The following is a 255,568-nucleotide window of genomic DNA, read 5'->3' on the forward strand; positions in this document are numbered from 1 at the left end:
GAATGAACTGTATTTTTAGATTTCAATTTTCTTCCTGTACTTTTATAAATTTTGTGTTTTGATTTCAATTTTTCAATATTTCTTGAGCCTTAAAGAAATTTTATGGCGTCACTTCTTAAAAATTGATGACTGAATAACCGATATGTATTTGAAAAACGTGGAAAAACTGAATCCAAAATAAATGAATTTGTGTTTAAAACACATTTTCAACGTGTTTAAAATCACTCAAAGAATTAAGTAGGTACCTAATGGAATTAAATTAAACTTACCTGATTGTGGTTTGGATTGTACGTGTGTGAGAGGGGGAGGGGGAGGGGGGCTCACGAAACAACGTACATACTTACGTTTATAAATTTCAAATAAGAAATCTCAAATTCAATTTGTACCTAATACTCGAAGATTATTCCTCAGCAATCACATCTGTCGAAAAACCCCACGTTTCGAATGATTTCTGCGCTTTGACTTTGAGCCTTTGAGAGCAGGCAACTTAACAATTCGGAGTAAAATAAAAATTATCAAGAAATTTGCTTGAGATAATTACTTATGCTGTATTGTGAATACTATTTACTTAGGCAATTAGGCATAAACTAGAAAGGTAATGATGAAAATACGTATTCCAAGTTATGGATACAAATATTTCATACTCTAATGGCTAATATGTACATTTAAATGCATAGGTAAAACTTATTCTATGTAAAAGGTATAAGGTTGTAACTTGAAATATTATATTCCATTGAGATGAAAATGTGAAGACGTATTCAGTGTTATAGTTAGGCATTTATAATATGCATCCTTGCATGATATTGATATAACTATCCCTGTAACAATAATAACAACGAAATTATAGGTACCTTTTATGAAATATATACCTTCGAGTATACATCAGAAAGTCTAGATAATCGATTTCCATAAAAATTAATATTGCACCCTTTTACGCGAAATGCGAGCAAAATGGCACTTCAAATGGGGGTCTCCAATTAGGTACCTATACTCTTTTTAGACAAAACAAAATTAAATCGAATCCCAAGATTGGCGTTACCTATCAACATTATCAACGTGGATCTGTTTTTTGCGGTGGAGATTTATTCAACATTTTCAAGACGCTGACCTGCTGTATACTACAGATCTGTGTGACTCTAACTTTTGAAAACTTTAAATAAAAGTCAAATTCTGGTAAATACCGTAATTATTACATCGAATTGTTAAAAACTTGGAAAAAAATGAGCAGGTATAGGTGTAGAAGTACAATGAATGAAATTGATGAATTCTTGACAATATATGTGTAGGTACATAGGTAGTTAGGTACCTATTATGCAGACTTTTAAATTTTGAAAAAAAATCAGAAGCTTGGTATCTGATATTTTGAGTAGTATTGAAGTAGACTTTTAAATATGTAAATAAGTATTATTATATCTGACTTTTGAAAATTTTGGAAAGAAATTTGATCAATTCCTACTTAGATTGTGGCCACCTAGGTACATCTGACTTCATACTATGTATATATATAGTTAGTTTGACTTTTAAGAACTTGAAAAAAAATGTCGATGAACTAAGTATGCCAGACTATTAAATTTTGAGAAGAATGACAAGTATACTACATATATGACATTTTAAGAATGCAGTGACTTTTAGATATCGTATCGGAATTGTGTAAACTTTGATAAAGCATTGATCAATTCCCAATACATATGTGAGGGCGCATACAAAAAGGGTCCAAATGACTAAAAAAAAAAGTTCCCTGAAATTGTTGTAGGGACACTTTAAAGAGTTCCTATAACAATTTCAGAGAACTTTTTTTTTTGGTCGTATGGTCCCTTTTTGTATGCGCCCTCACATATGTACATATTTATTTATTTAAATAGAGTACCATACCTAATTAAGTACCTACTCGTACATCTGGCTTCTGGCTTTACACTAGGTACGGTACCAGATCTGAATTTTAAGAACTTAAAAAAAAACAATCGAATTGCCAAAATGAGCCCCAATTTTCGAATAATTTCTCTCATCTATTCTTTCAAGATTTTGTTGAAAAAATTTGTTTAGCACTTTTGTAACAATTTCCTCTCCTATTTTGAAGCATTTTCTTTATCAGCAGGGTAGACTTTACCATCATTTTTTTTCCAACTGTGCATTAAATACTTACGCCTATGGTTTTAAAAATTTAATTTTTATATCCTGAATTCTGTCTTCAGCAGAATTCGCAGCAACATGGTACTCGTACGGTATGATAAGAAGACATAAAACCGCCACGAGAAGAAGCATTTTCAAATATGCGATTAAGAATAGCAACATCTTTACAACGGTAAAATGTCTAGAATTCTTAGATAATTTTTTGAAAACTGAACTGCAACACAACACGAATTGAAAACCCGTTTAGTAATAACTTTAACAAGTTGCAATTTTCGAATGATTTCTTTCCATTAAATTGATTTCTTATATAGTACGAAAATCGTTCAAATTCGTATGTACGTAGGTAGATACCTAGTACCTATACCTACGTTCACATGTTTACAATACATTGTGTTTGTTCAGATGTATTGACGAGCACTTATTGTTGACATACGGTTGATGTTTGTTGGAAAAAACGTATTTTTACACAAAAATATGATATTCTGTAAAACATCCGTCAATCAATCATTTTACTTCAATACGGCCGGTATTGGGATTTGAATATATATTTGTACTTTTATGGATTGTTTTCTCGCAAAGCATAATTTATGTTCATAAACTTAAGCTCGAACATACATAGGTACCTACGTTTATTGCATCACTGCAGTACCGGTGCCAGGATTTTTCCTTAGAGGGGGATAATTGGGTCAGAACCAAACAATTTTGCCGTCTCATTATTTGGGTTGGGGGGGGGGGGGGGGGAGTAAAATTGAGCTTCTCGGAGAGCAGAAATCAAATAAATACATTGGCATAGTCAGAATTTCCTCAAGGAGGAGGCAAAACCAGATTTTTAGGGATGAAAAATCGAAATTAGGAGTCATTTTCTGGAATCCTATCGTGATGTGTGATGATTATAATTATTATGAAAATGGAAGGTAAAATTACTGCTCGAGCGAAGCGAGAGCGAAAATTTTCAGAAAAAATGGGTCCGAACAACAAAAAAAAACGTTCACTTTTGCATGTTTTATTTCAAATTTTCGTTCGCAAGGGAGGACAATGGCCCCCTTCACTCCCTGGCCACACCACTGAATAAATATGTCATTTATTTATTTAATTTTTAAAAAGGAGAGACCTCATGTGACTGAAAGGGTATTCCACGCTAAGATAGGCGAAATGGCCCTGTTCCCAGATTTGGAAAGTTATGATGGATTATTGTTGGGTACCTCCAATGAAAATTTTCGAGCGGAATTTCCGCCCACCAACTCTCCCCCCTTGGACAGTATAGCCAATAAACGCGTTTTTTTGGTGAAAAATTCTGTATCCGTGAGTAGTGAATAGAGAATTCTGGTACCACGCGGAATATGTAGGGGAAGCCTGGGCCTTTCAACATGATTTTTTCAAAATTTTTTATCACAGTGGTGGGGGTAAAATTGACAAAAGAAAACTTTGAAGCGCCACAGCTCCGAGCTATATGGTTTATCCTAAAAACTGTTTTGCCGAAATGTGTCTTTTTACAAGTACTTTCTTCCTACCAATCCATAAAATTGGAATTTTGTCTGAAAAAGGCTCATATTTGCAAAAAACCCTAAAAAATACGCGTTTTCCGCGTTTTTTTTGCAAAATTATGCGAAATATGCAAAAAATATACGCAACAAAAAATGTTGAGCGTCAAATTTTAACCAAGAGAACGTGGTCAAAAGGTTGTCAAAACACTCATCTACTGAGCTAAGCGCGCGCACACACCGCATCTTTGCTGCAAAGTCATGAGATGCGAGGTACATACCTATTATGTTACCTGCACTTTCTGATAATGCGAAAAATCGTCACTGCGAACTTGCCAAGAATTCCTGATTTTGCCAAAATTATATCAAAAAAGTCTCGTTTTTGTCAAAATTATTTAAAAAATCCTCACTTTTGTCGAAATTGTCAAAAAACACAGTGTTTTTGGCCATAATTGTCGAAAAATAATCTTATCACGTTATCAAAAAATACTACTTTTTTTTTGTAAAAATAAACAAGAAGCCCTGTTGTTTGCCAAAATTATTAAAAAATCTCAATTTTTTTTGTAAAAATAACAAAAAAAGCACAATGTTTTTTGCACAAATGTTTTTAAAATTTTTATACTTGGCCAGAAAAGTTGTCAAAAAAGAATCATTTTTGCCAAAATTGTACAGAAGTTTCTTTTTTAATAAAATTATAAAAAATGCCAACTGTTGTTAAAATTGCCAAAAAAGTCGTGTTTTTTGCCAAAATTGTTGAAAAATGCCTTTTTTTGACGTTATCAAAAAAGTAAACTTTTTTTGATAGTTGAGCAAAATCAGGAATTTTTGGCAAGTTTGCGGTGGCGATTTTTTGCATTATCAGAAAGTGCAGGTAGGTACCATATAATAGGATGTACCATACATCTCATGTCGACTTTGCAGCAAAGATGCGGTGTGTGCGCGCGCTTAGCTCAGTAGATGAGCGTTCTCTTGGGTAAAATTTGACGCTTAACATTTTTTGTTCTATACATTTTTTGCATATTTCGCATAATTTTGCAAAAAAAACGCAGAAAACACATATTTTTTAGGTTTTTTTTTGCAAATATGAGGATTTTTCAGACAAAATTTCAATTTTATGGATTGGTAGAAAGAAAGTACTTGTAAAAAGACACATTTTGGCGAAAACAGTTTTTAGGATAAACCATACAGCTCGGAGCTGTGGTGGTTCAAAGTTTTTATGGTGCAATCTGCCTCCACCTGCTAGGTGATAGATCTTAGGGTAACCCTTTACGCGATGTGATTTATTGCTATTTAGTAAAGAGGGTTCCAGTAACGTGGGAAAATATTATAAAATAGGGAGTGAATGATACCTTTCAATAGTCAAGGAGGCACGAGCTTCTGTCGATTGAAAGGTATCTTCACTTGGTTTTTGCGATCAGCCGTGGCAAGATCCTCGTTGAAGTATGTGGTCAAGGAGTAATTTGTATACGAATACAGGCCTAGGCCTAAGTAGTATTATTTTCAGGATAACCCACTACGCGTGTGTTTAAGATAATATTTTGATTTAATCGTAATCGTTGGTAGTCATTAATTAATACTCTGAGGTGATAATCCGACAATTATACCTTTTGCGGTCATATCAAGATATTCCTAGGTATCTTGAATGAAGTGTGTGATACGTGTGTCTCTTTGTAAAGCAGCCACCGACAGCCACTATTGTTGGGGTAGGCTAAGGAAAAGAGGTGGTGTGACAGTGAGCAGTGTTTGGTAAGTGGGTACTTACATGGTGGTGTCTCCATTATATTAATTATAGCTTTATTGTAATCAATAGATGATGTCATTCGCCGTAAGGGATGGAGCATGGATTCCTCACTTACGCATAAATGAACCTATTTCTCATACATAACTTTAGTAAATTGCTTAGTTAGTAAGGTGTCAATTCCATGTATAATTGCCATGATATGCCATATGCCAGGAGAAGTGCCTTAAGCACTATCCTATTTGTCTAGATTGAACACATTTAATAAATAAATAACATATTGCAGTATGTTATAAATAACGTAAGTGTAGTGAATGTCTTGACCGAATAAATCCTTTGTATATAAATAGTATTTAAATGTTGATTATTTATATAGTTGATGACTTAGAATTCGTATTGGTCACTCAAGAGAACTCCCATCTGAGCTAGCTAGGAGTCGAATAAATCTCCCCCCTAAGGTGATATTTATGAGAGAAACCATCAACTTGATCATTAACACTATGATCCCCCATCACCGATCATTATCAATTCTAAGATAACAAGTTTTCTTTTGTCAATTTTACCCCCACCACTATGATAAAATTTTTTGAAAAAAATCATGTTGAAAGGCCCACATTTCCCCTACATATTCCGCGTGGTACCAGAATTTTCTATTCACTTTGGCTATACTGTCCAAGGGAGAGGGTGGGTTGGGAGGCGGAAATTCCGCTTGAAAATTTTCATTGGAGGTACCCAACAATAATCCACCATAATTTTCCAAATCTGGGAACAGGACCATTTCGCCAGGGTTAGGTGTAGGGCATTAGGAACAAGAGGTCCCAGGTTCAAACCCCAAATAGGTGTAGGAATTTTAGTAGGATATTATAAGTAGGAAAAATTCAACGTAAAGAGGTAACAACATATCTGAAGAAATAAATTGAAAATGTGCATATCTTCCCTTCCTTTTGTATTTCTTGTCAAATTTCTAACCATTAACTTTTACCGGAAATTTTTTTTTCGGTCAACAAGCCTGGTTTACCTATCGTATCTTTCTTCTTTCAAACTGTGTCTAGTTGAGAACCGTACACTGATTTAAAAAAAAAAAAATTGAAAGAATCCCATACACCATTTTCTCCTCTCGCTCTAAAGTTAGGCAAACATGTGTATCTTCGTACGTAGATTCAGTATGAGTTACATAGTTACTGGACATTTGCGAATATATTTGCAAGGAAAAATAAAATATTTACAATTAATTGTTAGCGGTCAAGTAGATAGGTAGGTCTAGGTAGGTATTAATTCTTGCAAAATTTCGTTGAATGAAAGATTGATGATGTGGTAGTTGACTGATCGTGAGTAGATACTGTTCATGGTAGCAAAAAATCAGCTTTTCGTCGTTCTCTGAGTGGTGATGGTTCAAACATTAATTTTTTTTTAAAATTTATTTATACGCTCGGTTGTTCATCAGTTGGTGCATCATGTTTTTCCGATATCGCAGGGATAATCTACTGAAATTGAAAAATATAATATTTTTAAATTTTCAAAAATTCATGTAAATCATAGGTAGTGATTTTCTGTTAGGTAGGTATGTACATATGTAGATGTAGGTAATGTTTGCATTAACTCACATGAAAAGCAATAAATTTAACGCAAGATATCATCAAATCGATGAATTTGGTTCTTTCAGTTTCGTTTTCGTACTGTTCTTGATCGTGGCAATATTTATATACGATGTTGGTTACTGCTGTTTTTATTTCCTGTTCTTTTTTCTCATCTAGCTGGGGATATTGTGCACTTTTTACTTCGTTGAGAAAATTTTCCAAATCTGTCGGAGATTCGATTGTATCAGAAGAGACCTATTAAAAAAATGCAATTTATCAAAATCTGTAAACGTGTTGGAGTATAAAATTATGTTTTCGAAATCGACCTGAGATTCCAAAAGTGGTTCATTTCTTCGACCCTGAAAAATGTTTTGCGTCCAGCGCCATTTTGATTTCTCCAGAATTTTAAAATTTCTCCAGAAGGCGTGGAAATTATTTTGGGCAATTAAAAATCGAGCTGTAGCTTATATTCTAGACTTATTTAACGATTTATTTGCATTTGATCAGATTTCCAGGGCGATATTTTTAGTGGGTTTTCATGAGAAAAATAGTCAAGTGAGAGGAAAAAATTCAAAAAAATCAAACATTTTCTGTTCGTGGAGAAATTTTTGAAATTACAGAATACAGAATACAGAATATTTATATTTTTTAGCTTCAATTATAAAGAATTTTTAGACGAAGTAAATGCCCCTCTATACCAACAAAGGTGAACTATCCATAGTTTCATCAAGTTCTATCAGAGCAGTAGTATCATCAGCAAATTCGGTAAGACTATGCTCAAAGTAATATGCCAAATCATTGATGTAAATTATAAAAAGTAGTGGACCTAAGATGGATCCCTGCAGAACCCCCTGCCTAATACATAGGTACATTCTGTCCCAGAAAATACATTACTTACTGTTGATTTTTACAATTTGGATTCTGTCAGACAAGTAGGTTTTGACCCAATCTAATAGCTTTCCTCTTATACCATATCTTTCCAGTTTTCTCAAGAGGATTTTGTGATCAACCCGATCAAAAGCCTTGGACAAATCACAAAGAACTGCCATTAGGCTTTTCTTTAGTTGAAGACCATTCAATACTTACTTCGTGTACAAATTTATATATTGCAGTAGTAGTATTCATATTTTTCCGAAAGCCGAATTGGGATGGATGAAGGTACCTAAGTCATGTTTCTCAAAGAAGGCTGATAATCGTATATGGAATAGTTTTTCAAATACTTTGGAAAAAATTGGTGTAATGGATATTGGTCTGTAATTATTCAGTTTATCTCTCTCTCTCCTTTCTTAAAGACAGGTGTTACTACACTAGTTTTCATTACGTGTGGATAGGTCTCCCTTTTCAATGGACTCGTTGAAAAGTGTTGCAAGGGGGTGAACTACAAATGGTGTGGAGAGCTTTAGTGTATTTACATCAAGGCCAAGATGATCCTTTGCAGAGGAATTAAATTTAATCGAATTTTGAAAATGATCCACCCTCATGATACCGTTTTGTCAGGAACCTACCTCGAGTCTAGAGATATTGCCTGAAAGTACAAAAAGCGACTTATTGTACATACAAGAATAAACTCCAAAAAATGATTGCAGAGGCATTGAGTAAAATAAAAATTATCAAGAAACTTGCTTGAGATAATTATGCTGTATTGTGAATGCCGAATACTATATTGACTTAGGCAATTAGGCATAAACTGGAAAGGTAATGATAAAAATATTTCAAGTTATGGATATAAATATTTCATACTCTAATGGCTAATACATTCAAATGCATAAAACTTATTCTATAAGGTATAAGGTTGTAATTTAAAATATTATACTCCATTGAGATAAAAATGTGAAGATGTATTCGGTGTTGTAGTTAGGTACTTATAATATGCATCCTTGAATGACAACTATTTCTGTAACAATAATAACAACGAAATTATAGGCACCTTTTATGAAATATGTACATATATTATACCTACGAGTACACATCAGAAAGTCTAGGTAATCGATTTGCATATAAAAATTAATATCATTGCACCCTTTTACGCGAAATACGAGCAAAATGGCACTTCAAATGGGGTCTCCAATTAGATGATCTTTTCAGACAAAACAAAAAATTAAATCGAATCCCAATAAGATTGGCGTTATACTTAGGTATCAACATTATCAACGTGGATCTGTTTTTTTGGGGGGAGATTTATCCTAAATTTTCAAGACGCTAACCCGCAGCTGTATACTACAGATCTGTGTGACTCTATCTTTTGAAAACTTGAAAAAAAAAGTCAAATTCTGGTACATAGATACTTATCGAATTTTTAATAACTTGGAAAAAAATTTGATTAATTTTGTGATGAGCAGACATGCCCTGACTGCCTATGGTAGTCACTATCGTAATTATCTCTGTGGTAGTTTTTCATAGAATAACTGGTTTAGAGGTAGAGGGGAAAGGTTACGTACGTAAATTACCGCAATCCTGGGTCTGGACCAGGATGGCGAAAATCACCTTCTTCACTACCTGTGCAAGACCTGCAGCTCTCGGTACAGTGGTCATCATCTAGTAGGGTGGTTCAAAAATCACTTTTTTTTTTAAATTTCAAGGTGAGCACCCCCTAATGTTGTTCCTTATGGTTAAAAAAAAATACCTCGATGCGCCACCTCTAAAAATTATTTTTTTGAAAAATCCTTGAAAAGGTATTTTTTTTTAACCATAAGGAACAACATTAGGGGGTGCTCACCTTGAAATTAAAAAAAAAGTGATTCTTGAACCACCCTAATCATCTAGCTATTCTAGGCTTTGGCCTCCTTTCATTTTAAATCTAAATTATTACCCGCTTGTTCGGTTGAATATGTGTCTATTTTAATGTAATTCGCGATATGTATTAAATAAATAGATAAAAAAAAACAATCGAACTGCCAAAACAAGCCCCAATTTTTGAATGATTTCTTTTATCTGTTCTTTCAAGATCTTGTTGAAAAAATTTGTTTAGCACTTTACGTAACAATTTCCTCTCCCATTTTGAAGCATTTTTCCTATCAGCAGCGTATCGTCGACTTTACTACCATTTTTTTTTTCAATATTATGTGCATTAAACACTTACGCCTGGTTTTATAAATTTAATTGCTATATCTTTAACCCTGTCTTCAGCAGAATCTGCAACAACATACTCGCAGGGTATGGTAAGAAGACATAAAACCGCCACGAGAAGAAACATTTTCAAATATGCGATCAAGAATAGCAACATCTTTACTTCACAAAAGTAAAATTTTTAGAATTCCTAGATAATCTCTTGAAAACTGAACTGCAACACAACACGAATTGAAAACCCGTTTAGTAATAACTTTAACAAGTTACAATTTTCGAATGATTTCTTTCCATTAAATTGATTTCTTATATAGTACGAAAATCGTTCTTAGTTCGTATGTACGTAGGTAGCACCTAGTACTTACGTTGACATGTTTATAATGGATTGTGTTTGTTCAGATGTATCGATGAGCACTTATTGTTGATATACGGTTGATGTTTGTTGGAAAAAATGTATTTTCGCACAAAAATATGAGTATCCTGTAAAACATATTGAAGCGTGGTTTTCCAAAACGCATCAAGTGTCACAAAAGTAAGTTCCGAGAAAAAGCATAAAACATACTCCCATTTCATTAGAGGGCTCATTTTGAGTATGCAACCAACCTAACGTTGAAGTTTAGGTATAGCTTGATATAATCCAACACGCGGTGTTGAGTTGAATGTTGCACAAGCGATTCTACAAATGTTGAAAAACATTGACCTAACGCGTGTTGGAAAACCAATAAACGTTTCATGTTGAAAAATGAGCATTCATTCAGGGAAATTATGAGATAATCATAAGATGATTATAAAAATGAAAGTACCATCTTGTAGGAAAATCAATTTCCAACAAAATGGTTCATACTACTTTCTGTTTATTTTCAATCGCGCGTGCACAGATTGAAGAATTAAAAAAACACCACGCGAAAAGTAGGTACATTTTTTTGCCTTTTCTCCTTTCCAGCTTGCATAATTACCATTCAATTCAAAACCGCTTATCAGATGGCTGAGGGCCTCGAAGGGGCTGGGTGAGTGTAGCAGAGCGGTATCGAATCATAAGAAAACGACACCAAATTCATCAAAGTAACTTTATTTCAAAAATATTGGAAATTCGGGAGGGGGCTGAGGGCTTCCGAGGGGCTGTATGAGTGTAAAACAAAATCTAACGTCATATTCGTGCTCAGCGGTATCTAATCATAAGAAAACGACACCCTACTCATTAATAGTAATTTCCCAAAAAATTCCCATTTCACAACCCCCCCCCCCTCCTTCAACACGCATTTTTCCAACTTTTCAACACGGCGCACCAAAGAAAAAATTTCGAAAAAAAAGTATGGGGTCAAATATACAAAAACGTGTTTCTAAAATGTACCTCGCAATCTTCCCATAAAATAAGTTGAAAAACGGAAATCACCATTTGAGGGGTAAATATGAGGGGAGGGGGTTGATAATTTTGTGGGGATACCTCCTAAGGAAGTACTTATACAACATACTAAAAAAATTTGAAAATCAGTTCGTATGGGGACAAGCGATTCTACAAGTGTTGAAAAACATTGACGTCACATGTGTTTTGGAAAATCAAGCGCACTTCAACGATTTCACAAAAAGCTGAATATAACATGGATAACATAACGTCACAAACCAAATGGCGCGAAAAAATCAATTTCGAAAAAAATTGATTTAATGCGTTTTGGAAAACCACACTTCATACATATGTACCTATGTCGAATCAATCATTTTGCTTCAATACGGAGTATTGGGATTTGAATCTACCTATGTATTTTTACGTTTATGGAATGTTTTCTCAAAACATATGTTCATAAACTTAAGCTCGAATATTACATATAGGTTTGTTGCATGACATATTGTGAGACTTTTTCTGCAGGCTAATGGTCCTATGATGAGATTGATGACTGGTTTATCATTTGTATCTCTCTCAACTCAAGGCTAAAAGAGAACTAAAACTGTAGATGTCGTGATTATGGAACTACTTATCTAGTACATTGATCAAATCAAACATAGTGTGAAAGTATCTATGGCCCATTCTACAAGGAATAATCCTCAAGATTATTCCTTGGAATAAGCTCTGAAGTATAACCGAAAAGTAACGAAGTACAACGGAATACCTATAGTAGGGAGGGAGGATAGGTACCTATGATAGGTAGGGGGTACTTAGTGTAGTGAAGGTTACTCTCAGTTGGCTCGGTCTAGTCTGTTTTTATAGCTCACCTAGGAACGTTTTAATATTGTAAAATATCGTGTTGTATCGGTTAAATATTGTTGTTAATTGTTTGCGAATTCGCGTAAATCTGTTATTTCATTATACAAAGAATTAATTCGATTGTTACCGTGATATGTTAATAAAACATGTAGCATTGATCTGTTGAATCGATTATTTCGTGTAATGAACTTATTGAACGTATTCGTGGTAAATGATTAACTTTTGGTGTAAAAATAAAGAACAGTAAGGTATATAGGAGTCTCAAACGAACTAATTACATTATGTGAATATACCTTGTTGGTAATTGGGTAGGATCTAGTCATCTTAAAACTATTCAGCACTTTAATTATCTTTTCAACAGATCAAATTTCTCCCATGTAGGTAGTAGAAAATGCTAATTGCTATGTTATCTTCTGTTGTTACATAGGATTTACTTTTTTTCAAAATGTAATAAAAGTTCATTGTATTTATGTGTTGTAAAAATTATCAAAATGTACTAAGTTTTCAAGTTTTGCCAAAATTATCAACAATTCTCAGCTTTTATTTTTAGCATTCACCCAATACCACCTCGGTCTGGAAAACAGTCAGGGGATTTTGTAATTTTCAGAAAAAATTCCTGGAATTTTCAAAAAACGATCAATTGAAAATTTCGGATTCGGATATGGGCCTGTGATAAAAGAAAAACATTATTTTCTTCTCGATTCACAAATTTTCAACAACTTTTGTCTTTTGCCCTCGCTTCCCTCAGGCTTGTTTTATTTTCTTTTTCAAAATCAAGACGGAAATTTCTTTAAAAAAATTGAGTTTCAATTCAAACCCAAAAAATGAACTTTGCACATAAAAACAGGGGTGCGGTGATCGCCCTAGGTCAATGAGTAGCCCCCCCCCTAAACCAGGATTAGTCCCCCCTTATTTTTTCAAAATTTGAACCTCATTTTTTCCTATTTTCGGGCTCAATATTGATTAAGTACATTTTTTTTTTTAAATTACAAAAATGTCCATTATCAACAATTTTGAGTTTTTATTGCACAAAAAAAGCTTCTATAGGTATCGCCACATTCGCCACACACTCAAGTACTTGACAGTGATACATGAAATTTTAGTCACACTTGCTGTAATGAGTTGTTTTGCAGAGAGAGCCTTCAGCAAAGAATATATTATCAAAAATCCGATTCGTTCGACAATGTTGTATAAATAGCTCTCTGAGATTATGATCTTGGCTTCCAAAAGCGACATTTTTAATGAAATATCCAATGATGAGATAATTGAACTGTCTGCAAGATCATCGAGTCAAGTCGGTACTGTCAAATATTGTTAAGAAAATGATTTTTGATTTCAACTTTATTAGTTTATTTTCATTTTTTCTAGTAATTCATTATGTATTAATACATAACTGATTTTAGTGATTTTTGAACTGTTAATCAAAAAATAAATGTTTTTAATTTCATTTTTCGAATTAATTGATTTTTAGGAAATACTGGGATTATTTTGATCACTGGGGGGGGGGGGGGATACCAATTTAGGAGGTTACTTATTCAAATTTAGGGAGACCATTTACAACACTATATCTATGCGAAATGAAAAAAATGGATAGTTTTTTCCTTTTTTTAGAAATGTTGGAAAAATAGGAAAAATAGTTGTTATTTTTTGGTAGGTATTAGGTATAATCGTTTTTTAAAATAGTTTGAAAATATAAGAATTAAGGGGGGGGGGGTCGTGAAGATTAGAGGGGCATCTATCTACTTCTGTTTCTGTGTGCAAAGAAGTATTCATATAATTTATCAAAAAAAAGGCCCCCCCCCAAAATCGTCAACGAGGAGTTGCTACTCAAGAAAGTGCCCTCACCACACCCCTGCATAAAAACATCTTTTTTATGCCTCTCTAAATATAAAATTTCAAGAGCTTTCGCCGAGAACAGGTGGTGAAAAAAGTAGTGATTTAAAAAAAAAAACATTTAAATCATCCAAATGAAATCATGAGTGAAGTTCTCGAACCCCCTGAAATACACCGTCTTAAACGTAAAAAATCTTTAGATTTAACTAATTAATTGACACATAAATGTAGATAACCCCAATACCTAGGTTAGAAACATATTAAATGATTACCAAAAAAAAATTTAGATAGATACCTTTATTATGGTAGAGGAACGCAATTATTTTCATTTTAAACTTCTGATTTCTTTCAATTTTTTTTAACGGCTCGATTAAATAATACATCTACAATAATTTTAAGGCTTGAGGTAATTATCTTTTGAAAATTTCAATATTCATCGTTTTAATACTGTACCTACTGTTGAATTTATCCTATACAAGCAAAATTCCCTGCCCGAAGGGCAGGGAATAGAATTTACCATATACTCGTAGTTGCTGAGAAATTATAAAAATTTGATAATTTTTCACATTTTTTGGCTACATTGTAAAATTTGAGATTTCATCCTGAGGTCCATTTCTCGTGGACGAATTCCGGATGACATTTTTGAAAATCCAAAGTAAATCGATTCGTTCACGAACGAGTCACTTATACGAATCAGTTCGTTCGTGAATGAATGTTTAAATAAAACTGGATCAATTCGTTCGTAAAGATTTTTATTTCACGAAAAGTCGGTCTTCTCAAGCGTTATGCGTGAGAGTTTTTTCTCTTTATTTTCAACTGGGCGCTTCTCGGGTCACACTCGAGGACAAAATAATCACATCAAAAAAATTCAATCAAAACGCCCTATCCTTTTAATGCAAACCTCAAATCTCTACCTACTGTATTTATCGCAGACTTGTTAACCGGTTTTTATTTTTTAATCAGTAGGCCGGTCACCGTAACCGCAAATTAATCAGTAAACTATCCCGAAAAATTGACCTTGACCTAATTTTTTTTTTTTTTGTAATGTCACTAACCGTAACCGTAATCGTTTTCCAAGATCAAAATAAACCATAACTGTAACTGTAACCGAAACATTTTTAGAAAAAAACCAGTTAGGGATTGAAAAAAAATTGAAAAGTGCTGTTCTTTAATTTCTTTTTATCTGAGGTTTTTTTTAACTGTAGTGACTCGAAATTTTAATCAAAAAAATGATTAAAAAATGAAATGAAAAAACGTGAATAGAAAGTTGAAAAAATTTGAAACTGGTTGCATCATACTCGTTGAACTGTTAAAGTTCGATCTTAATTCTTAAATGATATTTTAATAATAATAGGTAATAAAGAATATTGTTTCTTGAAAAGATGGTTAAATTTTAAATTAAAATTTTACTGGTGTTTTGATTTGTAAACTTCAAGTGTAAGTTTAATGTTTTTGGTATCATTTGAGAATGGTAAAATTTCAAACTCAGGGAAAAGTTGTAAGTAGAAATGTTGAAATTTTCAACTGTAATTTTAACCATTAACCATAATTAACCTCAACTGGAAAAAATTACCACCAACTTATAACTATTTTTAACCATAACTTTTACCGCAAATTTTTTTTTCGGTCAACAAGCCTGGTTTACCTATCGTATCTTTCTTCTTTCAAATCGTGTCTAGTTAAGAATGGTACACTGGTATTAAAAAAAAATTGAAGGAATCCCATACACCATTTCTCCTCTCGCTTTAAAGTTAGGCAAACATGTGTATCTACGTGCATAGATTCAGTATGGGTTGCATAGTTACACATTTGCGAATATATTTGCAAGGAAAAATATCTACAATTAATTGTTAGCGGTCAAGTAGATAGGTAGGTCTAGGTAGGTATTAATTCTTGCAAAATTTGGTTGAATGAAAGATTGATGATGTGGTAGTTGACTGATCGTGAGTAGGTACTGTTCATGATAGCAAAAAATCAGCTTTTCGTCGTTCTCTGAGCGGTAATGGTTCAAACATTAATTTTTTTTTTAAATTTATTTATACGCTCGGTTGTTCATCAGTTGGTGCATCAGGGTTTTCCGATATCGCAGGGATAATCTCCTGAAATCGAAAAATAATTCATAATATAAATCATAGTGATTTTTTGTTAGGTAGGTATGTAAGTATGTAGATGTAGGTAATGTTTTTGGAATTTTTGACAACGCGAAATATTAATTTTTATTTTTTTGGAAAAGATTACATGTTATCGGAATAGCGATTCGAAACGTAATAAAAATATTATGATGCGATCCGGCGAATTTAAGAATACATAAACATCAAAAGTAAGTAGCCAACAATATGTATATCCGAATCGAAAACGCGACGTGACAATTTTTATTTAAAATTATCGAAAATTCAATAATGTTTGCATTAACTCACGTGAAAAGCGATGAATTTAACACAAGAAATCATCAAATCGATGAATTTAGTTCTTTCAGTTTCGTTTTCGTACTGTTCTTGATCGTGGCAATATTTATATACGATGTTGGTTACTGCTGTTTTAATTTCCTGTTCTTTTTTCTCATCTAGCTGGGGATATTGTGCACTTTTTACTTCATTGAGAAAATTTTCCAAATCTGTCGGAGATTCGATTGTGTTGGAAGAGACCTATTAAAAAATGAAATTTAGCAAAATCTGAGAACGTGGTGGATTGATAAGTATTGAAATGATTATAAAATTATGTTCTCATAATTGACCTGAGATTCCAAAAGTGGTTCATTTCTTCGACCCTGGAAAATGTTTTGCGTTGTTTTCAGAAAATTCAACTCGAATAATAGGTGATAATACAATATGTTAGATGAAATTAAGTACTCCTTACCAATCTTTTGAAAGCTTCTTTCCCCAAAAAGTACCCCATTGACAAATAACCATCTCCGTTCTGATACATGCTAGCCACGTTGTAAGCCAAATCTGCCATTTCGACACCCAGCATTACCCCTCTGTACTGACCAATTCCTGGAACAAATAAACTGGCAGCTTTGGCTAAAGGTTTCGCGTACGAATAATATTTCACAAACGTATCCACGTATCCTGCTTTAACTGCTGGTGATTCTTCGATAGGTATTTCTGTGCCTTCTTGAGCTTTTGGTAGATCTTCCAAAGCTTCTTCTGCTGCTTCCAGCGTCTCTACGCCTTCGGATTTTTCTTCTTTCGAACGTTTATTACTCGAGTCTTTGGATTTGTCATCGGTTTCTTCCTTGGAATTATTTTTTTCTTCTGACAAGTCTTCCTTTTCTTCGCTTTTGTCAGTGTCGCTGGCGTCGTGTTCTTCGGCAGCATTATCGTCGTCGTCGTTTTCGGTGTCTTTATTGTGGTTACTTTTACTCTCATCGGAGGTATCCTTTTCGTCGTCGTTATTTTCTTCGCCGTCATCATCTTGATCGCTGTCCCGATTGCGGTGTTTTTTCGGAGGCGATGACTCGTCCGGTGATTGATTTTCAGAAGATGGGGTCGTCGGTTCATCGTCACCGTTGAAAAAAGGAATGCCGGGTATGTATTGGTAAACGTCGGGAATCATCGATAACGTTCCCGATGCCAGGCTTAAAAGCACGTCGTCAATTTTATCGGGATTTATTTCAATTTCACCGTGTATCAAGCTGTCTATTTTTAGAGCTCCTAATGGTTCGAATGAAAGATTTATCTGCAAATTATTTATTGATTTTAGTGATTTTTGGGTAAGAGATTGCTGTGTCTATCTTGTTCGTAGGATAGGTATCTCAAGTACATAAATTTATTACTTACTGGCGGTTGGCTTTTGCTCTTGTGTTTGTGAGATGACTTTTTGTCAGATTTAGTTGGCGAATTGATATTGTATGTTTGCTGTAATTGAAACAATTATTTTAATTGAATAGAAATTCAGTTGAATGAAATGAGAAACTTAATTTAGGCTATTGTAAAAGATGTTTGAAGTAGGTATTTTGGTTATAAGTTGACTGAAAATTTAACTCTCCACAACCCGAATTTCAGCTGTCCAAATTGATTTTTTGCAGATTTTTGAAAATTCAACGATGATGATTTTCGGCAATTTATGCTGTTTTAAAAAAATTCTCAGCTCTGATCTAGTCAGTAAAAATTACGGAAATCTGTCCTTAAACCATAATATTAACTTCCTTGGTTTGCATTTCATCATTTTTGGTCATTCTAGAGCTTCCACCACCATTTTTGATTTCTCCAGAATTTTAAAATTTTTCCAAGAAGGCCCGGAAATTACTTTGGACGATTAAAAAATCGAGCTGCAACTTATCCTAGACCTATTTGACGATTTATTTGCATTTGGTCAGATTTTGCAGGCGGATTAAGTAGAAGGAAAAATTTAGAAAACTCAAACATTTTCTGTTCGTAGAGAAATTTACGTGAATGGCTTTGTCTGGTCTGAAATTGACCTTTCAAATCCGAATTTCACTATTTTGAACTATTCTGAAGCCTCCAGCAGGATTTTCGATTTCTTCAGAAATTACGAAAATTAATTTGGGCTGCAACAAATCGAGTTGCAACTTATTCTGGACTTCTTTAACAAGTTTATCTACATTTGGCTCGAGTGCGTTTTTTTGACCAGAATATTTTTTGTAATAAGTACTTAATCTATTTGAGAAAAATGCAAAACGCTGGTTAAAAAACAACCTCGACTCGAGATACCCGTGTAGAAATCAGGTCAAATGAGGTTAAACACTTCAAACGGTTTGAGAATAAGCCACAATTCAATTTTAGCTGCCCAAGTTAACTTCCAAGCCTTTTGGAGAAATTTAAAAATTCTGGAAAAATCGAAAATAACGTTGGAGAGCCTTTAGAATGACTGGAAATGTTGAAATTCGGTTTGAAAGAGTTGGTTAAGTAATGTATAGTTTCGGGACTAATTTACTGGTTCGAAACGTAATTGAACATTTCTCCAGCATTTTCATGATTGAAGAAGTCAAAATTCACTCATCAATGAAACCGTAATTTTTGACAAAAAAAAATCTGAAATTCAATTTATGTCCTGTTTTTGAGTGGACTGGTTACTGGAGATATTTTTAGGTCGTTTTGGAGACTCCGGTAATCTTACGAAAGTTCCAGTTTCCAGTTTCCTTTAAAATACGATGAGAAAATTGTTTACATGTTTTTTAAAGTCTTTTTTTGAAAAAGGAAAAAATTTTGACTCGAATAAATTTCTCCCACTCTCTCTTCCTTTGAAAACATTTCAAAAATTTCCTTCTAAAACTCTTGCTTTTTTCAAAATTGCAAGAAGACTTGATTTTTTTTCTCAATTGTCAAAAAGTTCTGTTTATTGAAAAGATTGCCTAAAGTCCTACTTTTTGACAAAACTGCAAAAAACCTTCAGTTTTTATTTCCTAAAATTTTGAGAAAGTTCTGTTCTTTTTTTTTTACCAAAATTGCTTAAAAAAGTCTTCTTTTTCTTTTTTTTTAAAACAAAAATTGCTGAAAAGTCTTTTTTTTGACGATGGTTTTAAGTCTTACTGTTTGACCAAATTGTAAGGAAAATTGTGGAGGTGGATAGCAAAACGCAATAACTCCAAAATTACGAAAATTGAGTTTGATATCTATCCTTATGTAAAATTCAACGAGGAATCCATTCCCGGTGTCAGATTTTGTCCATCAGTTGAATATCATAGCGCAATCGAGGAAAACAAGTCTGATTTTAGAGCTAAATGCATTAAAAAATGAGATTTTGTTTGCAAAACGCAATAACTCCACTACTTTTTATACATTTTAGTTGCGCAGATGTGGTAACACTGTTTTTTTTTCATCGGGTGGGTACTGAAAATCGTTGGGTAGGAGTTACTTAAAAAAATGGTGCTTTCGTTGCCACTCTCTGAATGCCATATCACACACAGGAATTGTTTGAATTTCACATTCCAGTTTTTTAATTGTTTTTTATTGAAAATTCTCGATTAAACATAAGATTTTTTCTATAATTTTTCAATTTTTTCAAATAAAAAATACGTTTTCTTGCAGAAAAACACCAAAAAAAAAATTTTGCGTTCAAAACGCAATAACTTTTTTTTCTTTTCCTCACTGTGCTTACCCAGGTGACCGAAATTTTGAAATTGAGTGGAAATTTTATTTGTGGCACCTTCCCCTTTCATTTGACACCAATTTCGGAACTCGACCCCCCACCCTTCCCCTCCTGACAATTTTTCCTAATTTCCCAAAAAAACCAAAAATGGAGTTATTGCGTTTTGCTATCCACCTCCTCAATTATATTTTTTGCCAAAATTGTAATCGATTGCTCTTTCCAAATTTTTTAATCAAATCTCAAATTTTTCTTTCATGTCCTTCTTCAAAAATTTTCTTTATGATCTCTACCATCCCTCTTTTTTCCCTCCTCCATATTAAGTCATTTCAAAAACTGCCTTCTAAAAGTCTTTTTTTGCTTTTTTTTTGCAAAAATTACCATGTTAAAAATTTTGTTTCATGGCAAAATTTGTTTAAAAAAGACCTGATTTTTTGACAAAATTTCAAAAAAATTGTGCTTTTTATTTTCCTGTTAATTTTTTTATTTACTTTTTTCTTTTTTCAAAACTTTCAACTTTTTTTATTTTTTCCCAGTTTTTTTTTTGAAAAATAATAAAAAAAAATTCTGATTTGAATAAATTTTGACTATTTTCTATCTATTTTCTTCCCCTCAAAAACATTTTTTGCTAAAAATATGGTTGTTTTTTTTTTTGCCAAAATTGCCAAAAAGTGTACGGAGAATCGACTAATAACGATAACTCCTGACTCACAACAATATTAAACTTGCCTAACATTCGACAAATCGAAAACAAACTTCAACAAAATAAATAAATATTTATTTTAAACGGTCATTGACCTAATGATCAATAAACCAGACAAAAGAAATTGAGCAAAAAAATGCTCGACGACTTTACTTTACGAGGACAAGAATAATATTAACGCGAATGAACTTATTAACTAATGAAAACAACGAAAAAATAACGATAATTTAACAGCCAACAGTTTACGCGATTTTTCGAAAAAGACAAAATTTCAATTAATACGTAACCAGCGATATTTAGAATTCGCGAAACGAAATTTATTTTTATAAAAACTAAAAAATTATCGAACTATAACGTTACAGTTATCGTTACGAGATCAATTTTGCCAACACCCCACCATAAAAATATTTTCCCTAACACGCGTACCACTTAAATAAACGAAAGACTTGTTGCTTCTTATCATTACCGGTGTTTATAAACACTACGATCAAAAATATTTTTACAGCAAAATTTCACTTAAAATATCCTTAAAAATCGACTCGAACACAATAGTTAAACGCGATATAAAACTTTACATAAACGTTCGAACACCGTACGGGTAGTGGCTTTCGTTAATAAATCAGCCAGTTGATCTATCGATGAAACTTTTTGTAGATAGATCACATTTTTAAGAATCAGATCGCGAATATGGTGATAACTGACATCTATATGTCTGGTACGTTTTGATTCGACCGTATTCGCTACGGCAATCGCTGTGTTAGAATCGCAATACACCGGAACAGTGTCAATACGAACTTCCAATTCAAGAAATAAATTTCGCCATGCCAAGACTTCCTTACCAGACGTACTTAAAGCGACATATTCAGCCTCAAACGACGAAAGACTTACACAATTTTGTTTCTTGACTACCCAGTCAATTACATTGCCATAGTGCAATATGAAAATTCCAGACGTTGACTTCCTATCTAAACAATCACCGGCGAAATCTGAATCTACGTACACTCTTACAGAGTGTTTATCGACGAATTCAGGTATTACTTAGGTAAGTTTCACGTTTAACGTACTACGTAAATACCTTAATATACGCTTGCTGTATTCGAACAGCTCCTTATTTGCCAAGTGCTGGTATCTGCTTAGGAAGTTTACAGCAAAAGCAATATCAGGACGTGTTCCCCTTGCTATGTAACTTAAACTTCCTAAGAGACCACGCACTTTGGTTTCATAACTTTTATCGAGCTTGAGATTAGTTATCTTCAAGTTCGGTTCGATTGGAGTTGAGATACTGTTCGAATTAGACAGCCCGTATTCACTAACTAACTGTTCTATGTAAGAATTCTGATGAATTTCTAACTGATTTTTACTACGACTAATTTCCATGCCGATAAACTTCTTGCATTGTTCCAGGTCTCTGATTCCAAAACGTTCATTCAGACTCTTAACCAACCACTCGAAAAGACGATCATCGCATCCTGTGATAAGAAAATCGTCGACGTAGACCACGAATACACATCGAAGCGGATTCTCAGAATCAAAGTAAACACAAGGATCTACTTTGCTTCTAGAAAAACCCAACGATAACAGGTATGAGTTTAGCTTAGCGTTCCAGGACTTCGGACTTGTTTTGAGACCGTATAAAGATCTCTTTAAAACGTAAACTACTCCTTTCTCTTCGTTAGTCCCTTTTGGTGGATTAAACATGACATTTCGATTAATGTCACCGTTCAAGAACGCTGTGCTAACATCCAATTGGCGTAATTGCCAACGATTTACTACCGCAAGATTTAGCATCGATCGAATGATCGGTTGGTTTGGGGTTGGCGCGTATATTTCATCTAACTCGTAAAAATGACTATCTTTAAAACCACGTAAAACCAATCGCGCTTTATACTTTACCCCACCATTCGAGTTGATTTTTTTCTTCAAAACCCACTTACTGTCTACCTTCGAATAATTTTCTCCTTTTACGCTACTTTCAGATACCGGATACCAAACGTCTTTTACTTTCATCGCCTTTAACTCTTCGTCGATCGCTACCTTCCAGTACTTCGCTTCTGGACCGTTCAGAGCTTGTTTGTACGATAAATCATCGACGCTAGCCAATGCAAAATCAGCAAAATCGTCGGATCGATCGTCGGTAGCTGAAGTATCAATCATACTACGATCAACGTGAATTTCACCGCTACGTTCGGCTTCGCTCAACTCATCTGGGTTTACCCAAGATGAGCACCCAGGAGCTGGCTCCACTGAACTACGTATTTCACTTTGAACCGTAGGTACGATCTCTACGTCGCTAACACTAACTGTTACCGATGTTTTTAACAAATGATCGTTGATGATATCGTGTATCTTACGCGTTTCATCAACTTCTACGCAACTCAAATTTGTGAATTTATTTCGTAAAACATCGTACAATACATAACCTGTCTCTGTAAAACCTAACAACACCATATCGATCGACTTCTCATCGGTTTTCTTTCTCTTTTCAGGCGGTACCAGAACTCGTGCAACGCTTCCAAACAATCTCACTCTCGATAAATCCGGCTTTCTACGATTCCACAGCTCGTACGGTGACAAATCGTTCAAGGCAGAATGCGGTAAACGATTGTACACGTAGTTTGCCGTGTAAGCAGCGTAAAGCCAGAATTTATTCGTTAAACCTCCTTCATACAACAGAGCTCGCATTTTTTCTTGGATGGTTCGAAAGAAACGTTCGACGGTGCCATTATGCTGCTTCTCATACGGCTCACTGTTCTGCATAGATATGCCCTTTTCGTCGACAAACTCTTTAAAGGTACCTCCGATAAACTCACTAGCGTTATCGCACCTGATACGCTTTACTTTCGTATTCCACAACGTTTCACTAATATTGACATATTTTTTTAGGTAGGTACCTACTTCGGCTTTACTTCTCATACCGAATGTTACTCCCCATCTCGTACAGTCATCTACGAAGCCAATCAAATATCGCTCGCCTTCTAGTCCTTCTGTAATAGGACCCATTACGTCAATATGAACAAGATCGAGCGGGTTCGGATACCTATACCTACTTGAATCGTAGGTATGTTTCTTTTGTTTTGCTTTACAGCAAATTTGACACTGATTGAAGGGTGGGCAATCACATCCACGTAACTCAGGAATCTTATCTAGTACCGTCTTGCTCGTATGAGCCAACCTACGATGCCAGATGTCACCTTCACCTTTCAACCTATTTATTTTTCTTTTGTTTTTCAGATTTACATCACTGTCACTACACGTACTGGTATTTCCTATACCTACACTTGAAACGTTCGAAACTACAACACCAGAGTCATTACCTATCGTCGTCGAAGTATTACCTACATTTGTCGAGTCATTATTATCGTTTGTAATCAACGCAGATGAATAATTGGAACAGGAGTACAACATAGGAGGTATATTTATCATAAATTGAATCGTATACAATCCATTATCATTAAGTACTAATTTTGACACTAAATTTCCCGCAGGATCGACCAAACGAGGATCTTCATCGAAGAAGAAACGATAACCATTCGCTACCATTTTCGATACGGACAGAAGACTAAAAGAAAGACTAGGTACGTAATATACCTCGTTCAACCAATAGACGTTTCCGTCATCGGCTAGAACTCTCAATCGACCTACTCCTTCTTTGATCAAAGAGACTTCACAATGAGCGGATTGTAAACTTTCGTTTATTTTCCTCTCATCGTGCAAGACTCCACGATGTTTCAGAAAATGCGACGTCGCACCACTATCGACGACAAACGTGATGAAATCAACGCCGTCGTCGTCGTTTGTCTCGACGTACGCGTTTTCTTCACCGAGATTCAAAGCAGTCGAGTCACCTAAAAAATAGTTCGACCCGATATTTACGTTACGCGAATTTCCGAAATTAGATATCGCGACACTGTCACCGAAATTACTACGACCGACTCTATTTTTTAAAAAATTCTCTACGATATCACTACTACGACAATCTTCAAACGAGAGATTTTTTTCCTTTTTTTCAGGAGACGACGAATACAGACCTAACGCGATCGACGGACGAGGACCTGACGAACCGGACGAACCTGCAGTACCAGACGTACCCGACGTAACACTCGACGAACCGTTACCACCGTTATTACGCGACGAATCACCGTTCTGTGGGCAGTTACGACCGATATGCCCAGTCTGATTGCACCGATAGCAAACGATACTTCCCCGAGGGTTGGTATCGTTTCTATAATTCCCTCCGGCGGATCGACAAGACTTGGCCATATGGCCCCGTTTATGACACTTATAGCAGGTACGATCTTTGGCTTGTACGAAGCCATTATTACCACTACGATCACCGTTACCGTTCGACGAATTACCGGACGAGTTCGAACTACGATTACGCGACTTATTACGATTACGATTACAATTATTTTTATTACCGGATTGATCGGATGCGGCCATCGCTGAACCGGTACTTGTCGAACCCTTCGAAGTCGAGGAGTTCTTCGAGGCATCTTCCAAACTCAAAAGCAACGACGAAATTACTTTTGGATTTGGGTCTCCAGCTGTAACGTGAACTAGTCCTCGAGCAGTCATACGCACTGACTCGTACTTAGGCGAATTGCCTAACTCATTGATCAGATACGTATAGACTTCAGATGAAGTCAATTTCACGTCCAGACTCTCCATATCGTTGACTAGCGTATAAAATGCCTCTAGGAACTCCTTCGGACTCTTGTACATATCAATGACAATCTTCGAAATACGGGTTCGACAGTCGATTATCGCTGCTTGGTTTTCCGCCTGGTACAAGGAGTTGAGCTCCGTCCAGAATACGTACGGATCCTCTGTTTCCTTGACCAACCGAAAAACGTTCTCAGCTACGTGCCTAATTAAAATTTCTAAAGCTTTCGCTTTTTTACGCGGCGATAACGAATTTACTTGGAGAATCGCGGTTTGAAGTCCTTTGGCCGACAAAATAACCTTTATTTTTCTCTTCCAGGAGACGAAACCCGTACCGCGAAAGACCATCGACTCCATTACACGATTATCACCGGCACCGAACATATTTTCACTCGACGAACTACTCGAATCGGATTCTACAGCTACGTCGTCGGACTCGTCGTCGCTACTTTCACTACCTTCGGACTCGTCGTCGGATGGACCAGGAGGTGGAGGAGGTGGAGGACCGGATGATGGATTAGACGGAGGAGGAACGGGATCAACAGGGATCGACGGATCGTTGGAAATATCACCAGAACCCGCGGAACTCGTACCAGCTTCGGTATCACCTGCTGACTCAGATACGTGCTCGACGTTTACTTTACTTTTACCTTTCGACTTCGGTATACTTTGTTCTGGCTTTTCCTTTTCAGAAAAACCACGAAACTCAGCGCTCGATTTACGCTTATCCGAACTACTATCGTCGTCGTCTACGTTGACCGATTTTCCTGACCGCAAATAGGACAGGACTGTCGACATTTACTTCGTCGAACACTACACGAACCAATACGCTGAAGCTACACAAGCCAGAAAATTCCACACAGGACGTCGAATTGCGAAACAGAGCTTTCACGAACCACGCTCTACGCTACCATGTACGGAGAATCGACTAATAACGATAACTCCTGACTCACAACAATATTAAACTTGCCTAACATTCGACAAATCGAAAACAAACTTCAACAAAATAAATAAATATTTATTTTAAACGGTCATTGACCTAACGATCAATAAACCAGACAAAAGAAATTGAGCAAAAAAATGCTCGACGACTTTACTTTACGAGGACAAGAATAATATTAACGCGAATGAACTTATTAACTAATGAAAACAACGAAAAAATAACGATAATTTAACAGCCAACAGTTTACGCGATTTTTCGAAAAAGACAAAATTTCAATTAATACGTAACCAGCGATATTTAGAATTCGCGAAACGAAATTTATTTTTATAAAAACTAAAAAATTATCGAACTATAACGTTACAGTTATCGTTGCGAGATCAATTTTGCCAACAAAAAGTCCTGCTTTTTGCTAAATTTGCTAAAATTTTTGGTTCATTGTAAAAGTTGTTAAAAAAAGGACGAGATTGCAAAAGTTCTACTTTTTCATTTTATTAACTTTCAAATTTTTCAGAATTTTAATTTTTTTCAATTTTGTTTCAATTTTTATTGAAAAATAATAGAAAAATTCTGACTTGGATAAAAATTATGATTATTTCATCTCTCCTCCCCTCCCTCTCAAAAACATTTTTCTTTAAAAATAACTTACCTACTTATTGCTTTTCCCCCCAAAATTGCTAAAAAGTCTCGCTTTGCAATTTTTTCAATCTGATTTCACATTTTCTTGTTTGTATAAGTAGAAAATAAAAAAATTGCTTTGAATAAATTTTGACATCTTTCTCTTCCAAAATTGATGAATTTGGAAAAATTTTCCCACCAATTACTGCGAACGTTTCAAAAATTTGTGTGGAGAGTTCTTACATCAAAGATTACTTCAATGGACCACTTTCTACTCGATTCGAGAGAGGGGGAAACTCTTTTGTGAAGTTTAATTCGAATCTTCTTTCGCTAGTGTTTTTTGTTAGCTTTGTTTTGTTATGAAAATAGGAAATTACTGTGCTCTAATCCTAATTTCGGGTACATAATAACAAGCTATTTCTGTCGCCTTACCTTTTTCAATTTAATACATACGCAACGTGCTTACTTACTTGATTATAGTAGTACCTTCCGTAACTACCTCGTCCAGCAAGATTATTATACGAGTAATATCGATATCTAGGATCGTAAATTATCAACGCTTCGCTTTCATTATTTTCCTGTAAATCGTTTGAAAATCCGATACAGAGAAATCTTGCATCACGAAAATTATAAAATAAATATGTAGATTTGCAAAGAATTGCTCAAAACAAAGTTTGGAAAACTTCAAAGCAACTTTCAAGGCATTAGATATTATGCTACATTTCAATATACTTAAATTCTGATATTCTTCTTATATCAACATATCAACTTACTCGATGAAAAATGAATGCGCAACATAACATAATCGCATTAAAAACCAACATTTTAATCATTCTCAAATCAAAATATTTCTTTTGAGAATACAAAAAAGCGTCACTACAGAACGAACGTCGTTCATCGTTATTTATCGTAGATAGTTACGTGTGCATGTACTTCTCATTACTGAGCGAATTTTCCAACCACATTGACAATTGTTCAAATATTTTCGAAATTATTTCCATTGTAAGAATACGGTATCGAATTAATTTAAAAATGAGCCGATGAAAGCTCGATGAATATTAATTAAAAATCATCTGCGTAGCAATGACATCGTCTCTAGCATTGGAATATAAATCAAAACAAATATACATAGATACCTACACGTGAATCTATCTGCCATCCAAGTCATCGAATGGCCCAGAAACACAACGAACGAAAGTCGAAATTAAAAAACATCTCACATCAACATCGAAAACCAACTTTTATTACACTACTTGACAAATGAAGGGGAAAAAAAACTAAACTTAAAATCGAACTAAAAATGGTCAACATAAATATCCTTACAGCTAAAGGGAGAGGGACAACATCGAAAACCACATTCACGTGGAACTCAAAACAATAATCGTACGAGTATACCTACTTAATAACATGACACGAGCGTCTAAAGTCCATCCTAAGTAAATAAAACTTTGTTCAGTCAAAATTTTCGGCTAGACTTTGAAAAATTCACGTTCATAAACGCGATACAATCTAATACATTTTTTTTCCAATAAATCAGAAACTGGGTAACGTGAATCATTTTTCGGCACAACCGAAAAATGCTTGCCAAGTATTAATTAACGAGTGATTACGATAACAAAATAAATAACGAGTTTATAAATCACTAATCAAATATACCTAATAAAAATGTGCGAGCTACACGAATCGAAAATTAAATAAGAATTTTGATTTGGAAAAATGCTCAGTTTTTTTGTTTTTTTTTTTAGATATTTTCCCAAAATGAAATCGTCGTATCTAATTTATTCTGCAAGTGTCCATTTTGAGGCAGGTCTTCGGATTTATCGAGTTCGTCGTCGTTGGTCGAATGTACGTTTCGATTGTACGTTTTTCCAGCGCTTTTCTTCAGCCCTTCGCGGAATTCTTTCGACATGCTTCTAGCTGTTAGACTGTGAACCTGGCAGAAATATTTGTCGATTAATATAGAGCTGAAATTCGAAGTTTTTTTAAACTTGGATGAAATTTTTAAATAGGGTAGTGAGCTTTTTCTAATTTTTTAATTTTCAAAAATTCGTCAAAAATTCAAAAAATGAATTCTAGGGTCTGAAATTTTGATTACGGAGGTTTTAGAACAAGCTCTTTCGATCTAGCTTGGTTTCGTTGAAATCCAAAATTCATTTTAAAAATTTCTCTGGAAAGTATAGTTTTTTCTCATTGAACAACATTTTTTTTTTTTTTTTAGATTTACCAACTTACCATTTGATTTTTTGTGCTCAGAGGTTTCTTGACCTGAAAATGAACCAGAACAAGAGAATGATTAGAAATTACTATCAAATGATTGCCATTACAGAGTTAATTTATGTAAGAACAGGTACAAACCTCTTGAAATGTGGGTTGAACAGAAAACTGTTTGGCTAATTCTTTGACAGATGGAAGACGTTTTCGAATTTCCACTTCCGGTTGTTTACGATCGGACCAGGATAGAACTCGGACTAGATTCGGTTTCTTAGGTTTATCGTCATGGTTCGATACATTGGTGAACCCATTTTGAGCAACGTTTTCACAACTCGACGTGTGTTTGGAGTTTATACCATTCTGAAAATATGAACAAAGTGTTTTTTAGTTCAATTATTTGAGTATTCTTGAATACGAGGTACCTAACGGACTAATACATAGATAACTGAGTAGATAGGTAGTTGATACCTTATTGGTAATGGTATACTTCGATACGAGGTATTTTAAATGTATGGAATAAAGTAAGATTAGAAAAAAGGCCACGTAACACGTGAGACACATTGCACAACAAACACCCGCACAATTCGAATTTGAAAACAGCATCAGGAGAATTATCATATCAAAATTATCCATTAAATTCAACTGATCAGTCGATAATACCCGAGAACACATTGAAATTTTCAGAAATGCCCGATTCAGACTAACTGTACCTTAATTTATGAAAATAGAATCACGTCGACTTATTGATCTCGAATCGGTGTCGATTATAATTTCATGACTGGATCTTGGAAATGAGATTTGGTGCGGGGGAGTTGCATAACATGTGTTGTAATTTACAAATTTATAAACATTGTGAATTGAGAAGGATTATTTTTAAATTTCAAAAGCAAAATCGAACGAAACGAAGCTGAATTCAAGGTCCACTCATGAATCATTGTGCTCAAGGTATGATTAAAATTTGTAATGCTTTTGTCCTTTTTCTAGAGCTCTGGTGGAAAATGTTTGGAAAAATATTACCTATTTTATATTGATTTCAATCCTGCTACTCGTCTTTGTCCCCTCCTTTTTTTCCAATTTTTTTTTACCAATACTCATTTATTGCATTAGGTATTAATTTAAATTACGTACCTCTTTCTTGGTTTCCTTATTCTTATCAGTAGCAATGGTATTCACATAATAATCACGTTCATACCTGAAACAAAATTAATTCGGAGTGGAAAATTCTCAGCTGACAGAGATTTGAACGTAAAAACTTAAAACCAGATTCCTTCTGAATTATTTTTTAAAATTCTGCAACATTTCTTACTTTTTGATATCAGGACGTATTGATTCTTGTATTTCGCACTCATCACTAGCGGTTTCATTCTGATCACTGAAGAAAAAAAAATGGAAAATTAATCAATTACCTGGCGAAGTTTGGCTATAAAACATTATTATATGTAGGTACGTGTTTTGTTGTAGTAAGTTGTATATTTAATTACCTCATCGAAGAATGGCATCTGGCATATAAATTATCTAGATTCCTTTTCTCAATATTTTCCTTTGAGTAAGGATTATTTGGTAGAGGAGCTGCCCGTTCCCATTTTTGGTGTTCTCTTTCAGCGATGGTGCCTGGAAAATCGATCGTACAATGTCAATAAATGTCTTAGTTCATTTTGAAAATTACATGTGTAATCTTTAAAGATGGTAATTTTATTCGTTTAATGAAACTCACTGTCTTGCGAAAAACAATGTTTTCATTTTTTAAATGCATTTTCCTTTTTTCAAAAGCAATCTGATTGTCATAGGTACTTATTAAATTGAAAATTGAAAAAAATGTGTATCTATTTTGCACCTTCAATCTCAACGTATGCAACTCTTTCAACGTAGGTACCTAATTAGCTGAATCTATACATACCTAAGTATTTCCTTCCAACACACTGATTTTTCATTTTTATTATTTTGTGGGATGCATTAAAAATTTGAATTCTGAATCTTTCTTTTTTCTTGACATGGGGAGGATATTGAAAAATGCCCACAAGAGTGTAGAGTACAAAAGTATAAAAAAGTACCGATTCATCTTCGAAAATTAACACGAACTTGGTTTAAATAATTCAAAAAATTTATTTTTTGCAAATTGGATAGCAACTTTGAATCATGCACATTCATGTGTTTCCCGAATGGAACACTCCAGAATTGTCATATTTTCGATTAACCAATTTCTCGAACCCATTATTCCCAAACTTCATTGTTCTGAATGCACAAACTTGGAGAAAAGTACAGTATTTTGCCAAAATTCAGAACAGACTTTTTTTTTGAAACTTTGCCAAAAAAGTAAAATTTTTTGGTAGGTATAATATTTGAAAAAAAAGGACTTGTTGACAAAGAACCAGTCAACTTGATTATTCTGACCACAAATATTTGGTTTTTCTGGAGAATTTTGATGTTTTTTTTGTAAATTTATTAATTAGACTGATAAAAAAACTCCTGCTACTTTATATTATAGTACTCTAGATCCTTTTTTTTTTTTTTTTTTTTTTTTTGGCAATTTTGTCAAAACAAGATCTAGGGTAGGTACTGTAAAGTTTTCAAACAAAAAAAAACATTTTTTCCACAAAAAAATCACCATTTGTAGTTATGTTAATCGAAATGACCGACTCTTTTCATTAAAATAGCCAAAATTGCAGAAACCTCTTTTTTTGGTCAAAATTCCCAGAAAGATCGTGTTTTTTGCTAAAATTGCAAAATAACAGTTTTTTCAAATATATTTACTTTTTTGTCAAAATAAAAGTGTGAAAAAATTCATGTTTTTTACTAAATCAGAAATCCCAAAAAATCTGTTTCTTTTTCCTAAATTGCAGATATTTTTTTTGGTGAAAATTTTCAGAAAGTTTTGCTTTTTTTATCTCAAAAAATTTGGTGTTTTGTAAAAATTGAAATAAAAACAGTTTTTTTTGAAATCAAAATCACAAAAAATGTTAGATATTTTGCCAAAATAGCAAAAAATCTCACATTTTTGCCAAACTGTAAAAAAGGCTTACTTTTGTCCAAATTATGAACAATTCCTGTTTTTTAAATCAAAATTACCAATCACCATGAGTCTGGATTTTTTTATCCCAAATTCCAAAATGATCTGTTTTTTGTGTCACCATTGGCATAGTTGAATTATTATTTTACACTATGTTTGCCAAAATTGCAAAAAAACAGTTTTTTTTTTTTCAAATACATTTTACTTTTTTGTCAAAAGTGCAAAAATCCTGTTTTTTTCAATAGGTAAAGGTAATATAAATTCCCAAAAAGTTTTGTTTTTTGTCTAAATTGCAAAAAAATAATTATTTTTTTTGGTGAAAATTTTCAGAAAGTTTTGCTTTTTTTATCTGAAACAAATGAATTGTTTTTTTTGTAATAATTTCAAAAAACACAGTTTTAAAAAAATCAAAATTTTGAAAATCTTAATTTTTTTGGTTAAATTGCAAAAAATCCTGCTCTTTTGCAAAATTATTAACTTGGACGACGATTCATTTTTGTACAAATAATTAAAAAATTTAGCTTTTATTTGCCAAAATTACCAACAATAGGTAAGTAAGTCTTGAGGGTTTTTTTCAAAGTCCTTAATCTGTTTTTTTTTTTTTTTTTTTTTTTTTTTTGTCATCATTGGTCTAGGTAAATGATTATTTTTTTGTTTGCCAAAATTGCAACAAAAAAACGCCCCCCCCCAAACACTTACATCTTACTTTTTTGTCAAAAGTGCAAAAATCCTGTTTTGTTTTTCAAATATAAATTCCCAAAAAGTCTTGTTTTTTGACAAAATTGCAGAAACATGATTATTTTTTGTGGTGAAAATTTTCAGAAAGTTTTGATTTTTTTATCTCAAACAAATGTATTGTTTTTTGTAAAAATTAAAACAAAAAGTTAAAAAACAAAAAAATCAAAATTATGAAAATCTTCATTTTTTTGTCAATAAAATCCCCAAAAATCCTGCTCTTTTGCAAAATTATTATATAGAAGACTCATTTTTGTGCAAATAATTTAAAAAATCTTGTTTTTTTTGCCAAAATTACTAACAATAAGTCTTTTGTTTTTTCCAAAGTCCCAAAATAATTGTAATCTGTTTTTTTTTTTTTTTTTTTTTTTTTTTGTCATCATTGGCCTAAGTAGGTATGTGTTTCATTTTTTGTTTGCCAAAATTGCAGAAGTGCAAGAAATTCTCATAAATGTATTTGAAAATCAAGTTTTTGGGGAAAATTGATTCGGGGGGAATAATCGTTTGAGGAATTTCAATTTGGCCTCTGGAAATCAGATTTGAAAATTCAGTAGCTAATCAGTGAAAAAAAAACGTTTGGGAATGGTACCAGAATTACTTGTCAGATGATTTATTCGTAAGTTTGGAATCTAATCCAAGTATTTTTTAGACTTTAAACAAAATTACATCTTTTGTTTGTCTCAAAAAAAAAAAAAAAAAAAAAAAAAAAAAAGCATCCAATCGATGTCGTACACTAACCTGGTTTAGGTGGTTGAGCTAAATCATCGTTAAGACTAGAATTATCATTTTTGGCCGGCAATTCGCAGATACCGTTACTTTTTTCATGATTATTGCTGGTAATTGATGGTGCTTCGTGGTTTAAATTCCTGCGAAAAAACATAAACATTTTCATCATTTGGAATGGCACAAGTAAGTAGGTATTCACAATAATCTACGAAAAGTACAAAATTCAAACCAACTTTATTTTATCTTCATGGAAATCTGGTTCAAGTTCACCATCGTTCAAATATTCGTTCTCAGGTTGCGTTTCCAACGATCCTTCGCCTACAAATTCGTCCAAATTAAACGATATACATTACTTACAAGCGATCATTAACTATGACCTATGGTAAAGGTAAAATATTAATCTTACCCGAATCCTCTTGACCGTGGAAAATGCTTTGATTTTTCGCCTCCCTGATACCAGTCCAGGGTAAACTTTCTTCTTCACTCTGACACGGGCTTAGACTACTGAACGAGTACACATCTGAGATATCTCTCGAGATGGACGTGACTCCGGAACTATCTTGATCATGATCAGCTGCGTAATTTTCCGAATCGTCGTAATGTTTCCCTTTAAGAGACCCAGTATCGAGATTATTTTTGAAATCGTATTTATATATGTAATTCGTTTTCATATTGGAATCGGATTTTTCCGCTATAAAAAGAAAATCCCATTTTGAAAAAATCTGTATCGAATTTTCAGTTTTCTATACCACGTGTATTACGATGAAAACAAAAACCACACAATTCTACCCAATCCAGCACCTCTACCATAAGGACAATTCAACGATTCAAAATGACTAAATGAGTTACCCCTCCGATGATAATAACCCAATCACCTTTAAAGCAATTAAAGCAACAAGCAGTCTACGTTCTAAAAATAATTATCGTAGTACAAACCCTCGACTTACTATTGCAATCAGTCAAGTCTTCTAAAATCGAGTCGGAACATTCGGATAGGTCTGATGTCTCGTCCACATCGACGTCGCCGATCAAAGCTCTATATTTTTCAGACGGATTCGGCACCAGCATCGGGACCGATACTTGGGCGACTGTTTTTATCTTATGCTTTTTTTTCTTTTGAAATAACCAATTATCTTCCCACGAGTCGACATTACTGACCACTTCCATGACGCTATCTTCATCGTAGCTGTCATAACCTACTATACACCATTTGTATAAATTTTCCCATCAAAGCACACGACATGATTTAATTAAATTCGCTTTCAGTCTATCCGCGATTTTTCAATCCCATGAAAATACACAGCTAGTTTAGATAGGTACCTTGAACTTTATTCATTCGTGTACTATTATTATTATACGTATAAGATAAAATAAAACGCATTACACTGACGCTGACCTAGCCCATGCCCACCACGCGATGGTAAAAAATGTATGGCGAAATTCTCCTTCACCATTTCCGTTTTCCCTCTCATATTTACCTACCTATTCGTAGTAGGTACTAGAAATTTATGCCTAGGTGAATTATTTCGCACAATGAAAGAATGATAGCTTATTTAGAATTATTGATGAGATTGATAGACGTAAAAAAAAACCATGCGTGTGATTTGTGATTTATGATTTTCCCCAAACATTCATTAAGAGTATGTAGGTACGAGTATGTCTATGAAGTGAGAATATAAAAACATCAATTTGAAATTACCGTCGACTACGTCTTTGCCGAGTTCGGGGAAATGAACTCGATGACCGGCGTTTAAATTGAAGCTCTGTAAACATTCGACAATCGAGTCATCATTTTCATCATCCGAAGATTGATACCTGGTGGTGATTTCTTCAATGTGTTCTTCAACCTTTAAAAAAAATGCAGAAGTGATGATAGACCGAGTATGTTTAAAACGTCAAATGAATTGTTAATTTGTGTTTTATTTTAAATATGTTTCAAACAATGTGAAGAATATACGAGATTTGTACTTAGATCTTAATTAAAGTAAGGATACCTACTCTTAATGATAAACGCTCCAGAGGACTAGAACTCAAACTGTGATTATTGAATCTGTACTCGAAATCATTGGTTATGTCTGTAAAATGATTAATGGATAATTAGAATTATTTTTGCAAATAAATATAATCGCTTATTAATGAATAGGTACATAGAGTTGAATTTTGATGATTTGGTACGTATTGCGGGAGTATAGATAAAGATAGGTATGTATACTAAATAAGTCTATGTAGGTTCCTAAGTATTTTAGTCTCCTTGACTTCGAATACATTATGTATTGCTAATCATCTTTTCTGGTCACAAGTCGAGTTTTATAAGGATTGGGCGCAATTTCGAGTCAGCAAATCCGAAAAGTAGGCTTGTTACCCGAAAAAAATTCCGACCAGGGCTAAATTATGGTTAAAAATATTCCAAATTTAGCTTGAAGGTTATAGTTATGGTTAAGGTTCGGGTTGCGGCTATTGGTGATCATTTTTTCGGTCAACTGTCAAGGTTATTTTAAGGTTACAGTTTTTGGTGGTAATTTTTCCACTTAAGGTTAAAATTTCAGTTAAAAATTTGAAAATTTCCAAACTTTTCTCTGGGTTTGAAATTTGACAATTTTTTATTAGGTTCTAAAAATGATGTCAATCTCCAAATACGAGTACATTCAACATTACACTTGAAGTTTAAAAATTGAAACACAGGTAAAATTTAAATTCAAAATTTAACAATCTTTTCAAGAAACAATTCTTTTACCTCTATTATCATTATTTATGAAATATCATTCAAGATCGAGCTTAAATAGTTTAATGAGTATGATGCAACCAGCTTCAAAATTTTCAAACTTTCTATTCACTTTTTTCATTTCATCTTTTAATTACTTTTTTTTATTATTTTAAATTACCATTAAATATACAAATTACATTGAAAAAAACCACAGATAAAAAGAAAAAGAAAAATAGCACTTTTCAATTTTTTTTTGATTTCCAATAGGTTTTTTTCTAAAAATGTTTTTGAACACTTTTGTAAAGTTTTTTTCTTTAATTATAAAAAAATTTTGTCATCTTTTACCAACTTTCATTAATGAAAATGTGTTTTTATGCCATTTTTACACATTTTTAATACATTTTCATTCAATTTTCGTCTTGCTGAAATTTGTGATTTTTTCTAACTTTTGAAGATTGATTAATTCTATTACCTAACCGAATGAAATGCTCTTTTACTAGGTATATTCCAAAAAGCAGAAAAATTTGCATGTATAAGAAGATACAAATGTTCTGTCCCAGCACATTCCATTCCATTAACCGAATTATTCTATTATCCGCAATTCTAGTAAGCAGGACTTATTGTACATATGTACTTAGTTAAAAACTGGTTAACAAGCCTGCCGAATATTCATTTTTTTGGCTCGAAATTTTCAAAAAATTGCTTAAAAAATGGTTGAAAAATATAATTAGGCAGCTGCAACTTTCAGAACCATCTTTTCTAGTTACAAGACAAATATCTAAGGATTTGAGTGCGATTTTGAGTCTAAAATTTTCAAAAATTGCTGATCTTGATCTGGTCTGGTCTGGTCTGATCAACCGGTCCAGGTTTTCAGCCTATTGACTTGTAGAACAGGTCTCCCAAGGTCGACTGTATGTTTGTCTGGCATCTTATGGTCATTGACCCGTCTGTCTGACTTCCCAATGTCATCTGGTGTCTTAAGGTTATTGAACCCCTACGGCTGGCTTTCCGAGATCACCTGTCTGTCTGTCTGTCTGTCTATTTGTCTGACCAGATAAGGTCATTCACACCGTTCACACGTCCGTCTGGCTTCTCAACGTCGCACAGTGGGCTGTGAGCACCCTCAAAACGGGCGTAATTCAAAAACTTACAATAAACCCAAAAACAATTGTAAAATGATATCCTCCCTTATGTTTTTGGGGTCGCAGAATACGAATTTGACAATATTTTTTTTGTAGGGGTATGGGGTGTGAGGGGGGGGGGTGAGAGGGTCAAAAATTCAAAATTTGACCATAATGACGTGTGATATGTCGAAATGTATGTTTGTGAGGGTGTAGATTACGAATCTGACAATATTTTTTTCGTAGGGGTGAATGGTGGGGGATGAAAGGGGTGAAAACGGTGAATAATTCAAAATTCGATTATAATGACGTGTGATATGTCGAAATGTATGTTTTCGAGGGTGTAGATCACGAATCTGACAATATTTTTTCCGTAGGGGTGAATGGTGGGGGATGAAGTGGGTGAAAAATTCAAAATTTGACCATAATAATGTGTGATATGTCGAAATGTATGTTTTTGAGGGTGTAGATGACGAATTTGACAATATTTTTTTCGTAGGGGTGAATGGTGGGGAATGAAGGGGGGTGAAAACAGCGAAAAATTCAAAATTTGACTATAATGACGTGTGATATGTCAAAATGTACGTTTTCGAGGGTGTAGGAGGGGTGAAGGGTGGGGTATGAAGAATTTTCTGTTGGGGAGCCGTCAAAGTCCCAGTAAGACAAAAATTTGTAACTTTTTGACAAAATTCACTATGATTATTCACTACAATCAACTGTGGGGGTCGTTGGGTCACTTTCGGTCAAAAATGGCAATTGACATCTTGAAATACACTATCTCAAGTATTACCAGCCACTGGAATTTCCTGTATTCCCGTGCATCTACGTGAGAAAATTTGTTGTATTCCAATTTGTGCAGCCGAGTAGGAGAAAAACGGGGTTTTAAGATGAATTTTATCTCTATAATTACTTTATAAAAACTAAAATCCAGTAAATTGATGGAAAGTACTTACTTTCAGTTGAATTATTCATACTTGGTACATTTTGACGTATCACGCATCATTATAATCAAATTTTCAATTTTTCACCGTTTTTACCCCCTTCATCCCTCACCATTCACCCCTACGAAAAAAATATTGTCAGATTCGTAATCTATACTCTCGAAAACATACATTTCGACATATCACACGTCATTATGGTCAATTTTGAATTTTTGACCCCCCTCACCCCCCACCCCATACCCTTATAAAAAAAAATATTGTCAAATTCGTATTCTGCGACCCCAAAAACATAAGGGAGTATATCATTTTACAATTGTTTTTGGGTTTATTGTAAGTTTTTGAATTACGCCCGTTTTGAGGGTGCTCACAGCCCACTGTGCGTCGTCTGGTTGTCCATCTGGCCTCTGAAGGTCATCGACCCGTCTGTCTGGCTTCTCAAGGTCGTCTGGCAGCCTGTGTGGCCCACTGAGGACATTGAACCATCTGTCTTGCTTCTCAATGTTTTCTGGCTGTGTGACTGTCTGTCCTCCTAAGGGCATTGACCCATTTGTCTAGCGTGTCAAGGTTGTCATGGCTTCCTAAGGTCATTGACCTGCCCTTTGGCTTCTCAAGGTCTTCTGGCTGTCCTATATTAAGGTCATTGACCCGTCTGTCTGACAACTAAAGGTTGTTTGTCTGCCTGTCTGTTGTTTTTAAGTCACTGACTCGTCATGTCTACCCTCTCACACTGGTTTGTTTACCTGTCTGACCTCACCTGTCAGGTCACTCAGCAATTTAGTAATTTTTCTCAAATTCTTATAAGTTAGAAATACATACTATCTAAAATTCTACTTCAATGCAAGTGAAAATTTCAAAGATGAGTAATTTTTTTTGAAGTTTTCAATGGTCAGATTAAGTAGGTAGGTATTGTAAAATCAGATAAATGCTCTAAACATTGTAAAATCTAAATTATTGCATTTTTTCAGGTTTTTAAAAGTCTGATATAAATTTGTATTAAAATCTCACAGAATATTATGACATAATAAGTAGAAATGCCAGAAGTTGTAGGTCATCGTGATGAAAATTTTGGTTTTGAAAACTTGGAAAAAAATTTGGTTGACTTTCTGATATTATGCCAGATTTTTAAACACTTTGAAGGAAATCGATCGACTTTTAAAGATAATGACTTTTAATACGAGTAATTTGAAAAAAAAACTATATCGCGATCGTGATATCTCACACTAGATACCTATTCAAAAAACACAGAGCTACGAGATACTGACTTTTGAAGAAAGAAAACCGATCAATCGGTGTGAGGTTGGCTTTTTTGAAAACTTGGAGGAAAAAACTGTTGACTCTCTGACATTAATTATGTAATTAGGTAGGTACCTAAAGGTATGTCAGATTTTTAAAAACTTGATAAAAAAAAAATGTTGTTGATTTTCTGCGATTTTTCAAATTAAACTTTCAAAAATGACTTTCTGATATTTTGTCAGACTTATTTGATTTTCCAAACATTGAGTCAACTTGAGCAAAAAAAAAATACCATATCCACTATTTAAAACTCTCTTTGCCAAGTAGACTTTACATCCATTTTTTGACCTGGTTGACATCTTGCAGTGATATCTTATTTTACAAAAATAATTTTTTCTCCTCTTGAGACTTTTCAGCTACTTAATTCATTCAAGAAGACGATATCCGATCAATCAATGGTACTCGTACAATTCATCATTTTATTTTATCATTTTTTCAATTTAAGCCTAGCTAAGTAAGTTAATCGTATGGTATATCTACTTGATATGAATCATAGCTTCTCCATCCTGTTTGAAAAGATCACAATGTACCTTCACACGACCATAATTACCCATTCACACAACGTAATATCCGCACTAACACCCTTAAATCAACTCGACAACCACACCTCCACACCTGTATTTTTTTTTCAAATCACGAAAACTCGTCATAAAGTATAGGCTATAGGCTCATTGTCAGTAGTATAGGTAGGTACCTACGCAAGTTTTATCAGTATCGCGTAAAAGGATTAATTCGCGATTATACCTACATATCTCCGAACAACAAAATTATAGCCGATTAAAAATACCAAAAATACCTCGACACCTCGTTAATGAAATAGCTTTTATAATATTCAATCAGCGAAAGCATAATATATCATTCATCTGACAGGTAAAATGTTCAGAGCGGCGCTGAGCTTATAGTATGCTTGCGTTTCTCACAAGACCGGAAAGATGTTATTGTCGGTGGAAGAAAGTAAACGTTTGCGGCTGCGTAAAGCTATAACCGGTCATGTTAGGAATGCCAATACATATACCTACAACTAGAAAGCACACACATATGTACGAGTATATTGAAATCAAACGCACTCAAAAAAGAAAAAAAAATCACATGAAAACTGTCATGTTCGTTGTTCACAATTTGAAATGAGGAATCGGGGTCGACTATAGGAAGAATTCTTATACTTACGAGTACCTACTTAATTTTTTTTTGTTTCTAATGGCGACTCGAATATGAAATTAATAATGAAATGTAACCTATATTATACTTAAGAGACGATACCTCCCGCAATACTACAGTTATTCGATTCCTTCAGATACCAAATATAGATAAAACGGATGACACGTATTAATTAATCATGCAAAACGGTAACGTACGAGTAGGTAGGTATCGATTCGAGATTTACAAATCGATCAAAAGTGAATACAAACAGAACAGAGAGACTTACTCAAGTCGATATCGTCATCTGCCAAATGATAAGATTGTTTTCCATTTTGACTTTTTAAAATGATCTGAAATGTGAAACGTTATTGGTGGTTTGAAAGTGCAATTTAATGAGAGCTAGGTAATAGGTATGGGTTTTGCTTTTGCTCACCTTGTTTAATACAGCAGTAGATAAAATATCTTCGTAGCTTTGACCTTCTAATCGCGATTCGATCGATAATGGTCCCGATTCGTTATCGTATTCCTGTAAAATATAAATTAATACGGTTTTATACGTTATTTAAAATAGGTGTACTTTTTTTTGCCCAGTTTGTACAATAGACTTTCGATGTGAAAGTCAAATGCACGTATGAATAACAGATAAGGTGCAGCTCGATTTAAATTAATTCTACGAAAACAATACGAAATACCTTCGATACAATGTAAAAAAACGTACCGGCAAAGAAGGAAGTAAAGGAGCTTTCTCGCAGACTTGGCCGATGATTTTTTTCAACTCGATGTACAAATCAGACGGTTTAGGTGTCTCGTTATTGGGTGATTGACCTGTAAAATTAACACCTTATATTAGACTCATCGTCGACTGGGCTTCTCGAGTAATTATAATATTTTTTCCATCTAGTTTCGACTTATTTCGAGTTATCCATCACGTAGGCAGATAACCTATTTTTTTTGTTAACGAAGAAAGTACTCGTTGACGAATTTTTAATCAGTCGTGAATTTTTAAAATCGAAAATTCAATCTAGAGTGTGAGGTGCAAAGAGAGGTGTCGACCAACCAATGCATTAGCACGATTCTCATTAACTCTATAAGGAGAACTGGTATCGGGAAGGAGATGGAGAAGATGGACACATGCTGCATTCCATGATAATTATCCAACTTATTAATCGTTCCACGTTTATCGTTCATAAGTTTATAAAAACGAGAATCACGACTCGAGTTAATTCCAATTCGCTCATCTGCTTGGGCTTGGGTTTAGTATAATCTTTTAACGTTGAAAAATGCCATTTAAAATAGCATTACGAATAACGGGGGGTAAATTGGTTATAAGCTGGAAAATCACGTTATGTAAATACGATGGATTCGTTTTTTCTCATATTTTTTAAATGAGAGGAATGATTTTTTTTTTGAGAGGAAATTTTTCCTAGCATCGTTTCAAATGCCAAGATTATAGAGAATTTTGAAAAAGTATTTTTTATGATGCCTTAAGTCGGGTATTATTCATTTAGCTTGTGGACAAATCATGGTTGTAAGAATAAGTAAGTATTTGTAATATTTTATAAGTACCTAAAAAATTCTTGTTGCCTAGAGCAAGTAAAAAGAGTACACAAAAGAGTAGAATTTTTCTGAACTATTGATTTGAAAATATTTTTGTATGTAAATGTTACCTTACGGTTGCATCAGAGAAATGAGCAAAGAGATAAATTACGAATCTGAATCTGAGGGGGTTCTTTATGAATTGACTCATGGGTAAATGAGTGCAAGAATCTACGAGGTAGGTAGCTCTACCTACCTATATTTTTACCTTGAAAGATTAGGTATACTATACCTAATGGAATACAAAGCTTTTAATTCACAACCGTTATAATGCCTGTAACCTTTTAGATAGGTACCAACAAATGACACTGATTACGATATACGAGTACGTAGGTTTGTAGGTAATGCTATTTATAATTGTTTCATTATTCGAATGTAGAATCAGTGTAGTGTACTATACGTACATAAGAGAGTTTGTATCGCGAATCGACCATTTGTTTGTTAACAATACGAAACGGTTTACTGTAATGTGTTTTTAAAGCCTCCAATGGAGCTAGGTAATATGATGTAAATGTGTTGCTCAATTCGGTCGGATGATAGGTATATTCTTTTCACATCGCACAGATTATATGGGAGTAAATGAGTGCATTTGAAAGTGAGATTTAATTAGGGACCTGTCTGTGGAATTTTACTGTATGCATTTCTCAGGTTACTTGAAATCAAAGTGCAATGACAGTCTAAATAGTTGCTGGAGGAAGTATCAGATTTTTAAAATGAATCAACTTTTTTTTACCAATTGAAAGAAAATTCGAGTGTTTTGAAAATTAAAGGAGGTCATCAAATTTTGAGGGATTCGAATCAAATAAATCTTGGATTTTTAGAAAATCCAGTAAGTAAAGAAGTCCATCATTTAAGGAAATGATTCTCGTTTTGAGGAATTTCTTGAGGAAGGCGAGAGAAAAAAATTTGAAAAAAAATTTCCAAATGTTTGAAACCCATTTTTAAAGATCTAAACAACGTCCTGCATATTTTGATTTGGTGATGACTTTCTTATACAAGAGAAGTATCCCAACTGGAAGAAAAATTTGTGAACCTGGCAGAGGTATCTATGTTGATTAAAAAAAGATGCAAAAAAACATACATTACCAGCCATAGGTAAGTAGTTACATAGGTATGTCAAAATTTTAGGAGCTAAGAAATATTTTTCAATTTTTGGTGAATTTTTTGTTCACCTACCAAACAGACCTGGAAAGCTGGAATTTGATTCATAGTACATATTTTTGAACACCTCCCGAATTGAAACCGTCTTTAGCAGTTCACAGAAGGCTCGAATTGAAACCGTTTTGAGCAGTTCTGGAACCTCCAGCAGACGTTTGAAAAATGAAATTTCCATAAAATGTTACCCAATAAAGTTCGAGAGCAAGAATTCACTTTATACTCTAATCCAACATACTGAGTTGACTGAAGGTGTTTTCAAACCGTTCTGGAGGCTCCAGGCATATTCTGAGAATTCTTAGAGTCTAAAAAAGTGCCATAAAAAGTGTCTAATTAAATTCAGCATACATAAATGCGATTGGTACTCTGTCAGTGACCTACTTTATTTTATTTTTGGGGAACATTTGAAAATCTGGAATATCCAAAATACCCCTGGAGGCTCCAGAACGGCTTAAAACCATTTCCAGACGACTCGATATCATCTTGAAATTGAGGTATAAAGTAAATTTCAGCTTTCCAAATTCATTGGGTAAAATTTTCAATTTTAAAAAATTTAATGGAGGCTTCAGAATTGCTCAAAATGTTTCGAAACCGACTTCAATTGATTTGGAGGGTCGAAAAACAGGGTACATACTGGATTTCAGCTCTCTCGGTTATTTTGGAAAAATTTTCATTTTTTTTTCATTTTTGACCTCTTAATATTTTCAAAAATGCATCAAAAATTGAAAAATGCAGCTCCTAAAATTTTAGGATCCCTTGCTTCAACTTCGAGGTGATTTGAGAAATTTGCTGTAAAGATGAAAATGTTTCAAAATGATGGAATAATTGATTCGTGCTTTTGGTGGCTTATTTTTCACAATTTTTGTGTGTGTGTGGGAGGGGAGGGGGGTAAAAATAAAAACTTGATTGAAATTTAAAAAATTTTTCCTACTCAATTTGCAAATTAAATTTTCAGGCCAACATGCGAGTGAACTGAGTTGGTTAAACTTCCTTGAAAATGAATTTATAGAAAAGTAAAAAGTAATGTGATTATGACAAAATTTTCATTCCTTTCAGCAGAAAAAGTCATTCTGTTGGCCAATGTTAGATCGCATCCAAAAGTGTCCGATGAAAGATTTTGTGAAAAACCTCAAGTAACCTTTTTTGCATGAAAAAAGGGGCCAGTTTGTTGAGTTTCCTTTTTAATTGAATGGAATTTGTGAAAAACAGTGAAAAGAAATAAAATTTTGTAATGAAGAAACAGAATCAATCATATGAAAATTTCTGACTCTCTGTCTAAAAATTTTTCCATATCAATGAAAGTCGTAAAAACTGGAATAAAAAGTGAAAAATTTGATGATGGATTATTTACCTACTCGGACGAAATTGTAAAGTGGATGAAACTACAAAAATATTTTTAGGCATTGGAAATTGTGAAGATAAAATTTAAAATTAATCAAACTGCTTGAAGACGTTTTTGAAGATCAGATCATTGAAATTGAAAAAAAAATTGCAAAAATTGGAAAAGTTGGGCATTTTATTCTCGTCATTTAATTGAGGAAACGGAGTAAGTATTCAATAAGTTTTGAAATCGGTTGCGAGAAATGAAAGAATACTTTTTTTTGTGAAGTGTATTTCTGAGAATCTGCTGAAAATCGAAAAAACTATGGCCCAGTCTTGCATTTGACTCGACAGTGATGTTACATTTTTTTTTTCAAAATTCTTGGTAAGTTTATTTACAATCCTACTTTCCAAAGTTGGATTTTATGAAAAAAATTATTATTATTTTTTGGTATTTTTCTCTTTACGTGATCAAAAAAATTGATGTTCGGACCTCCCCCTCACCGCATTAAAAAATGACGATAAAAATTCCCAATTGGGGCACGATATTCCAACAGGCTCCGTTCAATCATTTTTCTAACTTTTAACTTTATAATAAATGTACCAGCAGAGTTGCCTAATCGTGCCCCAATTCCTCTAAATAACTCTTTTTTAGGGAAAAAATCTCCCCTCGTTCTTCTAGAGATTTTTTCTCCACCCCAAGAAAAAAATTCCTCTGGCTCTCCACTTTTTCAAAAAATTTCTTTCACTTCGTGTTTTTTTTTCAACTTTGAAGAATTCTGTAAAATAGGACTACACATTCTCTGAGAGGGCATAGGTAGAGGAAGTTTTTTCTTCAAAATGGGATCATTCGCACATTAATTTTGGCAATTTTGGCAAATTCGTTCAATATTACAAGGAGAGCTCAGCACGAAGAGACCAAAATTTTTGCTGAAGAGACTTGGAATAGTTTTTTCTCTGGAAGAGAGCTATTTACATATAAGAATTCGGACACAAAAATTGAGAATTTTTGATAAACAATTTTTTATTAGGAAAATTTTGAAAAATGTTCATGTTGAGAAGGCTCTCTAACACCACTTGGTTTTCATCCAAGCCCCTAAAATTTTCAGAAATTTTTTCCCCCTAAAAACCGTTATTAGAGGGAGGGAGTTGGGAGCAAAATAAATCACAAACCAATTATTTTCAAAAAAATAAATAAATAAATAAATAAATGAATAAAAATGGCGATGATCACTCTGAGGGGAGTAAAATTCGAGAAAACCATTTGTAAAATTTTTGAAAACTCATATTTTTGATGGCAAGAAAATCGGAAAAGGTTCCCAAATATTGAAGGTGGATTTTTGAGGGTGTCCTAAAATCTAATCGTAAGTAACACTGTAGGTAGGTACCTACTCGAGATCTTGGAATAAATAAATATAACTTTGAGAAATTCACAAACTGGTGAACGGTGAATAAATTTCAATTATTTAGAAACTTCATTTGATGAAAAAATTATTCAGGAAAATCAAATTCTACAGACATCATTTTGACGACGAACGTCGAACGAAGAGAGGGGAGATTTCAAATGAATATCAAATATGAAATTAGAATTTACGAAATTAGTATGTTCAGTAGGTAATTTTTGCTTCAGAAAAAATCCATCTCGAATTACTTTTAAATTTATAGGAACATAACCTATGTAAGTGAATAAGTGCTAAAAAATTCGTCAACGATCTATTTCCAAAGCAGATAATAATCATTCACGCGATTCATTAAACCTTATTAACCTATAACTTGTGACAAGTGACACTTACAGGTGGCTTTCGAATGCAAAGAGCTGGACAGCGTAGATAAAGTTTTGGATAATTTGGCATGGTACTCGGTGAAAATATTCTCATCTGAAACAAATAAATAATCAATCATTAGGCTCATTACCTCATCAATGATCAAATAAGAGACAACCTTCATAAATTAAATGTTGCCCATCACCATTCACCTCATCTCAAATTACGAGAATACGTGCGTGAGATACTTATTCAGGTAATCATCTCGCGTGTTAGAATTTCTCACCTAATTAACACAGTTCCTTAAAAAAAATGAAACAATTATAGCTTCATATGCATGTACCTACCTAGGTAATAAAAATTCCTCGCAAATTTATCGGTCAAAATAACCACATGAATTAGAAAAAAAAAGTACCTATATATTGATGGTATTTCCTTCCTGGTATAAGTAATAGCGACCTCTTGAAATCAAAACAAAAAAAATCGGATCACCTGTATACTTACCTATAGGTTTTATCTAAGGTCGAATTTTCGAGCATATAGTACTATTTTGTAATAAACAACGACGTAATATTCACGCGTTGTTGATTTCACGCGTATTTTACCATACTTTACACGCCAAACCGCGTGCCTGTGCTTGAATAAAATATAAAAAAAAGTAATGTAACGGAACGATGACGTTGGGACATCGCCGATACAGATACTACATGGAGAGGCAGACGGAGAAATACTCTGCTTATTACGTATTTATCTCGTTAAAATGTAGATTAAATGACCATTACGACTATTATATGTACGAGCAACTTGGATCATTATACTCACATTGGACATCATTCGATAAAGGTGTAAGAGGCACGTCGTCTAAATTCTCCGAGATCAAAGTACCGATCAGGTGTTCCAAAAATTCTCGTATTTCTGCATCTTTTTCTGTAGGTAATTACGTAAAAAATTATTAACAACGATGCGTACGACAGGACAGGGCGATGATAATCAGAATTTCCTCAGATCTATGCAGGTACATAAATAAGTAGTAGGTATAGGTACTTTACCTGAACTTGATCCCGAACTTGACGCCACCGTGATTGATTCCTGCCTCAATATTTTCAACGTAACCAGACGCTCTTCAGATCTGTAAAATATAAACATAAAGTCTAAATTTATTCGATCGATAAATTATCAGTTAACTACAAGTGAAAGTATAATTAAATTCAAATTCTCCACGTTGTGGGAATTTTCCATGCATTTTGAATATCGATTTTCAAACAATTAAAAAATAAATTTTTACGTGATTTTCTACATAATGAATTCTAACAACGAGTCAAAATTTCCACTGCTCTTAATTGTTCGTGAAAACATGCCTATAATTATCGTTGAAAAAAATTCTCGAGAAATTAACAATGACAAATTGTAGATTATTTTTTGAAGAAAGGGAAGAAGTAACAACAGAGTACCTACAATTTGTTAAATCACTTCTCGAAGTCTCGACGACGTAATCTTCGGTATCATTTACTTTGAATGAGAAATTTCCTACACTTTGTGAATTGTTACACAATATACGCTAATTACCTCCATCGTAATGATAATTTCGTTGCAATTAATTTTATTGCATTCCGTTAAATATCAAAATTTCAATTTAATTGGAGAGAATGTGCGAAAAATTGAAAGATTTTTCTATGAAACGTATATATAAAATTCGCTTACTCGTGAAAAAGGATAAGGTGAAGCAGTTAAGTACCTAGTCAGTAGGTATTTGTTTCCCAAATTGTAAAATTGGCGAAGAACTTTTTAAAATGCCTACCACAGTAATTGAAATTGTGCAGGAGAAAAGATCGAAGTAGGAGACAGTAGTTAAATATACAGTTCTAGATAATGAAATCTAATTGTTCAAATAATTCTTCATTCTTCAACGTTAGATATGTAGATACATTCAACTGCTGGATAAATATGGGTTAAATCGTTGCCATGCTTTTTAAAATATCTACTTGTAATTTCTTCGAAGGTTGCTGTAGTTTTCAGATTCAAAAAGTCATTAGGTAAGCTTATTTATCTATTCGTGGTTTGTTTCGAAATCGACTCGAAAAAAAACATATTGCACTATTCAGTTTTCTAAAAGAAATAGGGCAATTGAAGGATGAAGCGTTGATAAGGGAGGAAATGACCTTCAATTTTTTATACTCATCGTATAATTACATAGGTAGGTAAATTGCACAATACATTTGTTTCGGTTGTTTGATTTCGAAAGTTTAGTTATAGAATTTGGGCGAGTCTCCTGATAAATGTCAATTTATAAAAGTGGAGAAAGGATCAGCCAAAATTTTGAGTGTCAAAGTTGATTTTTCGATTTTTGACAAATAATTTGGTAGGTACCTAACTACGAGTATTTGGCTGTGGAAAATAATCAAAATGTTACCAGATTGACTAGGAAAGTTTAAATTTAGTATTTTTTCTAGCCTATTTTCTATCATCTGGCTTATTGGTAAGGGTTTCAAACTGTTTTGAGCAGTTTTCTGAAAGTTGAAATTTCCATAAAATTTTATCCAATGAACTTTGAAAATTGAAATATAGATAATATTTTATATCCCATATTTCAACATTCTAAATAGGTTGGCAACAATTTCATGGTGTTCTGGAGCATCCAGTCATTTTTTTTTTAGAAACTCCAGATTTTCAAAAAGTTCCATAAAAACTGTCCCAATAAACTTTGGCACGAAATTTTAGCTTCCTTAATTTATTGGATGAAATTTTGTCTTAATTTAAATCTTCTAAGATCTGTTGGAAGCTCCAAATTTGCTCAAAACGGTTCGAAACTAGTTACAATGGATTCAGAGAAGGGAGTGAAAATAGGGTGCATATAAATTTAAACTTTATAGGTGAATTTGGTAAACTTTTGACTTATTTTCATTTTCAAAAATTTGTGAAGAATCGAAAAATGAGTTTTCACATTGAAATTTTTGGCTGGTCTAAAATTTTGTATTTTTGCATGTTCTTTTGACTTAGCTTTGTCTTTTTCAAAACTTTTTCTGTTAGTTAAAAAACCTCCTTGTGTGTGTTTTTCGATGAATTTTTAAAGATTTTTAGAGCGGTAGTCAGCTAATCACGTTTCAACTTTTTTTTATGGATAAGTAGCTTTTGATTTCTCAGACTTGAAACATGCCTCTAGAAACAGTTTTTATCACGAAATCACCCTCAAAGATTGTTCAAAAATTTCTGAAAAGTTGTCGATGGTGAGATACCTACACTTTGAAAAATTGTATGTATGTACTTACAAAAAAAGGTATGCCAACTGGCACAAAAATTTTTGAAGCGAACGGAAAGGAATCGACAGAGGACTCTAAAATATACCATCAGCCAAAATTTCAAGACCTAAAATAATTCATTCTACGATTTTTGGGAGAATTTTCAAAAATTCAAAATTGGCTCAAAAATGAGAAAAAAATCAAAATTTTACCAAACTGACTTGGGAAGTTAAAATTATTCGATCGGTTTAGACACGTATTTTCAAAATATTTTGGTGCAGGGTCAAAGCCAAAATTTTCTCCAATAATTAATTTTTTGAAAAAAAAAATGAAAAATTCATTGTTTGTAAAAAAAAGGTCGAAATTTGGTTTGTACCCAAATTTTGAGTAGTCGAGTCGTGTGGTGTCGGTTTCGAACAGTTCTGGAGTTTTCAGCCGTTCTACTTACAGTTTTTTTTGTTTTTTTTTTAAAGACTTTTGGAGAATTTAAAAATCCTCTGGAGGCTCTAAATTAATTCGAAACGATCATCAATCAACTCGGAAGGACGAAAATGCGATATAAGCCAAAGTTCAGCTTTCTAGGTCTGTTTGGTGACATTTTGATTTTTTTCTACTAGGTAGGTATGCTGACCCAAATTTAAATTCGCAAAAATTTGCCAAAAACCGTGAAATGAACTTCAGCATTTCAAATTTCAGCTAAAGTTTTATTTTAGGACCTCCTTATTTGCCACTTTGTCCGCTTCAAAAATCTTTGTGCCAGTTAATTGGAATACTTTTCTCGTTGAATGGATTTATCCGCATTTAAATTTAATCCAATTCATTAAATATACAACTATACATAATAGCTACCTCCTGTGAAAATTATAGGTATTGCTCTTTCACTTTTTTTTGGTGATGAAAAGTGATTTTTTTTTGTTATAAAAAAATGAAGTTGTTCACGGTGATTCAGAATATTTTTTGTTGTGGAGAATCATTTTTTGGCGGTAATTAATAATTTCATTTTTTTTTCAATTTCCATTTTTTTGGTGTTGTTCTAAATATTTAGTGATTTCAAACGAATTTTTTTTTTAAATGATTCAAAATGAATTTTCTCACGATTTTATGAGCCATTCAAGTATCACAGCTTAGAGCAGAGACTCATTTTTTTCAAGGCCATTTTGAATACCTGCATTCTTTTATAGTAGGTCTAGGTATCCAATTTTGAATGAAGTTTTTTGTGACAATAAATTTTGATGATCATATTTTTTTACAGAATTGAATTTTCAATTTATTGAAGAATTTTATGTGGTGATTTCAAAATTAATGATTTTTATCGAGATTTCAAATCAATTTTTTGTGAAAAAATGAATGTTTTAATGTCAATCTCAAATGAGTTTATTTAGAATTGAATTATTCAATGAATTTTAATTATTCTTTGTGATGAATAAACGTTTTAGTGTTGCTTGAATTTAATAATTGATTTTTTTTGTGATAGTTGCAAACATATAGGTGGTTGCATTTTATTGTGATACTGAAGAATATTAAATTTTTTGGTGGCCATTTATACTTTTTTTTTTTTTTTTTTTTTTTTGGGTGTTTGTAATTACTTGATTATTACACCCGTCGTATGAGATTTAAATCGAGTTGGTAAGGTCAAGTTTTTTAATTAGGTCTAAGAATTTTTTAATTTCGGAAGGGTCGTCTGGTATGAATAGGGATCTTTCATCTATTTGTAGGGACAGTCTGTGCTGATGTAAGGAGGGACATTGAAATAGTAAGTGTTGGACAGATATAAGTTCTGAGAGGCAGAATTGACATGTGGGTTTTGGGGCCTTTTCATAGAGGTGATTATGTGTGATTTTTGTGTGGCCAATTCTCAGTCTGGTTATAATGATTTCTTCAAGTCTGTTTAAGTGGGAGAGGTTTTTCCAAGGATGGACTAATTTTTTATGTTGAAAGAGCTTGTTTGTGGTTTGGAGGGACCAAAAGTTTTGCCATTTCTTAAGTGTGCTTTGGGTGAAGATAGATTTGAGGTCGTCAGTTGTGATAAATATAAGGGGAGAAAGGATGGTGGCAGATTTTGCATTAATACATATCTACAATTTCATTTCCTAAGATTCCAACGTGGCTGGGTACATACATAAACTGTATGAAGAAGTTTGAATTTTGTAAGTCAAATAGAGTTTTATGAATATTTTGAATTAGAATGTGATCGGAAATAAAATTTTGGATAGCAGTTAGTGAGCTGAGGGAATCACTTTGAATTAAGAAGGACTTATTTTCTGGTTCATAAGTGAGTATGTCACAGAGACAGTGGAAAATAGCTGTGAGTTCGGCAGCGTAGATTGAAGAACAGTTATGGATTTTAAAATTTGAAATTCTATCATTTATAGAGTATGCATATCCTGTGTGAAGTGTTGGTATTTTTGATCCATCTGTAAAGCAAAGATTGAATTTTTTGTATTCTGATAAGAGTTCAAGATAGTTCTGTTTTATTACTAATGGAGAGTGGCTATTTTTTGGGTAGTTAATAAGCTGTAGGTTGACTTGAGGAGGTTTTAGAAGCCAAGGGGGGTATAATATTGGTTTTTGGATGAGAGTTTTGGGATTGATTTGAAGATCATTCAACATTGTGATGAAATTAGAAATGGGTCCTTCTATATGATCAAAATGTTGGGGGTTGGATGGGTTAATTGAGTTTTGGAGTGGATGGGAAGGGTTGGTGGATGCATTTGAGATGAATTTGTTTGTTATGAGAGTTCTTCTGAAATCTGGGGGTAATTCTGCTGCTTCACAATATAGGCTATCTATTGGAGAGGAATAGAGGGCTCCTAAACAGATCCTTAGGGCTGAATTTTGAATTGTTTTTAGGATATTTGAAGTTTTATTTGAGATATTTGCAAAACATGGGCTTCCATACTCAATTTTACTGTGAATTAGAGATTTATACAAGTGAAGTAGGAGTTTGCGAGATGGTTTATACTTGGTGTTTTTGATTATTACAGATTTAGGCGTTTCATGATATCTGATTTTACTTTTAGAAAATGGGGAGTCCAATTTAGTTTTCTATCAAAAGTTAAGCCAAGAAATTTAGTTGTGGTTTTGAATTCTAAAGAGTGTCCTTTGAAGTTGAGGATGAGATCTGGAGGAATCTTATTTTTTTTGGTGAAAAGTATACAGTGGGTTTTTGACTCAGAGAAGGTTAGACCATTTGAATCTGCCCATGATTCAATTTTTTCAAGGGTTTCTTGGATTACTCGAAGAGCTAGTTGAATATTATTTGAACGAAAGGAAATGTTTATATCATCAACAAAGATTCTCATAGAAATGGGTCTAGAAACAACATTGGAAATGTCATCAATCAAAAGTATAAATAAAACTGTGCTAAGAACTGAACCTTGGGGGACTCCATTTTCAATTTCAAAAAACTCTGAGTATGTACTGTCAACTCTCACTCTAAAAGTACGGTTTGTTAAGAAATATTCTGAATAAAGTAAGCCAAATGTCCTCTAATTCCAATGGAATGTAATTTTTGGAGAATTTTATAACGCCAGGCTTTATCAAATGCCTTTTCAAGATCAAAAAAGACTGAAAGAACACTTTCTTTATTCTGGAAGGCCGAACTAATTTCTTTTTGGAGACTAAAGAGGTGGTCTAGGGTAGATCTTTTCTTTCTGAAACCACTTTGATAAATGCTAAGAGAGTTTGAGGAATTAATATACCAATTAAGACGTTTAATAACCATTTTTCAAGTATTTTGCAAGGAACTGAAGTTAAGGAGATGGGGCGATAACTAGATGCCAGATTTGGGCTTTTATCTGGTTTTAATATTGGAATGATTGTTGCAGTTTTCCATAATTTTGGAAAGAAATCCGGTCCAAATTTTGTTATATAACTGAAGTAAATCTTCTTTTCCAGTGTCTGAAAGGTACTTTAACATGTGAGGGTGTATTTCATCAGGTCCAGGGGATGAATCTTTAAAATTTTCAATTCTGTCAAGATTTCAAATAAATTCTTTTGTACTTGGTTATTTTTAATAGATTTTTTGTGTTTTTTTTTTTTGGATAAATTTTTCAGTGGTAATTTTGAATTACCCACGAGTAGGTACCTATATTAAATTTTGAAATTCAGTTGAAATGTTTTTCGCGAATTCAATTTTAAATGAACTTTTGAGATTTATTTTTGTTGTTGCTAAAATTTTAGATTATTTGTATTTTTTTTTCACGATTTCAATTTTAAATGAGCTACGCACTGTCTTATTATTTTTTATTAAAAAAATCATAAAGCACTGAAAATGGTCAATTCTGAATTTTCAAAAATTTGCCAAAATCAAAAAACCAATTTGGGCAGATGAAATTTTGGTTATGAAATTTAGATATTGGTCTTAAAAAAAAAAAAAAAACGCAGTCCTTTCAAATCACAGACGGACGCTTCTAGAGGTTTCCTTGTAAGAAATCCCAGCTCTTTATTTTTCGCTCCCCCTGTCTATAAGATCGATTCGAAGCAGGAGGAGGGAATTTTTACCTCGTTACTTTTGGATCCAGACAAGGTAAAACATAGCCAAACTGTAATTTTCTTTCTCACGTAAACGTGATCAATTTTTTCACTCAACATTGAAAAATTTAATTCTGGAAGTATAGGTAGAAGTTGTACCTATCATACCTATATGTAGTGCTCTAGACTGCACCTATCCTGTACTTTATATTTATCTGAGACCATGTATCATGTTGCTATTCCGTTATTATTGCATCCTATTCAATATTTGAATCGACCAACGAAGACATAAACAGATACTTTTTCACTCTTTGGTATGATAACAAGTCGATGTAGTTGTTCGCGACTCCCAAGTTATGGGGCTTCGTATCATCATCACGTACATTTCTGCACGGCCTAGCACCAAGAAAAACACTCGTCCGAGAAAAAGGAATACATGTCACTAAAAATTCATACCTGTTTCGCATTACCACGAGTATAGGATCACCGTTAACTTACTACCTGTACGGTATAAGGTACTTAGGTATAGGTACGTCTACCTATGGCAGAGCGTGCGTATTTCCATCTTTACACCCGTCGAACGTGTGTGCAATGAGCACATATTATATCGATACCGAGCTACACGTTAATATAATATACACCGGTATTAAAAAAGAATGATAATAATAAAAAAAAAAACAACGCGAGAACCATCGACACAATATATATAGGTAAAGAGAGAGATGGGTGCGCGCAGAGAATCTACAATATAGTAATAGGTACCATATATAAGGTCATTCGCTCGACTCTGCTTGGTTTATAGTATAGCGATTTCCGCACCATACCTGGATTATTTTACAACAGGTGTAGGATACGATGTTGCGGTATGGCATCGTGTCGTAAATTTCCAATCTTTGAAGCTTTTCCGTATACACATATCACACATTACGTATAGGTACGTACTCGTAATACGTCGATATAGGTATAGATTTTTGTTTCCGTACTCGATGGTAATACATATTACGATCACTTCTCTCGAACAGCTTTCAAAATCATCGATTATGATGAATCGATGTCGCGTGCGATTTCGCTCAGCCTGAAGCTGCTGGCGCCCGCCTCATCGTACCTACACCTTGGTACGATTGATGACTCTTTGACTCGCCAAGTGTTACGTAAACTCGATTTTCTTTTCTTTCAGACGTTCATTGAAAATGTGACCTGGTATTCGTCACTTTGAGGGCTCCTTTCAACCGTAAGTTATAGAATTTTTGTGACCTAGAGCTACGCAGACCCCCTCTCCTCTCCTCCCGTCTCATTTGCAGCAGATCAAGTGTAGGTATTATAGACAAACAGCTGTATAATTAACGATATACCGATCTATTGTTCACAAGTTCTTTGGCAGATACCTCTACATAAGGGGGATCTTTTCGCGTATAATTTCAAGTATAGAATAACTCGTCGGAGATTTTTTTTCCTCGACAAAAAACGAGGTAAATCGGATGCTCGGAATAATTAAAAAAAAATCAACGATGAACTAAATATCACACCTGAACAATCGAGTTCGTTAACGTGCGCCTTCTTAGGTAGGACGACGTAGGTATACCTACATCTGGAAGGAATATCGTGACTTTGTAATCATTATACGTACGTAATTATTAGTTATTTTCTTCATTGGTTCGCGATACATTTTATGAGAAAGTAGGCAGAAGTGCAAGCACTCATGAGTAGGTAGGTAAAGGTACAAGCTGCCAATTCTCGATGAAGAAGCTGTCTTCGGTATTTTAAAGATATTAAATCATATACTCGAAAACTCTATAGACCGCGGTGCTGTGTAAGTGTGTATGCTCGTAAAGCATTCACTTTTGAATTATATGCTGCCAAATTGAGTGCATGCGCAACAGATCATTAATTAGACTGCGCTACCGCGTACTTAATTTTCAAAATAACTCGAATTATATTTCAATTTGACGTAATAAGTTATCTTATTCCGAAGGCCTACGATTTACTTACGTGTACTTCGCGCGAAGAAATATGCAGTTACTCGCGATAAAATCTAATCTTATTTTCATTACGTTTCGTAATCGATATGATCATGATCGAGTGTTTTGGAATTTAATCGGTTTCTGCCTTGTTTTCGCGCCAAGATGTAGATCTCCGATGAGAAAGTATTTTGCTGGTTGAAGGTGCTCTGTTTTATGTGGTATAGAGTGTATTGGATTGGACTAATTGTAGACATGTTTGGTGATTTTTCCAGAGACTTTGTCATAGAAGTCATCAAAAATAATTTTTTTCGTTTTGGATAAGAAGTCATATTTTAACGTTTTTGAAGGTTTTCTAATTTTTGAGCAGATTGAATCCTTGTTTTTGAGGTACCTAATTTAGGTGACCTTGAGATCAGATGTAAGATATTTTTTGATTTTGGAATATATTTTTGAGCGATTTTTTTTGGTGGATTGTAGAATCTTCCCTCTTACTGACGATTATTCTAACAAGTGAGTTTCTAAACAATCTTTGAAGTGCTTTATTTAGAAATTTTTTCCAATTTTTTTGATTTCACAGCTGGGTTTTTGTGCTTAAGTAGGCCACGATCCTCAAAAGTGTTTTTTTTTTGGTCAACAACACTGATGAAGCTGAGAAAGAATATGAAGAAAAAGTCGACATCAGAATAGGTCGTTTCACTCGTATTTTGAAATTTGACAGAGCCTGTCACGAAATCTTGGCCAAACGCAGGAGAAATTCCAAACTTTCAAGTCAATGCCTCCCCTCCCCCTAAACAGGAACTCAAAGTTTGAAAAAATTTAAAATTTTTCACTGTTTCAAAAAGAATTTTTATTTATCTATTTTGGCTGAGGTGATCTAGAGCTGGCAGATATTTGTAAAAATTTAAAAAAAAAGAAAGAAAAAGGTGATCTAGACCACTTGAAATTGAACCAAAACAAAACAATAAATAAATTGAAAAAAAATCGAAAACATTTGAAAAATTTTAAATTATTTCAAGTGTTGCTAAGGTCATTTGGCCATCAATTTTTTTGCTAGCTATGGTATCAAATTCCAAAAAAATTGTAAAAAGAACCCCCCTCGCCCCTTCTGTTGACATTTTTTTCCACCTACACCTCGAATTTGTAATGTGGAGAAAATTCTTTTGTATTGACTTTGTTCTTAGAAAATTCAATTTTTTCTCACAATTTTTTAATCTGATACTTATCTGATTTTACACTTTTCGATTGAGAAATTTCGAAATTTTGTATTTTTAAGCTGGACTTTCAATTTCAAAAATCTCCTCCGCCATTTTTTTCTTATAGAAAACATCGCATTACTTCAGACATTTTTTATTGAGTTTGTTCACCCTTGAAACAATTGCGGATCGAATTTAAATACCTACGTGTTCAAAATAAAATAATCCTACAAAAATGGTTTTCAAAATGAAAAATGAGTCTTGAGAAACACTGTCTAGTAATTGATTATCAACGTCCTTGTCTCAAATTAGCTCCAAATACAATATGTCGTAAGTAGTATATCCATAATTCGACTTCGGAGGTTAATTGTTCTCGAATTTGAATAACAATGTTTCGACAAAACGAAAGTAAATATTTCAAGGAAAACATTACCTACAATCGTTGAAGTAAAAAAAAATAAATTTCGAGATTATTTTTGGAGTTGTTTCTAAAAGTAGGTACTGGCAAAAAAAATCGCGAATTTATTGATAACACAAGGTGTCAAAGAGTTCTGCTTAATTATGTCCCGTTTTCCTCACTTTTGTCCTGCTTTTTGCTCGAAAGTTCGGATCGGATTTTTTCTAACAACATCAGATTTCTGGCTCAATTTATGTTTTTTTTGCCAAAAATGCCAAAAAAGTCCAGTTTCTTGGCAAAATGAACAAAAAGTCCAATGTTTCAAAAATTGTCAAAAAGTCTGAATTTTTTCTACAATTGTAAAAAATTGTCAAAGATGCGTTTTTTTTTGTCAAAATTTGGCAGAATGGTTCCATTTTTGCCAGAAATGTCAGAAAGTCATTTTTTGCCATCGTCGTCAAAAATGCCATACTTTTGCCAAAAAAAAGCTCAAGATAAATTCCTACTTTTTTGCCTCAGCATCCAAAAAGTATCCATTTATGCCTCAACTGTCCCAATTTTTTTTTCAAAATTTGAAAATTAAAGGAATAGTTTTTTGACAAGGGTAGGCACAAAAAAAACTGTAAAAAAAAGTCCCGTAATCCTTCAAAATTGCAGAAGAAAGTCTCATTTTTGTCGAAATCATCAAAAAGTCTCACTTGCTGTCAAAATTGCGGGAAAAGTCAAAATTTATGTTAAAATTGTGGATAAAAAAGTCACAATTTTTGTCAAAATTATGGAAAAATTCATTTGTCAAAAAACTGTCATTTCAACACAAAATTGTCAAAAAGTGTTTTTTTACCGACTAAAATGCCATAAAAAGTCCTGTTTTCTGTTATTTAATGAAAGTCCTGTTTTGCCAAAATTACCCAAAAAAGGTCCCATATTTTACCCAAACTGTCAAAAAATCCATTTTTTTTGCCAAAATTGTTTTTAAAAAAGTCGAAGTCTTTATTTCTTGTGCCAGAATTGTCAAAAAATGCTGTTTTATGACTAAACTGCCATAAACTGCCTTGATTTCTGTTTGCTTAAAAAAGTCGTGTTTTTCACTGAAATTGTCGAAAAAAGGTCTTATACGAGTATTTGGCAAAAATATTCAGAGTCCTCCCATTTTTTACCAAAATAGTCAAAAATGCAATTTTTTATCAAAAACGAAGTCAAATGTCCCATTTCCGCCAAAATTGCCACAAAAGATGAGGCTTTTTTGACAAACATTGCCAACGTTTTATTCGTTGCCAAAATTATTAAAAAGTTTTTTTTTTTTGCTGAACTGAAACTGCTATAAAAAGTCAAGTTTTTTCGTCTGTCAAAAAAGTCTTGCTTTTTTGAGCCAAAATTTCATTTGTAATTTTTCAATTTTTTTGTCTCATTTTTTTCAATTCCTTTTCAGAATAGAAAGGAAACATTTTGATCCCGAAAAATTCTGGTTTAAGTAAATAAATTTTTATGTTGTATTAACTTTTAATTGAAACTTCAAAGCTTTTCAACATGATTTCAGTGTTTCCATGTTTCAAATTTATAAACTGTAGGTATTCTGCTGGGGCACTTGAATTGATGATCCAAATTTTTCTCATTTCAAATGCTAAAAGTGCATATTTCGTGATTATTTTCAGATTTTGAGGTGTAGGTAATCATAAAGTTCCACAAACCAAGCATCGATTAGGGTATTAGGAGTACTTACCACAAAAAAAATTGTCAAAGGGATTTTTCGAAATTCAGCGAAGGTGATAATTTTGAGTTGAAAGTTACTCAGAAAAAAATTCAGCTCGAAGATGGCCCTGGAGGAATATATATATCTTGGCCTTCAAAAAGGAGACATTTTTGAAAGAATCGTGGGTTTCTCGTGCTAGCCCTCGACCAACTTGTTTTGGGAAAGATGGACCAGTTCCAGAAGATAGTACATATTTCAGATTCTGTGTCGACCTATGTCATTGCCATCAAAATTAAAAACCATTTTTAGGAGAACATTTCTGGAATTTGAAATTTGGGAAATGTTTAAGAAATCCATGGTGCCCATTTTTTTGTTTGTTGTTATTGCCAATTTCAAAAAAATCGAGAAAAATAACCAAACACTTATCAATTTTTTTCGTTTTAATTTTTAAACAATGACCGAAAAATTGGCGTCACTGCATTCCAAAATATTTTTCCAGTTTCAGAAATAATATCTTTCCACGTTTTAGCTTAATTAATGTGAAATATTTCAGAAATTTTTTTTTCAAAATACGAATTTACTGTCCAAAAATAAGCTAGGTAGGTATTTGCAAATTTTCAACAGCTCAATAGAACCCTAAAAGTGGTCTTTGATTTTGATGATAATATCCTAGGCCAGCTGAATCTCAACTACTATCTTTTAAAACTGGGCCATTTTTTCGAAAACAAGTTGGGTAAGAGGCAGAACGAAAAACTCATGATTTTCCGAAAATGTCCCCCTCTTTGAGGATCCATATCTCCCCTCCAGGAGCACTTCCGCAGCTAAAATTTTCTCTGGGTGATTTTCAATTCAAAATGAAGGTCTCCATTGAATTTGATCAAAACCAAAATCCTCCCATCTATACCCTAATGGGTACCTAATATATTACTGTGTACTTAGACTTACGTTTTGATAAACCATCTTCCTCGATCTGCACCGTTCAGCTCAGCTTTGGCTTGCAAATCATTCACTTCTCGTTTATCGTTCGATTCATCGATTTTGTTCCCGGCTTCCGAGAGTTTTTTCGTACTGAAACAGAAAAATCACCTCATATTTATTTTCAACGTCGATTTTTTTCCTCACAATTATCATATTGTTCGTTAAATGGTCACAAAAGAAGAAAACGTGAAAAGCACGCTTATGACACATATAAGTATACGAATACGAAACATGTGAGTAAATAACATCACAGACAGGGCAGCAGAATTCTGCGTTGGCAACGCAGCGTATAGCACAATTTCCAATCGTAACTATATACTTTAACGATGATTTTCAATCACTTTTTACGACTTTTTTTTCTCTTCTCGATGTAAATAAAATACTTGTACGAGGTGATTAAAATGTCAATAAACTCGAACAGGTGTTGTAATTGACCAAGTTTTGGTACAAATTGAGCTTTTCCCCCTCAATTTTCTTCTCAAAAATACCGACGATTAACAACAAATACGTTGTCTACAGAAAAGTAATGCCTAAAATATTCATGTAGATGTACAGAGAACAGAGAGAGAGTGAGAGTGAAGTGTTCATACCTAATCCACCATTTCCTCATGAGGTTCGACCAATCGGACAAAAAACGCTTCCAAATAACAAGATAAAAAAATGATCATAAACAACCACACATTTCCTTGCGGAGCTTCGTATTTAGAACCTTCTTGAAAGAAATAATCCACCGATACTGGCACTAACATTTTTATTTTAGAATACGTTAACGCGTAAAAATTCGTCACCAATATTGCGCCGACGACATCACACACGCAAACACTCCACCATCACAACACTACAAACAATGATCGCGCAAATTTCACTGCAGGTTTTACGACTAATACAGCACTGATTATCACGCATAGATATTACTTTAAAATAGGTATAAGAATTTGAGAAAAAAAATTGTCGCTTCTCGAGTTCTCGATACTGCTTGTAGGAGATATAGGTAAATAGTTGATATACGTTATAAGGGTGTGATTTATGAGTATAGGTGCCTATAGAGAGCTATAGGACTTTCACTGTGCACTGAAAAATGCTTAATGAGTTAGGTGCTTGATTTTTCCTTCTGCAGTAGGTATCCATAAGACCAGACATATACATGAAACGATATTGCTACAAGGAGAAGGGTGTTTTACATAACATTCTACATTATCATTACTTTTGATCGGTTGCGTATTGTGTAATGAAATTATACGCTACCGCAGACGCAGATATACCAACACCAGCCAACATTGTATTAATGATGATATAACGAATAGCTAATGTATGCATATATCACCTAGCAGCCTAAGCAGTGAGCCTGCCATACCACCACTACTCGTATGCTACCCAGCCAGTGTATTTACCTCACTACAGGCGCATTACACTATAATACGAGTACCTGTGCCTAGATACTGCATAAATGTTCCATAGGTACATTACATACAAGTAATACGTATGTAATGTAATGTCTATGTGTACCTATTGATTTCATCGATGACGAGAGTGTGTCGCAAACCTATACGATGCGAAGCTCGAACTATTGCTCTATACCATGTAGGTATTGTCGTTTTTCCTCGCCCCAATCCATTAGTACTACATACAATCGATTATAAAAATCGATAATCGATTCTCGTTCATAATGCATCATCGAGGAAAAGAATGTCGGATTTTGACGCTTATTTAGTTCAAGTTCACGAGGAATTTATTTCAATTTGTTTCGCTTTGATTGACTGAATTATGAGATGAACTTGAATGTCTGAGTGGTTTGGTTTGGTTTGGTTTGGTTTGGTTGTTGAAATCTTATTCATGTAGATAGGTACAGTATGGTGCGAAAGTACCGAAGAACCGCGATTGAGGTGATGACTTTTGACTGAAAAGGATAAGGAAATTGTGTGTACCATTAGGGTGGATCACACCCCCCCCCCCCAAAAAAAAAATGTCGCAGGATTTTGACTAAATTCAGTAAAGATTTTCATTCTATGTTGAAAGTCACTCAAAAAAATACATTTATTTATATTGGTTCTGAAGCTGCACCTAGAGGTGCCATTTTGAAAAACTTGTGGTATTTTCGTTCTAACCCCTACCAACCTGTTTTTTTTTTTTTTTTTTTTTTTTTTTTGAAAAATGGCTCAGTTTCAAAAGATATTAGTAATTTGAGAATCTGCGTCGATCTGGGCTATTGCCGTCAAAATCCAAGACCACTTTTAGGGCCCTGGGTACTGAGGGTTGAAAATTTGCAAATAGCTCATTGTTGAATGAATTCGTATTTTGAAACATTTTTCTTCTCCAATATTTTGCAATAATTGAGCTTAAACATCGAAAAATATAATTTCTGAAACTAGGGAAATATTTTGAAACGCAGTGCTGCCAATTTTTTTTGGTAATTTCTGCGAAATTCGAAAACATTTTGCAAGTTTTTGGCTATATTATTTTTTATTATTTTTTGAAAGTTCCAAAAATTACTAAAAAAAATTGGCATTACTATACTGAGTTCCAAAATACATATTTCCCCAATTACGGGAATGATATCTTCTTATTGGATTTTGATGGCAATAGCATAGATCAACGCAGAATCTCTAATATTTTTATTGGGTAATGACAGGAGCGAAAAAACCACAACTTTTTCAAAAATTCCTTTCCCCTTCAGAAGCACCACCTGAGTATATTTTAACTCAAAATGAAGATCTCAGCCGTTTGGGAGGTCAAAATGGTCCACATTCTTGTATTATATGTAACTCTAGTTTGAATGTACCTTCAGATTGAGAATGGTGTCTGATTGAACCACAGGTCCTTACTTGGGTCTGAAAGCACCCAACGATTTAAAACTGGGAGTGACTCAGTTACAAGTATTCACTCGGGTCTCATTACAACTACAGATTCAAAACTGTGTGTGACTCAACCAAACGAGTATTACAATTTTGGTTTATTGGTTTTGGTCAAAAAGTGGAATGATTTCAAGTTTTTCTCAGTGATATTTAGAAAAGCAAAATTTCAAACTGTGTGTCACACATACTTAACCAGAGGTATTAGATTTGGTTTGAATGTATGTACCTAGACCTACACACTGAGAACTGTGTCTGATTCAACCACATGTCCAGACTTGGGTCTGAAAACACCCACAGATTGCAGACTGTGTCAGAATCAACCACAGGTCGTTATTGTGTCTGAACACACCCACTGATTTAAACAGTGTCTGTCTCAACCACAGGACCTTAATTGGGTCTGAACACACCCACTGATTTAAATAGTGTCTGTCTCAACCACATGCCCTAACTTGGGTCTGAACACACCCACTGATTCAAACAGTGTCTGTCTCAACCACAGGACCTTACTTGGGTCTGAACGCACCCACTGATTTAAGTAGTGTCTGTCTCTACCACATGCCCCAACTTGGGTCTGAACACACCCACTGATTCAAATAGTGTCTGTCTCTACCACAGGGCCATACTTGGGTCTGAACACACCCACTGATTTAAATAGTGCCTGTCTCAACCACATGCCCCAACTTGGGTCTAAAAACACCCGCTGATTTAAATAGTGCCTGTCTGAACCACGTGCCCCATCTTGGGTATGAAAACACCCACTGATTTAAATAGTGTCGGTCTCAACCACAGGTCTTTACTTGGGTCTGAAAACCTCAACTGATCGAAAACTTTGTCAGATTCAACCACCGGGCCTTACTTGGGTGTGAAAGTGAAAATATCCGCTGATTTAAACAGTGTCTGTCTCAACCACAGGTCGTTATTGTGTCTGAATACACCCACTGATTCAAATAGTGTCTGTCTCAACCACAGGTCGTTACTTGGGTCTGAACACACCTACTGATTTAAATAGTGTCCGTCTCAACCACAGGTCCTTACTTGGGTCTGAATACACTCACTGATTTAAATAGGGACTGTCTCAAATGTAGAACAATTGTAGTGTAGAAATGTGATTTTTCAAAAACTTTTCTCTGATTTTTTATCATTTTGTGATTGTTTTTTTAACTTTGAGAGGCCAACTTAGTGTGGGATGGATTGTGGAAAATTCCAACATAGCAAAATAAGGTGCACCCTACATTACATAATCATTGTAATGTTCTGGTTTTTAATTTTGACAATTTTTTGTAAAATGCAATTCGAGAGTTTTATGATTTTATCAAAAAGCATGACTTTTTATGGGGGTGTAAAGGTGACACTTTTTGGCAACTTTGAGCAAAAAAGCAAAATTTTTGGAGATTTCTTAGCAATTGCGAGTTTTTTTTTCGAATTTTAGGTGGACAAGAATTGCCAAAAAGTTATAATTTTGGGACAATTTCTGGAAATTGGAATTTCTGCAAAAATCAAGACTAGGTACCTAATAATTTTAGCAAAAAGCAGGAGTTTTTGGAAATTTCTAGAAAAAAAGCAGATGCTTTTGGATACATTTTGGCAATAGCAAGAATTTTGTCAAAAATCAAAACGTTGACAATTTCGGCAGAAAGTAGCAATTTTTGTGAATTATTGGCCAAAAAATTAAATTTTCTCTCAATTTTTTTTGAATTTTTTAGGCAATAGAACGACACTTCCTTATAATTTTTGGGACTTTTAGGTAAAAATGAATTAGATTGGTACTAAAAAGCTACCTATTGAGTTTTTGGCAATTTTTAACAAAAAGCAAGACTTTTGTACAGTTCTAGGATTAAAGTAAAACTTTTCGGAATTTATGGACGGTAGAAAACTTATAATTTTGACAGTCAAAATAACACGCTTTCCTAGCTTGATAATAATTTTTCCAGTTTGTTCGGTTTTTTGAAATTTGCAACAATTACCAAAAAATTGACGCCACTGCATTCCAAAATATTTTCCCCCTTTTTGGAAATGATATCATTCGACGTTTTGGTTTGATTAATGTGAAGTAGGTACATATGTATTTCGAAAGAAAAAATTTTCAAAACTCGAATTTACCCCGCCCCCCCTCCAAAATAAATGAGCGATTTGTATCTACTTCTGCTGTGTAATTTTAAAAGTTGTGGGTAGGTAGATAATCAAAAAACCAAAATTTGGATCTTTCTGAACTCTAAAAACTTCATGCGTGGATGTGAGAGAATCAAAGTCTTATTGAATTTACGAAATATATTTTTTCTGAATTTTTTGGTGGGAGGAGGGTGAGAGGAGTTTGAGACCGAAGAAGATAAAATGATTCAAGTAACAAATTAGGTACTTTATTGTTCAAAATTTGGCTATACAAGTTCATTGAAGAATGAAATTTATTCAAATTCAAAAAATTTGTCGTTCAATATGATTTCTACAATTGAAAAAAATTCTCCGAAACGTAAATTCTCATAGTTACTGGGTTAATAAACGTAGAAATTTTAGGTAGCCTGTGCTATTAAAAAAAAAATGTAAAAATTATGATTCCCGAATTTTTAGAAATTTCTCTCTTAGGCTAAGTATACAGGCATATTAATATGTACAACGCAGTATTTAGGTTTACGGTTAAACACTCGTGTGTGGGCATTGTTAAGTTAACGTATTGATATTTCAATTTAGCACTTTGCCAGATCTTATACCCATACTACATACTATAATAGACACGATAATATTTACGATTTCCATAAATTTCATCTCGAACAGTTTTGAATTTCCAGTCGTAGACGACTCAGAGTCAGAGTCGTTCGAAACACACGCGTTTACCAAAAAGGTAAAATTTCAATTACCATATAAGCGTTAAACTTTCACCTCATCGCCTGGATCGTTGCTGTCTGGACGCTGCGCGGCTGCTTGAGAACTCATTCGAAAATGAGAAAAAAAAATTTCACGTTTTTTGTGTCGCCACAATGGGTGTTAAAAAGGGTTCGAATCATCGGAGCGATATATTACGCTGTGTGTGTTGTACGGTTGAAGAAGACCTACATACGAGATAAATTTTTTAACCGAGTTACTGGGACATAAGTACGTAGTACAATTTCCTGTTCTTTCAAGCGAATTTCCGCATATTATCCGTTTACAAAGTGCTGAGCTGATCAGCTCTCTGTAGGTATATAGTTTTCCAAAACCGGTTATCAAATTAATCGTGTCGTGTTTTGTATCCATATTCGTTACATTTTGTCGCGTTTATGTGCCATCGATATACTCATATATCACACGTGATGAGGGTGACCGGCCATGATACCGCTGGAATCGAATTTTGAAATCTGCCCAGCACCGGCTGAAATAAATCTTCTTGGTTTCTAAAATGACCTCGAATGTGTTAAGTTGTTGGAAAATATATTCCTAGTTCAAGTACATTGGTGTGGGAGAAGGAAGGTATATATCCGTATTGTCATCAACAATGAGGTGTATTTTTTCCACTATTTTTCAATAAACACGCTGACCAGTGATGATGAGATTGGTTTGTGAAATGAATAGCTATAGATGCGTTTCTAATTCTATTTCTTATGGTGCAGTACTTTTTGCCTTAGATTTTCATTGTTGTCGATGTCGCGTTGAAATACTTGCTCGTATAGATCGAATGATCAGGATGTATTATTACGAAATGGACCGAACTGGACTGGACCCAATTACACATTTGGAAATTTCATCCTTTCAGTTCGATATATTTTTTCCCCCCTGGTTCTATTGTAAAGACTGACTCCAACGACGACCAAGTAAAAATTCTAAAAAAAAAATTAATTTGGTCGAGTATCTGTATCGGTGTTAGCTTGTCTCTTTTATTTCCTATCGTGTGAATGCACATACAATGTACACAGATAGGTAACGAGGATAGCATCAGCGCGAGAGTCCGAATGTCTGTCTCTTGTATAAACACGTTGTTCGAGTCTGAATGATGCTTTTATTCTCTCTGGCTGGATGGCTGGAATGGTGTGCATCACGAAGCACACGGACGTACCTACTCGTACATTGCCTGCCATAAGTACGGATAAGATTCGAAAAAGAATTACCGAAACAATGCGTGACTAATTGTTGGAAACAAACGATCGAATCGTTGGCCGGTCAACAATCAACATGGAAACCCAGTGTCATTGGTGACATTCAAATGGACGATTAAATGAAAAAATTAATTCTCAGAGAGTGGACAGAAACGGTGTTAATCGTGGTATACGGTTGTTGATGTTTTTGGTCGATGGATTGGTGAGAGAGAGGGGAGAGAGAGATGACTTGGAACTTGGATTGCTTATGAGTAAAAACTGATTGATTTTGACATAGATTTAGGTACTAAATAGATGGATTCTGTGTCTACAATAAAATTGCATAGAAGTTGTGTTTTTGAGGCGATTGTGAGACGAGTGTATTAGGAACGAAGGGACGGGAGGGGGGGCGGTTTCATCGTGAGAAATTTTCTGTGTTCTTTGATTGGAAAAAATGTTCACCAAAGCTCGTTTCAATTAACTCAGACGTCGTTCTTCAATCAAAAAGTAACTCACTGGAGAACTTTTACAACAGATCAACTGAAATTGAACTCAAATTTGGCTCACTGAAAAAGCATTTCACCCCAGACTTGGGGTTCGGAACCAATTATTTCAAGCAGTCGAAGTTGACTTTTCAATTTTTAGCTCGAAAGTGACTACAAAAAAAAGGTATAGGTAAACATTGAGATAAAAATTTCAAAATCGGTCTTATTCGACCGAAATCACACCCCAAATCGATTATCACCATTTTTGAGCCGATCTGGAGCCTCCAGACGAAATTGAATTTTTTTCCCAATAACTTTAAATCACTCTAGAATGCGTTGAAATCAACTTCAACTTCGATTAGGACAGGTAAATTGCAAATCCAAAGTGAAGAGTTGAGTTGTATTTATTTTTATGTTGACAAATTTTAAAAATATTTCAAAATCGTCAATTTTGACAACAAATTACCGAAAAATTCTTCCACCTCCTAAATTTGACCCTCGAATCGAATTTCACTACTTAGTCCAGTCAATCTGGGAGCCTCACCCAGCCAAAGTTAACTCCTTTTCCAACAATTTCAAAATTTCTTTAGGCCTATATGCGACAAAAATTAACTTCCTATCTCTATTTCATCAAATTTTGATTTTTAAAAAAAAAAGACAAATTTTAATTTTTTAAAAATTCATCAAACATTGAGAAATGAAATTTAGCGACTGAATTTGGCGTCTTGTATGCTCTTTCGACTTTGTTTCGATGTTTGGTCCAAAAATGTTGTCTGCTATCTGTGGGGGATATTTATTAAGGAGGGAGAGGAGGGAAATGACGGCCAAAAAATTCGCCTTCAAATCTGGTTGTGAAATATTTTTTACATCAAATAAATTATTGGGAGCTTTTTTGAAGAATTTTTGAATTGGTTTTATCTCAACACAGATGTGAAATTTTTTAGATTTTTCATCATGCATGAATACATTTGTGTGATTTCAAGAATATTAATCTACTTTGATGAAATATTTTCCGGCGATTTTCGAGCTTTCTGATGTGGAGATGCAACTCTGAAACACGCTTTTCGACTTTTATATTCTAAATTCGATCCTTCAAATCGATTAGCATCATTTTTAGACCGATTTGGAGCCTCCAGCAAAAGTTTGGCTTTTCTTCAACAATTTCAAATTGCTCCAGAAAGCGTTTCAATCAACTTCGAAAGATGACAATTTAATTCCGTCATAAGTTTGACTTTTAAAATCAATCAAGGCTGTTGAATTGAAAATCCAAGAAGACAAGTTGAAAAATATATTTCTCGTACATACCTACCTATATATGAAAAATCTCAAATTTATAAAATTCGAAAATCGTCAATTTTAGCAACAAATGACTTGAAACTTCATCCAGCCCCTAAAATTTGCTCTACAAATCGATTAGCAGCATTTTTTAGTCGATCTGGAGCCTTCAGCAAAAGTTGATTTTTCTGCAGCAATTTAAAACTGCTCCAGAAGACGTTGTAATCATATTTCGGAAGCTTAACATATTCCTGTTATAAGTTCGACTTTTCAAATCGATTAATCTGGGTTAATTGATGGGTGAATTGAAAATCCTAGACGACGAGTTCAAAAGTGTATTTTTTCACGAGTTGAAAAATGTAAAAAATTATTCTGAAAAAATCCAAAATCGGATTTTGCAGCAGATCATGATTACTCAAAAACATGATACTTTTTAAAGTCAACCTGACCCCCTTCACTTCACCCGAATCAATTGGTATCATTTTCCAGCCGATTTGGAGCATCCGGCAAAAGTTGGATCTTTTCCAGCAATTTCAAATCGTTACTGAAGGTGCTATTATCAATTTCGACAGCTGAAAATTTGGTTCTGAAGGCTTGGACACATGTTCTTTCAGTGAGCCAAATTTCAGCTCGATCAGAGTTGATTAGTTGCAAAGGTTCCTTTGTAAGGTAAGCTTGGGAGATTAATCAATGTATCTTTTTTCGATGTCATATGGATTGCCAAAGAATATTTTGGTCTCGAGTGATTTTTTGGTTGAATAATTATTTTGAAAATATTTTCAATTTTTCAACTTTTTTTTTTGGCGATTTTGACAGAATATTTTCATTTTAAATAAATGTTGGGGGAATTAGGAATGGCCATCCTGGCGCAGGATGCTGAAAATCAGAAATGCAAACAGCCTACTTCAGATCATAGCTGTCAAATTATTGATCATCTCCAGCAATCATTTTATGTTACATCAAAAAGAACAATGGCAGAGGGTGATCAATAGTCTATGTTGGAATTTTCCACCTTCCACCTCCCTCCAAGTTGCTATTTCGATTGAAAAAATAACTACCTATTTTTTATTTTTCTCTATCTGCAAAAAAAGTGATGCCAAATAGCTTCCCCTAAGTTGAAAAAAATTTTAAAAAAAGAAAAGAAAAAAATTCAATTGATCAAAATTTTTGGTTTCTGTCATCTATGTCAGAATTTTTTTAAATAATCCCTTTTTCAAGATAAAACTTTCCTTAGCCCTTCAAACCGCATTGTATCTCTAGTAAGGAGCCCTCAAAGTTCAAAAAATCAAAAAAAAATGAGAATAAATCAAAATCAGGGAAAATTTTTGAAAATAATATCTCATTTCCACGTTATAATATTGTTCTACATACTTAGCCCAATTTTAAAGGAAAATCTTCGTTGGGCCCCCGAATAATGTTGGCTTCCCCTCCAAATTTGGAGAAACTAAAAAAAATGAAAAATTGATGTCTGTAGAAATTTTAAAAAATTTCTCATTTATGGGCGACATTTTTCTAGATAAACGCATTTTCGAGAAAAACTTTCCTCTGGCTTCACAAATGATTTTGGTTTCCTAATAAAGCCCCTCATCAAACTTTTAAAAAAATTAACAAAAAATAAATAAAAAATTGATACCTACTTATATTTGCACAAATTTTTTGAAAATGTTTCATTTCTAGGCAGAATTTCTTTAAACAATCACATTTTCAAGAACCCCCCTCCTTTGGTCCTTCAAATCGAAAAAAATGAAAAATCGATGTCTATATGTACAAATTAGATGTTTGAAATTTTTTTATCTCTGAGCAAAATACATATGAAATTTTCTTCCAGTCCCCCAACAATGTTTGCCACCAACCTAGAGACCTCCAATGTTGAAAAAAAATAAATAAATAAACAAGTTATCAAATAGGTATTTTCGTGTTATTTTTATTCTTCAATTTCAATCTCCTTTTAGAAAACCTTTTTACTCGTTTGATGTTTCATTTTCATTATGGCTACTGGCAATTAACGCCGAAAATGATCAATTATTACCCACTGAAATCAATCATTTGGTCCTTCAAACAATAATCTTGACTTGTTCAACTCATCCAGTAAAAATAAAACTTGAAAAATCAAGTATGAAACTCATTTTTCAGCAGATCAAATTATCTTTAGTTTCTACTTTATCATCATGGAAGTAGGGGGGGGGCGAAAATATTTAAATGGTGCTTTTCTGATGAAGATGGACCAAAGGCAGATCCTTTTGAGTCTGGCCATAGAACGAATTCTAATTTAACGTAAGTACATGGTAAGAAGATAATTATACACATGTCGTGTAGCATCATACGACAAATTATCATGCCAATGATCCTAAACCATGAAAAAATGTCTCGAGCATTCATAACGCGATAAACCAGTCCAATTTCGTACACCTACATTTGCATTAACATGATGCATGCATAACTATACCAGATACATACAATGTCAGCCTCACGTGTACTCGTATTTTTATCATAATACGAAGTAAGAACGTGATGAAAACAAGATCAAGTTGGGAAAAAATCTCAGGTATAATACGAATGCATATGGCACTTGTTTACATAAAACCATGTCGACTATGAAAGTCGTTCGAGTGTAAAAAAAATCCTCATAAATAATATTATTTATAGAATTTCACCTCATTTATACTCGTAAATACATACGAAGACGTATTCCTATATATACGAGCCTAAGTTCAGGTATTATAGGTACCTACTTATGAAATAATCATGTCGGAGTATTTGCGGTTAGGTACATATATTAAAATCTACAGTCAGCAAAAAAGAGAAGAGTTCAACTCAAGTACCTATAGATTCGCGAAACTAATTCACGATCGGTTTAAATTCATAATTCGCGCGATTTCTACTCGTTCATATTCAATAGGGATGTGAGATAAGAGATTTATAATCAAGATTGAAGATTGAAGATTGAAGATTCGCCAAGTACGTGATCTTTCAATTATTGTGGACAGCTGGAAATGCAACATGTTAACCTTCGTATAATACACAGTGCAATAACACCCCATAGAGTCTCTAATAAACCTACCTTTTTTCAAGACGTTAGGTAATTACGTAAATTATACAGGTAAATTCAATAAATTCACAAATTACCGGGCGCACTTTTACAATAAAACACCTAGTCCGAGTCCGAACAACACCACAATCATTCTCGTGTACGATATTATAGCCGCGTGCGTGCACTTTGAAGGAAAAAAAATGAAACCGACGATCGCGATCGCGCGAATTCTCAACCTCAATAATTCGTACCACAAAATTAACTCTGCAGCAGTAAAAGCAATAAAGTCAGCGACTACTCATCATGTATGTGACACTGCAACCAAAGTTGCCTCTCGTACTCGAGTTCAGTGCTCGGCTATGATCGTCAGACTTCGGCGGAATGAATCCGGTCATCCGGAAAAAATTCCAGTTCGGATACACCGTGAATTCTGGATTCTCTATGCTTATGTAGGAATACGATACCAGTAACAATATTTGTAATGGTAAGTAATGGTTGGTCATGGAAAATCATTTGAGGGAGCAGGCAGCTCGTGGTGGGTTCTTGGGTACCATATGGGTTGGGTATAGTATTATGGAATTATACTATGATGCTGTACAGACTACTTGTACCGGCTACGAGTATAATCGTTGATAAATTATACACTATGCCGAAGAAGATTTTCAAATTAATGTTCGACCGGTGTAGGTATGTAATGAAATGGCACAATTAAGACCATCAAAGTTGGCCGCGGTTATTTTACGAGTTTTTAACATGTTTTCACTCAAAGAGCGGAATTTACTTATTTGAGTAAATATTTCGTTAGTATTGCGGTTTTTGAAGTGTTCGAATATTTACCTATACGTGATTTATGGAAAGTTCACGTGTACGTAATTATACCATGCCGAATTTTATTGTTTTAGATAAGAAGCAATCCATATCCTAATATAGCTGGGTAGTTTACTTTGACTCGAATGAATTGGTTTTCTGGTACTTAATATTGACTGAAAAATGTAAATATTTCGCGAAGCTATCTTTCGATGACGATTCGTCAAGTACCTAGGTGCGTTGCTGAAATTCTAAAATAATGAAGAAATATTTATTTTTCCAAGTTATATTCGAGAATTTTGAAGGATTTTATTCGAAATTGTACAAGCTGTAGGCCTGTCTGTATGAGAGTGAAATGGGTACCTGACAACCAACCTACATATCTGTTTTGAGCTTTTAATTTTTACAATTTTTGTTTTGAGTTGATGAATACATCAACATCCTAAACGAAATGTCTACTTGGAAGGTCAACTGGCATTATGGTCCGGATTAAAAACAACTTTTCCAACCCCTGAATGAGAATCAGTAGTTTAGAAAAATTTATATATTTGAACTTTTCTGATTGGTTTTATTGTTGTTTTTGGACACTTGTTTGAAAAATGCGATTGAGTGAATGGATTAGGGTGAAAAACAGGGAGTAAAACTTGTATGTACCAGATCGTCCAAAAATTTTCTTCACAGCTTTCGAAAATAGTGCGAAAATATTATTATCCTTCTAAATACACCTCAATCGTACAGAGTGGGCCAAATGTCAGTACTCCGATTTTCACGTTTTAGTTTTTCTTCAAAAAATCAAAAACTAAGCATCCTAGAAAAAAACTAACGACATCATGTCGATTCGAAATTTAATTCTCTACAACTTTGTTGTCATGAATTTCATTTTGGACGCTTCCTTTCGCCTCCAGATCGATTTTTGTGACTTGATGATTTTTATGAAAAAATGTCCAAAAGTTCATTTCAAAGAGTTTTAGTTTTTCTTTAAAAAATCAAAAACTAAGCATCCTAGAAAAAAACTAACGACGTTATGTCAATTGGAAATTTAATTCTCTACCATTTTGTTCTCGAGAAATTTTTTTTGGACGCTTCCTTTCGCCTCCAGATCAATTTTTATGAAGCTCAGTTGGCAAATTTTTCGAAAATTTTAGTTTTTTGTAAAAAAATCAAAAACTAAGCATCCTAGAAAAAAACTAACGACATTATGTCGATTGGAAATTTGATTGTCTACAACTTTGTTACTTTTAGTACCATTTTTTACCATTGTTATAATTTAAAAAAAATTTTAGATGAAGATTTTGAATTTTTGGCAAATTGCCAAATGGAAATAAGAAAGTACGAGTAAAAACATTGAATTTTTCAAAAGTTCATTTCAAAATATCCAATTGCTAGAATGTCATTAGTTTTTTCTAGGATGCTTAGTTTTTGATTTTTTTTTACAAAAAACTAAAATTTTCGAAAAATTTTCCAACTGAGCTTCATAAAAATTGATCTGGAGATGAAAAGAAGCATCCCACAGTGGGCTGTGAGCACCCTCAAAACGGGCGTAATTCAAAAACTTACAATGAACCCTAAAAAAATGGTACAATGATATCCTCCCTTATGTTTTTGGGGTCGCAGAATACGAATTTGACAATATTTTTTTTGTAGGGGTGGGGGGTGAGGGGGTGAGGGGAGCGAAAAAGTCAAAATTTGACTATAATGATGTGTGATATGTCGAAATGTATGTTTTTGAGGGTGTAGATCACGAATCTGACAATATTTTTTTCGTAGGGGTCAATGGTGCGGGGTGAGGGGGTGAAAATGTATAAAAATTCAAAATTTGACTATAATGATGTGTGATATGTCGAAATGTATGTTTTCGAGGTTGTAGATAATGAATTTGACAATATTTTTTTCGTAGGGGTGAATGGTGGGGGATGAAGAGGGTGAAAAATTCAAATTTTGACCATAATGATGTGTGATATATCGAATTGTATGTTTTTGAGGGCGTAGATCACGAATTTGACAATATTTTTTTTGTAGGGGTGAATGGTGGGGGATGAAGGGGGGAAAAACGGTGAAAAATTCAAAATTTGACCATAATTACGTGTGATATGTCAAAATGTACGTTTTCGAGGGTGTAGAAGGGGTGAAGGGTGGGGGATGAAGAATTTTCTATTGGGGAGCCGTCAAAGTCCCTGGAAAAAAAAAATTGTCACATTTTGACGAAATTCACCAAGATTTTTCACTATAATCGACTGTGGAGGTCGCCGGAGCACTTTGGAGCAAAAATGGCAATTAACATCTTGAAATACACTATCTTAAGTATTACCAACCACTGGAATTTCCCGTGCATCTACGTGCAAAAATTTTTTCTATTACTATTTATGCAGCAGAGCAGGCAAAAAACGGAGTTTCAACGTAAATTATACCTCTATAATTACTTTATAACAACTAAAATCGAGTAAATTGATGAAAATTACTCACTTTTAGTTGAATTATTCATATTTGGTACATTTTGACATATCACACATCATTATATTCAAATTTTGAATTATTCGCCGTTTTCACCCCCTTCAGCCCCCACCATTGACCCCTATGAAAAAAATATTGTCAGATTCGTGATCTACACCCTCAAAAACATACATTTCGACATATCACACATCATTATAGTCAAATTTTGACTTTTTCGCTCCCCTCACCCCCTCATCCCCCACCCCTACAAAAAAAATATTGTCAAATTCGTATTCTGCGACCCCAAAAACATAAGGGAGGATATCATTGTACCATTTTTTTACGGTTCATTGTAAGTTTTTGAATTACGCCCGTTTTGAGGGTGCTCACAGCCCACTGTGTCCTACGAAAAAATTACATGAAAGAAAATTGTAGAGAATTAAATTTCCAATCGACGTAATGTCGTTAGTTTTTTTCTAGGAGACTTAGTTTTTGATTTTTTTACAAAAAACTAAAATTTTCGAAAAATTTGCCAACTGAGCTTCATAAAAATTGATCTTGATCTGGAGGCGAAAGGAAGCGTTCAAAAAAAATTTCACTAGAACAAAATGGTAGAGAATTAAATTTCCAATTGACATAACGTCGTTAGTTTTTTTCTAGGATGCTTAGTTTTTGATTTTTTAAAGAAAAACTAAAACTCTTTGAAATGAACTTTTGGACATTTTTTCATAAAAATCATCAAGTCACAAAAATCGATCTGGAGGCGAAAGGAAGCGTCCAAAATGAAATTCATGACAACAAAGTTGTAGAGAATTAAATTTCGAATCGACATGATGTCGTTAGTTTTTTTCTAGGATGCTTAGTTTTTGATTTTTTGAAGAAAAACTAAAACGTGAAAATCGGGGTACTGACTTTTGGCCCACTCTGTATATCATCTCCTGGATTTTGATGCGATTTGCTATAAAATGGGTCATTTCTTGTCAATTCGTCCAGGGTTTTCAAAGTCATGTCTTTCGACTCCGTTCGTATTTTTAGCCAAATTTTTGTAAAAAATGGGCAATTTGTGGTAGGCCAGCAGTTTTTAATTTATAAGTTTCAGCACAATGGTGATTTTTACATTTTAATGACCTGCTGCCAGTTCTAATAGGTCAAATAAAGTTGAACTTGGAGAATGGGATTCTCTTGGGAGCTAAAATTGACCCCTGAAGTTTGGAGGGTCGAAGTTGAAAATTACAGAAAGGTCATTTTTTTGGAGGGACATAATTTGGCCCAAAATTGATGAAAAAGGTCCAAATTCATACCATTGGTGAGTACCGCTATTGTGAACAACATATCCAAATTTCAGATTCCTAGACCTGATTTTGATCCTATTTTTGACCCCACCCCACTCTTAAAATTGACCTAAGAAGCCCAATGTCCAGCATACAATGGGATGGTGCCATTTGAGTGTATTTTGCAGGTTTTAACCTTCTAACCCTATTTGACCTCTTTCCAGGGTCAAAAAAGTTTTTCGCGGAGGGACGATTTGTCCTCCAGGAAGTTCTTCCCACGAACATGCTAAAAGAACACTTCACTTGGGAAGAAAACCGTTTTCAAATCTCTTATCTCCAAATCCTGTGAGGTAACCGAAGAGAGGGTGAAAAGGATCTTTTCAAAAAAAAATTTTGATAGAACCTATCAAAAAATTGTGGTCAAATAATCTTAAACAATATGTAAGAAAAATTTCAAATTGTCAGGACCTGGCAGGGCGTCTTTTCTCTCGAAAATCCAAAAAATGAGGGGATTTTGCCCTTCTGGAATGTTATAGAAATATCAGAGACACTTGAAGTATTCACTCCGAAATCAGGATTTTTTTGTGGCATCAATTCTGCAAAACTTCAGATTTTACTCCATTTTTTGTGAAAAAATTGAAATATCACCAATTTTAAGAATGTTTTAGAGCTGTATTCCTCATTTACGTTACCATGTAACTTACAGTAATCATAATAAGAATTGCTATATAAAATCGTAACTCGGTCCCTTATTTTGAGCTGCTTTTTGCTCGTGTGTTTTGGTAACCCTGCTTTTGTCCTGATTTTTTGTCAAAATATTGTTATGAAGCAAATGTTGCTTTTCGGCAAAAACATGCAAAAAGATTTAATTTTTACGTTGACTGTCTCAAAGTCTTGCTTTTGTCAAAGTTCCCAAACAAAAGTTCTATTTCTTGGCAAATTCTTGCGCCTAAATTGCTATAAAAAATATGTTCAATTTTTCCGCTAAAATTGTCAAAAAAATCACGTTCTTGCCTGAAATAGCCAAAAAAACCGGCCCCTTTTGTCAGAATAATCAGAAAGTAGTACCTATTTTTGCCAAATTTGTCAAAAAGTATTGATTTTCGTCAAAACTGTCAAAAGATTAGAGAATGTTTTGTGTTTTGTCAAAATTGAGAAAAAGTGATTATTAGTTTTTCTAATACTCAGTAATTTATTATAAAAAAGTCACATTTTTGCTAAAAATCGTTGAGAAGATCCAGTTTTTTTTGTGAAATTTCCAGAAATACATTTTTTTGGAAAAATTGTCAAGTAAGCAGGTTGTGAAATTTTTTGCAAAAATTATTAAATAATTCCTATTTGCCAAAAATATCAAGAAAGCATTGATTTTTGGGCGCTTAACTGCCTGAAAATTATTCTTTTTGTTCCTTTGCCAACCAAAGTCTTGTTTTTTGCCACAATTTCCAAAAAAAGTCCTGTGTTTTATCAGAATCGTCAAAAAGTTTCACTTTTACCACAATCCTCAAAAAATTCAAATTTTTTCCAAATTGCAAAAGATCTATGTTTTTTTTTTTTTTTTTTTTTTTTGTCAAAATTGTCAAAAAGTCATTATTTTTACTTACACTAAGTATAAAAAAAGTCACATTTTTGGCTAAAATTGTTGAAAAAGGTCCTGTTTTTCTTGTGAAAATAGTCAGAAAGCATTTTTTTGGTAAAATTATCAAATAGGCAATGAAAATTCTGGCTTCATAATATTGCTGAGAAATTCCCACTTTTTCGCCAAGAAATCCAAAAAGTTTTGATTTTTGGTTTGGCTGACTAAAAATTCTTCGTTGTTTGTTTTAAAAATTTGCCAATCAAAGTTCTGTTTTTGCCAAAAAGGTCCCACTTTTTATCAAAATTCCCAAAAATTTTCGGTTCAGTCAAAATTGAAAATTGAAATGGTGATGAATGATTTTGCATGAGAGTATGTCATGATTTTTTCCAAAATTGTCAGATAAAAACCTCATTTTTTGCGAAAAAAATTGTCAAAAAGTGAAGTTTTTTGCCAAATAGACTGTCATAAAAAGTTGTGTTTTTGCCAACAAGTTTCGTAATTTCATTTTTTCAATCAAACCTTGCACATATTTTTCCACTCACTTATCATCTTTTTTCAGAATTTTGATTGTTTTTACACGTTTTCCAATTCTCTTTAAAAATGGATTTACACGTTTTCCAATTCTCTTTAAAAATGGAAACATTTTGACCCAAAAAATGTCGTCTTAAGTAGATCTAAATCCTTCATTTTCATTACTTATATTTTTTCACATTATCGTGTTCGAGAAATCATTATTGCAATTTTTTATGAAGGCACCTTATTTTAAACGATTTTTTTATAGAATTTTTGGTAATTTTTCAAAATTTTATAACGATTTTTACAATGTTTTGTCAAGTTTTGCAATGTTAGGGCATTTTTTCGTAATTCTTTAACTTTTTTTTTCGTTCATTATACTTAATAGAAATTTTTATAGTATTTTGGTCATTTTCGTGATATTTCAGTAAAATGTGGGTACCTTGCAAGTAACTTTTTTATGAATATTTTCTTGATTTTTCAACGTTCCTTTGCTCAATTTCATGAATTTTTTTTCTTGAGTTTATAACAATTTGTGTGGTTTTCTGTGCATTTTTCGTAATTTTTTCCCAAAATGTTACTGCCATTTCATCGATTTTGAACGTAAATTTCAAATTTCAATTTTTGCACCTCAAAACTCTTTCCTCTCTTTTTCATGAAGTAAATTTTTTAAAAAATTTTAAGTGTTTTTTTGCCTTCAATATTTTTAATAAAACTGTAATTTGAATGAAAAAAAAAATCATTTTCGATTGGAAAAAAAATTAGCTTACTTGAATTGAAAAATCATAAAAAAATTAGATGTGTGAATTTTCAATATCCTACTCATCTCTTTTTGTGATGAAAATTGGTCCAAAAAATTCTTCTGTGACAAAAGGGCCTCAAAGATTTCGATTTTCAGATATTGAATCCAATCACAAAGTATCTCTTACAGCTCTAAGTATTGTTCCATTAAAACTCGAATTACGAGTGAGTATAAAATTTGATCAGTACGTGTCTGAACTTTCGTGAAAACGCTCACCTGTTCAAGTTCACGTTTACTTTTCATATACGAACCGATTGTTTAAAAAATTCTCGAAATAATGGTAATTAAATTTGATAAAATTTGAAATGTAAACACGTCAACGATAAGATAACGTATTGGAAAAAATGTATGTACCTATCCATTATTATTCAATCGCTCGCGTGCTTAAAATACCTAACTGTAAGAATGACTCAATTCAGTTTACAACTCGAAAAAGCGAGAAAAAAAATTGCATTGAGGAAAATTTCAAAGACACACGGACTAATAACCTGAATGTAAATCGCGATGACCTTAAAATCGACGCGACGATTCTTCAGAATGATACCTTACCTATATATTGACAAAATGCATACGATGAACTTGATTTGATTAATGCGAATTTTTAATTATTGAATTACCAGACCGATGGCGACACACTGTCGAGTGTCGATATTTTCGAACTGGTATTCGTAATACACATATAAGTAGGTACACGAACGCTGTGATGTATAAGTTACATATTTTGGTTTGTATATTGACGAGTCATGCTCATCGATATAGGTAATCTGTATACACCTAAAGATACCATACGCCTGGTAACCCACTTCGCGGTATCAAAATATGGGAACGGATTAATTTGATTCATTAATAATCGATCGGTACTGAGAGTAGATTAGGTAGGTACCTGCTTGACTGGCCTGTATTTGGGGAATTTGCCAAATTTTTTGAGTTCATGTCAGATTCACATAGTGCGAACCAGTCTTCTTCGTACGTTGATCGAGTTTTTAATGAGAAAATTTTAGGACTAAAAGGATTATCTTAATAGAAAACAATCATTCGCAGATATCAGAATATAATTTGGTGATCGAAGGAATACAATATTTTTAGTGATCTACGTATGTAAAACCACCCACAACTAACAATAAAAAAAAATCAGCTTATAGTATCTCGTTACAATAAACTATACGATGCTTTCTAGCTACCAAAATCATACTCCTTCACAATCATAAAACTTCCCAAAAAATTACAATAAAACAAAACATCCCATCAATCGGTTGCTTTTATACCATTAAAAAAAAAACGTGTTCGATGCACCTACGATTACGAGCACAGAATACAAAGCGAATAGGTACGTTAAATTACGTTGTAAAAACAGTTGCCTACTTGGACATAGCCTGTGGTGATTCTTTCACTCTTGACAAGTCGGTCATTGCTCATTTGAACAGTTGAAATGTATATAGCTTAAATTGTTTCCATCATCGGCCTATAGTTTTATCATAGACGATGAATCGAAAAAAAAAAAATAGTGAAAGTGGTTTGCAAATTTTTATACCGAAGAGAAAGACCAATCTAGACAATATGAACCTATAAAATACCTACTAACTGGTTCTATGGGTAAAAAAAAATAAAATAAAAATTCACAAAATAAATCAGCGAGTAGCGTTATTGTCTACTCTAATGGACGTAATTAACGTTGAACGATGGTTTTTGAAACCACACAGAGATCGTTTAATAGTTCAATAAAGTTAAATTATCGCTACGGAAGCCATCGATTTGTGATCTTCAACATGTTAGGATGTCGTTACCATTAGTACCTAACTATTATCAAGGTACTACGATTTATCGTGTAAGTTACGAGTAACTTTGATTACCTATTTGAAAAAAATGTGCAATTTAAATGTCGGTAGTTATTACTTCAGGAGGAATTTGAATTTTACTTCTGGTGTTGTGTATTTTCATCGTTAGAATTTTTCACGATTTTTCTTCGAGTTCTTAGAAATTCTAGTGGGTATGTCTTCGTTTTCCAGTCAACTGAACGTCTATATCTTATTGTGATAATTTTTCTGATTTATTGGTGATGTGGAAAGTGTTTTATCAACATCTACGTGGTTGAACGTGCAATTCATTGCCAAGTCAATCTTGATTTTTTTTCAAATTTATTCAGCCTCATCGATGACAAATTTTTATTGGTAGCTTTAAAATTACAGGCCATTATTTTTTTGGAAAAATGTACTATATTTTTTTGAAGGATTTACTTCAAGAGCTTTCATACTTCTGTTGAAATATAATTTTGGTAACCTTGACCAAAAAAAGTTTTAATAATAAAATAGGTAGGTAGTAGGTACATATTATGTTGTGAAGAAAAAGAATGGACCAAAATTGATTTCTTTCAGAGGAGATACCTACATATTTGGAAAAAATAATTTTTTCGCATTTCGGAAGGTCTTTCATCATAAAGAAAATTTAGAAAATGACTTACTTATGTACATGTACATAGATATTCTCATACCTCTGTGGAGTTGTGGATGCTATTATCTATTACGTATTCTTTTCTGCTGAAGCAAAAATTTGCTCTCACCTAAAACAACAAAAAGAAATACACAGTTATGAATTAGTCAATTATAATTAAGTATATTATTACATCTTAATTTATTTATCATTGAACTTGTTACACATAACATTTGAGTCGAGACTCCGAAAATTCGAACCAAAAAATACCTATCACGTTTAAAAATAAAATATTAAAAAAAAGTATAACCAATGGAGTAAAAATGGTGGAAATTAGTTCTTTTAAACTGATACATACGAGTATCAACATCTCTGAATTGAATTGGTGCTGTTCCCAGCCATCCAGGAGCTCTCAATGTAATTTTCAATTGTTCCAGAATTTTAAAGTTTCACTAGAAGGCACGAAAATGAATTTGGGCAGCTGAAAATTCAGTTGTGGCTTATTCTCGACCTGTTTAAAGAGCTTTCCTATTCTTACTATGTACTATTTGAACTGATTTCTAGACTCACACCTCTCCACAATCTCCACATATGGGTTGGAAAAACTAATTCAGTTTTCATTTGTCAATTCCATCTGTTTTCAGTTCCAACGTGTTATAGTTTTTTTATTTAAAAAAAAATATATCTTCAGTTTTGTTGTTTTTTATTGTGTTTGAAAAAAGTAGGTATAAATAGGTAAGTACACAAAAAACATTATTTTTTACCTATTCTTTATTTTTGTGAAAAAAATTATTGTTCAATGCATATGGAGAATGGATAATGAGGGAAGCTCTAGAGGTATGGAAGAAAGGAGTTACGCTAGGAGGCAGGAAAATATTGAATCTGAGATACGCAGATGACATCACAATACTGACTGAAAACATTGACAACAATATGAAGGAGATCTTGGGTAAGATTGAACAAGTCAGCCTAGCCAGGGGTCTGAAGGCAAACAAATCAAAGACCAAGATGATGATAATAGACAGGGTGAACGACAACCAACCTGAGCTGCAAGAGATAGATGGAATAGAAGTGGTACAAAGCTTTGTATATTTAGGCTCCCTAGTAACCAACAGAGGAGGCTCAGAAGATGAGACAAGAAGACATGCATCAATTGCAAAAACAGCTGTAGGAAAACTATACTGAATCTGGAAAAGCCATGGAATTGCCAAGAGAACAGAATTAAAGAATGTAAAAACCGCTAGTATTCTCAATAATCCTATATACCTAAGAGATGTGGGATGTGGACATGTGAAGAAAACAGATCAGAGCCGGATAGATGCATTTAAATTTTGAAATGTATCGCTAGGTATAGATAGTATAGCTATACATGAATGCTTGGAATCTCATGAACCAAGAAAAGAACAAACAGGTCAATACTGGAAGAGCTAGGTGTGAAGGATAAACTCAGCACCATTATAAGAAGGAGGATCCTGAGATATTTCGGACATATAGTGCGGCAACTGCAAGACAACCTAGAGAAGCTGACTGTACAAGGACAAGTAGGGGAAAGAAAGAGGTTGCATGGGAGATCGCCCACAAGGTACTAGGGTTGTTATACCATACCATGTTATGTACTGCGGTAACCTGATATACCAAAAAAATTGTGGTACTGGGATTGGTACATGGTATCAGGGGTGCTAACCGTAACCGCAAAAAACCGAAAACCGTAACCGAAACCCAAACAAGAACCTAATTTTAGCCATTTTCAAACCCTAACTGAAAACAAAAACCAAAATTTCATAAGTTTTTTAAAAACCCTAAAAAACCATAACAATAATAATGAAGCAGAGTGAGTGAAACCAAAACCTAAACCGATATCATTTATTTCGGTTTTTTTTGGTTTTCGGTTTGGGTTTTTTCAGTTTTTTCAATTTTTTTGGGGGGATTTTTTCACATTTTCGACTTTTGAGACTCGAAATCCGGGGAAATTGATAAATTTAATAAACCTATCAAATTGGGTCATTGGCTGTTGTTGTTGACTTGTTGCTTTTTGGGTTGTTGAATCGCTTTGTGTTTTAAGATTGAGAAATTTTGAAGAAATTTTTAAAAAATATGTAAACCGAAAAAAACCGAAAACTGAAACCAAAACCGAAATTTTTGTAAATAAAACCGAAACCCAAACCGAAACTGAAATTTTGAATTTTAAAACCAAAAAATGTCTAACGAAAAAATTGGAGTGAAACCGTAACTTTAATAAAAATAATTAAGGTTAGCACCTCTGCATGGTATTGGTAAAATTTAATTGTGGTATTGGTATTGTTGAATTGTGGTATTGGATTGGGGATTGGTACCTATATGGTATTGGTATAGATAAATAGTGGTATTGGTATTGCCCATACAACAATGACCATGCTCATTTTGATGTGAATGTCGACCCATCCACATCCGTCACTTTTGGATGCCGCATGTCGATGTGAATTTTGACTCTGTGTCGAGCCAATTGTTGATGTAATTGTCGACCAATGTTGATCGGCATTTATGTCCACAATTGGCTCGACACAGGGTCAAAATTTACATTGACATGTGGAGTCCAAATGTGACGGATATGGATGGATCAACATTGGCATCGAAATTTACATCGACCTCCAGCTACGCAAAATTGTTAAATTTTTGTTTCAAAATTGAAATTTTATCTCCAAAAATCATTTTCTCTTACACACCTAGGTGGTCATTGCTCATGCTGAAAGCAAAAGCAGCATTGACGCAGAGGCCACCTCCGAGAAGTACAGACAGAAAGTCCCTATTCAGTATAGTTGAACATTAAACTCTTTATACTGAATGGTGCAATAGGTTATCTAAGAGTACTAAACTAATACATTTTCATGTCTATGTTAATGTTGATGTGAAATTCAACATCAACAAATACATCCACAATATCAACTTAATTTTTCAAATTTGAGAAATCTTTGAAAATTTGGTTGATGTTAGTGTCGATGTATTTGTGGACGATTTACTTTCACATCGACATAACATCGACAACTCCAAACTATGGAAAAGTGAATAATTTTATCTAGGCCATTAAAAAATTTTCTCCCTTCAAAGATCATCTTTTCAAATGTTTACTGAGCTTTTAAACACTGAAACAGAAATTTTAATTCTGAAAAATTGGTCAACATAGTTGTGGATGTAAATTTTGAGCATCAAATTTTAAATCAACATGTTGACATCGCATATCGAGGTATCAGAAATAATGAGAAAATTTCGAAAATTTTCATTAACCTGGCTTCTTTACGGACAGAAGATTCCTATTAAATAACTTACTGGTCACTTTTCCATCATCATGTTGGAAAAAAACATTGTCGATGTAAATGTCGATGCTGACAATTGTTGTACAGGTGGTATTTGGTATTTGGTACCCTCATCATTTTATTACTGTCTGCAAATTGAAGAAACTGCCATATTTTTGAACTAAAATTTACCTGTTTTGAAAAATTCTTCTAAAGTAAGAAAATGTTCAAAAATGTTATTCTGACCAATTGCCTATCTTCAAAATTGAAGGGGCAAGCATAATTTCAAAACTCAAATTTGGGGCACTGAATCAGGTTTACCCCTTCAATTTTGAAGATAGGCAAATTGGCCATGCATCATTTGAATGATTCAAACATTTTCTTATTTTTGATGAATTTTTCAAAATTGGTAAATTTTTGGTTTTGCGAAGCACGTACAACTTATTGTAATAACGTTTTTTGTTTGTCTCCTCTCTCCTCGAATACTATCAGCAGTTGAATTTCACTGGACGACTCCGGATTCATTCTGTATATCCTGCCATGGCTAGCATGAATTTCATTTCCGCTGTGGTTACTCTGCTTTTTATATCTATCATTTCTCATCGCCCATGTTTTGCTTCCATACAGCAGCATTGGTCATGCCAGCATACAAGAAGTATTGTAGATTCTTATTCAAGTTACAGCTCTGACTTTTCTTGGAGGGATGGCTTAGTTTATCGCCTCGCTTACCTACTCTCAGGAATTTGTTGATTTTAAGTTGTGTGTCGACCTCCCTTTCATAAGATAGCTTGCACCCAAGATATTTAAAGCTTCTGACTTGTTCTACTGGCAGTCCATTTACAACAATTTTACTGCATATTGGCTCTTTCCCCTCAAAAGCCATCCCCTTTGTTTTTGATGACAAGATTCTCATTCCATACCTATTTATCTGCTACTTTTTGAAGGCTGTACATTGCTCTCTGCAAGTCATCTTCAGTGTCAGCAAAGACCACCTGATCATAAGCGAATAGCAGGGAATTGACAAGGGTGTCATTGATGCCTAGCCCTTTTGGCTTGGTATCCCAGTCTTACTCCTCTTCCTATCTTCTTTGCTTCGGACATGTTTCCGGATCTTACTCTTATTACATTATCCGTGTATATTTCTGGTAAATTTTTAATTTGCAAAAATTTTTGTAAAATCAGTTTATGTGGGTACTTCGACTGTGGAAATTTTGATTATGGGGTTTCAGACTATGCAAAGGCAAATACCTTGAGAGATTCTCTCGCGAGTTTATTTGTGTAACAATTTGGCATAAAATAAATTCTATGTAGTTAAATCACTCATGATTTCAGAAGTGAAAAATTTTCAGTACTTTTTCCGCAGTAAAAGTTTTAATGGAATAATATAGATATATTGCACACACAATGAAGTCTTAGAGGTACCTATTTAACATGATTTGTGATTTTGTTTAGAATTAAAAAATTGATTGCTGATAAATATCTTTACATTATTTTCACATAGCTTTATTTAAAAAAATACTACAAGTTCATTCGCCATCCGGTCCATTTGATCCTCCATTGTTACCACTACCTTCACCATTACCATCATTACCCCCGTTACCATCTGCGGCACCATCTGCTGCACCCTCAGCTGCGGCCTCAGCTTGCATAATCGCTGCAAGTCCAGCATCAACAGCAGCCACAGCAACCGCAAAACCTGCCGCATCTCCCATAAAATCACTTATACCGATATGCTGAGCTGCAGATTCTGCGTTTGTATCAGATGAACCTCCAGCTCTCCGCAGATTGTTTGACTCTTCCTCAGGTATATCAAAATCTAGAGATAGAACTCCGTCGATCTTCAATCCTAGTAATCCTGTTGGTAAACCTAATTCAGATATTATTGTATCGGTTACAGGGCACTTATACATACAGCCACCATCATTATAATATTCCAACATGACGCGATCTTCGTCATTTTGACATATCACTCGTATGTTATTTGTTTGTTTGCAATCATTTCGCGTGAGTTGGGTTATTAAGATTATGGCGTTATTTTCAGCATCCGTAATAATTCTCCAAAACAATTTCACGATGAAATTTTTACCACAATGGACTGCAGTGCAGAATGTGCTCGTAATACCCTTTGATTTTGTTTCGATTATGCCAGAATATAAAGTCAGAGGTTTGTTTGTCTGAAAACAAAAATCATTCATGACTTGACATCAGACCTCTAGGTGCATGCTTCATCCAGTTTTGCCCACCAAACTTACCTTTCTACTGAATAATTGGATAAATTGGTCTGCTCTTTGCAATCCCCTCAATAAGTCTTTGTCACTAATTGACAACTGGATGAAATTAAAACGAAACATTGTTGTCCATTGCCAAAGCCTAGTTGGCATATCGTATATTCCAACGAATTGGTGAACGATGTAACGCTGATGGTAAAATTTTCAAATTTTAATGTTTCAAGAATTTTAATGAACCTCCGATCCAAAATCAGATATACATCTACTTACATTTTTTGCTTTGTAAAATTCTGCTGCACAATCGGGACAATCATCCAGATAAGACTGGAACGCTTTAGATGGGTCAATATAATACGATTTTCTATACTTCAACATCATTAAATCTGGCGATGTTATTTCGTGAATTGTATATTGTGTGCCTACTCCTGGAGCCCCCGAATGGCATATTTTGTAAATGGGTATGAATTCGATATTATACTGTGTCAATTTCGTAGAGTATTTAAAAATATGACAAAGAAATTGATAAAATTGTTTTAATTGAATGGTTAATTACCGCGTTCTGTTCGTTCAGTGATACCTGCGAAATTTCAAGAGATATTAATTAAATATTTTGAAAAAAGTGTTTTGTGGCTTTTTCAAAATGAATTGAAATTAAGGCAGAAAATCAGAAATTTTCAAAACTTTTTTGAGCAATTTTGAAAAAATTTGAGTTGAAAGTTCAGTCATGATTTTTTGGATTTAGAAAAAGGTGATCACATGATCTACTGACATGGATTAAAATTTTCGTAGGGCATCAAAAATTTCAATTAACATTTTATCGATGATCACTTTTGAAGAGTTTCGAGCCTAAAATTGATAATGATTTTGAGGAATTTTGAAAAAAGGTGGCATGTGTGATGCAACTTTCCAAAACGTGTTAAAATTATGGCAAAAAAACGAAAATTTCCGTACAAACTTTTTTGAGCAGTTTTGAAAAATTTTAAGTCGAAAATTGGGTCATGAATTTTTAGGGATTTTTGAAAAAAATGCCATGCAATCCACCAAAAAAAGCTATAATTTATGAAGAAAATCAAAATTTCAATGATGATCCTTTTTGCAGATTTCTCAGTTCAAAATTGGGTCATAACGTGGGGGAATTTTGGATCCAAAATGAGTTAGAATTTCAGCAGAAAATCAAAAATTTTCATAAATAGGTAGGTACGTATTTTTTTGGAACATTTTTCAAGAAGTTTAAGTCTAAAATCGGGGCATGAGTTTGAGGGATTTGAAAAAGCTGTCATGTAACCTATCAAAACGGATTAAAATGTCGACAGGAAATCGAAAATTTTCATCAAAACTTTACATACTTATTTATGATTGATTACTTTTGAAAAATTTAAAGCACAAAATTGCATCGTGATTTTAGGAATTTTTGAAAAAAAGTGTCATAAAAACTTCTAAAATAAGTTAAAATTTTGTCAAAAAATCAAAAACTTCCAAAAATTTGTTTTCGGCGACTTTGATAGATTTTGAGTTGAAAATTAGGTCATTATTTTTCAGATTTTGAAAAAAGTGTCACGTGACCTATCAAAAGTGGTTATTTCGGCATAAAATCAAAAATTTCCAAAAAAACTATTTTTGAAGAATTTCCAAACATTTTTATTTGAAAATTAGGACTTGATTGTTAGGATTTTGAAAAAAAAGTGTCGTATGGTCTACCTATCAAAATAGGTTAAAAATTGTTATCAAAACTTTATTGATGATCAATTTTGAACAATTTTGAACAATTTTGAGCATAAAATTGTGCCATTGTGATTTTCTGTATTAATTATGAAAAAAATGCCATGCAACTTTTTAAAATGGATTAAAAATTTCTCTAAATATTTTTTTAGAACACTTTTCAAGAATTTTAAGCCTAAACTTTGGTTCATGATTTTGAATATTTTTGAAAAAATGAGGCACGCGATGCAAAAATAATTACAATCCAACGAGGAAATATTTTACCGGGTATCCAACTTCGTAAAATTCAGCTCCCGATTTTCCACAATTTATTGGCTTTCCAACATCGTTTATTGATTTTCTAATTGAAGGTTTGGCATGATCTCTGCATATTCTATGTACACTTTCATAGTTTTTTATGAAAAAAAGCTGGCTTTCTTTGAAGAGTTTGTCAGATTCTCTCCATTTTTTTTCTGTTTCTTTTTGCTGATCGCCAAAGGACGGACATGCGATTTTAAACTCATCTTTACGTCCTTCCTCGTCTTCGGGATCGTCGTAAAAATAACCAGCCTCGGTATCCTTGTTTGGAGATTTATGAGGGATTGCACGTTCCCATGAGGGCGAGTTTCGTTTTTTTATCAATGCCAATGGAGCAGTGTCAATGTCTCTGTATACGAAAACTTCTGCAAATGAAAATCGTCGCGCGTTTGTAACTTTTTGTTTGTTAGATGAAAATTTATAATTACTTGGATGCTTTAAAATGGTCAAATTCCACAATTACCTTTTGATATGGAATCTTCGAAAAGTATAAATATCGATAATAATGTAGTCAATAAATTTCGCGAAAAATTCATCGTAAACTAGAAATGCTCAAGTAAGAATCACAATCGTTGAAAATTGTCTGTTCTTTAAACGCACTATAGCTTTGAAAGTCGTCCACAGATCTGAATCGTTCAAAACGTAGGTATATGGTACCTAGACCTACGTGCAGATGTTCTGTAATGTTCATTTTTCGTTTCGTGTTTTCTTTTTACGAAGGGTGATAGAGAAATTACACCATATAATGTATGTACCTACATTAAAATTTTATGGATTAGAATTCGTCACCCAGTGTTTTCACGTTTTCAATGTTTTTAATGTTTTGAATTTGTATACATATGTGTTTGCTCAGGTAGTTTGTATCGTTGTACGTCAGTAATGAAAAGAACATTGCAAGTGTCTTTTTGCCCGTGAAAAATTCGATCATTTCAACATTTTATATCGTTGAAATTTTTCAAGGTTCCCTGCACGTTCTTAAAACTTGGGCAGATACGCCTATTCATTTTTATATCAGCTAAGCACCTTATTACAATTCCAAAAAACTTCACGTACTTCGGATAAGTTTATTACAGAATATCCTACAGAAATAGGTTCATAATTAATTATTAAAATCTAAGAACGTTATATGTAGTAAAATGCATTTATTTTCACTCCCTGCTACTTAAATTATAACAAAGTAAAAACAACTCTTCCATTCTTCATTCACTAGCTACAAATCCACTGCCACCAGTATCTCCACTCACCACAAAACCATCGCTGTGACCATACCCATCGCTATAACTATTTCCACCTACGGCCCCTTGAGCATCTACAACTTGCGCAAGTTCAGAATCGAAACCCATCAAAGTCGCTGCAAAAGAACTAGAGCTTCCCATGAAATCACCTATACCAATGTATTTAGTCGCAGATCCTGCGTCTGTATCAGATGACCCTCCTACTCCTTGGTTTTTTGCTGGCATAGGAAGACGTAAAGATAAAATACCTTCGATATTCAATCCCAATTCGGTCGCTGGCAGGCCTAATTCTTTAATTATCGTTTCAGTCACTGGGCATTTATACATACAACCACCTATTGTATAAGTCTCCAACATGGCGCGTGTGTCGTCATCTTGACATAATATGTTTTCAGTTAAATCGCAGTCGAGCTTCGTAAGTTGGGTTACTAGAATGATAGCGTGATTTTTAGAGTCGATGAGTATCCTCCAGAAGAATTTGATTAATTCGTTTTCGGTACATTTCCTTAGACCACAAAATTTGCTTTTAGTGATCATTTCTTCTGTTTCATATGTACCCGAATATAATGTCAACGGAGTGTTTGTCTGAGAACAAGGATCATGAATTGAATTGGAATTTATCAACATGTCATTGTAAGTAGGTATTGAAACATTTAGTCGCGCAGATGTGCAATTATGCACCCATTCTGCTCAAACTTACTGTTTTACTGAACACTTGAATAAATAGGTCAGCTCTGATCAATCCGTTGTAATAACTTCGGTATTCAATTGGCGTGAAATTAAAAGGAAAGTTGGTTGTCTGTTCCCAAATTCTTGTTGGCATGAAGTAGGGCCCAACAAATCGATAGATGAAGTTTTCCTAGTAAGTATTAGTAGGTAAAAATGTTCAATTGTTAATTTTCCAAGAGCTGATTGAATAGCCCTTACCGCAGTTATTCATTTATGAAGCTTGTACCTATTTGTATTATTATTACTTATTAGGTACTTACATTTTCCTTATAAAATGTATTAATGCGATTGAGATCGTCGTCTAAATACGACTTGAAAGCCTGCAAAATGTTAGGTTGGTACCATTTTTTCTTTGTTAACAGCAGCAAATCTGGCGATACGATTTGGTTGATGGTGTATAGTGTTCCTACTTTTTTATCCGGAGAGTGGCATATTTTATAAAAAGGAATGAATTGACTTTCCTGTAGGAATGAATTTTATAGGCTTCAGTAGGTAACTTATTAAGAGCAAACATCAATTTGTTTAAATGTAAAGCTAGGATAATTACCAGAGTTTCTGTGTTCGTCAAAACCTGTAAAATTACTCGTGATATTAATCTTAATCAAAACGTAATCTTCTCAACAATTGACTAATCTCTGAAATTTTTGTTAAATTAAGGGTAATTTTTGTTTAGTTACAGCCAACGGGTAATTTTTGTTAAATTACATCATACAGGTAATTTTTTGGTAAATTACGGGTAATTTTTGGTAAACATCGGGTAATTTTTGGTAAATTACTGGTGGTTTTTGGTAAATTACGGGCAATTTTTGGTAAATTACGGGTAACTTTTGGTAAATTACGGGTAACTTTTGGTAAATTACGGGTAATTTTTGGTAAATTACAGGTGGGTTATTCCATGTCAACTTGAACAAAAAAATGCGATTTCGAAAATCGTGCCATTCGATTTTGCTCAAATTTTTTTTACAATATCTATCTACCCACTCAATAAGTAAGAAACCCGCAATCAGTTTTGCCTCAGCCGCCTCAGGAGATGGGTAGGGGGGCTTCCATTATTTTCACATTGTCTCAAGGTGCTGAACTTCAGCAGCACATTCCTCCAAAACTATGTATGATACTTTGATCAAAACTGATTTCACAGTTTGAAAGGGCATTGCATTCTGAACTTTTTTAAGCATTTTGAAATTTTCAAAAGTTGAAGTTGAACTTCCAAATTGAAAGTTTAAATATTAAAATGGCGCAGTAAGTGGAACCTATTATTTAAAATTCTGAAAAAATTTTCACAGATATACCTTTTGATACTTTTTTGAGAAATATTCAATTTTTGAGATAGGATCTTTTGATGAAGAGGGAGCACTGCACCCCTTCCCCCAATTTGGGTGAATCTTTGAAAAAAATCTGGGGCATATCCCACGTAGAAAAAGTACACTGGTGTCTATTGAAAAATCAGCAGTGTTTCTTAGTAAGGAATTGCCACTAGTGATTTACTTCTCCTACTCAAAATTATGAGTGATGAATTACTGCTGATTTCTCAGTAGAGTAGCACTACTGATCCACATACGCAAATCAATGGTATTTCACTACTGTCTAGTATGTGTGTAGTAAATCACCACTGGCAATTCCTTACTAGGAAACACTACTCATTTCCAAGTGTGTGTCAGAAGTGTTTCACTACATGCTATCAGTATCAGTGGGGTGCAATAATTTTCAAAAATCAAAAATATAGGGTTGGGGAATTTTATTTTGAATTTCCCTATCATCGTTGAGATGCTCACGTCATGTATGATTTTTCCTGCCTATAACATTTTTAGAAAATTCCTACACCTATACCTCGCGGGGATTCGAACCGGGGACCTACGGATGTCTGACTATACAACCCTAACCACCTGACTACTAGTGCACTACAGTAGATAGGGCATTTAAAGAATATATTTGTTTGCAAACACTTAATTTCAACAGTTTGTGAATTTGAATGTTGAAACTTGAAACTATGAATAATTGGTGAAGTTCTCAAGAGTGTCGATTTCATTTTTGAAAACTATTTGATCCCAAACCCAAAATGAACTCCAAATAGGAGGGGAGGTACAAAATTACAAATTTTTTAAAGAAGTGCGCTGTTGATGTCAAAATTTGAAATTTTAATGGCGCTGAATCAATTTTTAAAGACCATTTGACCCCAAACCCCAAAATGGGCTCCAGAAGGGGAGGTATACAAAAGTACAAAACCAAAAATTATCAAAAAAAATATATATGGGTAGCAAAATCTCAAATTTATGGGTTCAGAATTCATTTTTCAAGACAAAAATTTGACCTCAAACTCCAAAATGGGCACCATTGGGGGAGGTACAAAATTTTAAACTTTTTAAAGAAGACAAGTACATTATTGATATCAAAATTTGAGTTTTCAATGGCACAGAATCCATTTTTGAAGACCATTCTACCCTAAATCCCAAAATGGGCTTCAAAAAGGGCGGTACAAAACCAAAATTTTTAAAAAAAATTTGAAAAAGTAAGTATGTTATTGATATCCAAATTTGAGTTTTCAATGGCCCAGAATCAATTTTTGAAGACCATTCAATCCCACAACCGGAAATGGGCTCCAAAGCTAGGGAGGTACAAAAATGGAAAATTTTCCAAAAAAAAGTGCAATATTGGTGTGAATTGAAAATTTGGATTTTCAATGGTGTAGATCAGACTTACTTTTTGAAAATCATTTGATCATAAACTCCAAAACAATATCCACAGCGGAGATTCAAAACCAAAAGTTAAATTTTCTTATATATGTATTTGAACACAAAATTCATTTTTGAGAATGATTTGATCCTAACTTCCCAAAATGGACTTCAAAGGGGAGGTACAAAGTTGAAAATTTTCCAAAAAGATACAAAAATAGTACAATATTGGTATCAAAATTGGGATTTTCAATGCCCAGAAATAATGTTTGAAGATCATGTGACTCCAAAACCCAAAATGAGCCTCAAAAAGGTGTAAAATTGCAAATCTTCTCAAAAAAAATGTACAATATCCGTATTAAAATCTGGATTTTCAATGGCACAGAATTTTTTGTTGAAGATCATTAGACCCTAAATTTGAATCTGCAATCCTTCATGTTCAAAATCGTATATACATAATCTGATATCTGCATAGCATTCTTCAAAACTTTTGAATTTTTTTCCTCTTCTCCCACCCTAATTGGGGTATTTTCAGTTAACAGGGCAATTGGTTGATGACATTACTGGTAAGGTGTATGTTTACTAGTAAATAACTATTGGGCCATTACTGTTCAGTAGGAAACATGACTGCGGAGTGGTGCATTGTGTGGTAAATAATTATTGATGTGTAGTAAAAAACTACAACACATCTACTGATTTGTAGCAAGTAACTACTGAGCCATACTACTCTGTAGGTGAACACCATTGTTGAGTGGTGCATTGAATGGTGAAATATTACCAATGTGTAGTTTAAAACTACTAATCTACCACTGAGCTGTAGTAAATAACTACTGAACCACTACTACTGAATAGGTAAACACCACTGTTGAGTGGTGTATTGAATGGTGAAGTATTATTGAGTAGTAGTTAGAAACTACTACTCTACTACTGAGCTATAGTGAATTACTGCAGAAGTCATACTGCCCTGCAGTGCAACACTACTGTCCAGTAATGAATCAAGTACTGAAAGCACTACTGATGTGGTGTGAATTACTACTTAGCACTACTGTTAAGGAGTGAATTACCACTGCCCCCTGTAAGTTTTTTCTACGTGGGATGTGATAGGTAGGTACATTGAATTATGTTTTTGGTGACGCTGAACATGGGTATGATGTGAGATTTTTTATTGGATTCCATCCACAGCCCCCAGCACCTTCCCAAATGAGGTAAAAGTTCAAAAAAATGTTTTGTTCATGCAACACATTCCATTTAGGGGATAATCTGCCCATACACTGAAAAAGACGTCAAAACCAGCAGCTGGTTTATTGATGTATTCTGAATATACGCATGAAAAAGTGCCGTGTAGAAGGTGGATTGGTGCACCAAAAAAATCTGCTAAAAAATACGCTATGTGAATATTTTGATTTCTTGCGTAAGCCCACAGTGCTTTCAAAGTACATGGTGTGTTTCTTCATGCTGGAAGAAACCAACTACAAAATATGCGATTAGAACTGCAGGCTTGTAGGACCACTCAGGTTTTGCAGTTGCTCCAAAATCAGGGTCCTAGTTTGAAGCTTTCAAACGGTCCAGTCCGATCCGGTCATTTGGTTCTGCATTTTTTGCCTTTGTAGGCCAGTCTGGTCTGGTCCTGACCAGAAATTTTCATTGTGGCCATGGGTCAGCCCAGGTCCAAAAATGGTCTTCATTTTTCAGGGAAAAAAAGCTTCCTAACACATTAGATGAGTTGAAAAATGGGATATTTACTTTCAAAATATTGAATCTTCAAAAGAAATTAAATCACAATGGAAATTTATTTGAAATAGGCATCTAAAATGGCATCATAAATTTGAAAAATTGGACATAACTGCGGTCCAAACCGGGGTCATTGATCCGATTTTTTTAGAAAGGTCTTCGGTCTCAGTCTGTCCCTGTTATTTTTTCTGAAAAGGGTCATCTGTTTGGTTAATATTTACATAAATTTGTTTTAGAGGTCTAAGGTCTGGTCTAGTCCACTCAGTCTTGTGAGCATTTTTGGGTCTGGTCGCAGTCATCAGTCCAGTTTTTCAGTCTGGTCGGACAAGCCTGACTAGAAGTCCGTGTAATGTAGTTAGGCAGGTGGCGTGTGTAACCTATGTTAGTGGGAACCAACAAGGGCCCTGAGTCAGCAGTTGAATATGTCGACATGGGCTTCTCGTTCTTCCCCCTTACATTGGTTGCGCGTGCCACCCACCTAACTAAATTGCATGGACTCTAACCTTTTTCTTGGCATATTCTTTTGCTTATGCCCTGGTGGTTAGGTAAGTAGAAAAATTGCTTACCAACTCAGAGACCCAGGTTTGATCCCCAGCATAGCCAAAAATTTTTTCATGAATATTGTACATTGGCAGAATTTATCGCATAAAAAAATACTCGTGCTCATTAATGAGCAGAAAAGTATTGGTGGAAAGTGTTGCAATTCCTGCCACGTTTTTTTGTTGCGTATCATTGGCAGATTTTCACCCAATGAGGATGGTATAGTATGTTCTTGGTGAGGCTGAGAGCGAATATGACATCAGATTTTTGATTGGACCCCATCCACGGCTCCCAAATTTTTTTTTGAACTTTTACCCATTAGGGGAGGCTCTGGGAGCCATGGGTGAGGTCAATTTGATGGGGAGGAGCTGGGGGCCATGGATGGGATCCAAGGATGGGATCCAATCAAAAATCTGACATCATATTCATGTTCAGCGTCACCGAAAACATACAATTCAATGTATCACATGCCCCAGATTTTTTTTGAAAGTTTCATCCAAATTTGAGTTTTAAAATGCTTAAAAAGTTCAGAATGCAATGCCCTTTTGAACTGTGAAATTATAGATTTGGAGGAATGCGCTGCTGAAGTTGAGCACCAAGAGACAATGTGAAAATAATGGGATCCCCCCACCCATCCCCTGAGGGAGCAGGGACGAAACTGATTGCGGGTTTCTTATTGAGTGAGTAGATATTGTAAGAAAAATTTGAGCGAAATCGAAGGACATGGCTCAAAAACGTTGGTCAAGTTAAGGTGGAATGAATCGGGTAATTTTTGGTAAATTACATGTAATATTGGTAAATTACGGTAAATTTCGGCGAATTACGGGTACTTTGGTAAATTACAGGTACTTTGGTAAATTGCAGGTAATATTGATAAATTACCAGTAATTTTGTAAATTACCGATTACGGGTATTTTGGTAAATTTCGATTAGTATTGATAAATTACGGGTAATTTTGATAAATTACGAGTATTTTTGGTAAATTTCTTATCAAACTTATTAGATTTTTATTATAAGCTACCCGAGGTGATTTCAAACTTATTTATTTTATTCTCTTTGAAACGCCGCACGCTTGATTCGATTCAAATTCAACCCATCATGGAATAATGATCATTCACGTTCATTAAAAAATATAAGTACATACGTATTTCTCGAAAAAATGTTTTACCGGATATCCGACTTCATAAAGTTCAGCTTCTGATTTCCCACAGTAAACAGGAGGATTGTTTTCATCCGTCTTTTTAAATTTTTTAATCGACGGTCTGGCAGTAAGGGCGCATACTTTTTCCGCACTCACGTAATCCATCAATATAAACAGCTGACTATCTTCAAAGGATTTGTCAGTTTTTCTCCACTTTTCTGCTTTGTTTGATGCCCACTCAGAGTATGCAGGACAAGCTACTTTGAATTCGTCTTCTGATTCATCATAATAATAGCCTGCTTCACCAACACTTTCTGAGGATGCATGGGGAATTGCAAGTTCCCATTGATCTGAGTTTGCTTTTTTAAACAAAGGTAACTGATCTTCGTCCGTGTTTCTTGATACAAAAACTTCTAAAAACGAAATTTTCAACACGTTCGGTAGCATTAGTCTCATTGTCAGTTTTACAATTGATTTTTTTTCTTTCTGAAGAAACACGATCCTCGATTACGTACCTTTCGAGGTGGTTCCCTCAATCAGAACTAAAATCGATAAGGTGGTGAATAAACTTCGTAAAAACTTCATTGTCGAGTGGAAATACCGCAGGGATTATAACTAAACGTAAGTATTGATTAAAAGTGTTCGTTTAGCAAAAAAAAATCATTTTAATACTTTGAAAATCATGCAAAATATGTACATACCTACCGTACGCAAAGAAGAACTGTTTGTAATAGACTTTGAGTTATGAGGGGTCTTCTTTACGTAAAACGTTTAAAAGTAAACACATTTTGTTTCAAGATTTTGTAAATCATTCAACGACTTGTTTTTAAAGTTTTTGATGTTTGCGTAGATGCTTAGGCAATAGGCAACCTTGCATTGCACGTGCATGTAGTATGACTAGGTAAAGGTATAGTACATTTGCATGATATTATGTTTGTCCATACGAAAAATAGTGCGTCAAACACTTCGCAGTTCTTTATCGTTTGAGTTTTTCACAATTTTTTCCAAGTTTTTTAACGTTAAGTAGGAATGTATTGAGAATTAGGTGTTTATTTGGTAAATTTTGAATTTGAAATAATCTTTCTGATATCATTCTCCTCATCCCTCAGCTCCCTCAATGAGAAAGATGGTGAGCTGGAAATTTGATGTTACAAAAGTTACATCAATTATTTTTAAGGCTCTTTGTTCTTAACATAAATATTTCAACCTTTCTACATTGACCTACTGAGGAGACCAGTTGGGGTGTCTGGCTCCTAATTTCATTGAGAAATATGTAGGTATGTACTTAAAGCCAAAGCCAAGTCGAATAATTGTAGCAGATGAAAAAAATTACCCAATGTTAGGGTAGGTATCTAATAAGAATTGATTCATCAAACACAGATTTTTTTCTGGGGATTTTGAAAATTTGGAATCTGGTCTAAAAATTTTAATAGAAAGAGTCTGGGAAGAAGTTTTTGGAACAATTGATACAGAAAATTGGTCTTGTCTGATGAATGAGAGTAGCCTATATTGGAAAAAAAAACTATGTGACTGGTTCCATGTAGGCATTTGAGCAGGTCAATGTCCAAAGGTCCCAAGTCATCATTGAGGAGTTTTTCTCCATTGTTTTTATGCATGGCTATTGCTTCCCTAATTGGTAGTTCTGATATTCTAGTAACTGTTTTTTTTTTAGGGTCAAGTTGAGTTCAGTTATTGTGTGTCCAGTTGCTAATAATGTGGTCTCCAATAGCTGATTTTCCTTCAATATTGTATCTAGCTTTGTGCATGTGTTCCTTAAATCTAGTTATGATGTTTCTCTTAGTTTGTCAGATCATGTGATTATAAATTCCTGATTGGTCAGTTTTTGGGTCCTTGTCCTTGAGGCTTCCTAGTAGGGTTTTCAGTTTATGTTGATTAGTTGTGACTGGTTCTAAATCATTTTTCCTGAACATCTGGCAAAGTTTGTTGGTTATGACTGGGTAGTGGGTCAACTTGATTCTTCTATTGTCTGGGTTATCTCTTTGGAATGTGATGATCTCTTTCAATCTTTGTTTGCTAATATGGTTTTTGATGAGATTCTAATGTTCTAACCCAGATTATTGGCTACTCTTTTTTAATGTGGTCAAATTCTCTCTTCATAATTCTTGGGCTCAAGGGTAATGCACATCTATGGACCATGCTGTTAAAAGCAGCCAGTTTTTGGCTCCAGTGCCGGTAAGAGTCAGCAGGAATGTAATTGTTGGTGTGAGTAGGCTTTCTGTAGATATCATATTCCAATTTGTTGTCTTTTTTGGTGATTAGGATGTCCAGGGATGGCAGTTGTTTGTTGTTTTCAAACTCATAGGTGAACTTGATGGTGGCATATTATTTCAGGCTCTGATACATTTTTCTTGGTGAAATTGCTATTAAGAGCAAGTGAAGTAGAGATCCTGATATTAGAAAGTCGAGAGCCCCATATTTTCTATAATTATGAGTTTATGACTCAAATTTGAGTAATGAAGAGACTAACAAATTGTTTCATTTCTGAAATACCAAATTTTCAAATGTTTTTCAAACTTTGGTTTCCTTTCTCAGAAGTCAGAATTACTATGTGTATTTCAAAAATACATGCCTATTTAATAAAACTTTTGAGCACCTGCAAGGGCAGAAAAATTAACTCATCACATAAGAAAAACAGATCGTTCAATTTCTTGAATCATAAATTATTTTTAAATGTTTTTTCTTTCATTCAATCTATGACCAATCAGCTTTTACTTCCAAAATTTGAAATGTCTAAAAAATTATATTGTTCAGTTTTCAAATTTGTGGACCTACATACAACTCAAACAAATTGGAAAATTTGAACGTGTTCTGATACCTATAGATGGATAGGTAATAGGTATGTACCTACTGGAATATAAAATAAATCACAATTCTGCAGTTCATGGTGTAGGTATTGTTTATTGTTGTAGTGATTAAAATCATAGAATTATTTTACATAGCAGGGTGATTCTTTTTTAAAAAATTTATTTGACCACGGAATGAGCATTTTATCAGTTTATACATGATGTTTAAATAATGTCCATACGTACGAGCATAGATACATACATTTCATACCTAATTAAATTGTAGGTATATGGCGTTGTGTGTGTATATTTGCATAGACAAAAAAATTAAAACCGGTAGAAAAATTGGCCAAAATTTCTTGTGCCGAAATTCAATTTTTGAGCTTTGACTGTTTTGAGGAATTTGAAACTGCAAACTGCAAAGACTAACAAAACAAAGTTGTGCCTAAATGAGCTAACAAGCATTTATTTGTACCGACTTTATGGCATTTTTTTTTTCTTCAGAATATTGGAAGTTTCAAAATGTTGCTGCAAGATCCAGAATTGCGGGAAAAACGCATCGATTAAATTACAGCTTTCTTGGAGAACTTTTTTTTGATGAATTGGAATTCTGAAAATGTGGCTGGAGGTTCTAGAATGACTCAAAACCTCCTCTAGTTGATCTACAAAATTTGAAAACTGGTGAAAGTGTGGTACAATATAACATACTATATTATAGCAATTAACTTAATTGGATAAGATTTTGATGAAACTGATTTTAAGAAGGGGGAGTGAAGAGACACAAAACACAGAGAAAAAATGCTAAATTTCAGCTTGCCAACTCAATTAGGTAACATTTTGATATGTTTGCCTTTGGATCACTTTAGTTGCAAAAAAAAGTAAATATTTTTTAAGCTCTTCATTCTTCTTCTCAACCAGCTTCTTCTCCTGCAAAACCTCACTCTCCAGGACCACCTGCACCTCCCTCTCCAGGACCATCGTTATTACCCCCTTCACTGTGACCGTAACCTCCTCCGGCATCACCTGCATCCATATCCATAATTGATGCAAGACCTCCAAATCCGTCAACAGCTATCACAGCAGCAGCGAAAGCTGCACCATCTCCCATGAAAGCACTCACATCAACGTATTCAGTGTGAGATTGTGCCCCTGCATCTGATGCACCTCCAGTTCCTTGGTTTTTCGGTTTCATCTTTGGTACACGTAAAGATAAAACTCCTTTGTGCTTCAATCCTAATTGGGTCGCTGGTAAGCCTAATTCTTCAATCATCCTGTCTGTCGCAGGGCACTTGTACATACAACCACCTTTTCCACCTTTTCCATAACGCTCCAACATGAGACGGGAATTGTCATCTTGACATAATATGTTTTCAGTGAATTCGCAGTCGATCTGCGTAAGTTGGGTTACTATGACGATAGCATAGTCTCTAGAGTCGACAAGTATCCTCCAAAACAATCCAATTGACACATCTTCGGAACATTTCTTCAAGCCACACCACTCAGTATAAGGGATCGCGACTGTTTTTTCATAAGTACCCGAATACACTGTCAAAGGAGTGTTGTTCTGAGAACAAGCATTTAATTATTATGAGTTAGAAGCGAAGGTACTCGTGCTGTGCAATGGTGCCTTTTTTGTAATCATGCACCAATGTTTTGCTCAAACTTACTTTCTTACTGAATACTTGGATGAACTTGTCAAATCTAAGCAATCCACTGAATATACTGTCGTGTTTAACGGGTGTGAAATTAAAAGGAAACCTCGTTGTCTCTTCCCAAATCTTTGTTGGCATAAAGTATGGACCAACGAATCGGTAAACGTAGCTCTTGGTCTCCTAGTGGTAAAGTTTCCAATTTTTAATATAGGACCAAATTAGTAGGTACCTACTGACGCAAGTTTGCGGTTATTTTCGTTTCCTACTCGTACTTACGGTGTAGAATTTTTGTACGCTATGAAGATCTTCATCCAAGTAAGATTTGAACGCATGCATTATTCTAGGTGTACCCCACGTTCTCTTTTCCAATAGCAGTAAATCTGGTGATACTATTTTGTGAATTGTGTATAGCGTTCCTACGCCTTCCGCTTTGGAATGACATATTTTGTAAAGAGACATGAATTCAGCAGTCTGTGTAAAATTCACATGTTTAGAAATATGATGAAAAACTTGAATTGAAATTGTTCAAATTAGGTATTGAATGATAAATTACCGGGCCTTCTACGCTCACCAATACCTGAAAAATCGTACATGTTATTAATCAAAACACGCTCAAATCGGAAAAAAATTTGGCCAATTGAAGAAAAACTCAAGGTTGCCTTGTTCTTGTGGGCTCAGTTAAACCCCCACACTCGAAAATTGGTATATGTTCAATTGTTCATTTCTGGAGACAATTCATGTTTTCAATTTTTCCTTAACAAGGGAGCCTATTGAACGCACATTCTCGGATTACAACAAAGCCAAGCTATATTTGAAGAGCATTTATTTAGGACTCTCCAAGTTCATTTTTGGATTCTTGGGTAATTTTTGAAAATTTCATAAATTAAAAAGGTTTTTAGGGTGATTTTTAAACTCTTTCATAAAATATGAATTTTTTGAGAAAAATGAACCAATGTGAATAATTTTTTCAATTCAACTCTCATCACATTAAAAACGAGTAGTTTTGGGTCATTTTGGAGCTTTCAGCGATTCTCAAATTTTCTACAGAAATTTCAAGTCGCTCCTGGAAGGCCCAACAATGAACTTTAGGCGGTGTAACATTGATCGGTGCTAACTGGGCACTTTTTCGACTACCTGTTTTAGATGGTTACCGCGAAATTCCAAGAATGTGAGTTTAAAAGTGAATTTTTGACCAAAGTGAGAAAATTTCAGAAAAAGTGAAAAAAAATCAAATTTTCAAAAATATATAATTATAACGAGCGGTTTTTTCAAGTAATTTGAAGATTTGATTTTTTTTCACTTCTTCCTTGTGTAGAATTATTCAAAAGTGACCTTGTGACCTATACAGATAAGTTGAAAATGTGGCGGAAAGTTAAATAATAAAACAAAAATAATTTTTGAGCATTTTTGAAGAATATTAGCCTGAAATTGGATAATTATTTTCGTTTTTTTTTTCAGGAAAAGTTACCATGTGATTAATTAAACTTGATTAAAATTTTGCCACAAAATCAAAAATTTCTACATTTTATCGTTTTTGACTCATTTTGAGAAATTTTGAAAAAGTTTAAACTCAAAATTGAGTGCATTATCTACTTACCTTCTATTCTAATAGATCGTGTCACAACTTGAAAAATTGACTCGAATTTCGGATAAAAAATTCTTCGAAAATGCTAAATAGGTGCATGCATAGGTTTTGATGGGAATGTATCAGATTTTTCGAAATTTTTAACCCATCAAGGCATTTTTAAAAAGAGAGTCCCGAAAATCAGTACTAAATTTTCAGCTCAAAAATATTTTCACCTTCTCCTTCTTGACAAGTATTAAGAACACAGTCACATATATACTGATGGCTCAAAAACCAAACAATTCACTGGATGTGCTATCATTCATGGCGATACCTCTATTCCCATTGCTCTCCCCTCCCTTTGCACCATTCTCACTGCTGAATTATATGCAATTAAATCTGCAATAACATATCCCCTTGATTTTTCATTAAATAAAGTTACAGTTTTTACTGACTCACTATCAGCTCTTTTATCAATAAAAAAAACTATACATCAAAATATTCACATCCTATATCACTTGAAATTATTGAACTCGTGCAACTCTTCCAAAACAGCACACCCATACTATGCTGGATACCTTCACACTCCCAGATTCATGGTAATGAGTTGGCTGATAAAATAGCTAAGCAAGCACACCTGCACCTCCCCCTTTCCAACATTCCAATCCCTCTATCAGACCTAAAGCTCCATTCAAAAACTTTAATGCATGAAGTGTTTCAATCTTCATGGTCTCTAATCCCAAGCTCAAATAAACTAAAAAGAATAAAAAACACTACATCCTTATGGAAAACTTCTGAACAACTTCAGCGTAGATCTGAGGTTCTTCTCACCAGACTCAGAACTGGCCACTCTCTTCTTACTCACCAATTCATATTCCTCAAACAGCCTCCCCCATCATGCCCAGAATGCAACATCCCCTTAAACAATGCTCATCTACTAATAGACTGTCCTTCCTACCAAAATGAACGCTCCAGACTTCTAAATTCCAACCAACTTCAAGTCCTCCTTTCTGATGACCCCACTCACATAGACAATGTCATCAAATTTCTTTACTCTACTAAATTAGATAAAAAAATTTAAAACTTACCCATAACTTAAAAACCCAGGTAGCCCATTTCTTTATATTGATTGTAACGTTATATATAGCCGCATACAGGTAAACTCATAACGTTTTGTATAAACAGCAATCTCAAGACCCCTCTGTAACTTCGTTGCTGTGCATACGCTCGACGCGTCACCTCACCCCATAGGCCTGATAGTACTCGATGTTAGGCCGCGTTATATTCGTTAACTTGATTTTTGGGTCACCTGTGGAAAGGTATTTCATTGCCAAAACATCAATTTTTCAGAAAAGCTTTTTTTTAAAAGTCTCATACGTCTCTGTTTTTCGCAAATGCTTTTTTAACAAAGCATCCTACAGAAAAATAACCAGCTCTAAGCAGAAAGGAAATTTAATTCTCTACAATTTCCTTCATAACATTTTTTTCCTAGGATGCATACTTTTCCCATAAAATCAATGTTTAGATTGAAAAACACGAAAATTTGGACCTGTATAATCAACTTAAAATTAAAATTCAGCAGTCAAAAAGTTATTTTAGACGATTTTTGACCACGCCATGTGAAAGAGGACATCTTCAACCACCAAAATCACCAAAAAGAACGTAAAAAACGTAAAAAATGATTCTTGACAATAAAAACCTTTTCCTCATATCCTCATACCTGTTAATTAGGCTATGTACTCATTTGAAAATTGAGTCAAAAGTGAAATTGTATAAACAGCAATCTCACGTCCCTGCTCAAACTTTGCCAGTAGACTCCCCACACCTTGTAGATTCATATGGCACCTCATCGAAAAGTCACGTCCTAAAAAGGTTACAAGTTTGTCAAAACGTTATGAGTTTGCTGGTTAATCTAGAAAAAAGTTACGAGTTTACCCCCTAGAATATTTATTTCTAGATATGTATAATTGTATATACCCTACTCATAAGTTTGTCTTAATATAGGGCCCCTAGCCTAAGTTGCTGTAAATGGCTCTTAATAAATAAATAAATAAAATAAATAAATTTTGTAATAGGTATTTGAAATGGGTGCCATTTATCGGCACGACAGATTAAATCATTCGAACGACAGAAAAAAAGTGTTTTGCACGACAGATGCTAACGTCCCAAAATCACTTTTTTAACGACGGAAATAGTTTTCAACAATCGCACGACAACAAAAATTGAAGTGCACGCCAAGAAAATCGAATGAACGCCAGTGTATGCCCGACAAATAGAATGAAATGCATCGACGACTTTAGGAAATGAACGACGACATAATGATAATAGCGACGAATTTATTCACAAAATCACAGGCTATAGGTGGATAAGTATGGTGAATTTGCCCTCGAGAGCTTCAGGGTTGATATTTGCATGGAAGGTGGGTACTCTTGAGCACCTTCCGTTAGGTAAGTTTCAGACCCCCAGACCCCTCCCCCGTTTTTGAGAAACCCCCCGTTTCTGAAATTACAATAAAAAAATTTTCTCAGCCCCATGTGAACCGATTTTTTAAATTTTTTGGCATGTTGTAAACATCCATAAGAGGTATCCCCACAAAAAATTTCAATTCCCTCCCCCCATATTTTCCCCTCAAAATGGCGTTTTTTAGTTTTGTTTGCCTGTTTTAGCAATGATCATGATTCAGCACAAAAATGCGAATAGCATTTTTAAGTGTGTTTTTAACCCCTAAAAAACATATATTTTTTTCAAAAAAAAATTTTTGGTTTGCCGTGGTCAAAAATTGAAAAAACCAACAGAGGGGGGTTAAAAATGGATTCTGGTGTAAATTATTGTTTTGGTAAACGAGGTATCGTTTCCATATGAATCGAACCCCCCCGAACACGAATATGACGTCCAATTTCATGTTACCCTCATCCACACTCCTCCAGTGCCCCTGCCCCCACCTCAATTTTTACTATATTAAGAATTGAGCTATTTTCATAATGTTGGTGTCATTTCCATATGAAACGAACACCCCGAGCACGAATATGAAGTCCAATTTAGGTAATGTTGTACGTAGTTCAATGTATGTGTACTGAGCAGGTACCTACATCGCCAAAACTTCGGATATAACTATTCAACAAAGACATGAATGAAACGAAAATGATAAGATATCACTAACTTATTGAAACAAGCGTACCATTCATTATTCACAAATACTGCTCCATTCATGTTCACTAATTCAAACAAGAGGACAAAAATTTGGGGTATCGGGCAATTCAAATAATTTCGTCGGGGTTTCCCATGTTCGTCGTGCATTCCCTTTTTCATGGCGTGAATTTTCTATGCTAGTCGTTCAAGGTCTGTCGTTCAATGCTGTCGTTTTAATGACCAAAACTGTCGTTAAATCCCTGTCGTTCAAAAACACGATTTCGTCGTGGGATTTTTCTGTCGTGCAATTCACTTTTTCTGTCGTTAAATTAAAAATTTTGATTGGTCTCTTGACACTTTTCGGATATTCCGAAAATCATATGACTCAATTTTGAACACAAAATTCTTAAAGAATATGCTCAAAAAACAATTTTTATTGAAATATTTGAAGAGTGATATTCCAAAACTAGCTTTGTCCATTTTTATCAAAGTTGGGTTTTCAGTGGTACCTGGTAGATGAAGTATTAACTCACATTCCTACATCATCAACCTACCAAAATGAGGTGTTAAACTCACCTAAATAGCCAATTCAATAAAAATGTTAAAAAAAATAATGTTCCAAAACGCGCTTTGTTCATTTTTATTGAAATTTTTTTCAGCAGTATTTAGTGGATGAAATGTATACCTACACTCCTACATCATAAATCCACCCAAATAAAGTGCTAAACTCGCCTAAAAAGACAATTTACCCGTTTAAAGGGAAACTGTTTTTTCTCTCTCCTGAAAAGTTGTGAAAATGGACAGAGCGAGTTTTGGAATATCACTCTTCATTTGATGTTTTTGCAAAACGTTATCCAAATTCTTTTTTTTTCAAAAATTCCAAAAATCATGACACTTGATAAAAAAAAAAATGCTCAAAAAATATTTTTGTTGTGATAAGTATATGAAATTCTCACAGTATGTAGTCTCATTTTGATTGATCGCATTACACTTTTCTCAATTTTGAGCTCAAAATTTTTCAAAAATGATAAAAAAATATTTTTATTGAAATATTTGAAATTTCCTTGAAATTATAATCCATTTTGAAAGGTCGCGAGGTCACTTTTGAATAATTCTACATCAGCTCATTTTTATTTAAAATTTTAGGGGGAGGGGACGACATCGTGCAATTCGTGTTTCTTAAATGAAGCAGTGGAGTCCACCTCCACTCAAATAATTTTGAAAAAATTATCAGTGGTAGTCTGGTAGAAAACACGAAAAAACGCTAAAAGTTTTTTTTTGTTTTTCTCCTGAAATATGTAACTTTTTTCGGAGATTGAAGATAAAGTAGGTATATAAGATCAAATTTCAATATTTACTTCAATTTTGGTAGAATGAGGTTCATTCAATTTTTTTTCATGGAGAATTATTTAAACCGTACGTGTTTTTCAAATACATAAATTATTTTTACCGGAAATCCAACTTCGTAAAGCTCTGCGTCTGGTTTTCCGCAGTACATCGGATTATTCATATTATCTGTCAGTTTTAATTTTTGGATCGATGGGGTTGACTTTTCAGTGCACTTTGTATCTGGGCCTTCGTAATCCACAGTTCTAAACACGATGCTTTCTTTGAAAGACTCGTCAGTTTCCCTCCACTTTTCTATATCCTCATTATCGCGAGAGACAGCACATGCGATAAAGAAGTAATCTCTTCGTCCGTTTTCGTCGTGCTTGTTGTTGTAATAATACCCTGCCAGTCTAACATCGTCTGTAGCATGAGGAATAGCGAGTTCCCACGAATACGACTCTCCCTTAAATACTCGTATTATAGCCAATGGATCTTTTATACCATCTCTGGGTACGAAAACTTCTGAAAATCGAAATTATCGTACCAAAGTAGGTATGTAATGTCAGTTCTACAATTGAAATATTTTAAAGGCAACGATTCTTGGATTACCTTTCGTTGAGATTGTTTCTTCGATGAGTAAAAAAATTGATAAAATGACGAATAAACTTCGTAAGGACTTCATAGTTGAATGAATACTCTGCATTGGTGATCATTAACCATAAAGATAGTCTATTCTTTATCACTAGGTAGGTATTACTTTGAAAATCACACGAAATATGCGAAGAAAAATCGTTCAAAATAATTTCTTAGCTATACGTTCATTTTTTATTTATGTGAATAAATCGCTGAACAATAAGCAGATTGTGTTTAAAAGTTTTGTGAATCACCTGACGACTGATGGATTACTGTGTTTTTATGAATTTTTAATGTTTACATAGGTGCTTACGCAATTCACTCGTAGATACAAACGCACGAGCAGTACCATACAACAGGTGCCAAGACAGTGCCTGAAATACGCATAGAATTAATCGAATACATTTTTATCGTCTTATCGAAGACAATTTTAATAGTTTTTTAAACGTTTCCGCGATCTGGTGTAGAAAATCAACGAAGTACTTTACAGCCCCCAGTAAAGTCGAGCTCCCACAAAGAAGACGTCATGGAGTGTAGCATTAGGGCGTGTACTCCGTTTTTGAAACGCGCGAGCTCAGAACGACAATTAAGGTACCTAATACGAACCACAATTCGATATCGTATTAAAACGAAATAAAAATGAAATCCACACCCAAATAAAATTGTGACTGCCAAAAAAAATTATTGCCCGGAAAAACAAATGATTCCCCTTTGTACTTGACAGAAAAGTTTTTGCGAAAATATGCAAAATAAATTTTACGAATGGGAAGTCTTTCATTTTTTGAAAAAAAACTCCTTTTACCGGCTTTTCGAAGAAAAGTCAGGTACTGTATTTGTCTCAACTGTGACAGTTTCGGTCCGGAGTAAATTTTCTTTGCGTTTTGGGGTGTTGGGATCATTGTGGGACCATTAGTTTTTTTTCAGGTTTCCTTAAAGTTTATATATATATATATATATATAGGTATTAGTATCCAGACTTGTCAACTAATGAATGGGTTAATTTTACTATACAAGTGGACTGACCAACTTGTCAACTATAGTTGACAAGTCATGGGTTCATTTTACTATACAAGTCAACTATGAGTTTTCAGAAACTTCCACCAGAGGGCGCATGGCTTAGAAATCAAGGCGCGAGGACGAACGCAGGGTCTACAGTCAATTTGTAGTGTGTAGAATGTGATGCGCTGGTGGAGATGTATGTAAATACATCGAACCTGAGTATGCACGACAACAAATTTGAATTGAAATTTTTCAGTATTTTATTGGCCTATGGAAAAATTAAAAACGTCAAAAATTTTTATGCTGTTCAAGCTTTCTTATGGTGTCTTAACTTTCTTAAAATTCAAATTACTTCGACTCCATTTTCAAAATTTTTCTCCAAAATTTAGCCTAAAAATCTGACTAATTTTTTCAACACATAGATTTTTTCAATATTAGATTGAATCTGCAAATAAAATTTTGATAAGTGATTTAGAACAGAAATTATGCCAATTTTAAAATTTTGTTCACTTTTCAGTATATATGCCAAGCATAGTTGACATGTCTGGTCGCTAGCAAATATATATATATATATATATATATATATATATAGACATATTTGTAGCAAACCGAGATCAGTCATATACAACGTGCAAAACGAGATCACTTCCGTGAAGCCCAATAATGTATATGTTCAATCCGTGTATGTTGAAATCTTCCAAGTTTTTTTGTCATTTGGAGAAGTATTGAGGGCACTTCAGTCCCTTTTTTGAACATTTGTGCATTTTTTTGAAACTATATAGCACACGCTGAAAGCGAGATCAGAAGATCCGCGTTGAAACCGAGATCCATTGATATATATACTTTTCTCGAATATAAATTCAGCATAGATCGAGATCAGTGCGCTGTTGCCGTACTTAATGATGATAATTTGTGATACATTTTTGTTAGTCGCGGTTTATTTCTCAAGAGTTTGGAATTATTTTCGTAGCGTGATGAACAATTTTTTAAATAAATGTTGTGTGAGTTTATTTAATTTCCAAAAATCCTATTTTTGGGAATTATTTCAATTGTTCTGAGTGTTTGTGCCATTTCCTATACATGCGCTCAAAATGGAATTTTTTTGTGTCCCAAATTCTCAAAAAGTCATCCAAAAAAGTCCAAAAAATTCGATTCGATCAATTGAAGTTTCGAAATAATTTTTTCTAGTTATAGTAAAATTTTCTAGCGTTTTGATTTTGAGCACAAATCTTTGAAAACCAAGGCCAAAGTGTTGCTTCGTTTTCATAATTTGCTTGTATCAGTCATATTATAAGTTTTTAGAATTTCGTGCTTGATTTGGAATATGCGCGTTCAAAATCGTATTTTTTGGGCTCAACACTCAAAAAAATTCCAAAAATGACCAAAATATTTGATTGGAAAGTTTGAAATTGCAGAATCGTTGTTTATACTTGTACCTGGTGTGATTTCTTTGACATAACTCGACCTGTTTAACGAGTTTATCCACATTTGAGCCGATTTTGAAAATAGTATATCATATAATAAAACACGAAAAATTCAGAAAATCGCGCTGGAGGCTCCAAAAACGGCTCGAAACAGTGAAATTCACCCTCGAGGGTTAATTCTGGAGAAAATACGATTTGTGCAAATTTCAAAAATTTCCTCGCAAACGGGAAACTTTTGATTTTTTGGATAGGTATTTTTAATATGAAAAAAGCTGATCAAAAAACCACTCTTGAGCAGTCACTCCCTAAATCGGCTCAAATGTGGATAAACTTGTTTTTGACCAATTGAAAAACGAATATTTGTGTTTGAAGATCTATTAAGAAAATTAATCATGAGTTCAACCTCTGAATAAATGGTGATTCAAAAGTTGAAGCCAAAAATATGAATCGAAAGCATTTCCAAGAATTTTTGAAAGAGCTGAAGTGTTTTCTCCGCGGAAAATATTGTGATGTAGCTTTCAAAGTCGAAAAGAAAATTTCTTAACGCGATTTTTATTTTTTGACCTATCAGAAATGAGTATTTCTGTTGAAAGATGTTTTAGGTTGATGCATTAGGTATAATTAATAGTGCTTTCAAAATCGAAAAGAAAATTAAATAGGTAACAAGATTTTTTTGACCAATCAGAGACGAGTATTTAAAGCAAAGATACTTCGAGTCTCAACTCCAGCTGAAATCTGTTCTTCTCATTGGTCAAAAAATGATAATTTCTCATTCAATCTTTCTGAGTTCCAGTTTCAACGGCTACTGTGCTGTTTCATGTATTTTTCAACATTTCCCTTTTTGGATTTTGGAAACTCGTTCGAAAGCGAAGTGGAACCTTTGTTTTGCAAAAACCCTGTAATTTTAATTTCAGTTCTTTTCGTGATTTCGGTACTGTGTGATTGATATTTGCTTTTGACCATCAGAATCAAGAATGAGCTATTTGATTATTCATCTGTTGAATAATCACTTGGAATATGGAATCACCCTTGATAATCAATCACAAAATATCATGAAACTATACCTAAAATAATAATCAACTAATGATTTTTCAAAAAAGTGTGATATCCAGCTTATCATCAAAAAATGATCACTTGGAATGTTGACCGATGTTTGATTTATTTACTAAATCATTCTCTTATTGCGAACTTTTTTGATTTTTACCCAATCAGAGAAGAGTATTTTCGTACATTGAAGAACTCGATAAAAAACGTCTCGTTCTTGTTAATCGTTTCGATTTGTCGGGTTTGTGAAGGAACAAATTTAGAATGAAATTTGTAAGATCGGAATTTCAAGGGAGACTCCAGAATGGCTGGAAATGGCGAAATTTGGATTTGGGGAATTAATATCAGTTTTAGGGCTTATTCAGATCATTTTTACTGATCAAGTAGGTACATATTTTTTCAAAAGCATAAATCATCAAAAACATTCATTTTTAAATTTTCAAACATTTGCCAAAAATCGAAAAATGAATTTGGGCAGCTGAAAATTTGGTTTTGGGGGATTCAGACCATGCCCTTTCCAAAAATCATGGTCCTGTTCAAATCGGAGTGTGACACCTCAAGAGGTTAAACCTCTCCATAAAAAAACACAGAAAATACAGCTTTTTTACCTCTCGAAATAGGAATTTTCTAACGTTTTTGCCCTCGCTTCCTCAAGCTTGTAAATTGGATTCGAAATCTTCAACTTTGGGAATCTTTTTCTTCTTTGCCATATAGGTAACAATTTTCCGAGCATTGTTGTGTAGGTACGACCTAATCTTATGTTTTGACCCCAATTTTCAAAAAATCCCTCGAAAAGGTTCGCGAAATTTGATTGGGCAGCTCCGAATATTGTATTTCTTGTAGGTTTAGGGTTAGTTAAATAGGTACCATTTCATGGTTGTGCATCAGTAATGGTACCAAATCACTACAAACGATATGTAGGTAGGTATTAGCGTATTAATATAACCAGAAAAGGCTGTTACCAAAGTTATAAATTTTCCTGAAATTTTTTTGGTAGCTTTTGGATAATTTTCGAAATTTTTGGCCCTAAATCAGTTTTAGCGCGTGTTTTGGAGAATTTCAGTCCACACACTAAGAAAATAATTTTATGACAATAATGCCTAAGATGATCAATCTTCAAATCCAAACCAAGCTAATCAAATCTTTCAAACTATATCTCTGACAACTTTTTGAAAACTTTAGTCTCAAAAAATGTAAAGTATCGGTGCGAGGTTCTCAAACAAGTATTCAAAACGTGCTTAAAAATTTGATTGAATAACCTACCCTTATTTTTCCCGCCAGGTTATAATTTTTCTAGCGTTTTGATGGCATATTGGTACCCAAATTTCCGAAAAAAAGCTGAAATTTGTTTGAAAAATTTAATTACGTAACATCAACTTTGAAAATTGCTTTTCCTCGTCATAATACAATTCTCTCAGCTGTTCGTGTGCAATTTCCAATACGTGCGCTCAGAATAGCATTTTCTGTACTTAAAGTTTTGAAAAATTCATCCAAAAATCACCGAAAAGTTTTACTGGAGAGTTTTACCTTTAAAGAGCTTTATTTATGGTGAGAATGTAATTTTTTTGGCGATTTTTGGTAAGCAATTTCCAACACGTTGCTCAAAATGGCATTTACAGACCCAACACTTTTGAAAAATTGATTTAATAAGACTGAAAATTTTGGTTGAGGAGTTTTTAAATTTAGAAATAGTCGTTTATTTGGCGTATGATAACTTCTCAAATGTTTTGGTTCAATTTTCTATACGTGCACTCGTAGTGATAGTTCTTGAGGCCAACATTTTCAAAAAAAACATCCAAAAATGGTAAGAAAATTTGATTACATAACCCAACTCATTCTTGTAGCTTTTTGCGAACAATTTATAACACTTGCACTCGGAAATTTTATTTTTATGACCTAAAATTTTCAAAAAAATTATCAAAAATCATATGAAAAATTTTATTGGGAGCTCTGACTTTGAGAATCATCTTTTTTTTGTCATAAGTTCAATGATTTTTCGAGAATTGTGATGCGATTTTTCACGCATTTACCCACAGGTAATGATATTTTTTGGGGGCGTAAAATATTCCAAAAATTACCCCAAAAAAATATTAAAAAATTCGGTTGCCTAACTCAACCTAGTAAATTTTTCCCCTTTCAGGCACTCGAAAAAACCGCTGTAGAGGATTTGAAAAATCGATTAGGCAACTTCAACTTTTGGAAACTGTTTTCGACAGTCATGGACAGTCAATAGTCATGATACAACGAAATGTTTTTTCAGCGCCCGTAATTTTGGAAAAAAATCGTCTGTAAGATTTCCAAAAAAATTGAAGGAGCTGCTTTAAATTTGAAAATTGTTTTTCTTCTGGTAATATAAAATGTTAGTAGTTGCATGCAACTAGAAAGGAGAATTTCCGATGTTTATCTTCTCGCGATTACATTTTTCGGCTGTTATTGCATACTTTTTGAAAATTTTAACCCAACATAAGAAGCACAATTTAAACACAATTCTATCGGAAATTATGAAGCAATGTTAAGAAAATTGTATTAGGCGGGCTGGCAGGTGTACTACGAGAAAAAGCGATTTCTGAAGTTGAAATTTCCGAATCAAATTTTGCAGTTGCAGTTTGTTTGGATAATTTTTTCATAATTTTAATTAAGCCCAAATTATTTTATTTTTTGGGCGTGCGTTTTGGAAATTGTACCCAATGGAAAGGATTCAAAAAAAATTACTAAGCAGCTTCCTTTTAAAAGTCATTTCCAAAATTTGTGCTTACAACGGTACTTTTAGACACAAAATTTTCAAAAACTTATTCAAATAATTTGAGAAGCTTCAAGCTTGAAAATCGTCCTTTCTTTGCTTTATAATTTATGGTGATTTTCCTAGCGTTGCGCAATTGGAAACTGTTTCAAACCACTTTAAATAGTTCTGGAGCCTCCAGCAGATTTTTGAAACTTGAACTTCCACAAAATTTCATCAAATGGAGTTAGAAAGCCAAACTTCATTTTAGCAAACTAATTTCAATACGCTACGAAGTCGACTGCAGGTGGATTTCAAGTTTTTTGGAGCCTTTTGCGACTTTTTAGCAATTACTGGAGCCTCCAGTGAATCTCTGAAACTTGAAATTTTCATCAAATGCAGATGGAAAGTTGAAATTTACTTGGCACAACAATTTTACTCCCTGAAGACGACTTCAGGAGGGTTCAAGTCATTTTGGAGCCTCCCGCAACTTTTTTTTAAATTCCTCAAGTCTCCAGCAGATTTTTGAAACTTGCAATTTTCATATTATAAATGTTATCAAATGGAGTTAAAAAGCCGAAATTTACTCCGCAAATTAATTTTAATACGATATGAAGTGGACTGCAGGTGGTTTCAAGTGGTTTTGAAGCTTCCAGCTACTTTTTAGAAATTCCAATTTTCCAAAAAACGCCGTAAAACCTGTTCAAATATTCTTAAGCTTGTGTGCTCGCAACTGGTGCTTGTTAATGACCTTCATGATCGATAAAGTACCCGGTATTTTTTTATTAAAATTTGTACATTCCAGTTTGAAAATTATTTTTGTGCATCGATTTATTCGAGTTTGTGCTTATTTGAAAATTCTAAAAATTCACCATTCCGCCACCGTTTGAGGTAAAAAAATGAAATTCAGTTGACGCCCAATTTTGGGCATTATAAACGGAGTTTTCATTCCCAAAATTCTGAAAAAAATATCCAAAAAGTGCTTAACTAACTTCACTTTATTTTTTTCGTCAGGTTATAACTATTCTACCATTTTGATGTGATTTGGGTACCCAAATTTCTGAAAAAAAGGGCCAAAATTTGTTTGAAAAAATATTTTGAAATCGATCTCCAACATGTGCTCAAAAATGGCATTTTCAGACTCAAAATGTTTGAAAAATTTCCCAAAAATGACTGAAAAACTTGATCGAGGAGTTCTAAAATTTGAAAATCGTCGTTTCTTTGCCGTTCATTAGTTTTCCAAACGTTTGGTGTGATTTTCTGTGCGTAAGCCCATAGTGGTAGTTTTTGAGGCCACAATTTTCAAAAAAATATCCAAAAACTGTATAAAAAAATCATTACATAACCTAACACCTAGTAATCATTTTTACTAGTTAGTTTTTGTAGCCTTTTGCGAGCAACTTCCAACATTCACACTCGAAAATTTCATTTTAATAACCTAAAGTTTTTCAAAAAATTATCCAAAAGCGAATTAAAAATTTGATTGAGTAGCACTGACTTTGAAAATCGTCCTTCCTCAGCCTGGACAGTCAATAGTCATGATACAACGAAATGTTTTTTCAGTGCCCGTAATTTTGGGAAAAAATCGTCTCTAAGATTTCCAAAAAAATTGATAGAACTGCTTTAAATTTAGAAAATGTTCTTCTCGTAATATAAAATTTTAGTAGTTACATGCGACTAGAAAGGAGAATTTCCAATGTTTACCTTCTCGCGATTACACTTTTCGGCTGTTATTGCATGATTTTGAAAATTTTAACCTAAGAAACACCATTTAAATACTAAACACATGTAAGTATCAGAAATTGTATCAATCAACGTTAAGAAAATTTTATTAGGCAGGTGTACTTCGAGAAAAAACGATTTCCGAAGCTGAAACTCCCGAATCAAATTTTGCAGTTGCAGTTGTATTTGAATGATTTTTTCGTGAATTTCAAGCCCAAATTATTTCAAACACCCCCAAAAAAAATTAATAAAAAATTTTTGGGCGTGCGTTTTGGAAATTGTACCCAATGGAAAAGATTCAAAAAAAATTATTAGGCAGCTTCAACTTTGGAAATTGCTTTTTACAATCCGAAAAATAATTTTTTAGCCTTTTGGAAGCCATTTCCAAAATGTGTGCTTAAAATGGTACCTACTTTTAGACCCAAACATTTCAAAAACTTATTCAAATAATTTGGGAAGCTTTAAACTTGAAAATCATTCTTTCTTTCTTTGCCTTATACGGTAATTTTCCGAACGTTGTTGTAAGAGGGTAAATTGACTTAAAGCTGTGATAGGTAGATGTACTTATCGATTGTGGTTGCTATTGTGTTGTTTCCAAGAAATATCCCTTAGAGTATTTCTACTAAATACTCACCGGAATACCTCACATGCTCGGCTAGGGCGTGAGTAGGAAATGGTTGCTTTTACACTCTTAACATATGATCATACACACCATAAATAATAACAAGTTATACACGAGAATAATATTTAATGTGTGCAATATTAACAACACGTTACAAGTTTTACATAATCACATATTCTATGTATTTATGTACGTTAACAAGACACTTTCTTAAACTAAATATACACACGTTGGTGTTACACACTGTGGTGTAGGTTTGGATAAGTGATCTCCTCTGGCAAGGAGATCTAACTTATTCACACTGATATGTGCAAGTACTTACCCAGAGTGGCGACGAGTAGATCATCACTCCTTCTCGTCTATTAAATGAATATACTAAACACTAATTAAAACTAAAGCACTAAACCTAACACTTAACACTCGAGAGTAAAACTTATACTTAAATGACTGCATTAACCCATTAACCGTGAATAACATACCCTCGTGCACTCGGATACATTACTGGCGTTCTGTACTCTCGTCGCTTGGCTCGTATGGCTAGCTGACGAGAATACAACGCAGTGTTGCCTTAGTGCAACGCAGTGTTACCATGTGGGCGAGCCCTATACATACCACGTACGGCATAGTAGTATATCACATATGCCCCTCTGAGGTTTGCTCGATGGCGTAACCAGCGGAGAAAAGCACGGATAAAAACATGATATACTATGCATGTACGTGGCAGCGGAGCTGTCCCCCTGCCCCCCTGCGTTTCTACGATGAGAATGACAGAGGCATACGGTAAAGAATAACTTAGAAAAGAAAAATAAATTAATTTGACCATCAAGGCCCAACAACAAATTCATGTAGGGGTAGTACCGCGTAATAATCAAAGAATGGTATTCAAATTTCAAATTTTGTGCTTGGTAGCCTCGCTGCATTGGACATACATATTGCAACATCTTATATGTTGCGTCCATTTTTCGAAATCGTTCGCTGCGGCATCTGCGGAAGAAGCTGTCATTATTTGCGCTAATGCGAAAAATGGCACGTGCCTGCCAGATCGCAATTATCGATTTAACGCATACTTGTCGAGTCAGACAATATGCGAAAAATAAATCGATATGCACAATAATGGAACAACGATTCCTGCAACTCTCGCAGGGATTTCGCAGGCTGGGAGACCTGTTATTATAGCATATCCTTTCTGCAGCGTTGTCCGTCTGAACATATTATAACACTTTAATTGTGTTAAAATTGGCATTTTTGATAACACGAAAGCTCGAACAACACCAACTACGAAAAGAAACTGGCTTCTTTAATTGAAGCTGTGTCATCGGTTTCGTGTGTGTCATGACTGCAGAAAGGTAGTCATCGCTACATTTCATGTTGGAACTCGTAACCAGTTCCGTGCAAGTCGTGGCGTTATCAGGCAGCGTACCTGTCATTTTCGGTAACGTCACCACCCGCGGAATCCTCCAGGACCTCGCCTGATTTCTTCCAGATACGGGGTGCGTACTGTGGCAGAGTACCAATTATTAATATGTTCTTATGCGGATTCTTTTGATGGTTCGTAAACCATGCTACCAAGTTCCTCTCAATTCCCTAGGTGTCAGCATCCCATTTGGACATACTGTAACATCTTGTATGTTACTTCCATGTCACGTGGTCGCCGAATACAATTCAACGATTGTTCAACGAATAGTCACGTGTTCTGTTCTTTTTCGGTAATCTTCGCCTCCCAAGTGAGGGAGATACCGTGGCAGAGAACCGATTATGGTGCATGTCCTTGTATGGGTTTCAATTGGTTCAACGACCAAGATTGCTGATCAGCGGTCTACCTGATTTAAACATGCGCTTATAACACCTTGTGTGTTACAGTTCATTTTTTGGATCACATCGCCAATGATCAAGGTAACAATCGCCCTAGCAGGCGGTTCTTTCCATTGGCAATGGAGATGGCAATACCGTGCTCTCGAACAAGCTGCAGTAGCGCAGGGTGTCGGCATGGTATGCCTCCATGGCAGAGGACCAATAAATAGCATGTCCTTTTTTCAGGGCGTTATGGGTTCGTAAACCTCGACCACTAATTTACCAATTTTGAACTTGCTGTAATTGTGAACCAGTTCGAATAATACCTTGCATCTACTCGGCGGTAGTTGCATTTACCAACACGGTAAAAATAAACTCTCCGAGCATACCAATATAACACCTAGTGTGTTACGGTCTATTTTCGGTAATATCATCTACACAGCCCAAAGGTGAAGAAGTCTTTGAGCACAAGTCTCCTCAAGATCTCGCGATTTGATGGTGACATGTCTCAATTTCTCAACATCTTGGCGCATAGATGTACCGTGGCAGAGAACCAATTATTAATATGCTCCTAGTGGAGGTGTTACGAGCGGCTTACAAAATCCGACCTGATAGTCGATTAAAGCGCATGCTTCAACTGGTTGTCATTACAAGCAAGGTGACAAGGCCGAAATGAGCTTTCAGATACGATTCGACGATCGTTTTCCTATGGCTCGAAAGACTCGATCAGTTTATCGTGTGAGAACTACACCGCGGTAGTTCTAATTACCATCGCGGTAATTGTGCTCCCTGAACATTGTATCACCTCGTGGAGATACTATCTGTCATTTTTTGGTAATAACACCCAGCGTTGAAAAAATAGTGGGTGTTTACCCAGGCAGAGTACCTGTTGTCTTTTTGGTAATGGCCCAAAGTTTCCGAAAAAATCGTGCAGGATTTTAACAGCCACTTCGGTATTACCCAGGCAGAGCACCTGTTGTCGTTTTAGGTATCAACAAAACACGAGGAAAACAACGCGAATCCGTCGCTTCTTTATATCCTGCGATACCAGGGCAGAGTACCTATTAAATTAATGTTCTTCTAGGAGACTTGCGGCTTACATTTCCAACCTGAATGTCGGAGAAGGCGCTTTGCAACTGATCGTTTTATTTGAGAGGAAAGTCAGTTTATCTTTTAAAGGGACTACACCACGGTAATCCCGAATACCATCGCGGTAATTCATTTAGCTCTCTGAACATTTGTAACGTTCTTGCGTTACGTACGAAATTGGAATTATTCACGGAGCCATCGGAACTCTGTCCAGTGGAACTCGCGCCGTCTCGGTTGGACGGGAAGCGTGATAATTCTTCATTTTAGGTCACGTTCGGATAGCGTGAGCTCGCCTCAATCTAAGACTCTAGAAAGAGAGAGGCTCGATAGGTATCGCGTATCCGATTCGTGCCTTGGCAGAGTACCTTTTATTTTAATGTTCTTGTGAGAGCGAGCGACTTACATTTCCAACCTGAATGTCGGATAATGCGCATTCAACTGACCCGTTGTTGCTTGTTGAGGGCTGCGGTCCAATAAATAAATAAAGAAATGGTTGCGTTCGATGACGCATCCTATGTCAACCAGGACAAAAAGAGTGCTCTTTAAACTTGCTACACCTGTTGTGTTGCATATATCGTTCAAAGAGACTTTGCGGCTTACAGTATCAACCTGTTTGTCGATTCATGCGCCATCTTATCCTGAGGTGGTAAAATATCAGACTGCGTGACAATCGATTCTAGCAAATCAATTCTTCGAGTTTGCACGGGTATGTAGTACTAATTCGGCGATTGGTGCTGACGTGAGATAACTTCAACGAGTTGTCATCACGCTTAACGAATTGCAATATACGGCGATATTGCATTAAGGGTTTGCATAATAGAAAAGAGAAAATATAAAGTAAAAAACTCTTCGAAAGTGCAAACAATCAAACAAATAATACTATTACTAATGAGGTCGCTTCTACCTTCGACGAGGTAGTAACGAACAGTAGGAACTATGTACAAATACTCAAAAATTAACAAAATTAATACTAGAACATAATTTTAAAGTGGCAAAACACATCACTGGGTCAAATTACAAAAAACAATAAAAGGAATAAAAGGAACTGAACAAAAATATGTACAAAAAATAACAAAATCATCAATACTAACAAAAGTAACAGAATATCATCACGGTGATACGACAATCACGTTTGAAATCTTCTAAAAGTAAATACAGAGGAAAACAATTAGCGAATTCATACACGCAGGTATGTTATTCAAAAACAAAAGAAAAGTAATTCTAACATGATATAATAAAACAGCCATGATGAGAGTAATAAGAAAAAACTTTGAAATATCTGCACGCAGGCAGGTTTGACAAAGAAAATACAAAATGCAAAAAACAAAAAAAAAAATTATTTACAAAGAAAAATTTACAATGGTAGTATCGAAAAAATTGGTCATTGCGGTGCAATTCGAATGTCATCGACGTAAGTAAGCGGCGCGGTGACTCGTTCCAATTGGATCGTGAACGGATGTGCCGTCGGCGCTTCGTTGAGCGGTAGACGATTGAATTCTGTGTTCGGCTCGGGCTCATACCGCGACTGGAGTATCTCATCGACGATGGAATCGTAGCGGTTGAGGGGACGCACCGTTGGTCGTCGATGGACCTGAGTCCAGGCGATTTGTCGCTGATCGGTCGCATGTGCCGGTCCCAGGATTGGTTGAAGTTGCGGCTCGTCGTTGGCATTGCGGGTGATCTCATAATATCGCCGCTCTTCGCCGTTTGGCATTACCGTGATAATGTTGGTTGCTTCCGGAGTTGGCGGTCGGTGGGTGAGAATATTTGGCTGGAACCTTTGACGACGCTCGACGGTGTCATCGTTCGGTGCGAGTAAACGTCTCAACACTGGGTGCCACGGTGGAATAATTGGCCATGATCGGACTGGAACTTCGTTGCCTCGGACTGGCCCGTGTAACACGTCCAACGACGGCTTTCGGAACGAATGCCCTACTGGCATTTTCGATACGCAAACCATTTTTTCGATACTGTTGAAAAAATATAAAGTATTAGAATTGGCAGTAAAAAACTCAACAAACTACGACGAGTTTGTAACATAGAGAAAAGACCACCAATTCGACGATTGGGATATAATTCTATTTTTCGATCAACTCCTGTTAGAGAAGTTCGAAAGTTGATGTATTGAAAGTTTCAACAATTCGACGATTGTGAGCTTTCAATGTTGTAAATTTGCCAAATTAAGTCTGCGTAGAGTAACAGCAGTGCGAACCATAAAATGAAATATTCTTTATCGAGTTCGATTGAGCGTGTTGTTGTAGATACATAGAAACAGTCATCTTGATTATGACGTTTAATACTCATGTATCTAGTTTTTTCAGATAAGGCATACGTTACTGTGAATGCGTGCACTAATCTGTCAACAAAGCGCAGTATATAATAAATATCATTGAAGGCACACCAGCGTTCTTGAATATTCATTGCTGTAATCAAAATAGTTTCGACAAAGTAAATAACAAACATTGATTCAAAATCTTGTATTCTGATATCAAAAAATCATACAGTATAGCTTATTACTACTACAACAATGCATTTTGGCAAATGTAAGAAAACGAGATACGATCGAAACAAAACAAACAAAAAAAAATTTTTGAACTATTTATAAAGAAAACGCGAGTTGGTTTAAAGATCTTCGTCGTCTTCATCCTCCTCGTCGTCTTCACCTTCATCGTCATTTGAAGGTTCGATTGCCGGTACGCCCGTTTGCTGTACTCCTTCATCGAGGAGCGCTGCTTCGGTGCGTGGTGATACTGGCTGTTGAGATTCTTCGTCGTTGCGAGGACTCTCATTAGTCAGATCATAAGTACCAACGAGGTGTGCCGGCTCGGTTGTTTCGATCGCTTCAGTAGTGACTACGGTGGTCACTACTTGTCGAATGGTAGTAAACTCATCATTCTCGACGGAATGTAGAGTTAGAGTCATATCCTGTACCGCTGTATCAACCTTTGTTAGAATGCGCTGTTCGATTGACTGCGCTCCTCGAGGTAGTTCCTCCTCGGCGGAAGGATCTACCGTCTTGGTGAGATCGATAGTTTTGAGCGGTTTATCAGATTCCGCTGATTCGGTTAAGTCGACCGTTTTCACTGGTTTCTCATGCGGCGTTGATTCTGTTAAATCAAGCTTCGGCACGAGTACCTTTGGCTGAGTGCCGACTGTTCCTTCCGTCGTAGGATGTTCAGCATCAGTTTGTATTTTCGGTTGTGACTGTTTACCGAATACCTTTTTGAGGACTAAGTTGCGCTTAAGCGCTGCGTTTACGCGCTGCTGCTTTGCGCGCTGCTGTCTCGGAATATAGGTAAGTAACGTTTGCGGCGGCGAGAGTTTAACTTTCACCGAGCTGCGTGATTTGCGCGGTTTTGATTTGACGACTTTTGTCGTGTCGCTTTCCGATGCAGATGCAGAGGTTGTTGAGTCGGTAGGCTCAGGTACGCCATCGGTATTACCGAATATCTCGTACATTCGTCGCTCCGTTTCGGTCGGAGGATTTCCCGATGGTGGAGTTTTTACCATATATCCGATGTATTTGTCCTCTTTATCGGTAGTCGGGTTAGGTTTAAGACCGGTGTTGAGTACGGACGACTCATCTCCCGACTTTACCTTGCGATCTTTTGATTTATTCGACGATCGGTGCTCCGAACGAGAGCGTTCTCTTGATTTGGAGGCTGCGCGGGATGGAGTTTTAGACGTGCTATGCGTGAGTTTGTTTTTTGAATCATCCGACGAATTCCCGGATTTTTCAGAAACATTGCGAGCTGGTTTCTCCTTCGACGAAGAGATGCCGGCTTTAGCATTATCAGCTTCCTTCTTCCACTCCATCTTTTCCTTTAGCGATTCACGTGATTTGGCATCGGCGGCTAGTCGCTCCTGCTCTTTCGCTTTACTAGCTTTTACATCAGCCTGAATCTTAGTGAGGACTTTTGCGCGTTCTATCACCTCCTTATCAGTAAGCGGTTTCTGTTCATCGTCGGAAAAGCCTACATTTGTTAGGTGCAAGCCGCTGTATGGTGAAATCTCAACTTTCGTTGAAGTTGTTGATTTCACCTTGGGTTTGCGCGGATCTAGCGGGTGACATCCTGGTGCCGGTGTATCCACTTTGGGATATGGCGGCGTACCGACTGCTTTATTCCCCAGGTAATCCGCTGTCGCCTGTTGCAACTGCGGGTTTACGTAGGATGGTGACAGGGTGTCGGTTATGATGTTGTTCGGGCTCTGCTGGAACGACGATTTCGGCAAATTGAACTGCGGCATCGCTGGTGCGGAGGTTTGTTGCAAATCGACGTTCGTATCAAGCTTTGCTTTTGATGTCGGCGGCGTTGCAGGTGACGATGCGGCGCTGTTAGCGTTATTCGACTCGACGGTTGAATCACTTTTTTCGATGACTGGTTCCGGGATAAATACGGCTGCGATACAGTTTGCTACTTTTTGGTATGTAGCTTTCGTGTATTTCGGGCCAAGTTCGTCCACTGATGCCAACTCGAGGTTCAAATCGTTAAGCAAATGGCCCGCTACCATATATTGGAATTTTCCGTTTCCCCAGTTGTACGTAAAGGTTTGGGTAATTTGCCGGAATGTGTTATTGTGCAATCGGCCGCTCGCATTCGGTGGCAGCATGATTACCTGTTCGACTTTTTTATCTCCTAAAACTTCGATGAGTTTCCGGAAATTTAGGTCGAAGGTATTCGGTGGCGTAAATGCGAAGATGTCATATGTTCCAATGGATATCATGAGATTTTTCGGAATTTGTTTTAATTCGACGATTAATTCAATTAATTCCGAAATTTTCATGTCACGCTTATACATGCGTTTATCTATGTTGTCATGATATGGTTTGCCTTCCGTAATCGCATGCATGATACCATGAGCATGGATGTCGCCTACAATCCAATATTTGTACGCGAACAGAGCCATAACGGGTTTTGCTTCGCCGATTTTCAAACCGCAGACCGAAAAGTGTTGCGGGTAAGCATTCGTTGGGTAGAATGGCGCTAACACTTCGTGCGTTACCTCCGGGTATCGTGAATCGAAGGTGTCTCGATTTGCTTTCGTATTGGACTGTTTTCCCGGTTTTGCCCGCTTTTTCTTCTTCGGTACAACCGCCGGAGACTGGTTCGCCGTTGGTTGAGCGCTTTCGGCTTGATTCGCTACGTTCAAATTCGCGTTCGGATCAACGGAATTCTGCGCGTTGGCGGTATCAGGCGCGCTGGGGTTCGACTGCTCGCCATTTTGAGCGAGTGGTCTTCCCCAGTAGTCTGTTTCCTTCTTTTGCGGTAAATCCCAGTAAGATGAAATCGGCGAGTGGGCACTTGCATCCGGTACAGTCGGCGCTGTACCTGGTTGCACGAACGGGATTTTGAAACTAATGAGCGCCCCGTCGGCCTCGTCCTCGACGTGAGCGAGTGTCCGTGGGGCGGTTGTCGTAGCGGCGTTCGTCGTGATGGTGCTCGTATTCGTCGTACCGCCTATTATCATAGCGTTCGTCGTAGCGTCCGTCGCTGCGTTCGTCGTAGCGTTCGTTGCGGCGTTCGCTGCGGCGCCTGTTATGATCGGGAAACCGGGCGGCGGGCGGTGGAGGCCTTGCGTAAGGTTGCTCGCGGTAGCGGCGTTTGTTTGAGGTATCCCTGCACCCACCGGCGTGGGCGCGGGGATACCTCTTTCCGCGTTTTTTGACGGCTTCGGAACTTTCGGCGTGACCTCTGGTGTACCGTTGTTGACCGGAGGTGGTGGCGGGAACGGTGACGGTACAAACCCCTGGCAGAGCTCGTTTGTCGCCGCGGTAGGTGCAGTGGTCGTCGAAACCGGAGTCGTATTCGTCGGTAAAGTCGCCGTAGCTGCTGGCAGCGGAGCTGGCGTCGTCGCGTTCGAGCTGGTCGCGGATTGCTGGTTCAATTGACTGGCGATTGCTGTAGAGCTCGGAAACAGCGATGACATTTTGGCTTTACGCAGCGTTTCGTATTTCGCTGTGGTAGTTTCCAGTTGAGCTTTCAAACTCGCGATCATATTATTGGCATCAGTCAATTGTACTTCGAAATCTGATATTTTCTTGTACATGTCTTCGGACAGATCCTGTTGTAATTCTTTGTCGGTATGCAGCTGAGCGATTTCCCTACGTAGAGCTTGCAACTCGCCGGTTGCGGCTCCCGTAGGTTCAGGTGTTGAGATCTGAATACGAGTTACCTCTACCTTGTAGCAGATGTTCTCCTTCACGTCTCGTTCACAACCGATATGTGTACACCGAGTCAACTGCACGCCGGCAGGATCTCGGAGTTCGGAGTCTCTGATCGCTTTAATGATGCAGCTCTTATGGTAAAGATGCTGGCATTTGGTTATGTAGATTGATTCGGGAACCTTTTTATCGCCTCCATATTGTTTGCCGTGTGATGTAATCACCAAACCGCATTTATCGCATGCGAGATGCGTAGATTCTGCCATCACTGTGAACAGAAATGCGACGAGGTGTTAAACGAAGTTGTAAGGCAATACCGATTTAGCGACAAAATAAATTCTGAATATTGATTAGAAAACAAATCGGCATGGTGGGCCTATTGTTTTTTACGTTAACACTGCTTATTATGGTGAAATTAAAGCAAAATAATCGTACGAGTTTGTACTTACCACAGGAGCTGACGACAAATATTCAAAACCGAAAACGAGAAAACGAAAGTAATATACTCGAATAAGTAACAATTACTTACGGTAATAATTCAGAAATAATATGCGAAAAAAGAATACAAAGATTCAATAACGCATTAACAAAAATATAGCATGAACAAAGACATGTACTCGATAGCACGTCAAACGAAATAATGATTTCGACCGTTGGTTCAGGTTCGTCGTTGCTTCCAACTGCCGAGTCCTTCCCCCACTTCGCTACTCAACGGTGGCGAACGTGATTGGTCGAATTCGGCGTTGTGTTGGTAGCGATGCGCTCAAACGGCAGGTTTTGGCTATAACCTTCTAGAATGTTCTAAGCAGAAAATATCAGACGGCGCCGATTTTCCTGGAACAGGTTTGTCAAAATGTGCGCCTAAATGCGCAGTTCGGCGGCTTTCTTTGTTAAGATAAAACTTCGTCGCATTAGATCGAATTTTTTAACGGCCTGTCTGCCATTTTGATATCGCTACGAGTCACGTCGCTTTCTTTTCTCCGAAATCGAACATCTGCCTTTTGCTAAATGAGCATTTCTGCTTTGTCTTGGAATTATTGCGTCAGATTTCTTCATCGATTCCAATCTTTTATCGGAGTCGATGGTTGAAATTTGCTTGCTGGTAATTTTATTATCGAACCGAAATTTTATTATTATTACTCGAAGCAAAATAAGTTCTCCCTATCTGTCATCAATTAAATATCATTACTCCTGTGGTTTTTATTTGTGTCTTTTTTAGGTGTTTATTCGAAGAAATTTGCATCATAGTCTTTTACTGTATTGCAAAAATTTCGTGAAAAAATATCCAAAATCTATTATTTCGGTTATTTTATCGCAATTTGAAGTTTTCAAAATTACATTTTGATATTTGAACTAATTTCGAGTCAACAAAATTTAGTTATTTTGGACTCTCAATTATTTTCATACGTATCTAGGATTTTTCAAAATTTATTATCATTTCGAAAACATTTCGGAATGGACGAACTTCAACTCTCGATTTTAATTTTCGATTTCTTGCAAAGAAGAGGGCATATGTATTTGAGAAATGAACTACTGTCTGTGTACAGTATTACATTTCTTGACCTGTACTTTTCAAAAATATTTCAAAATCTATTATTTCGAAAAATATTTTCAGCCTATCTGCGTTCGTTTGAGAGTTGAAATTTTGTATTTCCGTTCTTTGGCTAAAAAGAGGCACCGTCTATGTACGGTGCTATTATATATCTGGTGAATTTGGTTCAAAAAGTGTCTCGAAATCTGATATTTCAATCTGCTCTTTTCGTCGAAGCAATTTCACATCGAAATTTTGACTATTTCCAAAATTTTGTCGTTTTGAATTCTCCATCTTTAGTGTTAAGGTAAGGCATATGGATTTGTACATAAATCTCAGTATATTAACTAAGTTTTACCTGTACGTGTAGCTCCAAAGGTAACTTTCTGAATAGAGTTGCCAAATTATATGTTTACTCCAATTCGAATTCAATTTCACCGATTACTTTCCAACTGCTACTTTCTGTTGTGAAAATCTGATTATTTTCATCGTACTCGTAGTCGGTTCACCGAGAAAAATAAACATTGTATTACTTAACACTGACACTGGAAATTTCAAACGATTACATAATTGGTCACTGTACCTGTATTTTCTACTTTTAAATGCTACGTCTGGCAACGTTGCTATATTCCGTCTGTATTACCGGCGGTGCGATTTTATTCAACGATAAAATTGCTCGTCATCCGTATACGATTTGGAATCTGTATGAAAATACATGAAGTGTATTAGCTATCATAATTTCTAATAAATTATTGTTGCTAATTGTTTATGTCATAATTCTAAGTTAGTTTAGCATGATTGTTGGTCGTAACATGGCCGGTTTCAGTTTCGTAGCTCTTTTAGCTACTTTTGAAATTCTAAACTAATAAACCATCGGTACTTTCTACGTAGCTCTTCCTAGCTAAAATCACTTTACTCATCGGTAAATTGATTGTAGGTATTGGTTAGAATCATCGTCGCTAAATTAATTCTCACTATTAGGTGATTTCAAAAAAAAATAAATACCATCATGACAATCTGTACTTTGAGAGATCGTACAGTACTTACTATTTACTTACGTTGAAGTATGTAGTTGGTACTTAAATGATATTTGTTTTATCCTGAAAATTTTGTTTTCAACGTTCGGTTTAATCTAAGTAGCTCTTCCACGTTAGAATCATTTCACTCGCCGGTGAATTGATCGTAGATGTAATGCTAATTTTCAAAATCTAATTATAAGTTCGAAACCAACTCTTATTAGAGTAATTTTCAACTCACGTAGCTTGTTGCTAACCATTTTGAAACGAAAACCGAATATTTTGAGTTTACTGTAGATACTGATTCTGTGATCGGATGTTCACGTTGCCTGCTTTTTTCATCGAATGCTTTAGTTTACAAATAAACTTCGAGTTGTTACCTGAATTTGTATTTGTAGTTGTTCGATGTATTTTTCATTTCAGCTTTCATCATTGCTTATTGCAGCTTCCATTCTTCTTCGGTGCTAAATAATCGATCGAAAATCATATTAGTATCGAGTCTGATTAAAATACCGTCAAGCGTTTGATTTGTTAATTCTATGAGGCATATGTTGAACATTAGGTTACTTTCTATGAAGTATCCATTTGTTCATTAGCGTGTAATTAAGCTGTGTAAGAGTGTACATTGTTTACTTTCGGCGAAGTATGCAATGTTAAGCTGTGCAATGAAAGTGTGAATGACTAATTAAAGCAAGCGGTATGAAATACATTTATATTTAAAGCATAAGAAACAAATACGGAAATGCAAATTGATATGATACGACTAAATTAATCACGACGATGATCACATCTTGTATGTGTTTCATTGTCGCAATCTGGTGCGCTGATTCACCCGCAAATACGTCGATTCGCTGGAGTTTCTACGCCGTCGTTATCGTATTAACTAATTACTCCTTGATTTAACAAACAAATAGCGTGATAGATTAGTATCTATGTTCATTTGTGCAATTAATAACGCCTTAATGGCAAAGCATACTTCGTAATGATCCGTATTTTCAGTCAGCTCGTCCCACCATTGCAGGAACTCTAACTTAATCCATTTCATGGTTTCTGGACCGTTACCATTTTGCACGTAGCATTTCCGATATATTTCGCCATGTCTTTTTGTAATTTTGCAGGTTTGACGGATTCGTTGGTTGGCGATGGTGTGCTCGTGGTTGTTATGGTCACCGTTGTTCATTTCCGCTTCCATTTTTCTGTTAAAAATCGAAGTCAGATTGGTATATTGTTTGATATTAGTTTGGACTAAATGCTACGTAATTGAAGGTTTACTTACTCGTTTCAATACAGCTGGCACTGTAGAAATCGCTAAAGAGTGTATTAACACGTTAGTTAATTTCAACGTAGCCTTTAATTACTCAAAAGTACAACTTTGCTAAGAACAACTTCTAATTCGATCAAACTTTCCTTCGAAGTGATGAAATCGTGATAAGAGCACATTTTCGCCGGTGTTAGTTCGTCTGAGTACATGCGAATGCGGTGGCTCACGTTTTTTGCCCGTAACGTAACGTGTAACGCTTTGAATAGCGTTATTTTTCAAAAATCTGAGATTTTACTCAAATTTTGCGTTTTAGCTATCTAAACCGAGTATTGGCTGTTACGTGGTTATTCCCTTGTGGAATATTTACGTGTCTAGTGATTCTCAAAGTTGGATTTCAGTTTTTTACCGAATTTCAACTTTGAAAAATTCCAAACTCAGCCAATATTGTAGTTAAATTTCAGTCTTTTACCGAATTTTAACTTGTTGAGACTTGTACTGGAGCTTACGTGATTTGTGATTATTCAAAAATCTAATTATTTTCGAAATTGATCATTTGAAATGCCCCAGTCCGCGTTTACGTATGTTTGGTTGTATTTTCAAAACTAATTATTCAAAATTTACAACTTTTTCTCATGTTTGTAATTTATTCTGACTTTTTTAATTTCCTGTTTGAAATTTTACTAATCAAAAAATACTTGTGACTTGGATTTCAGCGAATCCTTGTCTGTGGCGTATTTTGGTTACTATCTGAGTATAGTATTCTAAATTTGCAATTATGAGTTTATGAAATAAAATGACTAATCTCAAATTTTATTTAGTAACCAGCCACTCATGGCATTAGTTATAGTGCTCTTTAAGAATTGAGCAATTGCATTTTCATTTCTAGGTATTTCACACTGAGGTGGAATTTCAACCTTTATGACTTCTCCTTCCAGTTTATATTCTGGTGGGAGGGATATGAAAATGTTAATTTCATTTTCCTCAGGATTAATCTCAACTGTGACTTTATTGACCTCTAATTTTCTCGGTTCCACAGTGTAGACTTCTTGTAAGTCTTCTGTGACCGGAAACTCCGAGTCCTCAATAAAGTAACTTTTGTAGAGACTTTTCTCAGAGTAATGATATGGGACAATCTGATGGAAATCGTAGGTTCTAAGTGGGTCTTGACCCATACGCATTAGGCGTGCCTTGATTCTCTCAGATTTTCTCTGAGATTTAGTCAATTTATTTGAATCCTTTGCCGGTTGTGCGCTGCCTCCTGTCGTCAAATCTCCTTTTTGAGATTGCGACATTGAAGGTTGCGGCTCCGCGGCGTTTGTCACAATTTTAGGTGTCTTTGGAGGTCGACCTCGCGGCTTCCTAACAGAAGGAGCGAGTTGTGCACTTTGTTTGGGTGTGGCTGCGGATGCCCCAGTCGAAGTTGAGGATTCTAGTTGATCCTCTGTGCTCGTCTGAGTCTCCTCAGTGGCATTGGTATTTTGAGCTGAGTCATTTGGATCAACTTCCTCTCGTAAATCAGTGGATGTTGATTCCGTAGACTGTTGTTCAGTTGGCACTTCACCATTTACTGCAGTTTCAGTAATCGGTGGGTTGTGCACTTCAACTTCTACTTGTAGTTCGGTAGCTGTTGAAGTACTGGCTTGATCGCGTTTTTCAGCTCTTTGTTGTGCTCGAAGGTCGCGTGCTGTATTTTCAAGCTGTCGTAAAATAGCAGGTGATGCTTCTGCAATGTCACGCTCATTAATACCGACACCTTGCGGTGCACGAGTTGGCGGGTCGTCAACGTCTTCCTCGCTGTCAGACATTGCTTCGCGAGCTTTGAACAAAAATTCTTTGATTTTTTCTTCAATAGAACGCTGGTCTAGTAGAGATTTGAGACAGTCGCTTTTTTCCATGTCTTCGATGTTTTTACTAGTTAGGAATAGCGTTAACTGTCTTATGTTCGAAATTCTATCTACAGTTGTTCCATCTGTAGGTTTCAGAAGGTAACTGTTGAAACCTGACCATTTTATTACTATAAAAGGTCCATGTTTCTTTTGATAAAGTTTCGCAGCTGTTCTTTTTTCGAAACTTGACTGTTTGTGGTTAGTAATTAAAACCATATCGCCAGGTTGCAAATATGTAGGATCAACGTGCATTTTGTTGAAGCAATATTCTTCTTCAATACGCTTTTGACGTCTTTTTTCTCTAATAAATGCTTCAACGGCTTGGCGATCAGTCAAATTCCCGCTTCTGTCTTCTTGCCATTCACTCGTATACACAGCTTTTTTAGCTAACATATCTGCTATGATGTTAGTGTATTCTACTTTGCGTGCGTATACGTGCTGAAATTCTACATCTTCGAGCTCTTGCCTGATAGCAAGAATACGTTGAAATAGTTCAGCATGATGAACTGGCTTGTTTCGGGAGTTCTTCCAATTATTGGTTTTCCAAATTGAGCATGTGTTCGTTAGCGCTTTGATTACGTAATTCGAGTCTGATAACAACTTTATCTTCTTCACACCGTTATCTCGTAATATTTCTAGCGCAATGATTATTGCCATTAACTCGGCATAATTGTTCGTAACCTGGAATTCTGTGCTCACAATCCTGTCAGATATGTTAGCAGTTGAACCCGGTTTGAAACAAATTCCTATTCCAGCAATAGCTTCGGGTGAGCCGTTTTTGGAACAGGCGCCGTCGGCTGTAACTCTGGCATAGCCATTGTTGTCGATAAAGATTTCCTGTTCGTTCGACGGGACGTCAAATATCTTGAGTTCACGGCTTCGACATTCCTCAATGGTTATTGATGGAATTTGGTTGTTTTCATTTTGATCATGTAATCGTGCTAACGCATCTCGGAAGTTGAAAGTTCTAATTTCAGTAGGAAAACCTGGAATTGTTGTGTCTGGTATGAACCAAGCCTCGTTGGGCTTGAAACCAAACGACGTTGGTGTGTTGTTAATTTCGTTTTGGATTTCTCCAACGAATTTACTCCAACCAAGATGAGTGCGATATGGATCATAAACTTCGTTGAGTTTGACACGTAACTTATCGCCTATTACTCTCATTGTTCGTTCCACTGAAGAACTCTGAGGGTTGTAAGCTGTCGTGTGTGCAACTTTGATCTCGCATTTTTCCAGCAAATTGTACCAAGAGTCGGAAATAAATTGCGTACCGTTGTCAGTGATCACTTTCTTGATCTTGACATCGTGGATTTCAATTTCAAATAAAATTGATTCCATTGCGTTGCAAACTACTTTCTTTTGAATCCTGTGCATGTCTCGAAGCCAGACACGACTGGTAAAGATTTCTTTTGCAACTAGCAAGTATTTCGGATCGTTCTTTAATGCTGGAACTGGTCCATATATGTCTACCGATAGCACGTCGCCAATGGCGTACGCCTCTATTTGAGCGTATTCCAGGACTTTGTGCTTCGCGTAGTTCTTGTTCACTTTGCATATAATGCAGGTGTTTGTAATATCGCGTATATACGCGAGTGAACTAGGATGGTAGTATAGTTGTCTAAAAATCATGTCTAATCGGTTTGCCCCAGTATGCCCATAGGCACAGTGTAGGTAGTCGACAGTATCGTAAAGCAAACGATCAGGTAAATATGGTATTTGCGATTTGTCTGGTAAAATTTTCATCAGACGTTTTTTACCATCGCGTGTGTACATTATGTCATAAATTTGTTTTTTACGGAGTGACGTACCCTGTTGCTTCTTATTATTTGCTGGTACGTCTTCTTCTAAGACATCCATTATCTTTTTGCAATGTTTATCTCTAGCTTGTTCGTCTTCTATATTGGATAGTAGGTCGAATAATCTGGGTACGTTTTCGTCCATGAATTTGCAATCCAGAGGTGGTAGAGCGGTCTTTTTACTGGCACCTATGGTTTCGTAGTTGTCTTCCTTATGAAAACCTTTCGTAAACCTGGGTACCACTTGGCTGATCATCAATAGGTCGAGCTCTGTTAGCTCTTCTATGACGATGTTTCCGACTACCAATTCTGGTGCTTTGATATCGTATAAAGCTTTATTGGACAATTTCATGTCATAGACTAGATCGAAATTGCATATGGTTGTAACCCATTTTGCAGCTTTTCGGTGCGTTTTCGCCAGACTCTCAAATTCTTTGTAAATTGGGAGCAAATTGGCACGCACGTGGACTCTCCTGCTGAAAATCCACATCCAAATCTTTTTAATGACTGAGTAGAGTGTTAGCATTTCTTTGTCATACAGCGTAAAGTTTTTCTGGTGCTCCTTGAAGCCAACAGAAATGAACATAATGATTTGCTTTTGTTCATCTTCCTTGTAGAAGAGAACTGCATTCATTGCATCGTCTGTATAATGCGTATCCAAGAATAAGTCGCCCTCACGTGGAGGTTGTTTCAACGTGAATTCCTTCAAGTACTCCGATTTGAGTATGTCGAAGGCCTTCTGTTGAGCATCCGTCCAGACTATAGGGTCGTCGCCCTTTGTCAGTTCGTATATTGGGCTCAGGATTTGCATGTATCGGGGAATAAACGGCTTGTACAGCACGGTGTTCCCAACAAGAGCTAACACTTCTTTGTTGTTTTTAAGTACGAATTTGCCATGTTTCATATGGTCTTTCTCAAATTTCAGGAATTTTTCCTTTTTAAGGTCCTGTTTATCAATGTTTTCTTTGGATAAGACGAACCCCAAGTGGTCTGTACGCCTCTTGAAAAAGTGGGTTTTGGTCGGATTCAGTTTTAATCCAGCCCGTCTTATTTTTTCGAATACACTGAGTAGTCTATCAAGTGTTTCTTTAAACGTAGTACCAGAGACTTTGACGTCATCCACAAACTTGGAGATGCCTTCTTCGTCCTTTAGCACTTGGTTTATCATATGAACAAACTCACCGCTCGAGATCTTCAATCCGTACGGTAGTCTGTTAAATTCGTATACTTGGCCGTTTATTATGAACGCTGTATACTTTTTCGATTCTTCATCTAGCTCTAATTGCCAGAATCCGGACGTAAAGTCCAGCGTACAAAATAGACCATCAGGTGAACCACTGAATATTACGCTATCGATTGTAGCGGGTTCAGTTAGTACGCATTGTAAAAAGTTGTTCAACTCGTCAGCTGCCAAACACAGTCGTATATCGCCATTCTTTTTAATGACGGGTGCGAGTGTATTTATAAAAACTGAACGAGATGGCCGAATTATTCGCAAATCTAACATCTTTTGAGTCGTCATATCGAGGGCTTGTTTTAACCGAGCTGGAGGTCTATATTTTTCACCTCGTGGCACTGCTAGGTGCCCCTCACTGGGGATAAAGTTGAAATGTACTTTTTCACCTTTGTAACATCCCGGATTCAGACTAAATATGTCTTGATAAGCATTGATCTTGTGCATGGCATCGTCTACCTCCTTTTGAGGTGCAATGCCAAGCTCTCGTATTTCAGCTAAATCTTCGATGAGATTTTTCTGCATAATACGAACTGCTTTGATTCGGTCTTCTTCAGGCTCTCTGAGCTTGTCTCTTGTAGACATGCTTGTGGCCATGAGATCAATAGTTATAGTAGTGTGCTCAGGGATTTGCTCAATCTTAAATAAAGAGAGCGCATCTTTATACACATCTGGGTTTATAAATGCAATTGTAAAATGATCATTATCCTTAGGTTCATGACTTACGCATCTCTGGCGGAAATGTAAGTGTAGATCCAAATGCTCCATGGCTACTCTTCCCAGTATGAAAGTGTTGCCAATGGTGTCCATTATGTAGAATGGTACAACAAATTCCTTTGGACCAAAATTAAATGTGATTTCAGCCAGAATTTGTGACGCTCGTTCAATTGCATTGTTGGCCATACGTAGCTGCACGATGCGATCCATAGCGATTTCGCGTACTGCATGTGGCACTTTCAATTTGAGTTGTTTCAGCACATTCCTTGAGATAACGTTGGGAAGTGCTCCCGAGTCCAACTGAATGGTGACGATCTTATCACCTACTGTGATTGGAACGACGCAAGTTGGGTCATCGGTACCTTCGTTTACCACTAATGGTTTAGCTTTTTCTTTCAGCTGAGTTTCATCAAGGTGTGCGTTGTCAATCGCTTCGAGTGCTCGAGCTTCTTTAATTATTCGTTTTCGAAGTGCATGATGTCTCCATTTCTTGTCGGCAGGTAGGCCTCTTACGAATTTCACACGTGTTGTAGTCGTATCACTATTACACGGGAATGTCTTAATGCCATCCCTTGTCAACAATCTGAGCAATCTGTCTTTGGGAGGTTTCTTGATTATTGCATTTTTAACTCCAAAATCTCCGATTGGTCTTCGATCCTTCGCTCTATGGTGAATGTTCAAGACTTCAAAAGGAGTTGGAGAATAATCAAGTTCCGGAAACTCGTCTAATACGAGTTCTGGGTCCTCCATTATCAAACATTTGACATCCATCTCTCTTATGGAGTTCTTAGTTTGATTTCCTTGTACTAAACTGTCGTCGTCAAGTTCTGTTAACTGAGCAGGACGGGTGTATTTGTCCGTGAATGTTTCATAGTACTCCTCTGGTAACATGCAACACGTTGGATCTCGTTGGCAATTAGGATTATTGCACAAGGTTCGATATTCCATAAATAAGGTTTTCTTTCTAGGTTCGACGACCTGACTACCTTTTAATGGTTCGTCCTTTATTTCTTCCTCCTGCTTAGGTTGCTGTTCAGGCGGAGCCATGTACGTGTACGGAGGTTGCGGACGTTGTTGGAGTATCTTTTGTACTTCGTCGTATGGAGATTTGAGCGCGTTTCTGCTTAAACGTACTCGTTTCCATTCTTCGAATAGTCTGTATATACCTGTACAAACCATGTCGTAAATCACACGGTACGTAGGTATAGCAGGGTAGTACTTGTTCCTATCCTTTTCGAATTTGAACTTTCGTTCACAAGGAATTACTCGTTGGTTTTTATCTGCCATGACGCCAATCGCTTCGACACCGGAGGCCGTTATCAATTTTTGCGTCTGCAAATAATACATGGGCGGTTCTTTCCAGAATATTACAATTTGGTCATCCGCCGCATTTTGGAATATTTTACGGTATTCGATATATCGATCTAGTTTAACGCCAATGCTTTTGGGGTCACCTGGAATGCAGGGTTTTACTATTGGGAAGATTAATATAATCAATTCCGCCCCTTTATCTTTGACTAGTAGATCTAAGAGTTTGTTTAGACTTTTCTTTATTTTGTCATAAGGTTGAGGTGAGTGATTCAATTCGAATTGCAGAGCTGATAGAACGAATTTCTCTCCTTCGGGGAATTCCGTTTTCTCTATACGTCTGTATAATTCTTCAATTGGTAATTGATCACGTAAATATGGTGGCACCGCTACAGGTAATGGCGTGTCTCCTCTTTTTAGGAAATGCGCTATACCGTCGCCTACCCAAATGAATTCCGTAAAGATTGACTTCATGGGGACTTTGATGTTACTAGACCGTGCCCCTGTAGTGTCTAGTCCTTTTAGTTTTCCGAATTGTCATCGTTTCCTTGGTCTTGACTCTCGTTGGAATCTTGACTCAGGTCGATTTCTTCGATTTCTGCACAGAAATCGGCATTGTCCGGAGTACCTTCTCCTACCGTACCATCCTCGTTTATTACGAAGAAATGTACTGGTAAAGGTATCTGACTAGACACTTTCGGTTGGAAAGTCGAGGGTTTTCTGGCTTCATGCGGTTTTTCACCACGATTGTCGCTGTTCTGGGGTTTAGCATTATCATTACTGTTGTTATTACCACCAGAATTGTTCGAATTAGTATTAGTATGAGTGTTCTGTTTAACGCCATTACTATTACTAGTTTTGTTCGAGTTGGGATAGAAATTAATTTTCTGATTCCCTTTGAAATTATTACCTAAAGCCTTTTGTAGCTTTTGGTATGCCATTTGTAGTTGTCCTTCGTTTACATTTTTGTTCGTAACAGTTTGATATGATTTCTTCGGAGGTTCCGGCGCATTATGCGGTGAATTCGTGATCATGGGTTGGTTCGTCCAGTTCCCTGTTGGAGTAGGACCTTGCGTAGAATTCCTATTCCTGTCAGAATTAGAATTTTTCGCATTCTTCTGTGAATTCCATCCTCCATTAAGGTTGGTATTCTGGAAGTTTTGATTGTTACCCATATTCCAATTCGAGTTGGGGTTTTGATTCCAACTTATCTGTGGACCGAAATTTTGGTTCGAGTTCTGGTTGTTCCATTGGTTCGAATTCCAGTTATTATTCGGGTTACCGGGAATTTGAGTCCATTGTCCATTCGCATTGAGTATCCAATACGTGGACTGTGGTAAACCGTTTCCGTTATTCCAATTGTTGTTAGGCATTCTATTCCATTCGAATGATGGAGTTTGTTGCCATTGAACGGGCGTCATCGCGCTGTTGCGAACTGCAATGCGTACATTATTCTTCGGGTCAGAGTCATAGTTAGCGAATTCGTCAAGTTTTCTTATGAAACCTTCCACTGTTGTTTGTTTCGCTAATTTCTTATCGTATGGGTAAGGCACTTTTTCAGCTGCCACTTCCAATACTTTGGAAATATTTGGATGTTTGCGTTTGATTAGAGATAGGACCCATCTCTTTATCTCCAAGAACAGACGTTTCTCTGTTTTGGTTTCGCAAAAATATTTCTGAAAGTATTCCCATGCATCGTTTTGACACTGACTGTTCCAATAATGTTGAAGGAATCTCTGTTTTAGGTCTTCGTAGTCCGTTATTCCCACCATGTCGCCTTTCCACTCTGTCGCATCTTGAGTCTCAATTACTCCTTGGAATGCGTAAATTTTCTGAGTTTCGGCGGCATTGCTTTTGTTTACGTAGTCTTCGAACTGACGTACAAATTCATGAGGGAAGTAACGTTTCGATTCGTCATAATAAATGCCAGCACTTCTGACTAAGTTGGCATTTATTTTCAAGGTTGGGTTGGAATTAAGACCACTGTTGGGTCTACATCCACCTTCCTTTCTCATATCCGCAACTGCATGAGCTAACTGGCTGCATTCTGCCTTATGTTTTGTCATTTCGACTTTGAATAAATTAGTCGCTTGGTCAAATTTGGTTTCACATTGCGTTGCCTTTTGCATCGCGCTGTCAGCTTTTTGTAAGGCTGCACCGGTAGTTTGACCTACGTATTCCTTTATGCCAGTAGCCCATTGAGTGCAGTGTTCACGAACGTCTTTTATTTCGTTTCTACAGCTATTGATATTGCTGTTTGAACTACTTGCATGGTCGACAAGATTAATTAAACAGTCTTCCATTCGGATAAGACTATGTTCTTGGACCACTTGACCGATCTGTAGGTTCTCTATGGCACCTTCAGTGAAATCCCACGTTTGCTGAAACAATGATCTCAGCGGATCGTTGATTTCAGCGTCGGTGGCGATTTCCGGTCGTTTCAGTTCAGTTTTTGATCTGCATTCTTCCCTTTTCGAGTCCCTGTAATTTTGCAGGTGACGTACCTTCGCTGGAGGCGGGTCAGGGAGATCTGATCCATTTACAATGTTATTTTCTTCGGTAGGTACGTAGTCTTCGTCATCCTCGTCATCGTCGTATTCATCTTCTGAATGATTTGTGGACGGGTGACTGCTGAATAGCGATTCCACAAGGTTCTGCGGACTCGTCTGTGATTCAGGTTGTTCTACGTTCAAATCCTGCGTAGGTGGATCCTTGCGGTCCTTCCGTCTGGATTTGCTGTTTGCGTTTTTCAACGTTATACACGATTCTTCGTGATTTTCGCCAATACATAGGCAATGTACTTGGTGTTGCGTAAGGGCTACCGCTTTACTACGGGTGCCTGCAGCTGGTCCAGTAAACGCCATTTCGTTCGAATTAATTTACAGCTGGGATAATATTACGGCGAATATTTTCCCGTTTGTGTGAAATTTCTATTAAATTTCGAACACAAATTCACGTGCAATGCTGGTTTTAATTCGCGAGTTGGTTCTGGTACACAAAAATATTCTATCACGTAAATTGCGCTTCACTAGCACTGAGCTATACAGTCGGTTGACTCAAGTCGCTAGATTACTACGGCGAGTAATCCGGACAAGATAAAAAGCGCTGAGTCAGGACGAACTGTTTCACACGTGCTCGAAACGTGTTTCTTAGCGGGATTCGAGTGCAAAGTCACTTCAGAGGTGACTCGGACAAGATAAAGAGCACTAGATCTCAGCTAAAAAATTAGCTTCGAATGAATCGCGAACACGAACACGAATTGCTGGAGAAAAAATTCAGGTGCCAAAATACCACCTTGGGTATTTCTGAAAAAATACAAGGACACTGAATTATCACTCAGCTTTGAGTGCTGGTTTGAAAAAAAATACGCGAAAAATACATGCGATACGTTTTGCTTTAGAGAAAAGCCACTCGCGAAATAAATGGTAATATTCAACGATATTACTTACCAATACTGCTGCAAAATATCGCTTCGGACTTAAAGTTCTACCGATGAAGAACGCGTGGTTGAGAAACAAACGCGAAGAAAAATATAATTATGCAAATAAATTGCTTAGTATCAAAATTCACTTTAAAAATAAAACGTGAAAAGATACCGGACAAGACACACACTAAAGACGCAAAAATGCGCGCGAAAAATAACACAATGACAGTCAAGCTGCTTCTCTGGAGGAGCGTGGCTATAACCGTCGTCACACTTGAAAAGAAAAATATATAATGCGAGCCGCGGTAGCTATCAACTCGACGGTTGGTGGCTACACAGCTGCAGCGGCGACATCGCAAAGATGGCGGCTAGTGCGACGTGTGTGTCTGTCCTTGGGTGGTGGTAGGGGTCACGCAACAATGCGGCGGACAAGCTGGAACTCGCTTTTCACGTTTCGACGAACGGATTGAGTTCTGAGAAATTCTCAACGGATTTTTTATCCATCGATGGATTTCATCATCTACCACCACACATACACATGTAAAAATAAACACGTTTTCGTCAAATTCTGGCAAATTTGACTAGGTGTGTGTGTGTATGAGTGAAAGCAACTTAATACTTTCGTGATTATTTACTTTGAAATATTCACAAGTATTCTTTCCTTTCCTATTTTCGGACACTTTGGTCTGAGAATAGTCAAGAAGTGAATCGTAAGTACAATGAAATCATACTGCAAGTATTATTTTCCAAAGTTTGGTCGCGATCTAAACTTTGTACTCATAACGATTTACTTCCTCCAAGCTCAGATTACGACGAATCTGTGCTTTTTGGACACTCGGAAGGGCGCCAATGTAAGAGGGTAAATTGACTTAAAGCTGTGATAGGTAGATGTACTTATCGATTGTGGTTGCTATTGTGTTGTTTCCAAGAAATATCCCTTAGAGTATTTCTACTAAATACTCACCGGAATACCTCACATGCTCGGCTAGGGCGTGAGTAGGAAATGGTTGCTTTTACACTCTTAACATATGATCATACACACCATAAATAATAACAAGTTATACACGAGAATAATATTTAATGTGTGCAATATTAACAACACGTTACAAGTTTTACATAATCACATATTCTATGTATTTATGTACGTTAACAAGACACTTTCTTAAACTAAATATACACACGTTGGTGTTACACACTGTGGTGTAGGTTTGGATAAGTGATCTCCTCTGGCAAGGAGATCTAACTTATTCACACTGATATGTGCAAGTACTTACCCAGAGTGGCGACGAGTAGATCATCACTCCTTCTCGTCTATTAAATGAATATACTAAACACTAATTAAAACTAAAGCACTAAACCTAACACTTAACACTCGAGAGTAAAACTTATACTTAAATGACTGCATTAACCCATTAACCGTGAATAACATACCCGCGTGCACTCGGATACATTACTGGCGTTCTGTACTCTCGTCGCTTGGCTCGTATGGCTAGCTGACGAGAATACAACGTAGTGTTGCCTTAGTGCAACGCAGTGTTACCATGTGGGCGAGCCCTATACATACCACGTACGGCATAGTAGTATATCACATTGTGCTATTGGAAACTGTTTCAAACTGTTTTGAATGGTTCTGGAGCCTCCAGTAGATTTTTGAAACATGAACTTTCACGAAATTTCATCAAATGGAGTTAGAAAGACAAACTTCATTTAGAAATTTAGAAAACTGATTTCAATACACTACGAAGTCGACTGCAGGTGAATTTCGAGTTGTTTTGGAGCCTCTTTCATCGGCGATCTTTGGGTCAAATTTGATTTTTAAAAACTCATAAAAATCAGATAATGAACTTCTGATCTAAAAACTTTCACTGAAAATTTTCCTAACATGCTAAAATAAAATTCAACTCTAATTAAATTTGTAAAGAGTCAATGGCGAACATCTTATAAAAATCTCACGTACCTAAAATAAAAACAACCGCATTGGTACGCATGCAACGTTGTCAAATAATGTGATCTCGGTTATAGCGCGACGCGTATCCCGCGAAATATACGACGACACGACCGCGGCGCTGCGAGTGAACATCCGACTCAACTACAAATGTATATCCGTAGACGATTCACGCTAAAAACGAGATCATAGCTGAAACTTTGCACGGAGGTAGTAGGTGATCTCGTTATTAACGTGCGCTATCTAAAAAAAACCGAGATCACCAAAAATGAGTCGGTGATCTCGTTTTGCACTATGTATATATATTTATGATCTCGTTTTGCACTAAATTTACATATATATATATATATAGGTATTAGTATCCAGACATGTCAACTATTGAATGGGTTAATTTTACTATACAAGTGGACTGACCAACTTCTCAACTATAGTTGACAAGTCATGGGTTAATTTTACTATACAAGTCAGCTATGAGTTTTCAGAAACTTCCACCAGAGGGCGCATGGCTTAGAAATCAAGGCGCGAGGACGAACGCAGGGTCTACAGTCAATTTGTAGTGAGTAGAATGTGATGTGCTGGTGGAGATGTATGCAAATACATCGATCCTGAGTGTACACGACAACAAATTTGACTTGAAATTTTTCAGTATTTTATTGGCCTATGGAAAATTTAAAAACATCAAAAATTTTTATGCTGTTTAAGCTTTCTTTTGGTGTCTTAACTTTCTCAAAATTCAAACTACTTTGACTCCATTTTCAAAAATTTTCTTCAAAATTTAGCCTAAAAATCTGATTACTTTTTTCAAAACATAGATTTTTTTAATATTAGACTGAATCTTCAAATAAAATTTTAATAAGTGATTTAGAACAGAAATTATACCAATTTTAAAATTTTGTTCACTTTTCTGCATATATGCCAAGCATAGTTGACATGTCTGGTCGCAAGCAAATATATATATATATATATATATATATATATATATATATATATATATATATATATATATATATATATATGTGTTTATGTACCAATTTTGTGGCAGAGTCAACTCGAAACCTATGAAATTTTGAACAAAGTGCTTTATCCCTCCCGACTGGTGTATTGCCGAAATTTTGAGATTTCGAGTTTTATTAAAATCGGTCCAGGCGTTTCCTCGATATTTCAGATTAAGTGATATTTTTTGTCATTTTTGCGTCCTTTTGCAGACTTCCTCATCAGTTTTGTTTTTGGTATACCTATTTTTTTCTAAGAATAAATATTTTGCTTAGCAATAATCAGTAACATCTGTCTTAATATACCCAAACGATTTCTCAGTTTATTTCTTGTTAGGAACTCGATGGAAAGTCGGTTCACGTGTTCCTCTGACAGTTCAGCTTAGGTAGGCCTAATTTATTTTTGGTGGCATTTTTGCAGACTTTTGCAGACTTCCTCATCAGTTTTGTTTTTGGTACACCTATTTTTTTTTAAAGCATAAATGTTTTGCTTAGCAAACACCAATGTCTGTCTTAATACCCAAATGATTTCTCAGTTTATTACTTGTTTCGAAATATTTAGGTTTCGAGATGGGACTCTTTGACGAAGGGGGAGCACCCCCACCACCAATTTTGGGTGAAACTATCAAAAGAAAATCTGGGGCATGTGATATATCGAATTGTATGTTTTCGGTGACGCTGAACACAAATATGACGTCAGATTTTTGATTGGGCCCCATCCATGGCCCCCGGCACCTCCCCAAAGGGGGTAAAAATTAAATAAAGTGTTTTGTTCGTGCGACACATGAAATAGTACGTTTCTTGTAACCCTGAATACGAATATGACGTCAGATTTTCTATCTATTAAATTCTAAAAGCAATTTAGTACTAAAATTTGCATATTGAAACACATTGTTATGAATTCTATTTGAAAAGAACAATATGAAATCTCCAAATTTGCTTTATTGAGATTTTATTTGTTTTTTAAATTTATTTCAATGAATTGAAATATTATGCAAATTTAAAATTAATTACGCTATTCTAATGCTTGAGAAACTAGTGAATAAATAACTGACCCGAAGTTGATTACGACGTGGTAATGTTTAAAATCACAATCAAAAATTAACCCAAGAAATTTTAAAATTTTCCAGTCATAATTGAATTATGAACACCCTCGAAAAAAAGAACAATATGAAATATCCAAATATGCTTTATTGAGATTTTATTTGTTTTTTAAATTTATTTCAATGAATTGAAATATTATGCAAATTTAAAATTAATTACGCTATTGTAATACTTGAGAAACTAGTGAATAAATAACTGACCCGAAGTTGATTACTATGTAAGTAGATATTTTTTTTATATTTATAAAACTGTTATACTGATATAAATATAATTAATATGTTTTTAATACGTTTTTCAATTCTGAAAAGCCGGTTATCTCACGCTTTTTTGCGTGAGTGTTTTTTTCAAGTTGAATTCGAAAAAGTTGTACTTTCCAAAAAAATTGATTTCTTGCAAAAATTGCTAAAAATTATGAAAAAGTTGTGGTTTTTTTTTAGTGGCTAAAATCGTGAAAAAGTTTTTGTTTTTCTGGTCAAAATTTTCAGAAATTTTCAAAAAGTCTTTCTAAATTCCATGGAATTACCAAATAAATTTTGCTTTTTACAAAGCTGCCAAAAATTCTGTTTTTTTTTTTCAAAAACTGCCATAAGTTTTCCATTTTTTGAAACAATTTTCCTTTCATGCTATTGTTGGGAAATTCTAAAAAAAAAAAAAAAAAAAAAATAGTGCAATAACTGTCAAGAAATCTTACTTTTTTTTAAAACTGCCTAAAAGTGTGTTTCAAAATTTTCTGGTGAAATTTTTGATCCTCCAAATTACTCCCATCTCCTCCTGTTGCCCAAAAAAGCAAAGAAAGCACTACGTCTTGTGCCTAGATATAAACTGTTGTTTTTTTTTGATGTGCTACATACATACTTATTTATTAATTTTTTTTACGTGTATTTCGTATTTTTTCTGTCGTCCATTATTTTATTTCTTTGGCGTGCACAATTTGTCATTGAATGAATTAAGTATGTACTTATACTTATGTCAATCAAGTTTATTTTTGCAATGGGCAACTATGTTGAATTTACAAAGCAGCTAGGTAATTACCTAAGCGATGTACAGCATTTCAAATAAATGTTTAAGGGTAGGTAAATATAGATAACTAGGTATACCTAGTACCTACTATGTACTAATGATATTAACATTAGAATTTGAATAAAATAAAAATACATGTGACGTGCTCTACGAGAATCGACCTAAGTGAAAAAAAAGGGGTTTCAAGTTAATGAGTGATCCTCATAGAAAAAAAGATGCTCTTTCCAATGGCGCAAACCGCAACTCCCTATCTCTTTTACTTTCCTCGAAAATCGACCGCAAAGTTGAGGGGTAGGGCAAAAATCAACTCAAAATTCATTTTTTAAATTTTTATGATTTTGGCAGTAAAAAATAACCTAATTTGCGTACAAACACTTTTCAAGCCCTATTCGTGTATTTCACTTTTAAAAAACTTGTTAATTCATTATTATTAAAAAAATTTGAAAAAAGTAGAATAAATTACATTTTCAGTGAAAAATTTGCTTGAAAAAAAATCAAAATAAAATGAAACAATTGAAAAAAATTTTAAAAAATTGTTGAACGGGATAGAGATCAAACCCCAAACTTTACCATAAATTTACTCCAGCTGCACCATCTCATCATGCTGTAGAACGTAAATCCCTGAAACCATTTTTTTTAAAGTTTATTTTTGAACAGTTCATCAGATGTCAGAGATTCGAATTCCTGAGGGATTTTATGATATATTTTAGAAGCCATAAAATCAATATTTCTCTGCATATTTCTTATTATTCTTATACGCGAGTTCACATTCTATCATGTTTGGAAGGAAATTTGTACCCACCTGAAACAAAGAAAAATAAATGGATTAGTTACCTAGTTATATAAAATTATTGATCAATCAACATGATGTATAAAATAATAATGGTCAAACGCCAAAGTAAAAATTCTGACGATCTCGACGTTTAATAAAGAGCCAGAAATGAATACATTTTTTGTTTTTTTTTTTTTAACCAAAGGGCGTAGATGGTTAAGTGTGATTTGGCCCTTGAAAAAGGTATTGAGAATGGAAGCGTGACGTCACAGCACATTTTTACCCGATTTTACCATCTCATTTGGTCCCAAACACAACTGTAGTTTCATAAGAAACCATGTAAAAATGGTATGCTTGTCGTTCAAATTTCTCAATGAATAAGACATTTGGTGATAAAAAACTTATTTACCTAAAACAAAAATTCAGACTTTCTAACATATCATATTATAAAACGATATTTTTTTAACACAAAAATTTCAGAGAAAATTGAAACTGAACAGTGGCAAATTCACATGCAATCTTATGGAACGCTTCCGCAGGTTGGGACCAAATGAGATTGTTTCTTACACTCACTTACGTATGTTTTACAGCACACAAAGATCCGCTCCTGTGAGGGAGTGAGGGAGGGTTAGAGGGTTACATATAATTTGAAAGCGTTCCAATTTGAATTTTTGAAATTTAAACAATCATTGATTACGAAAATCGTTATTTAATGTACTTTCTAGAAGTTATTTTTTGGAGAGGAGGAGATGAAGGACAGAAATACTAAAATCCCTTCGGTGCCTGGCCATTTTAATTTTCAATTAGAAAAGATAAGGTGACTATTTCAGATATTCTGAAAATTTTTCAAATCTTTCAGAATGACATTTCCTACAAAAAATCAAACTGCGTACCTACAATTTTTACTTGAATGTAAAAGAAATCACAATTCTGTAGTTCATAGCTAGTGTATTGTTTACTATTGGTAGTGACAAAATCATAAAATTATTTTATATAGCACACTGATTCTTCTTTTAAAAATGTATCAGTCCATAATAATTATGTATTTATATTATAATTATGTACATACTTAGGTACGAGTACAAGTAGGTTATTTCATAATTAAATAGGAGGTATGGCGTTGTTTGTGCATTTGGTAGAAAAATTAGCCAAAATTTCATGTGCTGAAATTCAATTTTTGAACTTTGACTGCTTTGAGGAATATTGAAAAATCTAATTCGAAACAAAGTGTAACAAAACAAGTTGTGCCTAAATGAGCTAACAAGCCTTCATTTGTACCGACTTTATGGCATTTTTTTTGTATTGGAATTTTCAAAATGTTGTTGCAAAGCTCCAGAATTGCTGGAAATTACCACCAGCCAACTGAGCTTTTGGAAAAAGAAGTAGACCTACTTATTAAAATGTTCAAATTGCAGCTTTTTCAGGGAATTTTTTTGATGAGTTGGAATTCTCAAAATGTGACTGATGGTTCTATAGAATGACTCGAAACCTCCTCTAGTTGATCTACAAAATTTGAAAATGGTTGAAAATGAAGAAAATCTAAACACAGAGAGAAAATGTTAAATTTCAGCTTGCCAATAACTCAATTAAGTTAGGTAAAATTTTGATTTGTTTGCCTTTGGATCACTACCTATTTTTTAAGCTCTTCATTCTTCTTCTCAACCAGCTTCTCCTGCAAAACCTCACTCTCCAGGACCACCTGCACCTCCCTCTCCAGGACCATCGTTATTACCCCCTTCACTGTGACCGTAACCACCTCCGGCATCACCTGAATCCATATCCATAATTGATGCAAGACCTCCAAATCCGTCAACAGCTATCACAGCAGCGGCGAAAGCTGCACTATCTCCCATGAAAGCACTGACATCAACATATTCAGTGTGAGATTGTGCCCCTGCATCTGATGCACCTCCAGTTCCTTGGTTTTTCGGTTTCATCTTTGGTACACGTAAAGATAAAACTCCTTTGTGCTTCAATCCTAATTCAGTCGCTGGTAAGCCTAATTCTTCAATCATCCTGTCTGTCGCAGGGCACTTGTACATACAACCACCTTTTCCACCTTTTCCATAATACTCCAACATGAAACGGGTTTTGTCATCTTGACATAACATGTTTTCAGTGAAATCGCAGTCGATCTGCGTAAGTTGGGTTACTATGACGATAGCATAGTCTCTAGAGTCGACAAGTATCCTCCAAAACAATCCGATTGACACATCTTCGGAACATTTCTTCAAGCCACACCACTCAGTGTAAGGGATCGCGACTGTTTTTTCATACGTACCTGAATACACTGTCAAAGGAATTTTGTTCTGAGAACAAGTATATTATGAGTTAGAAGCGTATAGGTATTTGTGTACTGTGATTTTCCAATTGTGTCTTTTTTATGCATCAATGTTTTGCTCAAACTTACTGTCTTGCTGAATAATTGAATGAACTTGTCAAATCTAAGTAATCCCTTGAATATGCTGTAGTGTTCAACGGGTGTGAAATTAAAAGGAAACATCGTTGTCCGTTCCCAAATCCTCGTTGGCATAAAGTATGGCCCAACGAATCGGTAAATGTGGGTATCCTAGTGGTAAAATTTTCAATTTTTAATGTTTCAAGGACTAAATGAATACCTACGCATACTTAGGGCTGTATTCGTAGACGTTACTTAGGGATCACTTGGCTAAGTGGTGAATTTTGAAGCAATTTTTCCAGGCTCGATTGAATTTTTGAATTTTTGTTTTTTAATGAATTGAGAGATTGGACTCCAAAGTGTTGATTTATCATTTTAAAAATATAAAATTTTTATTCGTTCGTGAGAAAAATTGAATCAAAATTCACCACTTAGCCAAGTGTCCCTTAAGTAACGTCTATGAATTCGGCCCTTAATTTGTGGTTACTTGCGTTTTCTACTTACGGCGTAGAAATTGTTTACACTACGAAGGTCTTCATCCAAGTAAGACTTAATCGCCCGCGATATTAAAGGTTGAGACCATGTTCTCTTTTCCAGTAGCAGTAAATCTGGCGATACTATTTGGTGAATTGTGTATAGTGTTCCTGCGCCTTCCGCTTTGGAATGGCATATTTTGTAAAGAGACATGAATTTAGCAATCTGTGTAAATTTCACATGTTTAGAAATACGATGATGAAAAACTTGAATTGAAATTGTTTAAATTAGGTATTGAATGCTAATTTACCGGGCCTACACCGCTTTCATCGCTCACCAATACCTGAAAAATCGTTCGTGTTAGTAATCAAAACATGTTCGAATTGGAAAAAAATGTGGTCAATTAAAGTAAAACTCAAATGTGCCTTGTTCTTGTGGGCTCAGTTGAACCCCCCGACTCAAAAATTGTTATATACGAGGCTACATTGAAAGAGTATTGATTCTCCAAAGTTCATTTTCGGATTCTTGGAAAATTTTTGAAAATTTCTAAAATTCCAAAAAAAAATGTTTACGGTGATTTTTAAACCTTTTTATAAAATATGAATTTTTTTGAGAAAAATGGACCAATGTGAATAACTTTTTCAATTCAACTCCCACACATCAACAACGAGTAGTTAGTTTTGGGCCATTGTGAAGCTTTCAGCGATTTTTTATAATTTTCTACAGAAATTTCAAGTCACTCTGGAATGGTCAAAATGAAATTTAGCAGATGTAACTTTGGTCAGTGCTAACTGGGCACCTTCTCGACTATTTTAGGTGGTTACCGCGAAATTCCAGGAATGTGAGTTCAAAAGTGAATAATTGTTGACCAATTTGTGGGAAAATTCCATCCGAAAAAGGTGAAAAAAATCAAATTTTCAATGAAAGTGTAGGTAGTACCTTACAACGAGAGGTTTTTTCGAATAATTTGAAAATTTGATTTTTTTTCCACTTTATGTATTTTAAAGTTTTAGCCGTTAAATTTCAAGTAAAAATGACTTTGAAATTTCGCGAAAAGTTCGAATATTTAAACGAAAATATTTTTTGAGAATTTTTGAAGAATTCTTAGCCTAAAATTGGATAATTATTTTCGAGATTTTTGGGAAAAGTTACCATGTTATTCATCAAACTCGGTTAAAATTACGCCACAAAATCATAAATACCTACATATAAACTATTTTAGCTTTTTTGGGTAATTTTGAACAGTTTTTAACTCAAAATTGAGTACATTTTACTTATATTCTGACGGATTGCATCACACCTTGAAAAATTGACCCCATTTTTAGTTAAAAGTTCTCAGAAAATACTAAAAATAAGTTTTGATAGGAATATTTCAAATTTTTTGAGGTGTTTAACCCATCAAGACATTTTTTAAAAAAGAATCTCGAAAATCAGCTGACTAAATAAGCTCAAAAATATTTTCATTCCAATATTTGAAATTATCGTGAAATTTTCATTGATTTTGAATGGTCTCTTGACACTTTTCGAAAATTCCAAAAATCACGACTCAATTTTGAACTCAGAATAATTCTTGAGAAATGCACAAAAAACAATTTTCATTGAAATATTTGATATTTTTACAAAATGTTACCCGAATTCTTTTTTTGTCAAAAATTCCATAAATCACGATTTCATTTTTTTAAAAATACTCAAAAAATATTTTTACTGTGGTATTTGAAATTTTCGCAGTATGTAGTCTCATTTTGATTGGTCGCATGACACATTTCAAAAATCTGAAAATGACGATTCAATTTTGGGCTCAAAATTATTCAAAAATGATGAAAGAAATATTTTCATTGAAACATTTTGAAATTCTTGTGAAATTGTAATCCATTTTGATAGGTTGCAAGGTCATTTTTAAATAATTCTAGACCAGCTCATTTACATTTGAGATTTCAGGAGGAGAGGACGACTTCGTGCAATTCGTGTTTCTCAAAATTTTATTCAGTCATTGAGCCAATTTTTAAAATTGTTGGCTGCAATAAAACAGCGGAGTCCACTCAAATAATTTTGAAAAAATTATTAGTGGTAGAAAACACTAAAAAACGTTAATAGTTTTTTTTTTTTTTTTGGTTTCTTCCTGAAGTTACTTTTTTGGGAGGTTGAAGATAGAGTACATATAAGACCAAATTTCAACTCTTTTCTTCAATTTTGGTCGAATGAGGTTCATTCAATTTTTTTCATGGAGAATATTTAAACCGTCTAAGTACATACATAGGTGTTTTTCAAATGAATTATTTTTACCGGAAATCCAACTTCATAAAGCTCTGCGTCGGGTTTTCCGCAGTACATTGGATTATTCATACTATCTGTTAGTTTTAATTTTTGGATCGAAGGAGTTGACTTTTCAGTGCACTCTACATTTGCGCTTTCGTAATCTTCAATTCTAAACACGATGCTTTCTTTGAAAGACTCGTCAGTTGCTCTCCACCTTTTTTCTACATCCTTCTCCTTATCCTCATCGCGAGAGGCAGCACATGCGATATAGAAGTAATCTCTTCGTCCGGTTTTCTCGTGGTCGTCTTCGTAATAATAACCTGCCAGATTAACATTGTCTGTGGCATGAGGAATAGCGAGTTCCCACGACAACGTCTCTCCCTTATATATTACAGCCAATGGATCTTTGATACCATCTCTGGGTAAGAAAACTTCTGAAAATCGAAATTATCGTACCAAGTAGGTATGTATAATGTTAGTTCTGCAATTAAAATTTTTTAAAGGCAACGATTCTTGGATTACCTGTCATTGAGATTGTTTCTTCGATGAATAAAAAAATCGTTAAAATGACGAATACACTTCGTAAGGACTTCATAGTTGAATGAATACTCTGCATTGATGATCATTAACCATAAAGTTCGTCCTTTCTTTATCACTAATACTTTGAAAATCATACGAAATACTTATGCGAAACAAAATCGTTCAAAATAATTTTTTAGCTACGTTCATTTTTTATTTACGTGAATAAATCGCTGAACAATAAGCAGATTGTGTTTAAAGTTTTGTGAATCACCTGACGACTGATGGATGACTATGTTTTTATGAATTTTTAATGTTTACGTAGGTGCTTAAGTATGAAATTTAGATACAAACGCACGAGCAGTACCATACAACAGGTGCCAAGCCAGTGTCTGCCAATAAGAAATACGCATAGAATCAATCGAATAAATTTTTCTCGAAGACAATTTTCATAGTTTTTCAAACGTTTCCGCGATCAGGGGTAGAAAATCAACAAAGTACATACTTTACAGCACTCAGAAAAGTCGAGCTCCCACCAAGAAGACGTCACAAGCCATTCGAATTCTATAGTATAGTATTAGTGTGTGCACTAAGTTTTTGAAACACGCGAGTTCAGCACAACAATTTATAGGTAATATGAACGACAATTCGATTTCGTATAGCGACGAAATAAATGTAATCCACGTCCTAATAAAATTTTGACTGTCAAAAAAAATTATTAGCCGGAAAAATGAATGGTTTCCCACCAAAAAAATTTTCCAGAAGAATAACTCATTTTATTAGGTACTTAAGTAGGTAATAAAAAAGTTTAAAAAAAAAACGAAATAAATTTTACGAATGGGAAGTCTTTCATTTTTTGAAAAAACTCCTTTTTCAAGTTGAACTTTCCAAAAAAATTGATTTTTTGCAAAAATTGCATTGTTGGGAAATTCCAAAAAAAAAAAAAAATGATGCAAATCGCTAAAAACTAAATAGAAAGTGTCACTGTTTCTTTTTTGTTTTCTTGCTGAAATATGAACAAGTTTTGTTTGTTTGGTCAAACCACCAAAAAGATCATTTGCTTTTCATCAAAACTATCAAAAAATCTTACTTTTTGTTAAAACTGCCTGAAAGTGTGTTTCAAAACTCTCTGGTGAAATTTTTGATCCTTCAAATTACTCCCACCTCCTCCTGTTGCCCAAAAAAGCGAAGAAAGCACTACTTGTAGGTACTGCAGATGAACTGTTGTTTTTTTTATGTGCTAGGTACCTACTTATTTATTAATTTTTGTACGTGTAATTCGTATTTTTTCTGTCGTCCATTACCTATTTCATTTCTTTGGCTTGCACAATTTGTCATTGAGTGTATTAGGTATGTCAATCAAGTTTATTTTTGCAATGGACAGCTGTGCTAAATTTACAAAGTCAGCTTATAGGTAATACCTACATATAAGCGATGTACAGCATTTCAAATACGTTTAAGGGTAAATAGAAGAATCTCCAATCTCCGTTACGCTGATGATACCACCTTAATAGCCAAAAGTGAAGAGGAACTGGCAGAACTAATCAAGCGAGTCAGGATGGTCAGTGAGGACATGGGACTCCTCATAAATGTGGGGAAAACCAAGGTCATGGTAGTTGATAGAGCTGGACACTTACCAGAATCTGAAGCCTTGAATGAATTCGAAAAAGTGAACTCATTTATTTACTTGGGCTCACTTGTGGATGCTGATGGAGGATCAGCCAAGGAAATCAGGAGAAGAATAGCCCTTGGGAAAGCAGCAATGTCTCGGTTGAGAAAAGTCACCACCAATCGGAAAATCTCCATAAAAACAAGGAAGAGACTGATCAGGACGCTAGTTTTCCCAGTCTTCTTGTATGGAGCGGAGACCTGGACATTGAAGCAAGATGATTGAAGAAGAATTGATGCTTTTGAAATGTGGGTATGGCGCAGGATGTTGAGGATACCATACACTGCGCACTGAACAAATGCATCAATCGTGGAACAACTGCACGAACCAACCAGGCTGAATAAAATATGTGAAACCAGGATAATGAGATATTTTGGACACATAGCGAAAAGAGGACCGGAAAACATTGAAAAAGGAATTCTCTTTGGCAAGGTCCCTGGAACAAGAGGGAGAGGATGATCTCCAACAAGGTGGACCGATACAGTCTGGAAAATAGTTGGTTCAGTTGTGAATGCGGCCACACTAGCTCAAGACAGAGAAGAGTGGCGGTCGTTGTTGGGGGCACACTAGTCGCTTGCGACTATGACTTTGATGATGCCCTATTGACAAAAATTATGCGATAGCATGCTAAAATGCATGCTTTTATGCATAGCACAAGCATGCGTGAATTTGGACTTTTTTCAAAAAAAGCATGCGATTCAGCCTGCGAATATCATGCGTAAAAGCAACGTTAAAGCATATAAAATGAAATAGAAATTAAAAAATTTTTTGCCCTGGGTGGGAATCGAACCTGGGACCCGCATATTCTGATACTCCGCGTTACCTAACCAACTCGGCCACTTCGCTGCTTGCAAAGAGTGGAGTTATTTCCCCATAAATGCTTGCACTTTTTGGACTTGGGAGAAAAATTTAAAAATTTGATAAGTTCACAACGCACAAACATTTATGCGGAAATAACTCCACTCTTCGCAAGAGGCGAAGTGGCTGAGTGAGTTAGGCAACGCAGAAAAATCTAAACGGCGGGTCCCGGGTTTGATTCCTGGGTTTGTAGTGGTAAACACTGACTTTGACTTACTCTTCCACAGATGGGTTGGAGTAAGCTCACATCCAACTTACCTAGTATACACTTAGACAAGGATTCACCACTAACTAACAGTAAACAAGTCAACACAATATTCCTTTCAGAGGTTTATTGCACAATACTCGATTACAACTTTGTACAAGAACAACAATGAACTTATAACTTCTGCCTAAAGCGACCATCAGAAAACTGCGAGGCGGATATAGCCATCCGTTTCGGCCGTCGTCTGCTCTGGCTGAACTAGTCCGACCAGAGCGCGCTGCTAAGCAGTGCTGCCTCCGACCGAGGGCATAAAGTTCCCTGCTATGGCGAGTAATTGTGGTCCTCGAATACCCTCTACATATGCCCCGGCTACGGTGACCCGCGTGGCCAGAGGGCGCGTCTGGGCGTCGAAGCCTAAAAAGGATCGACTCGTCTGATCAGAGAGTATTGAGGACCCACTGCCCCGCTTTGTCCGTCCAGACAACATCTGTTGCCTGCCCAACCGTCATTGCGTCCGCAGAAGTATCTAATAAAACTATCGACAATAATCGCGAGTTAAACATAACACATAATACATGGAATAATAAAAATAATACATGATACATGAAATAATCAAGTTACATTCGTCACATAAAAGAAAAATAACATACTTAAGTGCTATGTCCAAACTTGTCCGCTATCCAGTGTCCTGCATCGCTGATGTCCTTCCTTCTGGGGTTTGACTGCGACTGTTGGTGCCCATCTTGATGCGTTGGTCATTCTTCATTTGTTGGGTAGGTACCCATATGACGACAATAAAATCGGCCAGACTCAGACAATTAACGTATTGTCTTTTTATACGTCCTTCATAGTACGTCCATTCAATTGAATTTCTATTCGGCCACAGGTTGGGACCCCATGGCCAGTGGATGTCCCTGACCTGTCCTGCCCCAGGACTTTGTCCTGTTGTCCGAGTCTGAGACCTGTCCTACTAGAGGACATTGTCCGTCCTGTCGTCCAGACACTCTCCTGTTATCCAGGACAATGTCCCGTCATCTGTACCTCGGACACTCGTCCTATACCGCAGACATATGATTAGTCCCAGACACCGTCAGTTCATCCGAGTGTTGGACACCGTCCGTTGTCCGGTGTGGTCCAGACACTATCCGTTCGTCTGAGCGCCAGACCCCATCCGCCGTCCGAATGCCAGACACATCCGTTCGTCGGAGTGCCAGACACCATCCGTCATCCGAGTGCCAGACACGTCCGTTTGTCCGAGTGCCAGACACGTCCGTTCGTCCGAGTGCCAGACACGTCCGTTCGTCTGAGTAACGGACACTGTCCGTTCGTCCGAGTGTCTCAACCCACCACTGTACCGTCCTGTATCTTACTTAAGATTCATTCGTCCAGCAGCTTACCTTCCTACTACAATGAATCATCACAGGAAGTATTTGTACGTCTTTCCACATGAAAAATTTTCAAATGACCTCTTTTAATTCCTTTTTTGACATTCTCCTATGGCCACCAATCTAGACGTCCATGTTGTTTTACGAATACACGACCAATCAAGCAAAGTTTGTGTTTTATCCATGATTGGATAACCTTATCCGAAAACGTCCTGTCTTGTCCAGGTCCTCTGGGACTTGTCCGTTACTCAGTCCAGTCTCTCATCCCGCATTTTGGGAAGTTCAGCTATTTTACACTCTCACTGGACCAACCATTTGTTCACTTGCACATTTTTCACTTGGTGTTGGAGAAATAAATCAACACCATACGTTTATATCGACCAACTACTATTTTACCAACTTTTTATCGTCTGCGACCTTTCAATTCATTACCTTTCTAGCTTTTATGTCCCCACGACCTCAATACTATGCCACCATTGGCAAAAAATCTTTTTTGAATTAAAAAAAACAAACAAAAAATTTCACACACACAAAAAAAATAATTCACAACACAAAGGCATATTCAGACGTTTTTCATGCATTTTGACCAATTTGACCAAATTTCATGATTTTTCAATGATTTTAGAGCTGTTTTTCAAGTTTTCACATCATTTTTAACAAGTTTTCAAGCATTTTCATGCATTTTTGGCTAATTTTACTGAAATTTCATGATTTTTGTATAGCCTTCAAAGTTACCCCAGTTTGAATATTATTTTTTTACTCCTCAGGAAAAATTTGTGCAATTTTTAAACATTCGATAAATTTCTGGACTAGGTATTTATTTCCAGTTCTTTCAACCTTTTTAATGAATTTTCCATCGATTTCGCTGGTTCATTTCTGTTAAACTCAAACAGTTTCTCAATCTTGCATTTTTTATAGGTAACAAATTTCTTACATCATTAAAACATTGTTTTGATTACTTTTTCATTTTTTTCCAATCATGTGGTGGGGAGAAACGGCCAATTTTCGAATTCACCGAAAATATGAGAAAAAAAGTAAATCTAAAAGACTACCTTTGGCCCAAATTTGAGCTCCGGAAGTTGATACGCGGGAGAGATGGATATTTGTAGTTTTTTCCCATTTTGTGAGTTGAACAGCTTTTCCTGCTTACGCAAAACTTCAAAAATTCGCCAAAAATCGAAAATTCAACTTGAGCGGCTGAAAATTGGTGTTTGGGTGTTTTTTGAGGTCCTCTTTCCAACAGTCCAAGTTTCATTCAAATCGGAGATTCTCATGTGGGGGGCTTCCCTTGTTAGGTACATTAGAAATGATTTAATGAACCGAAAGAACATCTTGTTTTGTTTTTTATTTCAAAATATGATTCACAGCAATCACAGCATACTTGTATGTTGTAGGTATTTTATAGGCTTATTATACTTAATATTATTGTGAAAAAAAATTATCGTTCATCTATTCGCTTATTTATATTCTACCAACGATAAGAGAGCATTACATATTGACGCATTTTTAACCATCTCCTCCATCGGTAGCACTCATACCACCATGATTACCTCCACCATTCCCATCCCCATCCCCATCCCCATCACCATGACCACCATCGTTACCGCCCGTACCATCGTTATAACTATCCCCCCAGCTATCCGATAAACCTTCAGCGAAGTTCAAAGCCGCCGCAAAACTCGCAGCTGCCATGAAATCAGAGATATCGACATCTTGAGGGGCAGATTCCACCTGTATATCGGTAGATTCTTCTCCTCCTAATGAAGATTTCGGCAGTCGTCTCCGTTTTCTGGGGAATTTCAAAAGTAAAGGTCCATTGACTTTCAACCAGCTCAATTCCTCCAACAAACCGATCGACTCGAGTGCTTCATTTGTTATTTCACATTCGTACGTGCAACCTCCTCTTTTATACGTACGTAATCTGCGACGTTCGGGGCAAATGTACCATCTTTCGCACCCCACTCACGAATGCAATGTTACTATCATAATAGCGTTTTTTTCAGCGTCGATTATAATTTTCCAAAGCGATTTCACCGGTACTTGTACAATTTTACACGAGAGCAGTCCCAAACAACCCGTTTGAAGCTGTTCTCTGGTAGTTTCGTATGTTCCTGAGTAAATAGTCAATGTTTTGTTTTTCTGAAATAGGTACATGGTTTGAATCAAGAAATGGTGGTTTTTATTTCATGGTTCGTGGACAATTATTCGTCCTTTTCAGGCATTCTGTTTCAACTTACTTTTCTACTAAAAAGTCGAATGTAATTGTCAATTGCAATCATACCATTCATTAAATCGCCGTCATCTTCTTTGGTAATAGGGGTAAAATTAAAATGAAAGTGAGTTGTCCAATACCAAACCGTTATTGGCATATCGTAAGTTCCCACGAATTGATACACGTAATTTTCCTGCATAAAAATGCTCCAATTTATAAAATGTAATTTGAATAGGTAGGTAATTAAAATCACGCAAAAAATATTCAACTTCAGCTTGAATTACTCAATCAGCACGTGAGCTTGCCTTGTAAATAGAGTTCACTTTACGAAGACTATCTTCTAAGAAAGTCTTGAAAGATTCTAGTGGATCAGGTTCGTACTTTTCGTGTCCTTCCAAAAACATTAAATCGGGTGAAACTATTTTGTGAATTGTGTACAAAGTGCCCACATTTTTGGTCTTGGAATAGCATATCTTGTATAGTGGTACGAAGTTGATTGCCTGCATCGAATTTACATTGAGATAGAAAATATTAGGTACCTACGAGTGTAGTTAGGTATAGGTACCTATTAAGATAGGTACTATTCAAAATTGTGTAAAATGTTTATTTACCGAACCATCTCCATTAGACACCTGAAAAATTAGAATTTTTAATATGAGAGTAGAAGAATTGTAACTGTATGATGATTGTGGCATTTCATGTGACAAACAAACAAGTTGATACAAAATTTTGTGAGGAGAAAGAGGAAAACTAGTTCGGTGATTTTAGAGAATTTATCACGTTTTCCTGTCTGTGTGTGAGTGTGTGCGAAAAAGACCAACACATTTGACAAATTTGGGTCTACTTTGTGTGTGTGTTTTTATGACCTCTCAAACCAATTGGTGATAGTTTTAAGCCATTTTGGAGTTTCCCTCAGCAGATTTTTAGATTTTCCAGTTTTGGAAAAATTTGCTGAAGGCTTTGAAAAAAAAATATTGGGAATATTTCCTCAAACGTTTCATTAATTGAAAAAAAAAATGGTTTTAATAGTTTTCCAAATGTATAGTCCATGTTTAACAATTAACCCATAGTTTGATTCCCTCCAATTTCATGAAATAATTAGACCATAAGTATAGGTACTTAAATATTTCTATCGAATAAGTACTGCACAAAATGTTGACGTTACCCAATATCCAACGTGATAAAACTGAGCTTGCGATCGACCGCAATATATATCTTCGCCAGTCTGATCATCAATACGTATTTGTAATTGGATCGAAGGTACGGCCACTTTATCGCATTTCATATTTTCAGGATCAGGATCGCTAATATTTTCAATAAAAATTAAATGATCGTATTTGGATAAATGATTATCTTTTCTCCATTGTTTCTCTATTTCTTTCTGTTTAGCCGTATGAGCGCGACATGCAGTTCTCAATGCTTCCCTAGAATTTCCGGAGTCGTCATACTCGTAAATCACTTGATTTCGGTCTTCTGTGGCATGAGGTGTTGCAAGTTTCCATGAATCTAAGACGTTGCTCCTAAATAGCACTAAAGGCGCAAAGTAAGAATTCCTTAGAACAGTGATTCTGCCTGGGAACGAATCAGTTCGTATTGAAATAATTTAATAAGTAGGTATGAGGTGAAACAAAGTATCACATCGTTTGAAAATTACAAGTAGGTAGGCATACCTGTTGAAATGCTTTCTTCAATTAGAACGAAAATTGACAATATGGCAAACAAACTCCGAACCAAATTCATTGAGAATGTTGATTAAAACGTTGAAAACCAATGCTTTAGGAAAAATCCCAGAATGCCCTTTTGAAACACTATTAGATTTTAATGTACCTGAAATGCTCATTACGCGACCTACTTCATTGTAGTTAAGTACTTGAATGTTGAAAATCACACGTAGTAGGATGATTGAGCTCATGAAATGAAATCATTCTCATAAACAACACGCAGATATCCACGAAAAACACATTATCATCTGCAGTCATCACCTTACATGAAGTGAAGCAAAACAAACATATCCATCTGCGTTACAGATGTTGAATAAAAATCACAATATTTTATTCCACCTGATTTCATATTTTTCAAAATTCTTACATTCAAGTAGACGCACGCAGGTAGATCTCTGTTTTACCCCCTTCCCCCTCTTCTTGCAAATTCTTGAATCGCATCGAGATTCGAGAATTTCTTGATTAAAGATTTTCGCGATATTGTGCACTTTATTGAAGTACCTACCTCACATATTTCATCGCTTGTATTGTATTGTAATAGATAAAAGCGGAGAGAATGCTATTGGTAATGATTACGATTATTAGTCTGAGGTCTGAGAGGTGGTTAAGGTCAGAATATATTCACAAAGAATAGACGTATCGTTCCCTTCAGTTTTTCACTGGCGACTAGGTACAGTATAATTTGGAGGATGTTTTTTCGGAAGTCTTCGGAAATGCTTCGGAAGGAGTCGTATGACTTGGAGTTTTTTTATTTTCGCCCGGTTTCAGCATTTCACCTAATTATGCAGTCTTTCAACTCGTCATGAATGATGAAATTAAATGGAAATGGAAATGAAATATGAAAAATCAAAAATGTACATGTTTATGATTTAAATGTAAAATTATGCAGTCTTTCAACTCGTCATGAATGATGAAATTGAATGGAAATGGAAATGAAATATGAAAAATCAAAAATGTACATGTTTATGATTTAAATGTAAAGATTTTTTGGTGTGCCGTTTCAGTCAATTACGTTGCCCAGCGAACAGCGTTGAAAAATTAAATAAAATCCAAAAATGTGGGAATGAAAATTGAAAAATGAAAATCGTAAATCTTCGCATCTTTTAACGTTGTATTGTATTGTATTTTGATAATCATGATGGTAAGAACTAGGGCACCTATGAGGTATTATAGTTGAACTCACGTTGAAGCTTGAGAGTTGATATTCCAGTATGATATTTGAATTTGTATCAATTAATAAGAGTACCTATGTACTATGTAGGTATATGTATTTTACATTGGTCCTTTCCTTTCTCCTTTTCAATGGAGTAGGTGGTAATTTATTTTTTCTTTTGGCATTGAAAATAAAAATGATACTCTATGTATGTAATGTGCATGTGTATTGTGTACAATACCAAATAATTACAACATCAACATTATTAAAAACGAAAACATTCACTCATCATATTTTTTTTTGCTGCTAAGAACAAGAACAAGTCGATGACTCAAATTTCAAATCAAAATTCTAAATCCAAAATACCTACATGTTATTAGGCAAGAATCAAGATCAAGAAGTATGTAATAACGTACAAGTATACATCAATAGGATAATTATGAATGTTGAATTTAAATGTTCAATGTTCATAATTATCTTATCATACACGATCGAGTGATCTCGAATACCAGGCGAAGATGAAAAACTCCAAGTCACGAATCCTTCCGAAGCATTTCCGAAGACTTCCGAAAAAAACATCCTCCAAATTATACTGTACCTAGTCGCCAGTGGTTTACCTGGATAGCTTACGAGATTCTCCCTGATTCAACTCTACCTATACATTACTGTAGTCTCACCTAATTGAACTACCAAGTGGGTGCCCAGAAATATCGAGTACCCCTAAGAAAGTTTTTCATTAAAAATATAGGTAGGTTGGCAACGTGAAATAGATGCATATGATTGGTGGAATGTTATCTCTCCAGTCCAACGACCAATCATGTGCTATCATTATTATCATTCACTGTGACCAACCAAAGTATTTTGGTAGAAAACTTTTTTAGGGGTACTCGATATTTCTGGGCACCCTGTATAAGCTCGACAATATTCACAACTGATATATTAGTTAGAGCGTCTATTTAATTGTAGGCATTTGTAACGAAATAAGAACTTGAAACTGCTATATCTACACTCGTATATTTGTGGTATATTTACAAATATACACCTTATAACTGCACACTAATTAGTAAGATGAAGTATTACTAACTTGTATCCTAAATTAATAAAATACTATACACATAGGTACCACAACAATGGTGAGATCCAGGAATCTGTGTTCGCAGTAGACCTTTTGAAATACAGTGGAGTCTCAATAGTTCGAAGCTGAAGGGATGAAAGAGTTAACTTTGAGTTATCAGAGTTCGAGTTATGAAAAAGTTTTTTTAACAAGAAATTTGAGTTATAGAGGCAAAAAGTTGGCAACGTTCAACTTACAGAGGTTTTTTCTATATTTTTCAAAAATTTCACTTCGAGTTATCGGAGGTTTTGGACTTTTAACTAGGCTTGTAGGACCGCTAAGGTTTTGCAGTTGCTCCAAAATCAAGGTCCCAATTTTGGAGCTTTCAAATGGTACCCCAGTCTGGTTATTCGGTTCTGCATTTTTTGTCTTTGTAGGTTGGTCAGGTCCGGTCCTGACCAGAAATTTTAATCGTGGTCATGGGTCAGCTCAGGTCCAAAAAACGGTCTTCATTTTTCAGAAAGAAAAAAACTTCCTACACATAAGATAAGTTGAAAAATGGGATTTTTACTTTCAAAACATTGAAACTTGGAAAGTAATTAAATCACAATGGAAATTTATTTGAAATAGGCATCTAAAATGGCATTATAAATTTGAAAAATTGGTCATAACTGAGGTCCAAACCGCGGTCATTGGTTCGATTTTTTAAGAAAGGTCTTTGGTCTTGGTCTGTTCGAGTTATCTTTTCTGAAAAGGGTCATCTGTTTGGTTAATATTTACATAATTTTTGTTTAGAGGTCCAAGGTCTGGTCTGGTCCACTCGGTCTTGTGTGCATTTTTGGGTCCGGCCACGGTCATCGGTCCAGTCCGACAAGCCTGCTTTTAACGTTGCAGTAAAGAAGTGAATTTTACATTGAGTCTTATGGGGAGTTGAAGGGAAACAGACTTTGCTTTAAGTTACCAGAGTTTTCAAGTTAACAGAGTTGTGAGTTATCAAGACTCCACTGTAGTAGCATATGTGACCATCCGTGATAAAACCGACCATCTGTCACAAAAATCGAAAAATGTTTTTTCACCTATTTTTGGGCCCTAAATGGTGTAGGGAACAAAAATTTGTGGAAAAAAATTTTCAATTTTTTGCAACGGATGGTCGGTTTTATCGTGGATGGTCACAATATCACAACAATTTAAGGGCTTGATGTAAAAAACATATCGCAACAATTTATCACATATCACAACAAGACACACACAAAGGCCCACAAAGGGCTCAAGTATTGATCAGGTACTAGAGATCACCATCTTTGGTCACCTATAAAGTGACTACAACATAAGCATAGCAGTCCAAATTCTCCTTTGTATTTTTTTGCCGCAGCTACTTATGCAGTTATGCAGTGATGAGAGAAAGTTCCAGTTTGGTGCATGAAGCCTCAAACTGTTCCAGTCACTTTGGGGTTTGGCTTAAATGGAAGTTAACACGTAGACTAAGGAGGAGAATAATACAGTCACAATCATAGTATCACGTACTGGCATGGATGATACCTCACAGTATCACAAAATTGAACTTCATAGTATTAGGGTCATTATTGAAAAAAAAAATTGTTCTATCTCTGTTTTGAGGTAGGTACCTAATGTTACCCAAGGAATGGGAATTGACCTTGAAACTGGATCATGATTAATTTTCCAAGCACCCACAACATTTGTGACCAGAATCCTGATTGCTGAGTCCTGAAACCTGAATTCATTAAGCCCCTGAACCTCTAAACCCAAACTTTTGATCGCAACTTTTGAGAGGTTTAAATTTTCTGACGAGAGACTCATTACTATTACCAGAATCACTTGGACAATTTTTTATCGAAGACAATTTTCATAGTTTGTTTTCCAACGTTATTCCTACAATCTGATGTAGGAAATCAACAGAATACCTTACAAGCTCTTAGAAAAGTTGAGCTCCCACAAAGAAGATGTTTAAAATTCTCAGCAAATTGAAGTTCCTTCGATTTAAGTATTTGGGCCTTATTAAACAAGCCATTCGAATTCTATAGGGTATATAGTACGTATTAGTGTGTGCACTTGGTTTTTGAAACGCTGTAGAGTTTTTTTAATGAGTATTTCGATGTGAAAATTGCACTGTAGGTACATACATAGCGCCAACCTTCTAGGTACATACAATATTACATACAATCATGGTATCCAACAGATTTTGTTGTTGAAAAAATCACTACTTTTCACTACTTTTTTCACCATCTTTCTCAAACCAAATTTTTAGAAATCTCCTCAAAATGCATCGAAACCGTTTCCAATCGATTTGGAGTCGAAAACAGGGCACCCTCCTTTCAGCTTTCTTGGTCTATTTGGTAAAATTTTGATTTTATTCCATTTTTGACCCAAGTTTGATTTCTTAAAAATTCAATAAAGATCAAAATCATTTGTGAACTCCAAAATTTTATCTATGGTTTCCAAATTCGTGCTTATTTGGAAAATCAGACCACCTCAATTATTTCAGCTGATTTTCAAATTCCGAGATTTAAGAATTTTTTTTTTTTTTGATTTGCCATTGAAAATAAAAGGTCACAGGTGTAGAAGTGACTTACGTACGTAACTTTTTTCATACGGATTATAAAATTATATATGTACCTACTTACCTACTTATTCTCATACATTCTATCATTTTTGGAAGGAAATTTGTACTCACCTGAAACAAAGAAAAATTAAGGTGGATTAGTTAGTTAGTTATAAAATTTATCAACAGATACATTATGTGTCTATAATACCAATACCTACCTAAAATAATAATGGTCAAGGGCCAAACTAAAAATTCTGACGATCTCGACATTTTATTAAAGAGCTAGAAATGAATACCTTTTTTTTAACCAAAGGGCATAGGCGGTTAAGTGTGGTGATTTGGCCCTTGAAACAGGTATTGGCCGCTCCTGGGAGGGAGTGAGGGATATAGGTATAATTTGATGGTATAAAACATTTTAATACTTAAGAGCGTTCCGATTTGAATTTTTGAAATTTAAACAATCGATTATGATAATCGTGATTGTATTTTCTAGAAGTTGTTTTTTTGAGAGGCGGAGATAAAGGGCAGAAAAAAAATCCCTTCGGTACCTGGCATTGGCAGTTTTAATTTTCGATTAGAAAAGAAGTGGCGACTATTTCAGATCTTCTTGACATTTTTCAAATTCAGAATGGCGTTTTCCTACAAAAAACCAAACTGTGCACCTACAACTCGAACAAATTGGAAAAGTACGGCTTCTGATATAGATGGGTGTTATTTACTTGAATGTAAAAGAAATCACAATTCTGCAGTTCATGGTGTATTATTTATTATTCGTAGTGACAAAATTATAAAACTATTTTACATAGCACAATGATTCTTTTTTTTTTTAATTTTTTGAGCACGGTATGAGCATTTTATCAATTCATAATAATTATGTAGGTATTTACATAGATGTATAGGTAGGTAGGTAGTTTGGTACACCTATATTTCATAATTAAATTGCAAGTATGGCGTTGTTTGTGTACTTATATTTGAAGAGTGATATTCCAAAACTCGCTTTGTCCATTTTTATCGAAGTTGGGTTTTCAGCAGTACCTGGTAGATGAAGTATTAACTCACATTCCTACATCATCAACCTACCAAAATGAGGTGTTAAACTCACCTAAATAGCCAATTCACTAAAAATTAAAAAAAAAATAATGTTCCAAAACGCGCTCTGTCCATTTTTATTGAAATTTTTTTCAGCAGTATTTAGTGGATGAAGTGTATACCTACACTCCTACATCATAAATCCGCCCAAATAAAGTGCTAAACTCGCCTAAAAAGCCAATTTACCCGTTTAAAGGAAAACTGTTTTTCCTCTTTCCTGAAAAGTTGTGAAAATGGACAAAGCGAGTTTTGGAATATCACTCTTCATTTGCATAAAAAAGAATTCAAATCGGCAGAAAAATTGACCAACATTTCATGTGGCAAAGTTCAATTTTTGATTTTGACTCCATTGAGGAGTTTTGAAAAATCGAATTTGAAACAAAGACTATAGCAAATCGATGTTGTGCCTAAATGAGGTAGAAAGCTTAAATTTGTACCGAATCTAAGGTATTTTTTTTCTTCTTTTAATAGGTAGGTACCTACTAGAATTTTCATAATGTTGCTGCAAGCTCCAGAATTGTTGGAAATTACCTCTAGTCGACTGAACTTCGGGAAAAAGAAGTAGGTAATAATTGTTCGAATTGCAGCTTTTTTAGGGAATTTTTTTGATGAATTGGAATTTTCAAAATGTGACTGAGGATGAGGTTCTACGTAGAATGACTCGAAACCTCCTCTAGTTGTTCTACAAAGTTTGAAAATGGATGAAAATGTGGTACTTACATATGTGTACCTACTACATAGCAATCAACTTGATAGGGTAAGATTTTGATGAAACTGATTTTGGGAGGGGAAGTGAAGAGAATCGAAACACAGAGAGAAAATGCTAAATTTCAGCTTGCTAGCTCAATCAGGTAAAATTTTGATTTGTTTGTTTTTGGATCACTTAGTTGCAACAAAAAGTAGGTAAATTTTTTTTATGCTCTTCATTCTCCTTCTCAACCAGAGTCTCCTCCTGGAGCACCTCCCTCTCCAGGACCATCGGTATGGCCTCCTTCACCGTGACCGTAACCTCCCCCGGCATCACCTCCATCACCCGCATCAGCATCCATAATTGCTGCAAGACCGTCGTCAACTGCTGTCACAGCAGCGGCGAAAACTACAGCATCTCCCATGAAATCACTCACATCAACGTATTCAGTTTGAGATTGTGCCTCTGCATCTGATGAACCTCCAGTTCCTTGGTTTTTCAGATTCTTTGGTACACCTAAAGATAAAAATCCTGCGTGTTTCAATCCTAATTGGGCCGCTGGTAAGCCTAATTCTTCAATCAACGTATCTGTCGCAAGGCACTTGTACATACAACCACCTCCTCCATAATACTCCAACATGACAGGGGTGTTGTCACCTTGACATAATATGTTTTTTGTAAAATCGCAGTCGATCTGCGTAAGTTGGGTTACTATGATGATAGCGTAGTTTTTCGAGTTGATAAGTATCCTCCAAAAAAAGCTGATTGACACATCATCCGAACATTTCTTCAAGCCACACCACCGAGTGTAACGGATCGCGACTGTTTTTTCATACGTACCCGAATACACTGTCAAAGAAGTTTTGTTCTAAGGACAAGTATATTATGAATTAGTACTGTAGGTATTATTGTGTTCTGTGATTGAATCAGATAGAAAATTTTCCAATGGTGTCTTTTTTGTAATTATGAATCAATGTTTTGCTCAAACTTACTGTCTTACTGAATAATTGAATGAAATTGTCAAATCTAAGCAATCCCTTGAATATGCTGTAGTGTTTAACGGGTGTGAAATTAAAAGGAAACATCGTTGTCCGTTCCCAAATCCTCGTTGGCATAAAGTATGGCCCAACGAATCGGTAAATGTAGTTATCCTGGTGGTAAAGTTATCAATGTTTAATGTTCAAAGGATTAAACAAATACCTACTTACGCAAGTTTGTGGTTGTTTGTGTTTTTTTTACTTACTGCGAATAATTTTTTTACGCTATGAAGATCTTCATCCAAGTCAGACTTGAACGCCTGCAATATATTAGGTTGATACCACGTTCTCTTTTTCAATAGCAGTAAATCTGGTGATACTATTTGGTGAATTGTGTATAGTGTTCCTACGCCTTCGGCTTTGGAATGACATACTTTGTAAATAGACATGAATTCAGTAGTCTGTGTCAAATTCACATGTTTATAAATATGCGATAAAAACTAAAATTAAAGGAAATTATTTAAATTGAATGCTAAATTACCAGGTTTTTATCGTCCACCAATACCTGAAAAAGCGTACGTGTTATTAATCAAAACATGCTCGAATTGGAAAAAATTTGGTCAACTGAAGGAAATCTCAAGGTTGCTTTGTTCTTGTGGGATCATCACACTCAAAAATTGTTAAGGTACCAATAACTGATTATTTCCGGAGACAATGGCTGTTTTCAATTTTTCCAACAATAAGGGAGCCTTTTGAACGCACAGTCTCCGATTGGAACAAAACCAAACTCAAGTAAATGTATATTAAAAGAGCATTTCGTATGACCCTCGTAATCAAAATTTTAAGCGTCAAAGTTCATTTTTGGAAATTTTTGAAAATCTTAAAAATTCAAATACCCTGTTTTTAAGTCGATTTTCAACCTTTTTCATGAAATATGATTTTATTGAGCAAAATGAACCAATGTGAATAATTTCAACAATTCAACTCTCACACCATCATCAACGAGTAGTTCTGGGGCAATCTAGAGCTTTCAGCAATTTTTCAATTTTCTCCAGAAATATTATCAAGTCGCTTTGAAAGGCCCAAAAATAAACTTTAGCCCGTGTAACTTTGGTCGATGCTAAGTGGACACCTTCTCGACTATTTTAGGTTGGTTACCGCGAAATTCCAGAAATGTGAGTTCAATAGTGAATTTTTGACCAATTACTGTCAAAATTCCAAAAAAATAAGGTGAAAAAATCAAATTTTCAAAGAAAGTACACTTACAACGACCGTTTGTAGAATTATTCAAAAATGACCTTGCGACTTATACAAATGAGTTGAAATTTTGTGGAAAGTTTGAATATATTTTTAAACAGAAATATTTTTTGAGCATTTTTGAAGAATTTTTAGCTTAAAATTGGATAATTATTTTCGGGATTTTTGGGGGAAAATGTTATGTAATTCGTCAAAATTGGTTAAAATTTCGCCACAAAATCAAAACCAAAATCTGAAAATCACAATTCCATTTTAAGCTTGAAATTTTTCAAAAATGATAAAAAAATATTTTCATTGAAATATTTGAAATTCTAGTGAAATTATAATCCATTTTGATAGATCGCAAGTTCACTTTTGAATAATTTTACACCAGCTCATTTTTATTTAAAATTTTAGGGGGAGGGAGAGCGACTTCGTGCAATTCGTTTTTCTCAAAATTTGATCCAATTACTAAGCCAAGTTTTAATTGTTGGCTGCGATGAAGCAGTGGAGTCCACTCAAATAATTTTGAAAAAATTCTAAAACGTTCAATTTTTTATGGATAGTAATAAATTATATGTACGTGTTTTCCAAATTAATTTTTTTTACCGGAAATCCAACTTCGTAAAGTTCTGCGTTTGATTTTCCGCAGTATATCGGATTATTCACTTCATCTATTCGTTTTAATATTTGGATCGAAGGTTTTGACTCGTTTTTGCACACTGTATCTGCCCTTTTGTAGGTCACAATTCTAAATAGGGTGCTTTCTTTAAAAGAATCGTCGGTGTTTTTCCACTTTTCTTCGATATCCTCCTCCTCCTCCTCCGGATCGTGATAGGCAGCACATGCGGTATAGAAGTGATCGTTGTCTTCGTAATAATACCCTGCCAGTCTAACATCGCCTGTAGAATGAGGAATAGCGAGTTCCAACGACGACGTCTCTCGCTTATATATTACAGCCAATGGATCTGAGATACCATTTCTACGCACAAAAACTTCTGAAAATCGAAATTATCGTACTGCGTAATTTCAGTTCTGCGATTTAGGTTTTTTAAAGGCAACGATTCTTCGATTACCTTTCTTTGAGATGGTTTCTTCGACGAGTAGAAAAATCGGTAAAATGACGAACAAACTTTGTAATAAGGACTTCATAGTTGAATGAAAATGCTGCACCGGTGATCAATGATCGTTGATCGTAAAGTTCGTCTATTCTCTGTAACTAATACTTTGAAAATCACAAGAAATTGTGGAGATTTATTCTGCACATTACGATGATGCTGTTACAAGCACATCTCCATGTATAGGTCTCACATATGCTAGCTACCTACTGAGGTCTAGCAGTACCTAGCTTCTGAGAGCTTCGTAGGTACCTGGCGATTTACCGCCTCGTTACCTACTTTTCGGACACTGAGTGTATTTACGTATACCACACAGACAATTATCTAATAATATATACCTTACGAAATAAGAAACACATCTTCAGTTGTCATTCCATGTATTGTTTATTCAAGTACATAATAACAACTTACTCAAGCTAACTGGCCTGCACAGTATTACGAAAAGGAGAGATAGCATATCATGCCTAAGAAAGTGCAATGCACATCACCACGGGGAATAGGGAACAGTACACGGATGTGGGAAGGTCCATATATGTTACTCATTTAGATGAGATTTACAATAAGGATCCTCGGATGTTTTACGTAATAACTCCTGGACCCGAGTGCATCTGAACGACTCTATCAACGTAACTGGAACACAGAACATATTCGAAATAGATCACTTGCTTCACCAGTTCATATTTCGTATATGACTGGACTTGTGCTACTAATTTAGTCCATTAGATTTACGCAAATAGCATGGTATAGGTGGTCCTATACCATCTCCGGAACATTGATATCCGATGTTTTATCATCGGGAGTCGCCAAATGACTGGTTTCTCTAGCGTATGTTCTCTCGTTACGAAGTATAGAGTGAACTAATCCGCTAGGTGTCGTATTACGAAACTATCTTTAATGTTGGCTAGAGGCAGAACGAATTTCTCTCGCTTACGCGACCGAAAAAGCATCACAATCTGTCTCTACATATGCCCCGAGTTTGTGTAATGGCATAGTGTTTACATAAATTCTCAAATTAAGAGATGATTGCGATCTCCTCTTCTTCTGCCCCGAATTATGTCAACATTTGGTTATTACGCTTGAACATGGACCTTCCGAGAAATGAATGAATGGATAAAATGGAAACTGTACTAGGTAAAAACATATTAAAATACATAATTTGTAGAATAAAAAAAAAATAGATAACACTGCTTACTGATAAGGAAAGAAAAAAAAAAAATTTTACAATGCTTCTTGCTTAAAAGATAAAAAATAATAAATAGTACAAGTATGTATTTTACGAAATTTTTGAATTATTTGCAACTAATAATGTGTTTCTGTTTTTCTGTTTCAGGTTTCTATCTTGATGATGAATAATGTCTTGGATTAATCTTCATTTCAGTTGAAACCATTTGTGGACAATTATTACGGGAAGTATATTTCTCTTGTGTTACGCAATGTGAAATGTTTGAATACTTTGTGTCAAATTGTTTCATAGGATCAGAAGATTTTCGAAACGGTTCAATGTGTGAATTTTTATTCGGTGAGGAATGGGATGAGACCCAGGATCAGTTCTAAGATGATATGTTGTATCATTGTCGGCGCTTCGTTTTCACCTTTTTCAATTGGAGTGGATCGGTCAAGTATGGATTCCGCTTGTCTTACGTATGTTACTGTTTCCTGTCTTTCATGTGCTGTTCTTTGTAGCCAATCTCGTAATTTAGAACCTTGATCCTTAAACTCTTTTAGCAGGATTGGAGGTAATATCACTATTGTTTCAGCTCCTTTGCGTTCCAAAGTGTTTATTAATCGTAAATACTGAGATTTTAACTTTTCTTCACAGGTCCCATCCATGAGGTCTTTGTGACCTACCGACATTATTATACCTCGCGTTGATTTTAGAAGGTGTTTGTCAATATTGCGTTCGAGTTGGTCAACGGAGATGTTTGGCTGTATGAAGTCATTAAATTTCATTGCATCTACATAACTGGGATCTGCTTTTACGGCTGTGTGGACAATTTGTTGGATTGCTCCATCTCCAATCATGAAATGATTTTGAATCAAGAAGATTGTTTCAGAACCACCATTTCCAACTGTCATTGAAAAACTTCTGAGAAATAGATGATCTTTGATTGGGCGTATGTTATTGTATACTTCTTTTGGTGCTCTGTTCATTAGCGGGTAACTGAAATTTTCCAGCTCTTTTCGAAATAAAGTGTAGTTAATCGGTAAATATACTGTTTGAGCTCTTTTTTCTGCATAGGTATCTATTGTTATCGAGTTACGTAAATGTTTGATTGTCTTAATCGCCGCAAATTGTCCAGGTTTAGGGTAACATTTAGAAGATGGATAAATCATCAGAGATTCGTAGCGTTTCGAGTTGCGTCTTTCGTAATCTTGTTTTCTTAATTCATGTCTTCTGTTATATCCTAATGGTGTTCTCGGTACGCGTGTTGAATATCGATAGCTAGAATAATTTGGTTTTACGTATGGTCGTTTGTATACCGGAGACGTAGGGCGAATACGTGTGATTGTTGATTTAGTTGGAGATTTGCTACGTGGCGGTGTTATTGATTTTTTGCGTTCTGGTGATTTTTTCTTCGGTGACAACTGTTTACGATCATTACTGCTTTGTCTTATTTTAATTATGGTACTGTTCGCTTTTTTAGTAACTGGAGATTTATCTTTTGTTCTTTGTTTTATAGGTGATAATTCTTGGATGTCTTCTTTTGTTATTTTCGAGTTCGTTGATTTTTTATCTTCATCAGACATGCATTCATATGAAGGGGTAAAATTCATCTCAAGCATTTCTCCGTCGTCATCAGTACGATTATTCTCTTCGGACAACGGTGAGTCATGTTTAATTTCCTCGAATTTCGGTGCTGGTGTTGAAAATTCTACTGTTTTCGTGATTGCTTTCAGGTCAATAATCTTTTGAATACTTTGTTTAGCTTTATTATTGATGCGTTGAATTTCTATTTCTTGTGATGTATTTGTTTTACGTAATTCTTGATTTTCTTCTTCTAGTTCTTTGATTCGACTTACGAGGAAAGACGGTGTGTTACGAAATTCATCTATCATGGTAATTTGCTTCATGTTACCTTTTACGAAATAATGAGTGTCTGGTTGGATTTCTTGTTCACATCTAGGGAATACGCATTTTACAGCACCAGGTGGAGCAATATCTATTACGTCTTTCAAACACTGCAGGTGATACAGATGCGTACACGTGGTTGCTACGAGAGGATTTTCTATTTGCTCAACGATCGGGGGCTCAGCCAGTGATTGATTACATGATGAGCAAGAGACGATATTCACTATTCTGCTGTCCATTTTGGAAATTATTGATGTAAATAAATGGAATTGTCTTGATGTAAATTTTCTTTTAATTACGCCACTATAGAAAATTTTACTCGTATTTCGTACTTCACTGTTGTAAATGCTGAGTAAAAATGGAGCAAAGTATTTCTTGAAGATTATACAATCAGCCGGTTATCGTTGGGAATACCCATTTCAGATTTTTGTTAACAGATGAAACTGCTCTGACTAATTGGGCTTTTGCCTTTTACCCTTCTATGATGTTAAATAAGAACTATAGCGTGTTTAAGCGATGGTTTTTTATTTTTATTTTCATATATAAATTACGTGAACAAATGATTATTTTTAATTACGGCTGAGTAAAATAGAAATAAACGGAACATAATCTTCTTTCTTATAATTACGATAATGGCACACCTAAAGTTACGTCAAAAACTCTACTTGAATGTTTTACGTAAAATGAAAATTGAGTATTCAAGCATCGAGAAGTATCAATTAATTTGACGTATCTTGTTTTCTTGAGGTGTATTACGAAAATTTCATTAGTAGTATTTTTCGCTGCTGTGTACGTGATACGCAATATGTAGGATTATGTCGAGGTATGCCATGAACACTGGAAAAGGGTTGCCGTTATCATCAATATACCTTGGGACTGGATATTTGGTGTCGATCTCATCCACGCATTCTGCATATTTGATCCATATGTTTGAGTATTTTCCCGCTAATGTTTTAAGCCATTGATTGTATGTAATTGTTCTTTGTCTAAATCTGCGTGTTTCCTTCGTTGCATAACTGGTATATTGCGGTATAATTAATAAGCGTTTGCATCCTTTTTCGATTAGTACGGAAATCAGCTGTCTCATGTTATTCATCGCGTGTTTTACATTTTTTTCTTTTCGTAAGTCATGGGCTCCTGCTGACACAATTACTCCTTCCGTAACGATTTTTAAGTGATCCTTTACGTTCCTCTTTAGTAATGGTGTAGAAACCATGGCTCCCATAAATTTGCTTTTTACGCATTGTGTTTTACGAAATTTGCTTATGGCATCTCTTACTAATCCTAGAGCTAAACTGTCACCGATGACCATGAATTTATTCAGCATGTATACGATTTCACCATTTGGGAGGTGTTTTGCAATTCGAATATGATTCCATTTTTCGATGATCTTGAATGTATTTCTTAAATCTTGAGGTAGAGGTTCATTAAAAGTAAAACCACTTTTTCTGCATTCCTCATGTAAGTACTTCGTTGTTATGTCAACTGGTAATCGTATTTGGTTTCCGTTATGTACTTCAAAATCTAATTCCATGATAGTTGGTCTTCTTTTTAAAATGGTGAGAGCTGGGTACGATGGTGTGATCAGTTTATCTTCGGCTTCGTTCTGAATTAAATCTGCGTCGTTATCTTCTTCTGGTTTGACTTCAATTGTTTCTAGCTTCTCGTTGATCGGTTTCAGTTCCTTTTCATCGTTTGATTTGTCGACAGTGTCATTGTCTTGTTGTTTGGATGTTTTACGCAAAGATTTACTTTCGTGGTGTATGCCGGTGGATGTGGATGGTTGAGAGTTATTAATATCGAAGGTAGAATTTTCATTCGTCGCTATTTTGGTTTTTAAGAAGTCAATGACGTTTTGAAGGTTTGTTATTTCTCCTTGTTGTTTACGCAGCTTGTTTTCCTGTTTCTCGATTTCAGCTTTGGCAGCTTGTAGTTCTTGCTCTAGTGATGAAATTTTTAGCTTGAATCGATTCATCTCAGTTGACACCGAAATCGTTTCTATCTCTATGGATTTTAAATTTTCGAAATTGTATGTCTTTACGCAATCATGGACTTTGCACTGTACTGTTTGTTTCTCTATTTTTCCATCTATTTCTAGTAGTAATCTTCTTTTTGCGCAGGTTTCGTGCATTGTATGTAGGCATTCCGGATTTATCAATATCTTTGGTTTCGACGGTTGACCTAACAATATTTCATCGCACATGATGCACTTCGGAACTGGGATTTCACGGGCTATTAGAATTACGTCGCTGTTGTCCGATCCTTCGCTGGATATGGTGCTCATGTTGACTTGGTTTGTTCAACACTAAAACACACGTGTGTTGGTTGGAATAATTTCTAGTAAATATGATGAAGTACTGTGATAGTAATTATTACCTGTCGTTAATCAAGAAGATTTGGATTTTCAGAAACAGTTTCAGAGATTGGTCGTAAAATTTGTACTGAATAAGTCACGTTTTCGCAAATTAAACACTTTTCGTATTCATAAAATCTTTCGTAACTTTGCAATGTATAAGATAATTTCATAATCTGATGAAGTGTGTTTACCATCTGTTTTAGCTGGTCACTAACGATGTGGTGCTGTTTTCTTCACATCTATTTTGGCTTTATTCATGCGGATGTTGTGTAGCGAATTCTTTCCAATGAAAAATGACAACAAAAAAAAAACTGTTTGATCTTGTAGTAAATAACATGAATCACTTGTAATAACGCAATTTTATTCTTCTAAAAACAATGAAAACAAATGAAAACTTCTCTTATTCTCTAGGTATTGATAACGAATAATGAAACTGGAATCTTCTTCTTATTCTCTAAATAGCAGTGATAAGGTTTATTAGAATAACGAAACTCAGAACGTTCTCTGATGTTTTACGTAAATCTTCTAGGATAAGGTTAAATTTATTGATGGTTTACGAAAATATAATGAACGAATATGCTATCGGCGTATTACTTCTTCCTTTGGGTTGATGTTTTACGAAAAATTTTAGTTACTCTGTTTCTTCTGTATGTAAGAACTTCGCCATTTCAGCTATCATTTCCAGGTATGCTGGAAATAAAGGGAAAGCGTTTGCTTTTCGATCAATGTATGTCGGCGTGTTGTATATTCTTGATATGTCTTCGGCGTAGGCTGCATACTCGATTGTTACGTTATTATACCTTCCTGCTAGGCTGCTTAACCACTGATTGTATAAGATGGTTTTGTTTTTAATAGCAGCTGTTTCTTTCGTCGCCGTCGTATAGTATTGAGGTACTAATAGAATGCGTCTTGCACCCTTTTTAACCAATAAAGTGAGGAGCTGGCGCATATTATTAATTACGTATAGAAACTTTCGTTGCTGCCTTAGATCATGAGCGCCTGCCGATACTGCAACATTTTCTGGCATTTGTTTTACGCAAAATTCTATGTTACTCTTGAACATAGCCGTCGATACAAATGCTCCTCCTAATGCACTTTCTTCATATCGTCTTTTCGGTACCGTGTCAAAAATGGCTTCTCTAATGGCTCCATACAATAGCCCATCTGCGATGGTAAGGAAATTGTTTATGAAGTACAGTTGTGTTTGGTTGTGCTCATAAATTCTCACGTAATGATATTGTCTCACTGGTCGGTATTGGATGTTCGACGGTATTAGTGGCCAATCGAAGTGCTGGTTTTTTGCGTCACACTCTTTCATCAATTCTCTAGTCGTTAGGACTACTGGCTGTTTCACTTTTTGGCCGTTGTGTATGAAAAGATTATCCCAGAAGAGTACATTTCGTCTTGGTAAAATCATCTCTTGGGTTCTATTTTTCTCGTAATCAAGAACTTCGGTGTAATCTTCATTATCAAAGTCTTTATAATTATCCGAGTCCTTTGGCTCGTATAACAGTTCTTCCAACGTTGGTTTTTTATTTTCTCGTTTTATAGTGTCTGCTGATTGCGCATCGTGTTTATCGGCTGGTGTTTTACGTAATAAATCTTCTTCGTGCATATATCCACTCGATGTAGAAGGTATGTTCGAAATATCTACCGAAATGCCATTAAAATTGAACGTGGAATTAAAAGTTGATGTTTTCACATTTTCTTTCTGATTCGAAATCGTGATATTCCCGTTCTTCTCTAGTGTAATTTCTCTTCGTTCCACAGTCCGCTGGTTGGTTCTTACCGTACCATCGAGATTGTATGTATTACGCAAACCGGTAGTTTTCAATTCATTCTCCATTTGTTGGCACCGAAACTCAGAATCATAAAGTCTTTTTGATAAGTCTTTATAGTATTCTTCTTGACGATCATAGTCTCTTTTAGTTTCTTCATATAACCCTTGCCAATGTTGGATCTGTATTTGATGTTCTTGTAGATTTTCAGTTAAAGTGGTAATCCGTTCGTTGGCATTATTTAGATTGCTTTGGAGTAAACTATTCGCCGTAACGTACGCTCCAATCGCTGTTGGTATTGATACTGTAGATATACTTATCGTTTTGTAGTCGATGAAACGATTCGGGACTCGACATTTTTCACCATTGTTGCCTTTGGGAGCTCCACATAATATTTCTAGCTCTTTATATACTCCCGAGACATATCGGATCGATGCTTCCTTCGCACATTGGAGATGGACTAAGTGTTTGCACCGTAGACTGATTGCCGTTACTTCTCGATGTCTGTCACCCGCTAATATTTTATCGCAGATTGTACAGTTGGGTATTGGTGTATCGTAGAACGATTGATCACGTTCTTCTTCCATTGTTTTACGAAAATTATTCTTTGACGATCTTTCGTATCTTCCTACTGGATGTTTTTCTACAGTTAATTTTACTACTTCTGCATAAATTCCTCCACTTTAGATATGTTTTACTAAAATGCTTTCATAATAAGCTTTAACATACGGTGTCACTTCAAAATTTTAACGTTTGTTGATAAGCTGTAACGTTAGATAGTCTCGAGTGTGGCTGATGTATTGCCGGTTTAATGTCTACTTTGACAACTATCTGTGGATGTGGTGCATCATTTTTTCGAAGATTGATTAAACTGACGAAACGCGTTGTACTTCTTTATTTGAATAATGTGCATACTTGGATTATGTTTTACTAAATTAGATGAATCACTTCTTATAAATTAGCTGATATTCACAAAATAACATTGATTTCTTTCCAATAAAAAGACGAACAAAAATAAAACAAATAACGATAAATTATACATAATTCATAACATTGATACGGATAACGATATTTGAACATATCAAAATGGAATGTTTTACGCAATTATTGGATGTCTTGAGCCAGGTAGTACAAAAATTCGAAGTAAGCCGGGTAGATGGGGAATGGATTCTTGTGGTGATCTATATAGGCTGGAATGTCATATTTCCTGAATATTTTCTCAGCGATTCCAATGTATTTAATTTCAGCTCCTTTGATTCTAGTAGCTGTGTTCTTTAACCAATGGTTGAATAATCTTGTGCGATTCATTATGGGGTTTATGCTTTCCACACGATGTGTTACGTAAGTTGGTATGATTAGGATATTAGTCGTCCCTCTTTTAATCATCATTTTGATAAGTTGAGTCACATTATTAAACGTTGAATTGATGTCCGATTCCATGCGTAGGTCGTGAGATCCGAAAGATAACAAGATCTTGCGTGGTGTTCGTTGATTCATAAACATTTCTATGTGACGTTTAACTAACGGTGTCGAAAAGAACGGGCCGGTGAAAGCACTGTTGGCTACTTCAAATCTATCAGATTTTTCTCCCACTATGGGTTGTCGAATCATGCCATATAGAAAACTGTCGCCAATAACCATATGGTCATTTAAAAAATAGCATTGAGTAGTTTTGCTGCTGCAGCGTGTTTGGTCATATAATTTTACGTATGCAAATGTTTTCCGTAATTCAAAATTATTTGCATCTTCGTTACCGATATCCTGGCCCAGTGACCATCCTTGTTGATTACATCGTTTGTATAAAGCCTTTAACGTGAATTCAACAGGTAGGTTGATGATTGTTCTGTCATGTATTACAAAATCAGCATCGAATTGCACGTTCCATTGTGGTAGCGGGTCTTGGTCATCAACTTCATCGAGTAAGAATTCATGTCGTATTTGGTCGTACTCGGATATCAAAATTTCATTAGTTACTGGTTTTTTATTTTGGTAATTTTCGTCGTAGTGTGAGACTTGGTTCGATTCGTTGTGTCGCATTCTTTTGCATTCGTTTTGAGTTTCATGCCGATCACCTTCTTCCGTACCCTGTTGAGTATTTGAAAATCTTCTCTTTTCTGCGTTAGTGTGTTTCTTAGGGTTGACATCGTACGAATAGTTTTGCCAATGTGGTTGAGCGTTTCTCTCAGCTTCACGTCTCTTTCTAGGGTCTCGAGTGGATTCTTTCTTAAAAAATTGATCGTTTCGTGATCTTTGGATCGTTGACGCTGTGTTACGGGAAGTTTTCTCTTCTCGATCTCGCTTTTCGGGAAAGGGTTTATCGAATGGTTTTAGTTCACTTCGAATTTCTTCGTATTCTTTTGATGTTTGGGTTTCTCGTGATTGTGGTAGTTTTCTATCCGGAAATGGTTTTGAGAATGGCTTAAGATCTTCTCGTTCGTCGGAGGTTCCGCTCGAGGTAGATGTTTTACGAAATGGATTGCGTTTTTTACGTGCAGCATCGTCTTCCTCGATTTTTTTCCGTAAGTTTAAGTTGTCTTCCTTTTTATTTACATTAGACCAATGCCTGTCGTCTGTTGAGGGTTTGCGGTGTTTTATTCCTTCAATTATGCCGTTTAGTCTAGCTACAGTAAGCTCATGTTCGTGAATCTGTTGGTCCTTAATTGTGATTTGTTTTACGTAAACAGCGATTGCATTCTCTTCATCTTCGCATTTGAGATTGATCGTGATCAAGTCGTCGTTCGAAAATGGTTTTTTGCAATGGTCATCGAAACACTTTACTATCGGGAAACGTTCCTTTCCGTCACAGCTTATGTATACGTATCGCTTTATGCATTTTGTGTGCATTACATGACCGCAGATTTTGCTTGCTACTGTGTCATCGCCATTGGTCAGTATTCGTGAACAAACTACACAAAATGGAATGAGGATTCTCACTTTGTCTTCCTGTTAAATGAAAATTTATTTCAGTATTCTGTACTGATTAAATTCAAAGTGTGTTTCGTAAACTTTTGACTTACTTCAGGGCTACTCATCAGATCGATAATTTCATCGTTACTCTTTTGACTTTTTCCTTTCCTGGACATTTTGATTAACAGGGAGAAATCTGCTTTTATTTCGATTTAAATTTTATCACCAGTACTTTAAACCATTACACCAATAATTCATTGAAAGATAGCATAGGTTCCATGACAACAACCATTTTGAACTTAAAATAGCTTACTCGTCTTTTCTTGAACAAAAACAAACCTTATCGATACATGTGTTTCAGCCGGTAGGGGGCGTGGCTTACGTTACCTGTGTTCGAGTCACGTACGCATAAATAATTATCACGAGGTTTGAAACGTAAACAAAAATTTATTCTCTGTTTAAAATTAACACATACTCTTCTCGGTTTTTTAAGGTTATTAAAATGGTGCAAACATAATAAAATAAATTTGATATGATGTTTTACGAAATAAATCTAATTGTTAGGTTATATCCCAGTTTCGATAACAACAACTGCTTGTTTCTTCCTCTGGAATTGTTTTACTGGAATCCTCATTGGAATAATTCTGCAAGGTAGGAGAATGTCTCGATGTAGCTTTTTCGATTAAAAATACGGTTGTCTTCGGGTACATTTTGGTCGATTATATTTTCTACTGTTTGCAGATAGATAATGGATCCGTTGTTATTTAATTCCCTGATGCGCTCGCGGACGTTTCTTCGTAGCAGCGAATTTAGATCAAATCGATTGGAACATCGCGTTGGCATAAGATATACTTTCTGTACGCCGCGGTATTCTAAATGGTCAATTGCTCTTTTAATGTTTGCAAGCGTCTGATCTTCGGTTTGGTTTTCGGTGAGATCGAATTCACCAAATGACAACAGTACGGTCGATGGAAGTGTCTTTACGAAGATATTCAAATTCATAAGGAACGAGTTGATTGTCATTCTGTATTGAGAAAGTTCATTATTTTCCCAATAAGATTGGGCGGCATTGTACGAATCCAGTGATCGATATACTAGATCATGGCTAGCTGCATCGCCGAGTATGAGGACACCATTCAAGAAGTATGTGTCTATTCCTCTTGCTTTGCCATTGGTACAAGTGTATCGAGTTAAGCTGGTCTGGAAATTCTCTCTAACGTATATTTCATCTGTTTTCAGGTGGTCTTCTATGTCTTGGCATAAATGAATGTTTTTCGCTATTAATCCATTCAATAGTTCTACCATGACTTCAGGAAGTCCTGTTTTCTTACGTAAGATTGCAATGATGTCGCATTTCGGGATGGACCGGTGATGAGTAAATGTTTCGATGACGGAATTCTTTCGCAATTCGATGGTGAGTTTTTCAATTTCTTTTCGAAGCTGTGGAATGGTTTCTCGATTTTTCAAGTTTAATTCGGATCTTAAATCGTTGCATTCTTCTGTTAGGTTACGGTTGGTTGTTCGTAACTGGTGGTTCGTATTTTCCATGTCTGCTAATTGTCGGTGTAGGCGAGCAATCTGCCCTATATAATTAGCTCTGGATCCACGTAGTAGAAGGTCTGCGTACACAAATTTTACTTCTACGTAATTTTGAGCCAGAAGTAGCGTCCCGGTGCAGTCTTGTTTTACGCAATGGTAGACCACTAAGGCATCGTGTTCAAGGTTTCCGTAAGTTTCTTCTACACAGCTTCGATGAGCGGTGTGTCCACATGTGTAAGCTTTAATCACCGGTGTGTTTTCCGTGTAACTCTTTAAACAGATAGAGCAGGCTGGAACGGCAAAGTAGCTTGATGGTTCATATACGTTCATTTTGGATTATCTATTGAGAAAATTTCATCATGTGTTAATCCACGTGGTGTGAATTCGATTGATTTATCTGAGTAAGTGTTTCTTACCTTCTTTACGTTCGTACGAGATGTTTAACGAAATTTTGCTTTCTAGCGTTTGACGTTGACTTGCTTGCGAATATTTTACGGAATGTGCACTGTATTCACTGGATAACTTTTGCGAAAACGAAATTATTACGTTGCTGAATTATACGGCAGTTTCTTTTCCGCGGAATCGACGATAATGTCTAATTGCCCACTCTGTGTGTGTTGGTACGTAATTCCAATCAGTTTCAAATGATTTAGTGAACGTTTCACGCTGCGTTTCACTCAATATTTCCAGTATTATAGAATTCATTGTCAGTTTTTTCTTTGTTAAACGTGGATTAATTCTGATAATGGCATTATCTTCGTCATAATTTATCACTGAACTGCGTTTACGCAGGTTATAACGTTGTTCTGCTTCTCGTTTAACTGATTCACGTTCTTTTACATCCGGAATCGTTTTTTCCAGGGTAGTTTCGAAATCTTTTTGTTCATTAATTGACAATGAAGTTTTCAATTTTCTTCTGATTTTATCGTATTCGGATTGTTTACGTCTCTTTTTATTAGCCACTTTTTTATCATATTCTTCATTTACGAAATTTTCGAGTAAATCTTTGTGTTTCCAGAATGCAAGAATTTTTTGATGTAAAGAGCGTTTATCAAATTTTGATCGGAGTTTAGGCTCCTTTCTAAATGCCTCAAGTTGATGTAACGTGAGGTAAGTTACTATTTGTCTTACGCTAATGAGTGTTCTGTCTTTCTTTTCTTTCAGATTTTGTATTTCGTAACAATTTCTGCCTGCCCTCTTCACAATCGCATATGGCCCATTCTGTTTGACATAAAGTTTAGCGGAAGCAAGTTTATCTGCTGATGATTGACGATGATTCGTGATCATCACCAGTTCACCAGGTTTGTGTAAACGTAAATCACCTCTTTTCTCATTGAACTTCTGTTCATCGTTTTGATGTTTAATCGCTCTTTTTTCTTTATTCAGATGGATTAATGCCTGGTGGTATGACATTAGGTCTATTCGAGCCGTGTCAACTTCTTCCGTATATACAGCCTTTCTTGCAAGTTGATCCGCAGTGAAGTTTCCGTAATCAGTTTTTCGAGCATAGGTATGACATAAATGGAATTCGTCAAATTGTTGTTTCAATTTAATTACTTCTTCGAAAATCTCTTTGTGATGTACAGGTTTTCCGGAATTATTTTTCCATTTGTTTTCTACCCATCGATCACATTCAGAGTTGATTGCTAACGTGACATATTGAGAATCCGTGAAAATCATTAGTTTCGTAACTCCATGGGTAATCATAGTTTCCATAGCAATTTTAAGTGCCATGATCTCTGCTAAATTGTTAGTATTCGTATAATTTGGGTGGTTGATTCTTTCAGAAATGTTCTTCGATCCTTCCGGATGCCAACAGATTCCGATACCAGCAATTGCATCTTCGTCACCGTTGTTTGCGCAAGCTCCATCTACCCAAACCCATACGTGGCCATCGGATGCTGTATAGACGTCGTTTAGCATATCTAATTTCGTAGATTTAAGTTCTTCTATCGTGATAGATGGTACTTGTTTGTTTCTAGCAGTTTTACGTAATTCTTTTAGCTCATAGTGAGCATTGATCGGGACCCGGTCGATAGGTAGGTTCAAAACAAATTCATTAATTTCCCAAAGGTCATTAGGTAGAATGCCGACTTCGTTAGGGCAATTGTTGATTTCGTCTTCGACTTCTTTAGTATAGTGATGCCATCCTTCATGGGAATACGCTCCTCTACAGTCAAAATTGATTTTTAGTCGTAGGCGTTCTCCGATCATTCTCATTGATCGTTCAACTGGGTTGGACTGTGGGTTATAGGGTGTTGAATTACCTACGGTGATTTTTTGTTTTGTAAGAGTTTGATTCCAAAGTGAATTACGAAATTGAACAGCATTGTCTGTATTGATTTTTCTGATTTTGTACCCTAAATCCTTGATGTTATTAATTATGGTTAACATGCAGTCTGCGACTGTTTCTTGTTTTATGTCTAACATAAGCTGTAACCAAATTTTTCCGGAGAAAATATCTTTTGCTACTAAGAGGTATTTAGGTTCATTTGAACTGTTTGCAATCGGTCCTAGGATATCTACAGATAATACGTCAGCCAGGCAATGTGCTTCTACAAATGAAAATTCTACCGGTTTCTTTATTCCATAGGATTTGTTTGATTTACATGCTAGGCAGGCACTGGTCAGGTATCGAGCATAATGTTTTGAATTTGAAGAATAATAAAATCTTCGGAAAATTTGGGTCAACTTGTTAGCACCAACATGTCCAAAAATATCATGTATATACATCATCGTGTCTGCGAATAGTTCATCGGGAAGGACTGGTACAATTGAGTCATCCTTATATCTGAACATTAGGAATTCTCTACCATTGATTTCGTGTATCTCGTATCTTTTAGCTAATTGTCCTTTTGCAAGACGTTCTCTTTTTGTGAGTTCTGAATCGGGTGTTCTTAACTTACGTGTAATTTTCATGCAATTCGGATCTCTCTTCTGCATAACATCGATTTTGTCTAAACTGCTGAGCAGTTTGTCGACGATTTTTTCTTGATGTGTGTCTACTTGTGTTACGAAATTGATAACGTTGATGCTGTTCAAAGTCAATTCAGGAGCTTGAATTCCAAACCACCGTTTGTGCTTTTTTCGCAAATCATATATCAAGTTGTAACAATTGAGTTGAGTGATCCAAATAGCAGCTTTCCGGTGTACTTCGGCTATGACCTCGAATTGTGAAACAATTGATTTCAAATCACTTCTAACATGGATGGTCCTTCCATGTAACCAAAGCTGCAGCTTTTTGATTGTTTTCGCAAGATTGTACATTTCTCGTTCTATGAGAGTATATGACTTCTGGTGTTCTTTGAATGAAAAACTAGAAAACATTACTATTTCGTCTTGACCTTCGAACGTTTGGTATAAAACTGCATTCATAGCATCAGGTGAGGTATAGGTATCGAGCCATAGATCAATTCCGTTTCGGGGGGATTTTAGAGCAAAATTTTCCGTGTATTTTTCTTTAAGTAATTCAAAAGCTTCTTCCTGCTCCTTGCCCCAGTGAAATGTTACGCCTTTTTCCGTCAACTTATACAAATTACGCAGTATCTGCTGATAGCAGGGGATAAACCGCCTATAGAGTCCGGTTAACCCTATTAATTCAAGCACTTCTGTGGCATTCTTTAATTCAAACTTACCGGTTTTCTTATTAGTATGCTTTTCGATATACTCCATGAATTTGGCAATTTTCTTCGATTGTTTCTTGATAATGCCAGCTTCTAAATCAAAACCTAGATGGTCGATTTGTTTACGGAAAAATGTCGATTTAGTTGCGTTCAACTTCAGTCCATTGGCTCTTAATTTCTTAAATGTGTCTTCTAGTAACGATAACATTTCTTCGAAGGTTTTACATCGGAGTAGAATATCGTCGACGTACTTGGTTAGTCCATCTTTGTCTGGTATTACATGGTTAATGAGTTTTACGAAATATGCTGAAGATATTTTAAGTCCATACGGTAAACGTATGAATTGGTAAACACGCCCATCGATTTGGAAAGCGCAATATTTACGAAAAGATTCTTCGAGCACGATTTGCCAGAAACCAGCAACGAAATCTAACGAACTGATAAACTTGGCTTCTGGGTATTCGGTGAGTATCCTATCTAGTAATCCAGCTTCGTTGTAATCTTCTTCTAGAATTGGGTTTAGGTCCACAGGATTTAGACATATACGCATGTCACCATTTTTCTTGATGTTAATTACGATAGGATTAATAAATTTAGAATTGGATGGTTCAATTACGTTTGTTGCAAGCATGATTTGGATTTCTTTCTTGATGGCTTCCATCATCTTTTTAGATGGATTGTATTTACCACTTCGATAAACTATCTTGTTTTGCGGAATATTGAACACCAATTTAGATTTCTTTCCTTTATAACGACCTGGAAATTTGCTAAAAATGTCTTTGTAAGGTGATAGGATATTGTATGCATAGTCAGCTTGTTGTTGAGTTAATCGTTGTTCTGATACTGCTTCGTCCAGGTCGGCTTTTAATTTCTTAATAAATGTTTCAGGTCCAGTATCTTTAACGCCATCGGGTAAAGAGTAGAATCTGCGAGCGGTGTCAGCACGGTTTAAAATGGCATACATTTCGTCAACATATTGCGATCCCATCGTAACGTTGTTAATTGCAAGTCTGTCTGCATATTCGTGAAATTGTAGAATTGGGATAGTTGCGATGTCGTGTTCGGGAGTAGGTTGACACTCGGCTATCTGATCCCTCATTTTGGCTACTATTCCAAGTTGTATCATGGTTTGTGACCCAATTAAACATACTTGATTACATTCCTTGATTATGTAAAATGGTATTTTTAAATGATGTTTTCCAAACTTCATTTTAGGTACGATTATATATTCAGAGGTGGTTACCACTTGTTTGTTCGCCATCATGCATTGAACTGGTTCGTGTAATTCTAAAAAGTCAAGCTCGCTTGAATGTTCTCGTATCAATCTTAGCGCTGTTTCTTCAGATATAACGTTAAGGACTGCCCCAGTGTCAAGTTGGGTTGGGAAGTCCGTTTCACCAATTTGAAGATTGACTACGCACGTTTGTGGCATCATCCGTCGCTGTATTAATTGGGAAACTACCGAAGGAGTTTCATCGTTGCTCAGAGTTGAATTCTTTATTAAATCAGGTTCGTAATAAGGACTGTTCGTGAATATTTGGTTGATTGTGCAGGTAGCATAATCTTCCATCTGATTGATAACTTTCTCTAACCCATTTGCCCCAGGGTATTCTCTCGCACTCAAGTAATCTCGTAAAAATAGTTGATAGGCTCGATAAACGAATGAAGATAGTAAATCTTTTTTGTTCACGGTGTAATAATCAAATTTGGTTGTATGTCTACTGAGTGCTACTATTGCATGGGGCAAGCTATCATAGATCGACAAGTGTTCTTTCTGCAGTCTTACTATTATTATATGATCATTTTGTTTGCCTTGAAACTCGTGAATTGTGTTCACGCAAAACTTTTCTTTTTCCAGCGCAGCTTTCTCCTGCTGTGTGTACACTAAGTACTGAGCTCCTGCTACTCGCGGTAGTTGATCGAGGTTTACGAAATCGTGCAGTGACATTTCAGAATGTACTTTGGACGTGGTAGTCATCCCTCTGTCATACATATCGGATAATACTGCACAGGTGGTTAACGTGCAGCGATGTGATACAGTTAAGTATTCAATTTTATCAATTAATTGTTGATGTACGTTTTGGTATAACGTATCACGTAATGGCGATCTGTTTATGTACTGGATTTGATGTCCATCTCCGATGAGTATTACTTCTTTTACTTTCGATTTTGCAATAGCTAAAATAATTTCACCGAAATGTACCAACATGGCTTCATCAATGATAAGTCGTTTGTATTGTTGATCGCTACTATGCATTAAATACGAATCGATGGTACGATAGTTTTTAACTACATCTTGATTTTCTATGTCTAGGTTGCGTAATTTACATAAACGAGTACGAAAATCTTTACATCCTTCCTTCGTTGGAAATAACACCAAATCTGATCCATCAGTGTTTACGTGTTTGAGTATGTATGTGGTTTTTCCACATCCAGCCACACCTTGAACCATTTTGGTTGATGGCATTACGAAATCATTGAATGAGATGTTTTTGCATTGTAGGTACAAATCCAGGTCACTTAATATTTTGGTATCTTTGGTAACAATAAGCATATCTGAAGATAAATTCGAAGCATCTTCCACCTCAGAAGTTTGAATTAATTTGTTTCCATCATGTGCATATTTGTGATCAGGAGCTACATCTTTTGGCAAGTGAGTAAATATTCCTAATGGAACATCGTAAATTCCAATTTCATTGTTATTGTAATCTAATATTTTTTCAATATCATCTTCTGATGTATTTAACAGTTTCGTATGGATAGCCTTAGTTCTATGATGAATCGACATATAGGTATGGTACCAAATTGCAAGCTGTTCCTTCGCAGCGTTGTACGCAATTTCCTCTTTCGAAATAGCTTCAATTTTTGGTGGTCGGAAATCGATTACAATGGAATCAAGGTGTGTATCATTAGGTGGTACTGATTTTTCTGAATTTGTTTGATCCGTGGTGATTATTTTTTCAGGTACCAACATCGAGGTGTTTTCCGTACGGTCAAGTAGATCAGTTTCATCGAATACTGTATTACGTAAAATTTCGGACTTCTCCAACTCATTAGCAATAACATTTTTAATGTTGTTTAGCTTGTGTTGGGCAGCTTCTTCCGTTTCATCTAGTGTTGGGGGAGGCGGTATTTCTTCTGGCATTTTGATTTTACGGTTATCCAACGGAGGAGATTTAGCACTTTTCGGGTGGCTGTCTAACACAATGTTTACAAACGTTTCGATGAATTTTTCTTTCATTGCATTATTTGGTAAATAGTTGCCAGCATTATTTGCATAAAATTTCTTAAAATCAGGTACTACATTATGATGGCGGTCTTCCTTTATTACATACTGAGACTTAATTTTAGGATGAGGTTTTAAACAGGTGAATATCAGCGATGGTTCAATCACTAAACGGAGGTTGTGTTTTTTTGATAAAGCATAGAAGATTCTTTGAAAAGCATACCATCGAGTGACTGGAACATGGTTACGTTGATCTTTCGTAGGTAATACTAGCGGGAAAGCTAAGATTATGTCCTCGAATCCTTTTTCAATCAATTCTAAGATAATTGCATCAGCATATTTAATGAATTGTTGGTAGTCAACGTAGTTACTGTTAAGTTCTTTTTGACCGAAAGATATAACGGCGTGATAACGGTGTTTGAATCGTGTTTTACGTAATGCTTGGAGTAAGCTATATGCAGATACATTATCAATTAGACATAGTCGGTCAGTTTCACAGTTTGCTATGTCGAACAGATAAGAGGCCAAAGTGTCACCTATCATTTGGTATTCGGTAATCGGGAACTTTGACCTATATACTTCGACGGAGTTTAAATATTCAACAACGGTTCTGCCTCCTCCTCGTCTTCGTCTGGAGGTATTGAAATCTCTGGACCATCCTCGTTTTTTGAATCTTCATCTTGTTGTTGCGTGAAATCCACTAGGATGTTGTTCAATGCTCCTGCATATAATGCTTGTAATTGTTCTTGAGTTAAAGAATTCAAAAGTGGTTGTTGTTTCTGATAATTTCCACGTTGGCCAGATGAAGTGCCTGCCCCAGCATTCGTATCCTGTGTTGAAGTTCCATTGTTTTGTTTTCCTTTCCCATTATTTTCTAGACTCTGGTTTAAATTTCTACCTCTCGGGTTGTTGCGACCATTATTTTGGTACCGGCCAGCTGGGGTAGATTGAAAAGGTGTGGCATTGGGCCTCGGGGTACTATTCATCGGTACGGATCGTTTCGTGAGCTCCTTAATTCGTGCACCTAAATTCTGGATGTTTTTAGTTATACCCAGATCAAAATGATGTTTCATATCGTCGTCTATTTTCAATTGAATAGTAGAAATTATAGTACAATCGGGAAATTCTGCATCACATAATGTTTTGAACCATTTTTGTAGTTCAAAAGCCCATTTAATTGAATTTACTTTCGTAAGTTGTGTCATGATGAAGTACATCTTGGCATTCTCTTGTTGAGTAGTATTCCATAATGTTTGAATAAATGATGTTCTTAAATTGTAATAAGTCTTGATCTCACCGTTAAGGCCCATTAAGCTTTCCTTCCAATTTTTTCCTGCATCGCTTAGTACTAATGCCTTGAAAAATTCAACGTATTGAGCTTCGGAAGCTCCTTTAGTGGACATGGCTCCTTCGAACTCATAAATAAATTGCATGACATGATAAAGGTTTGAATTAATATGTTTGATGCCTTGATCAGAAAGTTGTTTTGTCTTGATGTAATTATTGGGTTCTTTAGAAAAGTATAAGTCATATCTGAGTATACGTTGTCTACGTGGTACATTGATAGGTATATATTGGTGTCGATTTCCTAATTGGAAAGGTACCACAATTTCATTTCCTTTTTCATCACGAGGGGGAAAATCCTCTAATTGATCGTCAACGGCATTAGTTGGATCACATGTTAACATGGTTTGTCCGGTTATCATCCCTGTCATGTTAGTGTTCATAGCGGTATAATTTGGTGGTGGATATTGCGTAAAATTTGGCTGAGGATGATCCGAAGTCTAGTTTACGGAATGAGAATTAGATTGTGGTCCATTGGTAGAACCTACATTGAATTGGACGTGGGGGGTTGCTTGCCCCATTTGTTGATTATTGGTCGGTTGTTGTACATGGTGTGATTGTACATTCCGTTGATCCGACATCTGTTGATTAAAATGTTGGGCTTCACAAAATTTCTCATACATCGGGTTGACTTTTTCATCCAATTTTTCGAGTGCAGTCCATGATTCTCCAACACAGTCTTTCAACTTTGTGACTCCTTCTACCCCTTGTATACATGTATTCATGCAAGTAAACAGGGCATCTCTGATTTGGATTTGTTTTTGATGAAACGATAGAAATTGTTCCCGAATGTGTCGACACTCAGTAGCCATGGAGGCTTGCATGTTTTTGTAACATTTATCCATTTGAGCTGGTTGGTTCACTACATAGTCATTCATGTCATCACGAGATTTTGTTAATTGGATTTCAAGGTTTTTTATACGATTTTGAAGATCAGTTATCGCTTCACGGCGTGCAGTTTCGTTTTCGATTGCCCATTTAATATGGTCTTTATGCGCCACTGCTTCGGGATCTTCCGGAATTGCATTTTCCGCGTCCTTGACGAATTCTTTTTCATGATTGATAGGCGTAAAATCGTATATACGTACGTGACGTTGGCTCTGAGTAGCCACTGATAAAATTTGGTGCACGTTTACTTGCTTCGTAATCTCACTCCCTATCATGTTGCCAACGTTCGGGTCATCGTCTATTTGCAGGTTAAATGAAGAATCGTCTACGTTTTCTTGCTCATTGATCTGAGGCATGGTACGTATAGGTGAAACATTAGGACCTCCAAAAAGGCCTGACATTCTTTGAGTGGAAGTAGCTACTGATTGTTGCAAATCATTTTGCAGGTTGTTCATAATTTGTTCATTACGACCTACTTGATTGGTTGGATAGATAAGCTGATGGCCTTGGGGAGTAGTTTTCGGTAGTTTTTTCGTACGTAAATTTGTAGCAATATTTTTGAGGTGTCTCATTTGGGGACTTTCCGTAGTATTAATTGCTGCAAGTTTTGCCATTTGTCGAGCGTAAGCCCTTGTGCTTTGATGAAAACGCGGTTCCACAGGACCGGTATTCTTACCTTTGTGGGTTGTAGCAGTTGGGTTCGATTGCCCAGCAGTGTTTTGCTGCAGATTGCCATTATTCAGAGCACCATTTTGGTTTACGACAGGTTGTTGACTAAGTAACGAGGGGTTCGTTTGAATCATTGCCGTAAAGAAATCCGAAGGAGGATTGTTCTGATTTGCTTGTGACATTGCTTGAACATTCAGTGATCTATTCAGATCTTGCTGAGGTGGGTTAGAATCCGTCAAGTTTCCTTGTATCGGAACAGTATGATTCAAATTTGGATTTTGTCCATTTTGAACTGGTGGGGTTGTGCCCCAAATCGAAGGGATCGGATGAAATAGATGATAATTATTCGGCGGTGCATTTGCCTGAGGTGCAGTCGGGACTGGATTCGGAACGAGCATTTGTCCTGTTGAAGCAGGAGTAGTGCCAGTTTGATTCACGAAGGGAGTACTTTGAAAGATACTCGCTTGCCCGTTGGTAGGTCCACCTTGCTGAGTAGGATGAGGATTCATATTTTCGAAAATAGAATCTAACGAGACACTGCAATTGACTAACGTTGATGTCTTCCGATAAGCAGGATACCAAGTTTATTGCGTAAAATTTACGTTTGGCTAACGTCTGTATTTACGATAAACTGGATGATGGAATTATTACGAAATAACACGTTTGGCTAACGTCTGTATTTACGTAATAAATTAACTGCTCGAATAATTAAAATTATTCACACAGGAACGAGAGAATATTTCGAAATATTCACTTGATGAAAATTGCCTAAGCAACGCTTGATGATAACAGAAATGGAACACCTTCTCATAGCAGAGAAAATAAACATATGAGCTGCGTATCGTTGCTTAGTCCGCTAGCTAGTACCATCGATGAAAAATAAATATAGTGGGAGTAGATAATCTTCCCTTCCTCTTTGCACTTCGAAATAATGTGCTCAGATGGTCTAGCCTCGTAATAATACATCGTACATATCCGTTCGATAGATTATACATTGTACATTGTATTTTATTTTCAGCCAAAAACCTGCTCCAATACTCTTATTGTTTGAGAGTGTTATCTGAACAAGTTTCATAACGAATTGGCTGTTTTACGTAATATATCGCTGACGAGTAGGTATTACCTACCTCACGTTGCTGATTACACATGAAATAAATAGGTAACATTTCAACACGTTTTGAACATGCAACGTGTATCATATTACGCGAATGGCCTTCAATAATCCATCTGAATTGAATTGCGAAATTACCTCTGCAGTAGGTTCTTACGAAATCTTTTCTTCTGGAATATCTCCGGATAATTCCTTAAATTTAATCTTCTTATAACTATTTCTTCTTATAAATAAACACGAACACGTACATTGAATAAAAATGTGTCCCATGCAAAAATAGGTATGAGCAGATGAGTGGGTAGGCGTTTCTGCCTGAAGTTGATATTTCAGGAGTGTTGAAGTTACGAAATATTCACTGGAATTATTCTGGAACAGTGTTCAACACTTCGTGCCCACCCGGGGGCGCCAAATGTGGAGATTTATTCTGCACATTACGATGATGCTGTTACAAGCACATCTCCATGTATAGGTCTCACATATGCTAGCTACCTACTGAGGTCTAGCAGTACCTAGCTTCTGAGAGCTTCGTAGGTACCTGGCGATTTACCGCCTCGTTACCTACTTTTCGGACACTGAGTGTATTTACGTATACCACACAGACAATTATCTAATAATATATACCTTACGAAATAAGAAACACATCTTCAGTTGTCATTCCATGTATTGTTTATTCAAGTACATAATAACAACTTACTCAAGCTAACTGGCCTGCACAGTATTACGAAAAGGAGAGATAGCATATCATGCCTAAGAAAGTGCAATGCACATCACCACGGGGAATAGGGAACAGTACACGGATGTGGGAAGGTCCATATATGTTACTCATTTAGATGAGATTTACAATAAGGATCCTCGGATGTTTTACGTAATAACTCCTGGACCCGAGTGCATCTGAACGACTCTATCAACGTAACTGGAACACAGAACATATTCGAAATAGATCACTTGCTTCACCAGTTCATATTTCGTATATGACTGGACTTGTGCTACTAATTTAGTCCATTAGATTTACGCAAATAGCATGGTATAGGTGGTCCTATACCATCTCCGGAACATTGATATCCGATGTTTTATCATCGGGAGTCGCCAAATGACTGGTTTCTCTAGCGTATGTTCTCTCGTTACGAAGTATAGAGTGAACTAATCCGCTAGGTGTCGTATTACGAAACTATCTTTAATGTTGGCTAGAGGCAGAACGAATTTCTCTCGCTTACGCGACCGAAAAAGCATCACAATCTGTCTCTACAAAATATGCGAAGAAAAATGAATAATTGAATAGTAGGAAGCTGTTTTGTGTTTGATGTTTTGTGAATCACCTGACGACTGATGGCTGACTGTGTTTTCATGATTTTTAATGTTTACGTATGCGATCTTGATGGTACCTACAAACGCACGAGCAGTACAACAGGTGCTCAGCCAGTCTCTGCCTATACAAAATACACACAATCACTTGAATAATTTTCATCGAAGACAATCAACAAAATACCTTACAGCCCTCAGAAAAGTCGAGCTGCCATAAATGAGACTCTGAAATTCTCGCCAAGTTCACTCGATTTATTTGAGCCCTATTGAACAAGTCGTTCGAATTCTATATCTACCTCGGGCCATAAGTTCGCAATATTTCTTATTACGGATGACTGAAGGACTGAAAATTTTGGACAGCAAGAAGCTAGAAGTTAGAATTTTGATTGAGCCAGAAGCGATGTGAATTTTCAAAATGCGCGTGTATTTTTTTCAAGTACCTATTCAATTTTTGTTTATAGTTGAAGTTCAAAAATATCCAAAGTGAATTTGAACTGTTCGATCGAAATTATCATTAAAATCGTGGTATTTTGGAGTACCTAACCTACTCAACCTGATGAGCTGGAGTCCGGCATTTATTTTTCCAAAATTGATTTTTTATAGCCGAAAAATACCATTTGATCAGAGATTGAACTTGAAACCTTCGATTTAAACTTGAAGGAAACCAAGCTTGATGAGAGGAACGTGTTCTAATACCCTTGTAACTAAATCTGATCATCAGCAAATAGCAGGGTATTGGCGTGGTTGTAATTGATGTCTAGCCCTTTTGGCTTTGTTTTCAGCCATTCTTTAATCATGCCATCGAAGTAGATGTTTAACAGACCACACGACATAGGGGATCCCTGTCTTCCTCCTCTTCCTATCTTCTTTGCTTCCAACATGTTTCCGGATCTTATTCATATCACATTATTCCTGTATATTTCTTCAATTAAGTGTACTATTTGTTTGTTCACTTCAATTTTCCTCGGGATTTCAAACAACTTCTTCTTCCTTTGGACTCCATCATATACGCCTTCTCCAGATCAACAAAGCACATTCCAATTGGCAAAAATTTGAAAAATATGACTGTCATTTTCCCAGTTATAACCCCAGTCAGTCACATTAGTTCCGTTTCGTCGTCAGAAATGACAACCAATCAGAAAGCAATAAAATACAATACGGCTGCTTCCTCTTTGGAACACAATTAAGACCAGTCAGATCACCAGTCATATCATCACTCAGTTTTGTTTTTTCTGACTACTTTTTGGCGAATTTTTTTTAAAATGGTAAATAAATATTGAAAGTCCACTTTTTATGAGCAATGGACTGGTCATATAGTAAATTATCGGTTTTGGCTCAAATATGCACTATTTGGAACCCAAAAGTGGACCCATTTGCCAATAATAACAGTTGTCATATCCCCAGTCAGAAGCCCAGTCACATTAGTTCCGTTTCGTCATCTGATTCGTTCAGTAGTCATATTCCCAGTCAGATTTAAAAATCTGACAGCACAAATTGCCAATCAGGATGTGGGTTTCTAGGTTATACTCTTGTCTCTTCTCCATCAGCAGCTTTGTTGCATATAATCCGTCAATGCACGATTTTCCCTTTCGAAATCCATTTTGGCATTCCAATATTATTGGCTCCTGCTCCGCATGGCTCTAGATTCTTCTTGCTAGCATTGTATCTTATAAGTATTTTGTTTAGCAGCATTTAATAGACTTGTTCTGTGGTAGTTTCCTAGGTCGTTTTGGCCTTCTTTTTTGAAAATGGGTATTACAATTGCTGTATGGAAGTCTTCTGGTATGGTAGCACTTGTTAGTATTCTATTGTAGAAGGCTAGCAGTTTCTTCTTAACAGTTACTGTGGCGTTCTTGAATAAGTCTGTTGGTAACTTATCGCTACCTGGGGCTATTCCATTTCTGGAGCTTTTCAATGCTCCCCCGATGTGCAAGCTTGTCCGTAAAAATCGGACACAACGGTATACAAATCCAGTAAAACGGACATTTTGTGTCTGTTTTCAGAACAATACCCATTATGTTGTGAAAAACAGACACAATGTGGCTGCGGAACGTTCACAATGTGACCGCCTGCTGATGGAATGGTTGCCTATATGAGTACCATGCTACATGGTACGAGTATAGTAATGTCAAATGTATAAGTTGCAGATTGTTTTCGTGTTACTATTAGAAAGTGAAATAGTTGGGGGGGAGAAGATTCAAAGAGGGGAGTATAGGCCTACCAGCTAAACTTTGAATATTCAAAATTAGTCGGCAAAATAGTCAATTTGCCAACAAAATCATCGATCTACCCTAAAATTTTTTAGGTAGGTATGTTTTGTAGGCCTCGAGCTTTAGCCCTCGCGTTGCTTGAGCTAAATTGTTGTTTTCAATTTTTCAAATTGTGCTTGAAAGTTGAAAAGTATTTTACTTCATACTTTTTAAATTGTCACCAGTGAAACAATGGCTTTTTTCACATAAAAATAACAAATTTTCAAAAGCTCTTGCCCTCGCTTTGCTCGGATCAATTTCATTTTCTTCTTCCTGCTTAAAATTTCAAGAAACCAAAATTTCAAAAATGTCAAGATCAGAAAAACTAAATTCTTACATTAAAATTGATGTTATTCCAGTTATAAATTGAAGAAACTTACGAGTATAATTGAATTTGAAAAACGTGGAGATCAGAAAAATAGATTTTCTAAATTTAAATTGATGTTCACTTCCGTAATCACAAGAGAAATTACCAAAAATTTCGATTTTTTTGTGTCTAAAAACCTGGTCCCTTACACGCCACTGGTGTTCAGCACACTATAATTTTAATTTTTGTCAGATCACCCATAATTTTATTTTTTTATTTTTCCAAAAAGTAGTTCATCCTCATAAACTCATTACACACTGCTCAAACACGCATCAATAAATTTGAAAAATTATTTGCTACACATTCATATTTTGGGGGGAATAAATAAGTCAAAATTGATGAAAAAAAATTATCTCCTTTAATGAGGCTCGATTGGCATATATGCACAATATGATACCTATTTCTAAACATTCACTAGTGGCGTACTCCTGGAAATGAAGTTTTGAAACATCCCTTACGCGCGGGGTAGAGGAGACTAGCATCAACCAAACTAAATAAGTACCTATACATCCAAGAGAAAGTAGAGATGCAGACAGTGTTGGCCACAACGATATTTTTTTTCGTTACGTTATTTCGTTACATTACAAAATTGATATTTTTTTAGTTACGTTTTTCGTTATGGTATTTTGTAAAGAAAAAATTGCTGTAACAGTATTTTTCGTTACACCAGTATTTACATTTTTTCGTTACGTTATTTTCGTTATTTCCGTTACAATTTATTTGTTACAGAAGTGTTTTTTCAACGTATATTTTGATGTAAAATGCATTTGTGGCGGAAAAAATGTGACAAAAATAACGAAAATAACGTTACAAGAAGGTTGAAATACCAGTGTAACGAAAAATATAGCGTTACAGCACTCAAAATCAGACAAAAAAAGCACTGAAAACTCATTTTTTCTGACTTCACTTCAAATTTTCATAGCTACAGCTAAAATTACTCACAAATCAGAGTTTTTTTAAGGGTTTCTTTAGTAATTTGTAACTAAAAAAATAACAAAAAAGGTAACAAAATTTTTCCGTTTTTTGTTACGTTACTTTCAGAAAAATATCGTTACGTTACGTTTCAGTTACACAACATCACATGATCAAAATAACGTTTTCGTTACAGTTCCGTTACCTGTAACGGAAAAAATTTCGTTATTTTCGTTTTTCGTTACAGTTACCGTTACGGTACGCCAACACTGGATGCAGAGCAGAGGAAACCGGTTCTGTCACTATACATTTCTGTGCGACTACCCTAAACAGTTTATAAGTACAGGCCAGGTTTTGGGATGGAATTCACCTTATTGTTATTGTAGTCCCACACAAAAGAATATTTTCTTTTGTTAGGCTACATAATGAGAACTACTGTGGTGAAATATTTTGCCTACACGTATATGCATTAGGAGAAACACAAAAAGCGGACACAATGTGTCTGAAAAACCAGACACAAGCAGTCACAAATCCGCGGACACATTGTGTCTACGTTTTTGCACATTGAGCCATCTAGCTCTATTCCCAAGATAATGGCTCGTACTCAATCTCCTTGTGGCTTGTCGCTTCAGCTTCATTGTTGGGATCACTCCATAGGTTTGTGTAGTATTTGACCATTTTTTTGCAGTCTGGTAGAGCGATGTTGGCTCTATGTACTCAGGGCTGGACCCAAGAACACGGTTTAGCAGCACATTGAGATATCCCATGTAAAGGGTATTCAAGGACCACATTTACTCGGCATAGCAGGGAACTTTATGCCCTCAGTTGGAGGTAGCACTGTGTAGCAGCGTGCTCTGCATGGATAGTTCCACCAGAGCTGACAACGATCAATCGATACCAATGGCTATGTCCCTTCTCACAGTTTTCTGATGGTCACATTAGGGAGCAGAAGTTATAAGTTAAGTTGCCCTTGTACTAAGTTGTAGTCCTGTGCATGGCATGGACAGATGATATCAATTGTATTTGAGTATTGTGCAATAAACCTGTGAAAGGAATATTGTGTTGTCTTGTTTACTGTTGATAGAGTGTGTGGTAAATCCCTCACTAGGTTCATACTAGGAAGGGTGGATGCGAGCTTACTCCAACCCATTTGTGGAGGAGTAAGTCAGAATCAGTGTTTACCACTACACCCATTTTAGCGGCCCTGATTTTGAGCTCCTCAATAAATCAGCCAAATTTTCTTCTCTAATTTTTCTAAGTGCAGGACACTGAGCATAAAAATTCATTCAGAAATTTTTTGGGCAGCCCAGTTTTTACCTCATTGGCCCAAATACATTGCGGCTCGCCGAGATTTTCTTGGTATAACTCAGTGGGTGGGTCTGAGCCTGTATGTATCTCATCTTCTGGTATTCTTTTGATTACTTTGTACACTTTTGGTTTTAGTTTATATGTATCACTCTCCATGTTCCCCACAAACCTTTCATAATGAGGGCTAACATCAAAGTGAAAAACCTGAAAAGAATTTTCATTCTGAAAGTAGCACCTTTTACATCTTAATAAGTGGAAATCAGTGAGACAGATGTGTTCCCTCATTCCCATAAATTTTCAATTTTTTGTGGGACTATTGAGGAATGGCAGAAGGATGTATCTAAAAATTTGAGTATATACCCTCGAAAACCTAAAAAATGACGTGTCACTTATGATCACTTTAATTTTTTGATATTTTGACAGCGAACAAAGAGCGGGAGGGGGTGAGGTGAGGTCGAGGGGTCAAATCGAAAATATAAGCCCAAAATTCTTTTTGAAATTACGCTTTCAAAATGGTAACAATTTTGATAAGCAACATTCTTTTAGTACCTACCTACCTAAGTACTTTGTCTATTTTTTCTTTTTTTTTTGAATTTTGGTTGAATAATAAATCCTGTAAGTGAGTAAGACATAGAATGAAACCAAAATTGTCACCAGATTCGAATTTAAATACGATTAGGTATAATTTGATAAGACTTCCGTGAGTTATGAAGCAAGAACAACATTTATTGCCCTGTTGCTTTCAGCAATAAAACAATTTGAATTTAAAGAACTGCAGATACTTGTAGGTACTTAGACTTACAAAATATAATAATGTAGAATTTCCAGAAAAATTGATCTAAATACAAGCCATGATAATTGCGATAATCCACCAATCAATGTACACGTTCACGTTGATTTTTCCATCATTTGTAAAGCTGAAACCACCTCAACAATCTCAATAACAGTACTCCACACAATTATCTCGAACATAAAGTAATGCGGACATTTTAACGAGTAATTTTTCACATTTATTGTAGTAAATCGATACAGGTATTTAAAAAAGATCACAGCAAGTTTAAAGAAAGCCGCCGCCGTCGCCACTTTAAATTTTATTACTCTTTCATGTTCGAAACCACATCATCACCTTTCATTATTATTATGTACGATCCGGGAAACCATTTATGCTTTTTACCGACAAAATGCACGTTAATTGCTCAAAGTATCAGTATCCCACATAGCAAAGGTGGCAACCAGTACGACACTCGAGTTATTTATGTTGTCTATATGCATAGCCTAATGAACCGCGATGAGTTGAATTGTATGATTTCCAAAACCATTAACTTATACACGCGAGTAACACTATAGGTAGATGATGATATTTTAATTCGTGTGCTAGATTTTTATTGAATGGATGGATTCTACGGTAGGCCCACAGAGTATCTGCAGTGGTCCTCTTTAATGATACCAGAAATATGAGAAGTAAAAGAGAAATTAAATATTTACTACTTACTAATCTTTCGGCTATTATTGTTTATAAGGTAAGGTAAGGTAGAAAAAAAAGCACATGGTTCGTGTATGTGCCATAGATGAAATCGACCATTGACCGCTGCTGAGCTGGTCATCTTTTTATACATGGCCATAAATACAAATCTGGTTAATACGATTGTAACAAGGTATACACGTGCGTTATTCTATTTTGTACTGATAGTTTTACCTAAGAGACTCGAGTTTATAAATACTGTTTCATAATAGTACCGTTAATTTATCCATTCTGTGTACTATACGAATAAATATACCTACAACTTTCCCAACGATATTACCCTATACCATAAAACGATAACACATAAATACATTGTATGTGTATATAAAGATTTGTCATTGCAACGGATTGACACAGGGTATACAGGGTATCACGATTTAGGCGCCAAAATACAAATATTATTTTATCGCTGGGTGATGTTATAGTAAACATCGACTTCACAAGTGATTACTGACATATATTATGGTCTGTAACTTTGGTATCTTGATGTTCGTATGTTGAAAATTAGCCATTTTGTAAATACGTGTACTATAGGTTGATGATTTTTATCGAGCAGATGCATAAAACTGTATTTTTCGAAGTAATGAAATAGAGAACGCTTGATATAATCAACATAATATGGTTTTTGAATAGATAAGTATACCTGCATCATATTTTTCGCCATGAAAGGCGAATACGAGTAGATCAGCAGTGTTCGGAAATTTCATCATTTACTTATTTACATAATAATTGAACTAGCTCTAGTTATCTCATGGATTAAAAGCTTGAAAACAAAAAATTGAAACTTTACTTAATGATTTAAAAATGCATACCATGCATCTACCGATCTTAAAAACTGTTAGAATTCAGGTAAAACTTTTGAAAAATCATTTTAAAGTAGGTACCATAACACTATGACAATATTGACATTTTGCTCCACATAAATATTTAAAAAAATTACTTACAAAAAATAAAAAATAAAAAACTTTTTTGCAAAAAAAATTTATTGAAAATTTTAGAAAATAAAAAAAAAATCAATTTTTTAACCCTTAAGTTTTTTAAAAAAGATATTGAAACAAACGTGACTTCTTGAGGAAAATGTGGTACTGACTAAACAAGAGATTTTTTAAATGGAAAAAATGAAACATTTTTATGCTTTCAAGAATACTTAAACCTATGCACATGCAGGCGTTTTTTATCACCTTTTTTTTTTAAAGACACACTAATTCTCAAAGTTTTTTCAACATTTTTTTTTTAATTCTATCACTCTGTTCAGTATTTATTTAAGACAATTTTTCGATATTTTTGAAATGATACTCCCTCCCCCACAAAAAAGCGGCAATGGGCATAAATAAGAATGCTTTTTATTTTGCAGATTCATTTTTATCATCATTTTGTCTTTTATTATCAGACAGTTCTCAGCATTTCTCCAGAATTCTTCCCACTTTTTAGCAAGTTCATTGCGCTTACCATTTTTCATCATGAAGAATTTCTTACATTCTGACATAAACCATATCCAATTATCCATACTTTATAACTTTCATTGGGAGGGGGGAGACGTCACATCCATGTTTCGGTAAATTACTGGTCATTATTGGCGAATCACTGGTACTTTTTGGTAATTTATTGGCAATTTTTTGTGAATTAAATGCGCTATTTTTTGTTAATAATTTGTATTGATAACTTTTACTGGTGTTATTGGTGAAAAAAACAGCAATTTTCGGTAAATTCCTGGTAATTTCTGGTAAATTCCTGGTAATTTCTGGTAATTCCTGGTAAATTACTGGTAATTCTTGGTAAATTACTGGTAATTCTTGGTAAATTACTGGTAATTCTTGGTAAATTACTGGTAATTTCTGGTGAATAATTTCTGGAAAATTACTGGTAATTCTTGGTAAATTACTGGTACTTTTTGGTAAATTACAGGAATTTTTGATAATTTTTATGTGTTTATTCTTTTTATTCAACATTATTGGTACAATACATCTTAGGTACTACACAATTTGACGACACCCCTATGCGCAGGGTAAATTACAGTTAATTTTTGGTAACTCTTGGTTTCCCATCAATTAAGCCAGCACATTTGATGTGTAATATTAATGCAATAATGCAAAATAAATTTGAATTTGAATTTGATATCATTTCTGGAACTAGTGAAATATCTTGAAGTGCAACGATGCCAACTCAAAATAAAGGTCTTCGCTGAATTTAGTCAACATTTTTCAACGTTTGTTTTCTTGATCCACTCCAATATACAATAACTTTATTTTGAAGTTTGCCCTATTTTTTCAATCTCTTTTCATCTAAAATTCGAAAACCTATCGTTCCATTTCCGAGAGGGAACTTGAGCTTTAACTTTTTGATCATCCTATACATGACCATGGAAATAACCGTAATTTTTAACGATCTCGAAAAACAAAACAAAAAAAAAGTGAACCCGCAACCATTGTTGAAAATTTATTATACTCGTACTGTCCAAGTTGTGATTTCTTCCCTCGCTGTTTTGAAAATATACTCGTATCATGCACTCATCGTAACAGATTTTTTACTCGTCTTTTTTAATGTACTTAACAAGGTAAACTTTTGAAAGAAATTATACTAAACGGAAGACACCAGGTTACGTCGGCAATTACTTAGGTACATATTACAATTAAATAAGGTGGACCGGATAGCCTCGTGTGCGATGATGACCTTGAGAGTAAAAATGGTACCCACAAGCGAGCAATAGATAAACGATAAATTTTCTGCTTTTTTCCCATTCCATAAATGTGAGCTTTTCATATATGTATTATCACCTCATCGTCGTTGCATTGTAAATTACCCACGCACATTGTCATCTTGTACCCTACATTATGAGTGACTTTCTATTCACGTGTGAATATTTTGTTTTGATATCGAATGCCAGTGATCGTTTTTACCTGACTTATGCTTCAAGATAACCAACTGGCGAATTGATTCATCGATAACTTAATTGAGAGAATTTTTTTCGACAGTGATTGAACCAGACCAAGTCGAGAAAGTCATTCGTGTGTATACGGAAGCGTGCAACAGGTGAATGGGTTTTTGAAGGACGAAAGTCTACGTTTGGCGGTGCATAGCATGCTGTACAATGCACACTTGTACATTGTATAATGTGTTTAGTATGTACTAGTAAGTACATGTGCTGCAATTTCCGAAGAGGTAAAGTATAAAGGTATGGCAGGGCAACAGGCGAGTAGCGATTTGTACCTAGGTACATATTGTTTGAGAAACGTGATGTTAACAAGTATGCTATCAGTGAAGGTGTAACTATGCTAAATGTGACTTATAAAGGCAGATCGCCAATTATTTCTCGTAATATGCCTCGAGATGAATCGATTTCCTTTTTGGAGAATGTAAATGAGATGTATTGCCAGCGTATGTATCTGTCTAGATATGCAAGTACCTATCTGGTAAAAAGTGAATTGAACATGGTATCGAGTGATTGGGGTTGGAAGTTGTTGCTTATTGATTGAGAGATCAACAGGTTGAAATGATGGTGCAGTGGAACCAATTTTTTAGCTATTAGATATTAGTATTTCAAAAAACTGAAAATTTTGAGACATTTTTTAGTAGATAATTTTTCTCGGTTTTTTGAAATTGGCAATAAGGGTCAAAAAATTGGGCCCACGCATTTAAAAATATTTTCCAGTTTCAGAAATGACATTTCTCGACGTTTTGGCTCAATTAATGCAAAAAATTTGAGACGAAAAAATTTTCAGAACACGAATTTACACAAAAATAAGTTTGACAATTTTTCAATCGTACAGTAGAACCCTAAAAGTGGTCTTGGATTTTGATGTCAATGACCTAGGTCGATGCAGAATCTCAAATACTACTCGTATTTTTTGGAACTGGCCCATTTTCCCAAAAACAGGTTAGGTAGAGGACAGAGCTACAAAATCACGATTTTTTCGAGAATACTTCCTCTTTGAAGACTCATATATCTCTGAGAAGAGAAAAATCAAAGATTTCCAATTTGGCCGAAATTGGAATAGAGTCGATACAGAAATTTTAGCACGGTGGGCCTTATTCCAAAAAAGGAGGGATTCTCAAAATACTAGTACAATTCAATTTTTTTTTAAATAAAAGTCATCTACATAATATGTATTTGGAAAAGATTGTCGGATTTGGTCCAAATTGAGGTTGATGGTGTGATTGGGGGTCTTTTCATGATAAATATTGCGAGAAAAGTTGTTTTTGACCAAGACTGACGGCATTTGGGTGTACATTTTTTTTTGCATTTTTGAAGGTCAAGCACCTGAATAAAAATAAAAATTTAACTGATGACCTTCACATCAGGTAACATCTTGACAAAAAAATTGGTCGTTATTTTATTTCCTTTGAAGATTTGATTTTTTAAAATTTTTCTGGAATTGGCAAATTTCGTCAAAAATTCACTTTTGATCTTACCTACCCTCTTGGAATTTTTCGGTAATCATTTAAAAAGGTCGAGAAGGTGCCCAATAAGTCCGGACCAAAGTTCTAAGTGCTGGCCAATTTATTTTCTTCCCTTTCAAAGCAATTTGAAATTTGTGAAGAAAATTGAAAAATCACTAGAGGCTCAAGAATGCCATAAAACTAGTTGTTGTTGAATTGTTGATGTACAGATGTTGAAAATTGAAGGCATTTTTTACAGCCATTGGTGGACTTTGTCAAAAAAATTTCATTTCAGGATCAAGTTCAAAATTCGCACTTGAAATAGCTTTTTTGAATTTTTAAAATTTTTAAAAATTCTCCAAAAATCCAAAAAATGAACTCGAGTACCTACTTAAAATTTTGGTTATGTGGGTTTTAGAATATGCTCTTTCGATCCAGCTTGGTTTCGTTCAAATCGAAGAGGATGAGTTCAAAAAAATCCCTACCCACGAGATAAAGGTTACTTATGTATGAAGAAATTAATAAACTACCAGGAAAAATTTTTCATAAAATTGTATAATGTAAATTGCTTGATAAAAAATTCGAAAAATATCTTCGTAATTAAAAAACTTTACCTTTTAAGGAAAAACCTGTTACCACTTCCTGATGACTGAACTGGACGATCTCCCTGCGTTAAAAAAAATTTCCATCCAATGCCCACCTTCAATAAGACAGTAAAATTACTCATCAATCACACATTAAATTCCGGATTCCAACTCATTGGGTATCTACGTACAGCGAGCCAAAGCCCGCAAAGTTCATCTATTAGCATTTAGCAACATACGGCGAGTATTTTTAAACCACCAACGACAATCGAGTGGCGATAAATAAGTAAGTATTGAATTTATTTTAAAAAACCGCGACGATAAATTCGTTTGTCGCTGCATAGCCAACTACATAATATTATATGATTCATTATCGCGTAATGAATTTTTAATTAAACAGGTAAAAATGCCAGTTTTTAAAACAGCCTTCGAGATAAAACATAAAAAAAAACTCAGCCTGCCCTTGTTTAAAACGCCAACGCTGTGTTTCGCGGTTTTTATTTACTTTTTTGAAATTCCAACCATAGTGGATTGCTTACTTATAGGTACCTACTCAGTTTTTGAGATTATGATCATCTATTAAATGTATAGAATAAGCATGAATAAGAAACGCATACTTATGGTAGGTCTATTAGGTTATGTTCTCAAGGTACACTGAAAAATTTATTCGAGTAACGATTCGTCACTAATGATGGTCTTAAGAATGTGTCTATAGGCATCTGCAATATTTTATATGCAGATAGGTCTATGAAATTAATGAAAGAATATCATTATAACGCGTGTATTATGCGAGCATATTAGAATGAAACAATTTAAACTATTTGTTAACCTACAGCAAAACTACAACAATGTTGTTTGTATTAATAGCAAATGACGATGAATAATGCCGAGTACATTCACGCCTAAATAAACCTATGAAATTCGAATGAAATCTAATAATAATAATAATAATGAAAAGTACGTAAAAAAAAAACACAACAGCTTGAGTTCTATCGAATGGATTCACGTACCATGTAGTATTATAGCTATTTCTGTTTTGTCTTTAAATGAAAAAAAAAAAAAAAAGATTGTTAGGAAATTTCTTTGATAATTACGAAGTTGTGTGATGTTTAGTTTGTGATTTGAGTTTGTTACTTAGTTCGTTGCTTACTTTTGGGGTACAATGATGTAAAATTTCGTAGCACTTAAGATCCTTTATTCCGTTTCGTCACTTAGGGTATATTTATGTAGTGTAGAGGCAAATTTAGCATAGGTAGGTACTTCTTGGAAAATGAAAACATTTCCTGTCAGCTGAGATTATCCTCTGCAGAATTGTTGAGATGGTCCCCTGAATAATTCCCAAGAGTTACTACCCTCCAGACCCCTTGATAATTTTTTCATGGAAGGTCGACCCCCCTCAAAGCCATTTCCCCGCATTTTCTCCATTGAGTAATTTTTTTGGTAAATTACCTGCAATCTTTTTAGTAAATCACCTGCAATTTTTTTTAGTAAAATTTCTCGTGAGATTCTATTTAGTAATTTTTTGTAAATTTATGAATCTTCAGAAAATCATTTTGTAAATTACTGGTAATTTTTGGTTAATAATTGGTACTTTTTGGAAAATTACTTACTGGTATTTTTTTTTAGAAAAAATACCTCTTAAAAAGTTAATTAAGTTTTGCTGCATTGGCTTATCTATTTGTACGTTTTTCTTGTTACCATTTTACTCTCTGCCTCCCCTCAAATATTAGTTTGTGTGTTTTTTTTTATCGTTTTTGCCACTACTTGGTTAATTTATAAGTATTAATTTTTTGTGTTTTTTTTTCTCCTCCTGTATATCTTAGGCAACAGGCCACCGCTTGCCCAGGCATAGGGGTGTCGTTATTAATTTGTATACTTGCTAGTTGCTGTGTAATGCTATCTTCAATAAATAAATTTCAAATCATTTATTTGTAATTTTTTTTGGTAAATTACCTGTAATTTTTTTGGCAACTTACCTGTATTTTTTTGGTAAATTACCTGTGATTTTCTTGGTAAATCACCTGTAATTTTCTTGTTAAATTACCTGTAAGGTAAAGTACCAGTTGTGGATAGGGGTCCCGGTTGTGGATAATCGTTCCTATGGGCTAAAAAAAAAAATTATCGCTCGTATCTTTTTCTGTAACATTTAATCATTTCCTTGCATTCATGACAACATGAAAATTCACCCATGAAGTCTATGTACAAAAGCATTGAAGTTTCAAAATGATAAAAATGCAGATTTTAAAATTTTTTAGAAGGAAAATTTCAATGATGGAGAAAAGCGAGTCAAATATGTAATTTTTCATAACTGCGGAAGTTTTTGGATAGTAATAAGATGAAATAACCACCTCTGCATATTTTTGAGAATTTTTGATTTCATTTAGTACTATTTAGAGCAGTCTTTGTCCGCAACCGGGCCAGGGGGCCCGGTTAGCGGATAATTGGAAGTTTTTGAGATTCTCTACTAAGAAATGAAATATTCTTGATTTTTTTTTTTCCTCCCAAGTATTATGTAGTTCAACAGTTACACTACACAACAAAATCAAAAAAAATTGAAAAAAGTTGAAATTTGGGCTTCTCAGAGCATGTTGAAAAAAGTATAACCACAACTGGTACTTTACCTTAATTTTCTTGTTAAATTACCTGTAATTTTCTTGTTAAATTACCTGTAATTTTTTTTGGGGAAATTAACTGTATTTTTTTGGTAAATTACCTGTAATTTTCTTGGGAAATTACCTGTAATTTTCTTGGGAAATTACCTGTAATTTTCTTGGGAAATTACCTGTGATTTTCTTGGGAAATTACCTGTAATTTTCTTGGGAAATTACCTGTAATTTTTTTTGGTAAAATGTTTAGCGAATGCTATTTAGCAACTTTTTGTCAGGCTTGTAGGACCACTCAGTTTTGCGGTTGTTCCAAAATCAAGGTCTTTGGAGCTTTAAACGGTCCTGTCTGGCCCAGCCCGGTCATTTTGTTCTACATGTTTTGTCTTTGTAGGTCGGTCTGGTGTGGTCCTGGCCAGAAATTTTTATTCTGGTCATGGGTCATCCCAGGTCCAAAAAACTGTCTTCATTTTTCAGAAAGAAAAAAAACTTCCCAACACATTAGATGAGTTGAAAAATGGGATTTCTGTTTTCAGAACATTGAAACTTTGAATGAAATTTATTCGAAATGGGTATCTAAAATGAGTTTATAACTTTGAAAAATTGGACATAACTAAGTTCCAAACCGAGGTCATTGGTCCGATTTTTTAGAAAGCTCTTTGGTCTCTGTCTGTCTCTGGTATTTTTTCTGAAGAGGGTCATCCGTTCAGTTAATATTTACATAAATTTGTTTCAGAGGGCTGAGGCCCGCTCAGGACCACTCAGTCTTGTGAGCATTTTTGGGTCCAGTCGGAGTCATTGGTCTGATTTTTTGGTCCAGTCTGACAAGCCAGCTATTTGTAAACTGAATCTTTAGAAAATCATTTAGTAAATTAAAGATAATTTTTGGTAAATTATTGGTATTTTTTTGGGGGTAAATTACCAGTAATTTCTGGTAAATTACCAACCATAATTTCTGATAATTTACTGGAAATTTCTGGTAAATTCGGGTAAATTCCTGGTTATTTTTGGTAAATTACTAGTAAATTTCTGGTAATTTTTGGTAAGTTATTGGTAATTTTTGGTAAATTATTGGTATTTTTTAATTTTTTTGGTAAATTACCAGTAATTTCTGGTAAATTACCAGCCATAATTTCTGGTAATTTACTGGTAATTTCTGGTATGGTAAATTATTGGTATTTTTTAATTTTTTTGGTACATTATACCAGTAATTTCTGGTAAATTACCAGCCATAATTTCTGGTAATTTCTGGTAAATTACTGATAAATCACTGGTAATTTCTGGTAAATCACTGGTCATTTCTGGTAAATTACTAGTAAATTGCTGGTAACTTTTGGTAAATTACTGGTAATTTCTGGTAAATTATTGGTAATTTCTGGTAAATTACTGGTAATTTTTGGTAAATGACTGGTAATTTTTGGTAAATTACTGGTAATTTCTGGTAAATTATTGGTAATTTTTGGTCAACTTCCGGTAGTTTTTGATAAGATAAACTGATGATGATTGGTGATAAATTACTGGTTATTTTTAGTACAATACTTATTACCAATTTGGATTGTGTTACACGACGTAAAAGTGAAGAGTCATTCAACTAATGTACAGTGAGAGTGACATGACGAAGTTCCATCTCTTAGATGGCCTGCACCCTCAATATTCAAGTTTTTTAAAAGGATTTTCTTACTCTATGAATGTAAAATGTGAAGAGGTCTTGCTCATTCAACTCCCACAAACCCTCTCTATAAATAAATTAAGTAATATACGAATAGATTCGAATTCGGAAATAATTCCGTAAAAATTTCGATTAAGTATCCGTGGGTAAAAATTAGCTCCTTAAAAAACATATCTACATACAATCTACATTAACACATTTCAACGATAGTTATTGTTGTCGTACGCGACGCCAGTCAACTTGAACTTGTAAATCGAGTCTGGGCAATTACACCATAAACCACAATTGTGCACAAATAATCAGATAAACGGAAATTTACCTCACCGCTGTGTGACATTAGAAGCGTAAGTAAGTATTTTTCACTCAAAAATAAACGATATAAAATGAACACTCGAACGGAGAAGTGGATTCATGACGTAAGACTCAGTTTGCACCAAGGTCGACTTCCGTAAAATCAAAATTTTACATTATAGTCCAATGGCAGCTCGGTACTTAATTATTAAATCACGCTGTTATCGTTTTCGTGCTCAGCTTCGTATCTACTACAATAATTATTAAAGTAAGAAGCACGAGTATTCGAAATCTACCTGTGCAATGATTTGGCAATTTTTTTTATAAAAATGTTTACGCTGAAAATTAGCATTATAGCAAAGCTCATCCGAATATCGTCCTCTTATCGTTAGAACAGCTCGAGATTAAAAATGATGAATCGAAACGTGGAAATTTACAATACCTAATGCTGATAAAGCTCTCCCTCCCCCCTACAAAAAAAATCGCATTATTACGAATAAGTCTCCCTCCAATGGAAATATCCCTCTGGCGCGTTAAATACGTATATATGTAAAAATATGTCCACCAAAAATATCAATTTTCTGAGAATCCTTGAGGTGAAGATAAATTACCAGTATGTAATACCCGAGAGTATATTTTTAATGATAGTTTCTGTAATATTTTTTTTACATCGGTGATTAACAGCGGATCAAGACGAGAATTTATTACCGAGCGTATTTTTTTCAATTTTTTTTATCATTTTTAAAGCATCGAATTGAGAAATCACACGAGTGGTGCGTTTCTAACGTACCTATGAAAATAGATCAAATAGGTACAATAAGCCTACTTGTACGATATGTTTCCAAATGGGGATGGAACGCAAGCAGAGGGGTTTTTAATTAAAACGTGTTGATTACATGTGAATTACTTGAATATGAATTTATAAAGCAGGGAATCGAGTTTTTTCTTAATGAGTACCCAGTGAAATTTTGTTTTTTTCGAGGCCAAATAATGTAATTAGGTATTGTATTGTTTTGTCGTTTTTTTTAGAATTTTTTTTTATGTGTATTATATGCTTACGACTTCTCGATGGATTCTCATTCAAGCTAAGAATTTTTTTTAGGTATTTAATTAGATAGTTGTGTAAAGTCTTATAATTCTAAAACTTTCTCAAATGAAGGAATTTTTAAACCAAAATGTTGATATTAGGTAAGTGCTTCAAGATTGCACTAAAGCGCTTGCGAATTCAGTTTAAAATTTTAACAAATGTGGAGGTATAGAAAATATGAAGGATTGCGTGTGCTTAAATCCACTCAATTTTTTCAAAAAAATCACTATTTTAGCAATTTTTGCACATTTTGTAGTTGATTTTCTTTCACAATTGATTATAATTTATAATAGGTACATATTTATTACAAAATAAATCAAAAACAAGGCTCATAAAATAATTTTGGTTTCACAAGAACTAATTTTGGGAAGGGTTGGTGGCTCATCTGAAACTTCGATACCTAGTTACTTATAGAGAAATTAGCCTCAGAGAATGATCCCAACTCGAGATATTTGTTTTGTATGGACGAGGCTGGTGCACAATTACCTTCCACTTCCCCCAAAATGTGAGTCTAACATGAAGTCAATATTTATTCTATGAGGTTTTTTGTTCATTTATGTATGAAGGTATCTCTTTTCCGACAGTTGCAAAAATCAATGCAACGAAAAAGTGTGCAAAAATTAAAAGAATATCTTTGGGGGTATTTAAACCGCCTTCCCACTCAAATGAGCTTCAGGTTCCAAATACATAAAATGAAAGTATTCACTTTAATTTTCATTCAAAAACAAAATTACCTACCAGAAATTAAAGCAAAGTAAATTTTAACGTTGCATACTTCCTTAACATTTCATTTGGGCCATTTAAAAGAAAATTTTTAAAAACAACATGAATTAATTCAGAAATTGGCTGGAGGCTCAATGGTGGCTCAAACCTGTTTCCATTTTGACTTAGAAGATTAAAAATATAGGATGCTGATTCAAATATTAGCATTTCTGCTTGAATTAGATCAGATTTTGATATCATTAATAACTGCTAAGCCAAACTAAAATTTTTAAAATTGACTAAAGTTCAAAAAATAAAAATCAGCCTCTGAAATTTAGTACTAAGGATGGTGTTTTATCTAAAACTAACATTTTTTAGATGTAAAGTTTTTGTCTCTTCAAAAATATGAAATAAAATTTGAAAAAACAAAATGATGTTGGTACCGATATAACTTATCTTTTTCAAGGATTCTTGTGTTGTTCTTGAGGTGCATACTGAGTTGAAAAAAAATATATAAGTATATTCAGTTTTGCCAAATGACGTAAAAATGATAAATTTACTCCTGGTTCGATCAAACACTCTTTCCTCTGAAAAGTTTTGCATGACTTGTAAAAATAATACGATTTTGGGCCTATTTTAAAATTGTATAAAATATCTGAAGGGGTTTCTTCCTTCCAAGTGGATATAATATGTATGTATCTAGGTAACAATTAAGACCATGTTGATTTTTAACTCAAAATTTTAAAATTTGAAATCCAAAATTTTTTCCAAAGTCTTTTGAGGTTTCCCTACAACGTTTTATCGAATCCCCCCCCCCCCAATTTTTCAACAAAAAAATAAGTCCAAGACAACCCACCCCAGTAACCTACATTTTATCTACATTTTTGAGAAAATGATAATTTTGACTTTTTTACTCCATTACCTGAGTGTTTCAACTTTCATTGAAAACTAATAGCCAGTTGCATAATTAATTTTTAATTAACTAGGTACTTTATTATGTGTAAATTAAACGTTATGGGGTACGTACATACTTTACGTATACCCACGTATAATATGTATGTAGATAGTTCTATGTAATGCACTGTGGTACATTTACGAGCAACATTCTTGCCATTGTATGAGAACCGATTTAGTGTTACTTGTGAAATGAATCAATCATTATATAATACCTATAGCACGAAGGTAGGTGCCTTTCATAATATTATTCAGAAATAGGTAGTGAGAAGGATCCCTTTTGAATGATTACCCCTTCCCCTTTCCTCACCCCATGTGTCGTTAACATTCAGCTGCAGCAGTATTTTTCGGATTTGTATTTAGGAAAAGGGTCTCAAAAATAAATGTTGAAGAAATTTGGCCAAATTTGGTGGAGATCTTCATTTTGATTTTAAAGTCACTCAGAAAAAAATTGTAGCTGTGAAGGTGCCCCTGGAGGGGAGATATAATAAAAGTCTTCAAAAAGAAGGTATTTTTGAAAAAATTGTAGTTTTTTTCGTTTAGTCAGCCCCTACCCAACCTGCCAAGCTATAGCCATCAAAATCCAAGATCACTTTTAGTGTTCTACAGAGTGGTTGAAAATTTTGCAAGTCAGTTATTTTGAGTAAATTCGTGTTTTAAAAATTTTTCTTTCCAAATATTTCGCATTAATTGTGTCAAAACATCGAAAAATATCATTTCTGAAACTGGAGACATATTTTGGAATTCAGTGCTGCCAATTTTATGGTCGTTATTGTCAATTTCAAACAATCGAGAGAAATGGTAAAAATACTTGACTTGGCAAATTTTTTCGGTTTTATAGTATTGGCAATAATGATCAAAAAATTGGCATCACTGCTTTCCAAAATATTTCCCCAATTTCAAAAATCAAGAGTGATATTCCAAAACTCGCTTTGTCCATTTTCACAACTTTTCAGGAAAGAGGAAAAACAGTTTCCCTTTAAAGGGTTAATTGGCTTTTTAGGCGAGTTTAGCACTTTATTTGGGTGGATTTATGATGTAGGAGTGTAGGTATACACTTCATCCACTAAATACTGCTGAAAAAAATTTCAATAAAAATGAACAAAGCGCGTTTTGGAACATTATTTTTTTTTTAATTTTTAGTGAATTGGCTATTTAGGTGAATTTAACACCTCATTTTGGTAGGTTGATGATGTAGAAATGTGAGTTACTACTTCATCTACCAGGTGTCGCTGAAAACTCAACTTTGATAAAAATGGACAAAGCGAGTTTTGGAATATCACTCTTCAAATGATAATTATACTTTTCTACATTTTCGGCATTAATGTGAATTATTTGAAATGAAAAAAAATTTAAAACGCAAATTTAAATAAGCGATTTGAAAATTTTCAATCCCTCAGTAAAGCTCCAAAAATCGCGGGGGGGGGGGGCATTTTGATGTCAATGTTCTAGGTCGACGCAGAATCTGAAATAGGCACTATCTTTTGGATTGGAACTGGGCCATCTCCCCCAAACAGGTTAGGTAGAGAACAGCTCGAAAAAACCACAATTTTTTTGAAAATACTTCTTCTTTGAAGAGTCATATCTTCTCTTTCAGAGACACCACCCATGGTAAAACTTTTTTAAGTGAAATTAAAATCAATTTGCTAGCTAACAAAAGAGTAACGACGTTTTTCTTAAAAATACCCTCTCTTTGAAAACCTATATCTCCTTTTTGGGAGCCCTTCTGGGGCTAAAAATTTTTCTGAGTGACTTTTAACTCAAAATTGTCTTTACTAAATTTGGTCAAATTTTTTCATAAACATTTTTTCGTAGGTAATCCACTTATTCATTTGGAATTTTTATATGAATCCTGTATCGTGATATCGGTATCCTTTGATCAGACTTCCAGCTTCGAAATAGCACAAAAGCTGATAAGTCATCCCAAAAGTTATTAAATTTCTGTTTAATCTTCTTATCAAAAATAGTGACTTGAATTTGATCCCAGTTCGTCGAACCATATGGCTTTGAAAATCCAAATTCCAACCAACAGTCTTCGTAATTCAACACTTTTTCGACTATAAATTCCTCTCTAAGACTCGATCAAATAAACCGTCACCTTTCAGACCCTCTCAGCTATTACCAGCTCCCAACACCTGTTTATCTTACGCTTATCTCAACCGGTGAGCCAATTACCTATAGGTGAAAAAATGTAAGTACTCCACATACCTGATGCGTTTCAGTTGCTTGACGATGACGAACGTAACCATCGAACAAACTCCACTCAAAGCGACCATCGAAACACACCCCGACACTAATAAAACCGCCGTATCGAAGGTATAATCCAAAATACCGTCAATTATTTCCAAAATCATGACGAACAGTGTGAAGCCGGACCGGACACTCGCGCAAATCAAAAAACGGACACTCCGAAACACAAAAAGAGGAGGTGCTGGAAACACTCAAAAATTTGGTACGAAAACGAACCCCCGCGATATCACTGGCAATGACGATAAATTTGCATTTCCATATTTCGGTAGTAGGTACCTATTGACTTCCTGGCGTCTGTTATCATCAACGCGAACTAGCGCGCGACTTTGGAAGAAAAAACAATATAAAACTTGTTATCGGTATCTGTAGGTCTTAGGTACATATAAAGTTGTTCGCCATCAACAAGTTTTTGTCGTTGTCTGAACATTACGCGCTTATTTGCGTTAACGTTTTACGAATAGTTCGCGAATGAATTAGTTCGGCTCGTTTCTTTAAGTAGAGTTACTTACTAGCTGTATAAGACCACCACGAGCTATTGGTGGTCGTGTAGTGTGGATAGAGTAAAAAAATGCAAGTCCAAACTGGTGATAATTATTAGGCTACGGTGAGATTTTATTGCACTGGCAATTTTTATTATTTCTTTTTAAAGGCAACAACTCGTCTGCGAGCACGTCGACTAGAAAGGAAAAGTTGTCGGACTCTCGGGTCATTTTTACAAACGTGTACCGTTACCCCGGACCCAGCCCTGCCTTGTTCTGCCATTCAAGCCACACACAACCTAAACCAGATGCATCTTTTCGAGATCACTACCTGCCATATAGCTTCCAGCTACTAATTCTCCATAATCAACCCGAACCATCATCGACGAGAAATTAGAATTTTCAATTTTAATATAAATATCATCTCGCTTTTACATTCGCGGTATTTCACGATCTGCCATCAAATTAATCACCGCATCTCTCACGTGGTACTCGTCGCTCTTTCCCCTCTATATTTTTTTCTACTCCTTATATACTCTATGAAAAATTCAAATCATTTCGTTCGTTTGATCTACCAGCTTATGATCAACAAACCGTAAGCCAACCAATTTATCACATTACGGGGTAACTTGACTTCGAGCAGAAGAGAAAAAAGCACCAAGGTCGTTCAAGGTAGAAAATCATAACGTAACGTTATAGGTATAAGAAAAGACAACGCAGACAGAAACAAAAAAAAAAAACTCGAAAATTGGAATTTTTAATTCCAACGAATTGTATCTACTCTACGAGTTGAAATTATCCTAAAATGTCACGTTCGCGTAGTAAGTAGGTAGGTAGTAATCGTCGAATTACACAGGTCATAAATTTTAAATCGTTGACGCGACCCGCGGAAATTACCTGTTTAATATAATTATATCAGACGTAACCGAACGTTGGCTGAATTTGTTTACCTATAAGACGTAAAATACATAGTTACAATGGCGTTTTGTGTCCGTTCACGTAGCCTTATTTGAATGAAAATTAGAAATATTAACCTTTAAATGTGTCGTCTGTCGGAGACTCGAAGGCAGGGTATTTTTTTTGTCAACAAGGTTCTTGGAGCGTACAAATACAATATAGATAAGTCATATTTATGGAAATTCTGGTGATGGTGGTGATGTCGACTGGTGTGAAGATAATTCGTACAGGTATCACTTCATCAGAGGTAACAAAAATGGTGATCAATGAAACGGTTTTCGGATGTTTGGCTGATAAATGGAGAAAAAAACTACAAAAAATCTAAAAACAAGAATTCATTTTTGGATTGACGAGTATGAGTAATTTTAAAAAATAATTTTTTAAAAATATAAAAAATTGATTTTATAGTGATTTTTAAAACTTTTTCTTAAAAAATATATACCTACTATTTATGTTTTTCAACAAAATTAAACTGGGATCCTGTAATTATTTCGTTTCACCCCCCCCCCCCCCAACCCCCACAAACACACTCACTTCTGAAAATCTGAAATTGATAAAGAGAAGTTAATAAATTTGCATACTCTTTGTATGAAGGAGCGGAGTTGAAAAAGTTGAGAAACAATCAATCACCTTGAGAAGAATCTTCGATTCGGAGTTCGATTCTTTCTTAAGATTCTTAAAACAGTCGAGTTAACCAAAAGTTCGAGAAAACTTGAAAAATTAAGCAAAATTTAAAAATAGGCATAGGTATTACAATTTCTTTTGAATTCTCCATAATTTCGAATCAAAATCCTTCTACAATTGATAACTCCCATGTTTGAAAGAAAGCCTTCATCGGTTCCTAAACAATGTTGACATCCTTGCATGAAACTCCTAATAAGTGGACAATTTATTTTTAAAATTTAGCATTTTCAATCAAAATCTTCCCAAATAACTTCGTCTTTTTGTTTTCTCGTCTTCCTTTTTTTCATTTCGTCGTTTCGTCATTTTGTCTTCGCGTCTTTCTTTGCGTCTTTGGATCTTTTCGTCTTTTCCCTTTTCATGCTACTTTCTTTCCCCTCTTTCCATCTTTCTTCAGACCCAAGTTAGAACCTGTGTTTGAAAAACAACCAGTTTTTAATCAGTGAGTGTGTTCAGACCCAAAGTTAGAATCTGCGTTCGGAGACACACCCCCACTTAATCAGTGGATGTGTTCAGACACAAGTTAGGACCAGTGTTTCAAACAGACACTGTTCTCAATCAGTGTGTGTGTTCACATCCAATTTACGATAGGTGTTTGAAACAGACACTGATTTCAATCAGTGGGTGTGATCAGACCAAAGTTAGGATCAAGGTTTGATCAGTGGGTGTGTTCAAACACAAGTAAAAAACCAGTGGTAGTGACAGACACTATTTAAATCAAAACCAGCAGTAGTGACAGACACCATTTAAATCAAAACCAGTGGTAGAAACAGACACCATTATTAAATCAAGACCAGCGGTGTGACAGATACCATTCAAATCAGTGGGTGTGTTCAAACCCAAGTAAAAATCCAGTGGTAGTGACAGACACCATTTAAATCAAATCCGGTGGTAGTGACAGACACCCTTTAAATCAAAATCAGTGGCAGTTACTGATACCCATCCAAATCAAAACCAGTGGTAGTGACAGACACCATTTAAATCAAAACCAGTGTTAGTGACAGACACCCATCAAATCAGTGGGTATGTTCAAACCCAAGTAATAAGCAAGGGGTAGTGACAGACACCATTCAAAACCAGTGGTGGTGACAGACACCATTTAAATCAAAACCAGTGGCAGTGACAGACACCATTTAAATTGAAACCAGTGGTAGTGACAGACAGAATTTAAATAAATCCAGTGGTAGTGACAGACACCACTTAAAGCAAAACCAGTGGTAGTGAAAGACACCATTTAAAACAAAACCAGTGGTAGCGACAGACACCATTTAAATCAAAACCAGTGGCAGTGACAGACACCATTTAAATTGAAACCAGTGGTAGTGACAGACACCATTCAAATCAAAACCAGTAGTAGTGACAGACAGAATTTAAATAAATCCAGTGGTAGTGACAGACACCAATTAAAGCAAAACCAGTGGTAGTGACAGACACCGTTTTAATCAAAACCAATGGCAGTGACAGACACCATTTAAATTGAAACCAGTGGTAGTGACAGACACCATACAAATCAGTGGGTGTGTTTAAACCCAAGTAATAAGCAAGGGGTAGTGACAGACACCATTCAAAACCAGTGGTGGTGACAGACACCATTTAAATCAAAACCAGTGGCAGTGACAGACACCATTTAAATTGAAACCAGTGGTAGTGACAGACAGAATTTAAATAAATCCAGTGGTAGTGACAGACACCACTTAAAGCAAAACCAGTGGTAGTGAAAGACACCATTTAAAACAAAACCAGTGGTAGCGACAGACACCATTTAAATCAAAACCAGTGGCAGTGACAGACACCATTTAAATTGAAACCAGTGGTAGTGACAGACACCATTCAAATCAAAACCAGTAGTAGTGACAGACAGAATTTAAATAAATCCAGTGGTAGTGACAGACACCAATTAAAGCAAAACCAGTGGTAGTGACAGACACCGTTTTAATCAAAACCAATGGCAGTGACAGACACCATTTAAATTGAAACCAGTGGTAGTGACAGACACCATACAAATCAGTGGGTGTGTTTAAACCCAAGTAATAAGCAAGTGGTAGTGACAGACACAATTTAAATCAGCGGTTGTGTTCAAACCTTTGTGAAAACCTGTGGTAGTGAGAGACACTATTCAAATCAGTGGGTGTGTTTGAACCCAAGTAAAAATCCAGTGGTAGTGACAGACACCATTTAAATCAAATCCGGTGGTAGTGACAGGCATCCTTTAAATCAAAACCAGTGACAGTTACTGACACCATTTAAAGCAAAACCAGTGGTAGTGACAGACACAATTTAAATCAAAACCAGTGGTAGTGACAGACACGATTTACGGATTTAAATAAATCCAGTGGTAGTGACAGACACCATTTAAAGCAAAACCAGTGGTAGTCACAGACAGAATTTAAATAAATCCAGTGGTAGTGACAGGCACCATTTAACGCAAAACCAGTGGTAGTGACTGACACCATTCAAATCGGTGGGTGTGTTCAAACCCATGTAAGAAACCAGTGGTAGTGACAGACACCATTTCAATCAGCGGGTGTGTTCAACCCCAAGTAAAAATCCAGTGGTATTGGCAGCCACTATTTAAATCAAATCCAGTGGCAGTGACAGACTCCATTCAAATCAAATCCTGTGGCAGTGACAGACACCCTTTAAATCGAAACGAGTGGTAGTGACAGACACCATTCAAATCAGTGGGTGTGTTTAAACCCAAGTACTAAGCAAGTGGTAGGGACAGACACCGTTTAAATCAAAACCAGTGGCAGTAACTGACACCATTTGAAGCAAAACCAGTGGTAGTGACAGACACCATTTAAATCAAAAACAGTGGTAGTGACAGACACTGTTTAAATAAATCCAGTGGTAGTGACAGACACCCTTTAAATCAAAACCAGTGGCAGTTACTGATACCATCCAAATCAAAACCAGTGGTAGTGACAGACACCATTTAAATCAAACCCAGTGACAGTTACTGACACCATTATTAAATCAAAACCAGTGGTAGTGACAGACACCATTATTAAATCAAAACCAGTGGTAGTGACAGACACCCATCAAATCAGTGGGTATGTTCAAACCCAAGTAATAAGCTAGGGGTAGTGACAGACACCATATAAATCAAAACCAGTGGTGGTGACAGACACCATTTAAAGCAAAACCAGTGGTAGTGACAAACACCATTTAAATCAAAAACAGTGGTAGTGACAGACACCGTTTAAATAAATCCAGTGGTAGTGACAGACACCATTTAAATCAGCGGTTTTGTTCAAACCTTTGTGAAAACCTGTGGTAGTGAGAGACACCATTCAAATCAGTGGGTGTGTTCAACCCCAAGTAAAAATCCAGTAATAGTGACAGACACCATTCAAGTCAGTGGTAGTGACTGACACCATTCCAATCGGTGGGTGTGTTCAAACCTTTGTAAAAACCTGTGGTAGTGGAGAGACACCATTCAAATCAGTGAGTGTGTTCAAACCCAAGTAAGAAACCTGTGGTAGTGACAGACACCATTTGAATCAGCAGGTGTATTACAACTTTTGTAAAAAAAAAACTATGTTAGTGAGAGACACCATTCAAATCAGTGGGTGTGTTCAAACCCAAGTAAAAAACCAGTGGTAGTGACAGACACCATTTAAATCAAAACCAGTGGTAGTGACTGACACCATTCAAATCGGTGGGTGTGTTCAAACCTTTGTAAAAACCTGTGGTAGTGTAGAGAAGGAGTCCATCCTGACCGGAACCGGAACACCTTATTGATGACGTCATAGCACTATTTCTCGATGATTATTTATCATTTTCCGAGTTTTCGCAGGTAATTGTATGGTAGAAATTCAGTTTTTCGACTTTATTCATTATTGGTAGGGGAATAAGTGAATTTGCGTAATGCGTAAATTTCGATGATGACTTTTCTTAATTAAAATGAAATTTTTCGTCGAATGGTTTGTTTTCCAGTAGAATTGCAGAAACAACGACTTTATATTACCTATAATATAAAGTATTTTCATCCATGGATAAATTGTTATGTAAGTATATTGAATTGAATTATTGAAATTTCTCAAAATTTTCAATGAAAACACTGGTGTTTTAAAATACCAAAATCAAAGGTGCTACTGTTTATCTTTCAGAATTCATTAAAGCTCAACGTTCGATTTTTACTCCGCATCTTTGGTTTTCACAACTTGGAGCTTTAATGAATTTTGAACAATAAACGCTTGAGTGAGCCTTTGGGTAAAAAAAAACAAACATTTCGAACAGAATAAAATTGTGAACATTTTGAAACACTCATGTGCTCACTAAAAATTTCGAGAACTTATTATTCAAAGTGTCTTACATAAATCCGTGAATGAAAATACTTTCATAAAGTCGTTTGTTTTTACACAAAAACAAAAATGTTCACACCATTCGATGAGAAATTCAATTTTACTTCAGAAAAGTCCTCATCAAAATTTATATAATTCACTATTTCGTTATTTATACTAAAAAAGTAGAAAAAGAGACCTTTTTCCCATAAATAAATGAAAACTTCTACTGAAAACATTGAAAAAAACATCGAGAAGTTGAGCTATGACGTCATTAGTAATGTGCTCCGATTCCGGTCAAGATGGACTCCTGTGGAGAGACACCATTCAAATCAGTGAGTGTGTTCAAACCCAAGTAAAAAACCAGTGGTTGTGACAGACACCATTTAAATCAGAGGGTATATTCAAACCCAAGGTTGAAACCAAAAGATAAAAAGTTGATATCTGTATCTGTTTTTTAAAAATTTTGAAATCCTTTCGAATAACACTTGTTCTCAAAGTTGGGAGATTTCGATTTTTTGTCATCCAGAGGGGAGTGGGGTTGTGGGCATGAAACTTTCAGGTAAATAGTGCTTTTCTGATGAATATGGACTACTCCATGAATTAAAATGTAATTACCTACATAATAATTTCAATTTTTAAAATTTTTCCTAGGTATTTTTTGAAATGCAGTTGTGGGAGGGGAAGTTCCTTACACGACTCAACTTTTCCATTATCTTCACAGAATAATTGTTTTTTTCACAAAAACTCCAAAGTTCGGGGAGTGGGAGCAAAAAAAATCGTAAAAATTAATGGGAATGAGGGGCTTATTCTTATATGAGTCGGTTTTATCCAAGCAGGGGCTTTCTCAGGTGTTGGATCTAAAAAAAAATCCGTTTCAAGAGAAAGAACATCGAAAAAGAATTGCCTCGAGTATAAATACATAATGTGTGAGATACACTGTAATAGTTAGGCAAACTGGTTAGGCAATTCTATTAACACTATCGCACTATCGCATCGTCTCACTGTCCACTCCACCTGTCCACCATAAATGTTACGACAACGCCAATATAGTTTTGCATACACACTTCACAGATAACGAAAACGTCAACAACAACATTAACATCGTATTTTATTCGAGATTTTTAAAAAAAAGAAACAATCAAACAAACGAAAAAACAAAACACAAAATAGACAAAATGAAGATCGCGTAATAAAAATAAAAATTATGTACAAACAGTTCATCTTAGCTCGCTAGACAGGTAGGTATCATAAGGGAAATCGCATGTAGATAAATAGGTAATATAGAAGGTAACACAAGAGGTACATTATGATATCAAAATTGAGAATGGGTGGGTTGGTGAAGGTATAAAAAGGGCAATAAGAACACACAATGTGCAATTACACCTGGTATGGGGGACACGGAGGTAGTAAGTACATACATGCCCAGTAAGGGCGCTTCTCAAATGAAATTATAACTGCCCATAGTGCCATAGTATTTAGCTCCGGGGCCCATCTGCATCAAATGTTGATCGGACGAATAAATTTGCTGTTTGGAGTTGGATTTGCAGATAGATCGATCCTGGTCATATTCCGAGTGGATTTTGCGAAGGCGACGCCGATCACGGAACTGTAAAAACTTCACTAGAACGATATTGACGAGCACGTCTTCGATGAGTAAACTGGCAGCAGCGTTTATGGCGGCCAGACCGACCACTATGAGCGGAAAGTCGAGACTTGGTGGCATTTTAAGTTGAAACTGGTGTTGTAGGAAAACGGGCGGAGTGACGGTTACAATGCAGGACACCAGAGTCATCGTGGTCAGCGACCAAAACAAGCCGGCGTTCTTGTAGATAGGTTCGCGGTAAGGCTTGCCTACTGAAAAAGTCACCGCCAAGATGATGTATTGGAATTGGGACACCGTGTATACGGCGTAATTGTCGTAGTTATCGAATTCGTGTCGAACGGCTAAAGGAGCAGCCAGCTGGTACCAGTGGAAATTTTTGACCAGAAGCAGCGAGATGGTTTGCACCATAACCATTAGGGCGGTTTGCAGAAGTAAAGATAAGATGGGAACTGCGGATAGAAGACTAGAAGAGGGAGCTTGTGGGACCAGAGCGCCACCGTAAGGTTTACTTTGACCGAAGAAGAAGGCGAATACGACGATGAGGAAGACATCGATGTACAGGAACTCGAAATCAGATAAGGCGCTCCGCTCGCCGTACAGAAGCACTGTCGAGAAGAATTCCAGCAAACTGTACAGGATCATGAATTTGAACAGGCCGAATGAGGTGACCAATGCGGTTCGTCCTTCGCGGATTACCTTTGGTACGCAACCGATATCCGCCTGTTGCGAAGTGAACGGTGATGCTACGGAGGATTCCGCCTCAGAGAGCGAAATACCCACGTCAGCTGTCTTTAGAGCCCCGCAGTCGTTGGCTCCGTCTCCGCACATCGCTGCTCGAAGAAAATAAAAAAATGTGAAATTAATTAGGTATACGAATACCTTTAGATTAATTCGATTACATCTTGGAGTTGTTGATTAATTTACGTACCGACATAAAACCCTAAATTTTGCAACTCTTGTATCACTTGTTGCTTTTGATCGGCGGACATACGAGCGAAAACCACACCATTGGCTAGCACAGTCGCCACACTGGCCGGATAATGTTGCCTAATTGCACTCCATGTGTGACCGGTTAACGCGAATTTGCAATCGTTCCGCTGTTTTAGTCCCATTTCAACGTCGCTGCTGCCTTTGTCGTTATTTTGAGGCATCGTCAGCTGATAAATTCGCGAAATAAAATATTTTAGGTGTTTGGGTAGGTATAAAGTGATTTAAATACGACTATAATAGTTGATTGCCTGAATGTTATACTTACAAATTTTGACGAATCAGCTGCGGTAATGGTGTCTGTATGAATGGCCCCAGAACCACCGCCTCGTATCGTGTACGTTAATTTGGACCGATTGTGGGCATCATCGGTGATTCGACCATTGGTCTCGGTTACATTTAAAGTAGCGACGAATTCGTTTCTCGCGATAATTCCGCATTCTTTAGCGACACATATGGCTGTCTGAATGTTATCACCTGTACAGCAGTTAAAATATCAACACGACCGCAAAATCTTAATGCACAACTGTTCACACTTCACTTTATCAAGGAAAATATTCCAACTTGCTCAAAAACTTATGAACCGAACAATAAGGAATCGATAGAAGATCACAAAATACACCAACAGCCGAAAATTCAGGTGCTGAAATGCATTTTTCGATCGTGGGCAAATTTTTAAAAATTCAAATTTGACCCAAAAATGGAGTAAAAATCAAAATTTTATCAAATTAGTCTTTAAAGCTGAAATTTGGGTTTTACTGCATTTTAGATCGCTCGAGTCAATTGGTGATGGTTTTGAACAGTTTTGGAACCTCCAGCCGATTTTCAAATTCTCCATTTTTCGAAAAAAAAAAAAAACAGAAAAACAATTGTAAGTAACTGGTGGTTAAAATGAAATCTACCCTTATGAGCTCGAATTACCATGATTATGATCCATTCGATCGATTTAGGCTCTTATTTTCAAAATCATTTCATACTGGCTAAAATCCAAAATTTTCTCAGGCGATCATTTTTGAAAAAAAAAGTGCTGGAGAGGTTAGAACAATTCGGAACATCACCAATTCACTTAAGAGGTCGAAAATGGGGTAAAAACCAAATTTCATCCTTTTTTGTTCACGATTCCCAAACAATGATTTTTTTTAATAGTGTACGAAAAAAAATTAAATTTGAGACCACACAAAAATATTTTGAAAATCTGTGCCTAATCGTTTGAATGAATCATAATTATGGTGAATTCGAGTTTAGAAATAGGCTACATGAATTTCAATTCACCCAACTTAATACAGTGTTTTTTTGTTTTGTTTTTTTTTTTTTTGAAAACTGGAGAATCCAAAAATTAGCTGTAAGCTCCAAAATGGCTCAAACCCATCACCAATCGACTCGGTACGTCAAAAATAGTGTAAAAACCACATTTCTGCTTTCTAGGTTAACTTTATAAGATTTTGATTTTTCCCATCTTTGGTCCTAAAATTTTGAATTTTCAAAAATTCGCTAAAAATTGAAAAATGAATTTCAGCACTGGAAATTCTGGCTATTGGTTTATTTTGGATTCCTCTACCGATTCTTCTGTGTCCAGTTATAAAATTTTTGCGCCAGTTGGGATTAGTACTTCCCTTGTAAGCAATTTTCAGTATGGTGAAGCTGGATTAGGTTAGGTTAGGTTCGATTAATTAAGCATACCTGTCAACATGACCAGCTTCATGCGAGCTTGTTTTAAATCAGCAATAACTGGAACGGTTTGAGGTTTTAATTTATTTTCAAAAATTACAAGTCCGACGAAGATCAAGTCACGTTCCACTTCATCCCTGTGGAGTCGTTTGAGTTTTATTATGTCGATGGATGGAAACGTTCTGTAACCGACGCCGATTACTCGATAGCCTTTCTCCGTATGCTTCTCTAATACGCTGTGTAAATTTTGTGGCACTGTAAAGCGTTCAGAAAAAACAAAAATTAACTTTAAATACTCTCCAGGCTCCAGTAATAGGTTTACAATGATTGGTAGATAAGTAAATGACATCATAAATTCTGCTCCATTTCACTTTTCACCAAAATTTTATTTAAAAAAAAAAAATAGTTTAAAAATCTTATGCATTTTGTAAAAAAAAACGAAAAATTCACCTCACAACATCTCTATATTCTAAGGCTCTAAAGCGGTAAAATATTCATCTGCAGCTCTGTTTTTTTTTTTTTTTTTTTTTTTTCTAATGCTCAAGATTCGCAGCTGTTTTAGGAGCAAAATAAAAACAATTAGGGGAACTTTTCATGCCTAAAAAAACTCCTCTTCTTTACTATTCTTAATTGAAATTTGGAATTTTCATTTATTCTTCCCACCTTAAAAAAATGAATGAAAATATTTTGTCTAAAATAGATCTTTACTCCTTTCCTAGTTACAAATAAAACTCCTCAAAAACCAAAATACCAACCTTATATTGTTTCACGTGTTGGCTTGCTAATTTGACACTATTTTTTTTTCTAGTTTTTAATCATTAAAACTTTACATGTAATATTCTCCTTCTTCGAAAACTTTGATTTTAGAAAATATTTTTCTTGAATGATGAATTGAAAAAAAAAAACATTGAAAATGTTGAGCCCACTTATTTACCTTCGTTAAAATAAAAATAACAGAAAAAATTGTTTTAGTTTTTCATTTTTCAATTCAGGTTTGAAGGTTTCGGTTTATTTCCTCCTTCTTTTGAAATTTTGATTTTTTTTTTTCTTTGATGATGTAAAATTGAAAGAAACCAATAAACAAACATTTTGACCCCGCACCTCTTTTAAAATATTTTTCAAAATGTCTTGTTTAATTTCCATCTTTTGAATACATTTTTTTTTTTTTAATTCCAAGATTTTATATTTCTTTTCTTGTTTAAAAAAAATTTAATTGAAAAAAACGTTTTCAAGTGATCTGAAAATGTGAAAATTTGAAATTTAAAAAAAGTCCCAAAATCCTTTCTTGAGTGAAGAACTACCTATTGACTCCTTGTCCCACATTAAATATTCGAGAAAATATTCTACTTTTGGCCTGTTGTTCTGCTTGTTAGACATCTTGGATCAGAGAAAAGAAATGGCTAGATAAATTTTCATTTCACCTACTAATCCACCTATTTCAATAATTTTGTCAAAAACTTGAAAAATGGGGTAAAAAATGTGTTTTTTTTCCTGCAAAGTTTCAATTTCTTGACAAGAAGGAGCTGTAAAAAATTAAAAATGCTGGGTCTAAACAAATCTGAATATGTATTTGAAAAATAAAAAAAAAAAGTCTTTGAGAGTCAATGTCTCGAATTTTGAGTAATTTTTAGAAACTAAATTTGGATTGAGCAGTAAATTCTGGCAAATTTTTGAAAATTATGAGCTCAATTTAAATATTACATTTTTGCTTTCTTTTTCTTGTGCCCAGTTTACATATTTACATCCATAGTATTGAATAAGCACCTACCGGAATTTGGCTCGCAAAGCGATTCGATCATCTCAGGCGATCCTTTACAATACACGGTGAAATCTTTGGAATTTAAATGCTTGGTAATCACGCTCATTCTTTGCAAACGTGACGAGAACTGAAATTGATGTATGATGCCTACCTAGAAACGAAAAATTATCGGTCAAGTGTCGATGACGATCAGATACAAAGATAGGTATACGTAGGAAAGGCTCACTTCACGATCGTCAGCCAAAGTCGCCGAAAGCGACAATGATGAAGGAGATGTCGGTATCGAAGTTGCAGGCGACGATAAAGGTGATGGAGCTTTCACAACGGTTGGAGCCAGTAAGTCGTACTTGAGCGTATCAGTCAATTCAGTCTCGTCTAAAATCCATCCGGTCGCCTCGAACATCTGCAATAATTGAGACAATGACGTTAAAAATTGAACTTAAGGACAACTCAAGTTGGCGATTCGCAGTTTAGACTATACGCATTGTACGTAAACATAATGTAATGCCTACCTTAACATCTAAAGGATCTCCGGAAATGACACTATCTATCAAAGTTAACGAGTGACAGGTAGCCATGGCTTCGATGAAAGTTGTAGGCAAATGGACATCCACATCGGTGTCGCGAACGTTACTAACCAATTGCCCCAATTGTTTATTTTGTACTGGTATCACGCCGTATAAATCGAGACCGTCTTCAGTCAATGTGCCCGTCTGCAAATGATCAATATCTTGTATCATTTCCCTAACCTAACCTAAGCTACTCTTAAGCAGAGGTATTGAATTTAGCGCTCACTTTGTCGAAACATATACAATTTATAGAGCCGGAAACGTTGATCACGGACGGATTCATACAAGAGATTCTCTGCTTTTGAAGTCTGCTTTGAGCATAATACTTTCCCACTGTCATGGCAGCTGGCAGCGCAGGAGGAACGACAATCGTAAGGATATCCAACGAGTCGATGATGGTTTCGAATAAGGCAGCCTTATGGACAATCTGGGAGAAAATAAGTAGATAGGGGTAGAATCTAAACGACACGACGACGTCGAATATATCTTAAAGGCTAGGATACCTACCTTGATGAAAGCGCTGTACGCGCTACCGATGATGGCAACCGCTCCTAAAGCCCACACGAATTTATAAATGTCTCGATCGAATTTAAAATCGTGCGGTATAGGATACAAAATGGAACGAACCAGATTGCCTTTGGCGGTTAAATAGCCAGTTCGCAGTACAACCGCGTGTATATTTTCGTCTGCGTAATATCTGGCTTGAAGCACTTGGGTGCCCCCGAACAGCGTATGATTTTGATCTTCTTTTTCGTTATAGCCGGAGCCTACATTCGGTAGTGCTGTTTTGGTCACCGGAACGCTTTCACCTGCACATAATAAGGTAAAATGTTCTGTAAGTAACGTAAACGTAACGTAATGTAACTTAACATAACGTTAAGTAGGTATGGTTTACTGACCAGTTAACATGCTTTCGTTTACGATGCAATTGCCACAAAGAAGCACAGCGTCGCAAGGTACCACAAAACCGCTTCTGGGAATTTCGATAACGTCTCCTGGCACCAGGTCACTGATGGCGACTTGCTCGTATTCGGCTGTCTGATTTTTGCCGTCGGTCAATTTTCGACATACGGTTACCGTACCCTGGGCTCGGACCGTCGTATTTAGTTGTTTTTGGTTCTGCAAAACAAAAAAACAAATTTACGATGTGTCGCCAATATCTCGTGAATTCCAACAGACAAAAGCACAAACATTCAAGTGGATCGAAAAAAAAATGTAGGAGGATTTTGACCAAATTCAGTGGAGACCTTCATTCTGAGTTGCAGTGGCTCATTTAAGGATTAGGGCCCAAGTAGCAAATTGGAGAAAAAGGCCTCGATTTGGAAAAAAGGGCCCAGAGTCAAATTGTTCATGTGACACATCGTTTTGGCAGATTTTCTGGGGTGCTAGTACGTTTTGACCAAAAGTCAGGTACACTTCTCTGCCCCCCCCCCTCCAAAACCGATTGGGTTGAAAATAAGGTCGTTCGATCGTTTGTGTTTCGTTTTGTTTGTGCTTCAAGTCCGGTCGTTTGTGCTTTAACCCTTTCGGAGATATTGAGAAAAGTTTGTGGGGGGGGGGCTGGGGAAACGTGAGCCTCCTCCCCACCACCGCCAATCGAATTGAAAATGGTGGCAATCGTTTGTGCTTCGTTATTGCTTGTTTGTGATTTGGCTCGCGTCGTTTGTGCTTCGCCCTTTCCAAGAAAATGAGGATAACTTGTGGGGGGCTGGAGAAATGGTTTTTGGAAAAAGGGTTAGAAATTGAAATTAAGGGGGGGATGGATGAAATCAATCGTTTGTATTTCGTTTGCGCGTGTTTGTGCTTCAACTCATATCGCTGCAAACCCCTTCCCGTCCCTTCAAGTTGAGGTTCCTCAAAATATCGTCTCAAATAGGGGTTCTACATAAGCGAATTAGGTGAAAAATCACAAAAAAATTTTTACCTAGCACAGATTTTTTTTGCGGATGATCCTCTGAATAATTCCTGAGAGTTATCATCCCGTACCCCTCTGGCTAATTTTTCATGGGGGGGGCTGAACTCCCCAAAATGAGACTTTTGCAGTTTTATCCTCAGGGGTTGATTTTACGTCGAAAATAACTCAGTACTTTTTTGTTCTACGTCAAATTCCCTACAACTTTCAACCATTAATTTTTCCCCTTCAACCATTGGAAGAGGAAAGCCGGAGGGGGCTCTGAAAATTAATTTTTCAGCTAGAATACAATGATGATTTTTGTTTTTCAAAATTATGCATATCAAAATTGACCTTTTTTTGAGAATTACCCACCCACATTATTTCAGATTTGAATAAAAATCTTCTCAAAAATTTCAAATTTCAATTTTTGAAAAGGAAAGTAAATTGGTCTCAGCTAATGGAGGGTTGAGCTTTTAAAATTTTCTTGCTTCAGAATCAAAAAAACAATATTTTCGATGAGTGAAATTGATTTTTCCGGATTTAATACTTTTCAAATTTTTTTGTGGGGGGAGGGGGTGTTTTTAATTACCAGTGGGCATAAGTTTTTCAAAAACTTCAATTTTGGAAAAAAAGTGATGTGATCCGAAGCGAAACAAAGAAGGAAACGGAGAAAATTTTGTTAAAAAATAATTATTTATGCATAAAATTGGATTTTTTGGATTTAATACCTAGGTACTTTAGATTTGAATAAAAATTTCTCAATAATTCCCCATTCTTAAAAGGAAGACAAATTGGCCCTAGCAAAGCGAGAGTGAAACTTTTGAAATTTTCTTACTCCAGAAACAAAAAAAAAAAAAAAAAAAAAAATGATTTCTGATGAGTGAAAGATTTCTCTGGATTTAATACTTTTCAAATGAGGAGATAAGTTTTTCAGAAATTTTAAATTTTAGAAAAGGAAAGTGATGTGACCTAAAGCGAAGGGAAGGTGGAAACTGTGGAAATTTTTTATCCAACAGGTGAAAAAAAAATAATTTTTGATGTGTGAAATTGGATTTTTCTGGATTTAATTAATGCTGTTTTCGAAAATTCAGAATTTAGTGAGTAAAACAATAGTACTTAATGTTTGATGCGAGACAAATTTTTTACCATTATAATTTGAAAAAAATGTAATACATATTTTGTCAGCGAAAACTTTATTTAAAATTCAAGAAGTGGGAAGAAAGTGTTTTTCATCATGACAAGGAATTCCAAGACTGAGTTGGGAAAATTCAAGAAAATTAACGATTTTTGTTCCAAATGACCGAATCCGTCATTTTGCGCCAATCTAGCTCATTGTCATCAAAATCAAAGACCACTTTAGAGTTCTAGTTACTGAGCGGTTGAAAATTTGCAAATCACTTAATTTTGGTAAATTGGTGTTTTGAAAATTTTTTCATCTGAAATACCTATTTTGCATTAATCGAACCAAAATTTATGGAAACACATCATTTCTGAAACTAGCAAAATATTTTGGAACACAGTGGTGCCAATTTTTTTGTCATAACTGCGAATTTGAAAAAATTGAAAAAAATGTCATAACTTTTTGGTTATTGTCATTGGTTTAGGTTGACTCAGAACTTCAATAATATTTTCTTTTGGAACTGAGCCATTTTTCTCAAAACAGATTGAGTAGGAACCAGAGGGAAAAAACCATAATTTTTTTCAGAAATGTCCCTTTTTTGAGAACCCATATCCTTCTCCAAGGGCACCTCCGAGGCCTACATTTTTTTTTGTTGACTTAATTTCCACTCAAAATGAATTGCTCCATAAAATTTGGTCAAAATCATCTCATATTTTTTTCGAGATGCATCCTATACACTTATACAGTATACCTATACACATTGCTACGTAGTAGTACGTACTTTTCGAGTTTGCACAGCTGAAGAAATGATACCAAACAACGACATCGCGATAATGGCGAATGAATAATACAGGTACAATTCGACGAACCACAGAATGAGCGAAAATACTTGAAATATATAGAATGGATTGAGAAACTCCAGCAGCATGAGCACACCGATCGATTGCAATTGGATTTGAATCTCGTTCTTGCCATACACCACTCGCCTATAGGTACGCAAAATAAATTTAGATACACTGATACAGTAAGTATTTGAAGGGCGGTTTTCCAAAAGTGGATAAGTCAAGTTTTTTGAAAATTGAGTTTTTCACGCAATTGTGTTCTGTAGGTTGTATCTCACCTATTTAATGCCTAACCTACCCAAAATACCTATTTATTTACTCGCAATCCAGCTTTTCCGTAAGTTGCAGATCGCAATCGTTTTTCCAAAATGCGATAAGTCACCATTTATCCAGTGAACCTTTGAATTTGGTGTTAAAAATATGGGTTAAATTTTTTGTACCTACTGTAATACTTCGTGTTCGTTGAAGTAGAGCTGTGAAAATTGTTTTTTTTCAATACTTAGATAGTATTGTAATATAGGTACTTTTTTTTTTATTTGATTGCCAAAATGGATAATTTTTGTTAAAAATACAGGTTAAATTTTTTGTAATCGATTTTTTTTGGTTTTCTACTTTTGTTTTGTGATTAACAGTTGACTTACATCGATTTGCACCACTGGTTTTATCATATAAATGAAAAACTGAAAAATCGTTTTTCCAAAAGTCGATAAGTCAGTTTACTTTTTCTGCCGCAGAAGCGCTGCGAACTCGAGTTACACCGCGAAACCAGCATGTATCCAAACCCTCACACATTAGAGCACCTCCTAGCGAAAAGTATGGAAAATATCGTTCTCCGCTGAATGCGACCACCCTAGAGCATTTTTATCACTTATCCTATGTCCGATGCTGCGTTTTACTTTACAGTGTATACAAATTAAGTCACCAGCTGACCTGCAATGGAATTTACTTAATTAATTTCGATTTTCGATAGAAGGAAATGATTATTAATAAAACTGTGGATAATAATATCATTTCGTGGTGTTCTTCCTTTGAAAAGAATAATACTCCTCCAAATAGAGAGCAAAATAATGGTCAGCAAGTAGGGTTTTTGTTTTTTCAACTTCTAAGTTCTACGTACATCAGTACATCACCCCATGTCTTTCACTTCGATCAAAGTACAAATATTTAGCAATTAGCATCACAAATGGCGAACAGTACTGCTTCTTTCAGTTGATGTATCGAACGAATTTAGCGGAAATATTACGCCAACTACGAGTACAGTAATCTATAATTTCAATAGTTCAATATATTATATATAATAATATGTACCTATAAACGGCCAAGTGCAACAATAGCTGAGTACCTTTTCCTCCTGGTAAACTTCATTTAATAATCTACGTAATATTTCGATAATTTTGATTCATTGGTTGCGTAGTGTAAAATAGAATAGAATAGTAGCCTAAATTTGAGTATTTCGAGTGTAAAAAAAATTATAACTTCGCTGTTTCATAGCAATAATTATTACGTGTGTAGGCTATCATTGAAAATTTTCGAGTCTATAAAATAAAATAATTAATAATTTCGCACGCAAGTTGCTGTAAAGTAAAAATAATTTGTGTTATGATTTATGAATTATGAAGTTATGATAAGAACTTGAATCACGTTTCTGAACGTTCGTTCAGTGAAGGTGCTCTAATGTGTGAGGGTTTGGATATATGCGCGAAGCCAACACATACGTGTTGAGGTAGACCTAATGCAACATGCAGGACAGGTTGCATACTCCAAATGCATCATGGCTTCAAATGGGCACTAAAAACGTCATTTATCTCGAAATCATGATTTTTGACTTATCGCTTTTTGGAAAACCGCCCTTCATTTGTTTCTACATTTATTATAAAAACGTTAGAAAAATGATCGAAAAAAAAAATGGCTCACCTTAAAAGTTGATCTTGCTTAGAATAGCCTATCATGTTGTGAAAATCTGCTTTACTCAAACTTTTTTCAACGCCGCCAATTTTGCTGAATTTTTTTTCATCTTCGCGCCAAACGTATCTGAGTTTCTTTACCGAGATTGTGATCAAATCGCTTTCATCTAAATAAACAAACCAATAATACACGTTATTCAATTTTCAGAGAATTGGAGAGCGTGAAGGGACCCATGTGGGACGCTGGAGGGGTAGGATCAATAAAATAAACTGATATTCGTAGGTATGTGCATTATATGTAAAGCATCTCTAAAAACTAAAAACCTCTAGTCATACGATTTTTCAAAAAAAGCTTAACTTTGAACTTTAGAAATTTTTGGTGGATATTTTTTAAACTGAGTAAGTGAGTAGATACCCTTAAAACTCCAAAAAACAGATTTTCTTCAAGTTGCAGCAATCCTGAGTGATCAAACTCTAAAGTTGGGCATTATGATGAGTAATTTCGATGGTTAAAAAAAAAACAGACCACCTGCCTCAAAGTCTTTTGATTTAAAAAAAAAAAAAAATGTTTGAGCAAAATCGAAGATTGAGGTACAGACGTCAATAAAAATGTACCTACCGATAAAGGATCCATCGTTGAAATATATCCTCACTAAAGATCGAGTTTCGTGCGCCAACTGAGCCACTGTCCTATCGTCCAGATCATCATTACTGACACGTTGCACGTCCTCTGCGCTTATGAAGTCATAAAAACACATCATCATAAATACAAAATACTGAGTAGATATTCAAGCATAATTATTTTCTATCATGGTTGTTCTAAAAATATGTGTAGCAGAAAGAGTCGAGTAGTCCGGTTTGAACTCCTCATAAATTTTCAATTTATTTTCAGCGATAAGCGAAATTAAATTGAAGTCTGTGAGCGAGTATAAATTTTTTCAATTTTTGTTCGTCTGGGCATCTATCGTCTGAACAACTTTTTAGAACCCCATCAAAATTGGAACCAAAAAATTGATCTTTTGATTTAATGTTTGTCCTCTGGCTTGAAAGATTTCTAATTTCCTTGTATTTTTTTTCAAATTTTATTGTTTTGGTTTCAGCCCTTCTAAATCACCTACTTACTCCCTTTTCCAAACAAAAAAAAAAAAAAAAAAAAAAAAAAAACTCCCTCAGTTATATCCAAAACAATGCTGGCCTTCTCATATTGAGGGCTCCAAAGTTGAAAAAAATTATTACAAATGAAATAAAATCAAAATTGGTAAAATTCTCCAAAATTTTGATCTCTATGAAAGATTAAAAAAAATTACCCAACTAATCTATCCTTGAAGAGAAGAAACTTTCATCGGATCCCCGCGGCGAATAACATACGTAGATTTCCTCGAATGGAGGCCCTCAAAATTCAAAAAAACATCTAAAAATAGAGATTGTACAGAATTTGTGAAACAAAAGCAAGGATGTGACAATCTAACCACCCGGCATTGATCCTAATGAAGATTTTTTTGTAATTGAGACACGCGATAATTACCTAACCAGGAGCCTCGTGTTCGTGTACGTGTAGCTCAACCTAGACCTTGGACCTAAATAATGCTTCTCGTAATAACTTAATAAGCCTTAAAAATAAAGAAAACAAACATTTCGTTTTCCATACCTAAGCTTCTCCAAACTGGTTCTTTCGACTTTTTTGACAAAATACGTTGTATGGCACTGTTGGTATCTGTCCTGCAACAAAAAAAAGTACATAGAGTCTCCAGTAAAGTATTGTTAGTAGGTACCGTTATGATAAATAGACATCGTTATTTATAGACAATCATCGTCAATTTATCATCATTGAAACGAGATGAAGTGCCCGTTGGTCCATGAATAGGTTAGATAGATAGGCGGTGCAGTGCGGTGAGTTAAACTCGAGCATGCATGCATTGCGGAGCCAGATTTGTGAAATAGTATGTACGATTAATCCGCATTAGTGCGACAGTTCATGGTACAAAGTACACAGTTTCAGAGACATGAGACAGTATTATTGGTTAACTGATAAGTAGGTATACTTAAGTGATGAGCAGGAGAAAAGCAACAGCAATACTTACAATAACTAGAACGCTTTCTGCGAATTTTAAAGCGCATTTTCGATGCGTGCTGTACAACATCCAATGTTCATACCAATGAAAGACTAGTCTCAACGTACCCAATGATAAAATGATCAGAATCCAGGTAAACGCGGTGCCGAAGATGCTGCGCTCGTATCCGTAGATCTCCTGCGGGGAAAAATCAGTACCGTAGAAGTAGCAGTTATAGGTCTAAGGTAAGTCCAACTAAAGTAGGAAGCAGGTACAATTTTAAGTAGATAGGTGTCTGCCTGTACTGAACTCACCATCTCGTCTTCTTCGCCTTGATTGAGAAAGCAAATTTCATTTTCGAGCGAAGATTGCCGGTGATTCGCCGATGCTTTGTCTGCAATCAATCAATCAATTAATCAATCAATAGAATGGAGAAGGTATCGTACATCTTTTGAGCAATGCAATTTGACGAAAATATTAAAATTGAAGCAGGAAAGGGGTAGGATCTAGAACTTAAAAGATTAAAATCCACAAACACAAAAATGTAGCAATAAAGTCAACTTATAGCATTTCCTACCGACAAAACACAAATGATAAAAATTATTTCGAAATGAATGAATCATGATTCACAGTTTGTTTAATGACGAATAACGAATCATTGATTCGTGAAAATAAGTCGAATCACTAATTTTGATGAGTAAAGGTAATTGAAAATAATACTCGTAGTTTCGATTTTTTTCAAATCGATGAGGCAATAGGTACATATTTCAAAATCTCGTCTTCAGTCAAAATTTCCAAACTACCTACCACTGTTTTCTCGTCAAAAATAGTGTTTTCAAAAAGCCTTGATATTTGGTCAAAATTTGTCCAAAAGTCTCGCTTTATTTTTGCCTGCAATAAATTGACAAAAAGGTCTCAAATTGTGTAGAAAATAAGTTGGCAACAATTTTTCAAAGTTCGCCTTATGACAAAAATTCTCGCTTCACCAAAATATGCTAAAAATTGTCGCTTTTCCACCAAAAATTGTCAAAAAAATTTACTAATGTTAGTCTATTGTTACTTGCCAATAATTGGCAGAGTTGTTTCTTGCCAAAAATGCTCTAAATTGTCGTTTTTTGTAAAAAAAATCCAAAAAATTTTCTTCTCCAAAGTTGCTCAAAAGGTTTTATTTTTGCCAAGAATTGCCAAAAATTCTCACAATACCAACAATTTAACAAATGACAGAAAAAATCTCACTTCTTTGCCAAAAACTAGTGAAGTTTGTTTTTTTTGCCACACGTCGTTGAAATGTCTGCTGCTTTCTGAAAGAATTATCAAAAGTCTCGGCGTTGTCAGAATTGCCAAAGAACTAAAAATTGTCATTTTTTGTCAATAATCAATTCGTCAATAAGTCGTCCTTGTTTTTTGCTAAAATTGACAATTGAAGTGTTAGTTTGATTGTAAGATATGGTTAGTAACCAAAGCTTTCTTTGTAGGGGGACGCAAAAGTACATAGTGCCTCCAAAGGAAATTTCAAAAATATCAAAAATTTTCATACAAACTGAAAAAAATTAAAGAATTATTCGACAATAAAAATCTTTTCAGAAATTTTGTAAAAAACCAGACTTTTTTTGACAAATTTCAAAATGAAGAAGACTTTTAGACAAGCGAGGCAAAAATTGATGCTTCTCGGACATATTTGGCAAAAAGCATAGCAATTTTGTGAAAAATTACGACTATTTGACTATTTTATCAAAAAACTACTTCCTGAGAATTTTGACCAAAAAAATTTACAACATAGTCAACTCATCAAAAATTGACACTCTCTGACAATTTTGACAAAAAATGAGAATTTTTTGACAATTTCGGTAAAAATTGCCTCACTTTAAAATTTTATCCAAAATGGCACTTGTTGACTGGGTATTTTACTGAAAATTTACGCTTTTTGACATTCCACCCCCCCCCCTCAACCTGACGGTTTTTGACTTTGAAAAATTCAGAAAAGAAAAAAGAGGATGCAAATCAATTTTTTTGGATGTTTGGGATGGGAAGGGGAACAAAAAATTCTGGAATCAAAACTTTCAAGAATTAGTGTGCCCCCAAAAAAGAATTGACAAAAAAGTTTTTTTTTAACTAAGTGTATTTATATGTACCTAGGTACTTATACATAGGTAGGTATTATTCTAATCCTTAAACCTTATTTTTGAGCTATTGAACCTATTAAATTTAATTGAAATTTTCGTGTTTTTTTTTGGTAATTTTTTCTGAATTAAAATGTTCTCTCTCGTTTTGTATTTTTTTCAGACCTTTTTGGTTACCAAAAAGTTATTATTTTTTTTAAAATAAAAATTGAGTACATGAACCATAAACTGGTTTTATTTGATACGTATATTTTCAGTGAAAAAAAGAAATGCGAAAATAATAGCATGGTTGTAAGGAGAGGGAGAGAGTTATCAATTTGTATATTTACTATAATCCAAGCATTCCAAACACGAAGAAAAGGAATCAATGACTCACCTTGAAATAAGTTGTCATTTGATGTCATAATCGTCGGCGTCTGTATAGGAATCGACCTTTGGCAAAAGACCAACTGCGACTGTCAAGATCACGGTCACGGTCTCGTTCACGGTCACAAACTGGTCCACTCGAAATCTGTTTATGAAAATAGCAAAATTTGAGGTGAACGAATTATATTTACGTCAAACACACCAATTTTGTAACAAGGTAGTTATCTATCACTCTACAAAAACCAGATACTTATTCGATACCTAGTTGAAGCGACGAAGGTATGTAAAATCAAAATAAATGTATATCGTTTTCTGCTATTGTTAACTATTTTCTAGCATTAGATAAACGCGTACTATTTACACTTACTACCTACCTAGTTGTGTGTATTTACATGTACTATGGACAAAGAATGAGCGATATGCGAAATCAACAGGTAATTACTACGAGCACGATACTACTAACAACTACTACCCTACGAGCTCGCGACACTTGGGTATATCTACCAATGTCCAATTTATTGTCCACACCTAACCAAACCAGCGATCGCAGATAGAGAGGAGCGCCTGCGCTGTTATAGCACGTGTATCGTGTAAGTGTATCCGGATCCACTAACGAGTTCTAGAGGTTGCACTTTTGAGCTTTGCAAAGGCAATTAGCGAGATAATACGAAAACAAATACAATTTTGCACTCGACAATGTACCCAAAACACCATCAAGAATGCACCGTAGAATTTCACTATATAAAATCGCGTTCGTTGTAGTGATGCAGAGTTGTTAGCGTGTACGAGTACGACTACGAGTACTTACATTTGCGTACCTATGTAATTATTAATATTATCTGCGATATAAATGTTTAATAGGTTTAGGTATACACGTCGTGTCACGACGTATTATTTAAATGTACTTGAAGCTAATAATGAATACATTTTACATGTGTATTGTGTATAAGCTCTTGCAGATAAATAGGTAGGTTAGGTAGGTAGGTTGCCGAAATACACATATATGTAGAATATACATAGATACACTACAATGTGCAATCTAATTGTAAGTACTGGGTATGCTTAGATGCCTGCTACGCAAAGCAACACCTGATATATGACACGTGACGCTTCTAAAGTAGTGCGATGAGCACTTTTGTCATTGTGTAACACTACCGCGGCGTCGTGGCGCTCATGAGCATTAAAAATACAAACACGATATTCGATATGAAAATTCGCCATTGGCATCCTCAATCAATCACTATACACTCACGTGTAGTCGTAGACAGGTCTTGAGCCATAGAGATACTTGTATCTGTATGTGTACTTGCAATGGGAGCACGAGCGCAAGCACGAAATGTACTATAATATGGGCACCTGGTGTACTTGCTTCCGACTCGAGACTCGAACTAAATAGGTACTAATCCTTTAAGCTGCGCCTCATATGATTAGAACGTAAGCGTTCTATGTCATTCAGAAAATCGTATAAATCCTTTATCTCATGTCTGACATGAGTTGCAGGAATGACGACCATTTTGTTTTCATTCAAAAGTTACATCCTAAGAAGTCCATTTGTTACCATCGAGCCCTTATCCCAGCATCCTTATTCTAATTTTTCAATCTTCATGAAACTTTAGTGGAGTAGGTACTATGGTGGGGCGTTGAAGGAGTTAAATGAAAAAAATAAGTTGATATTCGTATTCAGCACTCACAAAAACCTAATGAACTATAGTCACACAATTTCTTCAATTCTCAGGAAATTTTGGGGGCTTATGGGGGCATTATTTTTTTCCCACGCAGGATGCACTTATCACGAGTCTTTTAGCCGTTCGTTCGTTCTCCAATGTTTACCTCCGCCAATCTTGTGATATTTTGTACAATCGTCAATGGGAACTTGTAATTATTTTCAATGGAAAATGTACAGGGTGTGCCAACATCTATGGGTTACTAAAGTGACCTAAATGATCCAAACACTTTCTCATTTTTGGCAAATTTTTCATAATTGATGAATTTTTGCCCAGAAATGGTGTGACTTATTCAATTCACAGATACCTATGTAGGTTTTGTAAGAAAATGTCTGCATCATCAATCATCATTGAAATGACTTCAAGAACCCATACGGCTTGCCGCAGGGAAGTGTTCTGTCGCCCATCCTTTTTAATATCTACACCAATGACCAACTAACTGGAGGTCCTTCACGTTGCTCAGTGTGACACATTTGTAGAGGTGGAAGACAGACTGAATCAGGCAATAGAAGAACTTGATGTACCTATACTATAAAGCCAACCACCTTAGGTCAAATCCATCCAAGACAGAAATCTGTTGGTTCCACCTGCAAAACCATGAGGCCAAGAGACCACTCAACATCCAATGTGGGAAACACCGTACTGAATCACAATGACCATCCCAAATATCTAGGAGTGACACTGGATAGATCACTCACCCACAGGCACCACTGTGAAAAAGCCAAAATGAAAGTAGCTGCTAGAACAAACCTAATCTGAAAGCCAGTAGGTAGCAGATGGGGAGCTAAACCACTGGTCCTGCATACATCAGCACTATAGCGCTGTGTTACTCAGTTGCAGAATATGCTTGCCCAGCATGGGGATGATCAGCACAACATGCTAAAAAAGTAGATGTGTCCCTGAATGAAGCCAGTCGATAAAGGGCCCATTTTCTTCCTAGGGCTTACTGAGATTTCCCTGGTAGCTCTTATGGCCAGTCCACCCCTGATCTCATGGACTCAAGAGATGCAAACCAGTTATAACCCACTTGACAATAGATTCGCCGATAAAAAAGCCAGTGAAAAAGCCGACTCAAATATGACAGTAAATTTGTCATTAAAAAAACGCCAGGAAAAAATCGGCTGCTGTTTAAATACCTAATGCATTAAATCGCAGAATACAACCCTGAAATCTACAAAAAAAATTCCAGCCTAAGCGGGGATCGAACCCAGGACTCCTGCTTGTCAATCCAATGCTCTAACCACGCAGCTATCATTGCAAGGTGAATATTTCTGTTTTCAAGCGGTATACATGTACCACACTTCGTACTTTTATTCAATTTTTTAAAAAGAAGTTGTGAATACCCATTGCGCATGTGCACTATAATCGGTAAATAAAAAACAGCTGATTTGTGAGAACCGGCAGTTCGGCAAATGAAAAATTCTGCCATTCGCTGGTCAAAAACGGCTGTTTTTATAAAAACTAGCTTTTTCTAACTAGCGTTTTTTCAAAAACACGTTTTTTGCAAGATTTTAATTTTTTTGAGCATGTTGCACCGATTTTTGAGCTCTATGAAAAATGTATGTTATACCTAAAGGTGTAACTAAATTTCTGAAAAAATTTCGCAGCGTGTACCCTCCCCGTTTTTTTCTGTGAATTTTTTAAATTTTGAACCCCCCCCCCAAAACCCCCCAAATATGAAATTTTTTTTCGAAAAAAATTCCACACACGCAGCTACCTAGTGACTGTTTTCTGTGAAAGTTTCAACATTTTTGGACCATCCCCTCCGAAAACAGGAATTTTGAATTTTGAGCACATATGGTCACATATATGGAGAGGGGGGTGGGAGGGGGCAGCTCAAAATATCAAAATTGTCATTTTCATGTCTTTTTGCGTACGTTGCTTGAAATATCATTTTTTCTAAAAATTGTGACCTTGAGGGTCAGAAAACGGTGAAAAATTACGAAAAAACACGTTTCTTGCAAGATTTTAATTTTTTTGAGCATGTTGCACCGATTTTTGAGCTCTATGAAAAATATATGTTATACCTAAAGGTGTAACTAAATTTCTGAAAAAATTTCGCAAAGTGTACCCTCCCCGTTTTTTTCTATGAATTTTTGAAATTTTGAACCCCCCCCCCCAAAACCCCCCAAATATGAAATTTTTTTTTCGAAAAAAATTCCACACACGCACCTACCTAGTGACTATTTTATGTGAAAGTTTCAAAATTTTTGGACCACCCCCTCCGGAGAACGGGAATTTTGAATTTTAGCCACATATGGGCACATTTCTCGGGAGGGGGTGGGGGGGGCTCAAACATTTTTTTGGGATGGTTTACATCCAAACTAACATTTTGGGTGAGTTTCAACCAAATCGGTGAGAGTGCCGATTTCACTATCTTACCCGGAAAGGCTCTTTACTGTCATTTTTGCGCACCTATTAAATGGCAAATTTACAAAAATCAACTGGCATTTTGGCTTAACCGGCAAATCTCTTGTCAAGTGGGAAACCAACCAATTAGAGCATTTTTGATAAAAGTTAGTTTTAACCCAGGCTATTCAGATCATGCTATTGCTGTGACAAAAACACTCAATGTATTTTAAATAGAGTTGCCTGTATTGTCAGTTGATAGTATTTGGAACAGTGAATGAATTAAGTGCTCCTGCCGCAGTTGAGTTGAACGCTGTCAAATCTGGAACACAGCATCAGGTAGCAATACTATGAGCAAATCATTGCCCCAAGGCAACCAAATGAAGTACAGCCTCTGGATGTCTGGAAAATGCTGAATAGAATTAGAAGCAGAACAACACACTTGAAATCCAACCTATACAGATGGCTGAGATGGCACTTGGCTGATGACAATCTGTGTAAATGTGGCAAGGTACAAGATGACAGGCACCCTTTCAAAAGTCAATTATACGGCAACTTCAACTCAGACGAACTGGACTGGACAATTGATGATGAGGGGATGAAGTTCCTCAAATATTGGGATGAGAAGGGAATTATTTAGATAGTATTGGCGACTGGACAAGAGAAAAAAAATATTTACCCATAGTACTCAAAATGGACAAATAAAAAATAATATCATAAAAAATTGCCTATTAGCCATGTGGCACAGCTGATGGACTGTCACGCGGAAGGTGAAGGGTTCGATCCTGATCCAGGTCATCAATTTTTTAAAATTTTATTCAATAATTGTTTCATTTTACTTTAATTTTTATCCAAGCAAATTTTTCACTGAAAATGTAATTTATTCTACGTTTTTTCAAATTTTTTTATTAATAATGAATTAACAAGTTTTTTAAAAGTGAAATACAAGAATGGGGCTTGAAAACGGTTTGTACGCAAATTAGGTTATTTTCTACTGCCAAAATCATAAAAAATTTAAAAATGAATTTTGAGTTGATTTTGGCCCTACCCCTCAACTTTGCGGTCAATTTTCGAGGAAAGTAAAAGAGATAGGAAGTTGCAGTTTGCGCCATTGAAAAGAGCATCTTTTTTTCTAAAAGGACCACTCTTTAACTTGAAACCCCTTTTTTTCACTTGGGTCGATTCTTGTAGAGCACGTCAAATAATATGTATTTTAATTTTTGGAAAGTGGAGAAGTCGAGAGGGTGAACATTTTTTCAGCCAAAAATGTTTCAATTTTTAGGAAGGAGAAAATGAATGAAATTTTTAAATTTAAAACTCAGTTTAAAAATGGTACAAATCCACACTTTTTGGCAACTTCTGTAACAAAAAACAAAGAAAAACTAAAGCTGGACAAAAGCAGGATAGCAGAATATTGTTAAAACACATTGATGATCTCATTTCTACTCAAATGTTAGTTTTCCGAGTTCATCACGTGTGAGATTAAGCCATTCGTGTAGAAAATCAATTCCACTTATCTATGTATGTACAAATGTTTCCTCGTAATTTGTCACAATTTATATTTAAGTTTGCGCAAAAGCGACTATTCCTAGATTTGCTTATTTGGCGTCTTGATTCGCATTGCTCATCGTGGTACATATTTTATCGTAATTTGCCATCATCATCACTATCAGTGAAATTTTCTCAACGTGTGTAGCTACGTACTGTCTACACTCGCCTCCTACCCTTGCTCATGTTGGTATTGTTTCGATAATAATCCTTTCTTGATATTTTTATTTGCTACTTTCAATGAAAAACACTCGGAATTTTGTTGTCGTTGTCGATAAGATAATCAAATCTACGAGTTGTGCGACTAATCACTTGTATATCACGTGCGTTGTGAACACAATAAATTTTACTAAAATAAGTATTATTAAATGTATGTAATGTACCTAATTTTTGCGTAATTTGGTTCAGTTTACAAACGTTTCAAATTAGAAAGCATTTTTTACTACCTAGGTATATATTTTTCTATTTCGTATGGATTTCTTAGCTCTTAAGCCATGTTTTACCATCTGCGATCAAGCAATACCACTTTTTTAAAACGAACAAGTTGTACCTCTTGCGATACGAGCAAGCTCAAATTTTTACAATCTTTCCAAAAAAAAAATTGGGTATTTTCAAGGAGAAACTTCAGAATTTATTCTCCATTTGAAGGTGCTGGAATATGTTGTGTACTTCGTCAATAACCTTCGGCACGTCATATTGGTTGGTTCTTTTTTGAAAGCACAAGTAGGTAAATAAACATGAGACCAGGTACTGCATATCCTAAGGCTTGATCTGCGTGAAGAAATGCTGTAGTTCAAGAAAAGTTCTCCTTGACTTCGAAAACGAGAGCTGCGTTATGAAATTCATATTCTTTCGCGTCAATAATATTTATTGCTTAACTAATAAGTAAATTAACGCAGGACTAAATAAAAATATGCGGCATATCCCCTTTGCCCCATTTTTTTTTTTTTTTTTTTACAATTTTTGATTGAAAAACAGTGAACGCATCAAATCGCCAAGCAGGAAGAAGTAGAGGGTCTTCGAATAGCGAAACAGGGATGCGATGGGAAACGTGTTTTATTGTTATCCACAACCAACCAGTCAGCATGACAATTTGCCTACTTACTATCTGTCAGATAGGTCTATACTATTCGAGTATATATACAAAAATGCGAATACGAAACGTAAACTCGTACGTAGGTCTATCAAGGTGAAGACGTAAACAACTTGTCGAGCTCGAAATCGAAAGTCGAATAGCTACTGACGAGCTTTCGGGTCAGTGGAACACCTTTCACTGCGAGAATCATTAAGTAACGTGATGGGTGATGGTACCTATAACGTTTAAAACGTTGATCATTTCTCAGTTAATTAACCACTAAAACTACCAAACGAGTGCGTCGCCGATACTCAGATGCTGGGCCTCCAATTACATAGGTCTACGAAGCATGCATTATGCCATATTCCTACCTATGTACATTGTAGGTATGTTGCTGATTTTGTTGTTTCGCGTCATAAATACATAAATCTTGTATACGTACATAACTACCTATTCTTACAATATGTAATAACGACCATATTTCATTGTAAGTACTCGTAGTCATATAGGTCTAGGTACATTGTAATGTACGTTTTTGCAACTTGTCGCCGTCGACATTGTGTCTTGTTCTCACGTTGGAGTACCATAACGATGACCGCTAAAATTACGTGGTGAACTCAATGAGCAAGGTTGCATAGTGCTGTAGCTAGCTTTTCAAGTTCACAGAGGCAGTCACAGCCTTAAATGAACGTTTTGCAAGAACGTACACTTCAGTTTCAGAAGAGAAATGCAATCGTTATTTTTTAAAATAAAATATACCCTTCATTTTTTATCAAAAAATTGAAACATTATTTTCTATTTTAGGCTAGTTTTAGAAAAGAAAATACAAACAATCTTGATTTTTGAAGGAAAACTGAAAACTTCATTCTTGAAAGAGATAATTAAAAATTGTGATCATGGCGAACAAAAGCTATTAAACTTTACGTTTAAAAAAGGTCTCTTGTGAAAAAACATCCTCAAAAAAAAACCTTCTCTCCACAAGAGAAAATTCATATTTCCCTAAATTATTTGTGGCGAAACAAAATTTTTGTTTTTGTAAACCTCAATAGAACTTTTAAAAATGAAAAACTTCAAATGTGAGAAAACTTTCTTTTGAAAAAAAAAACTTTTTCAAAAGAAACTTTTTCAATAAGCCGTTTTTTGAAAATGAAATTAGAATTTTTTGAGAGAGATGGGGAGGGGGAGGGACTTCTTCATTGTTTCATAAACAACTCATATTTGATCTCAAGTTTTGAAAAAAAAATTCTCAGAAGGCTTTCATTTTTTTTACCCCTTGCTCACATCGGCTCCCAGTAGCACTGTAATTCCCCTCGTAACCAAAATTTCAAGTGCTTAGGTTCATTTTTTGGATTTTTCTGGAAAATTATTTAAAAGTTATAACATTTGAAAAAAAAAATTGTCAGCAGAGTGATTTTTAAGCCTTTTTCTTGAAATATGATTTTTTTTCAGCAAAACGAACCAATGCAAATTTTCAAAGAAGTTGTTAGTACAAGTACCTAATTGGTTTTTTGGAAAGATTTTTCATCTGTTGTGTCTTCATGATCCCCCACCTTGAAATCAAATTAAAAATTTCTGAATAAAATTAAACTATGGCGCTGTTGTAACACTGGGAGTGGCTCAATTTAAAATTGAAATCGCGAGAAAAATTAATTTTAAATTAGCAACAAAAAAATCTCAAAAAAATTATTTGAATTCTCAAAAAAAATGTTAACTGAATTTCAAAAAAAATTTTAACTGAATTTCAAAATACGTAAATTCAAAATAAATATTGGAAAATTTATTTTAAAAATAAAGAATAAGTTCATCCATCTGTAATCACTGTGAAAAAAGCTCATTTGAAATCTTGAAAGAATTCCAAATTAGGTATAAATGGCCACCATAAAATTTAGATAATATTCTTCAACGCCACAATAAAGTGTAACTACCTACCATGTTTGAAATTGAAACAAAAGACGATACGATACCTAGTCTTTTTTTCTAAAAAAAAAAATGATTTAAAATCTCGAGAAAAAAACATTTGAGATCACCACAAAAAATTCTTTACCAATACAATATTGGAAATCAAATTCTATAAATCATCATCAAAATCGCCACAAAAAATTCCATTCAAAATTAGGTCGGCCCTACAAAGACATGTAGACATTGTAGGCATTCAAAATTATCATGAAGAAATGAGCCTTTACCAAAAGCTGTGGTAAATGGTTCATATAATCATAAAAAAATCATCTACAATCACTATACAAAGAAATTTATTTGAAATCACTAAAAAAAAATTGAAAATTTAAGAAAAAATGAGATCAATCACCACCAAAAAAATGTATTCTGAATCACCACAACAAGAATTATTATGAATCATGTGAACAGCATCGCTTTTTTACCACAAAAAAATTGCAGTAGGATTACTTAGATACTTATTATCTCACCAAAGATATAACACGTCCTTATTAATGAGCTTTAAAATTTCAACCACTACTGAAGTAAACAAATTTCGGAATACCTACTTCATTACCATACATATCAACAAAATAACCAATCATAGAGAGCTTATAAGCCACCCTTATATCAGACTGTCAGGTAGGAAAAAATAAATTTAAAAATCAAGATGAGGAATTAAATTTTAACAAAAGAAAATGTTCCAAATTTACCTCAGAACAAGAATTTATTTTAAATTTATAAAATATCCAGACAGATATTCGAACACAATGGATCATTAAAACCCTCCCTTTGGCTTCTCAAATTTGTTTTTAATGAGGTAATGACTATCTTGTTACAGAAGGGGGGGGGGGGTAAAAAAGATAATAAATAAAATTTCAACTAAAGAAAAGTTCAAAAATCTCACAGCAGGTAGTAAAAAATCTTAAATAAATAGAATCTTCACAAAATCAATTTCACAATAGACAGTCATTTTAAATTTATAACAGAGGATTAAGATATAAGTATTTGAACACAATGGGTTGTAAAAACATCTTATCTTAGAATGAGATAATCACACCGAAAGTTATAGATAGGTACCTTGAGTTAATATCTTTCCCATTGTCCAATTTTGAAACAAGTTTGTGCTGTAGCCAAGGGGGCAAAGGGGGCATCGCAAAAATTTAAAATGAAACTCGCAAAAATGGATGTTTTTTATCGTTTTTTGAATTCTTTTTTTTTTAATATTCACAGTCGCTTCTTTGCTCCTTGAGCATGTAAACCTTCATTTTCATGAAATTATCACACATCACGAAAAATGTTCAGAAAAATTAGCTAACTTAGGTACCTAATTAATTTTAATTTCGATTTTTCATGTCTAAAAATCTCTAGCTACGCCACTGTATTTGATAAGCATGTTTTTTTTTTTTTTTGATAAAAGGGCCAGATATCCCAACACAATGGTTGATGAAAATTTTACCTATTGTTCATTTTTAAAATTCAACATCTACCCTTCCTGGGTGTAAATTAATAAAACTGACGTCGTCGGCTTCCATTTTGATTTTCCCCTTTTTTTGGTTCAAATTTTTGCAATTAGGTAATTTCAATTACTCGAGAAACTATTAGAAGTACATAATTGCAATTATAATTATAGCGTGCACTGCTTCATATTACACCTCACCTACCTATGTGTGAAAAATTTAGAGGAAATTACAAGCATCTGAATGGTAAATGTACACTGAGTGTCCTAATAGTTAGTCATGAGTCGGTGTGGTTACTTTATTTCTTACTAAGTACTAGTAGGTAAGTTTATCTTATTATGCATGTGACACATTAATGCTAATTCCTAGTATGTTTCATGTACCTCAACTGAGAATTGCTCCACACTACCCCTCTACTAGAGAAATAACAACTTCAGACCACGGCTGGATCAACGACGTATTATTAATTACTTACCTACAATTTACTTAGTACGTATATGTAAGTTGAGATGAAGTTAACTTAATCACGTTATGATATTGATAAGTTGTGTAATGTTAAGGGTGAGTAATAAGGAACCGCTAGGTAAGTTGTTGTACCCCCATATTCCACAATAAACCAGCCCCACTCACGAGATGGTGAGACTGAGGAACCCGCGAAAAAAGGTTATTCCCTTAAGAGAACACTATGGCCAAAGTATTTCTCAGCGTACAAACTGAAAGTGATAGTGTCTGTGCTACACTCAATAAGAAATGCTGGATTTTCCAGAGTGACATAAAACTAGTATAGGTAGGTATCAGAGTCCTGCACGGTATAGTTGATTCAACTAGTTATCTGTGGGAGTATTCGAATAATCTAAACTATGAGTTGTCAACTAGATAACTATTGACAGCGCGCGCATCAAATAGTTACCAACTACTCCCAACTCCGGTTACTTTGTACGGTATGGTTAACTAGCTAGTTGATCCAACTATTTCTCGTTGTGTTAGGAGTACATAGGCAAGGGGTGACGAGCATACCTATTTCCGATAAGATTTCGGATAAATATGCTATAGGTGGGGATAATTCAACTAGTTGGAATAGTTATTCCAACTAGTTGAATAGTTATCTGAATAACCATCTGACGATTAAGTTAGTTATCTGCGCGTCAACTATAACAACGCATCGTTAGACAGGTTGACTATTGCCTGCGATGAGTCACCTCTATAGTTAACTTGAGTTAGCGTTGCCAACCAACTAGTTATAACTATTAACTATACCGTGCAGGACTCTGGTAGGTATAGGTAGTTGATTCGAAGGAATTATTCAAATGGGCTCACTTTACTAAAAAAATTTATATGTAAGGGTAGTGGTAGAGGCACCAAAATATGAACCACTTTTTTTTGGAGGATTGCCAATTGAAAACTATAGGGTGTGGAAACCTCCACAAAGGCTTAAAATGAAGTTCCATCCTCCCACTAACACTGTACAAAACTTCATGAGTGAAGGTCAACTGTAAGTTTTTTTTTTATTGTTGAGTGAGGAGTGTCAGAATGACCATTTGAAATTTTGGACGCCTAATATGGACCACCTAAAGAATTTCAAAATAAACATATTTTTGGGTAATTCTCAAAAAAAAGGTAAAAATCATGTACATGGCAAATTTCTCAAAGGTTTTAGCATGAAATTTTTTATTTATTTTTTGGTCCATTCAAGGATCATCCCCCACACATTTCACATATGGTATTGAGATTTTTGACCCCTCCTTTCATTGGTGTACATTCGATTTTATACCCCAAATGTCCTTCGACTTGGCTGTCACACGCCATGTTTTTGAAAATGAATGTTACAAAGTGTCATGAACTTCATTTTTTGGGGGGAAAATTCACACATTCTCATTATCATAGAACACGAAGGTCCATTATTGTGCAAATTGCAATTGGAATAAGTCCATAGGAAGCTGACATTTCACATTTGAAAACTGTCACACACTTTTTGCGCAAATTTTAGAGCAATTTTCAATTATTTTTGGTAGCTTCCCAATCCAACATTTTTTTCTGGCAAGTGGCTACACTGGTTCACTGTCCTCATAAAAATGTTACCCCGCAATGTTATTTTCAAAACCTACGCAATGGCTCGTTCTGATCGTACTTGTCTCTGAAAATATGATATTTCGCAAAATCGGTGTCCTTCGGCTTGCCTTTTTATTTACGCAGATGAACCCGCCAAAAACGATAATTGAGAAAGGGAATTTATTCTACATGATAAGTACACATTTATTAGGTGTTAAAAATCGAATAATGTCCAGTAGGTAAGGCTAGAAACGAAAAAACGTTGAGATTGTCCTTCGGCTTGTCCAGCGCCCATTTGTCCTTCGACTTGGCCAAATTTCAGACAGCTGTACTTTTATCGCGCTAGTCGACATATTACACGATAATACAAGCAAAATTTGACATTTTCTCCCTCCCCACACCTCACCTCTACCCCTACCAAAAAAATAAGTCCAGATTCGAACTCTGCGGCCTGAAAAACAAATTAACCTATTACACGATAATATAAGCAATTCCCCCTTCCCACGCCTCACCTTCCACCTCTACATAAAAAATAACTCCAGATTCGAATTCTACGACCTCGAAAACATATCAATCGACATATTACACATCGATGAGGGTTGAATCCTAATTATCGCTGTTTTAGGGGGACCGGGGTCCACAGTGGGGGGATTGAATTGAGGCCAACACTAGAAAAGGGATCTGGGACACCTATACAAATGATTCCCACTTGAAATTTTCCAAAAGAATGATTTTACATCAAAATTGACCTTTTTTTTTTGAGAATTACCCTTTTACGTTTCAAAACATCATAATTATTTATTTGTAGAAATGAACAAAAAAATTATTTCAAGCATTCCTCTCTTCAGCGGCTGTAAGAAATGATAAAAATGAGTAAAAAATTCAATATTACAGGTGGTCCATATTAGCGCACCCCATAAAAAAACAAAACTTTGCACCAAAAATTTCTGTAAGTACATACCCACATTTTTAGCAAAAACTGATCACTTCAGCAGAACCTACGTCCTTTTTGATATTATAAACGTCAATAACGTTTAGAAAATTACATCATATATATATTTCAATAAAAGTTGAAAAACACTTTAGAAAAAATTTTTAGTGTCTCAAAACAGTTTTTTGTAAATTTCTCAGCGAGTTTTGACTTTACAGTTGCAATTTTTGTCTGATTCGTTTTTTTGGTGAAATAAATACATCGGAAAACATTTTTTCCTGACAGATTGCGCTAATTACCGATGAGAACGGGCGCTGGTCCATAATTGGCGCCCTTACCCTTATTTCATTTTTAAAATTTTGAAAATTGCCCTCACAACAGCTTTTTAGAATTCTTAAATTATCAAAAATTCACCATAAAACCAAAAAATCAACTTCACATGAAATTTTGTTTTTTTTGGGGGGGTTTTAGTACAGTATTTATCCCCTTTCGATTTAGTTTGGTTTCATTTGAATTGTAGAGCGCCAGTTCGAAAGGCTCACTTGTTAGCTTATATAGGTAATACTCATAGATGTAACTACATATGTCAATTGATCGATCTCAGCAGCCACATTGATAGAATGGCAGTACTACTCGGCACCAACTCGAAGAGGGTCTAGGTACTTCGTTACAGGCCAAGTTCAACTTTAGCAGTCTTGCTGTTACACGTCGCTTACAAATACAATTTATCGAGTGGCCTTGATCAGAATTAAAATTGATGGGGAAAAAAGTAGGTAATAGGTAGAACACGTGTACGTGTACGTGAGTAATACACAACTACATTCTATTCTACGAGATTTTTCTGCGTTTAAGACGAGCTGCCGAAGTTCACGCCATTGCGATCCGCGATCGTGATTACTTCTTGATGACTGCAGGATTATCACCTGATCAGTGATTGGCTCATCAAAACAGAATGATGCTCTAGCCTTAGGGTAAAGAAAAGCGTACCTAATATCAAAACATTTAAGTTTACTGGTAGATGTGCAACCATCGATCAACCAGAACGACTCGTTTCAAATTCGAAATCAAAATGCAGAAGGTCTCTGTGAGCAGGATTAAAATGAGCTTTAGGATCAGGGCTCAGTTGCACTCGTTCAAATTGAAGATAGGTAAGGTACAGTACACAATGACGTCTACGAGCTCGAGTGCTTTTTGAAGACTTTCGCGAGTTTCGAGTTCGAGTAGGTACATAAACATCAACGATCAACGTAACCGTGTAAAGTAGGTATCAAGTTGAATAGGTAGGTAGTAAGTAAGTACCATTCATTCTTAATACACATCATTAATCATCGCTGAAGTTAGAGTTAAACTAAAATACATATCTCAAAAAGTCAGTGCAGTAAGCATTACGTACCTATACTAGCTCTCGTCTCTCGTACTCGTATTTATGAGGCTCTTCTACGATGGCTTGTTCATATTTTCAGCGTTTCGCTCACAGTCACATCTTACTCGTAAGCACTTGAACAATATTCTTACACAAAAAATACAATACACAATGTAGCACCATAAACTGTTATCGCGGCCGAAGACGAAAACACGTGTATATTATCGTATCGAAGTACTCGTACTTATGGTACCTAGCGATTTTTACGAGCGAAACGAAAAACGAATACTCGATTTAGTAATAACTAATAACTAATAATCGCCACCGCCGGTACGCGAATGCAACATGTTAAAATATCAGCGATACCATGGACCATGCGTACTGTGATCGCGATTATACTGTAGCACACTGCACTCGCCCATCGACCTATCGTAATCTCAATTCTCAATGTCTACCCATACCCAGGCACAGGCTGAGGCTATGCTGCCGTAGCATGGTGCGAAACGACACCGTCGCGTCGCCGAAAGTCGTCCTACGTCGTTCAATCTCCTTGCTCCGATCCGATGCTACGTAAACGTACGATCATCGAAAGCGCGAACACCGAATCCCGAATGGCGAAGGCGAATATACGTCATGTCAGTTACAGTTGCTTTGCTTTATCAACATTACCTAATGTACATAAACCGAGAAATACCTATTACGAGTTGGGTATATACAACCGTTTATCAGTTTCAAATTTTAGCTACGAACGGCGTAATCGCGAACGTACAGTGGTTCCTAATTGTACCATATTATACGATTCATTGTGTTTTGTATTTATACTTACAACCTACATTCCGTTAATTTATGTGTATTTTATGGTACCTGCTCCGCTACCAGGTAGGCAGGTACCAATAATACCTGTATCCACGCATGTTTTATCAAATGTCCAATGTTTAGGTATTACATAAGTCTATCCAGTAAGCAGCTAAAGCCCGCACTGCAATCCCATTCCTACTAGCTAACTTGTTCGTGGATTCCGTCCTCATCTCCTCACACTTTACAGCTAGGTACACACTGAGCAAGAAGGAGAAGATGACTTCTTGCGTCTTACAATTATTCGAGGTGCTGCCATGACCCAGCTACGCCGGATGTCCGACACTGTATCTGGAAACGAAACCAGAATGACAATGAATGAAAAAAAGTACGAAGAAACGAAATTGAATCGAATTAAATCCTCGGAATGAGAAGTCGAAAGCCACGCTAACGTATTTCATTCATTATAATGACTGATTACAATGTACGTATCTCTCTGGCTATCAGTGTGCTGAAATTGACGTAGCTGTAGTTCACTGATACACGAAAAGTTTTATTGTAGTCGTGATATCGGTAGATAATTGTTCTTCATTCGCTGTAGCGTGCTGTTGTGGCGATTAGTAGAAAATTTTTCTCAACAGTTTTTAGGAAATCAGATGGGGCACTTTTTTTTTAGAAATTACGATTAAACTCAAAACATATTCCATCCCTTCCAAAAAAATGTTATGATCCACCAATTTATCATTAGTACTCTAGCGTGCCCGTGATTTATGAAATTTCATTTTTTTAAAGTTTTGCAATGTACTCGAACCTATTTTCAAAAAAAAAAAAAAATTGTTATTACCAGAAAACTGTTGCATGTCGTTGCGAGAAGCGAGAACATTTTTGAAGTCGTGAAATTCAACTTTCCGCGTCCAAAATAAATTACATCTTTTTCGGGACAATTTCTTCAAATTTTTAGAGGCATTAGAGTTTCCAGAAAACATTCAAGTGTCGGACCTCTCGAGATCATCGCTCTTCCAAATCATGAAATTTTAATTTGATTTTTGAAGCTTGCAATGGCATTCAAAGTACTCGTATGAGAAAAAGCAAATCAATTTTTGGAGTTTTCATGACCTCCGAATTATGAAATTTCAATTTATGCAGGGTGATTTGGATAAGACCTGAAAAATTAAAACCACGTATTCTACTCATGAATATAGGAGTAAAAAATGTTATACACCATGGACCAAAACCTCTTCATTTCGGAGTTATTGACCTTTAAAGAGGGCCAGCTGTTTTCTTAAAATTGACCATTTCGGCGTCTCTATTGAAAATTTTTAGGGGGTAGGTGGTGGAAAAAGTGAAGTGAGATCTCAGAAATGTAGAGTATCATTCTTTTCTGTTTTGGTCCATAACTTGATGTTTTGAAGTCAGAAATGTGTTTTCTTACATGAAAAACAATCAAAAAACTTGAAGTTGAATTGAATTATTTTGAATTTTATTAATTAATGCGGTAGTACTTCTCATTCAACACTCATTAAACGGTAATTTCTCTTTTTTGGTCTACTGGATGATAAAATTTTTCAATTTTGACAAACTCTCTAATTTTTTATAAACTAATCACTTTGAAGGTTTCCTGTACTCAATTTTCAATTTTTATTTTTTTTTATTTTTTTTAAAAAATGCTATTCCTCAATAAAACGTTATTCATCTCAACCAATATGCTCACTTTGGCAACACCGCAAAATTTGTAACCGTAAATTACGATTTCGTTTCCTAAAAACAATAGAAATTGCTGGCTGACAAATGATTGCACTTCAAATGAACTAATTTAAGAGGTAAAAAATTTGAAAACGAAATTGTAGCTAGTAGGTACGCTTCCTTGATTTGAATAGGCAAAATGTATAAATGCAGTGTTGCCATATTTTACACAACTTTAATTGCAAATATCTCATAAGGGGTTGGTTTTTCAAATTTTTTGCATAGGAAATTTTTTCTCAATTCGACGAGTGGAATAAGTGGTTTCAATTTTTCAGGTCTTATCCGAATCACCCTGTATTTTGAGGCTTTCATTTACCTATCTCCGAATTACAAAATTTCATTCTATATTTTGGAGCTCTCATGGCCTCCAAACTATGAAAAATTGAATCAATTTTTGGAATTTGCATGACCTCCAAATTTACGAAATTTCGTTTTGAATTAAACAACTGATGGTATGAGTAGGTAAGTACATAAGTACCTATTCGACAAAAAATTGAACAAAACAATTTTTGAATGAATAAATTTTTATTTAGAGACGCCCAGCAACTTAGGCTTTTTTGCGTCTGCTGTTTTTGACACAGATTACAAATATTAATTCATTTTGCACAGATGATTACAAATACATTCAACAATATAACAACAAATATAACATGA

General features: G+C 35.2%; 7 protein-coding genes across 14 annotated transcripts; all 7 read right to left on the reverse strand.

Annotated features, from left to right (window-relative positions):
- Nucleotides 1-15,747: 15,747 nt before the first annotated feature.
- LOC135842104 (trigger factor-like) lies at nucleotides 15,748-28,077 on the reverse strand. Its single transcript, XM_065359461.1, has 7 exons — nucleotides 27,767-28,077; nucleotides 27,464-27,571; nucleotides 17,802-17,879; nucleotides 16,879-17,700; nucleotides 16,757-16,789; nucleotides 16,440-16,667; nucleotides 15,748-16,121 (listed from the first exon to the last, which is right to left on the reverse strand). Exons 1-7 carry the CDS (start codon nucleotides 27,824-27,826, stop codon nucleotides 16,059-16,061), a joined length of 1,392 nt encoding a protein of 463 aa, XP_065215533.1. The 5' UTR covers nucleotides 27,827-28,077; the 3' UTR covers nucleotides 15,748-16,058.
- A 137-nt stretch (nucleotides 28,078-28,214) lies between these two features.
- LOC135842102 (uncharacterized) lies at nucleotides 28,215-215,093 on the reverse strand. Of its 6 annotated transcripts, none has more exons than XM_065359454.1 (20): nucleotides 214,615-215,093; nucleotides 60,601-60,723; nucleotides 47,755-47,834; nucleotides 47,528-47,632; nucleotides 46,736-46,819; nucleotides 41,590-41,696; nucleotides 41,305-41,397; nucleotides 41,158-41,221; nucleotides 35,671-35,747; nucleotides 35,372-35,519; nucleotides 34,620-34,871; nucleotides 34,079-34,363; nucleotides 33,906-33,990; nucleotides 33,685-33,812; nucleotides 30,686-30,815; nucleotides 30,511-30,576; nucleotides 30,333-30,396; nucleotides 29,349-29,564; nucleotides 29,226-29,258; nucleotides 28,215-28,926 (listed from the first exon to the last, which is right to left on the reverse strand). In XM_065359454.1, exons 1-20 carry the CDS (start codon nucleotides 214,758-214,760, stop codon nucleotides 28,735-28,737), a joined length of 2,478 nt encoding a protein of 825 aa, XP_065215526.1. In that variant the 5' UTR covers nucleotides 214,761-215,093; the 3' UTR covers nucleotides 28,215-28,734. The 6 variants fall into 6 exon arrangements, with proteins under 6 accessions (XP_065215526.1, XP_065215527.1, XP_065215528.1 ...); XM_065359455.1 differs by having other exon boundaries at nucleotides 34,620-34,868; nucleotides 214,615-215,091; XM_065359456.1 differs by having other exon boundaries at nucleotides 34,079-34,279; nucleotides 214,615-215,091.
- Nucleotides 84,642-90,572, reverse strand: LOC135842093 (uncharacterized). Its single transcript, XM_065359436.1, has 6 exons — nucleotides 90,122-90,572; nucleotides 89,626-90,023; nucleotides 88,196-88,219; nucleotides 87,913-88,119; nucleotides 87,667-87,831; nucleotides 84,642-87,588 (listed from the first exon to the last, which is right to left on the reverse strand). The coding sequence occupies exons 1-6, from the start codon at nucleotides 90,192-90,194 to the stop codon at nucleotides 86,941-86,943; spliced, it is 1,515 nt and encodes a 504-aa protein (XP_065215508.1). The 5' UTR covers nucleotides 90,195-90,572; the 3' UTR covers nucleotides 84,642-86,940.
- On the reverse strand, nucleotides 90,709-99,953 carry LOC135842094 (uncharacterized). Of its 2 annotated transcripts, XM_065359438.1 has the most exons (7): nucleotides 98,405-99,953; nucleotides 98,219-98,318; nucleotides 97,731-98,116; nucleotides 92,170-92,193; nucleotides 91,883-92,083; nucleotides 91,594-91,752; nucleotides 90,709-91,478 (listed from the first exon to the last, which is right to left on the reverse strand). In XM_065359438.1, exons 2-7 carry the CDS (start codon nucleotides 98,286-98,288, stop codon nucleotides 90,858-90,860), a joined length of 1,461 nt encoding a protein of 486 aa, XP_065215510.1. In that variant the 5' UTR covers nucleotides 98,289-98,318; nucleotides 98,405-99,953; the 3' UTR covers nucleotides 90,709-90,857. The 2 variants fall into 2 exon arrangements, with proteins under 2 accessions (XP_065215510.1, XP_065215509.1); XM_065359437.1 differs by having other exon boundaries at nucleotides 98,219-99,953.
- On the reverse strand, nucleotides 100,576-109,272 carry LOC135842095 (uncharacterized). The gene is made up of 6 exons (XM_065359439.1): nucleotides 108,791-109,272; nucleotides 108,303-108,703; nucleotides 102,713-102,736; nucleotides 102,436-102,630; nucleotides 102,175-102,339; nucleotides 100,576-102,071 (listed from the first exon to the last, which is right to left on the reverse strand). Exons 1-6 carry the CDS (start codon nucleotides 108,882-108,884, stop codon nucleotides 101,445-101,447), a joined length of 1,506 nt encoding a protein of 501 aa, XP_065215511.1. The 5' UTR covers nucleotides 108,885-109,272; the 3' UTR covers nucleotides 100,576-101,444.
- On the reverse strand, nucleotides 147,341-152,603 carry LOC135842099 (uncharacterized). Its single transcript, XM_065359443.1, has 6 exons — nucleotides 152,044-152,603; nucleotides 151,549-151,955; nucleotides 149,576-149,608; nucleotides 149,296-149,490; nucleotides 148,804-148,962; nucleotides 147,341-148,702 (listed from the first exon to the last, which is right to left on the reverse strand). Exons 1-6 carry the CDS (start codon nucleotides 152,135-152,137, stop codon nucleotides 148,076-148,078), a joined length of 1,515 nt encoding a protein of 504 aa, XP_065215515.1. The 5' UTR covers nucleotides 152,138-152,603; the 3' UTR covers nucleotides 147,341-148,075.
- Nucleotides 215,094-222,153: 7,060 nt separating the features above from the next.
- LOC135842105 (polyamine-transporting ATPase 13A3-like) lies at nucleotides 222,154-253,005 on the reverse strand. 2 transcript variants are annotated; one of them, XM_065359462.1, is made up of 18 exons: nucleotides 252,407-253,005; nucleotides 237,956-238,090; nucleotides 235,774-235,853; nucleotides 235,490-235,657; nucleotides 235,057-235,127; nucleotides 234,028-234,143; nucleotides 233,419-233,575; nucleotides 231,444-231,648; nucleotides 228,548-228,767; nucleotides 228,156-228,457; nucleotides 227,875-228,075; nucleotides 227,592-227,792; nucleotides 227,306-227,482; nucleotides 227,089-227,230; nucleotides 225,333-225,575; nucleotides 223,921-224,129; nucleotides 223,594-223,822; nucleotides 222,154-223,495 (listed from the first exon to the last, which is right to left on the reverse strand). In XM_065359462.1, the coding sequence occupies exons 2-18, from the start codon at nucleotides 237,981-237,983 to the stop codon at nucleotides 222,501-222,503; spliced, it is 3,744 nt and encodes a 1,247-aa protein (XP_065215534.1). In that variant the 5' UTR covers nucleotides 237,984-238,090; nucleotides 252,407-253,005; the 3' UTR covers nucleotides 222,154-222,500. The 2 variants fall into 2 exon arrangements, with proteins under 2 accessions (XP_065215534.1, XP_065215535.1); XM_065359463.1 differs by lacking the exon at nucleotides 252,407-253,005 and adding an exon at nucleotides 238,320-238,711.
- Nucleotides 253,006-255,568: the final 2,563 nt, after the last annotated feature.

Source organism: Planococcus citri, chromosome 3 (assembly GCF_950023065.1).
Source record: "Planococcus citri chromosome 3, ihPlaCitr1.1, whole genome shotgun sequence".
In the NCBI taxonomy this organism is placed as follows: domain Eukaryota; kingdom Metazoa; phylum Arthropoda; class Insecta; order Hemiptera; family Pseudococcidae; genus Planococcus; species Planococcus citri.

Coding starts and splice junctions, on each gene's coding strand:
- LOC135842104 (XM_065359461.1), bottom strand. CDS start 27,826: ATGATTAAAATGTTGGTTTTTAATGCGATTATGTTATGTTGCGCATTC. Junction 16,668..16,756: donor AACCACTTTTGGAATCTCAG/GTCAATTATGAG, acceptor ATTTTTTAATAG/GTCTCTTCCAACACAATCGA. Junction 16,122..16,439: donor TTAAATTCATCGCTTTTCAC/GTGAGTTAATGC, acceptor TTTCGATTTCAG/GAGATTATCCCTGCGATATC.
- LOC135842093 (XM_065359436.1), bottom strand. CDS start 90,194: ATGAATTTTTCGCGAAATTTATTGACTACATTATTATCGATATTTATA. Junction 90,024..90,121: donor CGAAGATTCCATATCAAAAG/GTAATTGTGGAA, acceptor TTTCATTTGCAG/AAGTTTTCGTATACAGAGAC. Junction 87,589..87,666: donor TCCAATTATTCAGTAGAAAG/GTAAGTTTGGTG, acceptor TTTTGTTTTCAG/ACAAACAAACCTCTGACTTT.
- LOC135842094 (XM_065359438.1), bottom strand. CDS start 98,288: ATGAAGTTTTTACGAAGTTTATTCACCACCTTATCGATTTTAGTTCTG. Junction 92,084..92,169: donor TGACGAACACAGAAACTCTG/GTAATTATCCTA, acceptor TCATTCCTACAG/GAAAGTCAATTCATTCCTTT. Junction 91,479..91,593: donor TTCAAGTGTTCAGTAAAACA/GTAAGTTTGAGC, acceptor CCTTGTTCTCAG/ACAAACACTCCGTTGACATT.
- LOC135842095 (XM_065359439.1), bottom strand. CDS start 108,884: ATGCAGAGTATTCATTCAACTATGAAGTCCTTACGAAGTTTATTCGTC. Junction 102,631..102,712: donor TGGTGAGCGTAGAAGGCCCG/GTAATTTATCAT, acceptor AATTTTACACAG/ACTGCTGAATTCATGTCTCT. Junction 102,072..102,174: donor TCCAAGTATTCAGTAAGAAA/GTAAGTTTGAGC, acceptor GCTTGTTCTCAG/AACAACACTCCTTTGACAGT.
- LOC135842099 (XM_065359443.1), bottom strand. CDS start 152,137: ATGCAGAGTATTCATTCAACTATGAAGTCCTTACGAAGTGTATTCGTC. Junction 151,956..152,043: donor AGAAACAATCTCAATGACAG/GTAATCCAAGAA, acceptor TTCGATTTTCAG/AAGTTTTCTTACCCAGAGAT. Junction 148,703..148,803: donor TTCAATTATTCAGCAAGACA/GTAAGTTTGAGC, acceptor ACTTGTTCTCAG/AACAAAATTCCTTTGACAGT.
- LOC135842102 (XM_065359454.1), bottom strand. CDS start 214,760: ATGATTTTGGAAATAATTGACGGTATTTTGGATTATACCTTCGATACG. Junction 34,872..35,371: donor CGGCAAAGACGTAGTCGACG/GTAATTTCAAAT, acceptor AATGGTGTATAG/TAGGTTATGACAGCTACGAT. Junction 29,259..29,348: donor TTCAACCCACATTTCAAGAG/GTTTGTACCTGT, acceptor GTTCATTTTCAG/GTCAAGAAACCTCTGAGCAC.
- LOC135842105 (XM_065359462.1), bottom strand. CDS start 237,983: ATGACATCAAATGACAACTTATTTCAAG. Junction 228,076..228,155: donor CGTACAGCGCTTTCATCAAG/GTAGGTATCCTA, acceptor ATTTTCTCCCAG/ATTGTCCATAAGGCTGCCTT. Junction 223,496..223,593: donor AAATTTAGGGTTTTATGTCG/GTACGTAAATTA, acceptor TTCTTCGAGCAG/CGATGTGCGGAGACGGAGCC.